Below are 288,358 nucleotides of genomic sequence, written 5' to 3' on the forward strand. Positions count from 1 at the left end.
GGTTGTGGGTTTTACTCAGCGATCTGAGACTTGCAAGGCATAGTGGTGGATGGTCTGATAAGAATCCAAACTACCAAGATATCCCCTTCGCAGGCCAAGAGCCAGTTGGTACTAACTGAATATATTTATATTAGGACAGTGTGGTAGGCATGGAACTGAATCAGCCTGAGACAGGAGGGAAGCGTGAAGTGAGCTGGAATGCTCTCATAGTGTAAACAAAGCATTGGTTACATCCTCAGCACTCTGGAAACCAGCAGCAGGAATCTTACAAAACATCTCCCATCTTTAGAGAGTTGTAGAAAAATAAGGAGAGACAGGCAAGACCTAAGGGAGTCTGTCATCTGGCAGGACAGAGGTGTTCAGACGCGTCGGATAAACTGCTAGACTTCTGCTCTCGTGGGGCAGTGGTACAGTGTAAGGCTAGAGCATAAGGGGCTGGAGAGATGGCTCAAAGAATAAGAGCACGGCTGTCCTACAGGACCCGGGTTCAATCCCCAGCACCCACATGGGGGCTCACAACAATCTGTAACTTCAGTCCCAGGGGATGCGATTCCCTCCATAGACACTGACAGCAAACTAGATTTTTTTTTTTTTTTTGATTAGGAAGAGCCAAATTAATAATATTTGTAGACCAGTTATTCAGAGAAAGGCCTTTAATCAGATATGAATCATTTGTAATGAAACCACAGTTATAAACAGTGCTTTCCTGGATCAGTGGGAACATTGTTACCATCCTAATCATAACTTTCTCCCTTTTCTTCCTGGTCAGGATGTACCAACATTCATGTATAATACAGCCTTCTCACATTTTATTTCTTTTGTGTGCATGTCTGTTAACATGCATTTGCATGTGACCAAGGGTACATGTGGAGCGCAGAGGACATCTAGTGATGTCAGGGAGGGGCCTGGGAATCAAACTCAGGTCGTGAAAGGCTGCGAGCACCTTTATCCATTGAGCCAGACTTTTTTCCCTTGGATATGGAAAATTGACTACTTGATAGAATGTACCTAATTTAGACATTTTAAACAATTAGATACAACGCCTCCGAGCAGGCTTGTGTAGTCACCCTTGAACTGATCCTTCCTGCTTCCCTGGTTTATATGACACTGAGGATTGAACCTAGGGCTTCCTGCTTGGTAGGGAAGAACCATTTCCACTGGGCTACACCTCTAGCCCCAGGTTAAGTTTTGTTGTTGCAGAATTACCATTGTGTCCTTCAGTATCAGGAAGCATGTGAAGCCCATTTATCTTCTTGCTCCTGCAGTATCTTCGACAATTTAATTCATGATAGTTTGCACTTACTATTTAATATGTAAGAGTAATGTAAGAGTAATGTAAGAGGCTCCCAGACCTTAGCACAACTGGCTTCATGGTAGAAGTACCCTTCAGGCCATAAAACTCAGCATGTTGACAGCATCACCTGCCTAAACAAAAAGAAAGACCCAATCCATCAAACTCCATCGTTCTGGGAAAGTCCTTAAATGTACCAACCTTGGTTTTTGACTTATGTAAGTCTGCTTTTGCCTAACTGTGCTTGTTAATGGAAGTATACCAACCGAGGATGATTTTTGTGTTAAATGCTAAAAGAGTCTGGGGTCTGGAGAGATGGCTCAGTGGTTAAGAGCACTGACTGCTCTTCCAGAGGTCCTGAGTTCAAATCCCAACAACCACATGGTGGCTCACAACTGTCTGTAATGAGATCTGATGCCCTCTTCTGGTGTGTCTAAAGACAGCTATGGTGCACTCATATATAATAAATACATAAATCTTAAAAAAAAAAAGAGTCTGGGCTACAGTGGGATCCTGAACACCCAGTGTAATTGCCAACTGCCTAATAAAGACTTTCTACTGGCTTAAACCGGTCTGAGTGGTCTCCATGGATACTCCACAACAATACATGTTTGACACAATGTTTACCCTGTGCTGGCCTTGAACTTAAGAGTGATCCTCCTGTTGCAGCTTCCAGGATGCTTGGATCACAGATGTGCGACAAAGGAACAGCTCTGTCAGTGCTTTCTATCAAATGCTTTCAAAGCGAAGGCATTCTGAAATGGGTGAACTTTTTTTCTGATACTCCCATTCCTTTTTTAAGGGAAAGTCTCATATTGCCTGCATTGGTGGTCTTGAACTCATGGATTTAAAACACTTTTCCTGCTTCATCTCAAGCAGCTGGGATGATCTCCCTCCCTTTCTTCCTTTTCTTTATTTTAATCATAAACATGTGTTCTACCACCTGGGTAGGAAGATGCTATTTTTTTTTTTTTTTTTTTGTAATGAAAACTTGCTACAGGCTACAAAGATGCTGTTTAGTAACGAACCCGTTCTACAGTGATAAGCATCCTTACGGCCCATTCAGTTGTCCTAACAGCCCTATGATAGGGCTACGTATTAGATTCGTATTGGGAAGGAATTAGAATTCTGACGGATACACCTTTTAACTATCTCGGTGTGTCTAAGGTAAATCAATGGTTATGTCGTTAAATGGCTGTTTTAGCTGCAGTCCTTTTGTATTTAGCAACAGGCTTGCCGTTGAGGCTAGAGAACAAGTGAAGATATTGGAAAAATCTATGACCGAAGGATTGAAAAAAGGGTGAAAGAAAAGCAGGAAAAAAGACTAAAGGTAAAACTGAAAGGGAAAGAAACTGGAGCAGAAGTTAATGTATGTCCACATAGTGGAGTCTAGGCCGGCAGTTTGGGACTATAGTGCTTAAGGGTGGATAGGGCGGGGGCTACCACAGATGGGCTAGGCAGGTTAGGGATAGGTGACAGGTGAACGTGATTGACATGGGCGGGACCAATTGGTGGATAGGCGTGGCCGACGTGGGCGGGACGCAGCTCAGTGGAATGGGTCCTCGCGGAGCTCTTCCGGTGTTGCCGGCAGAGGGCGCCGGCCGAGGAGCCACCGGCGGAGTCGCAAGGTCTGACCACACGGCGAGTCCCAGTCGCCACAGCCGCCGCCATGAAGGCCGTGGTGCAGCGCGTCACCCGGGCTAGTGTCACAGGTCAGTCGGGCGGGCCCGGGAGGAGCAGCCTCTGACCCCCGCGACCCGCTGCTCCGAGTGAGGGCTCCCCGCAGCCCCACGTTACCGGGCAGCTCTGGGGCAGCGCCGTGGCCGAGAAGATCCGGCACGTGCCTGGCCGCTCACGGGCTCAGGCTCCGTGCTTTTGTTGCTACATAAACCCTCATCTCCTTCGTCATCACCATTATAATCATCATCATTATCTGTGTACGTGCGCGCGCGCGTGTGAGTGCGTGTTCCCCATAGACAAGGTGCCAGAACCTGTGAGCATCCCCAGGGCCCGTTGCTGAATGCACTGTTGCACAAACAACACGTAGGGAGCGTTTCCGGAGCAGACTCCCTCGTTTTTCCACCGCTCAGTCTGAAATGTTGCATTTTAGCACCGTCCTTTTCATATTTTTTCTTTTAAAAATGGAACTTGGCTCAGGATAAAATGCACAGACGAGGGATTGCTAATTGTTTGAGCTCTGACAGCTGTAAGCCATTACATGCAGGCATCCTAACTAGATGCAGAACATCCACTGGACCTGGATGTCGGTTCCGAACGGGCCCGAACCACAGAATTCAAGATGACATGTTTCTCTTTCCTACTAATTTAGTGTGGACCAGGATGTTCAACCATTAGCCATTAGTTGAATGTGGGAGTCTAGCTGAAACATTCAGGATGCAGCTACTGTAGTCGTTTGAAGAGTGTTAAAAAATAGAAACGACAGGTGCCATTCTTTTAAGTTAAATAAATACATTTATTTGTGGTGTGTGTGTGTGTGTGTGTGTGTGTGTGTGTGTGTGTGTGTGTGTAACAAGACACTGGTGTCCAGGCCAGAGGACAATTTCGATACGTCACTACTATGTGGATCCTTAAGATTCAACTCGGGGCATTAGTCCCAGCAGCAAGTGACTTCACCTGCTGAGCCACCAGCCATCTATCTACTGTGTTTTCATTTTTGTGTTTTGAGACAGGGTTTCTCTGGGCAGCCTTGTCTAGCCTAGAACTCACTCTGTAGACCAGGCTGGCCTTGAACTCACAGATCCACCTGCCTCTGCCTCCAAAGTGCTGGGATTAAAGGTGTGTCCCACCACTGCCCACCTGTATTTTAAGTTGGTGTTGGCAGAACTACATTTTAGGGTCAGATTTGTGTAGTCACAGCCACTTCGGAGGCTGGGGAAGGAGCCCAGGAATTCACAGCAGATTGGACAAGAGACCTAGTGGCACCCTGCCCCCACCCTCCCAAAGTTTCAGCTCAGGCAATACAGGTATTTTTTTCTTCCAGCCATTTTATACCAAATACATGTTTTTTGAGTTCAAATGTAGATCCAAGACTCCTCCCCAACCAAGTAGCCAAACCACAAATTTAGACCCGAGAGTTCACCTTTTCATCCTGCTAAGTGAGTTGGAAGCTGTTCTGTTAGCTTTGGTTTTACAAATCACCCCGGATTAATGAGAAACAGAATAGGACTGGAGTTTATGGGATTCTAGTAACATTTCAGTAAATATTGAGCACATGAAAATTGGGAAAAGCCATTGATGAAAGATGGCTTTGCTTTTTTTGGGGGACAGGGGATCTGTCTACTTGATGTAGTCATCATCAACATATTTAAATTTTGAGCTTTGGTCCCTTAAGCCCTCTATCCTGCTGATCAGAAGTTTGGAAGACATACCTTTGGTTGTAGATGGTGGCCTATTCCTTCATCCCAGCACCGTGGCAGAGGGAGGAGTTCTCTAGTGTCCAGCATGGGCTGCCTGGCGAGTTGACGGGCAGACTGAAGCTACACAGTGAACCTACCAACGGCCTGGCATGTGTGAGGCCCTGGGCTGTTACTTGTACCAAGTGTCTAACACTCTTGGGATTTCCCTAGGGAGTCTTTTGATCACACTTGAGCTGAAGTTAACGAGGCAGCTCAGGATAAGAGTGAGGATGTTTCCTGAATGACAGGCAAATGTCTAGAGTGGATGGGCCATTGCCTGAAGTTTCCAGAGTGTTCCAGAATATGTTTGAGTAGTAATGGAGACATTATCAAGAAGTTGCCAAGGGGAACAACTCATTTCCATTGACTGAAGCAATTATACAGGGCCTATGTGATGGTCTAGTCAATGAAAAGCATTTGCCACCAAGTGTGAGGACCTGAAGAGAGAAGCAGCTCCTACAAGTTGTCCTCTGACCTCCACAGGCACACGGGGTGTCCTCTGACCTCCACAGGCACACAGGGTGCCCTCTGACCTTTACAGGAACACATGGTGTTCTCTGACCTCCACAGGCAAACAGGGTGCCCTCTGACCTCCACAGGCACACAGGGTGCCCTCTGACCTCTACAGGTACACATGGTGGTACAAGCACATGCCTGTCATATGAGTAAATAAATCAACATAAAAATTCAGTCAGCTATAATAATGTAAACAAATGACCCTGATTAATGTAAGGGCAAACAGCGTAAATGAGACCCCAGGTGTACATTTGGTCTATGCAGGTGGAGTCCTGGGCTGCTAAGAGGTTGCTAAGTACACGGCTCAGAGAAGAGTGCGAAGTCCAAAGCAAGTGGAGTCCCAGTTTGCTAACCTGTTCCCTATGCTTGCCTGCCTTGATATTTTGATGCTGTGTGCTGAAGAGTAATAGTAGGAACTGTTAAAGCCATTCTTTTCTATAAGCCATGGTGTTTCTGAAAATATTACCATCCAGACGTGGGAGAGCATCAACTCTGAGTAGTGTTGTTTCAGGCAGTGTTTGTTGGTGTTGTGTGGCATGTGTGCATGTTCTGTGTTCAGAACCAAGGCTGCACTGAAGTGGTATCATGATGCAGCACGAGTGAGCACTTCCCAAAGCACCTTGCACAAGTTGTGTTTGCACACTCGGAAACCTTTTATTGTTGCCAGCTTTTCTTTTCCCTTGCAACCCTTACCTCTGGTTAAGTGATTCCATATATAATTACAATTGAGAGTTGAAGAAGTTGGGGTTTAGTATGTGTTTCCTTGTTAGGAATATTTACAGATATTAGTGCACAGCAGAACACACACACACACACACACACACACACACACACACACACAGTCAGAGTTCATTCTTCTATTCCTGACTGGAACATGGAACATTAGGTCAGAACAAAATGAAATAAAAGAAGAGAAACAACAACAGTAATATAAATGAGATTGAACAAAAAAGAGGGAAATTATCAAGGTTGCCACTTAAAATATGAGTTTAATTTCACTGCCGTAAGGATGAATGTTAGTCCAAATACTGTGCCAAAATTTTGAGATGTTGGCTAAAAGTAGTAGGAGTACATTTGACTATAAATACATACACAAATATTAGCATGATGTTCTTAGAGGTGCTTTTTTTAATTTTTTTTTTAATGGACACACTGCATAACTCAGAAAGATTTAGATGCTGTTGGCTTAGAATGCCAGTGTAGAAATTATACACTGGGGATGGCAGCAGCTTCTGAGGTGAAGCTCACCACATAAGTCATAGTGCTTATGGGTGACGGGGAGTAAGCAGGGAAGACATGTTTGTTTTTATGCCATGAACATTTTCCATTCTATGCTGTCTGTGTTTTGAGCTACTGTATTTGCTGATTTACAGGAAAATCAGAGATCTCCCTTTCTGAGAATCTTGCTGGGCTGGAGTGTCTGGAGAAGGAAATCACCGTTCTGGTGCTCAGATGCACATATGGGACTGTGGAAAGTTCCAGGCAATGTACCCAGAGCTGCAAATAAGATCTTGTGCTTAGTGACAGCTCCCATGGGTCCCAGATAAGAAACCAGAGCACATGGGAGTTGTTGGTCCACACACTCCCCGACTTTAGCCAAGGAAGTGGTCAGAAGGATGTATGATGTTAAGGATGGTCACAGAGTGATGGATCATATCTAAGTCCTCCCTCCTTTTTGGTTCCTTGTAGTTGGAGGAGAACAGATAAGCGCCATCGGACGGGGCCTCTGTGTCTTGCTGGGTATTTCCGTGGAAGACTCACAGAAGGACCTGGAGCACATGTAAGATCCGGATTTCTACAGTCGTTGCTAAGTCACGGCCATCCTGGCCGTTCTGCCAGCTCCTGCAGTATTTTGTGATTACTGACTGAGCCCGAGTCGCTTTTAAGCATTGTCCCGTGCAGATAAGACAGAAGAGGAGTGATGTGCCCAACCTCAGTCCCTGACAGCGGTGGAACAGGACCCCAGTTTACCTTATGCCCATGTGGCATCACCTTGGCAAACAGTGTTCCCTTCTTGTGAATGTTGGGTGTCTTCTGTCTGATTTCTCTTGAAACTGGGGCAATGTGACTTGAGTACTGTTTAAGCAAAATGCCAAGTTGCTTGTCGGTCATGGGAGGATCTGGGACTCAGAGAGGCTCATGTCCTTGCTCCAGGCCACGAACATGGTCACTCAGTGAAAACCGGCGTTAGAAGCTGGCCGGGCACCCTGGACGGCTGCTCTTTTCCAGGCAGGCTGTCTTAATGGAGTAAATCTTCATCGGCCCCTGTTTCTCCCCTTGTTCTTGCCATATTCAGTTCAGATGCTGCCCCTTGATGCCCAGAGCCTTGTACAGTTTTTACAATCAAAAGCCAGGCCCAGAACCTAATTCTTGCTAAGGTGTTGATGATTAGTCAAGGCATTTTGATACCACTTTAGGGATGTTGGTATTGAAAGAGCGAGTCCCTTAAGAGCTCAAATGGAGCAGAGTGGAAAAGTGGGTAATACTTGGTTCTGGGTTCTGCCGTGCCCTGCCATGCCCTTCCATGCTCTCCCTGCCATAGGAGACCGAAATGCCCAAAACTCTGAGCCATCAGAAGAAACCTTTTCTCCCTGAAGGTTTGCTCTCTTAGGCCTTTGGTCACAGTGATGATCAAATTGACGGAGAATTTGACTGGGACCTACTGCTGCTGGTTAAGGGATATAGCTCAACATAAGACGACCCTTGTCCTTGAAGTGGGGGTAATGATAGCACCCTTCACCAAGGATACCCATGTAGTCACCTGCCGCATGACATTGTCTCTGCCTTCAGCATCAAAGGGTGACTCTTAGAATTGGGAACTTGAGGTTTCATACTGGTGGTTCTTTTGTGGTTCTTAATTGGACTTACGTCTATTACTGGGTCCACTTGACAGAGTAGTTGTCCTTTGTCATCTGTAAGTATGACGAAAACCTCCTTAGGCAAGCCCACCCCTCCCCCAAAATCCTTCTCTCTGTCATATTCATACACACACACACACACACACACACACACACACACACACACACACGTGTGTGTGTGTGTATGTGTGAATATGTACTTCCTGGAATTTAGTTGATGTACCCAGTTCTACTCTACTAGAGAAGATAAGAACTTTTCCTTTCCTAGCAGGTATCAATTGCAAATCCACTCTTGACTAAGGGTGGGACTGCTTGTTCTCTCTGCCTTCTCCATGCTGGGACTTTGTCGTGTTTGAACCCAGCAGGCTCTGCACATTCCTTTACAGTCTGAGTTCCTATGTGCACCAGTCCTGCTGTGTCTAGAAGACACTGTTTCTTTAAAGATTTATTTATTATTTATTGTATGTGAGCACACTGTAGCTGTCCTCAGACATACCAGAAGAGGGTCTTGGATCCCATTACAGATGGTTGTGAGCCACCATGTGGTTGCTGGGAATTGAACTCAGGACCTCTGGAAGACCAGCTAGTGCTCTTAACCACTGAGCCATCTCTCCAGCTCGAAGACACTGTTTCTTGGAGCTAAGTCTTCAAATCTTTTTGCCTGCTCTTCTGTATTCTAGAGGGGAAGGATTTGATAAAGACATCCCATTTTAGGACTAAGTCCTGCAAAGTCTCTCGCTCTCTGTACATTGTCCAGGTGTGGGTCTGTAAAAGGAATTATTGTTTCCAACTAGCCCGTATAAAAGATGCATAATCCAGGTGTTTCATTTATGAGCTGTAAGCCTGATTGGGTAGGTTTTGGAGCTGTGCTAAGCCGTATCCCAGCCATGTGTCCCTTGTTACTTGCTGTCTCTCCTGGCCTTGTGCTCATCATCCATCTCCTTTCCTCCTCCCCTGGTCTTCTCTCTACTCCTGTGTCCTTTCTTTCCCATTCTCTCTACCTGTGACCCACAGCCAGGTAACTGAAAACCTGCCTACCTCTGTCTAAATCACAGGCTTTAGTCTTTTATTGACCAATTAACTTGGTAAGCAAGGTTTGTGCAGCATCTTTGGTATAGGTGATGATCTACTCGTGGTGGTGGTGGTGAAGGAGGAGGAGGAGGAACAAGAACCAGTATTTAGCATTTAAATACAAGCAGCACCAGATCAACCCCCTACATGGGATTCTGTGTTAATTACCAGCTCCTGCAAGAAACCTCTTTGTGATGGTTGAATGATGCACTGATCTAGGAATAGAACAGTATGTCAGTAAGTCATTTTATTTCTTTGTTCTTTTAACAGAACAGTGGTTTTCTCCTAGGGCCCATGGCCTACCTAGGTCTCAGGTTCTTGGCCCCTTTAGCAGTGTCAGATTTGAGTTCCATCTTGAGGAGTGGGCCGTGAATTCAATCGGAAGGTGACTGGTTGTTCCCGTATAATTTGTGTCACAGCTGCACCATATATGCTTTGCGCTGGTTGCTATCGTAGGTCACATCGGTGAGCTGGGTGATATTGATTATTGCTTTTCTCCTCCAGTAGAATGCAGTACCTTCTATCACAGTGAAGGATAGTTAGTAGGGCTGCAGCTTCCAGTAGGGCATCAGCTTGATTTCTCAGTGTTCAATGACATAAGTAAGTGGTGTCTTCAGCAATAGGGTCTCAGGCTGTGGAGAGCAAACAGTAGCCTTGGCAATAGTTTGTGGTGTTTGGAGGGGTCTGTGGGACCCCTTAGCCAACAACACACTATGATGTGAACTGTTCCTGCCACTGGAGGTGTTATTTGGTGGCATAAGATGTCTGGTTGGGGGCATTGGTCTCCCCCATTTTATTGAGACTCCGTTTAAATCCCTTTCATATGTGTGTGTATTTTAGGAAACTTCTACAGTAGTAGATTTCCATTTGACATTTCTTAAATATCTTTAATAGGTTTATTTATTTTATTTTATGTGTTTTGTCTGTGTGTATGAATGTGTACCGTGTGCATTCCTGGTGCCCACATAGTCCAGAGAAGGCATCATGTCTCCTGGCACTGGGTTAAGGATGGTTGTGAATGACAATCCACATGACTTTTCTTTAGGGATGGGCGAGTTGGTGGCTCACACATGTAATCCCAGCTCGGGAGGCAGAGGCAGGAGGATATCTGTGATTTTTAAGGCTAGCCTGGTCTACATATTGAGTTCCAGGACAGCCAATCAATCAATCAATCAAACAAACAAACAATCTTTTGGTGCTACTTGTCTCTCCCTACATTTCCCCCTTTACCCTTCCCCTCCATCTCCTTTCACGCTTTATCTCTTAACAACACAATATTCTACTCCCTCTTCCTTAGAAGCTTCCCCTCCTCTTTGTGGCCCTTTACCTGGTACCTGTCTTCTGTGGATATTCTGATTGTAGTACACATACCTAAAACTTAAGCACTAACATTCATATATAAGAGAAAACAGGATATCTTTGTTTTTGGGTCTGTGTTACTCCACTCAGGATGATTGTTTCTAGGTCTATCCATATACATGAGAATGTCATAATTAACAGCTGAGCAATATTCCATTGTGTAATATATACCATGTTTTTGTTATCAGCTCATCGGTTGATGGACATCTAGAGTGATTTCAGTTTCACTGTACTTATGACTTGAACAACAAACACGGATGAGCGGGAATCCCTGGAACAGGATGTACAGTCCTTTGGGTGTGTGCCCAAGAATGGTATAGCTGGATCTTGAGGTTGCTCTACTCACAGCTTCCCGAGGAACTGTCTCATTGACTTCCACAGTGGGTCCCAGTTTGTACTCCCACCAGCAATGAATATGTGTCCCCTTTCCCCAAATCCTTGCAGGCATGTACTGTCATTTGTTTGATTAGTCTTGGTCATCCTGACTGGGGTAAGATGAAATCTCCAGGTGGTTGCATTTCCCTCATGATTAGGACGTTAAACATTTTAAAAGAAGTGTCACTTAGCCATTTGTGTTCTATCTTTTGAGAATTCTTTGTTTAGGACTATATTCCATTTTTAAATTTAGCTAAATTTGGTCCAGATTTTATTCTGATGCTAAGCCTCTGTGAGACGTATAATTGATAAACATTTTTTTTCCCCATTCTGTAGGCTGCTTATTGAATTTGGTTTACAAATATTTTATTGAGGGTTTTTGCATCTCTGTTTATAAGAGACATTGGTCTATAATCTTTTTTTTTTTTGGGTCATTGTGTGGTTTCAGTATCAGAATATTAGTGGCTTCATAAAAAGAATCAGGAAATGTTCTTTTAGTTTCAATTTTGCAGAATAATTGGGGGGTATCGGCATTAGTTCTTATTTGAAGGTCTTGTAGAATTCTGCATCGACCCCATCCTTGCTGTATTAACGTTTATCCCGTGCTAGTCTTAGCGGCTCCACGCTGCCTCTAAGTACTCACAGACCCCAGCTTCTTTTGACCCAGGCGAGGTCCACTTTGCCCACCCAGGCTGCAGGTGGTCCACAACCACCCCATTGTGTTGTTTTTACTCACTTTCCCTTGGTGTGTTGTTGCCAAGCCTTGCACATACACACCCCAACTCTGTGACGGGCTTTATGTGTCCCGCCACTATACTCTCTCTGAACTCAATTAAGTTGCCACATCAAAGAACACACCAAAATACTCTGATCCAATTGGCATGATGTAATCTGCCCACCTAGATAAGTCAAATGACCCTATACAATTCCATCTCTTATAAAATATTCATAACAACTTTATCCATAGAGAGATGTGCCAAGAGAAACATCCACATCTGCTTCCATGTACCCTCTCTTGAATCTTCCTCTTCTCCTTCCTAGACTCCCCCCCCCTTCCTTCTCATCCAACCATAGGCTCGACCCGCCTTGATGTATAACGACATCATTTTACACTCCATGTGACCTTGAACGTTTTTAGTTGAGAGATTTTTACTGCTTCTGTTTCACCGGGGTTATGAGTCTGTAAATTGCTTATTTGGTCTTGATTGTTTTGGTAGGTGGTATATAATAAGAAATTGTATCCATTTCTTTTAGATTTTCTAGTTTGGTGGAATATATTTTTTTTGAATATATTATTGACTGCTTCTGAGTCAGTCTCCTTGATGTCTGTAGTAATATCTTCTTTTACATGTGTAATTTTTGAATCTTCTCTCTATCTTTTGATTAATTTGGCTAAGTATTTGTAAATCTTGTCAGTTTTCTTGAATACCCAACTTTTTGTTTCATTGATTGTTTCTCTTTCTCTCTTTCTCTGTGTTTTCATCTCATTGATTTTAGCCTTGTGCTTGATTATTTTATACTGTCTACTCTTTTTGAGTGTTTCATCTTGTTCTAGAGCTTTCTTTTTCTCTCTTTTTCTGTTTTTTAGCCTGCAGCACCTGGTATTCCCAGGCATTATCCCTAACCAGGCCTGACCTTCCTTAGCTTCTGAGATCAGATGAGTTGGGCGTGTTCAGGGTGGTATGGCCATAGACTGTTCTGGAACTTTCAAGCGTGTCTTTAAATTACTAATGAGAAATCTCCAGAGATTTTTATGTAGTCACTTAGTGCTCCAAGTCACCTTCATTGTGTCTCATAGGTTTGCGTATGTTGTGTTCTCATCTTAATGCAATTCAAAAAAGTTTTTCCTTGATCTTTATCTTGACTCAATTTTCATTTAGTAGTACCTGTATACTTCCTGCTGTTTCTCTTGTTGTTGATATCCAGCTTATTCCATGATGATCAGAGTGTTACTTGAATTTTCTTATATTTGTTGAGACTTGCTTTATATCTTAATATGTTGTCAGTTTTAGAGAAGGTTCTATGAGGTGCTGAGAAGAAATCATGGGTGGAATATTTTGTGGATGTCTGAGATGTCTGTTTGGTTTATGACATTACTTAGCTCAGCATTTCTCTGTTCACTTTTTGCCTGGATGTCCTGTCCATTGGCAAGAGTTGGTTTATTGAAATCCCACTCCACTGTAGGTTTAGCTGTAGTTGTGTTTTTTTTTTTTTTCCTTTTTTTAAAAGATTTATTTATTTACTATATATGAGTACACTGTAGCTGTCTTCAAACACACCAGAAGAGGGCATTACAGATGGTTGTGAGCCATCATGTGAATGCTGGGAATTGAACTCAGGATCTTTGGAAGAGCAGTCGGTGCTCTTAACCACTAAGCCATGTCTCCAGCCCCCTTGCAGTTTTTAATATCCTTTCTTTGTTCTGTACATTTGGTGTTTTGCTTAATAAGTGTCATGAGGTTGGCTCACTAAGGTTCCTGTGCCACAGCTTCCGTGTGAAATACGCGCGTTGGGTGGGAGCCTTGTGATTCCTCAGGTAGGTCTTACTGCTCTCTTTCCCACAGGGTTCGAAAGATTTTAAATCTGCGTGTGTTTGAGGACGAGAGTGGGAAGCACTGGTCCAAGAGCGTGATGGACAAGGAGTACGAGGTGCTGTGCGTCAGCCAGTTCACCCTCCAGTGCGTCCTCAAGGGGAACAAGCCCGACTTCCACCTGGCCATGCCCACAGAGCAGGCGGAGAGCTTCTACAACAGCTTCCTGGAGCAGCTCCGCAAGAGCTACAGACCGGAGCTTATCAGAGGTAGGTTCCTAATAAACTGTGAGGCCCAAGAGAGCAAGCGAGGGACTGGGCTTAATGCTCCAGCACCAAAATGGTACCCCTCTTCAAATAGAAAGAAACAATTGATATTGATATTAATTACAGAAATGTTTTTAAAGGTTTGTTTGGAAATGGTTTGTGCATGTCTGTGTGTGTAGGTGTGTGCATGTGTGCATGTGCAAACATGTCAGAAGTGCATCAGATCCCTTGAAGCAGGAGTCGCAGACAGTTGTGAGTTGCCTAACATGGATGCTGGGATGTGAACACTTCTTTGCAAGAGCAGCACTGAGCTATCTCTCTAGCCCTGTAGACATATTTATTTATTTGGTTTAATATATGTAGAATATTATGATATTAGGAAGGTAATCAGTATAAACAGTTTTGACATAGGATCTATCTATATACATACACATACATGTGTGTACACACACACACACACACACACACACATCTAAATCTCCGTTTGAGGACTAGAGTGGGAAATACTGGTCCAAGAGCACAACAGATAAGCAATACCTGATAGATAGCCTGATTGATAACCTGATAGATAAGATAACCTGATTGATAGATAACCTGATAGATAACCTGATTGATAGATAACCTGATAGATAAGGTGCTGTGTGAGCCAGTTCACCCTCCAGTGTGTTCTCAAAGGGAACACAATAGGTTCTGCATGTGTGTGTGCCCATGCACATGTGTGTACGAAGGACTCTTTTTTTTTTTTTTTTTAGAATGGTGGAATTCAGAGGCTGGAGAGACAGCTCAGTGGGTGAGAATGTCTGAGTTGAGCTTCCACATAAAAAAAGAGAATGCGGACATGATGCAGTCAGTTTAGGGCCTTGATGGGGTTTGCTTCCTCTGCCAGGAAAAGAATTAAAGGGCGGGAAAGTGTGCAGCAGCGGTAACCTCAAGTACCACAGAAGAATCAGCAGGTGTAGAAAGGTGTTTGTTGGGGGTGAGGAACCATACACTTAGCAGACACAGAAAAGACCCTTTGCTTCGGGAAGCCAAAGCATCGGGTTCTAAAGCCTCTGAGGGGGCTGGAGAGATGGCTCAGTGGTTAGAGTATGGACTGCTCTTCCAGAGGTCCAGAGTTCAAATCCCAGCAACCACATGGTGGCTCACAACCATCTGTAATGAGATCAGATGCTCTCTTCTGGTGTGTCTGAAGACAGCTACAGTGTAGTCATATATAATAAATAAATAAATCTTACAAAAAAAAAAAAAAAGCCTCTGAGAAGTTTTCTTTCCTAATTTAGGGTTGGTCAGTTGAAGAAAGCGTGGACACTTGATTGGCCCAGAACTGTTGTGTGTCTTGTCCTGAGTGGGCCTTGAACTTGTCTCTGCCAGTCCATCAGTAAGGGCTGCTGGTGGTCGTCAAAAACCTTCAAGCCTTTGTTTTAATCAGCCAGGCTTTTGTCTCAGATCCGATGGCAAGGAAGAAGCTGGTCCTCTCTCCAGCCCTAGATCTTTATGTCTTTATTAACATGTGTGTGGATGTGTTTCTTTTGATTCTCTCCCTTATAAATGTTTGCCATGAAGAAACACATATGGCATCTGTAATTCTGCTGTAAATTAAACACTAGCCTTGTCTTGGGTTATGTTAGAGGAGCACAGTTCTGCCTCTTCCGGAAGTGGCCTCCTTTAGAACTCTGTGAGTCAGCTCATGAATCCATCGCTTGGGACCTCTGACCTAGCTTTGCTGTAAACATACTTCTTCATAGAGTGAGCGATTAAGTCAGGTCCCCTGAGCAGTTGCTTCTTTCCAGAGCCGAGGATTGAAAACTGTCGGCATTGTCTCTGCTGCTATCTTTCCATTTTCAAGACGCCTCGGCTGTATTCAGGGGCACGCTCAATGGAGAGCAGTGACTCTACCTATGAAATGCTTGACTGAAGGCAACACAGCTTTCATCCGAGTCCTTAGACAGGAGGGCTTCACATATGTTTAGATGCTTTTAGTTTTGAAGTGGTACGCATTTTATCCAGAACATTATACGAAGGGTCTGAAGTAGTGCACTGTAAACGATATCATTTTGTAATGGGTCAGAATTTAAATTCAGGGGATATGATCTAATTAATGAAACATGACATGAATTTTTAACCAAGAATTATAGAGTCTTAACTGAAATCTACCCCTGCAACGTTTGGGCTTTTGGAAAGGTGATGGTTTTGTGAAGAGCTGCAGTCTGTTCTGGCCTCCGATCTTCTCCAGCCTTTGAGGACCATAGTACACACACTGTTTCCCATGCCTATTGCCTTTGATTATTTCTGAGAATTTGGCTTCCAGCTCACGGGAAGCCTTTGAGCTGAAGAGATGTAGGGATACTAATGAGCTAAAGGATGCGTTCTCTTTGTATTAGTGTTTCTCAGGGCCACCATGGCAACCTTAAAAGGGAAAGTAGTTCAACTAGTTTTAATATTTCTTTAGCTTCTCCTTTCGAGGTTGAATATTTATTTTACATATATAATTGGTTCTTCCACATTCCCCACAAGTGTCCATTGAATCCCATACATTTTGGTAGCCCTTCCCACTCAGACCAGCAGTGTTCATGTGCTAGGTAGAGAAGTCTGTTGTCTTACTTCCCATTGTTTGGGACCTTTTGGTGATGACCTCAAGCTCCTTTCCTGGATTTACATAGAACAGGATCCTCACACCCCACTCCACGCTGGCAAGCTAGTTAGGTTGTCCCTACACAGCATGCCAAAACACGTCTCTTATTAGGGGCTTTTGATCTTCTAGGACCTTGTGCGGAATAAGTGCTGATTATCTGCTTGTATTTCCTCAATGACCCTGTCAGGTAGGCAAGATGTTACCTTCATTTTACAGATGAGGAAGCTGAAGTATATCAGGGTAACCCAGGGTAGCCTGGGATCAAATGAGGCTCCAACCCTAGAGGCTGATGTCACCGATGTGATCAGTTCAGTGAAATGCACTCCTGGCCTCTCTGTCCCTCTCTCCTACCCTTCTGCCTTCATCAGGTCTATGGGGACTTTCCTGCTGCTCTGCTGTGCTCAGGGAACTCAGCAAAGGGGGTTGAACCCCATGAAGTTTTATAAGAGGGTGTCTTAGGGTTTTACTGCTGTGAACAGACACCATGACCAATGCAAGTTTCATAAAGGACAGCATTTAATTGGGGCTGGCTTACAGGTTCAGAGGTTCAGTCCAGTATCATCAAGGTGGGAGCATGGCAGCATCCAGGCAGGCATGGTGCAGGAGGAGCTGAGAGTTCTACATCTTCATCCAAAGGAAGCCAGGAACAGACTGAGCATCCTCAGGCAGCTATGAGTGTCTCCAAGCCCATCCCCAGAGTGACACACTTCCTCCTACAAGACCACACCTTCTAATAGTGCCACTCACTGGGCCAAGCATATGCAAACCATCACAGAGAGCAGTATGTCTGGTTTGTCTTTTAACTGGCAGTGATGTTTACCCAGGGTTTTAAGTTATACCGTTTGTACTCAGCTGTGGTGAGTTCTCTAGAGGTGCTGTCCAGCGGCTGGGGCTGGCTGCAGAGCACAGCAGGAAGGAGGCTTTTGTCTAAAGCAGCTTACAGCTGTGTGGAAGAGAGACACTGAGTGAGTGGGGCTAGTCCTTCCTGTTCCAGAAGCCACATGTTCTGCAGAGCTGCTGAAACTGCCAGTGCTCATGGGAAAAATGGGGACTCGGGACTCTTCTGTCATGCAGGGGTTATTTCCTTGTCACTTTCATAAAATATGCGGGGAACTTGTGTTGGAGCTGAGGGCTTTCTCCTTTCTGTTGCAGATGCTATTTTGTTCACGCTGTGTTGCCCTCTTTGTCTAAGAAACTCACCTGCTCTGACGTAGCTGGCATGTTAAACGCGCGTGCGTGTGTGTGTGTGTGTGTGTGTGTGTGTGTGTGTGTGTGTGTGTACTTATTTATAGATGTGGTTTTGCAGTGTAGCTTAGGCTGGCCTTGAACTAACGATATTACTGTCTCAGCCTCCCTTTCCCAGGTTCTGGGATTTCAGGTGGGTGCCTCCACATCTGGCTTCTGTACTCTTCTTTTTTTTCCTCTTTAATTTATCATTAAGTATGAGGAAATTCTCAGTCCAGAAACTGTTGTCATTAGAGCTTCCTGTAACAACCAGTTCTTAAAAGCCCGTAGGTGTTAGGAGGTCTGGCTATGTTCTTGTGCTTGACTCTTGATACTCAGTGTTTAGCTCATTTGCTAGACCTTCCTGACTCAGTATGCTACATGTTTGAACATGGGCATTCCGGGCTACTCATGGCTCACCATGTGCATAAATTGGAAATATGTTCTCTGTGTCTCTTCTTTAAACTCGGTGGGTCTCTTCCTGTGCTGCGATGATCCAGGGCCCTGGACAGTCAGCCTCAGATCAGACCTCTTGTTTTCCAGGCCTCTCCAGGTCCTGCATGCCTGGATTCACTGGGGTAACTGCGATGATCGGTGACCCCGGGCCAGGTGATACCCTTAGGTCAGCGTGTACAAATGCGTCCCTCTTCGAACTGGAGCTGAGGTGGGGGTTAGAAATGAGCATCAGAACAGGAGGAACTCATCACAGGGCTCACGTTCCTGTCTCTAGGGATGGTACAGGCAAGCCATGCTGGCACATGTGAGACTGGCCTAAAGGGTCAACGAGGTTCAGAGACAGCTGCAGATAGAAGAGTGAAAGAGGCTATAGCACTGAAAAGCATTGTTGGGAATATGGTGACTTGCTTCCATATTTGTTAGCAGCCAGGACCTTTAAGATGAGAACTTTGGTTTCAGAGTGTGCGTTTGTGTGCGCTGTTGAGAGGTTTCTGGTGTGTCCCCAGGTATACATGCTTTTCTCCTTCTCTGCTGCCTCCCAGCCTTCCTGCTAAGATGGCGGTGTGTGCAGTGGTCTAGTATCTCTTCTGTGGTCATGCTGGCCCCACTTCCTCCTCCTGGACATCCATGACCTCCTCCTTTTGGGCTTCCCTGCATTGCCAGAGAGCATCTCAGAAGCAGGTCCTCTCAGTGGACTTGGGGTTCTGATGTGTGCTGGCTTCCTCTCGAGCAAGGATTCTGAGGACAGGTGCCCTAAGGCAGGAAATAGAAATGCCAAGCCTGGAAAGGGGTACAGCCTCACTTTTGCCATGGACAGCTGGGTCTGGCAGTCCCCAGCCCACTGTGGAGGGACACACAGAGCGAAGCTAGAGCTCACTACAGGAAGTAATGTCAACATATTTAGGGCTGCCGCTTTCCTTTCACAACTCTTGGCCCTGGCGCTTGAGCACTGCTTGCCTCTTCTCTGGATGACTGCTTAGGGGAGACTCCTAGACACAAGTTTGACAGTCTTCCTCCTTTGTTTTAGAATGAGCTAGCATTGATGGTGTTTTCCTGAGGCTTCAGACCAGTAGTTCTCAATCTGTGGGTGATGACCTTTGGAGGATGAGCGATTCTTTCACAGGAGTCACCAAAGACCATCAGAAAACTTACACTTTACAATATGATTCATAACAGTAGCAAAATTACAGTATGAAATAGCAACAAAGATAAGTTTGTGGTTGGGAGTCACCACAACACGAAGAACTGCATTAAGCATTAGGAAGGTCGAGCACTACTGCTCCAGACTGACAGACTGGCTCCTGGAACCAGAGACAATGGTGGCTTCTGCCGTCAGCTAGGGACCTCCAGCTTGGGATGAATGTTGAAAGCACGTTTGGCAGTGGGCATGGAACATTCTCAAAGTTGAGGATGCTAAACAGACATCACATTTATAATCACGGAAAAATAAATGCTATACCAACATGAAGTGGTCGAAAAGAAAGGACCCACTCTCTCAAGCTTCTGGTTCCAGCGCTGAGTTGTCTATAACAGGATCCAAGGAGGCTCACAGGCAAATCAGGAGTTACTGTAGTATTAAGGAGAACTTCCTACGCATCCTCTGTAGGATCTGATCTGTTGTGGGCAGAGCTAGAGAAATGTGGGCAAGCACCAAGGCAGGCAGCAACTCATGGCTGGCCAGCTCTGTGCCCCGCACAGAACATCTATTACGGCCAGGCCTCCTGCAGCTTCAAGAGGCAAGGAGGTGGTGCTGAGATCTGGATCACCTAGAGGACCGCATCTAGTTTTTCTTTGTGGTCAGTAACTGATGCCTGTGGATTCATTTAATTTCCTACCCCTCTTAATACTCAAATCATTTTAACAGCATGAATGAACTTTCAGCAGATGCTGACTTCGGCAAGGACCATGAGACAAAGTCATTGTTCTTAATATAAATTTAGGAAATTACAGTGTGGGTCTGGTCTTTACTCTTCAGGTGTGTGCATAAAACAAGGCCAAATTCTCAGCACAAAGGAGATTTATTTGCCTCAGAAGGACAAAGGGCAGGGAATATGAGACAAAGACAGGAAATAGAGGATGAGAGAGAAAAGGAACAAGGCAGAGGGGAAAGGGATATTTATTTGCTCAGAGGGACGAAGGCCTGCCTCTGGATAGAAAGGAGACAGATGTGGCCCATAGCAAATGATGGTTTATAAAGGAAAAGAGGGAGCCAGGCAGTGGTGACGCACAACTTTAATCCCAGTAGTCAAGAGGCAGGTTGATCTCTGAGCTCGAGGCCAGCCTATTCTACAGAGCTAGTTCCAAAACCAGCCAGCCAGCCAGCCAAACAAAAAACCCCAACAAAACAATACAAAACTCACAAAAACAAAAAAGAAAAAGGGGGAAAGCCCATGTTAGGATGAGTTGGTGAATTTCAATTGGACATGTTAATTAGGGTAACCAAAAGGGTTTTTTTTGATTGCTGGACTTTGATAGCTGGACCTTTATAGTCAGCCTCAGGAGGAGAAAGTGGCCAAATAAGGCAATGGACCATAGTGACTAGCTTTAGGAATTTAATCTAATGGTTTAGTGAGGTAGAGGGAATGGGGAGAAGGGGAAAAGCCAAGCTTGTCAGCGCCATGTTTGCCCTGCTTGGACCTGCTTTTGAAGGGATTGTGGAACTTAAGCCCCTCCTCTCTGTCTCTCTTTTCTAAAGAATTTTATTTTAGTTGTGTGTGTGTGTGTGTGTGTGTGTGTGTGTGTGTGTGTGTACATGTGTGTATGAATGCCCTTGGAGGCCAAGAGAGATGTTGGAGCCTCTGGAGCTGGGGTTACAAGTGATTTGTGTGGTACTGGAAACTGAACTCAGGTTCTCTGAAAAAAAAACAGGAAGTTGTCCCGTCGTCCCCCCTTCTCCTCCCCCCCCCCCCCCCCCCCCGCGCGCCCTCTCCATTGCTTCCTGTTCTCCATGGGGATAAACAGCTTTATTCTTGTCTGTGTTCCCTATCAAGATGCTTTGTCTTGCCACAGGCTCAAGGTGATAGGAATTAGCGACCATGGACAGGGAAACCTCTCTATGACTCAAAACAAACCATAAGGTGAATCTCTCAGGTGTTTTGTTGTAGAAACAGATGCCTCTCTTGGCTTCACTACCTGCCTGTCCTTATTTTCCGTAAGTCTCATATCCTGAGCTCCCTCCACACTTCCGATCACGAACCGCTGGCCCAGCTCTTTCTTCTGTCTCAGCAGTCTATGACGCAGTTCAGTTTGGAATGAGGACAGGCGTTTAAGACGATGCAGACATAGGTGGGAGAAACTCTGTTATCACTGCACGGTCTGACCAAGTACTCCGTGGGCTTGGATGAGAAGGAAATCCTAATCACTCAGCAGGAGTCATTGGAAGCATTCAGACATCGATCCAGGGCCCAGGGATACAGAAATATTGATGACTCTGTTGACTTTTTATGTTCTTCTCACCTTTGCTTTAGGAAATTGATAGTACATGTGTCTTTTTATTATTCTTCCCTTTGCTGCGTCCTGAGGGAATCCTCCCAGCTTCTGGGTCCCTTCACCCATCCTCTGGGTTAAACAGCCATCACTAATTTCTATTTCAATAACCGCACACAACCTACTGAGTCTGTTTAGTGTTGCTTGTGTGTGCACACGTGTCTGGGGCTGACCGCTTGCGACTGTCTCTGAGCTAACAGATTCCTGTCCTTTCAGTTGCCGATAGGTTGTATCTAGGGGTGGGCCTGTGTTGTCTCCCGTGTTGATGTGCCCTGGAGAGCCCTCCCACATGGGTTTAGCCTGCTGTCCTCACATCTCTTAGCAGGCAGCCAGGCAGTGCTTATGGCCGGAACTTAGGCGGCTCGGTGGTGCTTCTGCTAGATTATTGGATTTTTAAAGTTTTCGGTCTTTCCCCCTTTATTCTTTGACAGTGGCATAATATATCTTGATCATATCTATCTCTCTCATACGACTCCTCCTAGGACCACACCCATCAGTCCCCCTCTCAATTTTATGTCCTCATTCTCAAATTACTTATCTTGATTTATTTATCAACCCACTGAATACTTGGTGCTGCTCAGTGCCTGGAGTCATCCACCGGGGCACAGGCAACCTCCCAATAGCCCACACTCCCAAGAAGAGAGATTCTCCTTATCCCAGCAGCCATCTCCTGCCAATAGCTGATACTAGGGCTGGGGTCTCAGGGTCCTCTTGTCCCTCGTTGCTGGGACTTTGAACTGGCTTGATCTCTTATAGATCTTGTGTAGATCGCAGCTGGGGTGGGTTCATGTGTCAGTGGGAGCGAGTGCTCCCTCCTGGTGACTTGAACTTGATCTCCATAACCCAACAAGGTGAAAGAACTGACTCCTAAAAACTGTCCTCTGACCGCTATGCCATGCGTGAATGTACACACACACACACATGCACACACACACCACTTATAGTGGCTATTCCTGGATCCTGATCTTGAGGCTGGAGATACAAGTTTCTGATCTGGATCTTGGCATGGAGATCTTGAGGCATAGTGGCTATGAATCCCAGGACACTAAAGCAAGGACATCTCTGAGCTCAGGGTCATCTGGGACAAAGCAAGTCCAGATCCAGGTGTGTGTGGTCCACACCTTTAATCTGGGACACACCTTCTGCTGGAGACCGCTGGGACAGTGGTCATGGCCTGGTGCCTGTGCAGTCAGCGTTGGGAGTTTGCAGTAGCGACTCGTCCTTCCCTGTTTAATCTCTGAACAGGTTAAGAGTGGAACAGAGAAGTGTGGGTGGAAGGGCACTGCCTGTAGTTGGTGGCTTGGTTCAGGCTAGCCCAAGGCTCTTGTCTAGTGCCATGTTCCCAACAGTTTTCAGAGTAGACCACATCCCAGAGGATCATGGCCGTGCTCTGGACAGTAGAGCTTTTATTTAACCAGGCCAAGAAACAATAGCACTTGCCCCTTGGTTACTCCATTCTCCCTTCAGTGACATTTGTTGTTGTTATGTGTCCTGGTCTGTTGTCTGGGCTGTCACTCAGGTTGACCAGACACTATGATGACCAGTGACTGATAGGCCTGTTAATAACAGGGACCAAGGCTTTTGGCACTTTCATGGTGACTGGCCCCAGCCTGGCTGTGCGGGCCTTCTTGAGAGTCAGTTGAGCATTGTCGAGAGAGGCAAGGATTCCAGCCTCACAGATCAGTAGTGAACCCTGATGTGTGGTTCGCCTTTCAGCCTGGGCAGGAGGGGCCTCAAACAGCTGCTGACAGAGACCAACCAGTGTGTAGATGCTGAGCCTCAGCTGGAAGTTTTCGTGTCTGAAACATGTGGCACAAACATGTTTGACACGTGCTTGTCCTGCAGCTCTGGGTGAAACCCTGAGACTTATATTTAAGAACAACTCGATTATATCACCGCGTGAAACCAGATGTAATTTTGTAGATATGTTCTTGTCTTTTATTTTTAAAAGTGTATTTATTTTCCATGGTCAGTATAATTTTTCTTGGGGACTTGACCCTTTGATCTGGACTGGAAAAAATGTCACCATTTTTAAGACCTCTTAAAACATGTCTTTGGATTTATTGTGTATACAAATGGAAATTCAGATAATAGTTCTGTTCCCAACTGAAGAAAAACAGGAAAAGAAGAATAATTTCTCTCTACTTGGAATGGGAAGCACTGTGAAGCATGTGCCTCGTATCCTGCCAACAGAAATTCAAGGTTGAAAATAATTCTCTTCCTCCTGAGTCTGCCTGCAGCTTCCCTGAGGAGCGTAGATGGTAAAATTTGCTACTAATTGTAGCCATAATTTTAGTGTGCAATTAAACACATGATTTCCTTCCCAGCTGATGTCTTTTTAGCTAGTGTGACACAGATAAAACAAAGGCTCTGTTGATTTGAGTGGCCACTTTCGTCATAAGAGATCACAGAAAGCCACCATCATTGGGCACACTCAGTTCCCCACTGGGAACCAGATTATCCTGCCTATAAAGATGGCAGACAGCTTTAGTGCATTTAATGCCATTCCAGTGTTACTGTCTTAGCACTGAAGAAAACCAATGCTATGTGTGTCTGTTTGTCTTTTTAAATCCTCTCGAGATTAAGGAGGAAGTAAAGTGAGTGGGAAGAATCGGGGAAACTGATGTGGGGGAAGCCATGGCTCCTGGAGAAAGATTCTCTGCTGGAGTCATAAGGCTGCCTTAAGCCCAGAAGGCCTATGAATGGGGATGGATGTGAAGAGCCTTTACTGGACATGGGGCCAAAATGACGCCCCTCAGGGATTGTGCCAGTGCCTTTCTGCCAGGCACATGGCATTCTGTTCATGCTGGGTGCCCTACTTGGTGTCACCAGGTCTTTCTTGCCAGTTCTCTCGGTCAGCCTGTAACGTCTGGGCTGTTTAGCTGCCTCCTTCCTAAATCCTGCACGAGGCTGGCCATTTGTCCTGTGTCGGCTGCCCAGGTGGTTTTTTAAAAATTATTACATTGCTGTCCATGTACAATGTACATTTGGACAGGTAAACCTGGGGTCTCCAACTCTTGAATTTGTTTGAATTGTTCTTTCAGATGGCAAGTTTGGTGCCTACATGCAGGTGCACATTCAGAACGATGGGCCTGTGACTATAGAACTGGAGTCCCCTTCTCCTGGAGCTGCTAGCTCTGACCCAAAGCAGGTAAGCCTGGAGCTTGGAGCCTGCATCACATCCAGGGCGTGAGTAATGTGCCTTGGCCCAATCCTAGTCTCTTGCAGTCCTCATCTTGAGGTGGAGGGAAACACTTCATGGCTGCAGCCTCACGTTTACTTTACTTTCTTCTCAAGAATACGTGTTTACAGTGTCTCTCCTGAGCATGCCTCATGCTCAACCACGCAGATAGTGTTTCTAGAAGGGTCTGGTTCTTCTATGGGCTGTTCTGGGACTAGGTGTCATGGCACACAATTGCCACTGGGTGGCAGCAGAGCAGCGGCCCTGGCCAGTGTGCCCAGTGAAGTGGTTACCTGGGAGTGGGTGGGCTCAAGATTCTTTATAAGTCTTCATATTTGTAAAGTAACATCTGACCTGGATTTACTGCCAACTCTGCAAGCGTTCAGGAAGAATGTAATTAAAACAGAGAAAGAAGATGTGAAATAGTCTTGCAAACTTATGCTGTCCCATTGTGTTCAGCATTTATAAAAGTGTTAATTAATCCATTTAGTAAAGACATGAGGCATGGCAGGCTGTGGAACTAGGTCTTTCCTAGCATCTTTCCCGTCCTAGGATGAGCTCATGTGGGGGATGCAGGACAGAAGCGAGGCTGAGTGACTGGTGTGGAGCCCTGCTTTCCTTCTGTCACTGACTGGCTGAGAAGTAGGACCATGTCTGCCGTGGCATTAAGCTTCAAAAGTGGAATTGAGGGTGCAGCTGTTACTGACACATTTTGTCTATCCATCCACCCACCCACTCACCCATCCATTCCTCTGTCCGTCTGTCCGTCTGTCTGTCCATCCACCTGTCTGTCCGTCTGTCCGTCCGCCCGCCCATCCATCTGTCCATGCATCTATCTATCACATGAGTACTCTGCCTGCATTTACATCTGTACACCAGAAGAAGGCTGTGGATTCTACTGTAGGTCATCATGCGGTTGCTGGATGAACTCGGGACCTTTGGAAGATCAGCCAGAGCTCCAACCCGCTGAGCCTCTTCTCCAGCCCCTACTAATAACATCTTAAAATCACAAACAGAAAGTCTCCAGGAAAATGTAATGAGATAATTTGAGCCTTTCAGGAGAGCCCAACAGACCCTGTTTGTCTTCCCCTGGCTTCCCTAATTCGATGTCTTAGAGTGCTCACGGGAGTTAACTCTGACACAATACTATCAGCTACATTACAAGCCTCATTTGGACTCACTAGCCCTTTCTGACGCAAGGTATCACTTTGGAGTCCAGGCCAGTCTCTTTCTCCAGTCTCTTTCTTTCACGCATAGGCGTGAGCCGCCAGGGCCCAGTTGCGGCGGCTGCTGCCTCTGCTGCTTAGCTAGATCTCACAGGAAGGCACCGGGCGTGCGGTTTCACGAGTGTTTGTCTTAGCTGTGCAGTATTCCAGATTCCATTTAACTGCAGATGTCGTTTCTCCTTCATTTTGTCCAACCTGAGTCAGTTCCTTAGTCTTTCCTGTGGTTCATGGCCATGACACTTTCCACGTGTTTTGGAATGCTGCTTTGAGACCTTTTCTCAGTTTCATTTTTGTGGTTAGAGCAAGACACCGTGGTGCGGTGGGAACAGCAGCTTGTTCAAAAGCTGTCTTGTTCTCTTCTTTTCCGGGGCTACGTGCCACCACGTCTCACCATGGTGATGCTAACCTTGCTGCCCAGTTAAGGTGGAGTCTACCAGATTGCCTAGTTTTGAGGAATTATCCTGCTTTAACTGTATTTTGGGAAAATTTTAGGTTGGCCTTTTCATTCGGCTGTTTTAAAACGGCATGTTGTACGCCTGGAATATATCCCATAAAACCGAAGAACCCTGGTGAGCCTCAAATGGTGTTCTTTAGACATTGGAGGAAATTACGTTAATTTATTAGGTTAAAGGGGACCTCCTGGAGTCCTAAAGGCCCTTGCTGTTTAGATAATGTATTGTCCAGTTTCATGCCTGTAGCTTTTCCTGACCCTCCACGTTCCTGCATGTTTCCATCCTCTGGCTCTCCAGCAGGTGGCAGCCAGTGAGCACAGAAGACCAAGGTGACCATGGTGCCTTCCTCTGCCTGCGGCCTCTCTGCCTTTTCTTTTCAGCTAGAGGGGGTGGGGTTCTCTAGCAGCAGACAGTGTCTTGGCTTGCTTTTGTGTGGATAGGAAGAGCGCAGCCAAATATGTTTTACTGATAGAAAAACATGTGTTTCTATCAAGTAAGCTTTTAATTCTAAGTGTTTTATTTCCTTACTGTATTCCAAATCCTACAGTTGCATTATGGAAAAACCATTCATTTGGCAAGTTTTTGTGCTACAGAAAAATTGTTCTTTTGCCCAGTTTTTTTTTTTTTTTAGAAATATCAACTCTTTATGCTGTCTGTGCAGATGAACAAGGTACATCTGTATGCAAGCCTGTGAGTGCCTGTGTGTACGAGGGCTTGAGGAAGGGACAGGTGTGCTGCCTGCCACCCGTTTCTCGCCTCAGAAACCAGGAAGGTCAGAGACCACGAGAAGAGGTCCAGTCAGCACAGAACACAGAGACCGTGACAGCCACATGGCCCAGACCCTTTGGGGCCTTCCCAAAGCCTGTGGCCGACAATCCGAGTATTTTCTGTCCCCAAGACTGGGAGGCTGTACCCTATGCTCATCTCGTCCACTCTGCATGCTCTTGTGAGCTTTCTCGGTGCAGCGCGGCGCTCAGCCGTGCTCTCTCTCCAGCCTGAGAAGCCAGCCAGAGCTTCCTGGCTCCAGTGGCAACATCTCAGAGGAGGGGCTTCCCTTCACCCTCAGCCGTGGTGCCCCAGGCACTGTCACCCCTGCTGTCTGTCTCCGGCTTGCTTCTCTGCTGAGCCCCTTCTTTGCCACGCTTATGATGTGCCCTGTGTCTTGTTCTGCTGCTGTGCTGTGAGAAGTGTGTAAGAAGTGTGCCCAGAGATGTGTCATTGTAGGCTGTGGGCTGTGCTGTCTGTGAGGATCCTGAAGTCTTTTACTTACCTATTTTTTAAGTTAATAGAAATACTTATTTCATTGAATATATAGCTCATATATAAAGGTTTCTTTAAAAATTCTTTGACAATTTCATATGCTCATGTAATAAATTTTGGTTATTTTTTAAATCCCATTATCTTCTCTCATCCCCCTTTTCCCCAATGAAACCATTCCTTTTTCCTACAAGCTTCTAGCCTAGTTTGATTACTATTATTTGTGTGTGTGCAGGTGCTCATGTATGCTTGTGCGCTTGTGTGAGTGTGTGTGTGCATATGTGTGTATGTGTGCATGTGTGTGTGATGTGTGTGTGCATGTGTGTGTGAGTGTGTGTGCATGTGTGTGTGCATATGTGTGTGTACATGTGTGTGCATGTGTGTGCATATGTGTGTGTACATGTGTGTGTGCATGTGTGTGTTTGCATGTGTGTGAGTGCGTGTGCATATGTGTACATGTGTGTGTGCATGTGTGTGTTTGCATGTGTGTACATGTGTGTGTGCATGTGTGTGTTTGCATGTGTGTACATGTGTGTGTGCATGTGTGTGTGAGTGTGTGTGCATGTGTGTGTGTGTGCATGTGTGTGTGAGTTTGTGTGCATGTGTGTGTGAGTGTGTGTGTACATGTGTGTGTACATGTGTGTTTGCATGTGTGTACATGTGTGTGTGCATGTGTGTGTTTGCGTGTGTGTGTGTGTGTGTGTGTGTGTGTGTGTGTGCATGTGTGTGATGCACTGAATTTCCTTATGGCTGCTTGCCATAAGGAGCATGGACAACTTATTGTGAACAGAAATGACACACGCCTTTCTCCGCAATCATCACCTACCCATTTTCCCTTAGTGGGGGATGGGGCCTCACAAGCCCCTCCCCCACTGATTGTCCTGGTTCCAAGAAGGTTACTGTCACTACTGCTGCTGAACCGGGCCAGTCTCTTAGGGAGCAGGAGGGCCCGGCTGATCACCCTGATGGGAAGAGAAGGGATTCTCGATCGTTTTCAAACTTGTACACCAAGTGCAGGCACGCTCTTGTCTTCAAGGCATTAATGGCCGGAGACTGAGCTGGTCAAGGTGGCCAGTGGGTGGCTTGCCTTAGCCGGAACTCTGCCTACTGTTGGGATTGGGCACTGCAGCATCTGGTGGGGCTTTCCTGCAGTCACACCAGCAGGCTGCAGTTGGGCTGATGATATACTGTGGTGTGAGAAGAGGCTGGAAGAACAGCATCCATCCATTCTCACTTTGTAAGGCATTTGCCAAGGTCTCAGGCTATGCAGGCTGAGTGGGAGTACATGCTTTCCTACGTGTTGTGGGAGAAGAGGGTTCTGGAGCGTCCTGACGTTTACCCGTGCGTGGTTGCAGGTGCATGATGTCTGCAGACACCCAGAGCTGGGAGATCAGCACCCGAGCCCAGCATCCCTGAAACTTGTTCTTGTTTTAATCTTAAGTGACCTTTCCTGAGTGGGGGCTACTTCCCTGACACTCACATGGATGAAGGGACATCATGTAAGAGCAGATGGGCATTTCTCCTAGTGAGGCAGGACATTGGGTAACTGAAGGGTTCTTCTCTGGGGTTCAGAGCCCTCCTATTTAAGAACATGGCCATGAATTACTTAGGTTCTCACTTATTTGTCGAGATTGAAAGTCTAAGTAGAAACACTGGAAGAAGCTAGAACAATGAACCTCTAACGTACATCTTCGAGCTAACTCATGTGCTTGTTGACAGATCACTGGAAGGAGTTGACTACTGCAGAATGGTGCCTTTAACTTTAGGGGGCTTTTAGTTTTATGCTTCTTTGAGTACTGCTGTTTCTTTAGCTATAATTTCCTCTCTATGCTTATCAGCCAGTGTCTATCACTGTTCCTGACCGTGGAGTGTGGAAACAGACACATTTGTGGTATCAGGGGATCTGGAAGGAATGGAAAAGAAGTCCATTTGTGTTTGCTTATTCTTCTTTCAACTGGACCAGTGCTATGGGATTCAGGTGATACAGAGAATAGACAGATATATACATATGGCTTCTGCCAGACACACATGCCGGTGTCCAGACAACCCGATGCAGGTGTCTAGACAGCCTGATGCAGGTGTCCAGATGAAAGCCCGATGCAGGTGTTCAGACAGCCCGATGCAGGTGTCCAGATGACAGCCCGATGCAGGTGTTCAGACAGCCTGATGCAGGTGTCCAGATGACAGCCCGATGCAGGTATCCAGACAACCTGATGCAGGTGTTCAGACAGCCCGATGCAGGTGTCCAGATGACAGCCTGATGCAGGTGTCCAGGTGACAGCCTGATGCAGGTATCCAGACAGCCTGATGCAGGTGTCCAGGTGACAGCCTGATGCAGGTGTCCAGGTGACAGCCTGATGCAGGTGTCCAGACAGCCTGCCATCTGTGGAGCTACACATGGAGCTATCCAGTGAGGAATTCTATCAGAAGGAAGAGTCACGTGGATGCTGGCCTTTTCATGGAAGAAATGCAGATGCTCCCCTTTTCACTAATTTTATGCTTGGCCTCTAGACCAGAATCCCCTGACATTGGCCAGTTCCAACAGGCTTTGGAACTTGACTTGCCTCAGGAGGACAGTTTCAGGTCTGGTAGCTGACATGGAACTTTAACCACTTACTCACAGCGTAGTAGTCTGCTCTGCCACGGTAGTTTGCGGAAGCAGCACTGGCTGAGGTTGTTTTATTTCTGCTTCAGTTGCTCCTTCATTCTGTAGTTTGTGATGGTGTCATGGTCATTGTTCTGATGACACTGGTCTCTGGGATACAGCCTGTGTTGAATGCCTCCCACCAGGGCAAGGCAAGGATTTTGTCAGATCTCTCTTCACATGTGGAATCCTGCCTTGTTTCTGGTTATTTTGGTCTGAACATCCGCTTTTCTGTGAGTTATTCTGTTATTATTTCATAGAATAATAGCAGCTCTGTGGGGAGTGACTTGGAGAGCGAGTGGGTGGGGCTCTTGACCTTCCTCAGCTCTGCCCACTCCTAGTTAGCAGTCAGGGGTCCCAGGCCTCGCCTGTGCCCAGCAGAATGCCTGGCCCATGAATGGAGAGGCTGGAGCTCACCACATGTCTGCAAGCAGGCTCTCCCTTCTAGTGGGGACTTGCTGGGAGCCCCTTTTCTCTCAGTTTTTAAGCTCATTTCCATGTGGACAATTGTCCTGATCAGTCCACTGTAGTCTTAAGAAGTCTCCCCACACACGCGACTGCCTCTCTGCTTGAGAGCCCATTGATTGATTGATCGATTGACTTCCATTTTACCATCTCCATTCTATAGCCTGTGTTAGCAAATTGTAGAAATTGAAGAGTTGTTCCTTGTGATTGGAATTTGGATGGCGGTTTTGAAACTATGATTCACAGCTCTTCTATCTCTGACACATACACCATTTCTAATTGCACCAAGGCAGAGCATCTATTTTGCTCAAAACCAATCTCTCAGGGCACAAATGGATTAGTGACTTAAACTTTAAGCACTTCATTTGTTTCTGACACGGTTATCATGTCAGGAAGATCTGGAGGGAATTTTTCTTTGTACTTGGGCAGAGTTTCCATTGTTTTAGCTGCTGGTTTCATCTGTGGCAGGTGAACAATGACCTCTCACCTTGCTTACTTGACCTGTCAAAGATTACATCATCCTTTTTGTTTCTAAGAATTGATCAATTCTGTTTTCCCGTTTTGAACATAGCAATAATGTCATCGAAGAGGCTCAAGATTTTAGTTGTGAATCCATATCTTTTTAAGTGATTTATCAGGAACCCTAGGTAATTGTGATAAACGTTCCACCATCCAGTTGTGTTTTGTGGGAACAGTGTTAAATGCCTCAGCACTGGAACGTGAAGAATGTTCTGGAAGTGATGGAAATGCAGGGTTTGCTATGCTTGCTGCAAGGATGTGCTTGATACACAAAACACTGAACTAACTTTGTCAAGGGTAATATGTTGGGCGCAGTGTGATGACTGGAAAGGCATTTGCTGTCTTACACTTTCGATCACTTAGTCTCTAAGAGAAGGTTAAGTTGGGCGAGTGGGCTCTTAATTGGCTTAGGCGGGCTTTTGGGGGTGCAGAAACTGTTTTGAGTTCTGCCTCAGGGCTCGAGTGTGCACACTCATGTGTGTGTGTGTGTGTGTGTGTGTGTATGTGTATGTGTGTGTGTGTGTGTGTGTGTGTGTGTGGCTTCTGGAAAATGCTGCGGACTAGGGGCTCTGTGTCTCTATCCAAGTCCTTGTGAGCTGGGGATAGCATTCATCCAGGGGTGGCCTTAGGACTCCTGCCATACAGCTACCCCAGCTCTGCTATGATGCAGAGCTCTGGGTGCAGAGACGAGTAGCTTTCCATTTCTAACCGTGTTCTCCACAAGCTCATGGACGTTGGAGAGCAGCTGGACCACAGAGAGTCCGACGTTACCATTTCCATCTGCTTCAGGTGTTGCTTTCCTCCGGGCAGACCCTTCCCCGCTCCAAGCTGCATCGTATCTAAAAATACTGTGCAACCTGAGTTTGTGCAGCTGCTGGGGAGCAAGATGGCTGATCTGCATCATCGAGGTCACACGGGCGGCTGGTTTCATGTGTCAGTGCTTCCCCAGTCTCCTAACCCCACTCCCATACATGCAGCGATAAATGTCCCTCAGTATGGTGCCTTCTTGACACCACTGCAGATGTGTTAGGAAACAGCCAGTGGAGCATAGCAGCCTAATGCTATGGCTGGTGACTGCCACTCTGCTGAGTGACACAGGCATGTTGTGGTGGCATCACTTGTTCCTTGAAAGCAGTGAGCTCAACATGGGCACTGCTCAATGGCGGTCCAGCGTGCTGTTTCTCAAGTGGTTTATAGTGCTCTCTCCTTTCTCTACTGCGTGTGGACAGCCTCTCTCTTCTGTTGACATATTGATGGGACTCAAATAAAACCCCAGGACCATCCGCATCTTAGTCCTTGCGTGGAAATTGCAATTTCTTGGAATCCATGCATGCTGATGTTCCCCTGGGCAGCTGGTGATCATTTACATTCAAACTCACACTAGGCATTGTTAAATGTTCTGTTTTATAGTGTATTATTACCTATGAAGTTCACAACAAACGCTCCCTCTAGCCAATTGTAAATCAGGTTCCTGCAGTTATTTGCTGGTTGTCAAATAAGCATTGACTTTTTTCTCCTGTGTATTTGTATTTATCTATCTGAAGTGAACTCCTTTTCTGGATGCCTGTTGACATATTCCCTTTTTGTAGTATCAGTATGTGTGTGTGAGTGTGCACGTGTGTGAGTGCATGTGTTTGAGTATGCATATGTGTGTGAGTGTGCATATGTGAGTACATGTGTTTGAGTATGCATGTGTGTGTGAGTGTGCATATGTGAGTGCATGTGTGTGAGTGTGCATGTGTGTGAGTGCATGTGTGTGAGTACGCTTATGTGTATGAGTGTGCATATGTGAATGCATGTGTATGAGTGCATGTGTGTGTATGTGCATGTGTGTGAGTGCATATGTGTGTGAGTGTTCACGTGTGTGAATATGCATACATGTGTGTATGTGCATGTGTGTGAATGTGTATGCATGTGTGAATTGTATATATGTGTGAGTGAGAATGTGGACCATACAGCCGTGCATGTGTGGGGTCAGAGGACAACGTTTGGGAGTTAGTTCTCCCACTGTGTCGTGAGATCCCGTCAGGTGCCTCCGTGTGCTGTCTTGTACTCTAGGCTGGCTCCTGAGCTTTGGGGCTACCCTCCTCTGCCCCCCACGTTATCGTTGAAGTCCTTGGATTATAGATGCATGCTACTGCATGTGGCTTTTTTCACAGACTTTGGGGATCCAAATCCGGTCAACCATCTTGTAGGCCCCAGTCTTTTAGAGTGTTCCATTCGTGGTGCTTACGTCAGTTTCTCCAGACACCCTCCTCGCCTTAACTCTCCGCTATGTGGTGAGCTGTATTCCCCAGTAACTGCACTTGATAAAAGCCTACCTGCATTTGTTTTTTAGTTTACTTGTTGACTCACCTACTTCTCTGTCTGCGCATGTGTCCAACAAGCTGCCTGCCTGTACCAGTTCATTCACTTTTCTATCCACCCACTTAGCCTTCCAACAGCTGCTCGTGAGCTGTGTACTCAGTGCTCGTCCTGCGTGTAGGCTCAGCATCGATCCTCAAACATGTTCTCGTGGAACTCATGTACTAGTAGAGTACATCTCAAGCACAGGTGCTGAGGGGGAAGGGGAGGAGCTACCGAGCTGGAGGAAGGATGTGGATAAGCAAATGCAGACTCCAGGCCAGTGCAGCGGGGTGGCGGTGCCGTGGGGGCAGTGGGAAGTGAGGCACATGAACAGTTTTAACTGTGGTGTGTGTGGGCTGGGGAGCCACTAGAACAGTACTAGCTTGCTACACCACGGATGGGTGGTGTGGGTTGCGGAAGGATGGGAGGGATATAGACCCGGTGCTGAGGAGAGCCCTGAGTGGGTGCAGTAGCAGCTGGTGAGTGAAGGGGAGATTCTGTGTGTGACATGGAAGCGTACGACTGCTCTCATGTCCGCCTCCCACAGTAGAGGCTTCATGTTAGATTTCTTTCATGCTGTGGTCGGAACATCAGGGCAGACTGTGAAGTCTGACCTTCCATGGCTCATTATGAGAAAGGCCTTAGTTTTCAAGGCCAGGTTGGTGGAGGGAGTCCACTGTATATCTGTGACAAGCTCATGCATTTGGAAGGAGTAATTTTTGCCCTTGGGCATGGGCTGGGTACAAAGTCAGAACTCCATTTGATCCTGTTTAGCTGGAAAGAGAAGCAAGCACTTCCTGGGAATCTCTTCTCTAAGTTCAGCAGGAAGCCAGATGTTTCACTGTTGCCCAGCTTCCGCTCAAGTGCAAACCAACCCTTGAATTATGCCGAGTATTATAAACGCCCAAGAAACAATATTTATGTTGAATTCCTTTTATGCGTACCATTTTAGCTGATATTGTCAGAATCTATTTTTTTTTCTTCCAGAATCTAAGTTTTTAGAGCTTGTCAGAGAGGGGGAAAAAGATGTATTTTTGGAAAAGTATGTTCTCCAGTGTTCATTGATCTTGGAAATTGCAAGAAATAATTATCAGAACGGCGGTGGCAGTTAGGGCCATAGAGCTCAGGATGCAGGCAGTGCTCCTGCCATGCTTGGAGCCACCCGCCCTGCTGGTGGCAGGTCCCGAGTCTCAGCCCCACAGCCTCTTCATACCCCATGGCCTCCGAGCCTCAGTAGTTTTATTTTTTTGTTTTTTGTTAGTGTGAAACACAAAAGCATTGCACGTCTATAAAGATTCTTCACATGAAATTTATTCCTTTGACTATTTTCCATAAAATGTGAAGTCAATTTCTTTTTCTATTTTTAATCATGAAAGTGAAGCCCGGAAGCCTCAATTCCTGTGTAATGGAAAGATCTAAGTTTGTGGCCTTGTTTCCATTTTCCAGCCCCCCTCCTCTGTGAGGAACATGATACCCACATCATGTCCCCCGGGCAGCGGCTCTGCTCAGAAATGGCGTCGCTGTTGGACAGCAGAGGGAAGACAAAGGCTTCTATTAACTGTTGGTGTCATTGTTGGGTCACGAAACCTTCAGGGGATAAATACAGTTTCTATAGAATCTCATCCAAGCTCCAGACTGGGTCTCTGCGAGTTTCCTGCCCCTCGCCCCCATTTCATGTTGTCCCTTTGCCTCATTTATTCCTCCTGGGATGAGTTTCTCATTATTGTAATTATTATTTTTAAGTCCGAAATGAGCAAGCATGTAATGAATGGAAAGTGCCAATTTGGAAAAAGTTATTTTTAACAGTGAGCTTTTAATAGTATTCCTGGGTAGAAAGGTATTTTATAGAAACAGTTCTTTCTCCACCGTTTGTTTTCCTTATGAGCCCAGAAGACAGCATTTTATATCAGAGTTTTGTTACATGTAGTACATGAAATCAATATTCTCTGAAAAATTAAGGTTTAAGATACACCAGGACCACTTGATTCTAATCTTTTCTTCTCCGAGGCAGCACTGTTGATGAGTCAGTGCCCCTGATTTCTTTCCTGTCTGAAGAAAGCACACGTGACACAGAACTCACGATTTACCCGTTTTGAGCACACCCACGTGGCAGTAGCTCACCCACGTTGTCTGTGGCCAGTGTTACGGCTGCCTATGTGAGTGCCGGGACCCTCAGAACTGACTCTCTAGCCTTGGCAGTGATGACTTCTCTTTGAATTTGGCTGCTGTGTATGTCATCTAAGTGACAAAGGGCACACATAGTTTGTATCTGCCTTGCTTTATCACGAGGTCTTCAGGGTCCATCCATGTCAAACTTTGCTTATGGGTCAAAATTCAATGGCATTGTAACACTCAACTGTACGTAGATGTTGTATTTTGTTTAACCGTGTGGCCATTTGAGTTAACAACATTCATATGGGTTGTAAGCTATCCAAACTTTTCTACTTATAGACAAGTTGGCAGAACATTGCTGGGTGCTTTTTTTTGGGGGGGTGGGACCATTTAAGAATAAGTTTTTGGGGGCTGGAAAGTTGGCTCAGCAGTTAAGAACATTGGCTGAGTTTCCAGAGGACCCAGGTTTAGTTCCCAGCACCTACACGGCAGCTTACAACTGTCTGTAACTCCAGTTCCAGGGGACCTGATACTCTCACACAGACAGGCAAAGCTCCAGTCAGTGCTCATAAAATAAAAATCAGTACAGCATACAAAAAAGAATGTTATTGATCTTATGCCCCCCCACACTCAAGATGCATTTCTAGAAAATAAGGACATTCTCTCATAGGAGCTCCGAACTCCCGTAGAGATTAAAATTTTACCACTATTCACTAGCATCCAACCGTCAGATGCCATTCATGCTCTCTTACCGTTACCAGTACCGTCTTCTAGTGAGCGGATCCAGTTCAGCCCCAGGCTCTGCAGTGAGTTCTAAGTCGGTGAAATCTTTAGTTCTGGCCCTGATGTGGAATAGTACAGGCACTGGTCTGCAAACTGTTTTTCAGTTTGGTGTGTGGCACAGTACCACACACAGCATCTGAAGCCTGCTCCCACCCATCCGCCAGCGTCGTACGCTGCGTCACACACAGCTGGTTCATCCGTGTCCACTGCAAGCTGGGCCCCACGTGATGAACAGACTACACTCTGTTTAGCTGTTCTCCTTTTGATAGATTCACAGTCATTGGAAAGTTTCTGCCTTTATTAAGGCGACACAGAAAGGTAATAGGAAATTGTTTCTCTGTAATATTTGTTACTTAAAAAAATAAAGATATTTGAAACTTGCTAACAGTACAGAGAATAATATAACAATACCTAGCTTACAAAATGCTAGTAGTGGTCCTGGAACCTTTAAGTTGTTAAATTATCATTCTATTCAATGAAGGATAAACCAAGAAGCTTTTACGGAAGCTTTTTCTAAGTTAGTGTCCTACTGAGTGAGAATTATTATTCGTGATAAAATTGTCTCAAAAGTATATGGCTTTTTCAAAAGAAAGATATTTTTGGGAAATTAGTCAGAGTTAAAAAAAAAAGCCAGAAAATGTGGGCTTACCTTCTAGATATACAATACCAGGTAGGCTCAGTCCAGTTTTCTTTTGGATTTTTAAAATGTCTTTCTTAATAGAATTTAATAAAAAGAAACAGGAGGAGGAATCATCAAAGGTTAAGAGTTGCTTGGAACCTGCCTAGAGTCACCCTTGTGGTGGATCCCGTGCTGGGCTCAGGTGCTGGTGAGGAGACACACACAGGAAAGCATCACACACTGTTCAGGCCCAGGACGCACTTGTGGGTAAATCAGTCTTGTCACCATATGGGAGTGGCAGCAGCCACGCCAGGGGAAGGAGCCAGACTGACTTTCACCTTTCTTTGCCAAACCCTGGGAAATGGAATTCCCTGGAGATAAGCATATTAATGAATAGATGTGGGATTTAGAGAAATGGCGGTACAGTGTAAGATTCACTGAGCTGAAGGAGGTGTGTCTTCTAACTCACACCTGTGGGACTACCTATAGCAAACAGTGACTCCTAGGGCATCATACTCTCACTAGTTCTGGAAAAGGGTCGTCATCACTTAGATACCAGCTCTAGCCAGCTTTGCACATGTGATCTCAATATCTAGAAGGATATCCCCATACATGCCTTAATGGAAGGTTTATAGGTTTTAAAATTGCTAATTTTGAGATGTGTCAATCATACATATTTATAAAGTAAAATGTGACACATGTGCGCGCACGCACACACACACACACACACACACACACAGAGGAATATGAAAGGACAGAGAATGTGAGTGAATCCCAGGTTTGCCTTGAACTTGCAAACCTACTGCTTTAGCGTCACGAATGCCACATAACACTATTCCATACGTGGTGACACTTAAATGTATGCAATATGCAGTGATCAGATCAAGGTAACTGGCAAAGCGATCTGTCACCTTCAGCATTTGTCATTTCTTTGTGCAGGGAGTATTCAGAACCTTTGCATCTACCGTTAGTCATTGCCCGTCACAGCGGCTGGACGGTGCTGGAGGACATTGAGGTCCCATTGGCACCTAGCACCTGCTGACCTCTCCCCACTACATCCTGAGACGTTGGTAACCACCTTTCTCTCTTCCTCATACTGTCTTCTTCACGGAAGTAAGGACATGAACTGTTTCCCTTCCTGCGCCTGACTCATTTCACTTGACACAGTGTCCTTTGGTTCCATCCATGTTGAAGCACAGTTCCTTCGCTAACGGAATGATAGTCCATTGTGTGTGTGTGTTCACAGCACATTTGTTCATCCTTTTCTGCTGGAGGACAGTGATGCTGATTATCATTGTTACATAAATAAACAAGGGCTGCATTTGCCTCTTCCGTGCACTGACTTCCTTTATAAGAGGCTAAAGGATATCGTAAAATAAAAGTCATTTTCCTTTTCTATGTTGTAAAACACACTGGAGTGCTCAGACCTTGTTTAAGGTCAGCATGTTGGTTCGGCAGGCCACAGAGTCCCTTGTGGCCTGAGTACAGTATTTATCCCGTTTCCCTCTTTTGTTTTTTAAGACTGGGGGAATGCACAGGTGCCCGCTGTACCTTCTTCCTTTATCTGCTCGCAGAAAGGACACTGGGGAGCTGAGAGTAGAAGAGGATATCAAAGCAAGACTGGGAATTTCAGGCCACATGGCCCTGTCACAGACCTGCTGGATTTTTGTCCTAGCATCAGGTTAGGAGACTGGGCCTGTGTTGTTTAGAGACCTGTCTGTGGTGTTGTTCCTTAGCCTCCTGGAGGACTCCTCAGTCACATAGCTGTTCGATTTGACTTTCTGCTGAAACTCTTTCGTTGGGCCTTTGTTCTCAAGAGGAAACAACAGCCCAGAATGACTTGGGAACCTCCACTGGGGACTCTTGCGGCTTTGCAAGGTTTAGTCTCTATACCTTGATGGAAATCAGATGTCAGGGAAGAGGGGCATGCATGTTAATGGGCCCTATGGGCCTGACAGCAGTTCAGGCTCATCAGCCCTGACCTTCCGAGGTGACCTTTGGTGTTACCTCAACCTCAGCAGAACAAAGCGAAACTCTGACAGTGGTGTGGGGGGAAAGGAATTCCCACTCTCTCTGTCCTGATCAATCAGCCCCAGACTCTCAAAGGCTAAGTATTTCAGAAATAACAATAACTGCACACTTGTGTTCTCAATATGTGTTTTCCAGAGCAGACCATTGGCTCTGAGTGGGAGTCAAACCTTTATATTTGACCCACAACCATATATATATATAGGCATTTGGTTCCTTTTCATAAATACTTGTTGACAGCTTTTTATATGTCAGATTCTTTATCATGGAAAGAGAAGTAAGGTGACGCTTCTTTTCCTCAAGAGACTTCTACTTCAGTGGGGCGGAAGTCATATTGGGGTGGTTCTTAGAGGATGCTCTTAGGGCTTAGGGAGCAAGTGGGGGTACACAGAGCCTGCAGTGAGCCGTGTTTGTTAGTACAGATGTGCATGGACACCTAGCGGGTGAGAAGTAGCCAGGTGTGCTGGCTAATGTATGTCAGCTCGACACACATACTAGAGTCATCTGAGGAACCTGTTGCGAAGATGCCTCTATAAGGTATAGCATTCTCTTCTCTGATTGCTAGAAGCGCCATGTGCAAGGTCCATATGCCCGGTGCTTGGTAGCTTCTGTTTAAGCTGCACGTTTCAAAACTGGACGTATAGTTGCCCATTGCCTGGACTGTACCCTAGTCCAGTGTCAGCAGGTCCTCTAGAAGAAAGGGGACACAGAAGTGAAGTTGGAGATCACAGAGCTGGTCAAGGAGGGACCATGAGGACAGGTTGATGTTTTCAGTGCCTTGATAGGGTTGGATGGGTCCTTTTTGGGATTCGATGAAGAATAAACCAGATTCTTTGATCAGAAAGCATGGGTTATGGTGGTGATAGTGCCCATAAGGGTGCTAAAATGGCAGCCGTTTTCTTCACGAACTCCCCAGTATTTGTCACGATGCCTTTCCTATTAATGCCATTCTAGCAAAGGTAGAATAAATGGAGATGGTTTTAACATGGCTTTTACCATTTAGAGTTTGCAGTGCCCGTTTCAAACACACTGGACTTGCATGTAAATTACCAGAAGGATAACATTTGTATTTTGTAGTTCATGCTGTTCTTGTACAGGTCATTTTGACAGGGATGGTAGGAACTGATTTATCTGATTTTGCTCATGGTTCATCCCACACATGTTCTGCCAACACCTCCTTCGTTTACTGAGGAGTAATGAAAAACAGGATCCAGCAGAGGAGCTGCAGGCATCCCGTGGGCAGGAATTGACACTGGTCGAGTGGAAAGGCAGCGGCGAGGCTTTTTAGGACTTGGGGGCCTCAGAGCTCTTGCTGTGTTCGAGGCAGTTGTGATTCAGAGGGAAACTGTGGCCCTTTCTCAGTCACGGACTTGACTCTCTTATACTACATTTGCTTTCAGTATCACTGGACTCCCAGGGTTGTGAGCCCATGGGAATCCTATGCTTGCGAAGCACCTTGAGACTGTGTGTTGACCGGCAGCAGGGCAAGACAGCAGGTAGCCATACTGTGTGTGTCTCCCCTGTGCACGAGCATACGTCATGGTCTCCATGGGACCTCATCAGTGAAAAGCAGATTCATAAACGCAGACCTTTATGAGTGTGGGGACTATGCATTTGTTCAGTTCACATGCCTGTGAGCTCACACCTGCCCCCCCCCCCCATTCTCTTGGCCTTCCACTTACTCGGTTTGTCAGTCCATCCTGGGCTGCTCTGTGCCTTACCCCCGAGTCTCCTCCTGCTCCCCCATTCTCTTGTCAGATTTATTACCTATAAAATTGTTTCTTCTGGTTATTTTACCTTTGAAATTTGTTGTCTAGAATGTCAGTTCCCCACAGGTGAGGATCTCAGCCCACAGGGTAGAAAGAGGTGGCTCAGAATGGAATGTATGCCCTTCACCGCAGAAGTTTGCGTTGAGTGACAAAGTAGGCATTGCACATTTATGACAGATGGAAGATTTCTCAGGAAGTGGTAACTGAGCAACTGGTTGGCAATTATGGAAAATTAATCATTTTAGATCCTTAGTTTATGCCACCCCTTAGAACACATTTCAATAGAATTAAAGAGATAAATGTAATTTAAAAGAATCTCACAGAGGGTCCCGGCCTTCCTAAATACCAAAATGCATTACGCCACTGTAGTAATGAAAGCAGATGGTGCTACCTGTGTTGGAGAGAAAGCTATTAGAAGAGTAGATAAAAGACCCGAATGAGAATCCCATTCTTCATGGAGGGCTGGACTCTCATAAGGGCAGTGCTTCTGGCCAGGGTTGGATTTTCAGAAAAGGACATGTATTCAATTATTTTAAAAAATTGAACAAATAGTGGGGAAATGTGGTAGATATACCATTATAAAATAAGCATATTTCTAGAAAATATATGTAGTGCAATTCTCTTTATGTCAAAACTGAAACCATCTGTTGGTACTTAATCAGTCTGGCTGCCTCCCACTATTGTGGGTCCCTTGTGTCTAACACATTCTGGTAAAGAGAGTGTCTATCCCACCCTCTACTTTGAGATTCGGTTTTAGTATGTGGCGTGGGCTGCCCACCAGCCAGGGGTTCTACTGCCACTGTGTTCTGAGTGCTAGGCTTGCAGGTGTGTGCCTGTAACTGTGCAGCTAGGAGAGGGTTGCAGGTGTGTGCCTGTAACTGTGCAGCTAGGAGAGGGTTGCAGGTGTGTGCCTGTAACTGTGCAGCAGGGAGAGGGTTGCAGGTGTGTGCCTGTAACTGTGCAGCGGGGAGAGGGTTGCAGGTGTGTGCCTGTAACTGTGCAGCGGGGAGAGGGTTGCAGGTGTGTGCCTGTAACTGTGTGCAGCAGGGAGAGGGTTGCAGGTGTGTGCCTGTAACTGTGCAGCAGGGAGAGGGTTGCAGGTGTGTGCCTGTAACTGTGCAGCGGGGAGAGGGTTGCAGGTGTGTGCCTGTAACTGTGCAGCGGGGAGAGGGTTTAAAGTAACCTCATGGTTCCCATGGGTTCTGAGAAAGTCTGTGGCAAGAAGATCAGTTACCAGGAAGCCTGAGGTGGCTGTGATACAGGGGACAGGCTGTAGTCCCTCATTTCAGTATTTATGTGTAGCTTGCATCTCAGTTGTAAAGTTTACTGTTCTTTTAGGCCCTTTGGAGCGTTTTCAGTAAATATCAACTGGAAAATACTGGTCATATAAATATTTTTTTAAGTTGCGAGAGAAATGCTCCCTTCTGTTTCCTGCCTGGTGGAGTAGCTCCTAGGAGCAGTAAGATGTCAGTCAAACCCCTTTCTTTCTGAGTTCCTACTTGCTCCTGTTCAGGAACTATCAGGATGTCCAGAGAAGCCCCTCTAGGGTTTGGCCCAAGCTGTGTACAGCCCAAGGGCCTCAGGGCTGGAGCAGGAGTCTAGGAAGCTGGCAGCAGCGTTCTGGTCTCATGGAGACATGGCCGTCTCCGTAACAAAGTGCGTTCATTACAAATGTAAAAGTCCTTGTAGTTTAACACTACTAAGATGGTGTGTTGAAGTTTCTTTGGACACTCAAGACAACGTCTTCCTTGTAAGCCCCTGTTTGTTTATATGTTTTTTTAAATAAAAAATTAATTGTTTACTTTGCCTTACAGTGTATGACTGTTTTGCAAGCATTTATATATATGCACTGGAGAGTTGCATGTCACCATATGGGTGCTGAGAATCCAACTCAGGTCTTTTGCATTTGTTTTAAACAAGTACAAACTACACATTCCAAACATATAATGTCCAGGGTGTCAAAGGAGCTATAGGAGGTCTACCAAAGAAGATCGGTGACCACAGCAAGACTAAAGCCCAGCAGGGCCAACACCAAATCTTGTCTCTCTATGTCCATCTGGCATCTGAGCTCCAAAGGGTTTGGGTAACCAGCCACCCTCCCTGTCCCGCTCTGCTGCCTGCAGAACTATAGCTTCGCTCTGGCTCTGACTCTGTCCTATGCTCACAGCTTTCCTTGGTGGATAACTCCTGGTCCTTCATCTCCAGTGTCATAGTCCTTATCATAGTTTAGGTTTCATGCAGTGGCCCTTGCAGGCGTCCTGGAAGGAAATCTGATGCTGCTACACATTGTCTGGCCTCATCGGTGCAAGCCCCCTCACACCCATGCTTGCATATTCCATGCATGTAAACATTGTCTTAAAAATTAATAAAAGAAGCAAAAACTAAAGCCAATAAAACAAAACAAACAACCCCCTCACACCCAAAAAAAAAAAAAACCCCAAAAAAACCAACCTAAATCAGTGTGTGGTAATTATGACAAAGCCTGGATGAAACCCTGTCTTGTAATTTCATCTGGAAAACAGCCTATTAAAAATTTTAAAGTTTATTTTACATGTACTGGTATCTTGCCTGCGTGCGTGTATATGTACCAAGTGTGAGCCTAGTGCTTGCAGAAGATAGAAGAGAGCTGGAGTTAGAGGGCTGTGAGCCTATGTGTGCTGGGGATGGAATGTGGGTCCTCTCAGTCAGTCTCACTTCACTTCTTAGGAAGTGGGTGGGGCAAAGCCAGGTTCTGGGCGGGGCAAAGCCAGGTTCTGGGCGGGGCAAAGCCAGGTTCTGGGCGGGGCAAAGCCAGGTTCTTGTGAGAGTACGGCACAAATGTGAGTGCTCTTTAGCTCTGTCACTGCAGGTTCCTTGTCCCTCCAAAACACCACTATGACAGCTGCAAGTTCTCTTAGGGCTGTGACCAAATACGGGCTGAGGAGCAGCTTAAGGGGGGGAGGATTTATTTTGGTTACAGTTTGAGAAGAGGTACAGTCTGTGGTAGTGAGGAAAGCATGTCTGCAGGAGAGTGAGGCAGCTGGTTCCACTGTGTCTGCAAAGAGAGGACAGGAAATGGCAACAGGCGAAGACACCTCAGGGTCTGCTCTCAGTGACCCAGTTTCAGGCCCTACTGCAAGTCTATTCCCAGCTGTGGACCAAATATGCAGACACATGAACCTATGGGATGTTTCACATCAGACAAAAATAGATGCCTGCTCTGTTTCCAGCGTTCTGTTACTGTGACAAAATACCTGTGCCAACCACTTTATAAAGAAGAAAGGTAGATTTGGCCTATAGTCATAGTTAGTTGGTTTATTGCTTTTGGACCCCTAGTGAAGTAGCACAGCATGATGTGAATGTGAGGCAGAGGAAACCAAGAAAGAGAAAGAGGAGGGGCTGGGGTAACATCTCTTTCATGGGCATTTCCCCAGTGACCTAACTTTTGCCCATAGGTTTCGAATTCTAAAAGTTCCATCAGCATCAGGTATCAACACAGACTAGAGACCATGTTTTCAACACATGGACCTTTGAGGGACATTCAAGATCCAAAATACAGCACCCACACAAAAGAGCCAGGCCCGATGTTTCCTGTTTGATGGGGCCCTTAGCAAGAGGGAATGCAGTTACCTTGAGTTTGAGGCTATGAAGAGCGTTAGCCATGACGGACCACAGTAGAAGGAGTGAGGACACAAGAGGAAAAAGCATTCTGTAGACTGCAGAAGTCTGTGACTCTGCAGGGTCATTGAAAACAACAAGGAAGACGGCAATTGATGGTGATGATGATGGTGTGTGCACACGTGGTATGTGTATGTGTGTGTGTGTGTTTTATGCATGTGGAGATCAGAGGACAGCTTTGTGGAGTTGGTTGTTTCCTTTCACTTTCTCATGGGGTTCAGGGACGGAACTTAGGACTTGAGTGTCAAACACTTCTACCAGCTGAACCAACTCCTGGCCAACTGTTGGATGGTATTTAGAAAAGAGTGTGAAGACTCTCACATGTGCCTCGGGACTAGCTGACCTCAGAGAGGGTGCTTGGGAACACGCGTTGACTGACATTCTTAAAGAGAGATTTTGCTAGCATGTCTGAGCAAGAATGGTGTCCCATCCTTGTCTGGGGCTCTTAACAAGTGGACTGTAGCTGTATCCCATCGTATTAATGAATCGAATAGTTGGAAGATTCATAAATTAGCTTTCTTTGAACTTAACTGTTATTTTAAAGTATATTAATATGTGAAAATAGTTGTTGAGTTTGACTTCAGAGTATGAAATAAGGATACTCCAAGAATTAAAGCAGCTTTTGAAATCCGAATAGTTTTACTTATTAGTGGCTTATAATTAATGTAGGACGAGGATAAGCTTTGAACAAATGGAGTGCCTTAAAATGAGCGTCTAACTCGTACATGCTAATTAGCTCTCTCTCTGGATAACGGCTCTGGCGTTCCTCCCCAAATTTCTTTTCTGTTTTTAAGTCAAATGTTAGGGAGCTGTTTTGGAGAAATTTATAACTTTAAAATGAAGTAATTATGACAGAAGGAGGGCATTGTTAAAGACCAGATCATGACTATTAATGAGTCAGATTGGAGAACTAACAACTCAAAGGATTCATAGCTTTGTAGCCTCACAGCAGACCTGCAGGGAGACTGTTGACCATCCTGGGCAAGGACTAGGTCCGGGTCACATGGCACAAGGCATTAGGTAAGAGGTGTGCTCTAACGGAAGACATTGTTCAGGCTGCATTGGCTCAGATTTCTTCAGCTTGCACTTTCCACAGTTTTAGGCCAGCAAGTGGCACTTGAACCCCAGGGGTCAGCTGCTCCACAGTGTTCCCATGTTCTTGCTGTTTGGTCATGTGACTTCCCTGCAAGCCATAGGAGGTAACCAGGTCTCAGTGTGGCCTTTTCCTGCAAAGGCTGGGGAGGTGAGATAGTCCTCAGCTTCTGCCTGCAGAACTGTCTTCCGCACTCACCTCTCTGCTGTGTTCCTCTGGACCAGAGTCCCGAGAGTCACACTGGCAGCCCCCAGCACCCATACATCACACTGCTGACAATACTGCCTGTATTTGACAGGTTGGAAAAATGGTTGAGGGAAAGGCTAAATAAATTAAAGCCTTTAGCTTTATACATGTACAAACAAAAGCTTTTTCTGGTATTAAAAGAACCTCTTTTTTTTTTTTTTTTGAGCATTAATTCATATTAATGGTATTCTTTTGGTGAGTGTCTTAGTCAGGGTTTCTACCCTGCGCAAACATCATGACCAAGAAGCAAGTTGGGGAGGAAAGAGTTTATTCAGCTCACACTTCCACATTGCTGTTCATCACCAAAGGAAGTCAGGACTGGAACTCAAGCAGGTCAGGAAGCAGGAGCTGATGCAGAGGCCATGGAGGGATGTCACTTACCGGCTTGCTTCCCCTGGCTTGTTCACCCTGCTTTCTTATAGAACCCAGGTCTACCAGCCCAGGGATGGCATCACCCACAATGGGCTGGGCCAGGGATGGCTCCACCCACAGTGGGCTGGGCCCTCCCACCTTGATCACTAGTTGAGAAAATGCCTTACAGCTGGATCTCATGGAGGCATTTCCTCAACTGAGGCTCCTTTTTCTGTGATAACTCCAGCTTGTGTCAACTTGACACAAAACCAGCCAGTACAGTGAGGTTATATTATTATTTAAAAAAGTAGCCATGACTTCGTAAATGTTTATGTCTGATATTTCTGCCTTTCATTTTAACATGTAATTTAAAATAGCAACTTATTTTTAGGGTGCCTTTGGTTATAAGAATGCTTACTATGTAACAATAACCCTCTTCTAGCACAATTTCTATAAGACAAAACAAGAATCAAAAATTTTAGGGTCGTTAATAGTGCAGGGAAAAAGCATCTAATGTGAATGTTTCCAATTTGGTGTGCCTGTTTTTCAAACAAGGTCATGAACTCCGGTAAATTAATCTAGATACTAATAGCCTTGATTACCACAGAGTTTATGTGAGTGGTGATAGTATCCTAATGAGCTAATCCATCAGCAGCCTACTCCAACCTCTGATGCCTTAGCCCAATTGCTTTCTCTGTCGGAATTAGTTTTCTTGCTTCTTGCAGTGACTGTAATAATTTCTGTTTATCACAAGTGTTAGTCTGTTTTAATTATAGCAATTTTTCTGAGTACTTATCTTTCTAACTTTGTGCTATAGAAACCCTGAGACCCTCGAAGAGAGGATAATGTAACAGATTGTCTCCTTGATTATCAGTTGTGAAAAACTGCACAGTTTAAATGTTCTGTGTGGCAGGGTTATAGACAGGGTTGACTGAAACCCAGTTAGAAGAAGCATGGTCAGAATCCACGGTAGGGGAATGGGAGAGACCTGAAGATATCATTTCATTGACTGTTTCCCATATTTGATGGTATTTAGTTTGTCTCGGTGGATACCTTTGTCTATAAATACTGCTTATCTCTATTTTCTAGGCTAGCCAAGGAAACGTCTACAAATCATACAGAAGCCTGGATACTTTCAGTCCTAGGAAGATTTTATTATAGTCTGGTAACTTGGCAAATAGGGCTTCATCTTAGAAGTTCAAGGTTAATGGTTTGCTGAATGGATATACCTTTATTGGGATTATGTTAGAAATGTTAGCTGTTACAGCTGACAAACCTGATGATCTTACTGGTGTCACACAATGAAATTCATCTCACCAGGGTACCACTTGCCTTACATTTTAAAAAATTACTTTTATATTTTTACAGCTCTCCCACAGGTCCTTATACCATTCTTCTTCCCTTGTGTCTTCAAGAGGATGTTCCTCTCTCCCTGTCAGACCTCCCCACTCCCTGGTGCCTCAAGTTTCTGGAAGGTTAGGTGCATCTTCTCCTACTGAGGCCAAACCAGACAGTATATGTGGGGGGTAGAGGTGGGGGTGGGAGTAGTGGGCTTTGACCAGTTCCTGTATGCTGCCTGGTTGGTGGCTCAGTGTCTGAGAGATCTCAGGAGTCTAGGTTTGTTGAGACTGCTGGTCTTCCTATTGGGTTGCCCTCCTAAGCTTCTTCCAGCCTTTCCGTAATTTGACCTTGAGGGTCCCTGACTTCAGTCCAATGGTTGGATCTAAGTATCTGCTTCTGTCTCAGTCAGTTGCTTGTTAGGCCTCGCAGGGCAGCCATGCTAGGCTCCTGTCTGTGAGCACACCATAGCATCAGTAATAGTGTCAGGCCTGTAGCCTCCCCTTGAGATGGATCCCAATTTGGCCAGTCACTGGACCTCCTTTCCTTCAGTCTCTTTTCCATTTTTATCCCTGCAGTTCTTTTAACCAGGAACAGTTCTGGGTCAGAGTTTTGACTGTGGGATGGCAACCCTATCCCTCCACTTGATGCCCCGTCTTTCTGCTGTAGGTGTGCTCTACGGGTTTCCTCTCCCCACTGTTGGGCATTTCATCTCAGGTCCCTCCCTGTGAGTCCTGAGAGTCTCTATCACAACAGAAGAATGGATGCAGAAAATGTGGTTCATTTACACAATGGAATACTATCCAGCTATTAAGAATGAGGACATCTTGAATTTTTCAGGAAAATGGGTGGAACTAGAAAATATCATCCCGAGTGAGCAGCTCAGACCCGAAAGGATACACATGGTATATACTCACTAATAAGTGAATATTAGCCAAAAGAGTACAGAATATAATCCACAGAACCAAAGGTTAGCAAGCAGAAGGGCCCAAGTAAGGATGCTTCAATCCCACTGGGAGGGAGGAGAACACAATCTTGGGAGGCAGAGGGAAGGAGGGATCTGGGTGGGAGAGGGGAGTGGGGAGGGGAAAGGGGGAACATGATCACATATGGGGTCTAGGGAGACAGGAGAGAAGCCCTGAGGGCCATCAGAATGAATGGAAATATGCATCCTCATTGTGGGGGGATGGGAGGAGGGGTGACTCTCTAGAAGGTACCAGAGACCTACCTTACATTAAAAAAAAACAAAGCAACTTAAACTTAATTCTTTTGAGAATTTCATACGTGAGTACTGTATTTTAACTTCTGATTTAATTTGTGATTGGTTAACCTGTTGGGACTTGTTCCTGGAGAAAGCAGATTCTCCTCTCAGCCATGACCGTCTCTAGCTCTCACGTTAAGGGTGGAACTTTGTGAAATCTCTCCCATTCGTGCTGGCATGTCAGCTGGCGGTGGTGTCACAGGTCTTACGTAGGCAGCCACATCGTTGAGATTTCACGGGTGCGGCTTCCTTGCTATGTAAAGACACTACTCTGCAGCAGGTACCCTGGCCCTCTGGCTCGTACAGTTTCTCCCGCCTCCTCTTCTGTGATTCTCCCGAGCCGTAGGCGTAGGGGCCGTGTTACAGTTGTGCCATCTGATGTGGGCCCCGAGCTCACCTATTCTCTGCATTTTGACCAGTTGTAGATTTCTGTAACACTCTTCGTCTGCTGCAGAGAGAATGTTCTCTGACACTCGTCTGTGGGCATAAGGATAGCCGATTAGAACAAGGAAAAATTGTATTGGTTTAGGGAAATGGAACTCGTTGGCTCTTGATACAGGAAGTTGGTTAAGTGTCTAGTACTAGGCACGGTCTCTCTCCCGTTGAGTTGACCTTCAGTTTGATTAGATGGCTGATCGTCACCTCCAAGCTTGACGTGCCACAGCAGCAGCTCTGGGCTGTCTGGCTGTGCTGCCCACTGGGCCTCCTGGTCTTTAGGGTAGGACCACTGATTGTTGTCCCCCAACCCCCTGTGTCTCAAGTGAATGGTGTCATCAGCAATAGGGACTCACCTTCAATAAGCCATATTGTTTCAGGAACCTCTTGGTCTCCCCCGACCCAACAACTGGAAGGAAGGTTTCCCATGCTAGCTTTAACTTAAATGGCATTAGCCTTGCTCTTGAAGGGCTCCTGTAGCAGTTTTCCAGGACATTTCTGCGGAGTCTCGTTCATCTGCTGTCTCAGGAATCCACCTCTCTTCTGATTGTACTGCTAAGCTTCCCCGCCAGGCCGTCAGGAGACTGGAAGCCTCGGCAGCTTTGATTGACGTCTGTTCTCATGCTCCCAAGACTGACGCCTTCACTGAGTGAGAAGGGGTACTTGGCTGTTGGGAGTGGGGCTCTGTGGACTGTGACGCCTTCACTGCGTGAGAAGGGGTACTTGGCTGTTGGGAGTGGGGCTCTGTGTCTGCTTTCTTCTTCTCCAGTTGTCAAATGTTCAGGCTCTGAAACTCCCGCATCCAACACAACACACACCCAGCCAGCAGAGGATGGGAATAATTAGGAATAAGAAGGGACCTGTGGATGTGGCAGGGGTATTGCAGAGGCTGATGGGGTGGTGATCAAAGCACACTCTGTGCACATATGAAAATGTCCTGGTGAAGCCCCTTCTCTAATGCAAGTCAAATATACTAATAAAGTTAAGTTGACAGAGCTCTAGAGCTGGTAGGACCTGGGAGAATGGAGCCAACAAATGAGGGGGACTAAAGTCTCGTACAACAGCCAGTTTTATTCAGAGCCGCAGACATCTTATACTCTGTCACATGAGTGAAGTTCTTAAGCGTTCAAGCTGCATACAGTCAGAAGGACAAACTGTACATGACAAAGATGTTTTTCCATAAAGCGTATGAAGTGCAGTTTTAATATTTAATTGAAGAAGAGCAGCAAGAGATAGAGTAGTCCGAAGTAGACGCACCCTGTTCATTACACCTGGGAGGAGCATGAAGCCATATTCCAAGAACAATTTCCTGTTTTGGAGAAACAGAGGCAATAAGACTCTTCTTTTCTTGGTGTTTTCTCACAGGCACTCAGAATTCTCCTGGCATGATTCCATTCCTGGGCCAGGTCCCAACAGTAACATGAAAATGTGAGATTCTTCCGTAGTGGAGTTTGAGGCAGGGGCTTGGTTCCAGTATCAACTTCTGCTTTTTACAGGTGAACATAAAGGATCCCGGGGCGTCCCCTCTGTAACTTGGGTGGTAATACTGGCCATGCAGCCCTCACAGATCGATGGGAAGTAAAAGTTGTTTTGCTTTTTTAATCTTTTATGAGGTTTGTTATGGTTAGTTTGAAAAGATGTTTAAAAGAATGGTAAAAAGATTTTAAGACAGATAGGGTGTCTCTTCATTAATCACATGAACATAAGGCACATAAAAATGAAAATAAATTTATATAAAAAATAAGCTCAGCTTTGTCATAAAGAAACTTAGAAGAGAACAACTAGATGGTTAGAAAAAATATTTTTTAAGTTATTTTTTTAAAGATTTATTTATTTATTATATATTAAGTACACTGTTGCTGTCTTCAGACACACCAGAAGAGGGTATCGGATCCCATTACAGATGGTTGTGAGCCACCATGTGGTTGCTGGGATTTGAACTCAGGACCTCTGGAAGAACAAGCAGTTCTCTTAACTGCTGAGCCATCTCTCCAGCCCCGAAAATATTTTTAAAAATTGGATATTTAGAAATTTGAGACAGGGTCTTGTTGTGTAGCAATTTCCTCTATGTTGAAACCTTTCATCCCGGAGGAGTTCGTAAGTAAGACTCAGGAAGTAAACAACTCACAAATCTCAGGAAGTTTCTGAGGCTTTACCAGATGCACAGGTATATATAAAAAGTACAGGTGGCTGAGAAACTCTGACATGTGGAGCCACCTTCAAGTTGTGTAGAGATCTCCAGGGCCCAGTTTTCAAGAATCATCACCTGTGCTGGGTTGAGCTTTTGGTAGCTGCCTTTGAGTTGTTCTAGCTTCTGTAAGTAACCCCTGACCCCATACCTTCTACATAGCTTCAATAAACTCATTGCTTCACCAAGTTGGACTTTGGTCGTACCATTACTTTCATCTATTGTTGATTTCCCATCCAGGGACAGTAGACTTTCTTTATGTCTCCCCAGGAATGTTGTACAACAGGTCTCATAGCTCAGGCTGACTTAGAACTTAGTATGTAGTTAAGGATGACCTTGAAATTCTCATTCTTTTGCCTTTGCATTTCAAGTTTGAGGGTTGCAGGTGTCTTCCACCATGATCAGCATTGCAGTAGTTTTTAGCTTTTTTTAAATTGAAATAGTTATAGGATTGTGTACATTTTTATGAGACAACCTGCTGAGGGACCCGGTTTAACTCTGTGGTATAGCACTTGTCTTGCATTCATGGAGCACTGAGTTCCATCTCTAACACTACATACAAAAGTGAAAACCTGTGTCCATTTTCCCCTAATGGAAGCGTCTTGCTAGCTGTAATATATCACAGTGCCAAGTACCACAGTAAGGATCTTGGCACTGATCCATCCTTTACCAGAACTCTTTTATCCTTCACCCTTTCCAGCCCTGCAGTCCTACAGCATGTTAGACTCTCAAACTTCAGCGTCAGCGCCAGCAGACAGCATCATTGTCTTCTGATAGGATTATATTCTCTCTGTAACTGTGTGTGTCTTTCCCCGTGCATACCTGTAAAGGTTGCCGTGGTGCTTCGAAGTTAAAGCTTTTTTGTTTGTTTTTGAGACAAGGTTTCACTATGTAGCTCTGGCTGCTTTGGCTGTTCTGGAACTTACTATGTAGACCAGGCTAGCCTGGGACTCACAGAGATCTGTCTGCCCCTGCCTCCCGAGTTCTGTGTCACTACACTTAACTCAGAGTAAAAACTTTAAGGAAAAAAAGATTTAAAAAGATGCTCAATTTTATTTAAGATCCAGAAAATACAAATTAGAAGTTCCTATTGTTTTGCTTGTTTATATTGGTCGTAACTGAGAACTGTTAATATCCATAAGATGTTTGGTTTAGAGGGATGGCTCAGTGGTTGTGAGTTAGTTACCCAGAGTTCATGAACTTGGTTCTAAACACTCATTTTGCATGGCTCACAGCTGTGTGTAACTCCTGCAACAGGTGATTCTTGGGCACTGTACTTATCTGCACATACCCACATACAGACACACATACTTAATTTAAAAATAAATTTAAAAATTATTGACAAATATGCAAGGAAATAGACTATTTGGACACTCTAGGCGAGGACAAGCAGTTAACATTGATGGGTGTGATAAAGAGCAAGTTAGCTGATGTTTCATGTTTGCAGATGAAAGTATGCAGTATTGACATAAGGGTGCCCAGCCCAGCATTCCTGAAAGAGCCAGTAGAGGAGACATTATACGCCTCCTTCTTTTCTCTTTAGAAAGTGAGAGGCCTCCGATGGGTATCCACAGGCCTTGGCATATCAAATTGCAGTAAGACTAGGTGCATTTTCTTCTATTGAGGCTAGATGAGGCATCTCAGTTAGGGGAAATGGTCCCAGTGGCAGGGAAGGAGTCAGAGACAGCCCCCGCTTCTTGCTGTTAGGAGTCCACATGAAGCCCAAGCCACACAATTTTGACTGCTATGCAGAGAGCCTAGGCTAGACCCATGCATGCTCTCTGGGTGGTGGTTCAGTTTCTGTGGCCCCTGTGGGCCCAGATTATTTGAATATGTAGGTTTTCTTGAGATGCCATTTGACCCCTCTGTCTCGTACAATTTCTCCTTCCCCTCTTCCACAGGATTCTCCAAGCTCTACCTAATGCTCCACTCTGTTTCTGTTTTTATCAGTTGCTAGGTGACGTCTCTCAGATGACAGTTTTGCTAGGCACCCACCTGCAAGTATAGCAGAATATTGCTATAGTGTGAAGGCTGGGCGCCCTCCCATGGGATGGGTCTCAAGATATACCAGTCATTGGTTGGCCATTCCCTCAGTTTCTGCTCCATCTTTGCCCTGCAAATCTTGTAGGCAGGAAGAATTGTAGGCCGAAGATTTTGCGGCTGGGTTGGTGTCATATTCTCAGCCGCATTGCTAGGAGTCTTAGCTAGAATCACCCTTAGATTCCTGCGAGTTTACATTGCTCTAGGTTTTTAGCTAATGCCAGAGGTGCTCTGATCCCAGTTGTCTTTCCCAGTTCTTTCTCCTTCTTTCCTGCCCCTACCTAGTCTGTCTTATTCACCACCCCATTCCTTCCCCTCCCCCATCCACCCATGATATTTTTATTTCCCCTTTTCAGTGAGATTCAAGTGTCTCCCCTTGAGTCTTCCCCTATGTAACCCAGAAAGACAAACATGGTATGTACTCACTTATAAGTAGATATTAGCCATAAAGTAAAGGATATGCTACTATCCACAGACCCTCTAGCCTGTTTTAAGCTGTGTGTGTGTGTGTGTGTGTGTGTGTGTGTGTGTGTGTGTGATAGTAGTCTTCCATTTCCATGAGAGGGATGTTCTAACGTTCCTAGTAGATGCTTAAAAACAGGTATAGTACTGAGCCCTAGCTGGGCAGAGTGGTCCATGCCTGTAAACCTTGCAGGTGGAAGGCAGAAGGCAGAGACAAAAAGCAGAATGCGATTTCAAGTCAGCCTGAGCTACACAGCAAAATCCTACTCCCTCAAACAAAACACCCCATGAGATCAAGCTCTGTCTAGTGTATACTTTCCTTATATACAATGTAATGTGGGTATGATAGCAGAAGAATAATTCATACTCTGCGAAGTCTGGGATTTATTTCATCATATAATACTAGAATATCACACTATTTAAAACTTACGAACTGTTTATTTCTAGAATTTTCCATCTGCTATTTTTGGACTGCAGCTGACCATAAGTAACCAGAGCCATGGATAAGGAACTACTGTGTGTGCATGTCTGTGTGTATAAACAGAGGAGATATTTGTATACTCTGGGGAGAAGGATGGAATGTGTGTGTGTGTGTGTGTGTGTGTGTGTGTGTGTGTGTGTCTGTGTTCAAGGTGAGAACTTACTGTGGAACTAAAAAGGGCAACTACATTTTCCTCTTTATTGCTAGGCAACAAAATCTCTTAAAGGTAGTGACTGCAGAGTGTGGGCATTTGTGGGTCTGCGTCTCGGTGTGGCTGCCATCAAAGTGTCGGTCAGGGCCAGGGTCACCGCAAGTCCCATTCAGGGCTGGAGTGTCACTTGACTGGCAGATGGGCACTGTTAGCAGGAGAGCTCCCATGGCTGCTGGAGCATCCCAGGACAAACTTCAGGACTTCCCCATGGCAAGAATGAGGAGGAAGTGGTGTAGCCTCAGAAGTGACTAGGCTGCCATTCTGCAGTGTCTCGTGACTTGTCTAGGCCAGTACTGAGAATGGTGGTCAGGCAGGGTGGCTGTGAATACACAGAAGGAAGGAATAAAAGGCCACCCGAGTATGGGAGTACATAGCTCTCCTTATGTGTTGCTTACTTTCTAAAATTTCTGTGGTTTAGATACACTTGCTAGCGTCAGTAAGTGTAGATGCCATAGAAGACTTGTTGTTCATGAGCAAGTGTTTGAATACCTCTTACCAATAGAGTAGGGCATTAGACACAGCTGAGAGTGCCTGGGGCAGGGCATGTGGCAGCCGCGCCCAGTGTCAGGCTCTGTAACTGGCCAGCCCTGGAGGACCCAAGCACTAGCCGTGCTTGCCATCACTGTGACAAAATACTCGGGATATCCAGGTTATGAGGAAGAAAGGTTTATTTTGGTTTATGGTTTCAGAAGTTCTTGCTCATGGTAAGTTGTCTTTGGCACATCATGATGGAGCACACGGCTGAGAAACTTTGTATTTTATGGCATCAGGAAGTGAGAAACCCAGGAAGGGGACAGGCTCCCAATATTTTCTGCAAGAACATATTCCCATCAACCCAACTCTAGCAGGCCTCATCTCCTGAAGGTTTTACCACCTCCTGTTTGAATGGTTCTCTGGGGGACATCCCAGACCCACACTATAATACCATGACATCGCCAGCAGCCATCTTTTGGTTGTGGAGTTAGAGTGGCACTCCCAGGAGGCTTACAGGTATCTGATTCTGCCTGTTTTTGTGGGTTATGTAATAGGGTTGTGCATACAAGGGCCAGGGCAAACTTCCTGATATGCCCAAGGCAGGAACTTCAGGGCCTGGGAAGGAACCTGCTGTTTCCTTTACCACCAGGTTCTTACTAGATCCTCAGGCCCTGCTAACATAGACTGAGTTCTAGGAAGAGCCTGGCCTACCCACCCTAGTTACATTTCCATCAAATGCTGGGCTGAGACAAGTAGCTGGGGTAATAGTGTGACATGTCCTTGGCATTTGGGACAGCTGCTCCTGTCATGTTTGATGAAGCACTCATACTTTATGGCCTCGTTTGCAAGGATTACTTTGAGTCTGAGATTTTACAAAATGAGGTATGTCGGTTTTCATAATCTTCACAGTAACTGTGAGATGTCTTTGTACAAAAATTCCTGTGGTCTGCTGGTGTGGTTTTAGAATTTTTTGCATGCTACTTGTAAATCTTTAAAAAAAATCTTATTTTGAAATAATAATTTTAGACATGGGAATGTTGCAAAACCAGTAATAGGATTTTTCCATATGAGCAAAGCTCATTTCTTTCCTGAGCATAGCTGAATTATCAAAGTAAGAAATTAGTGATTTGTTTTTTGTTTGATTTCGAGTCAGGGTTTCTCTGGATAGCCCTGGCTGTCCTGGGACTTGCTCTGTATGGCAGGCCTCTGCACCCTCTGCTAGGATTAGCATGTGCCACCATGTCCAAACAACTAGTTTTAACCCTTCCTCAAATTGCCCCAGCTGTCTCCATAACAACCCCTTTCTGCTGCAGGAGTCAAACCAGGCCTTGACATTCTTTTGTCATGCCTCTTTTGGATTTTCCTTTCTTGGGCCTTGTGTGGTGTTTTTGAAAATGTATAAATCTGAGCTTGTAGAAATCTCTGGATGTGAATTTGTTCCCTGGCTTCCTCTGTAAGGGGTGCTGTGGTTGCGTGCCTGGCCAGTAACTTGCGAAGCCCATGTTCACTTCTGCTCTTCAGCTGACACCCGAGGGGTGGTCATTGGTGCCACAGTGTCCACCCTTTCCCAGAGAGGAGGAGTTCAGCACAGAGTCTTAAGTGGTACCTGAGGGAGAAGGCTTTGTTTGCTCAAGTTCAGGCTTCCAATTGCAGGTTTGAAGAGGAACAGCTCTGACTGCAGCCAGGGAGTGCCTGTTTTCAGGTTTAGGATGCCAGCAGCAGGGGCTGGGTGTTTTTTTATGCACATGCTGTGGGAACCCAGAACCCAAACTGTCCAGGATTGTGCAAGGTAAGCATCTGCCTCACTGCTTCTAGATAGCCTCTTCACAGGCTTTGCAGCACCTAGAAATATATTCCGGGCTAGCTATGAAGGTGGTGTTTGTATTTTCATAGACAGTGGTAAAGGGTTCCTGTCCTTCTGGAACCAACAGCGAGTATAAATATGCAGTGGTGGCAGCTGTGTGCCCAAGGAGGCAGGTTACTACTCAGACACTGCACAGAATGTGTAACCACTGCTCCCATGACTAGACTGGCTGGATGCTTTTTGTGTCACCCAGGCTGCTGCTCTAGAGTTTCTGTAAACACACTTACCTTCCTGGACTCTGGAACTGGCTTTTTGAGTATTCCCTTCCATAGTCACAGTGTGTATTTATGTGTGTGCCTTCCTTGTCCTAACACACACACACACACACACACACACACACACACACACACACACACGAACACAAACACTCACACACACACACAGGATGAGGTTTTCCTAAGGTGTGTGGCCTTGTTGGAGGAAGTGAGTCACTAGGGGATGTGTTTTGAGGTGTCAGAGGCTCAAGCCAGACCTCGTGGTTCATTGTCTCTTCCTGTTGCCTGTAGATCCAGGTGTAGAACTCTCAGCTACCCCTCCTGCACCATGCCTGCCTGCATGCTTGCCGCCATGATGATAATGGACTGAACTTTAAGCCAGCACCAATGAAATGTTTTCCTTTATAAGAGCTGCTGTGGTCATGGTGTCTCTTGATAGCAGTAGAAATCCTAACTAAGACACCCAGATAGTTTCAGACAAACTGGGTGGTTGGTTACCCTGGAGAAGACCTACTTGGGTGAGAAAGGGAAGGCAGTTGCTCAGGCTGAAAGTGTCCCTGTGCAGTTGCTGGTCTGGTCCTCTGCCGTTGGCTCATGTCCTCCCTAAGGAAGTGCTCCTTAGTCTAGACACACCCCTTCTTTCATCAGTCCTCCTCCTGGACCTTGCTAGGGAAGTGTGAAGCTATTCTCCAATTATTATTATTATTATTATTATTTAATTTTAGCAATAATCAATTTATTTGATTATTAAGTCACCTTGATTATATTGTAATTCTTTGTGTGCATACATGATTTGTGTGTAGAAGCATTCTGTGGTGCATGCATGGAGGCCAGAGGACAACTTGTACAGTCATTTTTCTCCCTTTTATTTAAAACAGTTCTTCTACTTTGTGTGTATGAATATTTACCTGCTTGTATGTTTGCGTATCACATGCTCAGATACTGTGTATATGGTGCTCCCAAAAGCCAGAAGGAGGCTTCGGATCCTCTGCGACTGGAGTTACAGATGTTGTGAGCTGCCACTTGGGTGGTGGAGATTGAATCCAGGTCCTGCAGAAGAGCAGCCAGTGATCTTAACCATGGAGCCTCCTCTCTGGCCCCTCTTCCTTCTGCTCTTACACGAGTTGCTAGTCTTGTGCAGTGGGCTCCTTTACCTGCTCAGCCATCTTGCTTTCCCTCCTTTGCTTTCTTTACGTTTGATTTGACTTAGACAGGTGGGCTTTTATTTGGGGACAAACCTGCAGTGCCTCTGCAAGAACCAGAACTCGAAGTCCACTTGTAAGCTGGGGCAGTTATAGGGCAGGAGGAAAGGAGGTTGTAAAGGTTCCTTTTTTGACCGAGATCAGCTTTTGCCAGAAGAGAGTGGAAGAATGTCAGGTGGGTGGGTTCGTTTGATTTTATTTTAAAAGTAAACTCTAACTTGAGTAACTTTAGACTTATGGGGATTTACCAACGGTGCAGAGGGTTCCCACACACCATTGTCCACTCCGTCAATTGTTACCATCTTAAACTTGCACAGCATAGAATGGGCATATCACTAGCCACTCATGTCAGCAGTGGACAGTGGGCATATCACTAGCTATTCAAAATGAACTGTAGCTCACAGTTTCTCCACATGTCCTCCCAGTCCTGCGACCCAGTGAGCGTTTCATTGTCTGTGGCAGCACCTGAGTCTAGTGGGGAGTAGTGGCTGGACACCCTGTGCAGTCTTAGGGTCTTTCCTTCTATGAGTAGACACGATTCTGGGCTTTGGAGAGGAGGAGCTCCAAGATGAAGAGCCCTGCATTTCTTCTTTACAGCTCTGCGCATTATTCTCCCGGAACACGCAGCACAGGCCTGATCCACCATGAAGCCACTGTTTTCCCTTTCTCTATGCTGGTCTTTGAGACCACGTTACTAATTACAGCCCCTTCTCAGAGAGATTCGGAGGACACACTACCACTCAGAGGAGAAGTACCCATGTATATTATTAGTAGGGTTACAGGATACCTGGATAAGTTTGACTTTCAGATCAGCAGGATTAATCTTTTCTGGGGAGAGGTCCTCGGGAACAACACCAGACCCTCTCACCAGCCAGGCAGCTGCTCTCACTGAATCAAAGCCCCTAGCCCAACAGCGAATAATTGTAAAGTTTATATTCCTTGTAATATTAGAGTTTCAGATTTAGCTGGGCATCCTGTGTTGTTATGCCCGGCCGTCCTGGTTGTTGGAAATGTGTTGGTAAGAGAGATGCTTCTCTTCCCCACAGCCTTTGCGTTCATCATCTCCTGGTACTGTCTCCTTCCCTCTTACTGTCTTCCTTTATCAGAGTTTGTATGCATTCATGATGGTACTTTGTCTACTTAATGTTCTTTTAAAGCAACATGGAAAATAATTTGGTTTGCTTTGAAAAAGGAATTAGTTTGTGTGTGTTTTAATAAAAAGATTTTTCTCATTGCATGAGCCAAAAATCACATTAGTTTCCAGCCCTCATAAATGAAACCCAGAGTTGAAGGAAACCAGAGATTTGTGCCGAATTTCCGAGCACTGATCATGGGCGGGGCGAGAAGGAGACGCCGACTTCTCTTCAAGCGGCAAATGGATTCCCTCAAACTTGGCCGTGCAAGGCTCTCGTGCTTGCTTAAGATCGAGGCCTTCTAGCAGGTGTGAGCGAGTTCTGAGTGGATACAGAACCGAAGAGGGGGGTGGGAGTGGGAGGGACGCCAAAGGGACTCATGTGGTTTGCGTTTAAAAGGGAAGCAGATCTGGTTTCCTGGAAGTGCACCTAGCCCAGCAAATAGTACTGCTTTTCATTCAGCAGCAGGTTAGCGTCATGGTTACCTTGCGTGCTTTGTTCTCAGCAGCTGGTGCCCATCAAGTCAGAGCCTGCTTCTGTTCAGCAGGTGTTCCGGGCAGGGCCACGCAGAGATGGCTGCTGTGTTGTGCTCAGTTCCAGTGAGGGAAGGGCCGCACTGGAAAGGTTGTGTGTTGAAGGCAGTGAAGCTAGCTGGCATAGGACTGCGTGCAGTAGGCACTTTATTAGTTTGTCGCTCCAATGTGGGCGTTCATTCTTTCTTCCTCCTGTCATGTGACATGTTTGGGCCACCTCACCCACACGGACCTTCTATGTTAAGAGCATCAGTCACTTGTCATTTCTAACGTAAGCCAATTTTCCTGAGCTCTGTGGCCTGAGACCCCACCCTGCTGGGCCACCATAGACACACTCAGTGTGCTCCTCCCCCATGCCTGGTTCCTTTTGATCCTTTCTGTCCAGGCTCTGCCTCTGCCTTGCTCTCTTTTTGCTGCCACATCTTCAGTAGTGGACACACCACTTGATATTCGGGAGGCATCTGTCAGATGCGTGGGGAATGCCTGCCTATCCCGAGACGTCCAGGGCATGCATGTCGGTAGCTGCACCTACTGCGGTTGGCTAATGAGTGCAGCGTGGCGGTGCCAGCTCTTGTCCATAAGGGAACACGAAGAACTGCTTGTAGCACAGCTTCCTGAAGGTGTTATACATGTCTGTGTGTGGGCCTGGTAATGCTCTTGAACAGAATAACATATGTTTGTCCATGTGCTTAGACTTTTAAGAAGCAAGATGTCTGTAGTCCCAGTTTTTACTGTCTGTGAATTATGTTTTGGAGCTTAGCACATTTCGGGATGCTGCTGTAGGAACAGGTGCTAGCACGACCTGCCTGTAGGCTGTAGCCTGGCGAGAATCTTGAATTTTCTTGAATTTCTGTTTGTGGGACAGTAGTGTGTCAAATACGCAGTTGTAATAGAGCAGGAAATTGTGTTTTGTGGGAGGACTTTGAGTTTAAAGACATGATGTGATGGACGGACAGCAGCTGCATTCTGCTGTTGCCTTTTTATGAGGAGGGCATCGAGTATAGTCTCCTGTTGTCCTTTGTCAGCAGACAACACCCTTGGGGAAGCTTAATCCTGAGTGTCCAGTCAGATGGGCTTGTAGCAGACATCACTGTGAGCGGTCAGTGGGTAGAGCTGAGGCCTCCAGAGAGTAGGGTGAGGTGCGTCCTCTGGGTGGCCACCCTTCCCTCTGGAGTTTGCAGAGGACACTCAGGCTACTGTCTGAGCAGAGTTACTCACTCTCTTCCGAGGAGACTTAGACAGCTCCACTTGCCCTTTCCCGAAGGTTCTCCTTCTCATCTTTATGCCTGCATACAGGGTTATCAGGAGGTTTTCTCTGTAGCTTTAATGCCATCAAATTGAACATTTCGCACCTGTGGCCTCTGTTTTTCAGGTATCTGTTTCTCTTTGTTCTGGCTAACAAGCTCTCTGAGGTGCTGCCTTCCCCTGGTGCGTCTGTGGAAAGTCAAGGAAGGGGACTCCACAGAGGACTTGTTTCCAAATGTAGATGTCTAATTATATCTGGATGGCAGGGAGCAGCATGTGCCATTCTTTGAGGTGGAGATTGGGGGGTACTGATGTGCTGGGAGCTCAGAGCAGAAGAGGGCTTCTCCAGAGAGACCCCCAAGGAACTCTTGGTCACAGTGTGACCAAATGGCCTCCTCTCTGGCGTCAGGCATCCACGGGCATGTTGGTCAAGGGGTTATCTTCAGTGCTGCCTCCGTACTGTTCCTTTGATTCCACCCCGCCCCCCAGTGGCTCCCAGAGTCTCCCTCTGGGCCTGCATTAAATTATAGGCCAGCTGTCTCTGCTTAGATTTAAGGTACTCTTGCTGTTTCTCCGAGTCCCTCTTTCCTTGTTGTTCTCAGAGTTGCTGTTGGCTCAGGCTTCTCAGCCACTTCCTTTGCTCCCTTCATGTTTCTCAAAGGTCCGTTGCCTACATCTTAGTGATTATAAATACAGCTCTAGAAGGAAATGTTGGCTGAGCCTTTGTTCCAGTTTAATGCTGTGCTCACCCCTCAGCAAGCCTCTAAATAGCACATGAACGTGACCCACATTCTCCATCTTTAGTGTCACCGTTCAGCATGAGCCGATGTCACTTCAAAACGGTTATTCTAATTGCCTCCGTGGTTGCACACGGCGGGCTCCTTGGTGAGCTCCGGCTCCTTTCATCACCATGGTCTCCTCTGCACGTGCTGGACCGGCTTCCTGTGGGCAGACATCAAGCACAAGTGCGCGGGGCTGTGTCTCTTCTGCATCCTCTGCTGTGTCCCCGCGGGCATCGTCAGCACATACGTGCTTGTTGTCCTTGTCATGAGGCTACGCCTTTAGCTTTTCACTGACCTGCCTGCACGTTTGTACGCTTTCCTCTTGCACGACAATTTCCTTTGCAGGCATAAATATGTCTCGGCCTTGGATGTGAGTGGCAGCTGTGGCCACACTTGACGACTGACACAAGCAGCCGTTTGTGACCACTCTCCCGAGGTGGGATGTCCCCGTTTCTATTTGAGTTCTCAGGGGCCCATCTCTTGTAATGAAATTATGATGGACTCCTTAAGGCCAGAGCCACCCAGAGCATAAACACCCCAAGGCACGGAGCCGACTCCGGAAAATGCTCGCATTTCACATCTGTGTAGGACGGGGAAAGAAGCATTGTCCTTGTCGTGAGACTATGGTAGCTGTGTTGCTCCGCTCTAATCTTCTGCTTCATGGACCCACAAGAACCTCACTTGGAACTAAGGAGGCAGAACAGAGAAACTCCTGCAGTGAAGCCCCTCACGGGACAGCGGGTCACCCGCCCAGTGCTGTGTCAGGGGGCAGGGTTTGCAGAGCTATGCTTCCATGGTAATTCCACATCATTTCTTTTGCAGCCTTGGCTGTTCTGTAGGTTCTTGGGTGTGCTGGCCGTGGAACTGTGGGCCACAGCCTTGTGGGGTGGGAAGCGATAGGGTCTTTGTTACTCCTCACTAGCAGCGCTCCAGCAGTCTGTCCTGGGTACGTGCACTTGAAACTGTCACGCAGAGTGGCTTGTGTTCTCAGTGAAGGACTGGGGCTGGGGGAGGAGGAGCCTAAGAGAGGCAGTTGCTTCCTGTGACAGTTGTAGGCCAGGGCTCCCTTCCTTCCCTCTCGCATTTATTCTCATCTGAGATCGTAGCTCATTACTGATTTAAAACCTGTTCTCCCACTTCAGCTTGTTTAATTGAAAGCATCCCAATGAGAGAGTGTTGAAAGCAGAGCAGTTGCAAATGATGTGGGGTCACACAGAGGTTTTAATTGATCCCCATGATGAACGCTGTATTCCCCAGCAAACGCCCCCTTTTCATTATTTCTCAAGGCCCTTATCCCAGCCACAAGCACGGAGCAGCTTAATGTTTCTGGCTGGCTGTGCTCTGAATTATGGTGCATTTTTTCCTTTTTAAAGCAGTGACTTTGTAACCTAGAGTTGAAGCCAGAGTAGGCTGGATAACTTCTCATTCCTGTGCTTTTATTGCATAAGGCATTAGAACAGCACCAGCCTCTCATAGGCACTTTATTTGGCTGTTGTTAGAACAGATGTTTTAAAGGGACTATTTTGACCTGACTATATTTCTATATTTGCTTACTTTCTAATGACTGTGAATGAGGGAGGGAGGGAGGAAGAGACAGGGACGGGGTTGGTGGGGTGGCGAGAGACAGAGACAGAGTTAGTCTGAATGGAGAGTTGAGTATTGTGGAAGCACAGTAGTCCTCAGGCCTTTACTAGACTTGGCCCTAGAAAGAGACAGTGGGGTTGCTGGGGAAGAGTTTTGGGCACAGTATTCTGAGCTTGAAAAGCTAGGCTTAGATTATAGCCAATAAAATGTTCAACAGCAACTAAACTATCAAACTGCCTTGAAAGATGGCTCTTAAGTTTATGTCAACAGTTGTTTGAAAGTAAGAAAAATCCAAAAGAAAAGCTGTGAATCTGTTTAGAGAGAGCACATCGATAAATCACCATTGTAAAAAGATCGTGCTGAATCCCGAGGAATTCAAAAAGTTGCTTTTTGGAAATAGGAGCTGCTCTGGGGATGTTCCAGTATGACTGTGTAGCAGATTCTTGTTATAATCAGCTCTGAGTCGGGCAGATACTATTAAATCCGGAGTGCGGTTTGTTGCTGTTGTCCTGAGTACTGGGCGCGAGGGCCGTTTGGGGACATAGGACTCAGATGAATGAACTGTGGAGAGTTAACTGTAAGATGTCATCTGTACACAGCGAGTTGCTTATTGATGAAGTGCCATCTGGCTTCCTCGGTCTCATTGTTATCTGTGAATGTTAATTGATAGCCTGGCCCTTCAGTCTGGTCAGGATCTTTCAAGTCCCAACCTAAGATCTAAGGCTCGCTTGACTGTTAGTGTGGCTTGAACCATCTGAGGTCCATTGATCAATCTTCTTTAATTTTCTCTTATTTTGTAGTTACCTACACTGTACAGTTAATAAGATACATAACCTTCTCTAGTATGAAGAATGCTACAAATCAAACCCCACAGCAGAATGTCTCTCCGAACCGTATCCCTTTTGTGTCTGTTGTGGGTTTTACATCTCACTGACGGAGTGGGGGAGGGGCTTGACTCTTCTCAGGCTCTTGTTCTTCTATAACGTGAACGGGGTGGGCTTGGGCGAGGGAGAGTGTCCTGTCACGCTTGTGGTTTTTGACCTTTGTAGTTATCTCAGCTGATTAGGAAAATGAAAGTGTGACTTTGGGATACAGCTATTCCTCATCCTCTAAAGAGCTGGAACTAGAGTCTGCTTTGTTCGTATCTAAAACGAAAGAGCAGGGGAATGGCTTCTGTTCTGTCCTGGGAATACGCAGCCTTTCTGCCAGTGGTGCAGAGTTAGCTTGCTGTGTAAACCAGCCCAGAGTCTCCTCATCACAGCATCCTAAGTCACTGTCTGTGTGAGTCTGATTAGACCTGCCCATGTTTATATGCTGGGCTGCCCATATGGCTTAGTCAGTAGAATTTGAACCTCAGCTCTATAACTCAGGAAGAGGGAGACATATGTTTAATCCCAGGAGATGGGGGCAGGAGGACCAGAAGTCCAAGGTCATTCTCAGATTCAGAGCAAGTTCTTAGCCAGACCAAGTTACAGGAGACAGAGTCTCAAAATAACCAATAACAAGTTTGTATGTAAAATGATCTAAGACTCTACACTGAGATTTTTTTTTTTTCATTTAGACGCCACAGTTTAAAAACTCGGTCATGTTTATTCTTCTTTCATGGAAACTATTTCAGAGTCACCTTTTCAAAAACATGGGTGATAAAGGGAGAAGGTGCTTAATTTTTCTTCTTCAATTAACTAGCTAAACTTCTCAGGTTTACATTTTTTTCTTGAGATTGCATTTTTAAATTTACTTACTCCATGTAGAGTCATATCAGAGATGCCGGGGTAACTTTTCCCCAGTTCTCTAATGTGAGGACATAAATATACCCAGGAGCCATCGCAACTCTAAGCGGTAATAGTTTTATTGACTTGGAAACCCAGCTGTCTTGATTTCCAGTGGTGGCTTGCCGTGTTTAAAGTAACTGACAACCCTGCAATCATTACCAAAAGTTTATGATTTGGAAAAAAATGTTAAAAAAAGAACAGGGAGAGCGGGGGGAGGGAAAGATGTTGTTTGAATTACAAACTGCTTAAAGCGGCTCCTTAGGGCGGGCTGTTAACCCAGGTCACTTAAAACATGGCCGTAATAGTGAGAGTTAAAAGTAATTATCTCTGGAGAGGACCTTAAGAACAAATCTCAGAAAAAATCCAAAGGAGCTCAAAAGCACACCAAAGGGCTTGGAGGCAGAATGCACGCTTTTAAGAGTTCCTTTGTGGAAGGTAATTTTGTTCTGTGGGGTTGCTCCATTTGGGGGACATATGATCTTGTACCCTAATTAGCCCCCAGTGCCTCTGCTGAAAAGTCCTGAGCAGGTAGAGTTGGTGTCTCTTTTGCCTTGTCTCTGTCACCAAGGAGCCTTACACTTTGGTGGTAGAAACCTGCTGCTTTTTCTCCCTGGCGCTCCAGCCGACGGCTTCGGTGCAGCCTTGAGCTTCTCTGTGGCCATTGCTCCTGGGTACCGTGTTCTCCAGGTCACATGCACCTTTACTTTGAAGCGGACCAATTGAACTGCTACATAGCAAGTTAACCCCAAACTTAAGCCAAAGTTTAACTCCACAGTTAAGTGTTTCTCACATAATTTCCGTGGGTTAGTAATTTGCAGTATTTCATTAGTTGGCTGTGGCCAGGGGTTTCATGAGACTACAGTCAAGGTGTTGGTTTGGGGCCATGGTCTACTGACATTTTAAGGGGCCAGAAACCCTGTTTCCAGAGGGGCCCACTTGGGAGGCTAGCAAAGTGTATTGGCAGTGGGAGGGAGGCATAGGTTTCTTATCATGTGAACTTCTTCCCAGGGCAGATTGGATGTTCTTAGAGCATGACAATTAGCTTTTCCTAGGTATCTGCCCTCAGAAGTTACAAACTATAACATCTGTACTTTCCCATGGCTATATAGGGTAGTCCTATTTATTTTGGCCAAAGTTGAGACCATCAGGGAGGCCATTGAAGACCATGGGAAGCATCTTCCAGGGGGTAAAATCTGTCACATCATTGTCCCATGGTGAGGTTAGAGATGAACAGTGCATGCAGCCTGAGGATGAGCACTGTATGTAGTGCACTTTTGGGGTGCTGCTTGGCCATAATGGATAAGAGTTTGGTTCTGGGTGAGTGTATGCTGGAGGCATTTTATTCAAAGATTTTATCTTTAAATCGGTGTTGGTAGTAGTGTTAGTTTGTGTTAACCTTGTTTTTATAAGGAAGGAAAGAAGATAACCTTTAATTTCACTGTCCACAACACCATGCATTGTCTTTTTCTGTGCAGCCACCGTGTGTGTCTTTATGGCCTGTTTGCCTTTCTGTATATATGTATCTGTGTACAGATCTCCCCGAATTAGGTTCCACTGTGACGCTTTATGACTACTCTGTCACATCTCAGTGAGGATAGCCATGAGCAGGCTGTTTCCTTTTTATTTTAATTTATTCTTCTCTCACATATTACATCCTGAGCACTGTTTCCTTTCCTTCCCCTCCTCTCAGTCCCTTTGCTGACCACTCCTCCTCTGTTTCCCTTTAGAAAAGGGCAAGCTTCCCAGGGACATCAACCAAACGTGTCACATCAAGTTGCAATAAGACTAGGCACCTCCCCTCATATTAAGACTGGATGAGGCAGCCCAGTAGGAGGAAAAGGATTCCACAAGCAGGCAAGCGTGTCAGGGACAGTCCTGCTCCCATTGCTAGGAGTCTCACAAGACCAAGCTACACATCTGTAACATGTACCCAGAGCTGGGTCAGGTCCATGCAGGTTTCCTGACAGTTGGCTCTGTCTCTGTGAGCCCCTATGGTTAGTTGATTCTGTGGGCTGTTTTCTTGTGGTGTCCTTGACCCCTCTTCCTTCCCTGTTCCCACAGGAGTCCTTGAGCTACACCTAATGTTTGGCTGAGGGTCTTTGCATCTGCTCCCATCAATTGCTGGATGAAGTCACTCTGAAGACAACTATGCTAGGCCCCAATCTACAAACATGAGCTGTTTTAAAGAGGGAACAATCAGAAGTACCAGACACCACAATATGGCTGACAGGGCTGCTAAGTGTGGAGAAACAGAAGGCAATAGAAAAAAGTGGAGAAACAGTATGTGGTTCCAGTGTAGCCTTTCAGTAGACAGCAAATGTCTCATCCAAAGACAGGCGTCCCTGATAAAGAGAGGCCGTGGTACCCACAGAACTAGATTGCAGGTCTGGAAAGCCTTGGATTCTGGTGAGGCATGCTTCCCTTGGCATGGTGGGAGCTCTCTTTGTCACTCTGTTGCTGAGGTTGTGGTTGTAAGTCATCCTGGGAGAGAAGTTACTGGGATCTGACGACAGCGAGCCATGGTAGAGTCCAGAGTCCACTCGCACAAGCCCAGGGGAGACTCAGCCTGGGCAGTGAACAGTATGGTGGGAGATGGGCCTATCGTGTGTGTTTAGGAGCAGAGTCTTTCACCTGAGTATAACTGTGCAATCTCTGATAAAACCTGAGCTCATCAGGGTCCATTTGCCATGATTCACTCAGTACCTGTGGGACTGAGAACCCGGGAGTTCCCACAGAGCAGTTGACTTCTGTAGCCCCATCCCTCCAGCAGAGAGTTCAGTGTATGGAGACTGGTTGACTTGGACAGATGCCAGTACTGTATGTCCCCAACTCTAGTGTGCTAAGAGACATCTCCTGATGACAGCATCTGCCTTCCAGCTCAGCACAGCTGTGCCAACAATTTATTTCATAAGTATTTTTTACTTTCTAGTATTTTCTCCACTTGAATTTACAGCTCATGATGGCTTCTCTTGTCTCTATATGTTGCTCAGTCAGGTTTTAGGGTCGTGTACATGTTTCTCCACCCAACTGACTCCACAGCACTGTTTTCTACACTGGCTACCCTCACCTCATGGAATCTCTTCCCTCTGATCTCGGCCTCTTCTCTGTCTTCCATATCTCCTCCTCCTTTACTTCTTAACTGTAACTTTCCACAGCTTTAATCACCTCTAAAATCTGTGCACTCTAAGAGCCTGCCATGTACCTCCTCAAGAGAGAGAGAGAGAGAGAGGGAGGGAGGGAGAGAGAGAGAGAGAGGGAGGTAGGGAGGGAGGGAGAGAGAGAGAGAGAGAGGGAGGGAGGGAGGGAGGGAGGGAGGGAGGGAGAGGGAGGGAGGGAGGGAGGGAGGGAGGGAGGGAGGGAGAGGGAGGGAGGGAGGGAGGGAGGGAGGGAGAGAGAGAGGGAGGGAGGGAGGGAGGGAGGGAGGGAGGGAGGGAGAGAGATTCTGAAGTAAACCAGTCTGACATGCTGGAAATGGAAAGAATACTGTGTATAAAGAGCTTTGGGAAAAGCCTCAGAGCAGAATGGACCAAGGAGAGGACAGAGCATCTGCATTTAAAGAGGAACTCGAGCAATCTGAAAAGGACCAACATAAAGCAGTAGGGCATGAATGGTAATTCCAGGGTCCATTAGATACTATAAAAGGACCACATCTATGGGTTCTGTGCATAGGAGAGCCATTCTGTCTGTGCCTTTCATCCTAAAGGCATAGAAAACATTTCCAAAAGAAGTCATAACAGGAAATTTCCCAGAGTTAGGAAAAGAGATGCTAATCCAGACATAGAAAGCATATAGAACACCAAATAGAAAATAATGATCTCATTATATTATAAAGAAAACACAAACTATACAAAACAATGAAAGTGTACTGAGAGTGGCAAAAGAGAATCATCAAATGGTATATAAGGCAGGTCCATCCTCCAAACAAAAGCAAAACCGCAGCAGACTATTGGACTGGGACCGAGAAGATGTATTTCAAGTTCTGAAAGACCACAACTGCCAAGCCAGGCTACAATAGACATGATGCTGTTTGTCACAGTTGAAGAAGAAATAAAAACTTTCTATAGTAAAACCTTACTAAAAGCATTTATGACCACTAAGCCAGCTCTGCAGAAGATATTTGAAGGAATATTTCAGACTGGAGGGGAAATGCCCATATGCAAGGTCACAGGAAAAAATAAAACATATATAAAAATCAAAGGGAGGAATTTTGGCGGGGTGGGGGCTTACCTAGGGTGAAGGGGAGGGAGAGAAGGAACTGAGAAATGGATCAATCAAAACTAAGGATGGATGGAAATAGACTCAATGCATTCAGAATCCAACATAGACATGACCAGAGAAGAACTTCTCCACAACAATTTAAGTTGCCCCAAATACAAAACAAAGAAACAGTATGAAAATTTATGAGAAAAATATACTTCACTTACAAAAGTAAATGCTTCCCAATAGTTTCAAAACTCTTAATAGAAACCATAAAAGTGAGGGAAGTATGGAATGGTATCTTTCAGTCCCCTAGAGTAATTGCCGACCAAGATTGTTCTATCAGCAAAGTTATTTTTTAAAATTGGAAGTGTAAAGACATGTCAAGAAAATCCAAACTAAAGCAATTCAAACTAAACCAAACCACCACTACAAAAGGTGGTTAAAGGACCCTAAACACAGGAGGGAAGAAAGAGAGTCTCAATTATGAGAACAGGGAAAGAGTGAAATCCCTCTGAGGAAGCGGAGAAAGGTGAGACCTGCAATGGCCAATCAAGCCTCACTTAGTTAAGCAGCAAATGCCCATCATGAGTAGATGAGAGAACAGAACAAACAATAACTGAACAAACCAGGAAACAACCGGCAAGACCCCAACAGTCAGCAACGCCCCACTGTGATATCCCACATGTAAAGCCTTCATTCTCACAGGCTGCAGGCTAGTGGACTTGGAATAAAAAGCAAGGCCCAACTATTTGCTGTGTACAAGAAACACACCTCATTAGAAAGCATACATAAGCTAAGAGTTAAATGATAGAAGTCAATATATCAAGCAGATGGAAGCCCCAAACGAGCTGGGGTAGCTATAGTAATAGCTGATAAAATATATGAGGCCAAAATTAGAAGACATAGGAAGGCCATGTTTTATTAATAAAGGAAATAATCTATCAAGACAATTTAACAATTATATACACACCCAACACTGGAATGTTTCCAAAACTTTTTATGAAGCCATTTACCCTGAGCACCAAATCCATACCAGAAAATGAGAAAGGTAACTATACAGATCAATTTCTGTGAACATACACACAGAAATTCTCAATCAAATATTGGCAAATTTAAAAGCACATTAAAAAACCACATACCACCATTAGGTTGGTTTCATTTCAAGGATGCAAATATATACTAATTAGTAAGTGTAATACAACTGTTAGGGACAAATCACACGATCATCTCAATGGATGCAGAAATGCTCTTAGAGTAACATAAATATTCTTTCATGATTAAAAACCCTGGAGAAACTAGGAATAGAAAGAATACATGCTTCAATACCATATTCAGCATGTTGTGTGTGTGTGTGTGTGTGTGTGTGTGTGTGTGTGTGTGTGTGTGTGTAAGGGGGATAAATTGAAAAACATTTTCTCAAAAAAAATCAAGAATGAGACAAGATACATTTTTTCTCTCTCATTCAGTATCGTGCTTGAAATATTAACTGTAATAAGAGAAAGAAAGAAAAGGTCATTTAGGAAAGGAAAAAGAAACATGAATCACCTGTGTCTGTAGATAGTATATATAGCATCCTATACTCCTATACTTACATGAACCTGAAGACCTCACCAGAAAACTCTTCAGTCTAATAAACAGTTCGAGCTTAATGGTTGAAAGAGAAATCATGGTAGGTGTATAATCCCATTCACCATAGTTTAAAAGCTGTCTAGGACTAAACCTAACCAAGGAAATGAAAGAACTCTGTAATTATGACTAAGACACTGATGAAGGAAATCCCAAGAGGATACTAGACTATGGGAAGACCTGTGCTCATGGACTGACAGAACTAATATTGTGAAGATGGCTAAATCACTAAGATCAGTCTCCTCAGTAGTGTTCATCAAAGCACCAATGTCAGTCTTCACAGAATGGGAAAAAAGGTCCCAAGGAAACAAGCGACTTCATGTGAGCCACACAGTCCTGAGAAGAGTGAGCAGTGTGGGAGGCATCGCAGTACCACATTTGACATCCTGTCACGGAGACACGGTGCTGACAGAGAAATGGGATGGAAGACCCAGAAATGAACGTGCAGTGGAATAGCCACCCACACACATTGGAGAAAAGGAAGCTTCTTCAAATAGGGCTGAAAAAATTGGTTAGCCATGTGGGAGACATGGAAGCCCCCATGCTTACAGGTAGTCACTATGGGAACCAGGAATGTTAAACACACAGGGTTGTCTCTTCAAAGATGTCTGCCGGAGCCCAGACGGAAGAGGAGTTGAGGAGTCAGCAGCCAGTCACACAACATTCTCTGAGGAAGCAAACTCAACTCTGTGTGTCTAATGAAAAGACACACATGTGCACACACACACACATACACTCACATACACACATACTCTCTCTCTCTCTCTCTCACACACACACACACACTTACATACACACATACACACTCACAGATACACACATATACACATACACACATATACACATAGCACACATACACACACACACACACACACACACACACTTTACTGTTAAACATGGTAAACTTTTCTCTATATTTCCCCTGCAGCCTATATCCCCTAACAAAACCTTTTAAGCAATATAAAAATTACAATGTAGTTTTGTCCTGTTTTTCTTCTAGTGAATGATTACAAAGAGTACCAGTGAAAAACAACATGTTTCCTAATATTCTTACATGATTAAATGTTTCACATATTATAAGTGAAAACCAAATCATTCCCAAGGACTCCACATGCATTCATATCTAAGCAAACTTGTTATCGATTAACAAAGTGTAAGCAAGGTATTCTTCTCAGCCAGCTCTCTTACCGGCAGGCGCATTTTGTGGTTAGAAAGAAAAATCAATCATTTTATTATTTATTTCAAAAAGTATTCTTACAAAAAAATCTTAAAAGCATCACAGTCTACTTTTATATACAAAAAAGAATAAGTCGCTTTTACTTTAAGTCTTCAGAATGCATACCTAGTCACCATCAATTTTTACCTAAATCATATCAGACATTGGAGGGCAAAAATGGGTACAAGAAATTAATCATCTTGTTTGATTACCAACACATCTTTAGTAAGAAAGGCACATCAGCTAATAACTAGGCTGCTCCTCTTGTTCCCTGACCTCACTCAACCATCAAAGTGTGCCTTTCTAAACTTTAATTGTCCCCCAAGATTTTCTGCATCAAAGCCATTAACAAAAATACCTTAACCTAACTTTACTAACGGTTGATATCTCTGCATTCTTTCTAAGGGTGGTGGTTGAATCATTCATCTGCTCCAGCAGCTTGGAAAAGATCAACCACTATTACTGTAAGTGCTAGTGGCACTGCCCAGTGTGGGGCTGGAAACCCCTTTAGGGTTTTCTCACAGTTTGTAGACTACGAGGGATGTGGCCATGAGGGCAGCAGACAGATCGATGCTTCACAACAGCACGGCGTCCTCAGGATACGGAGGCCTTGGGTGGGGGAGGGGGCCGCTTCTTTGAGACACATCCACAGTGGGTATGGTAACTGGTGGGCCGTCCTCCATGAGTTCCAGGCTGCAGCTGTTCCTCTCGAATGGCCCCTGACAGATATTTAACTTGTTGGGTGCACACATGGAGGCTAATAGCACGGTGGCCTTCGCACTGTCTGTGTGGATGAGGCCCTTCCCTAGATCTTTATCTTGAGCCTGTTTTCTTGAGTGGTAATGCTCTGTGTGGAGTGGGAGGGGACCTGTGTGGCTTTTGTGTAGAGAGAAATAAAACGAAATCTCCTCTCACTGCATACAAAAACCAATTTAAGATGGACTGCCCCGTTTTATGCCTTATTCATATTAATATACTTATATATAAATCATAATTCATAAATTATACATAGATTAATAAATTATGTTATATATAATTATAAATGATAGTGCAGTATAAATTATGATGTGATTAGAGACATAACATACATTTATAACACATAAAAATATATAATATACATGACACACAGATGGGGGTACTATAAGGGGAAAAGGGGTATAAATGGAAGGACAGAAGAGGTTAGTTTTCTGCAGCTCGGGTAGAGGTTGGCCTGCTCTACTCAAGTGGGCAGAAGTCTCCCAGAGGCCCGCCACCTGCATGACGGGCCTGTAGGGGGAGCTACTACAATGTGCAGGTCGGTGGTGGACACTTGGAGAAAGAGAAGACAGCCTGCCCTCTAACCTGAGGCTTGGGTGAAATCCCAGCCCAGGTGGCTCATGAGGGTCATGTGGTACCCCAGGTCTGTGTTGATGTCCAACATTCATGGTCATGTTATCACTAAAGACCATGTGGACATCCCTGATCTGTGGTCCAATGTTAAGGACCACATTGATGTCCAAGGGCTGTGCTGAGCTGGTTCTGCCCCTCACTGGTGTGGCGTCCTGGAGAGCTGGCACCAGCTCTCACCAGCTGCTTCATTAGTGAGCGTGGCCCCTGTACTTCGCCTGGGCAGCACAGTAGAGCTGGCCCTGCCGATGGCGGTGTGGGTGAGCTGGCCCTGCCCCTTGCTGGCTGCAGCATTGGGTGAGCTAGCCAGGGCAGTGCTGGAAAGCTTACCTGGTTGTTCCGGAGAGCTGTCAGGCTGTGTAGTGCAACTGCTACCCAGGCCCAGCTCCAGGGCTTTGAGTGGTCCACCCAACATCTGCCTCATCCGTGGACTGCTGGAGCTATGAAAGGGCCGGCCCTGCAGACCCAAAGCTGCAGCTACGTGACGAGATGCTTTCTAGTCTATGCTCTTGTTTATTTTCTTACTTTTAATTTTCTTTAGCGGAGAGGCTGTGAGGGTAGAGGGAAGAGATGAGTGGGCTTGTGGTGTATGATGTGAAACTCAGAATCAGTACAAAGTTAAAAAAAGGGGTTAGTGGTGTACCCCCACACTTCAGGCTCAGGGAACACTGTGGAAGAACAGGTGGAAAGATGGTAAGATCAGAGGATCAGGAAGTTGGCTGAGAGATGGTGTCTTCTAGTAACACTGGAAGCTACACTCATAGACTCATCAACATGACTGCCCAAGCATGAGCTTGATGAGGAGTGTGTCATGGACACCCCAAAGTGCTGCCCATGAGCCCTCAACCCTACACAAAGATGTACAGGCAGCTGAGGAAACTTGGGAGTGGGGGAAGTGGTCTTTCCTAGGGTAGGTTATCCAATACCATGTGGTCAGCCCTGAAAACAAACATGTATGTAACACCATGCAGACCTAGCATATAAATCTGTGTAAGTTATGTACATATACACAGACAGTAACAATGAAAAAAAAAGGCCATAATTTGAAGGGCAGTGGGAGGGGGCATGTGGGAGAGTTTTTAGAGGGAATAAATGTGAAGAAGAAATGTAATTATGTTATAATCTCAAAAATTAAGAGAGTATAATAAAACATTAAAACAAAAATCTAAAGGGGCTGGAAAGATGGCTAAGTGGTTAAGAGCACTGGTGGAAAGAACAAACCAAAACCAAAAAATCCAACTAATTCCCAGTCACCCAGAGATGAAGTGGAAACGGACTGTGTAGGACTGGGCTCAGCAACTCAGTCAGAAACCAGGCATCTAGAAGAAGCTGTGCTGTGTTATTTTCTGTGTATTATTTTACTAAAGATTCCTCATAATATGAACCTTATGAGCAACTCCTTATTTTCTCACCTGGGCTTTTGTTTTTTTGGCCTGGATTAAGACCTTTACAACCATTCATAGCCTTGCACAGCCTTGGGCACAGTAAATGGTCTGAACTTTTGTTACACTGTTTCTATTTTTAACAAAATTCTCTCTCTCTCTCTCTCCCTCTCTCTCCCTCCCCCTTCCTCCCTCCATCCCTCCATGAGTAATTGATAATGTGTGTGTGTGTGTGTGTGTGTGTGTGTGTGTGTGTGTGTGCGCGCGCGCGCGCGAGCGTGTGTGTTTTAGAACCTTACCTGTTGAAGTTGGTGCTGTGGAACCCTTGTGGTTTATTGTGTGGTTGTAGTTATTTAGGGACCATTTCCAGGAAGAGCCATTCCTGGTTTACCTTTTCTCCTCCCAGAGTTTGTTTGCTTGCTGTTTTTTTTTTTTTTTTGGTCATTTAGAATGTTAGGCACAGGATTGGGGTGGGCTGGAAACTGTCTGCCATACTGGAATGCTAGCCTGTGTCACTGACAGCCACATGCAGTGGTGTGGCATGGTGGACATCTGCCTCCAGTGAGCGCTTTGTACAAGGTCCCTACCTCATGCTCTAGTGTTCAGCAGACAGTGCCTAAGGAGCCCCTGCTTTCCAGTGTCCAGACTTTACAGACTTCTTGGCCTGTTGAACTCTCCCCAAGCTTCAGAGGTGACCTGTGTAATTTTGCTGATGGGGAGGGTGGAGGACATTGAAGCTGAGAAATGGGGCCCCAATTCTGCTTTTCTTTCTTTTTTTCTTTTTCTCTCAGTCCTAGGACATGACCAAATGGTTACAAATGCATCAGCAAAGGCAAAGAAATCCAAGTGCCTCCATTCTCCTTGTCTCATATGGTAACTTGGGAAGCAGCAGCTTAAAAATAAATGAAGCCTCAAGTGTCCCTAGGGGGCCCAGGAGCAAGTGCAGGCCTAAAGGTGCCTCTGGAGCGCTGCCCCTGTGGTCCTCTGCTCTCAGTGGAATGAAGTGCAAATGTGGCCTTTCCTGATACTTTCTGGGCATGTCCACATGGGACATTAGGAGTGATATAAAAGAACAACCTGGAAAACAATTTGAAGTTAATTCAAAGCCAGTGGGGCAGCTGAGGGTTTGGATGAGGACAATCTGAGTTAACATCCAGCACCTTTTCAGGGCTTGGAGCCATCTGTAGACTGTCCCCTGAATGTGCCAGATCATTACCTGGTGGGGAAAAGCAGCCGATGTGGAAAGGTTTCCCAGCATCCGATAGGCAGTTCGCATCATCGAAACTGTACTTCGTCCGAAATTTGAATCATTTTTGAATCCTGCATGGCTACATTTTCCTGTACCCACACCTTCCCATCTTACAGAAATTCATTTTACACTCTTGTAAGAAGTTGCCATTTGGAAAGTTGATTACAGTGAGACCATATTATACCTAATTAAAAAAAAAAAACCCATCAGAATTGTATTTTAGAAATAAGCTTTTAGGATTCGAAATGGATATTATCCACATGCTTAGGGGTGAATGAAATTGTCATGGTTCCCTGTTTATCCCCCAGAAAGGTAGGGTTTCCCTTTGTGACCTACCCTTTTTGTTTCATCTCTACTTCCCTGTGTCTCTGTTCAGGCCCACCCTCTGCCCCGCCCTCTTTGGCACTACCAGGGTTTCCTAAGCTCTAGACAGTGAATTTATCTTTTCTGTCTGTTTGGGGATTGTCAACCTTTTCAGTCTTGTTCTGTCTTGCAGTGTGTATGTGTCTTGGCATGGCATGGGGTGGCTGTGGGTAGGTTGTTGCTTTTTCTGCCTGTTTGTCTGGTGGCTTATGAGGAACAGCAGGGAAAGCTAGTGGGACCAGAGGCTCTGTCAGTGAGTGCTCTGATAGTGAGTTTGACATTTCCTTAGTATTCAGAGTTAAACCCACAATGAGCCATCGACTTATTTCTGGTTTTTTTTCAAGATCATTGTTCTGCGATCTGAAAGCATTTCTTGATTTACATTTTCTTTGATTGGATCAGAAAAGGCCTGTTGGCTTGGTAACTGTTGCTATGAGAATGATGCTTGTGGTTAGTGTACCTGTTTGTTCGGTATGGCCCACGGTTCTGTGGAAAAGTACTTGTGTGCTCAGTCTATTTAGTCTGAGGATCTACGAAAAACAACTGCAAACTGTGCTAGTGATGTTAACTCACCATTCATATCTTTCATATTCTAGTAGTCTAGAACTTGAGTCTAGACTTGAAATACTAGTTTTTTGAGGGGTATAGTTTATTTTTATTAAATAAGATTATTTTTTAATTGTGTGTGTGTCTAGGCATGGGTATGTCCACTTGTGAGTGTTGGTCCCCCCAGAGGCCAGAAGAGGGCATCAGGTCCCCTACAGTTAGAGTTATAGGCAGCAGTGAGCCACATGGCATTTTGGGAACCAAACTCCGGTGAGGGTCTTTTGCCTGCACGCATATGTCTTTGCACCACATGGATGCCTGTGTCTCTTGAGACCAGAAGAGGACACCTGATGCCCTGGAGCTGGAGTTACGGATGGTTGTGAGCTGCCATGAGGTTGCTGGAAATCAAACCGAGGTCCTCTGGAAAAGCAGCTAGTGTTTCAGTTGCCGAGCCATCTCTCCAGCCCTTTCAGCTGGTTTTAGTTAAGGCTCCTGAATAAGTTGCCAGTGCCAGTTTATACTGCGACAGAGAATGTGAGTTTTTAAATCCTGTTCTAGGCTTCCTTTAAAACTTGGTTTACGTAGCACAGGGTCAGCTCAGAGGGATGGTGTCCCCGGCTGCACTGTGGCTTCCTGTGTCCACTGGGCCCCAGGAAGGTCCAATTTGGGCCAGGTATTGAAGCGGTAGTGGTCGTCTCATCTGTGAGCTTGGGTATGTCAACACTGCTGGGGACAAACTCTCTCTGGGTGGGGTTGGGGTGTAGAGGGATGTGGCACAGGGTCAGCTCTCAGGCGCAGATGGAAACCGGAAGGGTAGTGTCTTTTTTTTGGGGGGGGGCAGGGTTTCTGTGTAGTCCTTAGCTGTCCCAGAACTAGCTCTGTAGACCAGGCTGGCCTCAGACTTAGACATCTGCCTGTCTCTGCCTCCCAAATGCTGGGATTTGGATTGAAGGCATGTACTACCAACCACTACCTGGCTCACTCTCTGTTTCTTTCTCAGCAGGTCATGTCTTTAGTCCTACTGGAGCCACATTAGAGGCTAGTGTCTTTTGTCGGGGATCTCATCAGGAGCTGGGCCATCCCCATGCCTGCTCAGTCTTCATACAAATGTTCAGTGCTTACTTTGTGCCAGGCACTTTCTAGACGTGTAGATTCAGAAGCGAACACACAAATCCCCCGTGGTGCTCATGCTCAGGGTGTTGGGGACGGAGCAGAGCTGTGGGAAATGACACAGACACGGGATGTCAGTCGGTGGGGAAATGATGTAGAGAGTTGGGTGGGAGGACAGAGGCTGCATTTCTCAGGACCCAGAGCTAAGGTCTGAGGGAGAGAAGACCCAGCTAGGGGTCTTGTGAAGAGCGCTGCAGACAGAAGGGGCAGGGTGGGTGTGAGGTGCTGTAAGTGGCCTGCAGGACACAGGGGTGGCAGCATTGGTATAGAAAGGCTGGGAGGGATGCCAGGGCCAGAGCAAGTGGCTTCCAGTCCTAACTGCTTCTGAAACAACAGTTTAGGAGCAATGAGAACTGGCTCAGAAATGGCGACCGCAGCACAGTCTTCTGAGGAACTGCAGACTACGTCGGCGAGACAGCAAGAGGCTGGTGACTGCTTTGCACTTCTCGTCCAAGGCTGGAAAGGCTGTCCATCTCTGTGTGCGCGTGAGCACACGTGATGGGTGTTAAACCGAGGGCCTTGTGCCTGCTAAGTATGTGCTGTGTCCCTGAGCCAGCCCACTACAGGGTTTTCTTTCTGTCGGTCTCTCGCTCTCTTTTCTCTCTTTCTAGTTTAATAATGGGGCACATGGTCTTTTAATAGTAATAGAGCAGACAGATTTTTCTAAAGCTTCTTTGGAGAAGACAGGCTGACACAGAGTCTGGTTTTAAAGAAAGAAACCCAAGATAGCCCATGTCTCTGAATTAGCCAAATGTCTGCTCTGGCTGGCCAGCTCTGAGCTGAAGTTTATGTACGTGTTCTCTGTTCAGAATCATTTTCCTTTTTAAAAGTTATTTTATTGGATATTCTCTGTATTTACATTTCAAATGTTATCTTCTCCGCCATGTTCCCATCCCTCCTCCCTCTCCATTTGTTTTCATGAAGGTGCTCCCTCTCCCAGCCACTCTCTTCACTTCAGTGCATCGGCATCCCCTACACTGGGAAATATGCCTTCGGGACCAAAAGCCTTTCCTCCCATTGATGCCAAAGAATGCTGTCCTCTGCTGCATATGCCCCTGGAGCCATGGGTCTCTCCACCCACCGGATAGTATGAATTCTTATTTGCCATACCTGATACTTGACACAGACGCCTTCCTCACTGTGCTTGTACACCTGAGGCTGGGACAGATCCTCTGGAAACGACCCTTCAAAAAGTGTCCCAGTGTGTGATACCTGCTGTGAAGTGTAAGATGGTCAGTGAGGAGCTTCTTGGGGGGAAAGGAACAGCAGAGATTCTGAGAGTAGACCAGGATCACTCCAGGGTATTTTCACAGTGTCAGAGTAAGCGATGGTCAATTAGTCATACTTTAGGATGTGAACAGTGACCCTTTGTGTGTCCCCTACCTGGAACCCTCTACTCTGTTAAACTAGATAGTACAATGTTCTTTTCGTTGTGTGCTCTCATTTTGTTTTCTAGTGTTCGTTCTTTTAGCTGGGAAGCATTCACAGAGATGATCTGAGCAGGGGCTTCCTTCTTAGGGATAGTGCCTTTTCTGGGAGGAGATGTCGCAGGGTGAAGAGTGAGTGGAGAGGCCCTTCTTTGCTATTGTTGGGGGTAGAGCTGTGGGGTTGGTGGGGGTGGGGAGGTGTAATGTGTATCAGGTGGAGCCAGGAGACATCAGGCCAGGATGACGGAATGAGAAATCAAAAATTCAGTACCCTCTGAAAACATTACAGACCATTATGTGAATTGAAATTAGAAACATTGTATGCATTTTTAATATTTCTGGTAGGAAAAGGACTGCAGCCGTGTTAATGTTTAATGTACGGCCCGTAATGAGGGCCAAGCCATGGCCCCACTTCCCTGGTCTCTGTAGAAGAAGCTGGGTGCTATTTTAGGCCTGTTTGGGAAGTGGGTGCTACTGGGAGTGAGAGCCCTGAAGTCGGAGATGTCCTCCCACCCTTTGTAAAGAACATCGGGGAAACATACTGGGTCTCTGTTAGGTACAACTGGGACTCGAGTACGCACCTGCAGAAAGGGCGTCCAGAGTCTCTAGGCAGATTTATTTGGACAGATAGGACAGAGAAGAGTCATTGGTCACTAAGATTGTCTAGAATTACCAATATATGTAGATAATACAAACCAGAATGCTTTTGAGTCAATTTCATTATTGTTTTTAAACTAATAAAACCATTGCTACCTAGTGTAATTTCCACAGGGCTGAATATGCTTTAAGTTACCATGGTCTCGTGTGTATTAGTCACTAGTCACTTGTGACTAGCGGGCAGTTATATGCAGTCAGGAGGACTGGGGAGCTTAGAATTGAATTTCACTCAGGTTGAATTTGTCTAGTGGCTACCATCTTGGCCAAGGTTGAGCTGGAGAAGCAGCCTGTTCTTCACTGCCTGTGGAGTGCAGTGTCCACTGTAAGGTAAATGTATAGAAGTGTTGTACAAGATGTCATTTGCCAAAGGAATATGAGAATCTCCAAACTGTCTGCTCCTGCCGTTTACTATGCTGTCTGTCTGCCCCTTAGCTAAGACAAGACTAGCTCAGGGTTTTCCTTGGTTTCGTGTATTCAAAATGCAACATGGTATTTAAGAGAAGGAGATTTTTTTCTGTTATCCTTGCCTCCTCCCTTCTTAAAATGAGACAGGGCTTTACTGTGAAGCCCAGATTAGCTTGGAACTTGAAATCTTGCCTCTACCACCCGAGTGCTGAGTTTATGGGCGCACACCATATGCTCAGCAAGGCTGAGGCTGTAGATCTGCTGCTTTGTGAGTGACAGAAGTAATTTTTTTTCAGCCTAAAGGAAAAACCTCTGGCATACAGATGTGATGATTTATATCCACTGCAAATGGTCTTGTGGCCTTTGGTGCCTTATTAAGGATTGCTTCTTATCAGTGGCATTGGGGCAAGCCATGGGAGAAGTAGTCACCTTCTCAGCCTGACTTGCCCAAAGCTGACCATTAGCTGACATTGACAAATGTTATGCCTACTGTTCATCTTATTTCTGAGGTAAGTGGTTCAGTGGGACCGGCTGTCAGAGGCTTAGGACCGGGTGTGGAGTTGCCGGCTGTGTCAGATGGTTTGCTGGACCCTGGGAAGAGCGCTGTGCCCCCAGCCATTGCCATTGCCTGAACTGAGTTCACTCATGTAAACCCAGCCAGCAGCCTTTCTGACAAGCTACCCATGAATCATTAGTCAACATTCTTCCTTAAGATATGCCATATGTTGAAATCAAACATATACATATGTGTGCACACGCATTCGTATATTTTCTAGAAACAGGATTAATTTCTCTTTCTAGTTTGAATTAGCATCTGAGCAACCAAAGCTCACATTGAAAATTTTATTTATGTGTTTTTATGTAAATGTAAGTAAGTAAATACTTATTTGTGTGTTTTTATGTAAATGGATGCTCGCCTGCATATTTGTATGTGCAGTGTCCTTGGATGTCAGTAGAGGGTGTTAGATTCCACGGAACTGTGGTAACAGATGCTGTGAGCTGTCACGGTAGGTACTGGGAACGTAAACTGAGTCTTTTGGAAGAGTAGCCAGCATTCTTACCCGCTGAGCCATCTCACCAACCTTGACTAAAATTTTTGGTAAGTGGTTAATAATAGTTGTCAAATTTACAGGATCTAGGTGACTTGGGAGACAAACCTCTGGGTGTGTGTATAAAGGAGTTTGTAGGTGGGATTAATGAAGTGGGAAGTCTCACTCTGTACGTAGGCAGCACTACACCATGGACTGAGGCGGTCACGTGCTATGAGGTCTGTGCTCCATGTGTCTAGAGTCTCTCGTGTGCTGTGTGTGTCTAGTGGCTGTTGTTAGCAGAAAGTAGACAGAGTGTGAATTCTTGCAAAGTGAACATTAGTTATTGGGCCTGTTGAGATCTTGTTGGACAGTGAAGAACCTGAAAGACCTGGCCAGGCACTCACTGAGCTACTGTTCCCTGAGGAATGGGATGAGAAGCTAATGTACAAGTCCTCAAGCATGAACAACTTTCCGTGAATGCTGATCCCTGGGACAGTCCCTTTCCTCAGCAGAGAAGAAAGCAAATTCAGCAGTCCATTTTCCAAAGGACAGACTGAATGGTGTGACAGAATGTCGCCTAATGCATGCCCTGTGTTCCATCCCTTGACCTCTCTGAGCGTCATGTTCTGACACTCTGGTGGCGGGGCTTTTAGTTTCCGCTTACATAGCAGTTGCGTGGGTTAAAAGAAAAACACTTCAGACCGCTGCTCCTCACTCAGCATTAAAGGACATGACGCTACTATTAATTACCCAAACCTTTGAATTATAAAATGGTTTGGAAGCTCAAGAGCAGCTTTAGCTGGAGGCAGTGGATGGTGCTCCTTCCCTGGGATGGAGCAACCAGGTAGGTCCATGTGCTGGCCTAGCCTGTCTGTGAGGAATGGTGGCATTTCCCATAATTCAGTACTCAGGAAGACCTTTACTGTAAATGGTACACACTGATCGCACTGGCCTCATTCTCATGGGTAGATGGCTACATACCAAGGCCCGCTGTCCTCCAAGGAAAGGGCACATCTCTTTCTGAACATTCTTCAGGAAGAAGTGTGTGGGATGCTTGCTTATCACCTGCCTGAGCATGTGTGTCCCCTACCTCTTGGAAGGTAAGCCTTGAGCAACCAAGTCACGTGTCTGGTTTCATCTCCTATAGATCAAAACCGAGTTGAGCACAGTCTTGCCTTGGCACTGAAAGATGTCAAGCCAGGTTTCCATGTCTCATAAGTTGTTGGGTTCCATACTCTATCAGGTCATCCTGATTGGAGGTTCCCCTAAACCTGATTGGAGGTTCCCCTAAACCTGACTTGAGTGCATCCTGTGGAGTCTATGAAAGAGTTACTGTGCTTGGCTTGTGGCAAATGGTAATTTTTTTTTTCTTTTCATGAAAAAAATCTAGAGAAGAATCTTATATTCTAGGTTGTGTAAGTCTCTTGGAGTGGTTAGAATATCATTCCCAAAAGCACTGGATCAAAGCTTAATGTGTGGCTCAGTGGTAGAGCATAAGCAAGACCCCAAGAGTGCACTACAAGGGAAAATTACAATTAAAGGTTATTTCACTCATCTTCAATACATTAACAATATTTTATAAGCACCCACATAGCCATCCTAACTTTTTGACTTGAAACCTTTTAAGAAACATTTTCCCTTAGGGTGAACATATGTAGTTAAGTGTAAATACGCATGTAATGAATTCTGTCTACCATGACTTGTGATCTTTCCTTTAATTGTTGGACATCTAGATCAATATTAGCTTCTCATAATTGTAATACCCAATGGGATATGTGTATTCTGATAAAGTTTAATGTTTGACTAAGAGAAATTCGATGAAATAGGTATGAATACCTTTATATAAAAGCAAATCAGCACAATTATAGCAAAATTTTATAGGATTTTACAAGTTGTAAGTTTTTTAAGATGTGCTTTATTTTGAGAATTTCATACACTAGTACAATTCATTTTCATTATAAACGTTTCTCTTCCCCCTCTTTTCCTGTCCTCCCTGTAGGGCTGTAGGCCCTTGTCCACTCGGGAGGCAGAATCCTTACCCCACAAAACTTCTGGGGTGGGCGCTGGGCTGTAGGGAATATCAAGACACTACTCAGGTGGGGAAGTGCAGTCTCAGGTGTGGGGAACTGGAGCTGGTTCAGGTTCAGGGGGCCCTGGGCCTGGAGGTTGGGGCCCTGGGGTTCTTAGACTCTTGGACATCCAGGCACCACTGGGAATTGCAGAAGAGCAGAGGATGATTCTGGGGCTAGGGGTCCAGGCTGGGATAGCTTGTCCCAGCAGGGATGATTGTCCTTATCTTGGCTGCAGTTGGCTTGGTGGCAGTTGTGGCCTGGAGCTCAGAGAGGCCTTCTATAGGAGATTAGGCTGCCGCTCTGTAGGCACTGCAGATCTTGGTAAAAAGAGGCAGCCATGGTTGTCATGGTGGAAAATGGATGTGTAAAACACCACACCCACTTCTCAGGATGGGCCTGAGATTAAATACCTTTTGCAGGGAGGAAGGGAAGCTTATTAGCAATGCCCTCCAGGCCTCTAGGTACCTCATTAGCATAAAGAACTTTGTCTTGAGCCTATGTGACTACAGATCACATCTCTTTTATGTATGAAGGATGGCACATGTCCTAAGTTGGGAGCCTGGCAGGGAGCTGGGGGTCATACAAGCCTCAGGTGTTTGCCCGCTGAGTCTCCAGGTCTTAACCTGCTCTATCTTCCTGGCATGGCTTTATGTCCCACATTCCCTCACATTTCTCTCTCTAATTCATATCCACTTCTTCCACTTCTATGTCGTTAGGGTATGTATACATACATGCATACATACATACCACTTCTATGTCGTTAGGGTATGTATACATGCATGCATACATACATACATGCATACATGCATACGATCCAGCGTTGTCCATATATATACTGGTATAGGGCTTACCACTTGGGCCTTGGGCATGGGTAACTATAGGCAAGCCAGGCTGTTGAGAGTTTATAGGTAAAACATCCTTGTAATGTTTTCTGCCCCTGTGCCTGGGCCATAGTGAGCAAGAGCAACGTTTTCCTCGTTCCATTTACTTCTATTTTTATCAAGAAGAGGGTCTTTCCCAACAGCCGCACTTTCCTTTTTATTAGCAGAGCTGGGCTACTGTCTAGGTCACTGGGGAGATTGGAAAGTGAGATTCCGAATAGAGCGGCAGCAGGAAGGAGTGGTATTTGATGATGAAATCGTGCTACAGGAGCCTAGTATTTAAAACCGACTTCCCATGTAAAGATGAGTTTTCTCCAAATGCACAGCCAGGGTGTAGAAGGGTGAGGCCTGAGTGTTCAGGGCTGGCGATAGGGAGGGAGAAGAAGCCAGGCCTGGGTCAGTGGGGGTAAGAGAGGAATGTGCAGAAGTGGAAGGTGACGGGGGCTTGAGGAGGACACAGCAGACTGACAGGGACAGTGGCTGCAGGATAGATAGGGGGTGTGTGATTTGCACACACACACACACACACACACACACACACACACACACACACAGAGTATATTCTCTAGTAAACCGGGTTTAATGGTTTATATGAGACAAATCTACAGGTGCCTAATGAGGGCCATGGATAGCTGTAAACAATACTATAGTGGTTTTCTGTGAATAACTTAGTTCTGAGGATTGTAATGCGTGTTGACAGACGCGATGGTATTCTACGCTTTATACTGTTCCAAGATGAAGCAGAAGCAAGAAGGGATTTTGTTCTGCTGCTCTGTACCAGCCACTCAAGAGCCCCTCTGGAGGGTGCGGGAAGCACAGGCCAGAGCGGCCCAGGACTACACCAGCCCCATAAGGAATTAACATCAGCATCAGACTGAACGAGCCTCCAGCCTTCCCATGTATTGACAAACACATGAAGCAAACTGCTGGCTCTGGAGCAAATCAGAACTTGTTCCTGGGGGAAGCGCAGTGCCAGTCAGAGCTGCTGATCTTGCGTACAGATATCACCTTGCCACGGACGAGGCCTGTTCAACCTTAGCAGTGCTCACGGGGGGAAGTTATCTCCCATAATTGAAAGTCTCTGGCCTAGACAGCTCCTCACTTTCACTATAGATTGAGCATCAGTTTGTATGCTCTTCTCAACGTTGACAGGGAGTTCTTTTGTTGGTCCCCTGTGCTGAGACAGAAGTATGGCTAGACACGTTGCAGACCGGTCAGGCTCAGTGTCTCCTCCCAGGCTGATTCACGCTCAGCTGTGTGTCTTCTCCCCCTTCCCTTCTGTCTTTGGTTTTAATCAATTTAGGGGACAATTGAACCGTCTCTTGGCTGTTATTCCAAAAGTCCCTTTGTCCATCTTCCATACAGGCAGTTGTTGAGGCGTGATGGTATAGTGGTAGATGTCTCTGAAACACACGGCCCCCACAGCTGCATTGCCTGTACACTAGTGAGGGGTCAGGTCTAGGAAAGTCTCTCCCTCTCCCCTCCCCCTTCCCTCCCCCTCTCCCTCTCCTGTTCCTCTCACTCTCCCCCTCCTCTCCCCCTCCCCTCTTCTCTTTCCTTCCCCTCTCCTTCCCCCTCCTCTCCCCCTCCCTCTCCCTCTTGGTGAATGGCCTTTGCCATATGGTAAAACACATACATGTGCACACACATGTACCTTCATTCAGCCTTCTTTCTTTCTCACATTGGCCGAGGACCTGGGTCGAAGGGGCCTGACAGAGATGGAGAGAAAGCTATGGCTTCACAGAGCCCAGCCTGGCTCCTCCCCTGAATCTGCTTGTTTCAGAAAGCTGGGTCGTGCCAGGGCTGAGACTGAGCTGCCGCAGTCTCTGTCAGGACCCATCCCATTGGTCCATGGGCCTCGCAGACCAGAGGCCTCCCTTCTGAGTGAGTCCCAGAGAGGACTTTGGACAGGGACACCATCGTAGGCCTAGCCAGTGTGGCTCACAATGTGTGTGCATGGGTCGGGCTTGTAGCCATGTGCTAGCTCCATGTACCTGGGGCAGTAGGGCTGTTTCTCTACCTCTTTTTTAAAAAAATGATGTTTAATTGTAATAGGATTATTTTACTTTCCCCCTTCCTTCTTCTAGTCCCTTCCAGCTACCCTCTCCTGAACCTCTCTGATGTCCCTCCTCAGGTTGATAGATTCTTTTTTTTTTATTGTTTTACACACACACACACACACACACACACATACACACACACACACACACACACATACACACACAGGTATGCATGTGCACAAACAGTATAAATTCTACCCACTAAGTCCATCTCATTGGTGGTGTGAAAAAGGAGAATTGTTCGATGTCAGGATGAGCCCCCTTATCGGTTGTCCACTGCAGAGTGGTCAGCCTCAAAACCACAAACATCTCTCTGCCTCTTCAGGTAAAGTAGCTTTATTGTTAGTTCTCATATGACGTCATTAACGCTTCACCTTTTTAGCTTCTCTCAGTGAGCCTCCTGGCAAACCTACAGTGGCATTCAATGTCTGTCTTCTGTGCACATGGAACTGCACTGGCCTAAGGTCAGGCACAGGCTAGAGAACAATTCACTTTAGTCTCTAGTCCTCATGAAAAGGGGAGTTTTCTCCAGGCACCCTTAAAAAGGAGGTTAAAATAAACAAGTTGTGAGAGCACACGTGCACGGGCCTTTGTTTAATATGTGCTCACGTAGCCATAGGAATGTGGACATTACCTGGTATTTGAAATGAGAATGACTCCAGTCTTAAACTGTAGCCCTTATTCTTTCTGAGTCTGTCTATCTCATTAGGCTGTATTATGAGAAAGCTGTGAGAATTAATAGCTGTAATAAAATGTCTTGATCTCAGGAGAGAAAGTGCATTTATTGTTGAAATAAAAATTTTGTTTAAATAAACATTTTTTAATATACAGGAAGTAATTTTTTGATGACTAGCTTATTACTCACTGTAAAGAGAGCAGTTTGGTTGGGGATTCCCCCCAAATGATGCTCTTCACGTCTGTGAAAAGTGACTGTAGTCTCTGTTCTAATAATTGTGTGCTACTACTTGGGTAAAAGGTGTAGCTTGCTCCTCAGGCTGGGAGCAGCCAGTAAGGAGTACAGTGTTTTATGTTAATGGCCAAAGTTCACTTTTGAAAAAGGTAAAACCCAACTGTCATGCAAGAGTAGTGAGCAGACACTGAAGCTTGATTGTCCAATTGTGAGAAGGTCAGAGGGGGCTGGGAGAGCAGGAATGAAGTGTGAGCCTCATTGAGGATGAGTGTGTGCACCAAGAGTGCTTTCCAAAGCTGCCCACGTGATCACGGTTGGTTAATCACACTCAGCCTGCAAACTTTACAAGGAGTTGTTTGCTCATCCTTGGTCTTCTAGCAACCAGTGTGACAGCGCCTGGTTATCAGTAGTAGTAAGTCACAGTGCTCTCTTCAGACCACGTTGGGTTTGCCTGACCATACTCCCGTTGGCTTCCCCAGGACCTCATTTCTGAATCCTGGCTGCTGCTCCTATAGAGGAGGCCCATCTTCCTGTGTGTGCATGTGTGAGTGCTTGTGTATGTGTGTGCGGTCTGCCCGTTAGAGCTAAGTGGACAAGATGGGGCACTGGGTGTGCTGCCTGCCTGACTCCTCGTGGGGAAGGCCTGCTTTGTCAAACTTGGTTTAGTTGCTGGGTTTCCTTGGCCAATGATTAAAATGCACAGCAATCAAATGTTTCTCTCTGAACACTCACTGTTTGCAGAGCTGCACTTGCAGTTTAGGACCCAGAGGGCTGTGTTTTCTTTGTCCTCCTACCTGCCCCCCTCAGGTGGCATCAGGAGTAGTTATGAGGGATCTAGCCTTCTGCTCTCTGCACGTGGTATAAAGTGAGAAGGGTATGTTTGCATTGCTGTACCCCCAACTCTACCCCTAACCAACTGACACTAGGTCTCTCACTTCTGGAGCCACCCCTGCCCACCTGCCTCTAGGCTTTGCTCTTCACGTGCTTTGCAAAGAACAGTAATGTGCAGAGTCGGCTATTTCCCAGCCTCCATTATAGAATAACTCTTTGAAGAATTTATTCACAGTAAATACAGTGCCCATTTGCCCAAGGATATTTCTGGTCTCTGAAAGAAGCTAGCCTTCCTTTAAAAGGGCACCCAAACCTTCTTCAGCCATTATGTAAAAATGGACTTACTTAAGCTGTTTCAAGAACAAATCAACAAACCCCCTGCTGTCCAGTAAGTTTGAAGAAGAAAACATTTTCCTTCCAGCCAGTTTCCATGTCCTTTTACCTCATGTACCGTGATCCAATTTATAATACTGGTGTGCATTTGCTATAAAAGTCTCCCCGGGGACCTGACTGTTGACAAAGGGGCTGAAGCAGCTGGAGAGGATTTAACAAGCTGCCTTCACACCAGGACCCAGGGCAGGGAGGGCACTGCGTGTGTGTGTGTGTGTGTGTGTGTGTGTGTGTGTGTGTGTGTGAATATGCATTCTTAATGCTGGAGACCAGTATGGGAAAAGGACAGTTGAGTATCCTTCAGCCTTGAGAGTGATTTTGATTCTAGGCTAACTGATTACTGATTTGAAGATTTGATCACTTTTTTTCTGGTTAAACTTTTAAAAAATTTATTTATTTACATTCCAATCATTGCCCCCCACCCCCTCCCACAGTCCTCCTCCTTGCCTCCAAGAGGATGCTTGCACTCCACTAGACCCCCCCTTTTCTTGGGGCCCCCAGTTTCTCAAGGATTAGGCTCATCTTTCCCACTGAGGTCAGGCTAGGCAGACCTCTGTTATATGCGTGCAGGGGCCTCAGTCTGGCCAGTGTATGTTCCTGGTTGGTATCTCAGTTTCCGGGAGCTTCCTGGGGGTTCTGGTTAGTTTAGACTGCTGGTCTTCCTATGGGGTTGCTTTCCTTTTCGGCGTCTTTAATCTTTCCCCTAATTCAGTCATAGTGGTCCCCAACCTTAGCCCACTGGTTGGGTGTTAAGTGTCTGCTTCTGTCTCAGTCAGCTGCTGGTAGGTCTCTCAGAGGGCAGCCATGCTAGGCTCCTGTCTGTAAGCACACCATAGCATCAGTAGTGTCAGGCCTTGGTGCTCTCACCATGAGATGGATCCCAGGTTGGGTCGGTCCTTGGAGCACTTTTCCTTCAGTGTCTTCTCTGATTTTGTCCCTGCAGTGTACTTTTCCTTCAGTGTCTTCTCTGATTTTGTCCCTGCAGTTCTTTTAGACAGGAACAGTCTGCGTCAGAAATTTGACTGTAGATTAGTAACTCAGTCCCTCTACTTCAGGCCCAGTCTGTATGTACTTGAGGTTCCTCCCTCCAATGTTGGGCATTTTGACTAAGGTTACCCCCATTGAGTCCTTAGAGTCTTACCTTCTGGGTCTCTGGTACTTTCTAGAGGGTCCCCCCAGCTCCTATCCCCCGAGGTTGCATATTTCCATTCATTATTCTGTTTTTCTGTGTTTCTCTCCTGTTCCTCTCTGCCATACCTGATTCTGTTCCCCCTTTCCCCTCCTCCTCCCCATCCTCCCTTAGATTACTCATTCCCTCTGCCTCCTCTGATTATTTTCTTCCCTCTTCTAAGTGGGATTTTCACTTGGACCTTTCTGTTTGTTAACACTTCTTACTCCCTGTGGGTTGTAGCCTAGGTACTCTGTACTTTTTGGCTAATAATCACTTATCAGTGAGTGGATACCATACATGTCCTTTTGGGTCTGAGTTATCTCACTCAGGATGATATTTTATAGTTCCATCCATTTGCCATTCATAATGTCCTTGTTTTTAATAGCCAAATAGTATTCATTGTTTAAATGAACCACATTTTCTGTATTCCTTCTTTGGTTGAGTGGCATCTGGATTGTTTCCAGCTTTTGGCTATTACAAATAAGGCTGCTATAAACATAGTGAAACATTTGTCCTTATGGTATGGTAGTGCATCTTTTGAGTATATGTCAAAGAGTGGTATAGGTATTTGGGTTTTGATGGTGCCGAAGTACATTGGATTCTGTCGCTTATGATCTTGCACTGGCCTCTAGCCGTCTGGTTCTCTCTGGTGTTAACTGACCTGGTTGTCTCTGACTGGAGCTGGCCTCCTTTCTGTGACCTGGGTTAGAGCAGGTCTCCTGGGAGGCAGGCAGTGCGTTGATTAAGGTGGGCTTCCTGTGTCTCTGGTTAGAGCAGGCTTCTTGTGTCTTTGGTTACTGTGGACCTACTGGGAGGCACACAGGCTGAAGGGTGTGAGGCAGTATCACGGACCCAATTTGATCACTTTTAAGGGTATATAGTATTTTCACTTTCATTATAAAAAGGTCAGTCCTATAGTGTCCAACTTGAGACACTTTGAATATGAAAAAGACAATAAATATAAATGTTGTCCTGCAAAACAAGAGCATACAGTTACCCTAATTCAGGGGATCACTTTGGGTTATTCATCTCCAAATCATCCCCTTTGATGGAACTGAGAGTGTGAATGCTGTATCATATAGTGAGGAACTTTTCTATTGAAATTGGGCAAGTTCAGACTTGTAAAAAAAGTCTTTATGAAGGTCACTTCATAAAATAATAAAATTTTGATAAAACACAGAAAGAACAATATGTTGAGAATCTGTTAGCGTTTTTTTCTGTATGGACAGCATTTGAAGGTTTGGCTCTTGCTGATTTTGCTGTGAGTTTACATAAAAATAAACCACTTGTTTGAAATTATCCAAGAAATTGACAAATGTCACCCAGATCTTTAATAATCGATTTATCATTTTAAGAGTGTTATTTTTCATAAAACTATGTCACAGGAAAGAGAATTTTGGTCAAAAAGATAAGCTTTATAAGATGTAAAGAGAAGACATCTTAATTTTGTTTACTTGAATCAGCATTAGGAGCTGCTGCATCGATAAGATTTGTTAGTAGCCTGGGTGCTACAGGAAGAGCCCCACTGTCCCATTTCTCATATGTAATCCTTCAGCATAGTTGGATAAAAGTGGAAACTATATAACTGTGACGTGACTCCTGTCCCTGGACAGTAGTACCACCAAAGCCTTGTGAACTCCTGTGTGGTGTCTGAAAGGAATTCCGTGATTTAAAGTCATGGGCCTGGTTTCACTGCATCCTTTGGTCATTTGAGGGTTAAAAATGCCAATCATAGATTTTTTTCCCCCTTCAGCTGTGGCATAGTTTTGCTGGGTACAATAGTCTAGGCAGTCTTTGTCAGAACCTGGAGTGCATTGCTCCAGGGGCTTCTGGTGTTCAGAGTTCCCATTGAGAAGGAAGCTGTTATTCTGCTGGGTTTTCTTTTATACGTGACTTGTATTTTTCCTCTTTGAGTTTTCAGTACACTTTCTTTGTTCTGCTTGTTTAATGTTCCAACCATGATATGCCATGGGGACTTTCTTTTCTGGTATTGTCTATTTGTTCAGTGAGCTTTTGTATCTCTACAGGCATGTCTCTCCTTAGTTTGGGGAACTTTTCCTGTACGATCTTGTTAAAGATCCAGTCTGTGCAGTTGACCTGGGTCATTCTCCCTCTTCTATGCTTACAATTGAAAGGTGTCCTCCATTTCCTGCGTGCTCCTTTCTTGTGCTTCACATTGTCTTTGATACCCTTTGCTTATTTGGTGTGGACCTACGTTCTCTCTGGACCATTCTACTTTCTGCTTAGTTCACTGTACTTGAAGGGTTTCTCCTGAGTTTTCTGATTGGGGTATTGAGACTTTCAGTTCCATCTTTATTTTAGCCTGTGTTCCTTTCAGCTCTGCTCTCTCCATATTGAATTCAGCTTTCAAGTAATTTCAAACTACTGCCGCCATTTCGTTCAGATGTGTATTTGTATTTTTTTGGTAATGAGTCAGGCATTTATTACTATCTTCTTGGAGTTCTCTGAAGTATTTGTTTGTGTCTTTGAATTCCTTGAATTCTCTGATAATGTTGATGATCATTCTAGAAAATTCTATACTGTTGAATTCTTCTAGGTAGTTCTCACTTTTTTCCCCATTCTGAGGCTGAGCTGGGTTTATTTTTTCCCAATCCGCTTTTATGCCATTTTAATTACAGCAAGTAATAAGGTCAGTTCTAGGTTAAAGGGACAAGCCAGACAGTAAGCACCAATAGTCAGGGAAGAAGCCAGACAACAAAGTCCCGCGTCGCCGTTTCTAAGGGCTTATCAGAATGACAAAGCACACGTCTCAAGACAGTGTTTGGTTGTTGTTTCCATAGTCTTAATTGTGACTTGTTATGACTTGTTTTTCTTGTAAGCTGTCCTCAGCTCACTCACAATATACCTTCTAGGTCAAGGACCAACAGAGTCCTGTTGGTTTCTAGAGGATTTGACATTCTTTCACCCTTTATGGTATTTCTTTAGGCTAAACCTTTAACAAAGGAGTTTCTGGGTATGGTGGCACATGCCTTGTATGCCAGCAGAGGCAGGTGGATCTCTATGAGTTCAAGGACAGCCAAGGCTACATAGTAAGATCTTATCTCAAAACAACAACAACAACAACAACAACAACAACAACAAAACCCAATAACACAACAGCCATAACTAAGTAAGGCATTTCAAACCGAATTCCCCGTGCATCTTGTCACCATCTCATTAGAGACTTGAGCAGACACTGGTGCACTGCTTGGTAGCCATTCATCTCTGTTTCACAGAGTTGAGTTTTGGTTTCAGAAACTTCCCGCGTCAGGGCCAATGTTTGCACTTTTTGTGGTATTCATTGAGGTCAGTACAGGAATAGTACTAGTGACCCCTAAAGTATTGCAAGTACATTTTGCCTTTATGGTTGCAGGATGGGAGGCAATCGTTTCATAAGCACTGCCTTAGTCCATGTTGTATTACATAACAACATTACTGTGGCTGCTGAGCATGGTCGCTACACAGACAGGCTTTCTTAGCTCCCAGGGTTGGAGGAAGGAAGTCCTGTTCAGCTTCTGTCATGGCCCCTGGTTATGTCACGGAGTGGTTGTCAGCTCTGCACAGTGGGGACGCCTACAAGAGCCACTGGTGGGTGCAGAAGGAAGAGGTTACGAGGTAAGAGTGGGAGCAAAGAAAGAACACAGGAGTTTGTCTGATGAGGACCCATCCTCACACTGAGCAACCCATCCTCTCTTGATGGGTATCAATCCTTTCTAAGGGTGGTACCCACATTGTCCAATCAGTGTTCCCCCACTGACCCCAGGGGGTTAAAGATTTTGCTGCCTTTCAGTTCTGTCCTGCAGTGTACAGCCTTTTGGGGATAAAGCTTCCTCATAGGCTTCAGGATCTGTTGCGCTCTAGTGTATGCACATATCTGCATATGTATGTAGCACACATGCCCATGTAAGGAGAAAGCAGCAGCAACTTACTCCAGGGTCAGATGGCAAAAGATAGCTCTCCCAGTTTGAGTCTCGGGGAGCCTTTCACTTACAGCAGTGTTACAAATTAGCATTGAACTTGACGTGAAGTTAACATGTGGTAAAGAGAGATGCCATGTCAGGCCATTTCTCTTCCGTAGTATTACAGAGATTTATTGAATTTCAATCAGGGGTTGAAGAGATGGGTCAGTGGCTAAGAGTATGTTCTGTTTTTACAAATAACACGAGTTTTCAGCACCCATGTCGAGTGGTTCACAATGCCTGTAACCCCAGCTAGGGGATTTGATTCCCTCTTCTGGCCTCTGTAGGTATCTGTACACATGTGATAAACGCATAGTTATATACATAGACTTAAATAAATATGTTGTATATGTGTATATGGGGGTATTAAACATGTGGGTGTGTACACACAGGGGCCAGAAGAAAGTGTTGGATCCTTTGGAGATGAAATTAGAGGCAGTTGTGAGCTACCCAACATGGGTACTGCAAACCCAAAGAAGTGTGACATGTTCCAGGTCTAGCTCATCCAATTATCCAGTCAGACAGCAGAGTCAGGTCCTCAGTCAGACACAGGAGCCCTGAGATGTTTCAGAAGAAAATGTTTCAGAAGGAGCAAAAGATTTAGGAAAGAAAGTAAGTGACTGAGAATAATGTTTTCTTATCATCATGGGGTCTGTGTCTACAAATCCAGACTCTACACAAAACAGCCCCTGAAATGCTAAGATCATGGGTACCAGGGAGAAGGCAGCTAGCTGTCAGAGGTGCACAAAAGAAGCACTTTTTAGAGTACCCTCTGCAAAGGAGACCCTGCTGACCTGCCTCGGTAGGAGGCCTGGAGACCAGCAGAGGCTGCAAGTCTGAGCCTCAGAGCAGCTTTCCAGAAGCTTCTTTCAGCCAAGGCCAAAAAAGCAGAAGCAATATTGGGGAAATGGGAATTATGGGACAGGAAAGAAAGTAGGTTGAAATGGTAAGTCCCATTATGGAGATTTAAAGATAGGCAGACAGGAGTCTCACCAGCCTCCTTGGCTGGCACAGCTAGCTAAGCTGGCGTGGCAATCTCACATATTTCTCCAGAGAGGATGGGAAGGTTACTCAGTGGGTAGAGCACTTACTTAGCAAGAACAAGGACTGAGTGCAGGTCCTCAGCTCCCAGTGCTGAAGAGGTGGAAACAGGGACATCCTTGGTGCTCACTGGCCAGCCAGCCTAGTTCAGTCACCGATCTCTGGGTTTAGTAAGACATCCTTTAAAAAAGATGGCAAAAATTAAGGAAAGTACTTTATTTAGCCTCTGCATGTACACACACACACACACACACACACACACACACACCCATATCTGTACCACATAATACCACAGATACATGATACATGTATATACAAATACATTTCTCTCTCTCTCTCTCTCTCTCTCTCTCTCTCTCTCTCTCTCTCTCTCTCACACACACACACACACACACACACACACACACCTTTCTGCAGAGCAAAACACATTGTTTGTTTTAGGTGGAAAACTTATTAAAATAGGTGAACCATCAGCACCTCAAAGAGCAACTGTCAACACACCTGTCCCTCAAGCCTGTGCATGTGAAGCTGTTACTAAAAAGTCTGTGTCAGGTTCATTCTGTCTGTGGTCTTTCTGTCTCAGAGACAGCCTGAAAACCAGGAAGACCAGCCAGACCCAGCTCCAAGCCCTGGGTGCTTACCAGACCCCTATGTCAACTCTGTTTCCAGCTCCTCCGCCCTCAGGACCCGACACAGCAAGTCCTTCTTAACTTCCTCAGGAGACCCTGTGCTGAAAGACTGCCTGTTCCTTTCAGGATGCTCCCTGTGTGGACCCCAGCTTGTTTCTGAGGTGTCACAGGCCGGACATCCTCCCACCTATATTGTGGGCTCCTCTGCATATCCGCCTTGCCTGTGGATGTGGCTCTCCATAGGTGCCTGTCCAGCCCATTGTACGACTGCAGTTGCTACAGCATGGCCTGACGGGAAGAGAAATATTGGAGGAGGGTACAGTCAAACCAAGATGTGGTGAAGCACTTTGGTGGTTCTATTTTGATGGTAGAAGCCACCATAATTTAAAACTTGAAACTCTGGGATTTTTATGGATTCAATCTATAGAATGACAGCTAATGAAAGCTGCTAAAACCATCATTAAAAGTCCTTGAACTCTGAAATTGAAAAATGCCCCACCAGCTCTGAAGACGGTATGTCAGACTGTCATCTGCAGGCTTTCTGCTCTGGATGAACAGGAGGCTGTACTTCTTCACTGCTGTTTCTTGGGGGACTCTGCTTTCTAGGCTCCGGTATACAGACATTTCTGCAAGTGTCTGCATCTGCTGTTCAGCATTAACTCGTCTGGGTTGAATTCATATCATGTTCAGAATATATGTTGTGTGATTTGGGGCCGGGCCTCTTTCCTGAACCTTAACGAGCTTGTTGCTTACTGGACAGGTTCTTTAAACTGATGGCTTGGGCTTTGGCATCCACTGGACTTCAGCATCCACCAATGGCACCTTCTCTGTCAATTTTCAGAACCATGTGTCTTCTCAAAGGGACTTGTGGGCCTTTTCACTCTATTCAAACAAGTATTAGTTTGGCAGCTGAACTCTGTAACCCAGAAGCATTTGGACTCTGTTCTTAAAAGCAAAGGCTGCCGAGTGGTCCCTGTGCCCCAGAATGGGAAAACCATGTTTTAAGACTGAGAAAGGAGTCACCTCTCAGATCTGTCCAGAATCTGGTCTGTGGCCTGTGTTGCTGCTGGGATTATTTAGGGCGGTCTGTCACTCCTTTCCCTCCAGGGGTTACCCTTCTCCTTGGGCACCTGTGTGGCTAGCCTGTCCTTGCTAGGGAGGCCTGTGGCCACACCCTTCCAGTCTGCTTCTAGACTTCTGGAAAGGGGTTTAATACTCATACTATGAAAGGCTTTTAGCAAGGGGCCTTCACAGTCTCCTAAAAGTATTCCAACTGGCTAGGATGTGATTTTGTAACTGCCAATTTAGGGGAAAGAGCAGCTCGTCTCCTGTGTTGAAATTGGTTTTGCAGTTGACAAAATTTCCTGTTACTTAATCATCTGGACTCTTCCTTCTGAAAATGCAGAGCTGGGCTAAATGTAAACCACCCAGAGCCTTTAAACAACCGCTCATGCTTATAGATTCAAAGCCACTGCGGGGCGCCACTGAGAGCAGAGAGATTAGCGTGGCCTCCTTTAAACGGGAGGAAATATGTTGAGTAGTCAGGATTAATGTTGTGGACAGTAAAGGAGCTGAGAGGATAGAAACGAGGCAACATCTGTTTGCAGTCAGTGGGTCGTCTTTGTGAGCCTCACAAGGCACAGCCAAGAAACCCAGCGCAGAGAACAACCAGGGACTCAGTTTGGGCCTTGAACTAGGCTTTTCTTCTACAAAGATTTTGTTCATTATTTATTTAGTGCACAGAAGCATGGGGGGGGGTAGGGGAGAGAGAGAGAGAGAGAGAGAGAGAGAGAGAGAGAGAGAGAGAGAGAGAGAGAGAGAGAGAGAGAGAGAGAGAGAATTTTGTAGGAGCTAGTTTTTCCAGTGTGGGAAATGTGTGTCAGCAGTTTTAGCAGCAATTACCTTTACTGCTGAACCATCTTACTAGCCTGGAGTTAGACACAGTGTATTATCTTCTATTTTGTGTTTACTGAAAACTCTTCAGAGAGGAGGGGCTTGCATAGACCAGAAAGATGGCTTAGTTGGGAAAGTACCTGCCATGCAAGCTTGCCAGGCATTGTCATTTGTCTGCAGCCCCAGCGCTTGGGAGATGGAAACATGCTAACCCCCAGATATGTTGGCTCACCAGCCTGGTTACATCAATGAGCTCTGGGTTCAAAGAGACCCTGTTTGAAAAATAAGGCTCAGAGTGATTGGTGAAGATGCCCAACATCGATCTGGCCATTTTGTGTACACACACTTGTGTAAGTGAATTCCTTCCACTTGTATACATACAGGCATGCATGTACCCCCTCCCACATTTTAAAAGGGCTGAGCTTTGAAAACTTGAGTGATAATATGTTACTATAGGTGGTTATATGATCTGAAAAGCTGGAAACTCATAGCTTTTAATTAGTGAGGTGAATGGAGTTGGAGAACTTGATGTTCTTTAGCAAATGTGCAGGTGATCCACAGCTATAGAGGGGTGCTATCTCTTGGTGACACTGACCTTCAATGGCTGGCATGGCATCTAGAGGCAGTTACCCCTAAAGGGTGCTGTCATGTGGTAGACTTTGATTCATCTCTTAAGGCAGTCAGATGGTTCTTGCCCTTGTTAACCTGTGAATGGACCATGTTTGTTTGTTTGTTTGTTGGCGACTACCCAAAGCTGTGCATACTAGACAAGCTCTCCTTTTGGAACATTGTCTTATTAAGTAGCCCAGAATAGCTTGGCATTTAAGATGCTTCTGCTTCTACCTCCAGACTGCTGAACTTCCAAAGAGAACCACCTCTCCCTCCTTGAAGAATACTGATTTTCTTTTGTTCTTCTTTTCATGGTCTGTGTGTGGTGAGTATATTCATGTGTCTGTGTGTGGTGAGCATGTTCATGTGTCTGTGTGTGGTGAGCATGTTCATGTGTCTGTGTGTGGTATGTTCATGTGTCTGTGTGTGGTGAGTATGTTCATGTGTCTGTGTGTGGTGAGCATGTTCATAGTCTGTGTGTGGTGAGTATGTTCATGTGTCTGTGTGTGGTGAGCATGTTCATGGTCTGTGTGTGGTGAGTATGTTCATGTGTCTGTGTGTGGTGAGTATGTTCATGTGTCTGTGTGTGGTATGTTCATGTGTCTGTGTGTGGTGAGCATGTTCATGTGTCTGTGTGTGGTGAGTATGTTCATGTGTCTGTGTGGTGAGCATGTTCATGGTCTGTGTGTGGTGAGCATGTTCATGTGTCTGTGTGTGGTGAGTATGTTCATGTGTCTGTGTGTGGTGAGCATGTTCATGGTCTGTGTGTGGTGAGCATGTTCATGTGTCTGTGTGTGGTGAGTATGTTCATGGTCTGTGTGTGGTGAGCATGTTCATGTGTCTGTATGGTGAGTATGTTCATGTGTCTGTGTGTGGTGAGTATGTTCATGTGTCTGTGTGTGGTGAGTATGTTCATGTGTCTGTGTGGTGAGCATGTTCATGTGTCTGTGTGTGGTGAGCATGTTCATGGTCTGTGTGTGGTGAGCATGTTCATGTGTCTGTGTGTGGTGAGTATGTTCATGGTCTGTGTGTGGTGAGCATGTTCATGTGTCTGTGTGTGGTGAGTATGTTCATGGTCTGTGTGTGGTGAGTATGTTCATGTGTCTGTGTGTGGTGAGTATGTTCATGTGTCTGTGTGTGGTGAGCATGTTCATGTGTCTGTGTGTGGTGAGCATGTTCATGGTCTGTGTGTGGTGAGTATGTTCATGTGTCTGTGTGTGGTGAGCAGGTTTACATAAGTGAGAGGCCTGAGGATGATGTGGGGAATCTCCTTCCACTGAACTCCATCATATTCTTCTTTTGTTTTAATTTACATCCTGATCTCAGCTTCCCCTCCCTTCTCTCTCCCCAGTTCCTCCCTCTCACCCCCCCCACATGCTCCTCCTTGCCTTCTCCTCAGAAAAGGGGTGGCCTCCTATAGATATCAACCGGTCTCAGCATATGAAGTTGCAGTAAGATTAGGCGCATCTTCTATTGAAGATTGCCTTCCAGACAAGGCATTCCAGTTAGGGGAAAGGGATCCAAGGCAGGCAGTGTAGGCAGAGACATCCCTGTTCCCCCTTTAGGAGTTCCATGTTGCTGAGGACAGAAGAGGAGGAGGGAGCCAAGATGGAGCAGAGCCCCATGACCAGGAGAAACTGCCAATAGCAAAGGGTCTTAGAGCTGGGGAATCAGTGGTGCAGTGCTACATCTGCCCAGTCTAGGCACATAGCCAACGATTGTAATAACTGGACGGTGTGTTTTATACGGGCATATTGGGGTTGGAAATTCTTACAACAGTCCCGCGTGAAGACCTGTCTACACAGCTGTTACACATGTGCAGAGGCCCTGGGCCAGCCCCACACATGCTCTCTTCCACCTTATCCTTGAGGAAAGGCTTCTCAGTTCAGCCCAGTTCTCTGGCCATCTTCAGGGATCCGTATTTCTGCTTTCCGAGCTGGACTTGCAGGTGAGCCACCATACTCACCTGATACTAACATGACCTCTGAGGCTCTGAGCTCCAGTTCTCTTGCTGAGTCATCACCCCAAACCCAAGGGTATTAATTTCCCTTGGAATACTTGCCATGTTTGATTATAATATGCCATCTTTTTTTAAAAACAGAATTTATATGTTAAATTTTATTGAGGATTTTTGTGTCTATGTTTTATCTTCCCACCCTCTCCCCCATCACTATCTGATTGAGTTCATATCTTCCTACAGTTAATGAGTTGAGAGTATTTTTTCTTTGGAAGATTACGTCTGTATAATATGAGGATTCCTTGAGCCCTGGCTCACTCTGCCCCTACAGCCATCTAATTTGCTGGTCTTTTTGTGGGAGGTTTCCACCTCTTACTTTCAAAGCCATGTTTGTCTGCTAATTTTAGCTTCCTAATTTAGTTTTTCAAACATTCTGTGGATTGTAAAGACATCCTGTGCATGTCTTGCTAGGCCTCTTTCCTTGCACCATCAGACATTTGTGAGGCACCCATTCTGCCCACCCAGACACTTGCCTTGCCTGGAACCTCAACATACCCGGGCCACTTGGCCAGAGACTAGTGGGCAGGCAGAACCGTCAAAAGGAGATGGCACACAGCACAGATTCGATCCTCTTTGTTTTAAGTAAAGGGGTCTAAGGTGGTCATGGAGGTGGGATGGGAAAGATATTATGTTTATGTTTATTAAGAAGGCACACTCTATTAGACTATTCTGAGCTTATTTCTGGTTGGTGGAAATTTTAAGTTTCATATTGGGTTCATTTGACTTAGATGTTCAACTAACATAGAAGAGTTAGTTATTAACTTAGGGCGTTGTGACTACCTTGTGGAAGGAGTCACATCACTTTAGACAAAGGTCTGCACCTCACAACCATGCCATGGTGTGGGTCATATGACCTCTGCTGTAAGAGGCTGCCCTGTGCATTGTAGCCTGTTGCAGCATAATCCCTCCCATTCCCACTAGCTGCCAGTAGTCCCTTTCTATTGTGTGATAACCCCAAACATCTCCACTGTCTAAATGGAGTTGGGGAGAGAGGAGGTGCTGGGTCTCCTCCAGTAGAGAGCCACTGGTTAGAGGCTTTGGTGCCCCTGTGTGCTCCTGGGCCTATTGCTTACTGTTGATACAACTGACAGATACAAGCAGCCTTGCCTACTTTACCCATGTAAGGCGTTTAGGAGAACAAGACTGTTTCTAGGGGTTCGGTGTCACCAAAGGTTTCATTTGTGGACTGGAGCTATTCCAGATGATGACTGTATTCCAGAGGTCACCTTTGCACAGTCCTGATGTTCAGAACATGGCTTCATTTTATACTGTCCTCAGGGTTTCAGGATTCTGCACAGCCCTGTAGGTACAGCATATAATAAATAGTATTTAGAAATTATTTAGAAGCAATAGACTGTTAGAAGCAAATTACACACACCAGGTTGTGTGTGCTACAGTTCCATCATAGAGGTTAAAGGTACTTTAACCTGTTGATTCATAGAGTTTCACAGTTCTGCAAGTTCAGATATTGGTCAATAGGCCTTAAAAACACCAAAAATAACGTAAATGATAAAAATTGTTACTTTTATTTAAAATGTATTTATCTTTAATTTGTGTGGTTTTTGCCTGTGTGTATGTCTGTATACCACATGCAGAGTCTGTGGAGGTCAGAAGAGAAGTTCAGATCCTCTGGAGCTGGAGCCACAGACGGCTGTGAGCTGTACTGTGGGTGCTAGGAACTGAACTCAGGTCTTTTATAAGTACAGCAAGCGCTTTTAACCATAAAACCACTAGTTCAGCCCTAGGTTTTTATTTTATTTCATTTTGTTTTTGAGATAAGACCTCACTATTTGGCCTAGGATGACATTGAGTTCACTGTGTAGCAAAGGTTGGCCTAAAACTCTTGGTATTTCTGTTACTATTACAGTGCACTCAACTACATTTAGTACTGTAAGGACATTATTTCTCAGTCAGTTATATTCAGAGGTTGGCTTTCATCTCCACAGAGCCTTGTGACACTCTCAGGATTTCAGAGTCCTTCTGATTCTGGCTTACTTCTAAGTGTGTTGGCTTCTTTCATGGTTCTGGTATAACTGCCACATTTGCTAATATTGTCTGAGGACAGTCATCAGTGTCCAAAGGCAGAAAGAGAATGTACCCATTTCAAGTCCCTCTTAAAGACTCTCTCAGAGTCCCTTGCTGATTCCCTTTCGGGTCTGTTGGCTAGAACTCTATCTCATCTCGTCTTTTGGCTCAGTCAGTATGTGGCAGACAGACTGCAGAGTGACCACCTGGTGGCTGACTGTGACCCTGAGAAGGCCTGATGTGTTTTGTTTGGTGTTACAGTGAAGAGAGAGTTGGGGGTAGCCATGGTCATGGGTCTCCCACAATGGCATCAGCAGTGGAGCACGGTGCCTAGACTTTAAGGAACCGAGCATGCGGAGTCCTGCTCTGAGTGAGAGTGGTGCTCAGTCTTGCCTGAACATCTCAGCAACTTGCAGTTTTCCATTTTTGTAAGAGATCTTGATTATAATCAGGAAGCCCACAAACCAAGACTGGCAGCACCAGCGGGCATGGAGTGATGGGAAGGGATTGCACGGTGGTTGCCTGGCTGTTAGGGATACTCCTTGTTGGTACATGCTACAATAGCTAACTGACTGAACATCAGGTCTCCAGGGCTCAGAGCCCCCACATGATCCTGGAAGCTTGTGTTGATGATGGGAAGACAGCTACAAGCAAGCATATGGCAAAAGAAAGCCTAAGGCAGAGAAACAGCTGGTTGGCCGTATGGCTGCATGGCTTCTTAACACCCAGTGAAACCTTTGGTCGACAGTAAACCAGGACCAGGAGTCACCTAGAATCTTGCCCACCATGATGCTTCCTCTTCAGAAGAAGCACAGGAAAAAGAGAGCAAGGCCTTGCAGATGAGCACAGCTCTCGTTGCCAGTGCACACGTCAGTCCTGCCAGAGGCATCTCAGATGTCCAGCTTTAAGCTTTCTTACTTTGTTGAGAAGGTTCCACCCAACAGATGTGAGGCCCATACTTAGTGGGAAGGGAAACATCACTCCCCCTGCCCAGGAGGCCTGCAGATTTGACTATTTGTGGAGAGTATGGGGTGTGTCTTTTAGAAATGACTGGTGTTTGGCGTGAGATATTCTTTTTCTTTAAGCCTGGACACACCACCACTTTACTTCTTGCCTGCTCTAGGCCCTACTTGCCAGAGACATGTGCAAAGGCTGGTTTTCATGGTAGGAAACACACTTCAGCACCAATACAGACCATAGTCATCAGAAAAGAAACAGAGGTTGGGGCAAAGAATGCAAAACCTGTATTAACTAGATTTTTGCATTTTTTATGTCTTGAGAGAGAGATGTTGTGTCTTTTGCCAACTGTCTTAAGTTCCTTGGCTGAAGACTTCAGTGTTACCATTATACTAGTTGGTTTGATTTTTATTTTATGAATTGTCTCATACTGAGTGATACTAGATTTTGTTTCAAATTTAGCTTTTTTGTTTTCTAATAACACAAAGGTCAAAATTGCATTGGAAAATCTCAAGTTTGTATAAGAATGCTGTATAATGTGTGGATATCGTTTTATGACTTGGTAACAGTGAATGTGTCATGTCAACATAGAATGTGGTCCAGGGCCTGTATGGACACTGTCCCATAGTCTTTCATCTGTCTTCAGATACCCCAACCCCACCAACCCCAGCAAAAGCAGGATTAATTCCCTAGTCTGAATTTAAACATTTGAAATGTTTCAGTTCAAATTATCCCTGTATAAGGCTTCCAAAGAACCCACTGGCCATTGCCGTCCCTAGCAAGAGCAAGCCAAGCCTTAATTGAGAGACCCAGTAGGAGCCGCTTTTAAGGACACTTGTTCTGTGAGATGCCATTGTAGTTTCACTTTGGTCTTATCTTCTAGATGCTCTCTGGCTTGGCTCACCCATAGAGCCCAACTTGAATGTTTACAGTTTCCTGATATCTATGTGGGACACTGTCAGTATCATCTGCCCGGATCCCCATTGACTTCATTCTAATTGTGCTGACAAAGTCGTGAAAGCTGTTACCAGCATTTCCTCTTTCCCACATCTCAGCCTGTGGCATTAGAATTCAGAGTCCTTCCTGGGTGGTCAGAGGGAGACACCAGCAGTCCTGGGCATCTCCCTCTTCTCACTTGTCCTTGTCTTTCCAGGAAGATAGCACAGTGGTCAGTTCTAGACATCTGGCACCTTGGGTGTGTGGCTCTGTCTAGATTGTTTTGCAGTGGGAGAGGAGGTTACTTTGTGAAGAGATGGTGGGCTGTCCACAGGCTCTCTTGTTCGAGGTCCCCATAGGTTCCTGGGGAGCATTAGAGTTTATAGGTGTGGAGTGAGAAGGCATCTGGCTTAGCCATTCTGTGTATAACTGATTGAACCTGGAATTTAAACATTTATCTTGATGGCCTGACCTTCGTAGTGACAGCAGAGCCATTTCCTTTTCATGCTTTGTCAAGCTCATTCTTCATCTATTTGTCCAGAAATGGTCTTGATCTTGATTTAGTGACTGAGAATCATGTAATTTATTTGTTGACCTCTGAGCCCCATACTGACATTAATTCTCATCACAGACTCATTGCACATGTAATATCACACCATAAATTTAGGCAAGATGGAAGGGGGTGGTGCTTGGTTTCAGTGAAGGGTTTCTTTTTTACCAGGTTCTCCATATAATTTGGCCAGTTTCTCATCAGTGTGAACATCAGCTGTTGTCACAAAAATGTCTTTGCCTTGTGATAGACATGAATAGTCTGAACTCTCAGGGATGTTTCTGAAGGGAGCTCTGAAGGGAATTCTCCTAATCATGAAGTCAGACTCCGCAGGAAGAGTCAATACTTTGGCCAGTGAGGTGTAGCCTAACATGCACCCTCTCTTTCTGCTTTCTAGGGGGCAAACGCCTGTTACATTGCCCCTTCCATCTTGTGCTAATCCGTGCCATATGTTGTCTTTTGCTCATTGTCCAGAGAAGGGAGTTGGGGACAAAGTGTCCTAAGATATTAATTACTTTCAGGGGGCCAAAAGAAACTATCATTGGGGCTGACTTCATCTTTCCCTGAGACAGCTGAAGAGTACCTTTGTATTCAAAAGCCTGGGCTCTGGCTGTTGGGGAGCCTGTGAGGAATGTGTACCCCATGCTGGGCCATGAGATCCAGAGGCTTGAGCAGGGATGCTGTTACTTTTACAAGCACATTGTGATCAGATAGTGAATATAACCCAGGACTCAACCATTGTGCCTGGGAGCCTGCTCAATCTGAGTGCACACAAGAGTCCTAGCTGTAGGTTCCAGAGTTGTTCATCAGACTGGGCTGTGACGGCAGCGGATCCCAGGAGGAAGCCCAGCTCTGAGATAGGACTGGGGTGTGAGACCAAGGTTTCAAGGATGACATCCCAGGGTGAGAGTCTGGAATTCTAGCATGTGAAATAGGGTGGGAGGAGTAGGCAAGGGAAGCTGGTAAGGTATTTGGCGCAAGATCATGGAAAATATTCCATGACTTTGAGGAGTCATGGCGTGTTCCAAGGTTCTAAATGAGAAGTGACACCATTTTGAAAGCAACTTTGCTGAGATACAGTTCTCCCTCCTGGAATGTATAGCTCACTGTCCCATAATCTTCAGAGCTGTGCAATCATTACAACATTACTATTACTACAAAACCAACCTGTCTTCAGCTCCCCTTTCCTCTATCCTCCTCAGCCCTAAGCAATGGGTAACCCACTTTCTGTCTTTAGAAGCCTCATTCTGATGATTTCTTATGAATAGAACCATACATCATGTGGCCCTTTTGTGACTGGCTTCTTAGCTCAAAGTATAATGTTTTTAGTGCTCATCCATGTTGCATCGTAAGTCAGTGAGTTGGTGCTTTTTATTTCCAAATAATATTCCATTGTTTGGATAGACCACACTTGATTTATCATCCATCCACTAATGGACTCTTGTGTAATTCCCTTTTTTTTTCATGGTGAATCATACTGTTAGGTGGTTACATCTGTAGTCCACTGGGGGTTGGCATTCTGACTGCATCTCTACAGGGTTAAATACAAGGGTAGATTTGAAAGAAGCAGATGTTTTTGTGAATGTTTTTGAAACCATTTAGGTGTGGAATCTAGGGTTTTGGCTACAATCATATGCAGAATCTAACTGTAAAGAACACACACACACACACACACACACACACACACGAAATGAAGACCTGGAATCCCATCCCATGGGATCCATTTCCTAAGGGCTGGTAGAGGGTTTCACTTCCTGAAAATGGCTAGTATTGGCTGTATAGGTCAGTCCGAGGAGTTTCCCACGGGCACTATAGCAACCAGGGAAGGAGGCCAGCAGGTGAGGAGGGATGGAGTGAGTGTGAGAAAACCAGAACCCAGTAACTTATGTGTGCAAATAGTGTTAGAAGAAGGGGGTGTAAGAGCCGAGTGGTAAGGTTGCTGATGGCCCTTGACTGAAATATTGTCATTGAGGAGACAATAAGACCTAGGTCAGAGACCAGGGACAAGGAGTCCTGTGGAAACCAGTGAGAGGGTTAGGGTGATGTGGTTTCTGCCTGTGAATTCAGAGAAGACCATCCTGAGATGGACCAGGAGAGGAGTTGGCAGGAAATCAGAGTAGAGTAAACATACAGGCTGTTGTGTGTGAGAAAGGACTGTGATAATTCACATCGACTCATCTTGACAGGGCCTAGAATCATCCTGAGGAAAAATCGATAGGCACATCCATGAGGGGTTTTCTAGATTTAGAAAATGCATATGGCACTAATCCCTGGGCCACAGTGCAGAGGAAGAGTTTGCTGAGCATCAACATTTGTCTCTCTGCTTTCTGCCTGGACACAGTATGACCAGCTTGCTGCCTGTGCCTGCCACTACACCTCCTGCCATGCTGGACTAGATGCTGACATTGTGAGCCAAAACAAACCTACCTTCCTTCCCTCTCTTCCTTCCCTTTCTTCCTCCCTCCCTCCCTTTTTCCCTTCCTTCCCTCCCTCCCTCCCCTTCTTCCCTTCTTTCCTTCCTTCCTTCCTTCCTTCCTTCCTTCCTTCCTTCCTTCTTTCCCCTCCTTCCTCCTTCATTTCCTCTCCTCTTTTCCCCTTCTCCCTTCCCCTTCCCTTCCTTCCATTTCCTTTGTCAGGTATTTTGTTGCAGAGTTGAGAGAAGTGACTAATATAAGGACCTAAGGGAGTGTAGGGAGATGGAAGGCAGTCACAAGGTGTACTGGCTGGTTATATGTCAACTTGACACACGTTAGAGTCATCAGAGAAGGAGCCTCAGTTGAGAAAATGCCTGCATGAGAACCATTCCTGAGGCATTTTCTCAACTAGTGATCAAGGTGGGAGGGCCCAGCTCAAGGTGGGTGCCATCCCTGGGCTGGTAGACCTGGGTTCTATGAGAAAGCAGGCTGAGCAAGTCCTGGTAAGCAAGCCAGTAAGCAGCACCTGTCCATTTCCTTAGCCTTTAAGTTCCAGCCCTGCTTGGATTCCCGTCTTGATTTCCTTCTGTGATGAACAGCAATTTGGAAGTGTAAGCCAAATAAACCCTTTCTTTCCAACTTCCTTTTTAGTCATGGTGTTTCGTTACAGTAATAGACAGCCTAAGATATAAGAGTTGACTTCTCATCAACTGTAGCCAAGATCTAGCTGGAGAGAAGGACTTAGTTTCCTTCCCTCTATCTCCCATCAGCCCTGCTCCACAGGCTCTGCATACAGTCTCATTTAATACAGTGCCCCTTGTGCAGCTTCTCTCTACACTAGTCCTCTGGCGCAGTGAGTACACGAAGTCACCGAGAATCTGACTGTAGGTCTGGGTAGATAGTGCTCAAGGGTGGTGTTGGCTGATAGGCACTCAGACCAGCTCCACTTTGAAGAGGGCTGTTCTTTAATATCCCTGCTTTACATGTGTCTGAATGTGGGAGGCTGTTAAGCAGAGAAACAGTGTAATGGAGGTGACGTGGTCTTGGGGTTCTGAGAAACTCACAGCAGCTATGATAGTGCTGGTGTTAGAAAAGCCCCTGTAGGTTCTCCTGGTTGTGTGTAGCAAGGCCAGTGTTATAAGACTGGAGAATCAAAGTAGCACAGTGACGTTGAACATTATGTTTCTTCTCTAATACCGTCACAGGCAGATTTTCTCTCTGGAGGTGATTCTTCCTCACGGCCTTCTATCACTCTAGTTCTGGCAATATCTTGGCACAAGAATTGATAGCTTCTGTTTCTACCAAAACCATGGCTGATGACTTTAGGAATATGTGTTCTCCCATAGTAGAGGAATTTGTGAGAGGCCTGTGGTATTTGGTTAGCATTTCCTTTGAGAAATGGCTGCTGAGTGCCAGCATTAGCTTGCTGAAGACTTTGGCTGCTACACTTCTGGTTTCTGTTGAGGTGTCTGTGGGTGGAGACCAAATAAATAAGCTCTGAATGAAATGGGGCATTGAGAGCTGGACACACAAATGTGATGGTAAAAAAAGATCTCCTGCTATCAGTTCTCAAGCTTTCTCACTCTGAGTGGTGCTGCGTGGCCTTCGAGCCACATTGCCGAGTCTGTGCGCCCATGCTGCTTCTCTGCCACGAGGTCTGTGAGCCGCCATCTCCAGTTTGTCTGTCTCCCTGCCAGCCGGGGACTTAGCTCACATTCCCCACAGCCCGGTAAAATCATGATTCAACAATCAATAATTTATCAATCAGATTTATATGTTAAATTCTCAATCCACTATACATCCAAACAATAAATTCACTGCCAATTAATAAATATATAAACTACCTACCTAGACAATATAAAATATATCTAGTTCACCTTGATTTGAACCATCCTTCACTGTCTCCATCTTGAGTCTTCTTTCCTTCCTCCTCCCTCCTGCCTTACAAAAACTTTGTCCCCACCCCACTCTCTACCGTCCAATCATGTATGGCCTTGATATCAACCTACACACAAGAGTATGTGTAGAAGTAAATCATCATACTTCTGAACAGCATGTTTCTTTGTCTGGCAGCTGTAGAATGGTGATGGATATAGATTTCTCTCAAGTTACCTGCAGAGAGGCAGGTTGGGTTGCTTGAGCTGTGGGGCAAAAGCACTAATGAAATGGCCTCGTCCACGAGTTCTTACATCCCAACTCACTTGTGCAAACAGTGTGAACGTCATGTGGAGCTAAGGCTCTTTTTCCATACAACAGCTGGGGCATTGTCTTCATTGGGGCTCTTACTCCTTTTCCCCCTCACCGACCTTCCATGTCTTGTCCGCTCTGCCCTTCAGCATCCTGCTGACCTCTTCTGCCTCACGGTGGCCCTAGAGCCCAGGGCACCCCTAGCAAGGTGAGCTGTTTTATTGATTAGGCACCCCGTTTCCTGCTCCGCTTTCATTCTCTGCTCTGTGCTGTCAGGTCTGGTCTGTGGTGTGTGCACGCAGGTTTCCATACCTTCCACCACCAGGGAGTTGTTCACAATGATCTTATGTTGTTTCTAAAAGTATACTTTAAAAAAAAGGTGAAGAGATGAGAGGCCTCACTTTGATTCTCTAAACACTGTTGTCCATAGCAACGCCTCAAATAGTACATGTCCCGGTACAGAATAGCTCATAATTTGTAAAAGAATACCCCCTTTATAGATGGTTAGATCACTTATAAAATAGGAAAGCACAGTGAACATCTTCTTCAATGTGTCTTTGCACTCAGTAGTCAGATGTTTCCACAAGATAAATCTTGAGGGATGAAATTAATTGTGTCACGATGTCTTGATGTGCATGTGTGTAAATGTATGCATATGTGTGTGTGTGTGTGTGTGTGCTTAGATGTTGATGTATTTTGCTGTGCATATGCTTAAATGTACACATGCTGAGACATGTCTATGTGCTTATGTGTACATGTGCTTAGATGTGCATCTGCTCACATATATGTTTGCTTAGGTGTTCTTAGGGCTTTGAAGTACATTGCCAGACTCTTCTCTAGCTTTACAATCCTCATCACCAGCCTGAAGGATCTGTTACTCAGACCCCCACAAAGGCTCAAGGATGTAATTGTTAGCTCTTGTCACTGATGAGTCATAAATTACAGCTATTTCTATTTGCATCATTAGTTGCTAGTGAACTTAAACTGGTTTTTCTGGAGGAGCTTATTAGGCCTGTGAATTTTTCCATATTTTAAAAATTGCTTTGGAACTAGATTTTCAGGCTCAGAGAAGCTTGGTTGTGTTTTTGTTTGGATTATATATTTTCTCATTTAAGAATTAGTTGTATAATTTGCATAACTCATTTTGCTGGTCACATTACTTAGCATAATTTTCCTTAGAGGCTGAAATTCTTTTATGAGTAATTTGTCCTTTTGCTCTTTAACTGCAGAGGTGGGCATAATAGTTTCTGAGTGCTTGCATGTTTTGGAATTGTTACAGTTGACACAGAGTGTTTGGGTCATCATCTTTCGTGTGCAGACCCTGGAGACATTGTCACGGTGGCTGGTTGGCTTTGTTCTGTTCTTCTTTTCATTTAGACACTTGTCTGCCCCATGCTGTTATCCTGTCGTCTCTTCACACATTTGGTCAGGGTTTACCTGGACGGGACGGGTGGCTGTCGCTGGTGTGGAAGGGAAGGGACTTCCCTCACTGTGACTCTCTGTTAGCTTTTTCTGTGTGCCCTTGAGCCACAGGAGGGCCTTTGGCAATGTCATTAATTAATGTGTTTTCTGCACCTACCCAGATCCCTCTCCCTACAACGCCCATCCTGCAGGTAAATGGACTTCCTGTGTTGCTCTTCCTACCCAGTGTCTTTCCTTTGACGTTCAGAATTATACAAACTGGTATTCCTCAGTTACAATTGCTGTTTTCTGTATTGCTTAATTCTTTTGTCTGTATCTGCCTTATTTATTTTCTGCATTAAATCATTTTTCAAAAATTTACTAATTATGCACACAACTAAAATAACAATATTTGTAGATGTTAATGAAAAAGAACCTATGGTTTCTTTAGCATATTTCAGTGTATTTCTTTCAGAACTTTCTTCTTTTTCTACACTATTGGCCCTTCACTGCTTTTGACTTACTGAATTTTGACATGTTTTCAGGCTATTCCAGAGGAGGACTGGTCTCTGTGCCTTCTTTTTGCAGAAGCAGTCAACAGCATCCACACTGTGGCTGGGAAACTAGAAGCCACTACAAGCTAGGCTGTCCCTGTAGTTTTAAGCCTTTGTTTGGCATTTCCAGACATGTTTACTTTCTTTTCTCCTTGCCGTCCTGTTGAAGGTGTTTCTCTTGACCATCTTTGAGTCCCTGGCCTTCTCTCAGATTGCCCTTTCCCAGGGGAGCCTGCAGCGGTAAATATAAAAAGTGATCACCTTTTATCCCACACTAGTGCCTGTTCCCATAGGGCCACATGGCACTGTGGGGCATCTGTATCGTAGCGGCTCCACACTGCCTCTAAGTACTCACGGAACCTGGCTTCTTTTGACCCAGGCTCGGTCCACTCCACCCACCCCAGCTGCTTCTGTCCCGGGTGGTCCGTGACCGCCCCAGCGTGTTGTTTTCACTCACTTTCCCTTGGTGAGTTGTTGCAAGCCTTGGACACACACATCCCAACTCAATGGCAGGCTTTGTGTGTTCTGCCACTACAGCAAAGAACACACCAAACTACTCTGATCCAATTGGAATGTTATAATTTGCTCACCTAGATAAATCAAATCATCTTTTACAATATCATCCCTTATAAAATATTCATAACAACCTTATACATATAGAGACGCGCTGAGGGAAACATCCACATCTGCTTCCATGTTGCCTCCTTCTCGATCTCTTGCTTTCTCCTCCTCTTCCGCTTCACCAACTTTGTCCCGACCCCGTTCTCTACTGTCCAGTCATGTATGGCCTTAACATCAACCTATAGGAGCTGACATTGTGAATCCCTCTCCAACTCCCTGTAGACAAGTTAGGCTTTTGGCTGCTGAGGGCTCATCTTGTTTGCCCTTGTCCTCAACTTCTTTCTCAGGTTATGCCCACTGCCTTTCTCCTCCTTTTTATAGTTATTCTGTGTAAGAGCTCTTTATTTCTCCAGATCTGTTCTCTTGGCATTCATCCAACATATAGGCCAAGTGGGACAGAGACCCCCCCTTTTCCTTAAGATTGTTGCAATTAAAGAAACATTTTGAATCACTTAAAGAACATTACTCGCTTAAAATGCCTATGAAGAGTTTTCTGTTACCAATTATGCATTGGAAAGCCATGCTGAAATTGTTGGAGTGTCTCTTTAAACTTAACTGATGCTCATGATTTTCAACGTGGAATGTGCCAAGTAGACCATGGATATTGACTCAAGTCAAAAGTACACATTGACTATAGATGTTTATTATGATATAGTTGTTTGCATTGTTTTGTGTTCAGCTGTTTATGTCCTGAAAAGTCATAGGTCCATGGTAGGATGGAACCTTGGATGGAGGTGTTCTGCCTGCCCTCATCCATAAGTGGAGAAGAAGTGGCTACTTCTATCTCAGAACTCTGTAATTTTATGATCATCCCTCACTGATGGAAACCCCCAAGCCACAGGCGTGGGGGGAAGGCAGCTTCAGCACTAGCTGGTGGGAAATGCCACCAAAACCTTGTTTCTGGTAGGGTGGGAGAATATATACAAAGTAATAAAGTCACCACTGCTAGTGTGTGTAGTCTGCCATTTATGTGGATAACTGATCTTCAGACAAGTCCATGTATGGTAAAACTTACAGGGTTCTACCCGAAATCACTCAACAATCCCTTCAGTCTGTGGCCCTTTCCAGTGTCTTGTAAGAGAGAGGCAGTGAACTTAAATATCCACATGGCTCTCCAGTGTTGAGACATGTGGAGACGTGTTGAATTCTGGTTGATAGGTGGCCAGCTGACAAACAGGTTATACTTAATGAATGATCATGGTAAGATGTGGTTTATTACAGAACGCTTACAATGCCTGTGGTTAGGTTCCCCAGAGTGAAAGTACTTAGGACCAGGTAGTTTATATTTAGGAAGTTGCCTCAGGAAGCGTGAGGAATAGAAAGGAAGCCAGGAGGAGGAGAGCCTTAGAAGGTACACACCAGGGGAGCCATCAGATTACATCTCAGTTGGTCCTTTAAGAAAGTTAATGGCCTGACCCTCTGTGGCGGGCCAGAAGGTATCTTTATCAAAGAGGGGCAGATACTGGAGATGAACAGCCAGAAGTTTGAAGGGTAGCTGTTCACAAGAATGGCAGGTGGCCTCTGGGTTGGGGACATGGGGACTTTGACAGCATCTGCTGCAGGGAGTTCACTTAGGACCCAGGGCTGACTGAATTTCCACATCCCACTGTGGTCTAAAACAAACGACCACTGAGATGGGAAGACTGGAGCGAATCCAGAGGTAGCCTGTGAAGCCAAGGCCTAACCCAGGGGACTTAGCTAAGCAAGAAGAGGAGGTAGGCACCACACCCTCTTAGCTTTGCATGCTGAAACAACAGGGAATTAGAAAATAAAATTAGCTTGCACGATTTCAGATGGGGACAGATGCCTTTTTACTTGATTTTTTTTTAATTCCCACAAAAACCTCAGAGTTAATAATGTATGAAAATTAGGTACCATGTGTACTCTTTGCTTCGTAATGTTTTTATTAAGCAGCTAGCTGATTTAAAAATAACAGAACACAACACTTGACACAATGGCACACTCTGGTGTGTATGGAAACATCTCCTTAAATGTTCTGTCAGGTTTTCCATTACACAAGAACATTTTTAAAAATGCCTTCCGAATTATCACATAAGATAAAATTATATCAAGCTGCAGTTTGATAAAAACAAATTGTCCAACTATAAATTCTACTTGCCTTTAAAAAAAATGGCTTAGTCAGTTACAGGTTACTGGTGAGAATGTGTTCCCACGGACCTTGTCAGTGCGTGCCAGATACAGAAGTGTGTCTTTTCTGCTTTGCTGGCCATTTCCTGATTAGAACCTCTCTTTTTTCCCTCTCCCTACCCTTTGTCACCTGGACTTTGAGTAGTGGGATAAGATAAGTCAAAGAGGAAAGGTTTTAGGGCACAGGCTTTCCAACCATTCAAGAGATGCCTCAGTTTGGAAAGCAGAAATGAGTATCTGTGAAGTTGACCCACAGCCATTGGGCTAGCTGGTGAGCATTCTTCCCTAGAGTCTGAATGCAGGTTTATTTCTATTTTTTATTCTTTGAGGATTTCATACACACAAATACAATGAAATGTGTTTATTCCCCATCCCCCAGTTCTCCTTCCAGTTCCTTCCGGTCTCCAGCAGCTTCCTCTCCTAACTTGAATTTATAGTTGCCACCTCTTCCCTTTTCTTCATTGCACATAGTGCTGCCCATGTGGGCTGTCCCAGCCTTGTTTGGGCCTCAGGTGCCTTCATGGCACTGGTAGAAAGGCTCTTTCCACACTTACATGCCAGGGGAGATACCATGCTCAAGAAAGGCACCTTCCAGAAGTCTCAGAGTGAATGAAGCTTAGCTAATTAGACAACAAAGTTCATGATTGACCTTAGCCTGCAATTTGCTTTTCTTATATATTGCCTTGGAATAGCTAAGTATTCAATAAAACAAACAAGGACAGCACCTGCTGATCTCTATGGTGAGAAGGATCACGTGTAGCCGAGACGACTTGAAAACGTCATGGTTTGTTCCTGGACACTGGGGACAGACGGCATTGTGGAGAGAAAATTCTGAAGCTGTTGAGAGAGTTAGTAGGCTGATTGTGTTGATTTGATTGCCTTTAACTTGTACCTGTCTCAGGAGACCTTGTTAGGTATGTCCTTCCTTGCGCACTGTGTGACTGGCAGCATTGACATCAGCCGAGTCACGGGTGTGGGCGGGCAACCTGGAGGAGTCCTGCCCTGCAGTACTTTAAAGGTAATTCGAGCTGTATGATTTGCACTACAAGACATTCTTGGAATCTCTGTAAGGGGTTGGTTGAAACAGAACTTTCCCATCTACACCAGAGTCTATAAAAACCACAGAACTGACTTCATGGGGCTTAAGTTTTTCTTTTGTTATTTTCTTGCCCCTCTAATTAGATTTTGCTCATATGCAGGACAGAACAGTCTGGCATGAAGGAACTGGCATCAAAATAACTCAAAGACCTGACTGTACCTCACATCCTAATAAGAGTGGGAATGGGGTTTGCTGTGCTAGGCCCCTGTGGTCTCAGTAAACCTAAGCATTGGTGAACATTTGCTCCAAAGAGAAGTCAGGTCAACTGGATGTTTGGCTGGCATTCCTGAGACCTGGCTCCTGCCCAGCCTGACGGGCCTGGATGGGGCTTTGGGCAAGCTTTCTCTTGACTGACCTCATTGTGCTCAGAAACAATCTGGGAGTAATAACGTCTGCTCTTAAGTTCTCAGAATCCCAAAGAGGAACAGTTGGCTCTTAGGCTCTAAGGGGTTGTTTGTTTCCACAGTGTGAGGACAGAGTTTCGAGGACTGAAATAGAACTTTAACCTTACATGTATTGGTCTTTTGAGGATGCAGACTCTCTTTTCTGTAAGTTATAGATTCCAATAAGAGAAAGGATATGACCAGAACCCTTGTTTTGGACTTATCACAAAAATAATAATAAAAAATAGCTTGTCTATAGCTGCTGTGATTTTTTCACTTTTGTTCCTAGTCATGTTGAAAGTGAATGTCCCTTTACCCTCTCACTCCAACTGTGACCCTTCCATCAAGCATTAGAGAGCACCTCCTTTGCTCTGAAAGAAGCCAGTTCTTGGGGATCCCTGCAAAGCTGAATATAGTTCTTTGGTTTGGTTTGGTGCTCAGGGAGGCAGGTGGGGTAGGTGGGCAGCATCCCCAACCCTTCCTGCTGGCTCCCCTTGAACCCTTTAAATCCTTGTACGGTTTGGCTAACTGCAGGTTAGAAGACTGTACCGGATTCTCTAGAGACTGAATGTGAAGCACCAGGACTCAGGTGCTCTGGTCATCAGTGGAGACATCCTCAGCATCACTGCCACAGGTGTGGGAGTTGCCTTTCACTCCCTAGTTGCCGTTATCATGGCACTGTATGTCCTCAGCATGAAGAGATCACTCTCAAAAGATGCCCCGAGTGACGGTGTGTGTGTGTGTGTGTGTGTGTGTGTGTGTGTGTGTGAGCGAACAGGAAAGTGATAACAGTTCCTATGTCATATATGGTAAAGCAGGTGGAGGAGTGGGCACCGCAGGTCTGTGTTCAGTCTTCCTCTTGCTATCGAACTGCTACCATCATCAGAGACAGATGTCCCTCATCTGTACAACACCGCTCACATCCCTGCAGCTGCCTGAGTTCTGCTCTTCCCCGTCATGCTTTGTAGGTGGAAGGCTCTTCAACCATTGTACTGAGAACTGGGAGTCTGAGCATTCCTTCCCTGCAAGGCAGTTGCTGTGTCTGCTCTAACAGACAAAACTGGCCTGTTCATGCTCTGGAAGGTGTGTGTGGCATTTTGTATGTGCCACGTCTTGATGACCCCTGCACGTGTTGCTTTGCCATCTGCTCTGATTAGGGCTTCAGGAGGAGTCCACCAACGGTTTTCACACCCTCCATGCCTGGAGGACGCTCCAGTTATGGGTGGAGGGGCAGCTCCCCCCACTTCCTCTCTCGTCCCCTTTGCTGGCTTGCCTGACCTCTCCTGGGACTCACTGGGCCTCCGGTTTTTCAGGCTGTCCTTCTGCGACTGCACACTCCGTTGGCTTCTGTCTTCCCGCATGCAGTTTTCTACTCCTGCCCCCGCTCAGTGCTGTCTGCCATTCCAGGTCTGACAGGGAGCCAGATGTGCTAGGCAGATGCAGTGGTCTGGGGACATCCAGGTCCTTTGCATCTAGGTGGGCTTATGGTGAATCCATTATACATACATCTCAGGTGTTCAGGACAGAGACTGGCTTCTGGCAGATGAGTGATCGCCAGCCATCTTTCTGGTGGTCAGTAAGCTCTCTCTGCTGTGACTAGAGCATGGCACGAACCTATGCTCAGGGACTGTTTGTTAAGTGCAGTTAATATGTTGAGGAAGAGTTACATGGTTCCCTGGACAGAAGGTGGGGGTTTCATGCCTGGAGGCCTCAGGCCTGGTCCATCTGTTCACAGGCGGCCAAGCTGAGAGGAAGCTCAGATCCTTGTTGGTGCTCTCTTCTCAGAGCCTCACGGGTGTTTTGTGAGAAGTTTGCTCTCAGCTGTATATGTCCCAAATCCCAGTGGTTTCTAGCAGTGAGCAATGTGAATGCTGTCCCTAACAAACAGGGGAGCCCACTAGCACTCTCTAGAGACTTCTAGATCCCAGAAGCCCTTCTTTGTCCCACGAGTTAGCTGTGATGTGGCCAACGTCACCTCACACGCATGTGTATCAGTGAGGGAAACCTTTCTTTGATACCTCTGCAGCTCCATTGGGTCACAAAACACATAGCATAAGGTCAGGTGTTACTCTTCTTGAAGCAGGAATCTGCTTGTGCACTAGGGAGGGAGGGAAAGGTCTGGGAGGTGACTGGCTATGGTGGTGACATCAGTTTCTCCATGGGTTGTTTATGATGATGGGGACAGATGGTTTTGGTACCTAAAGACTTAGCAGATCCCAAGGTGGATGAGCACAGTGTCATTGCAGTAGGTAATAGTAAACTTGTTCAGACGTGTGCATGAAATGTGAACACTCTCCGCAGGATAGCCCAGTCCCACTCTGTTCTTAGATTTAGTTTTGTGCTCCTATACACCTGTTTGATCCTTCAGGTGCTTCTGTTTGCATGCTTAGCATATTCTTAAGAGCAATGCAACTTGGGGATATTAATAAAAAGAGAATCCTTTATTTACATCCCCTGGAGGGGTCTTCATGTCCAGAGCTTCCTTTGGAAGGTTGGGTTTGACTCTGAAGACACGAAAGCTAGACCGTGGGACAAGGTCTACTTCACAGTGTGAACATTCTCATCAGTGCATCAAACTTAACAAGGAAAGAAGCTCCAGAAGCACTCAGCATCAACACCCATGGCTACTCTGTCACAGAAGCACTCAGCATCAGCACCCACGGCTGCTCTGTCACAGAAGCACTCAGCATTAGCACCGTGGCTGCTGTGATCACAGACCCACAGTGCTTTCTTTTCTCTTAGGCATGAATCTCCTGTTAATTTGAAAGCTAGTCTTTCCATATGAGCCTATGTACAATGCCATGATTTTTTTTTCTTTCTTTCTTCCCTAGAAGGGAAGGGATTGTAGGGAAGGGTAGAGAAGACAGAAAGAGAAAAGGGAAGATCTATCTGCTTGAAAGAAGAAAGGGGATGGGGAAAGAGGGAGGTAATGGGGAAAGAAAGGAAAGAAAATAATCCATCTGCTTCTTTGCCCTGAGATATAAATTCCACCTCCTGGATGCATTGGGCCTAGTTTTCCGAGAAAAGGCTTAAATTTATTAATTTGGTTCACAGTGTTCTCCCAGAGAACTTGATTTGGTGCCCTGGAGCCATGTGGGACTGGGTTATTTTAAGATAAGGAGCGTAAGAGAACCAGCAGCGCATGGCTGGCAGAAACATGGCCGTGCCTATTGCTTAAAGAACTGTCACATGTGACTTATAAGCTTGGCTCCCGGTGGTGGGGTCAGGGTTAAGGTGAAGTTTAAACCCACATCTCCACATGTGCACCATGGGACAATGCTGTTGCATCTGGTGGATGCTGTGATGCCCCCGAGAAGCCCCTGCTGCCTGGGATCATGTCCCAACATCCCCTGTGTTGGGACCTAGTGTCAGGAGCAGCAGAACAGGCCTCTGGTGAGGTGTGGCACCTGTGATAGTCACATTTCCTGAGTGTTACCTCTGAAGTGGAGAAACAAAACTGAGAAGGCCTCTTACTTTCTGAAACAAATGTCTTATTTTCAACATCTGTCTTTGATCGCATCTGTGATTGTCCACTTGTGTGTGCTTATGTAGAACAGGCTGGCCTTGAATTCAGAGATCCACCTGCCTCTGCCTCCCAAGACTAAAGCTGTGAATCACCACCTCCTGGCATACCAAAATTATTTTTAACTAAGTATTACTTTATAGGTAAGGGTGTTTTGTCTAAAGGTATCTCTGTATGGCTGGTAGCCACAGAGGACAGAAGAGGGAGCTGGGTTTCTGGAACTGGAGCTTCTATGTGGGTGCTGGGAACAGAGCAGCGTCCTCTATAAAAGTAATACGTGCTCTAAACTCCTGAGCCATTTATGTAGCTCCTGAAATTATTTTAAAATTTTAGCAAAACACATAAATAATTTGCTATCTTAGCCATTTTTAGTATATATTCTTATACCACCATGTGTATTTACAAGCTAAGATGATTTTAAAAAAGAATAAGACAGAGAGACTCTATCTTCAAAAAAGAAAGGATTTTCAATGCTAAGGGAGAAATAAAAAGCATTTGTAGGTAGAAAACTCTTCCTTATTTGTAGTAGAACATATAAAGAAAATATTTGTTCCTAGCAAATAATGCTGCTGAGAAATGGAACAAAAGTTTGTGTTGTTACTTTCTAGATTTCCTAGTATTTAAAAAATACTAAAAATGTCATTGCCGTTTCTTTTGACCATTACTACTTTAAGGGCTGGAATGTGAGCTGTTTGTTCCTAGGCCTTGGCTAGACCATGAGGTTCTGCCAGCATGAAGTCAGCCACACACTGAGATTATAGCACAGGAGGTTTTACCTTCCACCGGGTGACTGACACCCACCCTGCCATGGACATCCTTCTGTCTGTGGTCCTAGTGTCCTGTGCAAATAGCTCATGGCTGGTCCTAGTCAGGACCAAACTCTAGATCTGGATTTGTTTTTAAAGAACTGAAAGTTGACAGTTAGAGTTGAAGCCTGTGTGTATTCACTCCACATTTCCCCTCCCCCCTCAAGACAGCCAGTGTACTGGAGCTAGAGTCTGTCTTCCTACCCCTTTGCCTGGGCTTGTCACAGTGTACAGTGTGAGCTCATCATGGTGTGCAGTGAAGGAACTAACCTGGTGTGTAGTGTGTGAGTCTATCATGTTGTGTAGTGCTGTCTCTGAATCTTTGTTTTTTAAACAAACAAACAAGCAAGCAAGCAAACACCAAACCATTGCTAGATCCTCTTTGTCTACTCAAATACTCGTGGGTGTGGATCTGCCCTGGAGAGTGATTGACCTACTAGGGTCACATTCTTAAAAAAACCCCAAAAACCAGACTCTTCTTTTAGAAGTTATCAATGGCCAATAGCTCCTCAGCAAGGGGTGAGACTCCATGTGCCCCTCCCACCGTTCCATGCTGGGATTTGATCTGGCCTGAGCTGACATGGGCCTTGAGCATGCTGTCAGTCATGTAGTTCATATGTCCAGCTGGCCTGTTTTGCCTGGAAAACATCATCTCCACCTCTGGCGCTTGTAATCTCCCAGGGGTGGAATCTTGTAAGAAAACTTGCCTGGGAAGTCTCTGGATCAATGATACAATTTAACACACATCTAATTAGCATACCAACCAGCCTGGTTATTTGCTATAACTTTTCAGGGTAATGGAAATTGGGACAGATAATACTGTAAGGCAATCATTAATAAATTTTATTTCTTGGACCAAATTGAAAGCTATTGATTGTTCATCAATAAAAGGTAGAGTTCCAAGTCTGTCTACAAAAGAAGCAGTGCTCTGGAAGGCTGTATGAAGTGATTGTATCTATGGACATGGGGCAGAGGCCAGCTGGGAGAGGCTAGCCCTTCACTGAATTTCTTTCCATGTGATGGAGAAAATGCTGTGGTCTGGGAAGCAGATGGAGTTGGGTGTTGCTGTCTCTCAGGCTTTGGTACAGATGCCTTTCTTGGTCCAAGAAGATCTTGTGAATCAAAATTTGGCTAGTATTCTCAGCAGCCCTTCTTGGGGTGGCTGTGCTGTGGCTCACAGTGTGACATGACCTAAGTTTCTCCTGACGGTCTAGGCTGTGGCTCCTTTGAAACTGTTGGGGAGATATCAAGGGAAGAGTTGGGTCACTTCAGAGCATGTGCTGCCAACTCCTCCCCTCCCCACACCCCAGCTGGACGCTCCAGTGGCTGGTGGCCCCTCTGTGACCACCATTAGTGTAGTAGGAGCACATGGCTTGCGGGAGTCGGGCTTTAGGCTCAGGAATGAGTGTAACTGAGACAATGCTCAGTGTATTTTATTTCACAGTCTTCTCTGTTACCTTCCGCAAAGAGTGGAATGCTTTGAACACTCTTTAAAACACAGTAAGTGGGAAGACAATGTGAGAAAAGCTATAGCACCATTAAAAAAAATGGCAGTGAGCTAAAGAGCCATTGCCATTTAAGGAAGTGTTCTGAGCCCGAGGAAGAAGCCTGTTGCATGGCTGTCCTCACATCCCACGTGCTGGGTGAGGAAAAGTCAGAGGGCATTACAGGTAGCAGGTAGCAGCTCTGTGTTGAGGATTCGGATGCTGTTTGGTCAGTGTTGTGCATAGTTGGATCTGTGAGACATTGTGATAAACCAGGCACCAGGCAGACGCTTTTCCTGTGGCTTCCACCGGGGAAGTTCTGATGCTTTGACTACTTGGTCACATCCTCACAGCTTTAAACTATTTTCTTCTTCTTCTTTTTTAATCAGCTATCAAAGCTGGAGAAACAGCAGCAGAGGAAAGAAAAGACCAGAGCCAAGGGGCCTTCTGAGTCAAGCAAAGAACGAAACGCACCCCGAAAAGAAGACCGCAGCGCCAGCAGCGGGGCAGAGGGTGACGTGTCTTCAGAGCGGGAACCATAGATGCAGAAACACTGGCTAGGTAAGAGCGGGAACCATAGATGCAGAAACACTGGCTAGGTAGGAGGTCCCACCTGCACAGTTGTCCCCACTCAGGTAAGAGGTCCCACCTGCACAGTTGTCCCCACTCAGGTAGGAGGTCCCACCTGCACAGTTGTCCCCACTCAGGTAAGAGGTCCCACCTGCACAGTTGTCCCCACTCAGGTAAGAGGTCCCACCTGCACAGTTGTCCCCACTCAGGTAAGAGGTCCCACCTGCACAGTTGTCCCCACTCAGGTAAGAGGTCCCACCTGCACAGTTGTCCCCCACGCTTTAGAGGAGCAGAAGTGAATCAAGGTGAGGTGGCTGCAAAGGCAGTGTTCATCTTCGAACATTTGTTCAGGGCACTCTCGAGTGTGCTACTTTCCGGCACAGTGCAGGTCCTTGCTGTGAGACTGTGTTGTATTCATTGAAGTGTGCACAGGCAGGATACGAGCAAGCTGACAGGCCCAGCCAGTGGCTGGGTGTGTGTCCCACCTGCATTGCGTGGGTCTAACATCTGTGTGCCCTCCTGCTGCCAGGCCCATCAGTGTCCCCCTCTGCCATTGTCCCCATTGGCTTACTTAGCTCAGCCCCTCCAGTAGAGGCCAGCACCCTCTGAAATCACCATCTCTCACCGTTGCCTGGTTTGTATTTTACACCATTCTCTTCATCCTTCACAACACTGCCATTTACCAGTGGGTTACATCTGGGGACAGATGCTGCGGACAAGGCTGTCTCATGCTCACGGCAGTATTTCTGCCTCTGCCCTCTGAGCACTGAAGCTGCAGACTGGTACCGCCATGCCCAGCTGGCATTGCCCATGATGCTGTATTCTTCACCATCTCCATGCCCAGGACTGTGTTGAGGTCACTGTAGCATTAAGTTCATCTCCCAGAGTCCCCAGTGGCTTTCTGTCCTAGTTTCTTTCATTTCATATATTATCAAAGACCTTGTTTGATGGACACTGGACCAAACGCTGGGGTCTTTGTAATGTGAAGGACCTGTGGTGTGACCGTATCAAGTTCACATATTCAAGAAGAATAGGGACAGTTGTGTCACGGCTAAGTGCATAGTGGCGTGGATGGAACAGAGTGTGTGGTAGGGAGGGGTTTGAGAGCTGACCTTGAAGGACACATGGAATTGGGAAGGACAGGAGCAGGGGAGAGCTGCCAAGGCAGGAGTAAGCGTGTGTGTTAGCTTGTGGTCACTGTAAGTCACTGTAACAAGACTTATGAAAAAAAGGCTTATTTTGTTTCATGGTTTTGGAAGTTTCAGGCAATGATTTATTGATTCTGTTGGCTTTCAATCCTTTGGTAAGGCCATATCTCATGGTAGGAGCATATGGTGATGCAAACTGTTTACCTCATGGCTAGGAAGCACAAAGAGAATGGGGAAGAAGAGATCCTGGGATTCTACACTTGAAATAACATCAACTCCTCCTACCAGGCCAGGCCTTGTCTTTCAGAAGTGCCTCGGTGGAGACCAAGCCTTGACTATGTGAGCACTTAGAAGACACTCTAGATGGGATCCACAGGAGGGTGCCAACATTATTTTGTTGGAGGACTGGAAATGATTAAGACAATTTTGGAAGAGAGGAAGTGAAGACTAGCTGAATGGTTGGGTACTAGAGCAGAGAGCATGGAGCTTCTTGTGAAACTAGCGGGATCTGGTCTGGAACTGCCAGGAATGTGGACTTCATCCTGGGATAATGAAGTACCTTTGAAAACAAAAGCACATAGTCAAACATAACATGCAAAGATGGTTCTCCAGCTCCAGGGAGTAAGGCTGGAAGTAGATAGGCCAGTTTGGAGGAACTGCAGAAGTCCAAAGAAATCATAGGGCTAAAGGAGAGAGGCTGGGGTGGAAGATATAAAGATCAGTGTGGAGACTAACCAGTGTGAGTGTTGGGGTGTCTAGAAGGATGCAGGGACCAGAACTCACAGGAAAATAAAAGGGAGGGAATACTAAAAATAGCTATTTTGGTGACAGTCTTGTGGCTGTGGAGCTAGGACTGAGGAAAGGTCTTAGGCATGCACTTTTGAACCTTTACCTCATAAACTAATTAAACCAAGTCTGACAGGGTCATTTTGGAGATACCAAACTTCAAGAGGAGTGTGGCCAGCAAGGCCTTCTCTTCCCTTGTATAAGCGCAACCTACACGATGTCTACAGCTTTGAGGATGTTCACGTATGAATATTGAGAAAGACTAGTAACAGTTGGGTGCCATAGTACCTACTCCCAGCAGATAAAGGAATGAATAAAGAGCCCAGGAAAGGCTGGGCAACTGCTCACTGATGGTGTGGGGGGCTGTAAAGGAATCCTCCTGCTTTTGACTTCCCTTATACCCTCCTGGAGCATTATGCTTTCTCCCACTGTGCCCAGGGGAGGATGACGGTGCTATGGTAACTAACGGTGCTATGGTAACTGGTCTTGATTGACTTACACTCTCATGTATGGGTAAGTCAGAGGAAGGTCGCATCACACTGGGCTCACCGGTCACAGCCACCAGCTCACCAGTTTCTCATTGTGATGCTCAGGCCTAAAGTTACTACTTCTTGTTCATGAACTGAAAAACATGACACGGGTTAGTTGTATACAAAATGTGATATTTGGATCCTAATTAATGTTAAGTATTCATGAGTATGTGATACTGTTTTATATGACTCACATAAAATATAAAATATCCATTCTAAATGTCCTTCTAAAACTTGGTATATATTTTCTGCTTGTAGTCAGTTTTGTCGTACCAATACCACTGATGCTCTTGGTTAATTAATTATGTCTAGAGGAGGGAACTGTGACACGTGCAGACAGGGCACAGAGGGCAGGATGAAGATGGATGATGGAGAGGGGGCCTCTGCCTGGCTGAGGGCAAAATAGCCTTCAGGGTGTTGGGTTGACAGTGGAAAGAGCAGAAGGCCAGCCAGATGGAGAAGCCAGAGGCCAACCAAGCTCATGCTGCAATAGAGAGAGCCCAAGAAGACGTGGCTAAGCTTACAACCCACTCAACAAGAGGGAGACCACGCCTGGGACTGGGTACCTAGCCACTCCTGCTAAAGAAATCATGATTATTGGAGAAGTATGTACAACCTCTAATTGACTAAACCAGCATAATCCCTAATTGAGAATCTGTAAACATTCTTCCTCACATCTACAGATAGAGACCATTATAGAAAAACATAACCAATCACAATACAGTCCTAATGATGACATCTAAAAAATTCTTCCACACCTAAGGCTCAGGAGACATTGTGGAAGAAGAGGTAGATTTTGAGAGCAAGAGGATGAGGGAGTTTACGGTGAGATGGTATTCCTGTAACATTAAAACCTACACCCACAAAGTCTCCCCAACTTGACTGTTCAAACGTGAGCTGGACAAGGACAGCACCAATGGACATGCCAAACTGGACTGAGAGGATGTTCACAAGGCTGCAGCCCCACACACATCTATAGGGAAGTGAGGAAAGCTGGGAGTGGGATAGATGGTCTTTCCCAAGGAAGATCACACTAATGGGTTATTCGGGGCCAAACAATCAGCCCTGAGAATACACATACAAATCACATCTTCTTACTGAAGAGGTTTTATTTAGAAATATGTATGTATATATATACGCAAATATACATACAATAACAGTCAGTGAAAAAATCTGAAGGAGGAAGGGGACGGGTATATGGAAGGTTTGGAGAGAGGAAACTAAAGGGAGAAATGTAATTGTTTTACAATCTGAGCAAGTGGAAAAGAAAGAAGGCATGGCTAGGCCTCAGGTCTGTTCAGCTACTTAGAGATAGGTACTAACTCCGGGGCCCATCCAGGTCTTCCTCCCGTTGTGCTGGTTGCTTCTTAAGTCTTTATATGATTTCCTCCTCCTTGGTGTTTCTCCTCTTAAAGTAATTAGACCCACTTCCTGCAGTTGTTGCAGAACATAGGCAGATGGCTGTATCGGTGTCAGAATGCATGTGGCAATCTGTGCAGGGGGACACTGACCCAAACTCCAGTGTCCCTCCGTAGAGCTTTTAGGCTTCCACGGAGGGAAGAGTTAGAAAGATGGGCTCCTCCGTGCCCACCCACTGAGGAAGGCCAGGAGGACCGAGCCTGTCAGGCTGTGCTGGGGACACTCTTAACGTGGTTCAGAAGTGGACATGAGCCTGGACCTCCAGCTGCGGACCCTAGGACCGAGGGCGGCCACCCAGATTTCAGGCCTTTGTTCTCTTGACACGCGTCGATGCTTTGTTTTTTCTCTTGATTTTTGTTAGACTATTAACAATAGCCCTTTCCTGGAGAATTAGGGCTTTGGCTACAAGCTGAATATAAATGAAATGTTTAAACTCCTTGATAAAAACTATGGGAGAGGAATAAGAGCATGAGCTCTCATCTCAAAGGACTAAAGCTAGCTTATCCACCTAAATACACATGCCTGTGCACACAAATGTGCATACACATGCCTGTACACGTTAGAATGTGCTTTGTGTTTTCAAACATCTTAAACAATTATAATTCCAGCTAACTGATGACTCTGCACCACATTAATGACCCATCAGCACATGTTACAAATGTAATGTCTTGACTTTTGCTTTAACTGATATATCTGAAAATCTTTGCTTTACCTGTTGAAGGATTAAAAAAAAATGTAACTTTTAAAATCAGCACAAATCAGAACCATTTGACGGTTTCTATTTGCTTTGGATTTGGCCTCAAAATGATTCCTTTTAAACAATAACTTTTGGAAATAACTCTCTGAGCACAGGTGTCTACATCAACTCTGCCCTCCTTTCCCACCTCCAGCTCCAACGTTTCTCCCCCTTCCCAGAATCATGATGTCATCATTAATTGTCATTGCTACATGTGTGTACATGCACGACTCACTGAATCCATTTGGTGTTGGCCGCCTGTAGCTCCCCATCTAGGGGTGGGAACATGTGGAGCTTCCCCTGTTTACACTGGTATGTCAACTGGCGCTGTCCTTATACCATTCTTGTTTGGACAAACATACTATTGGTATGTCACGGTGCATCTTCTTTGTCACATCTAGAAGATACTATCTAGCTGCAAGTCTCTTAGGTCTCTGGCTGTTATAATCTTTCCTCCCCGTCTTCCATGATTTCCCCTGGGTGTTAGGAATATAGGTTGCTGGAGAGTTGGGGCCGGACACTCCACAGCCGTTCACCTCTTCTCTGGACTTTGATCAGCTGCGGATCTCTGCTGTAGTCTCCATGTATTGCAAAAGGAAGATGCTTTGACGAGGGGTGAGAGCTGCACTTGTCTGTGGGTAGAAGGATATGTAGAATACAGTTGGGAATCATATTGGTTTAGGAAAGTGACAGTAGTGGGTTCTTTTCTAGGGTTTATGATCTCTCCAGCCATGGATAGACAGCTAGGTGTAAAGTGCCAGGGATGAATTCTGTCCTTAAGTCCAACTAGACAGCTGTGGTTACCACCAAGACCAAACGACACTACCACACCATTGCGGGCGCCGGCCTGTCCGGTCGCTGCCGATCTTCCTAGGACGTAGAGTAAGGCAGGACTGTTGGTTGCTTTTCTCCCTGGCAGTGTGTATAGCACGTTCTAATGCTGTGAGAACTCCCCAGGGAGGAGGTTTCCAGGTCATTTCCAGCTCTATCCCTTCAGGTCTGTGTCCAAAGTGTGGCCTCTTTAGCAATATGATCTTAGTTCAAATTCCGAAGGTAACCACGGGCAGTGGCAGTAGCCCATATTGTCTGTCCCCACAGAGCCTGGCCGGAGAGTCCCTCAGCCTGTGGGGAAGGGAAGGTCTCTGAGTCTCCATTTAGCCAAGGGCCAGTGAGGGGCTGGGATGTACCCACCTCTGAGAATTTCGCCATGTTTCTGGATTTGAAGACTTTGGAAGGGGCCGGACTGAAGGATGGGAGACACTATAGTAATATGTTTAGGTTCGTGTTGTCTCTTTTTGAAGAGGTTTGTCATCCACAGGCCACAAATTTTCCCTCCCCCCACACGTAGATACTTGTGCAAGCTAGCCAAGGACAGCAGTCGGAACTCTTGCATTTGCTGCAGACCGGGACTGTAGTTCTCTCCTGCTTTGCTTTGAAGGAGAAAGAGCCCCCCGGGAGCCTGTGCAGCCCTGGGAGCAGCTTTGAATTTCTAGAGCTTGAGAGGAAAAGGCAAAGGCAAAGAAAACAGCGAGGAGCTCACATAGTGGCTCTATTTTTCTTTGAGAAATGATTAAAATCCTTTGTGGTTGGGAGAATATTCCCAGGGCGGGGTGTTTTTCTGTCACATTGCAAACGTTCTGTTCTGTTTCATCAGCCAGATGTAAAAATGCTAACACGAACAGTGGTCTGCGTCTGGGCCTCTTCTTCAGGCTCCTCACCTTGCTCCTCAGGGTGGGAGGATTTTAGGTGACGCTGTGACCCCAGGCTGCTACCCGGCTGGTGTTAGAGCAGCCTGGGCTGGCAGACCTTGGCTTCTGTGTCACCTGTCACTTCATTTGAGTATTTACTTAGCTGCTGTAAATTGGGTGTGAGAAGAGCTCCGACCAGCACCACATTTCTTTCTCAAATGTCAACACAATCACAAACTCACAAGGAAAGTGTTTTGGAAGCTGCCATCTGTTTGATTTCCCAACTTGACCTTTGCTGGAGTAGTAAGATGCTGCTATCTTAGAGGAGTGTTTGCCTAATGAGCTGAGTCAAGTAGAGTAGTGTGTGTGTGTGTGTGTGTGTGTGTGTGTGTGTATGTTTGTGTGAGTATGTGTGATTGTGTGTGTGTGTATACGTGTGCACGTGTGAGTGTGTGCCTGTGAGTGTGTGGTGTGTGTGTGTATGTGTATGTATGTGCCTGTGGTGTGTGTATGAGTGTGTGTATGTGATGTGTGTATATGTGTATGTATGTGTGTGCCTGTGTGGTGTGTGTGTGAGTGTATGTGGTGTGTGTTTGCATGTGCCTGTGTGGTGTGTGTGTGTGTGTATGTGTGAGTGTGTATGTTTACGTAAATATGTGTGATTGTGTGTATATGGTGTGTGTGTGAGTATGAATGTGTGTAAGTGTGTCTGTGTGAGTATGTGTGTGAGTGTGTGTGGTGTGCATGTGTGTGTATGTGCATGTGGTGTGTGTGTATGTGATTGTGTATGTGTTTGTGTGTGTGTGTGTGTGTGTGGTGTGTATGTAATGTGTGTGTATATGTGTATGGATGTCCCTGTGGTGTGTGTGTGTGTGTATGTGATGTGTATATGTGTATGTATGTGTGTGCCTGTGTGGTGGATGTATGTGGGGGGGGGATGTGTGGTGTGTATGTGTGAGTGTATGTGGTGTGTGTATGTGTATGGTGTGTGTGTGTGGTGTATGTGGTGTGTGTATATGTGTATGTATGTGTGTGCCTGTGTGGTAGATGTGTGTGTGTGTATGTGTGTGTGTGGTGTGTGTGGTGTGTGTGTGAGTGTATGTGGTGTGTGTATGTGTATGGTGTGTGTGTGAGTGTATGTGGTGTGTGTATGCATGTGCCTGTGTGGTGTGTGTGTGTGGTGTGTGTGTGTGTATGTATGTATGTGGTGTGTGTGTATGTGTGCATGTGTGTGCCTATGTATAGTCTGTGTGTACATGTGTGTGAGCTCACGTGTACATACACGCACATGTGTATGCATGCTCTAGAGTTTACAATATGCATTTTAAACATCTCTGATTCTACTTTTAAGCAGCACCACACTTATGGCTCTTTCCTGTGGGTTGCTGCTGTCACCCCACCTGCCACATGGTATGGTCACACTGGTGGATTGTTTTTTATTGTTTCCTGAGTGGTTATTTTAAAGATAAATTAAGGCTTAAAAAAGATTGTTTGCCTTTATTTCTCTGATTATGGCTTTTCCTTTCATGCTGTGAACACAGCTTTCTGAACTATTTCATGTTCCTTGTCTTTGAAGAATTGCTTTTCATATTCCTTGAAGCACATATTTGAGGAAATCTTTAGTTTTCTCTTTTGCTTTTGAAGGGTAATTTTACTGGTCTGGAATTCTAACCGGTACTTTTTATGTCTTCAGTATTTAAATGTTTTATTCCTCTTCTTTTTATTTTTTCTAATGTATTTTCAGTTTTAAAGGGCATATACTAGTCATACATATTTTTGGTTTGTAGTGCGGCCTTTCAGTACATGTGTACCTGTGTCAGATATACTGGCATATCTGCCACCCAAGACACATCGTTTACTGTTGTTTGGAACATTCACACTCTACACCAGCTCTCAGGAAGCATTCTCTTCTTGGTGTCAGTTGTAGGCATCCTGCTGTCCATGTGATGTCAGCCGTGCTGCTGTGCTCATTTACCAGCTGTTAGTGCGGGTGGGGGCGGGGCGGGGGCGGGGCGGGGGCGGGGCGGGGGCTCTGAGAAAGAATTGCCCTTCAGGAAGAGCCTTAATGCTGCAGGTAAGGGTCTGAAATAAGAAGCTCATTTCCTCAGACACAGTGTCATATCTACTCATAAAGGTTTTGGGGGGGAGGGGGGGGATGGTCCATCCTGCAGTACAAGGAAGCAGGCTTAGTTGATATGTAGCCTGTGTTACCTGACCATGACGGCTGCCTCTGGATTCCTGACAGTGTAAGATGATTCTGCTCTGTGAGAACTGTGTGGCCTGTCAGCTCTCTGCTGCAGATGTGAAGAAAGTGGGCCAGACTGTGAGGCTCTTCACGCTGGCTTCACGGTGGGGGAGGGGGACCTAACACCATCCCTTTGCTTTCTCTCCCCAACACCTTTCTAGGACTCTAGTCACGTTAAATATGTTCTCTATCTCTCTGAGATGAACTTTGTCTTCTCCATATAAGTAAAAACATGCAACATTCATCTTTTTATCTCTGACGTATTTCTCTTACATAATGTCTGTTTCGTCCATCCACGCTGTTGGAAATGAAAGTATTCCATCCTTTACTGAACGGGTATATAATATTCCATGGTGTATGTAAAACACACTTTAAAAACCTCTTTATCTATTGATAGTCACTGAGGTCGATCTCATTTCCTGGCTATTGTGAACAGTGCCTTAATAAACAGGTAAATGCAGCTGTACCTTTAGAGAGCTGATCACAGCTTGCAGGTCCGGTCCTGGCATGGGATGGCTGCATCCTATAGTGGTTTTATTTCTAGGGTTTTGAGAGACTTTCCTACAGTCTTCAATACGGCTGTTCTAGTTCACGTCCCCATCGAAAGTATGTCAGATTTCTGACTCTCTAGACCCTCACTAGCATCACCTGCACTTTACAAGTCATTCTGAGACACAATGATCTCTCATTGTGTGAGATGTTTGTATGTTCACTGGGAAATGTCTATTCAGGTCATTTGCTCATTTAAAAAAATTACATTATTAGTTTTCTAGATTGGTTTGCCTGAATTTTTTATATATTCTAAAAATCATTTTTGTCTTACAGTTTACAAATATTTCCCCAAGTTTCTAGGTTGTCTCTTTACTCTGTTGAATACTTTCCTCTGTAGGCAGCTTGCAGTTTGATGTAATCTCATTTGTCAGTTTTTGCTTTGATTTGCAATCATATCCAAATGTTGACCTATGATGTCCTTGAATGTTTTCTCCTTATAATTTTATAGTTTCAGGACTCACTCACATTTAAGTCTTTGGTTCATTTTGAGCTGATTTTTGTATATGGTGAGAGATGGGGTGTTGTTTTTAAAACAAAATCTCACACATTCAATTTACCAAAAGAACATTTAGGAGCTAGACATGGTGGTGAAAACCTGCTAGCTCAGAGAGGCAGAGAAAGCATCCAGTTGACATTTCTGCTCCACTGATGTCCCAGAAGGAAAAAAATTCTTCTTCTCCACGTTTTCTTAAATGCCTGCCTTTGGATTATTTTCTCTTGTCCTTAGTGGGAGAGGATACACCTAGTTTTGTTGTGACTTTATGTACCAGGGTTGGTTGGTACACATAGTGGGGCCTGACCTTCACTGAGGAAAAGAGGGTGGTGTGTCTCTCTCTCTCTCTCTCTCTCTCTCTCTCTCTCTCTCTCTCTCTGTGTGTGTGTGTGTGTCTGTCTGTCTGTCTGTCTGTGTGTGTGTGTGTGTGTGTCTGTCTGTCTGACTGTGTGTGTGTGTGTGTGTGTGTGTGAGAGAGAGAGAGAGAGAGAGAGAGAGAGAGAGAGAGAGAGAGAGAGAGAGAGACTGGGAGGAGTGGGCTGTGATCAAGCTGTAAAGTGAATAAATACATAAACTAATAAGAAAAGAAGATGTTTTATGATGACAATATGGAATCACCAAGGAAAGCATGAAGAAGGAGGAAGAGATCTGGATCAGAAGAGGTCCTGGGAGTCCCTATTTCCTGGAAGCTCAGAACCTGCAGTAACTGAGATCCACTGATGCTGAACCTATTAGAAAGGAGGAAAGATAAGCTGGATTGTCTCCTTAACCATACTGGGCAACTGGATATTCCTCCCTCAGAGCTCAGGATAAAGCAGTGCACTGGCTGGTTTTGTGTCAACTTGACACAAGATGGAGTTATCACAGAAAAAGGAGCCTCAGTTGAGGAAATGCCTCTATGAGATCCAGCTGTAAGGCATTTTCTCAACTAGTGATCAAGGGGACAAAGCCCATTGTGGGTGGAGCCATCCCTGGGCTGGTAGACCTGGGTTCTATAAGAAAGCAGGCTGAGCAAGCCATGGAAAGCAAGCCAGTAAGTAACATCCCTCCATGGCCTCTGCATCAGCTCCTGCTTCCTGACCTGCTTGGGTTCCAGTCCTGACTTCCTTTGATGATGAACAGTGATATGGAAGTGTGAGCTGAATAAACCCTTTCCTCCCCAACTTGCTTCTTGGTCATGATGCATGTGCAGGAGTAGAAACCCTGACTAAGACAAGCAGGAACAGATTATAGGGAAAATCAGCTCAGCATTACCAGAGAATGAGCAGAGAGGCCCAAAGAAAGATGAACAGTGCTGAGACCACTAGTAAAATCAGCATCTCCAGGATGTTTAATTATCACGGAGGAAGGGGACTGTTGTCCACGTCTATTTTGTAAGCAGAAACTGCTTCTTGACCTGCCGCCCATGCTCATGTAAGCTCAGTGGCAGTTACCAGCTCAGGAGTCCCACAACTGGCAAATCAATCCTTACGAGACTAGTTTTTCATTTTCAGAAAGAGTATTAAAGAAATGACGAATTTGTCTGAGTATCAGACTTAGTTGCACATTTTATTAATAAGCCAGATGTGGCACATAAAATTCTATGCATAGAGATGCTCACTTTGCTACTGGAAAGACCAGCAGGTGATAATGTCAAAGTAGCTATTGGCTTGATCAAAGAATGGAGCCTCAAATTAACACAGCGCCACCAGGCGGAATCAGTGCTAGTTTTGAATTTCTTTGAAGCATCTGCGTGAGTCTGAAACTCGCAAAGCAGTTCACCATATGATTGAAGTTGTGTTGGTATGCAGGAAGATGGATTTGAGATGAGATTTCCCTGTTTTCCTTGAAGGACTTGACTCCGGTTATGCACACATTCACTGTGGAGGGCGACTGTAATCCTGTACTTACTCTTAACGTTTTCAAGATGGATCCCAGTCTTGTAAAGAGTGAGGAGAAGGACAAGCTATTAAGAAGAATTTTTTTTTTGTATTAGAATATTTTATTTTAGGAGGTCACTCAAAAAAGACCCTCCACATTGGAGTCATCCCATTGATTCCCTTGGCCTTTTTTGATGATCTTTTCTGTTATTTTCTTGTAGTGGACAATGTAATGCTTAAAATAAAAGGCAAGGAATATCTCCAAATCAGACTTTAGGTAATAGATATGTGTGTGTATGTATGTATATTATCTATATACATATATTATGTAAACATCTTAGTATACCAGAGGATGAGCAGAAAGTACCTAAATGATAAATGATGAAGCCACCAACAAAGTCGACATCGCCAGTGGCAGTTTTATTGTCCAATATATGCATTTATATATAGTATATATAATATACACTAAATATATGACATTTATATATAAGATACATTTTAACATATTAACATATTTCTGATCAGGGAGGGGGGAGATGTGGTGGTAGCTCTGTCTGTAGTTCAGTGTTTGAGTTTTCTGCTCCCAGTGAGGCGGCATTCTGGGAAGTTCTTAATGAACAGTGTGATGTGATGCTTGATTGCTGTGCCCAGAGACGGTCTGTAGAGTCTTTTAGGCTCGGTAGCCAGGCAGGTTCGCCTGCTGGGAAAGGAGCACATGGCACTGCACATCACGTAGAAACAGTGAGTAGAGCTGCTCACTGCCTACACATTGATTTGTTTCTGTAGAGAGTTCTAAATGTACACATGTGAAGAAGCCACCATGTCACCTTGTAGAATCTTTGTCAAAATATTTTCCAGGAACTGTATAAGCTTCATGCGAGATTAAAAGATGAGATCTCCTAGCCATTCTTTGAAAGATTTTTGCTGCAGGACAATTGCTTTGGCATCAACTTTTATCCTTCTATAGGCCTTAGAGGTTTAGTGGATGCATTGTGTGAGCATCTCAGAAATCCACCTGAAGTCACTGTGGCACAGAAACCAGCTGCTGAGCAGAAGAGACCTTCCCTGACCCCTTGTCTGAGGGGATAGGGGTGTCCTAAAATGTGTTGGGGTTATGAGAAGCCCCCAGCACTGAGATCTGTACAGGCCAAGGGCCTGCCTTAGTTCTTTCGGGACCTCCTGACTACTAATCACTGTGCTGGAAGATTGCAGCCGTGGGCATCAGGCACAGTGTTGGAACATCAGTGTTCTCAGTGACAGGTGATTCCAGGGGTTGAACCCAACACTGGGGAAGACTCATGACTGCCAAAGTCTGAATCTCAGTTGGTGAGTCTTCTGTTGATGGGGATGTTGCACACTTTACACCTTTAGCCAGGCCTCCTGAAGCCTCTGCTACTCAGCTTCTCAGTGTTAGGCTTCCTTGCAGTCCACATCTATCTCCTGGAGCTCTGTTTTGCTCTGCGGCTGGGACTGGTTTAAATTCAGATTACTGAACTTACGGATTATTCTCAGATCCCCAGAGTGGGTTAGTTTTGAACAATAGGTACCTTTAAACATGCTCCCTGAGTCATACAGACTGACAAAATGATTATTCTGATTATTTCTGACCCACGAGTAGAAGGAATCAAAACCCACTGCTACATTTAAGGCTGCTGAGGAGTGTGAGATTGGTTTGATGGTAGGAATGCCCTTTTCTTTCTACCTGGGACCCCTAGATTATCTGGGATGAGGGTTGTCCTTCTCCTCACCCAACTGTGCAGCTGTGCATCTGAACAGTGCTCATCCTGGCTTTGGGGGATGGGCACTGCCCAACTCTGAGTCATTCACTCACTGCCTTTGTGATTTCCAAATGTCTTCCCCTTTCTCTCTTTCTTAACATGGCGTTTTCATCTTAAGTGGGTCACAAGGAGAGGTACCTTCTATCTAATCTGCCATCTTACCTGGATGTCAGACATTGGGTCCTAGACCAAGGTTTTTGGAACAGGGTTGTACTGTGTAGGGCAGGCTGTCCTTGAACCCTTTAAGTAACTTGAGTTCCCTCAGTGTCTCCAAAGGGCTGAGATTGTAGTATGACACCACCAAGTCTTGTCAAATTTCTACTGCTTGTTTAAGACAGATCTTGCTTTGTGGGTGTAGCTGACAAAAGACCCAAGTCCCCTTGGCAGTTCATTGGAGGCATTCACTGGAATCTTTAGCAGTGCTAACAGGTCAGAAATTCACTGATGATGTTGACTTTTCCAGAAAGTCTCAAGTCTTTTGCACAGAACAGTCTAGTCTTCTAGGTAAATAAATGCCATTTGGGTTCCCAGCAGTGACATGAAATTAGTAAATGAATCAAAGCTTGCTCTTTTGTTTTGAACAGTGAGCTGGAGAGCCCCTGTGGTGTTCTGTATGTTCTGAGTCTAGAACTTGTGTCTTGTAGTTATACAAATGACCTGAAGCTAGAAACTGAGCAGTTAAAAGCCAACAAATAGTGGTGTGGTTTCATTCATTCATTCATTCATCATCATCATCATCATTGACAAAGTATTATTCTTTAGTCTAGGCTAGCCTGAAACTTACTCTGTAGCCCAGACTGGCCCCAAACCCAGGCCAGTCTTCCATCTTCAGCCTCCCAAGTACTAGAAATACAGACCTGAGCCAGCACATCTGTATTTGAACAGGCTGTTGAAGGATTCCTAGCTTCAGGTCCTGCATGGGCCTCACTGAAGGTGTTCCTCACTCAGGTGTTTGAAGGCAGTAAAGAGCCAGTTGCACATCTGGAGGAAGCTGGTATTGCAGAAGGCTGTCAGCTGTGGTGGTGCAGCTTTCTACCATATGGCATCATGGTCTCCAGGTAGTCTTGGTGATGCCAGCAACCAATCCCTACGTTTTTCTATAGTTGTGGAGAAACCGAGGTGGAAGTGAAAACAAACAGGTCAGAAACAGAAGCTCCCATTGGCCAATCCTGGGGGGCAGACGTTGGTTTTCAGCCAGGACAGTGTCTGCTGCTTGTCAGAGGCTGTAATTTGTTGAGAACATGCTGCTCGTGGTGTCAGTGCTGACACATGGTTAGGCCCGTGGACCACATCACAGTAAGGTCTCTGCATGAACGTTTAGCCTCCGGCCTTTCAAGACAGGTGCTGCGTGATGTCCTTCTGCCTCGATGCGGACCTGAAACCTTGCAGAACTTTTAGACTAAAACCTCCGAGATTCTTGCCTGTTCTGTTTCCTTTAGCAGGGAATCACAAATTAGTAGGGAATTCACACATACATTTTCTCTTTTAAAACCTATTTTGAAATAAGATTTTATTGCAAAAATTTTCATCATGTCCCCGCATTTTGCAAAGGGAGATTTTGAAAGCCAATTTCTTGAAACAGGAGGTCTCCCCCATTCCATAAGGGGGGATGTTTTGTTTTGTTTGTCTTTGACCAATGTGGCATTTCTGAAATGTGCTAAGTGAACGTGCTATTATATGTTTGAATATACATACACATATTAAAACTTACACATGTTCTCTTTGTTTCTCTTCTTTTAAAACTTAAAAAAAGATTTATTTATTTACTATATATAAGTACACTGTTGCTGTCTTCAGAGACACCAGAAAATGGCATCAGATCCCATTACAGATGGTTGTGAGCCATCATGTGGTTGCTGGGATTTGAACCAGGACCTCTGGAAGAGCAGCCAGTGCTCTTAACCACTGAGCCATCTCTCCAGGCCCTCTTTGTTTCTCTTGTTTAGATTTCTTTCTTTCTTTCTTTCTTCCTTTCTTTCTTTCTTTTCTTTTTTTTTTTTTTTTTTTTTTTTTTTTTTGAGCGTTTCTGCCTGTGTTATTTTCTGAAAGTAGAAATTCAGATTATGGACTTGACAGTTTCCTCATTGTATAAATACTAAATGCTATGCATTTTCTCCTATGGTAAACTTTGCAATTTTGGTATGTTATATTTTCCTTTTCATGCACTTCAAAATGTATTCTGTTTTGCTCTGAGAGTCCTCTTTGATGCAAAGGACATTTAGAAGTATATTCAAATCTTGCAGGGTGGTTCAAAACTGTAATTCCAGGAAGTTGACATAAGAAAACTAACATAAGCTCAGGGCCAGCCTCAGACAACACAGTGAGTTTTAAGTCCGTCTGGGCTATGGGATGAACCGCTGCCTCAAAAAATAAAGACGAGGGCGGCGGGTGCTGCAGAGATGGCTCAGTGGTTAAGAGCACTGGCTGTTCTTTCAAAGGTCCTGAGTTCAATCCCCAGTAACCATGTGGTGGCTCAAAACTATCTATAATGGGATTTGATGCCCTCTTCTTGTGTGTCTGAAGATAGCAACAATGTGCTCATAAACATGAAATAAATAATTTTTTAAAAACCTAGGGTTATTGTGGAGATACTCTGGTGAGAAGATATTAGGGTTTACATGTCAGAAGTTGCTAGATCTTTTGCACCGTTAATTGAGGCAATGTGATGCTATGCTTTTGTGTGAATTTGAAGTGTTGCTAATTCCTAATGTGTCTGGGCCTAGTGGTAGGTTTTAAAAGCAGGTTTTGCAGTCCGCCTTAGAAATATTTTCTCTTTGTTCCTTTTAGCAAATTACCATTGGGCAGAACCAGATCCTGAAAAATTCAAGATGCTAAGCCCTACACTGCTTTAAGAATTCGGGACTCAAATATGAAAAGAAAATTCGAAATAAGACACTGGGCACCTGGATGTCCCTGCAGAAGAACACCAAAGGACCATTCCATTTTGTGTATTGCTGTGGTCTGATGGGGTAGTGGGTGTTGTGGGACAGGGGAATGCTTGTGGGTTCACACCCATGCCTTCCATGGAGAGAAGTCTATTGGTTTCCTTGTTTTCTGTCACATGTTGACTTGCTTTTGGCACAGGCTGACCCGGCATCATCTGTCCTCAAGTTTACTGTGGTGCACTGTGTGTCTGTGATCAGTCAGCATATCCCTGGTGTCCTTCATCTCCATCACTGAGTCACAAGGCAGGGCTGGTGGGAGACAACCAATCATAGCGTACCGTGTGAGACTCTGACTCTTGTACACATTCTCTTTTCTAAAAATAAATAGCAATGAAACAGTAAATCTCCATGAACTACTTTATTACTAAATTCTGCTGTGCCTGGTTAGTGATGCCATCTGTAGAAATGTGTGTCTTAACCCTCTGGTTGCAGGGAGAGGCTGCCTGTGATAATGTTTGGCTGATAGCATTCTACTTGGAAGAGTGGTGGCAGGGAAGGAAATGCAGATGAGCTGGGGACCGCTCTTAAGAAAGACCAGAGCCTGATTGAGAAGCAGCGCAGCTGCGCATAAGCCCTTGTCCAGCGTCTGCTCTGATGTGGATACAGCCAGGCCAGCACACAGCGTCGTGAAGGCACAGCCACGTTCTCTCAGAGGAGTTAGTTAGTTGGCCATTCAAACATCCATAGCAGTCATTTTGAAATACTATGTAATGTTGAGAAACAATATAGTTGCTTATGGTAAACAGTGATGTGCTCTCAAAATATCCCGTCTCTCTATAGAGGAGACAACCTTAGCAATACTACACTGTCTACTTATGACCTTTGTCTGCTTCCAATGAAAACGTGTTAGGAAGTGTGTGTGTGTGTGTGTGTGTGTGTGTGTATGTGCGTGCGTGTGCGTGTAAAACCCTCAAATGTCATTTATAACACACCTTTACCTACTAGGGTTAGGAAAGGATTTATTACCTAGTGAGGTCTGTTTTTGTTCTGAATCATCACAGACACAGAGCAAAATGTATAACATTTAATATCCACATTTGAGGTTAAAAACTTTGCACCCCCATGCAGATCCAGGTCAGTTTTCCCAGCCCACAAGCAGCGAGGTCCAAGAAGCCGTCATCCCCACTCCATCTGACATGAATACATTTACCGAAATCCCTTTTTAACATGCGTCAGCGAGCAGATTTGTCATATATTGTGCTCCACTACAGCTTATGAGCACCAATTAGTGCTCAGTGAACAGCTGCAGCCTGTCTTTGGAGTCGGGGCTGATGAGGACTGGGCAGGAAGAACTGACAGTTAGCTGGACCCTGGTAAAATGATACACACTTGCTGTCCACAGCTCTGTTGGACCCTATTTTAAAGGGACATAGACCAGCTGGAGCGTAAGCAGCAGAGAGTGGCCGAGCGACCAAGGTGTCTGACATTAGATGGAAGAAAGCCAAAGAGCAGACGCTCTGTAGCCCAGGGAAGAACATCGGTGAGGGTGTGAGAGACGCAGAGAGACCCTGGGTCAGAAGTGAGGAGAGGACCGGTGGTGTAAGCGGTGGTGTAAGCGGTGGTGTAAGCGGCATTGACATGGAGGCTGGCTCTCTAACAGTATTTCCAGAGTGGGATCGAACACTGAGAGCTTTTGTCATCGAGCAGAAAATCTGGCCTGCTTATGGGAAGGGGGAGACCTCTTTCAAGTAATTGGCTTTCAAAATCTCCCTTTGCAAAATGCAGGGACGTGGTGAATGTCAGAAAAATGTAGCATTCGATTGAAGGGAGCATTTCTATCATCATGAAGATCATTTCCTCCTCCTGGGGTCAGAGATGCAGTGAATACATCCCTGACAGGTCTGGAGGGTTAAATCTAAGAGGCCAGCATGGTAGAGAGATGCTGTGAGGTCAAGGAGAAACCCCGAACAGCCATAGATGCATCAAAAACAAAGTGCCGGTTTCCAGCATGTTAACCTTCTTTTGAAAAAAAGGTTGTTTCCAAGTCTGTGGGAGTAAAGGCTAAAATTAGATTTTGGGCTCAGTTCTACTTGCATAGGATAAACTCCTCTGTCTTTACGTCCTTTTGAGCATCTCTGCCTTTTGGTCACTTATAAAGCTTGCTGTTTACTGTCTGCTCCGACATCTTTGGTATGGGGATGGGAGAGGAGAGCCGTACCATGTATGGCTTTTTTTGAGAAGCCGTGGCGGATCTTAGGCCCAGTACTTTAAACAGAACAGCGTGCCGACAATGCTGGGAACCCAGATCCATTTAATCTTGCCTTTTGTGGTTTACTTTACAGCAGAACAAGTATTTGTGGCTACACAAAACATAGACCAAATAAAGGCATCCTCTCAGGCTGGATGCTCCACAGCCTTTCCTCATGGTTGGTGGTCCAGGGGAGGGGGGAAGGCAGTTCCCCTCCCATGCCTCCTGGAGATGGTGATGCTGGGCATAGGCAAAACTTGGCACCCATTGATTTGAGCCTGCGGAACAAACATGTGGACCCAGCAGCACTCACTCCTTTGGACCTACTGTCGTTACTAACTTACCGTTGTCTGTCATGTTCAGCCAGGTGCTTCCAGAATCCTTTGTAAATTCATTGCTGATACAAGTCCTTTTAAAACAGCAGAAGAACCTCGGATCAGAAACTGGGCAAATCTGACAAGCCGGGCCCCTCTCAACTGCCATAGGAAAGATAAGGGAGGCTACTATTGAGGGAAAGCGGGCCTCCTGACATGCTGCTGTGTTCTCATTCTCTCCTGCGGTCTGGGCAGCAGCACACTCAGTTTTGGAGTTCCTAAACAGCAGTTTTAAATGCACATCAGGAAATTGCCTGTTAGTATGGCATTTTAGACTACTGAATCTAAGTTAATAGATTACTTTGGGACAGTGGGTTTGATACTCATAGGGGCTTCTCCATACCCTGTTTTGTAGTGAGCTCCAAGGCTCCATCCTTGAACAGGAAGTACATTGGGTGGTCTCTTGGAGGGGCTGCAGCTGACAGGCTCTCTGTAGGAGGGAGATGGCTCACACTTAGATACCAAAGAACTCTTCCCCAAGGGAAGTAAGAGATCTGTGGGGAGAGTATCCGGTAAGTGTGGTGGCCTTGAGGTGACAGGAAGGACGTCCACATAACTGCCAGCAGGTTGGTAGAACTGAGTGTGGGAAGAAAGGGGACACAGAAGAATAAGAACAGACAGACCTTAGAGCATTCCATCATTCATAGTTATGCCTGTCAGTGTCTACACGTCTACATGTCAGTGTCCACATACTTATATGTCAGTGTCCACACGTCTACATGTCAGTGTCCACATGTCTACATATCAATGTCTACATGTCAATGTCCACACGTCTACATGTCAGTGTCCACATGTCTACATGTCAGTGTCCACATACTTATATGTCAGTGTCCACACGTCTACATGTCTGTCAGTGTCCACATACTTATATGTCAGTGTCCACATGTCTACCGGGGAACCTTGGGACAAGTTACTCTTCCAGCTGTTGGGGACTGCCTTCCCTCCTCTGTCAGGTGGGATCAGTGCTTCCCCGTGTAGCGTGGCTATGAAGACTAAGTAAGAAGATGCTCAAGCTCAGAGCAGTGCCCTGGACAGATGCCTGAGTGGACAGGTGCATCCTGCCCTCATGTGTGAGCCTGCAGGTAAGTGAGATTAACCACACCCCCACCAAGAGTCACTACAGTCTGTTGGACTGTTTCTACAGTGATGTCTCTCCTTCCTCCCAGCTTCATGTCATCTTCAGACCTGTTCTAGTTTTTATTCTTGGCTAAATGCAGCACACAGGAGAGAGCTGGTCCTCCACTAAAAAGTCTTCATATCACTCAATGTATTATTTATCATCTCATTTAACACACATTCCTCTTGCACATCTTTCCCATTCCTACTGAAATCAAGCCATATTCTATTTTGCAGCATTCTGGTGATTCATCCAGCAATCTTGTCAAACAGTATAGTGTAGTACCAGGTGTTACTCCTTGAACTCGTCCCACCTCCCTTCTCACAGTGCCACAAACCGTCTATTCTAGAATGTTCTAGGAGCTCACATACAACTGGTATGTTTGCAGTATCTGTAATTCATTCTACAAAACTGATTTTTGACATTTGGCTTTCTGTCTCCTTATTTTAGCATGACTCTTTTAAAGTCACCCGATGGTAACTCTAGTCTTTGGTCACATCTTTTCATTTCATTCAGAGAAATTTATTACTGTCCCCTCACCTACCTTGGGCTTGAAGGCCACTTTCATGATGTTTATCTTTTCTGAGTTTCAAACGTTTGTTTATAACAGTAGATAGAGTAATTAATTTGAGCACACACCCATGGCCACCAGCTTGCCTCAGCCCTTTGCAAGCATCAGCTGATCACCGTGGCCCATCTGCTTTCCCAGGTTGAGTGGAGAAGGACTTAGAGGTGTGAGAATCTAGAGCTGTGAAGGCTATGACATTTTACCTGCTTGACCAGCAACTAGTTAGCCGGCTGTGGGGCTTGGGGAGCTAGCAGAACAAAGGGGACTCTGAGCCAGGATAGGACTGAGTATTAACCACAGCAACTGCATTTCTACAAACCAGGTAGCACTGAGGGCCCAGTTGTCTATACTGCCTGGTCTTTGGAGAGACATTCTCCAGTGGCATGAGCTATGTGAACAACCTTGGAAGTGTCTCAGTTGAAGGAACACTAGGGAGAATGGCCTCTCAACAACCTTACTTGTTACTTTTATCATTACTATGAGCAGATCCCTGGCTGAAAGGGTTCAGTAAGTGGTCTCTTGACTCGGTGTACTTGGGCAGAATGTCTCAGTAGCAGGAACATGTGGCAGAAACATACACATGCTCAAGTGCATGTGTGTACACACGCACACACACACACACACACACATGGGTGGAAGGAAGGAAGGAGAGAATACCTATCTGAGAAGGGACAAGATACCTTCAATGTCCTATTCTTAGTGACCTACTTCTTTCAGCCAAGTTCTACTTCCTAAAATGATAGTACCAGCTGGAGACCAAGCTTTTGAAACATAATCCTGTGAGAGCATCCCATATTCAGACCATAACACACACCTCCATTCAGAGGTGATAGAGCGAGGATTCGAAGCTAGACTTGGGGGGCCCACTCTTCTGACCCACATGACCACCAAGTGCATGAAGATGGGAACATTGAGCTCTGGTGACACGTCTTACTGGTCACCTGCCCCTTCTACGTGATGCTCACCCGCAGTCATGATCTAGACACCGTTCTTGTAATTACCACTCTTACCCATTGTCCTTCCAGCTGATGACTCTTTGTAGGTGTGCAATGGCAGCTGTGTCTTGTGTTACCTGGGACTGCTGGTGGGCAGGAAGGGTGCCGATTGAGGGAGTGGGACAAGGTGTCATTGTCTTCCACAAAGGCTGGGGCTGCTGGTGCACCCGGTGCAGGGATGCTGACATCCTGCATGGCTACAGTTCTAGGCTGTGCTGCTTCTGTATGCCATGGACTTCTCTCTGTTAGTCATTCCATCATCAGCTTTGCCATCGCCTGCACTGTTGGCTCTTCACAATTTGTGTGTGTGCCTGGCTGTCTCATCCCAGTGATTTCTTTCCTCCTGAAATGTACCTTCTTTTTAGTGAGTTCATTCTTTGCGATTAAAGTCATGGACACAGATGCCATAGATCTCTATGTACATTTCTTGTGGAATACTATAGGGGCTTTCCTGCTTCATTGTTCTCTCCTGCAGAATTTTCTGCAGGAATTGTGTAAGCTGCCCCCATGGCTAGTTGACAACGCTTTCTAGTATCGAGCCCTTATTGTTTTAAAGCCTGGTCTGAGGGCCTGAGTGTTTTGCAGGTTAGGTGAGTACCCTGTGTATACACATTTTCTCAAGGGCATACATTTTTCCTTTATTTGAAGGAAGGGATGAAAAATTTCTCATGGGTCTGAAAGTCTCAGGATTTCTCCCACACCCTGCAATATACTAGCCACATGTGCCTAAACTCATGTAAACAAATGAATAGATACCAGCAGCCCTGAGTTGGAACTCGGTGAAAAAGCCCCACAGTGTTTTGAATCCAGTAGTTCTCAGAGCAGGAACCCCAGAAAAGCAGGATCTCTTGGGGACATCTGAGGAACATGATCTGAGCTGTTCCTCAGAGCTGCTGAGTCATAGACTTGCGTGCAGTCCTGTTGTTGATTTATTTAAGCTTCGAGAATTCACTGCCTTCGCCTATTTCAAGTGGAAGACTCAAGTGCTAGGCACAGAGGTAAAGGCACCATGGCTCAGGGTCAGTCAGAGTTCTCAGTCTAAGCTGTACATCAGAGTCACCTGGGTGAGATTTGAAAATCCCGGAGCCCTGTATTAAAAGCCAGTGAAAGTTCCCAGGCTACCTCAATGAGTAGCCAAGGCACAGAAGTCCAGGCAAGTTAGCTCTTCCGGTAAGCCTTCTCCCTACAGCTGAGGTTCTCAACCTGTGGGCTGTTGAGCAGCTCTTTCCCAGGGGCCAAATATCAAAGGGTCTGTGTCTCAGATACTTCAATTTTGATTTATAATAGTTATGATGTAGCAATGAAATAATTTATGGTTGGGGAGGTGTCACCACAGTATGAGGAACTGTAATAGAGGGCCTACGAATTAGGAAGGTTGAGACCTACTGGTCCACAAAGTTTCTTGGCTGTTGCCTTCCTCCATTATTACCATAATGTACATGGGAATTGTTTTTCTGGAACAGTTGGTTCTATGCTGGAGAAGATTTATCACCATTGTGTTGGTGAAGCCACCAAGAAGGAAACTTGACTCGTGTGAAAGAAACAAAGACTGAGCCAGGGCTTGAAACAATTTATTCTGATTCTTGGGAATTATTCATTCATTTGCCCATGTTACTTAGAGTGATAGTTTCTGGGTACAGAAGCATAAATGCCACCGAGGTCTAGAGCTGGATACACATCCTACTAAAACAGACAGGCAGCCACAGCAGTGGAGGGGGCTCCAGTAAACATAGCAACAGCATGTTTCTGACATAGACAAGCAAGCATTACACAGCCTTGTGGGGAAGGGATGTCTGAGGGAATGTTCAAGGTTGCTTGATTGACAGCTCAGGGCATGTAACTGGTCAGGTAGTAGCAGAGAGGTAGTGCAGGGCATACCCAGAGAACACACCTGGAGAAGTGGAACATGCTGGGAGGAGCCTTGAGGAAGGTTCAGCGCCTAGCCGTAGTGCAAGTCTTTTGTTTATTAGAGTCCATCGCCAGGGTATTGAGAAAAATCAGAGTTTTTGCATGAAATCAGTGCCTGCACACCAGATCCCGGGCCATCTTTGGTGGCATCTTAGAGAACATGATCTTGGGTCTCAGGATCTTAGCTGTCTCTCAATCAAGCAGTCAAGATTGTCTTCACCATGGTATGGTGTGTGGAGTGCATGCTGAGGAAATGGCTGGAGATAATCTGCGCAGAGAGTGGGAAGAGTCAAGGTTGCTGCAGAACAAAGCATGAGCTGGAGCAACTCTACCTGGCTGGACGCCTCAGCTCCCTCTCCTCTGAAGCCTCTGAAGGAAAGGTATGCCGTGCATCAAGCCACCTGACCTTCAAGTCTTTCCCATCTGTAGCAGTGCTTCTGCATTGCATAGGAGCCCTGTGGGACCTCAAAGTGATGGTTTTGGGGACTACATACAGCTCAAAGGCCTGAAGCTCATCCCACTCCACCACAGTGAAGGAAGAACAGAGGTGGAAAGTGGGGGATTATAATTACAATGCAACTTTCCCTGCAAATGCTTGGCTTAGGCTTGTGTTCCAAAGCTCTGGGCTCATGTGGGGTCAGGACTGAGGAATTGAGAGAGGTTTGGTGGTCTCCATAGGCACACTACTCTTTTCAGTGTTTGCTTTTTTTCCCTTCTGGCACTAGTAGATACAATTGTTGCTGTTCCATCGGAAAATCCAAGTACCAGACATGAGAAAGCTTCTTTCAAGTTGTTGGTTGGGGGAGTCCAAGAGACCACGTCCAACGATGTGGGCTATTGCTGTTGCCTTTGGCTGCTTCCCAGAATTAGAAGGTAAGTCTCCTTTGCTGAAAATATTGGACAATCTGGACACAGGACTTGGAGGAATGGAGCTGGAACTGACCTGGAGGCCTCCTCCTTGAGGACTGGCACTCAGTACCAGAAGGTGCTGTGTAAGCTTCCACTGGGAAAAAAGCAATCAACAGTCTACCCAACTGTGCTGCCTCTGAACTGCAACACTGACCAAGCACTGTAAGATCTCACTAAGGGTGAAGGAATGGTAACTAACCACTGTTTAATGGGACTTAACGTGGCTCAATAGGAGAGAATTCATCCCTACAATTGTAAACCTAGCCAACTCCTCATGGCTGATAAAGCCATCACTTTCCAGAACTAGTATAAATTCTAACTGCACTCTAAGTGGTTATCCTTATACCCACAGCTAAATGTACTCCTCGCCCCTCTTCAAAGATGCTTCTTTTTGTAGGAGTCAGAGACAGCTACGGAAAGCCACACAGGTAAAAATGGAGAGAATAACTGAATGTGAGTGTCCAGTGCAACCAATACATTTACAACACAAGCCCTACACTTAAGGCTCAGGAAACACCATGGAAGAGGGGACAAAAAGAAAGTAAGAGCCAGAGGAGTAGGTCACCTGCTGTGAGATTGTCTTCTCTGCAGGACAGGGAGGCTATATCATGAAATCTCAACAATATGGTGAGCTGTCATCATGGAGAGGGAGGCTGCACAAGGCCCCACCTCCGGGCGGAGAGTTACAGACGATGAGTACTGAGAAGATGAGTCTCTAATTGAACGGACCCGTAAGCTGCACTTACAGATTTATGTGTATAATTGTAACACAGGAAGGAGGGTGGGGATGGGAGGAGTATGATTGAAATACATTGCATGAAAGTCTCAAAACGTTAACTAAAATACTACATTAAAAAACAAAACAGCAATGGCACATGGATGACTTACACAGCGGGGAATAGTCTCCCATGTTGCTCACCATTTTCTTCTCAAAGAAAGAGGGAGCTTAACCTTGGCTGTGGTCCAATGGAAGGGCCAAGGCCTCTGGCACAGTCACTGCCCTCCTCCTTCAGCTACGGCCAGTAACCAAGCAGGCATGTCAGATGCCAGTCCTTCCCCAGGACAACAATCAAGTGTTTCAGAAAAACCTCCTGGAAGGCCGTGTCTGCAGCAAACTCAAACTCCGTCTTGGCAGTTTTAGCTCAGTGATACAGAGAGTATGGGAAACATGGGGAGACCCCTGGATTTCCAGTGCAGGGCCGTAAACTGTTCTATTTCAAGGCTGAAAGGTCACTTTAAATTTTGTTAGAGGATAAGCTCCACGTATGAAAAGAAAAGCTACAACCGTAAAGAATATCTTACATCATTTGTCTAGCTTATCTGTGGCTAACCTGTGGGACTGTCATCTGCATTGTCTAACCTGTGGGACTGTCATCTGCATTGTCATTTCTCCCTGCCCCCTTTTCTAAAGTGTTTGAGTCTAACATTTATATTCGAGGGGAAGTCCCATAGAAACCCCCTTGTTCATAACAAGAGTTTTCACTCCAGTGTGTCAAGTGCTCTGTTCTTGGGTTTATTGTCTGTGTTCGAATGTCATCTGCCAGTTTATTTGATAATGTCTTCTGTAGCATTTCATGTAGGATCCCGGTAAAGGATCTGGCTGAGTTTCTGTCCTTTTGTCTCTTCTGACTAGTCCACGAGCAGACACGTGAGTCATCATCTCCTCATCTGTAAAGGGGCAGAGACCACTTAGGTGTGAGTTCTACCATTGTGGTGTCCTGCAGCGTCTACTAGAGCACTTCATTCATAGGGAGGGCTCTTTCAGTGTTTAATGGGACCGCGTCTCTAGAGGGGACTGGGAATCACTGCCTATTTAGGAGGGTTAGAAGTCTTGTCTCTCTTGAAACACGCCTTCTGGAATTGGAAACAAAGCTTAAGATTTCCGTCCTTGTCCCTAAACCAGTCAAACACAACCATTTAAAGCAGTAATAGTACCAGTGTATTTGACGGCACAGGGACAAGTGGAACAAAAGACAGCAATGCCACAAGGCACATGACGGAGGTACTGAGAGTGGTTTTTACAGGGTACCCGCACCACGGGTGACGTGGGATACAGGGTACCCGCACCACGGGTGACGTGGGATACAGAGTACCCGCACCACGGGTGACGTGGGATACAGGGTACCCGCACCACGGGTGACGTGGGATACAGGGTACCCGCACCACGGGTGACATGGGATACAGGGTACCCGCACCACGGGTGACGTGGGATACAGGGTACCCGCACCACGGGTGACGTGGGATACAGGGTACCCGCACCACGGGTGATGTGGGATACAGGGTACCTGTACCACGGGTGACGTGGGAGGGAGCTGTTTGAGGGAGACTTAGATTAGGTTCAAATGTGTCTCCTAAGCTCTATAGTTTTCTATAAGATGTCTACTTATTTATCTTGTGGTGCTGGGGATCTGACCCAGGGCCTTGCACACACTAGGGGAGTGCCTTACCACCAAGCTGCACCCTAGGTCCCCACGCCAGCCCACAAAAAACATGGAGATGGAAGCTTGAATGTAAAAAGACAGGATAGTGTATACCTCGGCAACACTGAGAGCACCCACGCACCCGTGTTAGTAGCGGACATCCGGACAGATGTTTATCATGAGAAGCGAAGGGGCTGAGGAATGGCAGAGACCTCAGTTCTCTGAAAGGTCACAGCCATGCACACGCCTAACAACATGAATCAAAATGTGGGAGGCAGAACTCGGGCAAAGTTAAAGAAGTGGACAAATCCATTTCTGTAGCTGGGAGACTACAGCATCTTCCTGGAGGAAACTCATAGAGATGCGGAAGTCAGGAAAGCAATAGAGACAAGAACGTTGGCTTGAGCAGCGCTATTAATCAGCATGAGCTGATTGACTTTTATAAAATATACTCCTTTCACAGAGAGCAGGGCACACAGCTCCGTTCAAGCGTGCACGGAGCATTCACCGAGAGATCATATTCTTAATCATTAAATATGCTTTAAACTTTAAAAATAATAGCAGCCACACACAGTCAGTTCTAGATCATATTGAAATTAAAGAAGGGCTGGTTGTGGTGGAGTGAACCTTTAATTGCAGTACTTGGGAGGCAGAGGCAGGCAGTTTTCTGTGAGTTTGAGGCCAGCCTGGTCTGTATAGTGAGTTCTAGGACAGTCAGAGCTATGCAGAGAGACCCCTGTTTCAAGCAACAAAAACAACAGTCCCAAATGAACAACAATAAACAAAATTAATGAAGGAAGAATCTTTTTTTTCTTTTATTGGATATTTTTAAATTTACATTTCAAATGTTATCCCCTTTCCCGGTTTCCCCTCCAGAATCCCCCTATCCCCTCCCCCTGCTTCTATGAGGGTGCTTCCCCACCCACCCACTTCCTCTCACCTCCCCACCCTAGTGTTCACCTACACTGAGGCATCGAGCCTTGACTGGACCAAGGGCCTCTCCTCCCACTGATGCCCAACAAGGCCATCCTCTGCTACATGTGCAGCTGGAGCCATGGTCCCTCCATGTGTGCTCTTTGGTTGGTGGTTTAGTCCCTGGGAGCTCTGGGAATCTGGTTGGTTGATATTTTTCTTCTTCCTATGGGGTTGCAAACCCCCTTCAGTTCTGAAGGAAGAATCTTTTAGAGGACTCTCCAAATATCTGAGAATTCAATGACACGTTTTTTTTTTTATTTTAATTTTTTTCATGCAATATATCATGATCTTGTTTTCCCCTTTCCTAACTCTAAAGGTTAAAAAATAAAAGAGTTCTTAACAGAATTGTAACATTTGGACAGAAATGAAAGTGAAAACAGCTTATTAAAGTGTGCAGAATGGCATGGGTGGTACTGAGGAGGAAGTACAGCATTGAGGTAGGTGACAAAGGACGGAGAGAGCAGCTCGGATGGGAGCAGGAGTGACAGGGCTGATGCTGAGGGTGGTGGGCATTTCTTCCTCGGGGCTCCGTAGGCGCCACTCTGAGGAGCCTCCCACATTAACATTAATGCTCACAACAGTGAGGAAGCTGCCTTTCCTTCCTCCACAGGTGAGACGAGCCACAGACTCTTTAAGCAGCTGCTAAGGGAAGCAGCCGGTGAACATCTGGCCAAACTCTGGCTCCAGAAGAAGCAGAAGCATCCAGTTCCCTTTATCTCCATTTCCCCCAGGAGAATGTTGAGTCGGACTCCTCAGAATGATTTGTGAAAACTAGGGGAGAAAAATAGCAGGAGGAGGCCCGAGACGCCATCACAGACTGCGCTAGAAATACAGATGCTCTTATGACCCTAGGGCAGTTGTGATTGATGCTGAGGAAATCGTAGAGATAGGGGCGCTGCCAGGGTATTCGCAGTAGATAATCCCTCGCAGGGATTGGCCGGGGCGGGGGGGGGGGGGGGGGGAGATGCCATGGGGCTCTTCTCCAGACAGAACATTTCTCAACAGCTTGGATGAAGTTGAGCTCAGGAAGTGTGCTGACGCGCAGGGCTGAGAGGCGGGCCCGAGTAACCACAGAATCTGTGGCCTGGGTCTTTCCGTGTGATGTAATGAAGCGATTCGGATTCAGTGGAAACTGCCAAGTGCAGGCCAGGGACCTAGGTAAGGAGCCCAGCATAATGAGCTTGCGGTTGGTTTAAGAAATAAGTTACAAAAAGGGAGGTGGCTGTCAGGACATCTAGTCCAGTCTCCAGCCACAGTGAAAGGGGTCTGGTGTTCATGGGAGGACACTTTCCCCCTGGGAACCCCATCAGGATTCTTTAAAGATTTTAATCCCTCCGAGATGCTGGCGTGGTGGTCTGCCCTGAGATAAACAACTAAAGGTATTTGAAATCTCTTGAGCTGTTTGGAAAGGCGTAGAGATGGGAAACTGAGGTTCTCGTGGGCAGTTGTCCTAGCAAGGAAGGCACAGCAGCTCGGAGGGAGCACAGAGCTCATCCCCTCAGGAGCACCCCGTCAGAGGCCGGGTGAGCGTTAGCTGTTCTTTTCAAAGACGCCTCTTACAGCTCTTGCCCTCCCACTACTCTCGGGCCTCTAGAATCTAACCTTGGCTAAAGCCGCGTGCTGGGTAGATTCTCCACAGCAGGCATCTGCCCGGCCAACATTAGACAATATAGCGAATAGTAATGGTGGACAAACAATATTTCTAGTGACTCTAACATCCCAGGTCTCTCCTTTTAGAGATGTCAGATGCCTTTTCTTGATGTCCAGGTGTATGGCATGTACTGTACTTTCAGATGTCGATGAATGCCCAAGACCCCCATTGTATTGTGGCTCTTACAAGCTTTTATTTCATTGGATTGGAGCTGATCTGTATAATCAAAGGACACAGTGAAATGGAAAGCCACCCCTCAGAAGCATTGATTCAACTCTGTTTCTGAGAGAACTCAACCTCCATGCTGTGGGGACACTCAAATGGCCCCAACAAGGAAAGCAACTGACTGTTGTTTCAGTTGTCAGTCATGTGAATGGGCCACCCAGGAAATGGACCCTCCTGTCCTACCGAGTCTTCAGATGGTGACAGCAGTTGATAGCATCTTGCTGAATTGTCACAGCTGCCTCCTGGCTTTGGAAATAAAGTCTTATGAGAATAAGTCATTTACTTACATGTTCCCCACAGCTTTTATCTGACCCTTTGAGAATATTGATAAATGGCAAACCCAAGAAACCATTATTCTTTCCTCTTTCCTTCCTTTCTTCTCCCTCCTCCCTTTCTTCCTCTTCTGCTCTCCCTCCTCCTTCTTTCTTTCTGTCATCAAATCTAGAGCGTCACTCATGCTGGGCAGACTTTTATCATGGGACAATTATTTTTAATTTTATCAGGGCATTTATTCTTGAAGAATGAGACACTCGGTTATATGAAAGCTCATTTGAAGAGTCTATCAGAATATCCATTGCTATTCTAAATTCTGTCCTGTCCACAGGTTTGATTTGCAAATAGCAGAAGGGAGGGAATAGAATCAACCTTAGCTGACTCAAGAGCCGCTGATGAGGAACTTCTGACCGACATGAGGGGGTCAGGAGAACAGATGTGAGGCCTTGAGTCACAGGAGCAGTGGGAAGCTGGGCTCACTGGCAGGGGAGGGAAGAGCAGGGCTACCAGAGCTCACTGGGTGCCTCTGCTCTAGCTCAGCCTTTATATCCATCCATTTAGACAGGAGGATCAATTAATAACTATAATTTGTGCAAGCTACAGTAACAAATGTATATCGAATTTGAACAAATTACACCAAAGCGAAATTTGGAACATGGACCATTACTCAGAAGACGTAGCCTTTAGAATTTTCCTTACTGTAAGTGTAACATCTAATTCTAAAATAGATCACGGTCAGTCTTTGTGTATGTCTGCTCTGCCTCTAAGAAGATCTTTTCTCATCGTATTAAAATCCTCAGTGTCTTAGTTTTCATTTTATTAGATTATTTGTTAAGCCATAAGTATGTAATTACAGGAAGAAATGATCCAATTTCTTACTTTTTTCGTAAGTTCCAAGAGACATCCAAAATGCTTCAGTTCTCTACATAGTTCAAAATGTTCCCTTCTCTAGAGATTTCCTAAGTGTTGAGTCAGAGCAAGGGGGACCCTGGAGAATAAGTTTAAGCTTGGGCTCCTTCGTTTGCTCTCCTGTGACTTGGGACGAGATCCCGGGTGTTTGCAAATGCTGCCAAGCTGGCCATTGTTTCAGTGATGTTAACACTCTTCTGTGGTGGTTCTTACTAGAATCATCATCTTTTAAAGACACTGTTTAGTTACTTTTCTATCGCTGTGATAAAACACCATGACCAAGGTAACTTATAAAAGGAAGTGTTTACTTTGGCTTAAGGTTTCAAGGGGCTAGTGTCCATGATGGTGAAGTAGAGAAAGGACTGGGAGCTCACATCTTGATCTACAACAAGTCAGAGAAAGTCAACTGGGAACCTAATGAGCTTTTTGAATTTCAAAGCCCACTCCCAAAGACAATACCTCTTAATTTTTCATAAACAGTTCCACCAACTAGGGACCAAATATCATGATCTTATGGAGACCACTCCCAGTCAAACCCACAGACAGTAAGACTCATCCTGCCCCAGGCACAGTTCAGATGTTTCAAAAAGAAGGACCAAGATTCCTTGCCATAAACTGCCTCCGAGGACCCTGCCCATAGCATCAGAGCTCCTGCAGGATGCCTGGCCCATCCCTCCTTCATTTGGCAACTTGCCTTTCTAGTTACCTATGCTGCTTCATAAACCTCCTCAAAGCACAACGACTAAGCAACTGTTTTATCATGCTTAATGGATGTAGTAGGTCAGTTTGGACCAAGCACAGGGGTGATGTGTATTTGATCCCCATTTTCTAAGATCTGACCTGGGAAGACTTCAAGGATAGGATGGCCCAACCATCTTGTCCAATGCCTGGGGTAGAATGGGTTGAAGGAGTGCAGAACATCCAGATGTGGCTTCTCCGTGCATCTGGACTTCCTCACAATGTGGGGAATACCACACACTGGGCTCTCTTTTTAAGGTTTATAATTTTAAAGATTTATTTTTATTTTATGTGTAATACTGTTTTGTCTGTACACATCATACCTGCCTGGTACCCAAGGAGGTCTGAGGAGGTGGGTAGACCCCTTGAAACTGGCACAGTGCTACCATGTTAGGATCGGATCCAATTTCTTATTACAGGTACTTATTTACTAAACAATATCATTGTATCTCATGGCTATAGGATTGCTCAGTGGGGTTAGTTTTCTTGTTTAACATCCAGCACATAAGCCAGTAGGCATGGCCTCAAGCTTGCTTGCAATTCACCACCAGCAACAGTCATGGTCTGAGGAGAAGTCTAATTCTTCATAAAGTCTTTGTGTTCTGGCTTACCAGAGATGCTTACCATAGTATCTGGTTTCTAATTTCAGAAGGGTGACATTATGTTTGGTCATTGGCAATGTTGGATTCATACTATCAACATATCATCCAAGACGTGGCAATACCTAAGGGAGGTCTTTCCCAGCTCACCATCATGCTTCTCCAACTTTCTGATGGTTTTCCTGTCAACCTGCTTATACCAGAATGGATTATATTGTCTGTAATTAAGCACATGACTTAATATAAACATTCCCTTGCCCCTGACATTCTGTAAATGCTTAACTACTGTGTGTGTGTGTGTGAGACAAAGGATTTAGTGAGGCCTTTCCTTTGAGGTATTATGTGATTTCATCTAGGAAAACCTCTCTGAGTATATCCTTAAGGTCCCAAGATAGTTCTGTCCTTCCCTTAGTGGAAGGTGGGTGGAAGGTGACTTTCCACACATTTCCAGATCACTATGAAATGGGGAGGAGAATGGAGTGAAGTAATTCAGGAATAGCTGCTCAGCTGCAGGATTCCCTGTAATGGGGTTGTCATTTTCACATTGAATTAAGAAGCACATCAAAAGACAAGAGGTGTATGACTAAGAGCTGATTAACGACCTCGGTAGAATTCTTGTTGATTCAGGAGATTGTCCTACTTGGAAACAGTGGCCAGCTCCCTCTGAATATGCTGCACTCTGTCTTCTCTGATTCCCAAAGTGCTGCAGAGATAGATGAAGATTTCAGCATGGACATCAGCCAAGAGACACACCTGACAAGGGCTGGAACCCCAACCCAGGGTCAGGATGTTAGCCATTCATCTACAGGAACTTTCTTGCTTACCTTCTCAAGCAGTGTTCTCAGTGCAACATCCCAGACCTTCAGCAGTCTCTGGTCTTCAATAGCAGCCCTCCCCATAAAAGGGAGGCCTAATGAATCTTCTGAAGGTTACGTGGGAGGGGAAGGAAGAAAACGGGGCAGGGGTAGGGATGGTGAAGGAACAAATGTTCCCCCGAAACAGATACAGAAGAAAAGATGTTCCGCTAAAGCAAGCATGTGAAAGGACATGTGATAAAGGATTCTTGGCTAACAACATGCATGTATTGGTCTTACATTGCCTTATGTTGCAAAAACACCCCAAAAATCCTTTGGGTGGTGTGCTGCAGTTTCTTGCCACTTCCTTATACTTAGTGATGTCAGTTGAGACAGACTCATGTGCTGAGACACGACACGCGTGGAAGCAAGACCTGTGAGGACACGTGATGCTTGAAGAATAGACTTATAGAATAGACTCGACAGCGACAGAGGCTGAGCTTTGCTTGCTTATGGAGCTAGCTGTGCAGCACTTGTTGGCCTTGCATCTTTGCTGATCTTCCCTTTGCTGAGAGAGGCACAGCCGAGAACTTTTCCTGGCATTCCTGTTGGCCCTGGTCCCTCCTGTTGAATTGTGCCAAGGCTGAAGCCTGGCTGTCTGCTAGGTAGTGCCACAGATGCTGATTCGTGTTTGATGTCCTGACTCTACTGAACTAGACTGCTGGTGTGTCAGTGAAGTGTTTGCGAGTGAAACAAGCTGCCACTGTTGACCTGTGAACTGAACTAGAGATTCCCAGACAACTCAGGTGGGAGTGGCTCCAAAGAATCTTTCTAAACAGGTCCACTTCCTCATATCCTTTCTTTTCCACTACCTCTGATGGGTGGTAGGCTAAAAAGAAGGTTAAAGCCTTTAAAAACCAACATGAAAATAGGGTTTGAAAAAAAAGTGAAGCTACAACACACATGCATACGCACACGTGCGTGTGCTCGCGCGCGCGCGCGCGCGCGCACACACACACACACACATTGCTGTTGCTTTGCTTTTGAGACAGAATCTTGCTATATGGTTCTCCTGCTTCTCTCTTAAGGACTAGAATTACAAACAAGTACCATCCCCACTTAGCCTCATTTAGTTCTTTGCAGTATTAGGGATTGAACCCATGTCCTTGTACATGCTAGGCAAGTAAATCACTGAGCTACAGCTTTACCTTTTGGTTTAATAGAAGGAACTGCTGACCCCTCTTCAACAAAACTGTGCTATTTTGTATCCCACAGTCAACAAATGAATTGTTCACACCGAGGCCAGCATTTGATGTCATCAAATTTTTGCTCTTCTAAGATTTTTGTAGTATTGACATGTTTCTGTTTTCATGATTCTGTGGGATTTGTAAGTAGCCTTCTATACTGATGAGGTGGGCACAGTGGCCTTGGATGATGTTAATTCTGTCTGGGGTTGGCTAGGATAGCCGGGGGCATGCTCATCTTCCATGTGGCTAACCCAGACTTCTTCACATGGTGATGGACATTAGCAATAGCTAGAAACAGCATATCTGAGTACATAGCCCTTACCAAGCCTCTGCTCAGTTTTATGTTTAATACACGAAGATAGCAAATCATAAATATAGTTCTTCATTGAAAGGCAAAGGATACAGAACATTCTAGTCATATTTTCCTAATCTACAGCAATTGATCGTGGTACCTAATTAAGGAAGAGTGTACTCTGACATGACATTTAGACATTTAAATCTCACCCCAGGGGCAGACATGAAAGCACCGAGAAATAGTCAAGGAAGATGAACTCATCTCACCTTTTCCTTTCCAATTATCCAGTTGGTTTGTTCCAAGAGGATTATCATCATCTCCCTGCATTAGGTACACAGGACCCGTGGCCTTAAAGTTCCCTAAAAAGAAGACAATGGTCTGTTCTTGTCCTTCATTTCCTAGCTGCTGAGAAAGATTTTGAGCTACCAACCGTACCTCCTCCTCTTCCACCTTTAAAAGCAGCTGAGAATTGGATGAGTATTCCACCTTCCTCCCGCGAGGAGTAGGGGTAGGGAGTGGGGAAGCTTTGGGAAGTCAGGGGAAAGACTTTCTCACTACGCTTTCTAGTCTAACCTTTTGCCTTTTCCACGTGCATTTAAAAAAAAGCCTCTTGTTGAACCCTTTAACTGTTGGGCCCCTGTGTGGATTCAATCTATCAGGCATGCAAAATACATGTGAAAAAGAAGGTACACGTGTGCTGAATGTTAGGAGGCATTTTCTTGCCGTTGTTCCCAGGATTCCTGTTAGAATAGCTGTTTAGATGGGACTCATGCTCTGTTGGCATTATAAATAATCTAGACAGGATTTAATGTCTATAAGAGGGTGTTATGCAAAGTCTACATCATGTTATATTTCTTAAATGACCTACTGGCTATAGAAGACAGTCCTCTGTCCTCTTCCAGTTGCTAACATGAGGACTCTGGTACTTGATTGCCAGCCCTGGTAACCACTTCCTCCTCCTCATCTTTACTGCTAACCCCTGAGACTGACCAGAAACACAGAATATGCAGTGCAGGATGCTACCATCTCGGGAGACAATCATATTGAGATTCTAAAGACTTAAATAACTTCCTCCCAACAAACAATCTCAGCTCAAAAGACAGCGGAACAGACAGAGGTGAGACCACACCTCCAGCACAGCAGAACAGAGATGAGACCACACTCTCAGGCTGAAACTTCAGAAGTGGACAGTGTCAGTGTCATTGGCAAACCCACAAGGATAACAGATAACAATGATAATCAGTTCACAAAAGCTTCTTCCTGCATTTAATGTTGCCATAGCAGTGTGCTTGTGTGTGTGTGTGTGTGTGTGTGTGTGCATGTGTACAGTGTGTGCTTGTGAAGTAGCCGGTGCATCCCTTGCTGTAAATGTTTGGGTCCATTTTCTTCAACAGGTCCCCAGAGATCAACGTGCTTTGGCATTCTGTACTCAGTGAACAAGCACAACTCAAGATCATTTTGCCACAAGAGAATAAGAAAGATTTAGAATGAAGCAGGTTTAGTTCCCATTATTTTAAAATAAAATTATTAAGGAACATATACTAGATTTATTTTTGTTTATTGAGACAAGATCTCACTTGTTAGGCTTGGTTGTTGGGGTGGGGGTTCCCACTGAGGCACCTTGCCAGCCCAACAAACACTTTGAGGCAGAATTATATATGGTAGTGGAGTTAGACAGTTGGGATCAAAGATGCTCTTATCCTGGCTTGGAAAGACTGATTTCACAGTGTTAGGTGATGTCTCTGAATATTCCCAGTGAGGGGCTCTTCTCCACTACAGAAGACTTTCCTTGAGATGCTGACCTCGATATTCAGTTTTCCGTACGGGGGTTGGGGAGCATCACCCTTCACATCCCAGTGTGACCCCCCTCGTCCCTACACTTCATCAACCTCAAATCACACTTGGTAGGAGGGCCGGACGACATCTTGTACACTAACCACTTTGAGTTCTTTCTAGTATTACAGTTGATTGCACTCTTGTCTGAAAAACATGTCCACAGAGGCAGAAAATACGTTTTTCTGTGATTGAAAAGAAGTAATTTTTTGGGAAAATTTCAAGGCACTGGGGAAATAGCTCACCCATAAAGAGCTTGCCGCACAAGCCTGAGGACCTGAGTTTGACCTCTGGCACCCCAAAAAAGTTAGCCATCGGCCCATGTGTTTGTAACACCAGCTCATGGGAGATGGGGACAGTGACATCCTTTGTGCTTACTGGCCAACCAGTCTATTCTGGCAAGTTCCAGACTTATTAGAGATCCTGTGTCAAGACAAAGTAAAAGTGGAAGACTCCTTATGTCTACCTCTGGCGTGCATACACACACACACACACACACACACACACACACACCACAGAGAGACAGAGAGAGAAGACAGACACATACATAGACAGACAGACAGGCAGACAGAGATACACACAAAGAGACAGACACACACAGTAGAAAGACATACAAACATACACAGATATATATATATATATATATATATATATATATATATATATAGACATGTGAAGACACACACAAATAGACACAGACACATACATAGGCACACACACACACACACACACACACACACACACACACACACACTGTTATAGCTTGGTTTCTAGTTTGGTGTTTGATTGCTGTTACAACTACTAGACCCAAAGCAGCTTGGGAAGGAAAGGATAAGAGACGTCAGGTGAGTGACCAGGTAGGAGCTTGAAGCAAAACCCACAGAGGAATAGTGTTTCTTCTCTGTTTCTCATGCTCATCCAGCATTTTATATAACCTAGGACATCTACCCACAGTGACCTGGGCCCTCCTACTTGAATCAGAAAAAAAGAAAAGTCCCACAGACATGACCACAGGCCAATGTGAGGGAAGCAATTCCTCAACTGAGGTCTCCTCTACCAGATGTGTCAATTTGACAACCAAGATTAGCTATTATTCACAGACACACAGACACACACACACACACACACACACACACACACACACACACACAGACATACACACAGAGAGACAGACAGAAAGAGAGAGAGACAGACAGACAATTTTAGGAAGTACCAATTTGATGGCTGTACTGTATTTGTTAGGTACAAACAAGAGAGTGATTTAGAATCTAACTGTAGAGACAAGCGATGAGCCCCAAATCTCACTTAGTTCTGTTGGGGCGGGGACAGTTTCTGCAGACAAGACGTTCCCTTCCCAGAAGCAGTGATAAAGCACCAATTAGTGACTGCAGCAATGGAGTGGGAGTGCTTAACCTTTTGGGTGTGCCAACAATGTGCTCCTTAATTCGAAGATAGGGTACACAGCGTTTGCAAGACAAGAGCAGCAATGGTGCATCACTCAACTTGACATGCCTCCTTTGCTGTAGACTCCAGGGAAGGGATCCTCTCTGCTCCATTTGTTCTGCCTTTTGCCTAAATTCTCAGAGAGAGCAGCAGATGCTCTAATTAAGGTACCAGACACTGAAAATACCTGGCACCCAGGGAGAACATGCTGACAGGTTTTTCTCGAGAAGTGAGCCTTCCTCTGGAGCACCTTGGAGCACCTTGTGTACATCGACAGCAGCAAGCCTTATTATCCCCCTTTTTGCAAATGGTAGAAAAGTGCAGCAAGGAGATTCAAAAGGCTACAGGGAAGCCAAATGCTCTGCTCAAAATAGAATTGGAGAGCGCTGGGAAGCTTAGAGAGCTGGAAAGGGTCCTTTAATCTCCAGACCCTTCTGTGTCATTTCAGACACTTCTTTACCTCATGAAAGGGCTGCCAACTCTTCCTCCAGGATGTCATAAAAAGGTGACATTTAGAGAAGGGAATTGAAACTCTAATTGACTTCTACTAAAGCAGGAAAATAAGCATCTGTATTCCTTTTCTTGGCCAGATGTTTGTAATTTTTCTCTTGGTGATTCTACCCTGAGGGGAGCTAAAGAGTCAAAACACAATAGGCCACTGGAGTTGGCCTGCTTATACATTCAAGATTTGATCATTATTATTATTTTTACTTAGTGATGGGAGCCATGGACAGCCCATCCAAGTAGACAGAGAGAGGAAAGGGGGCCTCTGTCTGACTTCCTGAACCTTGGGAGAAAAGAGCCCCCAAGTGTCTTGCAGTGATAAACAAGGAGCTTGAGATGAACACTCCATTTCCAGGTCTGGGTATAAAGGTACCTGTGATCACCTTGATTTCGATGATATAACTTTACTGCAGATGATGGAGCAGTTTTGAGATGCACTTCTGCAGAATGTCTTGTATTCCGTTGCAATCAGCATCACAAAAAGAGCATGACCTGGGGTGCTTGCTGGTCCGAGGAAGAGGAGAGACACGTGAAGCCTGGGCCACAGATCAGCTGGCCACAAGGCACAAGCATAATCCAGTTAATATTGTTTACTGTTGTGGGCAACTGGGCTTTGTAATGGTTGGCTCTGCAGCACACGGTGTCACTGCTGACTGAGGCAGAGCCATTGGAGGAGTAGATAGTGGAAAATTCTTAGTGGGCTGTGGACAATGCTTGCAAAGAAGCCTGTCAACTTAAGGTAATGACATGGAGCTTGGCATGTAGAAGAACTCAACAAAGTGTATTTGATGTATTTCAATAGAGTAATATCTGATGTTCAGAATATCTAGTCTTCTCCTTGATATCTTCCTCTTAGCTGACAGGTACCTTTATATCCTTTCTGTAGCCTTTTCTAACAAAGCCTTCCCCTTTATTGCCCTGTCAGGATTTGCCATTTATCTAAGATTTAATTCTAGGCTGAAATATAAAACTATCTAGATTGTACAATGAACATTTTGATGCATTGTTTTGGTGCATTCCCACCTATGTATCCTCACAACTCATTTTAATTCTAAAATTTATAGTTATTCTTTTTGCCCATGTATGTAGACATATTTGCGACACAACATGCATGTGTAGGACATAGAAAACCCCTTTGGAGTTGGATCTCTTTTTCTACCCGCTCTTGTGTTCTGGTTAAACTTATGTAGTAAGTGCCGTTGCCTTCACATCCTTCCCATTGGTGCCTTCCTCCACCTTATTGTATTTTATGTAGTTAAAAGGAAGCTGCAGGTCCCAGTGCACGTCACCAGCAAATGGACAAACTCATCGATCCTCAGTTTTCTCAGACCCTCCATGTCTGTCTTCTGCCTGAAGGCACACACTCTTCTGGTTTCTTTTCAGAGTTTGCTAGCTTGGCCTGTTTTAGAACGTCACCTAATGGAACTATGCACCGTGTGGTCCCCTGTGACCAGTTTCTTCCTCCTTGGTTCATACTTCTTCTTGCTCATGAGTAGAGCATCTTTGTCAGGATCTACATATTGAATTTTCCCATGGAAACTGAACATGGTGATGTAAAAGACCTGAGGAGTCTTCTGATGAGCCCTGGGTCATTACCTGTCTTCTCCCACTCATTGCCACCAAGAAGACAAAGATTCCAAGTACTTAGGGAGAGATTTACAATGACAAACAATTGACATTGTCTGCTTAAGACTCTCATGTTGTTCTCAAATGAATAATTGAGACTAGACCTTTGACGATGGCTCTTAACCTTCAAACTTGGGGCTTCCATGATTTGCGCCCAGCTACACTAATCAACTTTAAATAGCACACTTGAACTAAATGGCCCCCAAAGCAGGCATCCCTCTTTCTTCTTTCCTGCTGTTGCTTTTCCAGCCCTGCCTCTCCATTTAGGGTTAATAAGTCTTGCAAAACTGCAGAGGGGAGGTACTGATATCTGTCTCTTGGGCATAGGGCTTTTGACTTAGTGATTTTAGGAAGATAAAAGGCCTGACCAAGCTCTTAGGATTAATGGAATGTTTCCCTGGGGAAGTTGCCTGCAGGATGTAACCCGGGGACCCCACCACAGTGTGAGCAAGCTGAGTTAGTGGGAGCCCTTGAAGAACTTGGCCAGTTGTCCTCTTCAGTCTCCTCTGGCAGGTGATCAGCCTATGGGTTGGGGCTAAGAGTGAAGTATACATTAAAGTGTGACAGATTTCACAGGGGCTAAGTTCCAGGTCAGGTTTGTTTAACTGCTTTCCTTCTTAGATTCAGTTTGATGCCATGTTTTTTATTTTCCAGAATCCCTCTGTTTGGGGACATCCAGTGTCACTGGAGTCTAGGTGACTTGTTTTAAGGGGCGCAGAACTGTTTTGCATCTATGTTTAAGAGTCAGGACAAGTGCCAGACCCCGTTACCATTAAGAGAACTGCCAGTCCGCTTGGTTGCCTTGTGGGATAGAGACTTTCCTTCAATTGTCCTATCTATTCATTTCCATCTGTGTGGCTGCCCGTCTACACCAGCATCACATAGCTGGACCTCCACCTTCAACTTCCTGTAGTTCTGGGCTAGGCAGCCTCTGCCAACCTGAGCCCAGTGCTGGATTTAGGGGTCCCATCTTCTAGGTCCTAAAGTAAGATGGCTTATCAATCAGCCCTGGTCCAGGTCCTGCCATCGCTCTTCTGTCAGGTTGACTGACAAGTTGAAAAATCTCTCTTGGGTAGAAAGTTTCCCTTCTGGCTGAGCCAGCCCTCAGGCTCTCTTCTCCCCCCGATGAGATTGCTGTAGAGCATAATCCCAATTTCCTGATTCCATTGTTTCAATAATATAAGAGCTGAAGTGAAGGACATGTGTCTCCTTAGAGCAGCTGTTCTCAGCCTTCCCAACGCTGTGACCTTTTACTGGAGTTCTTCAGAACGTGATGGCTTCCAACTATAAAATTATCTTCTTTGCTCCTTCATAACTGTAATTTTGCTACTGTCGTGAATCAGAGTGTAAATATCTGATATACAAGGTATCTGATATATCACCCCCCAAGGGGTTGTGACGTCCAGGTTGAGAACCAGTGCCTTAGAGGATCTTCGGCTCTGCTAGGCCTGGATGGAAGCAGCTGCCCACAAACTCATTTAGTTTTCTTTCCGGTATTCTAGTTTGGTTCTGAGGCACACATTTACTCAGGGCTTCCAGGATAGCTGGCAGAGTCCCACCGCAAAGGCAGCAGTGAGTGAACTCAAGCCACTGTGGGAGGACAAATGTCACATGGCCCAGTCATGCCTATTCCTGAAGTTATTAGGAAATTACCACATATGTACATGAGCTCCAGAGGAGACCAGGATGGCCACCAAGCAGACCACAGCCTAAACTGCTGACTTGTTCACACATGACATAATAAGTGTGTATTGTTTTGAGTCTGTGAGTTTGAGCATGGTTTGTCACATGGCATTGCTGAGGTAACTGAAGCTAAGACGTGTTTTGGCTAATCCACCAAAGACAATGTCTGGGTAGTTAGAAGGACTTGAATGTGTTTTCTTGCAATTAAATTATAACTAATAAAATGATAGTAATTTATTATATAATTATAATTAAATTATACTTTTTATAATTTTACTCACATACGACTCAGGAATCACACACTATATATCCTACTGAGAGCTAAATGCAACAGTACCGCTTTATGTTTAATCTGGTAACTATGACTCCTAATGAGCATGTGCTCACCTCCGTTGGAAGCTGATCTCTATCCTGCATGTATACTAATCTCAAATGAGTTACTGGGAGTCTTAAATATAGATTTCTGTATGAGTGGTGTGTAATTTAGTGACTTAGGAGTAGGCTGTCATCCAGCAGACACTAAGGTAACTTCCCTGCCAAGACTGTCATCTAGGATGCTGATGAGAAATTCTACAGGGCAACATTTAAATTAATTGTAATAAAACAAAATTTATAAAACAGTTCCTCAGTCACAATATCTATACATCAAGTGTTCAATAACTATGTATGAATGGTATCCATTGCTCTGGAGAGACTGATATAGAACTGAATGAAAAAAAAAAAGAAATAAAGGAAGGACATGACTTCCTAGGTATGGTGGAAGAGGAAGTTTATGGCAGATAAAAGGGAGCGCATAGACAGAGACATTTGGGAGAGTCTAGGGTGAACATGACCAGACAAAACTAAGCTGGGTCATTTGAGGAGAGGGCAGGGGACAGGAGAGGGGAATGGCTGGCCAAGAGGAATGGCCTGGGCCAAGAAATGGGCTAAAAAATAAAGACCCAAAGGGCTAGGTAACCAAAATGAGTTACATAGGGCAGCTGGGAGAAGGGCAGCCCAGCCCTGGGCTGGACAAGTTTAGGGTAGGGGCCCCTGGTTCACTGTTGGTGGGCCTGCCACACCCAGGCCAGTAAGTGACACTCCTCTGTGGCCTCTGCATTGTCTTCTGCCTCCGGGTTCACTCTCTGTTTGACTTTCTTCCTTCGATGACGGGTGAGTGAAATAAAGCCTTTCTCCCCAGCTTGTGTTCAGCCATGATGCTTCATCACAGAAACAGCATTTACAACCAAGACGGAGACCTCAGCGCCCCTGGCTGAGGGGCAGCAGACGGAGACCTCAGCGCCCCTGGCTGAGGGGCAGCTCTGGCAGCCTTCAAATTCCTGAGGCCCCAACCCCTGAGCTCAGAAAAGCTTTATCACTCTAAGACACTCCCAAACTTCCCATATATGTGAAGATGAGCAACTCCACCTTGCATCGTGGGGACTCTTTGGCCCCCCCGAGTCCTCGCATTAAGTAATTTCCTTCATTTATGCTTCTTTCAGCTATAAAGGCCAGTTATTAGCTTCCTCCTGCTGATTCTTATTTTTCTTACTTGCATTAGAATCAGTGTGAGAAGGAGACAGATGTTTCCACAGACCCATGGACTCACCGCAGTTTTGTTTTCTGACATTGCCTTGTGCCTGGCGTGTGGACCGCTCTCCAGTTTAGTATGTGTTTGAATTCTCAGATTCTCAAGCATGTCCAGCTAGCTGCTTGAGTGGATTCTACTGGCTGCTGCTGGTGGAGGGAGGAGGGGAATCCTTGACCAAAGTCAACTCAGCTGAAGACGAGGCTTTAGAGAAGAGTAGCTTGGGTAGAAGTAGAAGCTAGGAGGCAAAAAATGTTCTAGCAATAGAAATCTGTATAAAATCAGTCTGTTTGAGGTGAAGGGTTCCTGTAAGGGCAAGGTTAAAAAAAAAAAAAAAGAGGACTAGACAGGGATGGCTTTCCCTGTTCCCCTCTCTGCCCTGAAATCATCAAGCCTCCTTGCTGGACAGGAATAACTGTTGTCTGCACCTCTTTAGGGCCTGCTACCTCACCCCTTCCCCTTTCCTCTCTGGCATTCTGTGTTGAGGGGCACTGAGGGTACTGTGCTGGGTGGGTTGTTGACAGGAATAACTCTTGCTCTGCTCACAGCACCAATCTGTGACATGACACAAGCAATGCTTTTATTCTCACTTTGAGGATGGATGAAGGGGAGCCAGGTGCTTGGCTACTCAAATGGGGTTTGATTTATAATTAATAATTGATTTGATTTATGATTAATTTATATTAATTATACACAATGTGACTTGCTACAGCATTTTTATTTATGAATATACTGTACTTTAAATTTATCCACACACATACTCTGTTATCTGCATTGATCTGGCTAATCTTTTCAAGAAGTCCCACTAAGGCTTTTTGAGAGTTGTTTATTTTGTTTTCTGGTTTTTTTTTTGGATGACACAGCATCAGGGGCCACCATAGGACAAAGTAATAACTAGCAGGTGACCATCTGAGATGTGTCTGCCTTGAATTAAAAAAAAAAAAAAAAAATCCATGTCAAATTTGCTCTGATAGGCAAGGCCCAGAAGAAATTTATTTTAAGAAAGATTTCTGCCATTAATATGCTTTTCCTATTATTACTAAACATATATAACAATCACTAGGTGTTACCCCGCCCTTTTGAGCAGATCTGTAGAACAATGAAGATGTCTTGTGGTGATGCTATATAGAAAAATCGTGAGGATTGACTGTGAAGGTTGGAGCATCGTGACTGTTTCATGACAGTTGGAAAGGAACATAAGCTTCTGTCCACACAGAATTCTGTATACAGATGTCATCGGTAGCTCCTTTCTTCAGAACTGATAGCGTCCTTTCTTGGAAGCATTAAAATATCCTTCAGGACGAAGCAGGCAATCACAGGGAATGGCTTATCAGGCAGGGACAGCCCTTGGCTTGGGCTATATACATATCTCTGCATACTAGGACCTGTTCTTGAGTAAAGCAATAGAAACAACCTGCTGAAATAAATTATTCTCTATAGGAACTGCTGAAAGCACCATTTAAACAATATTTTTAAAAATTCTTTGAAAGTTTTATAATGTAATTTGATGGGGATTGCATTAAATCTGTAGATTGCTTTTAGTAAGATGGCCATTTTTAAAATGTTGATCCTTCTGATACATGAACATGGGAGATCTTTCCATTTTCTGAGATCTTCCTCGATTTCCTTCTTTAGAGGTTTGAAGTTCATGTCATACAGGTCCTTCACTTGCTTAGTTAGAGTCACACCAAGGTATTTCATAGTTTTTGTGACTATTGTGAAGGGTATCTTTTCCCTAATTTCTTTCTCCGCATGTTTGTCCTTTGAATATAGGAAGGCTACTGATTTGTTTGAGTTAATTTTATACTTTGCTGAAGTTGTTTATGAGCTGTAGGAGTTCTCTGGTGGAATTTGTGGGGTTGCTTAAGTACACTATCATGTCATCTGCAAATAGTAATGTTTTTACTTCTTCCTTTTCAATTTGTATCCCTTTGATCTCCTTTTGCTGTCTACTTGCTCCAGCCAGGACTTCCAGTACTATGTTGAATAGGTAGGGGGAGAGTGGGCAGCCTTGTTGAGTCCCTGATTTTAGTGGGATTGCTTCAAGTTTCCCACCATTAAGTTTGATGTTGGCTATTGGTTTGCTGTATATTGCTTTTATTATGTTTAGGTATGGGCCTTGGATTCCTGTTCTTTCCAAGACTTTTAACATGAAGGGGAGTTGAAATTTGTCAAATGCTTTCTCAGAATCTGTAAACATTCAATGGAAAAAGGACAGCCTATTCAACAAATGGTGTTGGTCCAACTGGCACTCATCATGCAGAAGAATGAAAATAGACCCTTTCTTATCTCCTTGTACAAAGCTCAAGTGTAAGTGGATCAAAGATCTCCACATTAAACCAGGTACACTGAAGCTAGTAGATGAGAAAGTAGGGAAAACCTTAGAACACATAGGCACAGGAGAAAATTTCCTGAACAGAACACCAATGGCTCGAGCTTTAAGGTCAAAGATTGACAAATGGGACTTAATGAAATTGCAAAGTTTATGTAAGGCTAAAGACACCGTCAAGAAAACAAAACAGTAGCCAACAGATAGGGAAAAGATCTTTACCAACCCCACATCAGATAGAGGCCTAATATCCAAGGTATACAAAGAACTCAAAAAGCTAGACACCAGAGAATCAAACAACCCTATTAAAAATGGGATACAGAGCTAAACAAAACGTTCTCAATCGAGGAATATTGAATGGTTGAGAATCATCTAAGGAAGTGCTCAACATCCTTAGCCATCAGGGAAATGCAAATCAAAACAACCCTGAGATTCCACCTCACACCAGTCAGATTGGCCAAGATCCAAAACTCTGATGACAGCAGATGCTGGTGAGGATGTGGAGAAAGAGGAACACTTCTCCACTGTTGGTGGGGTTGTAAACTGATACAGCCACTCTGGAAATCAGTCTGGCAATTCCTCAGAAAATTGGATATAGTACTACCTGAAGATCCAGCTATTCCACTTCTGGGCATATACCCCAGAGACACTTAATATACAACAAAGACATATGCACCACAATGTTCATAGCATCTCTATTTATAATAGCCAGAAGCTGGAAAGAACCCAGATGTCCTTCAGTAGATGAATGGATACAAAAATTGTGGTACATTTACACAATGGAGTACTACTTAGCTATCAGAAACAATGACTTAATCAAATTATTAAGAAAATGGATGCATCTAGAGAATATCATCCTGAGTGAGATAACCCAGTCACAAAAGAACAGACATAATATGCAGTCACTGATAGTGGGATACTAACCCCAGAAAGCTCGGGACATCCCAGAAACAAGTCACAGACTGTGTGAAGTTCAAGAAAAAAAAAAAAAAAAAAAAAAAAAAAAAAAAAAAAGAACAGGAAAAAAGGCTTTTTTAAGAGAGGATCTTAGCAAATTTTCACAAATGATTGTTAATCAGAGAATCGCCTTAAAATATAGTGTTTATCTCAAAAAATTAAAACCTCATGCAAAAACATTTCTGTTAATCTAAAGAAGCTATAATTTTTAATTAAAAATGAAAAATGAATGATTCTCTTTACCATTGACTGTACACTGAAGTCTGTACTATTTCTCAACAAGTAGCAAGTTCATATCAACATTGTAAATACTGGATTTTTGAAATAAGTTTTCTCAAACAAAAAAAAAAAACATCCTGTGGGAAAAAAGCATTTTCAACAAACAGTGCTGGTTCAACTTGTGGTCAGTTTGTAGAAGAATACAAATCGATTCATTCTTATCACCCTGTACAAACCTCAATGCATCATGGACATCCACATAAAACCAGATCCACCCAAACTAAAAGAAGAGGAAGTGGAGAAGAACCTCGAACACTTTGGCACTGGGGAAAATTTCCTAAACAGAATACCAAAGGCTTATGCTCTAATATCAAGAATCAACAAATGTGATCTCATAATATTGCAAAACTTCTGTAAGGGAAAAAATACTGTCATTAGGGCAAAATGGCAACCAACAGAATAGGTAAAGATCTTTGCTAATCCTACATATGATAGAGGCACAATACATATGATTGGGCAATATCCAATATGCACAAAGAACTCAAGAAGTTAGACTCCAGAGAATGAAATAACCGTATTAAACAGCGGGGAACAGAGCTAAACAAAGAATTCTCAATTGAGAAATAATGAATGACCAAGAAACACCTAAAGAAATATTCAACATCTTTAGTCATCAGGGAAATGCAAATCAAAACAGCCCTGAGATTCCACCTCACACCAGTCAGAAATGGCTAAGATTAAAAACTCAGGTGACAGCAAATGCTGGTGAGGATGTGGAGAAAGAGGAACACTCCTCCATTGTTGGTACAACCACTTTGGAAATCAGTCTGAATGTTTCTCAGAAAATTGGACATAGTACTACCTGAGGACCCAACTAAACCACTCCTGGGCATATACTCAAAAGAAACACCATCATATAACAAGGACATATGCTCCACTACATTCATAGCAGCTTTATTTATAATAGCCAGAAGCTGGAAAAAACCTAGATGTCCTTCAACAGAGGAATGGATACAGAAAATGTAATACATTTACATAGTGGAGTACTGCTCAGCTATTAAAAACAATGACTTCATGAAATTCTTAGGCAAATGGATGGAACTAGAAAATAGAATCCTGAGTGACATACCCAATCTCTTTCTCTCTCTCTCTCTCTCTCTCTCTCTCTCTCTCTCTCTCTCTCTCTCTCTCTCTCTCTCTCTCACTCTCCCTCCCTCCCTCCCTCCCTCCCTCCCTCTCTCTCTCTCTCACTCTCCCTCCCTCCCTCCCTCCCTTCCTCCCTCCCTCCCTCCCTCCCTCCCTCTCTCTCTCTCTCTCTCTCTCTCTCTCACACACACACACACACACACACACACACACCGTGTGGTATGCACTCACTGACGACTAGATATTAGCCCAAACCTTGGATTACCCACAATACAATTCACAGACCGAATAAAGCTCAAGAAGAAGGAAGATCAAAGTGCAGATGCTTCAGTCCTTCTTAGAAGTTGGAACAAAAGTATTCACAGGAGGCAATATGGAGACAAAATTTGAAGCAGAGACTGAAGCAAAGGCCATTCAGAGACTGTCCTACCTGGAGATCCATTCCATATACAGCCACCAAACCCAGACAATATTGCTGATGTCAGGAAGTACGTGTTGACAGGAGCCTGATATAGCTGTCTTCTGAGAGGCTGTGCTAGATCATGACAAATACAGAGGCAGATGCTCACAGCCAACCATTGAACTTATAACGGGGTCCCCAATAGAAGAGTTATATAAAGGATTGAAAAAGTTGAAGGGATTTGCAACTTCATAAAAACAATGATACCAACCAACCAGAGCTCCCAGGGACTAAACCACTATCCAAAGAGTACACATGGGTGGGGTGGGTGGGTGGGTGGATGTCACCCTCATAGAAGCAGGGGGAGGGGCAGTGAGATACGGGGGGTATATGGAGGGCAAACTTGGAAAGGGATAACATTTGAAATGTTCATAAAATATATTAAATTAAAAAAAAAGCCAATAGCTTCTCAGCCATCGATGGGGTTTTGTACCTTCTATGTCCCGCCCCCATTTTGGATTTTGTCTAACCAAAGCTTGCACAGAACTTGTACATGTCAAAATCCCCATGAGTTCATATCTTCAACTGCCCTGTTGTGTCTGGACAATACTGTTAGCCACCAACTCTGGATCTTACTATCTTTCTGCTGTCTTCTCTTTTATTAAGATCCTTGAGCTTGGGGGAGGGGTGTGGTACATATGCCTCATTCAGAGTTGAGCATTCTCCAGTCTGTCAGTCCCTGCATTCAGACTAGTTCAGGTTCTCTAATAATACTCTGTGTTCAAACATACTCTGGGACACAATCTGAGAACTGGCCTCATCCAGTCTGGACTGGTGTTAGGTACCAGCAAATTAGGATGCACTGTGTGCTTAAAGTGGACTTCTGAAGATGGGCTCTGTTTGTTATCTTATGCCCATGCATGAGCGGGCGTGCAATGAGGAAAATTAGATGCATTATGGGAAGGGGCATATGCAGTGCCCAAAGGCTTATATAACCCATACATGTCAGTTAAAATAGAGAACTACACAAGTTATGCCCCCTAGTAACCAAACTTCTTGTTTTGAACTTCATAAAATTAAGCACCTTCCTCCCCTCAAATCGGGGTCCTTGAGTATTGTCACTTACAATGTCTAATGTCATTCTTGTCAGTTCATCTGACCTGTTCCAGCACCTGCTTTGATCACAGTTTCCTCATTACTTTTCAGTCTTTGTGGACTTTAATTTTACTCTTGCCCAAGAGTCAAGAACCCTGAAATACCTGATCCAGCTCACTGCTGAAAAGGTGATAAGTAAGTTGTGGTAATATGATAAAATATTGTTTAGTACTAATAAGAAGAGCTATAAAGTTGTGAAAAGAGATGAGTTTTTTAAAAAAGTTTTATTATTTAATGGTGTGTATGATGTGTATGTCTGTGTGACTATGTTCATGTGAGTGCATGAATAAATTTAAATTTATCATTTTTTAAAATCACCCCTCTCTCTGTCTCTCCCTCTCTATTTTTCTCTCTGTCTCTGTCTCTGTCTCTATGTCTTCCTGTCTCTCTGTCTCTCTTTGTCTCTGTCTCTCTGTCTCTCTGTCTCTCTCTGTGTGTACCTGTGGAGGCCAGAGGAGGACTCCCTAATAGGTGATTATGAGTTTCATAACATGGGTGTTCGAACCAAATGCTGATCTTCTGAAAGAGATAGAAGCTCTCTTTAAGTGCTGAGCCATCTCTCCAGCCCAGGAGAGATCCTAAGTATATTTTCATAAGGAAAAGAAGGCAATCTGAAAAGGCTACATATGTATCTTTACAACCATATGAGATTCTAGAAGGACAAAAGTGTTGATAACAGAAAGGTAAGTGATCATCAGAGGCTGGTGGGAGCGGTAGATAGAAAAAGGATTTCAACAGTATTCTGTGTGATATTGGAAGGGAGAGTACATGAAATTATGCATTTGGTAAAAATCCATGGAATGTTTGAAACCAAGAGAAACCTACTTGGAGCTGTGAATCTTAATTATCAATAATTGGTTCAGTATTTGTAGCAAATGCACCACATCAATGTCAGGTTTAAGTAGCAGGAACTATTGCTAAGAGGAGGGAATACTTGAGAACTTTCTGTACTTTATGAAGCCTAGAACTGTTCTAAAGGGGAAGAAGACAGTCTGAGAAGGCTGAGGCAGGAGGATTGACAATTAAAGGCCTACCTAGGCTGCAGAGTAAGCTTGAGCATAAAGTCAAAAAGGAATGGTGGGACACACCTTGTTGGAAGGCACTTGCCTTGTTTGTGTGCATCCTGGGCACAATTCCTGGTGGGACATACCTTGTTGGAAGGCACTTGCCTTGTTTGTGTGAATCCTGGAACATACCTTGTTGGAAGGCACTTGCCTTGTTTGTGTGAACCCTGGGCACAATTCCTGGTGGGACATACCTTGTTGGAAGGTACTTGCCTTGTTTGTGTGAACCCTGGGCACAATTCCTGGTGGGACATACCTTGTTGGAAGGCACTTGCCTTGTTTGTGTGAATCCTGGGACATACCTTGTTGGAAGGCACTTGCCTTGTTTGCGTGAATCATGGGCACAATTCCTGGTGGGACATACCTTGTTGGAAGGCACTTGCCTTGTTTGTGTGAACCCTGGGCACAATTCCTGGTGGGACATACCTTGTTGGTAAGCACTTGCCTTGTTTGTGTGAATCCTGGGCACAATTCCTGGTACACTAAAAGAGCAAAAACAAAACAAAACAAACAAACAAACAAACAAACAAACCCAAAAACACTAATGGGAAAGTTCAGATTAAATGCTTTCTTAGTAAGCACTTGCCTTGTTTGTGTGAATCCTGGGCACAATTCCTGGTACACTAAAAGAGCAAAAACAAAACAAAACAAACAAACAAACAAACAAAACCAAAAACACTAATGGAAAAGTTCAGATTAAATGCTTTCTTAGTTTGTATTATGTTATTTCCTAACTGTGCGATTGTTAATAGTAAACATTAACCCCAGGGCACATTATGAAATTGTTTATATTTTCAAACCAGTGGGGTTCTGGCGTGTGAGTGGGATATGGATCCTCTTCCTATTCCAGGTTTTATTTCCCCCTACGCCAAGTTTTAACAAACTGCGGACTCCCTGGGGATCTTGTTAAAGGTAGACATTGCTGTAGCAGGTCTTAGGCGGGGCCTTAGATTTTATATTTCTAACTAGTTCCCAGGGATGCTGCTGTTGGTAGTCAACAAATCCCATTTCCAGGAGCAACTGTGTAGACAAAACTGACTGTGTTTGTTGTCTGGCACAGGTGAGGACCTTTCTATTGTCTTAGTCAATTTCCAGAAATAACTCAAGGCCTATCATAATGTGCGTATCTCTTATGTAGAAAGATTGCAGGTTGTCATTGCCTAAGACACGGCTGTTTTCAGACTGAAGATCCTGGTCCCAAGGCCTATTGGCAGTTTCAGATTTTATTTTATTTTTTGTACACAAGTCAGCTAGAACCACAGTAATGCCAGGTAATAACTCCAAAACTCAGAGGCATCGAATGACTTGAATTTATTTGCAAACGTGAGCAGAGAGATTGCCATGCGGTAGATGAAAGCTGGGCTTCATTGGATTTGCACAAGGCCAGCTCTATGTCTCTTCCCTGTCCTCACAACTGCCCAGGGAACAATGTTCTAATGGCCACGACAAAAGCACAAGGGTACAAGTCCGATTATCTCGACACATGTCAAGCCTCTGCTTATTTGATGTCATTAACATCGCACTGCCCACAGCAGGTCTTGTGACCATGCCCAGCTGCAGAGTTGTGGGGCCACGTCTCCACCCACAGTGAAAGTCAGTACAAGGCCATGGATGAATAACTGTTTCATCAGTGTGCAACGTAGAATTTGTTCTGGCGCATTCTTCCAACAGAGTGGAAGAATTCTGCTCAGATAACAGTTCTACCTACCATATGCAATCATGCCATTCCCTAAAGCCATCTCTAGTACAGAAATCTTTTTAACTATTCCTTTGAATATGCTTCCTGTCATAGTTGTCTGTCTTAGAACTAAAAGATACATGGGTTACACATCTATTTGAATAGCTAAAACAAACAAATCAAGTCCCCCACAGTGAGACATGGGTTTGTCTTTCTTGGACTATTGTAACAACAATATCTACCAACCAGACCCCATACCCCAGAGCATTCATGGACTAATCCACCAATCAAAGGGTATACATGGAGGGACCCATGACTCCAGTTGCATATGTAGAAGAGGATGGCCTTAGTTGGCATCAATGGGAGGGGAGGTCGTTGGTCCTGTGGAGACTTGATGCCCCAGCATAGGGAGATGCTAGGGTGGTGAGGTGGGAGTGGGTAGATGGGTGAAGGAGCATCCTCATAGAAGCAGGGGGATGGCAGATGGGATGGGGGTTTGTGGAGGGAAAACTGGGAAGGGGGACAACATTCGAAATGTAAATAAAACAACCAATAAAAATGCAATATCTTGAACAGCCTACACAGTAGAAATGTCTTTCTTAAAAGTCTAAAAGTTGGGAATTCCCAGGTAAAAGGAGCTGCATGACAGAAATTCTAAGCTTTACCATTGGTAAGATGCTCCCTGGGTCCTGGAAAAATATAAAGAGATAAGGAAGTGAACAATTAAAGACACAAGAAAAAGGTAACTCCTCCCAACAGAAGAAACCTAATCATCAGGCCTCAAGAAAGTAATGAGAATACGGAACACGTCCAATGACCATTTGGTACCATCATGTAGTTACCGGTATTGGCCAAAGATAAATGCAAAGAGGAATGGACAAAATGTGGCATCGGAAATATCCCAAATTGCTATTTATATGGACTATTTATAAAAAATCTAAAACCAACCAACCAACAAACACCCAGGGGACTGGCGAGGTGATTCCATCAGTCAAAGAACTTGCTGAGAAAGCAGAAGGACCTGAATGTGACTCTTCAACACTCACAAGACATAAGCCTCACATGCTTGTCACCTCATGGCATCCCATGACTATAGGGCGGACACTCACTGGCCAGCCTTGCTGAGATGGTGAGCTTGTGCATCAGTGAGAGAACTTGTCCCAAGACAATAAGGCAGAGAATGGGCAGATGCCCAGTGTCTTCCTTTTAGTTCTGAATGTCCTCATAGGCACTGTCACCTGATGACCCCACACATCCCAACCCCAAAACAATAGCAGGAACAACCACCCAGCAACATTAATAGCAATGATATTAATCAGTCAAAGTAAATGGCAGTAGGAAAAAAGATGGAATATCATGTTCATCTGATATGTTGCCCTGGGGAGGACACAGAATCACCCATGGTTTAATTTGTACAACCAAGAGGTTGTATATGCTCAACCTAACCAATGAGAAACAGTAGACAAAGACACTGAGAGATAATTGGCAGATTCCTCTAATGTGTCAAAGTTATAATAGACAAGATGGAAGAATTGCTGCATCCTTCAGAGAAACTAGGAAGACACACAACCGAAATCCATATCGAATCTAGAATCCCGGCTCTGGATCAGAATATGATTATTTGTGGGCCAATAGGCAAGACTCATATATTGGTTCTAGTTCCATTAGAAATATCAAGAAGTTCCTCAATGTTTATTTCTTAGATTGGACCCTCATGCCACAGTTAGGTGAGATGCTAACATTTGGGGAAGCTGGACACAGGATGTACAGGCATTAAAAAATAGGATTCTGTAGGTACTTCTTATGTTGAAACCTGGCCCCAGTATTTACTAACGTGCTTAGCTTCCTATCTACTCACTTCCTCAAGTTTTGTTTTAATCTTTTCTTTTTTAAAAATGATTTATTTATTTATTATAAATAAGTACACTGTAGCTGTCTTCAGATACACCAGAAGAGGGCATTAGATCCCATTACAGATGGTTGTGAGACACAATGTGGTTGCTGGGATTTGAACTCAGGAAGTCTGGAAGAGCAGCCAGTGCTCTAACCACTGAGCCCTGTCTCCAGCCCTTAATCTTTTCAATAGGGATAGAAGAGTGCCTACCTCAGAGGTTGTAATGAAAATTAAGTGTGCTGTGCTGACACATGTAGACTGCTTAGAACTTATTATAATTATTATATTTTGGTTTTTTAAGACAGGGTTTCTCTGAGTAACATCCATAGCTGTCCTGGAACTCACTCTGTAGACCAGGCTGGCATTGAACTCACAGAGATCCACCTGCCTCTGCCTCTGCTGGGATTAAAGGCATGTACCACCACACTTGGCTTAGAATTCATCACCATGGCTCAGAGCAGGACCTGTGGGAACATAAATACCACATAAGGCCAGAGATGTCTTTTTCTTGGGGATAACTTTCCATCTTTGTCTTGCCCTCTTCTTTTTTTTTTTTTGTTTTTTGTTTTTTTTTTTTTTTTTGTTTTACTCTCTGCTAGTGAGCAGATAAACCCAAATCTACCATCAAGACTTGTGACTTCCAAAGAAATCAAAAATCAAAATAACTGTTCCCTCAGCCAGTTCTGGAACCTGGGGGAAGCTTGACTTGGAAAGAGAGTTGTCCATGTTGCCAAGGAACATTCTGGGGCCAGGTTCCCTGATCTTCAAAGAATGGTTCAGACCTTCGAAGAATGGTTCAGACCTTTGGTATCAGGGGTTCTAGTTGGTCTGGTCTGGTGTGTGTGTGTGTGCACGCGTGTGTGTGTGTGTGTGTGTGTGTGTGTGTGTGTGTGTGCGTGTGGCATATTTCTGCCTCACAATAGCTTGTCTGAGCCTCCACCCTATGTCCTGCTTAAGGGTTTATTTGGCCAATGAGATTGCAGCACACACACCAGCCTCAGCCTGAGGCCTGAACCTTGCCTTTGATGTCACAATCTGACCTGTAGACATCAATGTGGACACAGCCACTTACAGGCCAGATGGCAAGGTCAAGAGGACCACAGTAAGATGTGGAAGAGAACTGATCCTCAAGCCAAGATCAAAGCAGGGGATAGGCCTCAGACTTGTCATTCTCTGGCTCTGGGATCGGCCACAGAGTCGGCACTGCCACACACCCTAGAACTGTCAGACTTTCAGAACCTTTCGGTATTTGAGGGCATTAGCCATCACATCAAAGAAGTAGGGGCCCAACTGGTAAAGAAAGTGAATGCCATCTTTCAGCTTGACATCACCAAAGATGGGAAGACTATTCTGCAGTGGACCATTGACCTCAAGAATGGTTCGGGGGACATGTATCTGGGATCAGCCCGGTTTCCTGCAGACACCGTCTTCATCATCCCTGACTCTGTCTTCACAGAGTTAGTTGTGGGTAAGATGAACCCACAGAAGGCCTTCCTGGCTGGAAAGTTTAAAGTGAGAGGCAAGGTTCTCCTTAGCCAGAAGCTGGAGAGGATCTTCAGAGAGTGGGCTAAGTTCTAAGTATGTGGGAAGACCCAGGAAAGATCAAGACTTCTGGCTTATTATAATGTTGAGCAGCAATCATGCTTTAACTGAAGATTAAAGGAGAAAAATAGCCAATATTTTTACTCAAATTCTTCCTATTCAAGTTCGATTGATTTCCTGCTGATGTGTTCATGTGCTGGGACCTGGGATAGTAAAAAGGGTTGGAGTGCAACACCCACCTTTGTCCTTTCGTTTTCTTAGCTGTGTTCACACTTCCATATGTGAGGGTCACATGGAGCGGAATCGATGGCTTTGATGTTTGAACTTAAGTGCTGGCAAATATATATATGTATATATAAATATGTATATGTGTGTGTGCGTGCGTGTGTGTGTGTGTGTGTGTGTGTGTGTGTGTGTGTAATCCAGCAATAGAGGGATGGTGTTCTTTGACAGATTAGTAGTGTAACCTTTGACAGATTCAATGCCAAGGAAGTCGAAGGGCCTGTGAGATAGTCAAGGTCAGTAGTTCTTAGGACAGCTCATGCAGCAGAATTGTCCAGAATCTTATAGTTCAAGTCCAGATGATGGGAACCTCAGTTTCTGCTCAGTGGGTCTGGCTTGGGGAACGTGTACATTTCTGCCATGTTTCCAGTTGGTGAGGTCATTCTCATAGAACGTCTGCCCTCCTTGGTTCTGTGGAAAGTTTTTGGTACCAACCATCTCTATGCAAGGCCAGTGAGATGCTGAAGGCATCTCTCTTTGAGCCATTTCTAAAGAATCGAATGTTAACAGGAGTCTGTGCATTGAATGTTTTAATAGCCAAAGTTCATGCTGGAGTTTTCTTTCCCTTTCTGGGTAGCTTTTGTCACATGTTTTCTAGGATAAATATGAAGCCCTCTGTGGCTGATTTTATCTCCTTATGAGTATGTGCATATCATGGTTCACAGGTAGTCTGCGTGTCTCTTTAAATATGTGCCATATTGGAACTCTGAGACTCATATGAACGTTGTCAGAATTTTTATGATCAAACACAAGCTTTGCCTTCTTTGTCTATGTTGTGCTGATATAATGAAACACCCTAGATCAAGCACTTTATTCAGAAGAGGTTTGTTTGACTCCTGCTTTCAAAGGCTGGGAATTCTAAGAACACCATAGTAGAATATTATTACCACCTAGTTGGGGCTTTTCTGTTGTGTTACAAAGTGGAAAAGGGCATAGCATGGTGAGATAGTGATTTGCTAGATCAGGTGACTTTTATCTCGTATGAAGCCACTAGTGACATGATGGCCCTACACTCATAACCCCTCCTTCCCCCAGTCATCTTCCCAAAGGTCTGCCTCCAAATACTAGTAACATAGACTTGGGAATTAGTCCAGGACATGAATTTGTAGAGACACATTTAAACTATGGCACCTACCCAATGCCATTTCACCTTTAAAGTAATATACCAAGGCAAACAAATTATGCACAATTATAATACCTTTTATGTGGCCCAGTAAGATGGCTCAGTGAATAAGGGAGACTGCCACCAAGGCTGACAACCAAGTTTGAGTTCTACAGTTCACATGGTGGAAGGAGAGAAACCCACTCCTACAAATTGTCCTGGGATCTTCACACAAGTAAATACATATAACCATTTTAAAAATTAAAAACAGTTAGAATGCAAAGAAGTGACCATGGGGTGTCTCCAACTGGAGCATCTACAACGAAACCTGGACAGGACACATAGCAGAAAGGGTGTTCATGGAACGATGGTTAAGGTCAGAGGCACGGGGCTCCTGCCATAGTCGGGTGCCTTCTCTATCTGATCAAAAGCTGTGCCCATGAAGTCTCACTGTGGCTACACAAACCAGCCAGCATACAGACAACAGTAACATGGCAAAGTGCATGGGGAGATTCCAAGGGTCCCATCCCTAGATGGAGAACCACAGGCGCTGATGGCTACTGAGAAGAAAACTGAGTTCTCATTGGAATGAGCCCTCTGAGCCAGGCTATCCAATCCCATGTAGTCAGCCCTAACCAAACACAGGTATGTATAAATAACACCAAGCGAACTCAGTTATACAATACATACTTAGGGTATAACACACGCGCGCACACACACCACACACACACACACACACCACACAATAAGAAAAGGTCATGAATTTGGGAGAGAAGGGGGGGGAATAAAAGGGTTGAAATGATATACAGTACTCATATGAAATTATCTAAAACTTAAGAAAACCCAAAGTAAAATAGAAAAAAAAATCAAAGAAATATAAAAGCTTGGAAGCAAGCATTCACTATAGCTATGTTGGGAATTACTTAAAACAAGGCAGATTTCTATCAATAGATGATGGGATGTACACACACACACACACACACACACACACACACACACACACATGATATTAGAATATGCCACACTATGGAATACTAATTAGCAACAAGAAGGAATGAATGATTTTTATACACCCAGCAAAGTAGATGGAAATAAGAGAAGAATCCTGTTGATGAAAAGTCAGAGACAACAAGTAGATGCTATACAACTATAAAATACTGGGAAGCATGAAAGAAAAAACATTAAGAAATATAAACTTTGTTGACAGAGGAATAGTCAGTTTGCCATGAGGTGAGAATGGGGTGCGGGAAGGACGGGAAGGAGGTGTTAGAAATGGTCATGAGGAAACTTGGGGTGATGGATCTTTGAGTGTGGTAATGAGCCACAGAAAATATATAGACCAATAAACCAAATTGTACAGTTTATATATACAATCTATATTTACTTACCTTGATTTTGTCCCGATACAAGCTGGTAAAGTGGTTTTTAAGAGCCAGCCTTTATTCACAGCGAAGGCGTTTATGCCTAAACCTGTCTCAGAAAAATAAGCCCTTTGACCTCCTCACAGGCCTGGTTCTCACCCCTTACTGATTTGGATGGAGCTTAGATCCTCCATGGAGGAGAAGGCAAAGCAATGGCTGGTGCTCACAGCGTCTGTTTGTGGAGGAGAAAGGATGTTCTGTTGAATAGAGTTCACCCCATGGTAGAAAGTTTCCAAGGGTCAAAGTGGACACCTGGCAAGCATTGTGGCTTCTTTTCTTCCAAGGATCATGTAATACATGACCACATGGCAGTGTCCCAGATGCTGCGTCCTGCACTCAGGGCATATGTGGAGATGTGGAAGCGTTAGTTACTCTGGGGGTTTTGTTCAGTAAGCCCAGCGTTCTTCCTGTCAGGGCCCAAGAGCGTGGACAGATGTATGGGATGCTCGACACATCCCCTTCTAAGGGAAATGGCCAGTCCAAGCTCAGGCACCTAGAGAGCTGTGCTCATGATGTGAGTTGGTCGTAGCCTCCACCGAGGCTACACAGAGACTGGCAGAGACAGAAGAATCTTGCTTCTACTTGGGCCTGTAGCATCTGACCAATAGCCCTAATTTGGGAAGAAAACTAAAACAAAACACCAAAACCAAACCAAACCAACCAAACAACAAACAAAACAGAAACGAACCTGACTCCTTTAGATTCCTTCCTTGAGAATCTAGAATTGAGAAAAGGAGACAGAGCTACAAGCAAGCTGTACTGGGTCTGAAAGGCTGGGACGTCAGAGGAGCTGGTGAGCCAGTGGGAGGCAGATTAGCTCTCATGGCAAACGCTTGGAGACAGGAGTGAATGGGAACCTGGGGTCAGCAAAGGAAGCTGCTCTGGCCGTGGGGAACATGGCAGGAAAACCATTGGAATTAACAAGAAGCAGTACAAGTCATTTCTGTGTCACTGCTGGTTACTGGACCAGATGCTTCACATGGAAACCCATGCTTTTGGCATTTCTTCCTGGCTCTGCCCTAGCCAGGTATGCCTGGCTCGTATGAGAAGGGCTGCTTGCCCCCTCTGCACTCTCACTTTCTTACTTTCTTACTCTTCCTCTCTTCCCTCTCTGACCCTGTCCCTTCTCTTCCCCCACTCCACGTTCATGACTTGCCTCGCCTCTCCCCCCCTCCCTCCCTCCCTCCCTCCCTTCTTCCCACTCCCTGATCCTCCCTCATCTCTACTCCCCTGACTTCCTTCCCCATGCCCTACATAAACTCTATTCCATACTATATCCTTGGTATGGCTGGTACCTCGTGGGGAAGGGATGCCTCAGCATGGGCCCACAGAGGCACCCCTTTCTACCTCATCATACTGCACTTCTAGCAAACATATCCCTGGCTTCTTCTTCCTTTTAAATAAAACACAAAACATGCACTGCTAGACTGCCAGGGTGCTGCAACCAGGACACACCCCAAAGGTCCCTCACAAAGCCGTATCTCCCATACATGTAAATTCCCCGTCTCTTCTGATTCTGGATGAGAAGAGAGGTGACTGGGGTTTTCACGGGTTCCCCTTTCTCTCTAAAATGCCCATGCCTGGGGTTTCTCCCAGGACCTCTCTGCCTTTTGTCTTATACTGCGACGGTGCTTTCAGAAGGTCACATCTGGCTCAAGTTCACATCTGTGTTTTGTTTAGTCAGCACAAAGTTGGCCAAGACAGTGTTTTTAAAGATTGAGTTAAGACATAAAAAGTAAGACTTCTGGATTCTCCTGAAAAATTATAATTTTGTTCTCACTGAGCCATGTTCCTGCCAGGCAGCTCAGGGGTGGGAGTGGGGTGTCCAGAAACACGCAGACCCCACTCTTCTCTCTGCATCCTTGCCTCTGAAGCTGTATTAGTGGTCATGTATTACAATGTTCATATTTTCTTCCCAAGCTGTGCCTGCTCCCCGGGGGTCCTGACTGTTTGTTTATGGAGGGGAGCACAGTGAGGCTGTATTTTGGGAAGTGCTAAGCCAAAACAAGCATGGCCAAGATAGAAGAATGAGGATGGATCCGCCACCTGCCCGTGGCAGATTTAGAGTGGCTGGGCATTGTTCCAGAGCAATGCCCTCCTCCAACAGAGGATACTGTGCATCCTACTGGGGGGATGAGCAGATTCACATATGGTTGGGGCCCATTCCTGAGCATGCGCAGTTCACACACACACACATGTAATTAAAAAAAAGATTTATTTAAAAATTTTTATATTTGTGCATTATTTTTGTATGCCGTGTGTATGTGGTGTGGAGTGTGTGTGTTTGTTATGATATGTGTGTGTTGTGATATGTGTATTATATTATGTGTGTAGTATATGTGTGTTGTAGTTTATGTGTGTTGTGTGTGTAGCATATGTGTGTGTTGTGGGGTATATGTATTGTGAGTGTGTAGTATGTGTATTGTATGTAGTATATGTATGTGTAGTGTATGTGTGTTTTGCAGTGTGTGTGTGTAGTGTGTGTAGTGTATTATGAGCATGTGTGTGTTGTGTGTGTAGTGTATGTGTGTGTGTGTGTATGGGGTATGTGTATGTGTATAGTGTAATCACACAAGTGTGCAAGTATTCATACTCAAGTACAGACATGCAGAGGCCAGAGAAGAAGACTGTGTGTGGTCCACCCTGTTCCATACCTTAACGCTTTGAGACAGGGTTTCTCAGTGAAACAGAGGTTCATCGTTTCGGCTGGCCAGAGAGCTCTCCGGAATCACTTGTCTTTGTCCTCCTTTTTTGGGGTTTCAGGTATGCTTCCAAGCGCGGGTCTCCACACGAGCTCAGAAAGAGCTGAGCTATCTTTTACTCACTGAGCTATCTCTCCACCATTATTGTTGAAACTGAAAATAGGTGTATATGGTTGTCTGTGTGGAACATGAGTGCAGTTCTCACAGGGTCAGAGAGTATTAGACACCTAGAAACTAGAGGGACAGGTGGATATGTGCTGCCTGGTGCGGGCTCTGGGGACTGAATTTGGGTTCTCAGGAAGAACAGCAAGCACCCTACCCATTGGGCCACTTCTCCAGCTGCTTAAGAGGGCAAATACCCTAGCAAATACATTCTGGGGGATGCTTAACTCAAGGCCCTGGGTGGATATCCTCAATACCATAAAAATGTAGCTGAAAATAAAGGACATAAGACCTTTCAAAGAGGCCACAATATAGTGGTTCTTGTAGGTGCCCGTCCTGCTCAGCTGAAAACCCAGTTGATCCTTAAGTCTATTCATGGAAGTCTTGAGTTTTCTCACAACTGGAAATATTTTGCTTGTTTGCCAAAAGCAGGAAGGAAAATTTATTCTGATGAAGGATCTTTATCATTCAGTCAAAAGGCATGGGTGCTCTTCTTCCCCATGTACCCAGTTTGCTGTGATTTATATGATTCCCCTTTTTCTGCTAAGGGGTGAGAAAAAGAAAACTTGGACGATTGATTACCCTGCCTTAACCAAGAGTGCTCTTTCTCTCTCTCTCTGTCTCTCTGTCTCTCTCTCTCTGTCTGTCTTTCTGCGTGTGTACTTGTGTGTGTTGCATGTGTCATATGTGTTACATGTGTGTGTACTGCATACATGCCAGCTTATATGCTGTGTGACATTAGAAAACAGTTCTTCATTACCCGTTCTTCCCTTGTACTGATTTCTTTTCTGATGTTGTGACAAACTATCCCAACAACACCAACTTAAAGGAGAAAGGATTTATTTGACTTACAGTTCTAAGGGAATAGAGTCCATTATGGTGGGGAAGACATAGCAACAGGCGTAGTAGCAGGAGCAGGAAGCTGGCTAATCACAGTGCTTCTGCACATGAGAAGCAGAGAGAAAACAGCTATTGGGGTCATCCTTCTTCCAGTAAAAGATTTCTTTTTAAAGTGCTACCAGTCGGGGACTAAGTGTTCAAAGACAGGAGCCTACGGAAAGCATTTTATAGTCAGACCACTGTACAGTTGCTTCATACCTTCCATAGACCATGTACCACCAATTCAATGGATAGGACCTGGGAAGCATTTTGGAGGACAAGGTCTGGACACAACAAGGACCTAATTCAACCCATCATTGATAGATAGATAGATAGATAGATAGATAGATAGATAGATAGGTAGGTAGGTAGATAGATAGATAGGTAGATAGATAGATAGATAGATAGATAGATAGGTAGATAGATAGATAGATAGATAGGTAGATAGATAGATAGATAGATAGATAGATAGATAGATAGATAGGTAGATAGATAGATAGGTAGATAGATAGATAGAATCGAGTGGGACCTTTAGAAAGTGATTAGACCATGAGTTTCTGCTCATGACTACCAGGGTATCCAAGGAGTGGTGTGTCCAGCTTATTCTTAAAGCCCTTATCAACAAGAAGAACCTTACTAGAGGTGACCTCCTGACCTCTAATTTCCTAGCTTCCAAACCGCGAGTTGACTAAAACTTTGTTACTCTATGGTTTTTAGTTTCAGCAGTAAAAGAATGTTTCAAGACCAGGAGCTGTAGACATAAATTTTTCTGCAATCTACTTTTAATAAGGGTTCAACTTCTCCTCTAGCCCACCACCCAGCAGAGGTAGTGGAAGAGAAGAGTTATTGGGATGTGGGGGAAGTGGACCTGTTCAGTAGTAGTTCTTTGGGGACGAGCTCAATCTTTTTGGGCAGTTCAGTTCTGTAGCGAATACCAAATACAATCAAGCAGCTGCAGACCAGTCCTCTAGGCAGGCAGACACCAGGCACAAACCAGCAGCTACATTCCAGTCCGTTCAGCAAGCAGACACCAAGTAAGAACCAGGAGCTGTAGTTTCTCTCACTGACAGTGTTACAAGTTGAGCTCAGTGGCACGATGTAAGGCAAAGCAGTACATGCTTGTTGTAGGGGAAAAATAGTGAGGTGATGTAAGCCAAAGGCTCGTCCCCACTGTCTGTGGGGTCACATTTATACTCCTTCATCAAATGTCCTTTCGTGTGTTTGCTATATCAAAACATTCTTTCACCTGTGTCTGCTTCAGCAAAACATCCTTTCCTGTGTCTGCTTCAGCAAAACATCCTTTCCTGTGTCTGCTTCAGCAAAACATTCCCGTGTTTGCTTTAGCAAGACATCCTTTCACCTGTGCCCTATCAAAACTACATTTGATATAACTTTCCAAAGAAAGTAGAAATTTCCACTTCACACCCCCTTTTTGTTTAATAATTGTCCTTTTCTCTATTATTAACAATCTACATTCAATAGAAATACTTGTAAGAACCATCATATTTTCAGTAAATGGCATATGTACATTATAGTAAAATAATCTAGTGAAACAAATGTTAAATTTCTATCAATATACATTACTTCAAATCAATTTTAAATTTCTATCATTATCCAATAATTCAAACAAAATTACTTTAAATTTTTATCAATATCTGACCATAACCAATAAGAACCTTCCACCCTAGATGATAACAACTATACCACATCAAATAACCAAACCTATCTACCCCAACTAAAGGGACTAGAGCAATGGTCTTCACAAAATTGCTTCCTGTGAACTGGGGTGAAGAATTCCTATATGAGCCCCATGGGAAAAACATGGTTAGTTTGGAAAAAACTTGCTGTAACATTTCTTGCCCAATCTCTGTGTTTATCGAGTCTCTGTATTGCCTGTTCAGTCTCTGTATTGTCCAGTCTCTGTGTGATCGATCATTAGGGCTAGCCCTCTTGAAGTTGATTTGCTTGTATATTTTGGAGAAATCAGTAACTGAGGCAGTCTGTGAATCAGCTGGGCTATTTGCTTTGTGAAGGGACTCATGTCTCAGCTGATAAGGGGTCTTTCCTGGTCAGACCTAATCTTTATAAGTTTGTTGGTAACTATTTTTTCATTCCCTGTAGATACATAGGCATAATCACATCCACATCTTAAAACTATTGCAGGTTTTCATTCTAATGTCAACATATCCTTATAGTATATTGTTTGGCCCAATTTCTCAGTTTATTCTAATAACCCAGTGTCTTTCAGCTACTGTTGTTGCCTTTTCACCAACATTAAGAAAATTTAGTTAACAATGCATTATTTAGTCTGTCCCTAGGGTTTTTTATTTTCCGTTTCTGTTTAATAAGCATCTTTTAAGGTACAATTAGCTCTTTCTATAGCCGCGTGTCCGGTGGGATTCCGTAGTATGCCAGCAACAGGGCAAAACTCTTTGGAACTGATGTTCCTGAAGCCAGTACCTGGGCTGAGCCTTGAGAGTTAGCAGTTGAATTGGAAGGTGATTCCAGGAAGCAACTGTTTGGGCAGTGATATGGGAGAAGGCAGGTGACATGGGCTTTTTACTGAGCAGTGTAACTGGGACCAGACAAAACCATACCTCAAGATTTCCTCACCAAGGAAAACAGCACAGAATGTTGAAACCAGTTCTCACAAGCTCTCAGATGGGGGCTTCTTGCACAGCTGCTGATTTATGGGCTTTTGGGAATCTGCCACATATGCAGAGGGGACTTCAGACCCTGGGGAAATCCCAGGAAGGTATAAGTGAGTCGGGAAGGAAGAGATGACAATGTCCAAAGAAGGATCATAACAAGTGGTTCTTCGGGGTCGAACCTCAGCAGGGCTGTCATCCATGAAGAGCTCATTCTCCAGGGTAAGACTGTCAGGCTGGATCTTGCTCTTACTACTTCCTAGCCGTGGGACCTGGGAAAGTTACATATGTACATATGTACATATGTCTATCTATCTGTCTGTCTGTATGCGTGTACCCATCCATTGGTAGTATCATATAGCCTAGGCTATTTTTGAATTCACAGTCCTGTCTTAAGCTCCCAAATGCTGGGATTTCAGGCTCCCACCCTCTATCCCTTCCTCCATCCATCTCTTCCTCTATCCTCCACTTCCTCCCTCCCTCCTTCCTTTCTCTCCTCCCTTCCTCCCCCCTTTCTCCATCCCCCCTTTATTTATTTGCTTATTGGGTTTTTGAAGCAAGGTCTCACTCAGTAGCTTGCCAGGAACTCACTGAGTAGCCTGGGCTGGCTCAAATTTGCAGTCTTCCTCCTGCCTCCATTGTCTAAATATTGATATTACAGGGGTGTGCCACCATGTCCAGCTCTCTCCATTTTGACTTTTCACTGAAGGTTAATAGCTACAGAGTGCAAATCTAATGTGTACCTCATACTCATGTGATAAGCCCCCCAAATAGGACATGACCAATGTTCCAGGAAGTCTCACTTGCAGCCCCTAAAGGTCAGTGATCTGCTCAAGGGGAGCCATTAGTTTACTTCTGACACCACAGTTCTAGACTGTTCCTGCTTTTAACACTTTCTGCATGTGAAGCCATGTGGTGCATGCTGTGACCTGGTCCCCCTCACCCTGATCTGCACCTGACTTTTGTCCACACACCTGTACTGTTCATCTCTTGTTGATGCATGGTGTTGTGTGGTATTTGGGGCTGGTTCCACTTTGAAACAATGTTAAACAGTTTTCTTGTGAACCTCATGAACATCTGGGTGACCCAACGTCTTCTCTCACTGAGTGCACTATCATCTTATCCAAGTCTTTCATGACAGTACGGCATCTTACACACAATTGGTGCTTCATAAATGCTTGAACATTTGTGTTGGGGGTCAAGAGGCAATGCAGTTCCACAGGCACAGAAGCAGCCCATGCAGGTTATGGCATCACCCGTGTGTTCCACCATACTGGACTTTGGACTTGTTGGGTCTCAGAGTGAAGCCTACGGAGAGCATCAAAGCACAGCTGAAGAACCGGGAAGGAGTTCTCTAGAACAGAGTGACACATGGCTGAAAACATGCCAGCATGTGCCTACAAACTGCTGAAGATTCTCATCTACTTTTCTTTGGAAGAAAAAAATATCCTTGCAGACCTGTGACTTGGCTAATCACACGAAACATCTGTGACTGCCTAAAAATATGTTTTGTACCATTTTGTGGAGCACAATATTTATATAGTCTAGCAGTGTAATTAAATTGATGTTTGGTTAATTCTTGAAAACAGCTGGAGGCTCCCAAAGGCCAGATGAGATTTATAGGCGGCCCAGGCAAGGGGCTGGAAGGGCTCTTGTGAGTCACTTCCACACGCTCATACTTGGAGCAGCTACAGAGATGTTGCCAAACAGCCGAGGAAAACACCAGGCTGGAGAGCTGCATGGGTGCCTCCAGGGCAGATGGACAAATGGTGCTTATTTCTATGTTTCAGCCTGTAACCTTATTTCCTAAAGAGAAAAGGCAGGAAGCATCTCACCTCAAAGTGCCTTTTTTTTTTTTTTTTTTTTTTTTTTGTTTTGTCTAAGGTTGAAAGGATGGGTGTTGGTGATGCTAGAATCTTCTGGAGGTGGTCACTGGCCTTCAGGAGAGTTTATATGTCCTGATAGGAGTTTCAATCAGTGGTGTTAGAGCTGGCACACTGGCCCTTGCTACTCACTAGTAAGTAGATTTTAAGGTTACATAGCTTCTCAGCTGAGTGGGTTTCTCATTTGATCTACTGATGTCTGTAAAACAGGATTGGAGTCTACTGTGGGTACACGTAGGATGTGATCTCAGCTGAAGTTTGGGACTCTGAAGATGTCAGCTGAAGTTTGGGACTCTGAAGATGTTAGAGCTCTTGTAGAGCCACCAAACCTGAGCCCAGACAGGGTGGAATTCAATGGCTCTTCTAGGAAGACTGAGAACCCTAGAGTTAGGAGGGAAGTCCAGGGATAGTCCTGTACCTTTTGGCCACACCCCCCCGGAATTTAACCTTTTGCTTGAGTGAAAGGGACAAGTCATTGATGTCCCCAGCCCTTCACCCTTCAGTCATCTGCTCATCCATGTATTCTGTGATAATTAATTATTGAGCACACACTATGTAATGTATCTGTCCTATGCCATGTCTAAGGGTACAGTAGTGGGCAAAAGAGACATTTCCCTCTCTCAGGGAACTTTCTTTGTGGCTCTTAGCTACACACTATGATAAGGATTCTGAGTATGTACCCTGAGTGGTGGAAAGTCAATCAACCTCATAGTCTAAAAGGAATCAGATCAGACTTTCTGAAGGATATGGTCCTGGAAAAGAGAGGGAGATAACCCAAGGTGGGGCAAAGACGGTAAAATTCCAGGCAGAAGAAACAGAATGCAGAATTGTCTCGTGGCTTGGGTAACTTCTATGAACTAAAGAAGAGGCCAGTGAGGCTGAAGAATGAAGACATGGTGGCTAACCTTCATTGTCAGTTTAATTAGACTAGGATGCCTGAGATATTAGGACATACTGGGTTTGTTTGTGATGGCATTTCCAGAGACAGCAAGAGCACATGAGCTAATGAGAAATCAATATCTTTATTAATTAATAATGTGACAGCATTATTGGGAAGTGGTGAGAGGTAGGAGCAGGGGTCACTGAAGGCATGCCCTTGGGAGTTAGGTATTACCACGGCCACTTCCTATATTCCCTCTCTGCTTGCATCCTGTTTGTGAAAATGTTCCATCATCACAGTCTTCCCATTGTTCTGACGTTCTACCCAGGCAGATGGTGTCAAGCTACTGTGGACTGAAATTCATGAAACCATGAACCAAAGTAAAGTCTCCCCCCTTAGGATTATGTTGAGTATTTTGTCACAGTAAAAGGAAAAAAAGGTGACTGGTACTGAGGTCTCAGATAAACAACAGGGGGAGATGCAAAAGCCAGCCATGATCAGGGATGTAGGGAAATGACAGGCAGTTATTCTTATGTGGTCTGGGCTGGGAAGCAGCTTCAAAGCTCTGAACCTCATGCAGATTCTGTATCTGGAGGAGATTGTTGGAGCAGGAGCTGGATTGCTTCAATTCAGATCGAAGACCCTCAAGGCTGAAAGTGCTAGAGTGGTTTAGGCTTCCTTTCTCTCTTGACACCTGTGATCCTAGACATTGCCAAGGTCCAGTGATTAGTGTCAGGATGGAAGGAAATCTGTGACTTTACTCAAGGGACAGCAATAAAGGAGATGAGATGGAGACTGTGTTCTGGGAAACCAAGGGCTGCATTTGGGTGTCTATCCACTCAGCAGCCAGTAGGTTCTAAATTGAAGAGATAGAAGTCACCACTTGGTAAGAGACAGAGTGTGTGGGTACATGTCAGTCTTCTCTCACCCATGTGTGTGTGTGTGTGTGTGTGTGTGTGTGTATGTGTGTGTGAAACAACAGTATGTAATTATAAAGGCTTCATCTACTCTAGTGAGTGTTTAATCCATATCACTTTTTGAAGGCTTTGTCTCTAACCCCCATGGTTACATTAAGTTTCAGCCCTTTAAAAATTCACCAAGTTTTTAAGAAATGAGCATAGGTTTTAAAGGGGATCATATTCCAACAATACCCCTTAAAGCTCGGCCTCTCTTGGGGATTTAGTTAAGATGGATTATAAACACTTGAAACCAGTGGTTCTCAACCTTCCTAGTGCTGTGACCCTTGAATACAGTTCCTCATGCTGTGGTAGCCTCCAACCATGAAATTATTTTGTTGCTGCTCTATAACTAAATTTGATACTGTTATGAGTCATAATGTAGATATCTACTATGGAGGATATCTGATATGAAACCCCAAAGGGGTCATGCTCCACAAGTTGAGAATTATTGCTCTAAGCTTAAAATTTCTTTAACTATATTCCAATCTCTTGGAGTCACTTTTCCTTGTCCTTAGGGAAGGAAGCGAGGATGGTGGCTGGCCAGGACAGACTGCCTATAAACTGCTATAAACGACCAGGAATACAGAAATTATATATTTATATCTATCTATCTATCTATCTATCTATCTATCTATCTATCTATCTATATTTGTTTTTCAAAGACAAGGTTTCTATGTGTAGCCTTGGCTATAGACCAGGCTGGCTTTGAACTCACAGAAATTCACCTGCCTCTGCCTCCCAAGTGCTAGTTTTAAAGGCATGTGTCACCATTGTTCAACATTGAGATAATACTTCTATAAGGGAAAATTTATCAAAACCAAATAATCTCTATACTCTCCTTTTAAAGGCAACACCTGGTATCAAAACTGAAGACAACTGGCTCATGTATAAAGAATTTATTTTTCACTAAAAAGAGTCACTGACAGATGATTTCGTACTTTCATACACACAAAACATGCAAAGCACACCTGGACACGGCTTTACCAGTATCCTCTGGGATTCAGTCATCATAGGTAGCTGATGTCTGTGAGCCTTTGCAACAGCCAATCCTGCCAGAATTAGACAATGGATTTGGTATGAGTCTCTTTGGAAAAGTCTATGTTAGATTTCATTGTCACAAGACCTTGGAAAACTTTCTGAGATATTATTTACCAGCTTGCTTTGCATATTAATTTGTTTCCCCTTCTTATATCTCCCAAATACTATTTTTGACGTTCTAATGACTTTTTTAAATTTTAGTGCAACAAACACAATTTTTTTCATCATAAATTCCCTCAGAATGCTATGACTTGACATTACTTTACCCTCATAAAGTTTAAATTGATTACAGGTCTGTAAAAACAGGTTGGCCTGCCTGTGATGACTTGGCTTTGTTTCTTCTTTTTTCCCTCCACTAGTTTCCACTGCTGTGACAACTTGAGCATGTGTCATTTTAAAAGACATAACTATTTTGTCTAAATTAAAGATTTTATTTCTGGAGGGAAGAAGGTGGCTTATAAGACTCAGGATCAGGAAGCTTCTATGTGGGGCGTATATATGTTGTTTATGTGTTCATAAATTCACACAGCTTGATGGCACCTGAGAAGAGAACAGAACGATGGTTGAGTTGGGAGAGCAGTTTCGTGGCTCCTAAGAGGGATGATGAGAAATTCAACTGTAATTGGTCTGCCATGGGGTGAAGCATCTATTGGGTCAGTCCTGAAGTAGCTGCCTTTTCCAGTATGATATGGGATGCTTGTGTAGATGTGGTAGTTGTGTGCTGTGGAGGGCGTGGTAGAACATGTAGTCCAGGTCAAACTACCTGAGAGTAGTGCTTCCTTGGGAAGAATCGATGTGATATTGGCTGACATGCCTCCTGGGTGAGGCCGATGAACACAGCATAACTGTGACAGGGCTGTAAGCAGGCTGTGATGTCATTGTGTGGTCTTTGTGTTAGTAGGGAAGACATGCAACTGAGGCTTAGTTAATGCTTAGAGAGAACTCCTGGGTACTGAGGAAGAATTTGAAAAAGACATGAATGTTATTCCTTAAATTAACCTCTGATTTGACAGGGAAAATAGAAAGAAAGAACAAAACAAACAATCAAAATTAAAACAAAATCAAACAAACAAAAGGCCCCAAACAAAACAGGGTGAGACAGAGATGTTGGCTTGTTGTTTCTTACAGTTATAGAATGTGACAGGAGGGGGTGGCAAGTTAGATCTGTACTACAGAGTTCTTCCTGGCAACCCAAAACTTGAAGTCCCTGGGAAAAATCAGATAATGAAAATGGAGCAATATAGAAATGATAGACAACCCCCACCCCAAGCTTGACCTCCAATACAAAGGAAGGGAACATGGATGTTCCAGTATTCAGAGAGTGCTTAATAATTCCTCAGTAAAGGAAACCAACATGATAAGGGAATGTTTAGCACATGACTGCTTGAATTATAAAAAATAAATTAGAGGCCCACATGTTCTGTCTTAGAAGGCTTCGGTATATGGGGGCAGACAATATCAGTCTCAGTGTCTAAAAGCAGAGAAATTAAGTGGTATAATACACATCTCTCCTTGAGACAAAGGCTACACATGAGGAAAATCATCCCCTGATGGGCTGGCTCATATAGGTCTTTAGAAACAGTTTTTATTGATGGCTGAGGTACTGCTGGATATCAGAAATTGGGAAGCAATAAAGGAAAGGGAGGTATTCTGGGAGAATTGGGCATGAGAGAGACAGTGTTTGAGCCCTTCTCAAGTCAGATAGAATGATGTTTTCAGCAGGATGATTCAGTAGGGACCTTGGGAGTGTCATGAAGAGTTTTTCTGAACCCAAGGTAAGAGTGTGATTTTTATGGGGCTCTGGGAGATCTGAATGATTTATGTAAGCATATAAATTAAGTAATAAGATGATAAAGGATTCAGAGGAGGAAGAAGGGGAGAGAAAGAGGAATAGAGGGGTGTGTGGAGAATACAAAGGGGGAAGTCAATCATCACTGGAAGGCAAATGTGGTGAGATTTGTGTTGAGGGGGATTCCTAGGGAGAATAAAATGAACAGAAAACAAGATATTATGCTCGTGAGCTTCTGGAAGGCTTTAAATCTTGAAGGAGACTTTTGAAAGACTCAAATAAGAATAAGACAGTACAGGTATCAAAGATTAAGCTTGTCCTGGAAGTAGGCCTTTCTTCCCAGTAAAGCATGTGATTTTTCCATGCACAAAATATATCAGGGCTAGAGCTTATGCACTCCTTCCTGTCAGCTGACATGAGGTAGACAAGTGTCACAGAGAGGTGGGTGTGTAGTGAGCATGCTGGCACAACCACTGTCAGCTACATTGTCATAGCTCACTAGCTGTGTTGGTTTAGAATCTGCACAGGTTCTGTGTCACTCCTCCTCTATTTGTCCTTGATGAACAGGATGTGGCAGAAGTAATTCTGTGTGACTTCGCAGGATTCTTCTGTGCTCTCCCATCTGTAGACTCATCTCCATGTGGGGGCTTTGTAGAGAGAATAGGCTGATGTTCACTTGTGGCTTTTAAAACAAAAATCCCAAATGTTCAATTTACCAAATGGAGACAGACCTTCCTTCTCCACCACCATCCCAGAAGGAAAAAGCTCCTTCGACGCTGCCCAGCTTGACCTTACTTGGCCTTGGGGGTTGTAGGTTAGGTGGTGGGGAATCAATGACACAGACTCGGGGAGCAGATGAGAAACACCGGAGCAAGCTCATTTGAGCACTGCTGCAAGGTATTAAAATACTCTCCACCCGCGCCCCATTGGTCCCAAGAAAGCAGCTCTTCTAAAGAGCAGTTCCGGATTGGCTGACATTGTCTGCACCAACAATCCTTGGTCTCACAGGCAGTCCTCAATTAGGTCCTCCTGCAGGAGATGCCATTGTGGCTGCATGGCCCCCAGCATTTATGTAGAGGTGGCCACGCCATTCCCCCTACACTTCTCCATACTGCCTTAAATAGCCTTCTTCCACTCACAGACCTTCCATTTTCTTTCCCGGGTTTTCTTTTGTTCACTCCCAGTCAATTGGTTGCTTGTTCTGCCTCTTGACCTGTCATTGACCTTATTTAGCTCTTGTTTATAGAAAGCTCTCAGGTTAAAGGTATGTGCTTAGGGCTGAGTCACAACACAAGAAGCAGGTTTTTCCAGTTCATGATCTCAGGGTTCACAATGTGGTCAAAAATCATGCAGTAGTCATTGGTGCCAAGGTTACCAGTGAGGAAGTCTCAAAGACAGCCTTAGACTTTCATTTCTATACATGCGTAGGATACTCTGAGTAAGGACCACGTAGTAGTGTCATCATTTCCAGATTTATAAGTAAGACAGATGGTCATTGGAAGGACACTGTTTGGGGACAGTTCATTATATAGCATTTTCACACTGAAGGATTAAGGCCACAGTCTCTTTTTAATTAAAAATGTTTTTATACAGCATATTTTGATGATGTTTTTGCTTTCCCCAATTCCTCCCAGATCCTTCCTACCTTTCTATGCACCCTATTTTATGTTCTCCCTCCCCAAAGAAAGAAAGAAAACAAAAGCCAGAAACAAACATTAGTCCCCTGCCTAAACACACAAAAACATTAAAACAAGGATCAAAATGAACAGGCAAAAGACCCACCAACCAACCAACCAACCAACAAACAAACAAACAAACAAAAATGCCAAAGTAAAGCAAAGCAAAACAAAACAAAAGTTTCACACACACACACAAACACACACACACACACACACACACACAAACTCAATTGAGTTCTGCTTTTTTTTTTTTTTTTTTTTTTTTGGTCAACTATTTCTGGATATGGAGTCTGAGCTGGAGTGTGATTAATATACCCAGTGATGCTCTGTTGAAGAAAACTGATTTTTTTCTTTGCTAGTAAGCATCAACTGTTGATTGCTTCTTGGTCAGGGGTAGAGCCCTGTGTCTACTTCTCCATCTCAGTGCTGGAACCCCACCTGGCTTGAGTCTGTGCGGGCCTTGTGTGAGCATTCACAGTCTTCGAGAGTTCATATGTGCAACCAGTCCTATTTTGTTTGTAAGATATTAATTCCTTGGAATCACCCATTACCTTGGGTTCTTAGAATCTTTCTGCTTCTTTTTTGGCAGAGATCTCTGAGCCTTGAGGGGAGGACAGATTTAATGAAGACATCCCATTTAGGTCTGACAGTTCCACAGTCTTGGTCTCTGCAGATTGTTCAGTTGTGGGTCTCTGTCTCAATTCAAATTTACTTCAAGAAGAAGATCCTCTGATAAGGGCCGAGGGAGGCACTGATCTACGGACATTGCCAGTATGTCATTGGGAATCGTTTTATTACTATGTCCCTATCCCCAAGGTCCATAACTGTCTAATCTCAGGTTCACAGTCACTTTAGCAGTGTGTGGGTTTCATCTCTTGGGCCTTAAATTTAATAAGAAAGTAATTGGTTATTTCTATAACACGTTTACCTCAATTGCACCAGTGTATCTTATAGGCAGTTCATTGTTGATCACAGGGTTTATAGTCAGGCAATATTTATGATTAACTTTCTTCTCCAGTAACATGCAGATACATTCCAGGACTACTATTAGCCAGGAGGGGGAAACTTCTAGTTAGGTATTAGCTTGTCTTCTCCATGTTCTTCTCCCCTCTCTCACTGAGTCCGATTAGTGCTTTCTGCATGCACATGGGTACATGGGTGTAGGGCTGTCCACTGGAGCGTGCACAGTCTACCAGGGGCTCCAACCTTGGACTGGATTTCCCCTAGCATCCATCGACTGCCTGTAGCTTCTCAACTGAAAGTGGGACCTTGTGAGCTTCCCCAGCCATGCTGGGATACTGACTACATTGATTGTGTGCAGGTCTAGTGCAGCCACTGTAGCTGATGAGCTTATGAGAGAAAATGCCTGTCACACACAGAAGGTGTTGCTTTGCAACGCTTGGCCAGGACATCCGGCTCTCCTTTGCAGTGTTCTTTGAGCCTTTGTGGGAGGAGCCAAGATACAGACATCTCATTTGGGATCAAACAGTCCACTGTTACTTATTCTCTGCCCATCGGTCATTTGTGTTTCTCTGTGTTAACCTCTGCCTATTACAAAGAGAAGCTTAGCTGATAAGACTCAGAGCTACACTCAACAGTGTCCTTGGGTGCCAACTCTTAGTGCACCATCCCTTCCTTGAAGGCAGTGGGCAGGTTGCTGTCAGAATGAGCAAAGTCTTATCACCTGCTATTAGACAAGTTACATAGGTTGGAGAATTTCTTTGTGGTTGGCTAACCGTGGGGAACATTAGAGTTTGCACGAACAGTCTTAAGGAGGAGATTATAAACAAAAACTGTGGACAAAACCTAATAAACAGATAACCATGATTAATCTTACTATGCCTAAGATGGGTAGTTTTCACATGTGCTTCCTATTTACGTGTCTCTCAGGTTTGTGGTTTACCTTTGTCCCAAATGCCTAGAACATGTGTTGGAGACAAAAAGGAAATAAGAAAAAGTCTTTGTCACAGGTTCCTAGGAGTTGTGATTGGAGAACTCTGGCTCACCTCACATGGCTGCTAGGGCTTGAAATCTTATCCTAAGAGCCTTACATGTCTTTTGATAAAATGATTCTTTCTCACATCCATTAGTCAGAACTCCAGGATTTCCATCCACAATATTGATACTCATTCAATAGCTTTTGTTGCTAGTGTTTTGCTCATCAAGCATATATGGGCAACAGAAACTAAGGAACCTTTGATGATAATATGAAGCTCAAGTTCAAAGCGATTAGGATAGAAAAAAAAACATGTTTTAGGATCAGTGCATGACCACGACTACTAGGCATATGGTATGTCATTTAACGACATCTTCATTCCTAAATGTGGGGAGTTTGAGTATAAACTCAATGGACTCGGGATCATGACTTTCACTAACACACATCCATGCCAGGACCAGAGCCTTCAATAGCTCACTGTCTGTGTCTAAGCACTTAAAATTTCTCCATCTTTCTGTAAGCAGTGTATGTAGATGGAATGTACTGATCTATTCCCTACTCCCCTTCCATGTAAAACATGCAGCATTGTTGGTTTATGTTAAAGCGATGCATGATTGGACATTAAAGAGATAGGCGGAGAAAGCTCTAGGAGTGGAAGAAGAGGCAGGAGGCAGAGAGAAGGGGAGAGAGATTCAGGGAGGAATGAAGATGGAAGCTGATGTGTATATTTCTCAAGTTGTATCTCTAGCTTGATAAGTTTTTTATTATTTCTAAGGGTTTCTATGGGTCTATTTATCTCATATAGAAGAGAAGTTTATATCTTTGTCCATTTGTTGTAAGCTTATTGTGTAGAGGGTTTGTGGATTGAGACTTTAATATATAAACCTGTTTAATAAGTTATTGGGCTGTGGAGTCATGTTTGTACCGGCGGTGGAGGAAAGGAACATGCCAGGGTGGTTGTATACACCCGGGGCAAAAGCAACAGGGGAGGTAGAGTGAACCACACCTGAGTTCTTAGAGGCAGCATGGAGCACCAAGTTAGAGATTCCAACAGTACCATACGGTCCCAAGGGAGCTGGCACTACCACGGGGTTAAAGGTTAAATCACCCATTTAACACAACATGACTAGTTTTTTTTTTTTTTTTTTTAAACTAGAGAGAGAGAAAAAAGAGAGAACTGTATCAGCATTTGGACTCAAGATAGACACAGTTGTGTTCACGGTCTGTTAGTCATGAGCCCACTCAACTTCAAAGCAGCCCCAGAGGAGAGCATATGCTAGGCCACCATTTTCTGTATTCTTTATTTTTAGCATGCCTATTCGTGTGTGTGTGTGTGTGTGTGTGTGTGTTCTTGATTGATGAGAACTGAGTCTGAAAGAGAAGTTACAGGCAAGGTTCAGTTTTCTCCATTCACCTGGGGAGAAACTTTAGCTTCGAGGGACAGCATGCAAAGATCTTCATTGCACTTCTGTTAAAAAGATGCCCCTCTGAGACCTTGCTATAAAGAATTTATTTTGTTTTGTGGACTGAGGTTCATTCTGAAAGAAGCACAGAAAATACTCCAGGGGACTTTATTATTTTTTTTTTTTTATAGTGTAGGAAACTGAATGTTCAATGTTCATCTTTCTGAATGCAGAGTTCAGATGAGAACTATGTTGGCTAATTTTATGTCAACTTGATACAAGCTATAGTCATAAAGGAACTGAGGCTAAGAAAATGCCTTCATAAAATAGGGCTGCAGGAAACCTGAAGGCAGTTTTTATTAGTGGTTGATGTGGGCGGGCCCAATCTATTTTGAGTATGACCACCTGTGGACTGGTGGACCTGGGTTCTGTAAGAAATCGGGTTGAACATGTTATTATGAGAAAGTCAGGAAACAGCACTCCTTCACGGCCTCTGCATCAGTTCCTGCTTCCCTATCCTGTTTGAGTTCCTGTCTTGGCTTTCCTTCCCTTGGCCTGTGATATGTAAGCCAAAGAAACCCTTATCTCCAAGGTTGCTTTGGTCATGGTGGCTCCTCATGGCATTAGAAACCTTAACTAAGACAATATTGCAAAAACTGCCATAGTCTTTACCGAGCCAGTCTTACAATGGGACGTTGTGGCTTCTACCAACAATAAAGTGGGGTGTGTCCCTATCTACACCCTTTGATTCTGTTCTTTTGACTTGGTTTAGTCAGTAGCTGCAGTAGAGGCAACAGATTTCCAGTTTGGGCTGTGCCTCTAGCAGTGGGGCATTCCTCTGCTTGCTTTCGTTAGGACTCTGTCCCCACCATGTCACTGTACCATGCTAGCCTTTCAGAGGATGACAGAGTCAGTTTGTCGGAGACAGAGACTGGTCTTGGTTTCCTTTCTGGTTGTGATGAAATACCCTGGCAAAACAACTTAGGCGAGAAAGGGGTCATTTCAGTTCAGAGTTCCGTGTTATGGTCTGTCATTGCAGGGCACTCTCAGTGTCAAGAGCTCGAGACAGCTGTCACAGTGCATCCATAGAAAGAAACAGAGGGCAAAGATGTATGCGTGCATGAGAGGCCCAGCTCACTCTCTGTTTCCATCCGTCTGGGACCCAGACCATGAAGTGGTGCCACTAATGCCAAGAGCCAGTCTTCACACCCCAGTGAACCCAAAAAGGAAAATGTCTAATCATCCCATTCACAGGCCGACCTGGTCTAGACAGTTCCTCATTGAGGCCAGTTCCCCAGGTGATTTTTCTCTTGTATCAAGCAGCTAATCATCACATTTTATTGAGCCCTTTACATGAGAAACCCAGACAAGATCAGCAAAACTATCTTAAAGGCACATGAACTAAGCAATAAAGATGAAAAAAAAAAGGAATAACCCTGTGAGTGAAAATTACCCTGTGAACCTCTAATGCATAGAACTGTGAACTAGATGAGTTGTTATTGTTTTAGAGTAATATGTGCCTGACAGCTTTCTGTTACTGTGACAAAATGCCTGGGGCAACTGAACAGTAAAACAAAATGAGTTTAGAGGTTTCAGCCTACAGCTGCTTGGCTCTCTTCCCTTCGGGACAGTGTCATGGTTGCACATTATGTCAGGAAATGCATAACAGAGCACGGCTTTTCTCATCATGGCCAAGAAGCAAGGAGACAAGAGGAAGCAAGAGTTCCAACATCCCCTTGCAGGGTTGTCTCCCACTGACCTTACTCTCTTCTGCTTCTCTTAAAGGCTCCATCATTTCCCAACCATGCCACGGCCTAGGGATAAACCCTTTAACAATTAGGTGTCTGTAGGGCCCTTATCCAAACCACAGCACAGAACTGTTGTGATGAGAGCAATTTATTCCACAGGCATGGTGGTTGGGTGGTCATGGTAGTCACACCAGGCTATTCACAAACCTCTATCACTAACCTTATTTCTTATAGGCAACATATTTATATATCTATATACCTGTATTTATATACCTATTTCTATCTGTCTTTCTATCTATCAATCAATCAATCTATCTATCTATCTATCTATCTATCTATCTAACATCGCTCAATGTCTGTATGTCTGTCTACATATCCAAATCTGTCTATCTTAGTAATGAGGAGAGGAAAGCAGGAAAGGAGCCCCTCTGGCTGCAAGGTTCCTCTCTGAGCTCATACTCCTGTCTAGCCTTGTCATCCCTCCCTCTGTGCTTCCTCTCTCCTGACTCCCACCTGTCAAAGTCTTCACAGAGGCTTCGGCTCCTTGCTGCACCTCAAAGCTAACCCTGTTTCATAAAAGGCACACTCTCGCAGTAAAGAACTCACATGTCTTAGCTGTTCAGCTGGCTTCTGAGCCATTCAGGAAGCAGTGGCAACCTGCCTTCATGTTGCTATAAAAGGGAAATTAGCAAGCACAATATAGTAAAATTGCCCCAAATTCGAAGGATTAATGTAAGGATGCAAGATGGACGGGAGCAAAAACCGTAATCAGGGACAATGGTGAGCAATGAATGGAGGGAAATGAGAACTCCTTGGGTGACACCCAGAACTGCTTCTTATATTGCGCCCCCACTCCCTGTGTTCCTGTCCCCAGGCTCCTAAGCTGATTCTGTTTACCAAATACTTGTCGCTGGCTGTCTTGCACCCCATTTTCCAGACATAGTGTTGGCTGAACTCACAGAGGCTTCTGTTCCCATGTTTTGGGTTTTGCAGGCCTCTGATTTCAGTACAGGGGGGACACTGCTGACCTTGATTGACTCCTGAGTGGCTTCCTGTCCTCTTCCAAGCTCATGACTGCTTGCAAGTGCCAGGCCCCGTGTCTACAGGTATTCATTCTGTGAGTGCAAGATCAGGAGGATGACTTGGTTTTATTTCACAGGGAGGACATAGTGTCTACTAGACTGTTAGTATGCCAAGTTATTCTCAACCTCAGTCATACGACAGGGAAAGGGAGGTCTGCCACCACAGTTCCACAGAGAGAAGTGGGCTTTGGATACTATGCAGGAAAGAGGTCTCTTTCGGTGAGTGTCTCTGTCTGGGGAGTCCTGAGCCTCATGACTTTTCAGAGTTTGAATTAGATCCCTCAGGAGGTAATTATGAATAAAGCTATCAGGAATTTAGAGGTGAGGCCCAACAGAGGGACTTTACCTGAGCTGCACTGGGTATGCCATGGATTAACTGGGCCTTTGATGTGACTCAAATTGCTCTCCGAGAAGTGGACCAACCCTCGTCCTTCAGGTGTGCCCAAGTGTGTGTTCATTTGCTCACCTTTGTCTTAGCACCAGGACTTCCACAGTAATGACTGTGGAAGGTGTGTTGAGTCACTTTCTTTCTTGTCAGAGTGAGGAAACAGGCTAAATTTGATATTTGTGTTTTGATTTTGTGGCTTATTTATTTACCCATTTTTTTTTTCTTTTGGGGTAGTAAAGGTTGAGTTTTCAATGTCTGTATGTGGAAGCTATTGTTTTTATGCTCTTGTATATCCCTAATTGGCATTGCGAATTAGGACATTTTGTCAGTTGATTATTCTTACAAATAAATAGTGACAGCTCTTTCTCTAGGCTGCACACAATTTCCCCCAGACTAAATTTGTCTTTAAATTTGGAGGTTTTGATAGTAATTCTCCCTGTTAATAAACTTGAAATTGATATTATTAAACATCATTATAAGATTTTCCTTCCATACTTTTCTCCTCAGTGCACAGAACAGTTCTTTCCCCATCTACGCTCTTTTGACTCTGTACTCATTTTGTTGTAGTTTTATCTACAAAATCTAACTTTTCAGCAGCTGAGATTTATTTTTGGACTTACTGCAAGGTAGACACCTAGCTTTAATTTTAGGATGTAACATTTAGATTCTTTGCTAGGGACTTGGCTTCACACTTCCTGGGTAGACAAAAGGAATAAACATAACTGTAGGTACTGTTGGCAAGCTGAAGATTCGACATGTGCTATGTTGAGCCAAAACATCCTCTAGGATGGAGATTGGATAGATTTCCAGCTATTAATTTACAAAATGTGACAGCCAGGTCATTCCAGCAGACCAGGATGTCAGAGAACAAGGCATGTTTAACATACATTTATTAACCACTCTGGACAATTTGAGGGTGAATTAGCACTGTTCTTGGACTGTCACCCTACCTACAAAGAACTCACTTGCCAACCTCTTAAGATTGAGGACTGATGTCTCCTCACGCAGTGAATTTCTCTTGGCAGCTCAGGTTTCTGGATAAGCAGATATCCACTGGATGGTTTAGACTTTTAATACATATTGTCTGTTTCTGAAGTGGAAGCAGAAATAGGGATGTTGCAATAAATATTATTTGGGGGTTTCTACCCCATCTTAGGCTATTTCGTTCCCAAATAAAATACACAAAACCTTTACCTTTACAATAAGCTTTAAAGCATCAGAGCTGGGCCAATTTCAACCCTCTGTGCTATTTGTCTGTTTGCATGTCAGTAACCTGAGATATCACTCATTCTGCTTGGGTCGCTCACATGCCAACTGGCCAGCCCTCATAGCCATGGCAACTTCTTCCTTTGTCCTCCTCTCTCTTCTCGTGGTTTCTCCTAGGACCCCAAGCCTGGGAACCTAAGTCCTGCCTACCTTTGCCCAGCTTCAAGATATGGCATCTTTATTCAACCTATAGTTTTAAATTAAGAAGCAAGGTTTGCACAAAAGAAGCTGGTAGGCTTGAGGCAATAAGAGTTTGGGATACAGAATTTAGCATTATAATACAGAGCAAACCTCAACATAGGGAAGACTTGAAGAATTAACATTATTTCTATGGAGATGGGTCTGATTCCCTAGAGAAAGATATGCTAATTAGCTTTTTATCCTGTAACAAAACAATCCAGACAACTTACAACAAATGAGAGATTTTGGCTCTTGGATTTAGTCCCTGGTCACTTGGAGGGAGGAAACAAGAAACTGGAATTCCAATATCCTCTTCAAAAACTACATTTTCAATGATCTAACTTTCTCCCACTAGGCTTCTACCTCCTGAAGCTCTTACCAACTCCTCACAGTGCCATGGACTAGCGACCCAACCTTTTATGATTAATGTTTGGGAAACACTTCAGCTCCCAACTTTAGCAAAGAAGACTTGAAAACATGACACATTTAGGAGGAACCTGTTTGGGATTAATTATGTAGGGCATCTGTGTGTATTTTAAGACACCAGTTTGCACTTACATGGACCTTTGCCTCTTCTGTGTATACTAATTGACTCCCTATAATGCAGTAATGCTACTTCCAATGAAAAGGTCAATTGGATCAGTGTGTGTATGTGTGTGTGCGTGAGTACATGTGCATGTGCATATATGTGTGTGTATAGGAGGGGAAGGGGGTAGACCTGTGGATACATGTGTATAGTGCTCTATGCGCCTGTTGAAGCCAGGAGTTTACTGTAGGTTTCCTCAGGAGCAAGCCATCTTGTCCTTTAACACAGTGTCTCACTGGTCTGGATCTCACTGGCTAGCAGTGAGACCCAGGAATTTACCTGTCTCCACCTCCCCACAGCCAGGATTCCAAGAATATGGTTCCTCTTCCTAGTCTTTTCTGAGAACTGTAAACATAGAATTCAGGGCCGCAAGCCTACCCAACCAGCACCTTACCGACAGAGCCATCCCTCCAGTCCCTGACCATTTTAGAAAGTGGCAGATGCTGTGAAGATGTGCCTCTGTCTCTTTTCCTTTCAGGCCTTGGAACATGGGAGCCATGGTACAGATGTTGTGGGAGACATAAATACCACAGTCAACATTTGGCCCGAAGGCTCCCCTGAAACATGCCTGTTGAGTTTTTCCAGGAAATATTGCTGCGAACTCTCAGTGCGCATGTCACTGGGTCCCTACTGTTTCAGTGGGTGAGGAGGGCTGAGGATGACAGCACTGTGATTGGAGTATAAAATGAAGGCAGATTTATGATTTTCAAGTCCACTTACTTATGAGGGTGAGGTTATAAACATTGTTTTGATGTAGGGGTAAACAGGACAGCTTTCCAACTCTCTTCCTCATGTGGGGAATATGGAAGTAACTTCACAGTCCTGGGATACACTTACTTTTCCCTCTGAAGAGCTTAACTGCAAAATGAGTACCACACAAGGAGGTAACATATCCGTGAAGAACAAAGAGGTTTAAAAGATATTTATTCTTATTTTGTGTATGTGACATTTTGCCTAAATGTATTTAAGTGAACTGAGTGTATTTCTGTTGCCCATGGAGGCAGAAGAGGGTACTGGATCCCTTGGAACTGAGGTACATTATAGATGGTTGTAAGTGTCTTTCTAGAGACAAGAATGGAAATCTCAGGGAAATTGGCAAAATATATCTGAGTTGGAATGCTTTTCTCTTTTCTCTTCCATGTCTCCATCTTCCCTGACCTGATCCACATACATACATACATATATATATATACATACATATATATATGATATGTATGATACATACATACATATGATATATATATATATATATATATATATATATATATATATATACACCATATATCCCTTCTGGTCATCTTGGCAGACTTACAACAATAGCTCAGCATATGTCATCCGAACATTATCTTCTGCAGACATGGTGCTCCATGTGGTACAGCTATGAAGTGCCTTCCCCTCCAAACTCCATGTGTTGAAGGCTGGGGAATGATTGGCTCACAAAGGCTCTGACCACACAAGTTTTATCACTGCCCTGGTAGAGTCATGACCAGAGGCAGTATTGGGAAGGGGTGATGGAGCTCAGTGAGAGGACATGGGTCACTGAAGGAACGCCCTGGATGATCACAGCTTTCCCTGATTGCTTCCCTGGGTGCTCTATCTGATGCAGGATTTGAGCACTTTCACTCCATGCACCCTCATCCTCTTGCCTTGGACACAACTTGATGGAACCAGCTGACCTCGGATGGAAGCCTCTGAAACCACGCTTCCCAATTCTCTTCTAAATTGTTCCTTAGTGATGTTTCTGACACAGTGACAAAGATTAAACAGTACACCCATAATCCCACTTAGTATTTGAGTGACTGAGGCAGAAAGATTTTTAAGTCCGAGGCCAGCCTAAGCTATATAGCAGGACTCTTGTTTCAAAAAACAAAAACAAGAACAGAAAGACTGAAGTAGATATTATTATCTAATTTATTATTATCTAATTAGTCTGCTTTCTATTGTTATAATAAAGTTCCTGAGTCTGGTTAATGTTTAAATATATAAAGGGTTGTTAGGCTTAAAGTTCTGAAGACTCACTGGTGTGAAGCCAGTGTTTGTTGGGCTTTACAGCAGATGGCATCATGCCAAAGTGTTGTTAAAAGAGAGAATTTATGTGGAGAGACAACAAGACAGAGAATGAGGGGACAACAAGACACTACCTTCTGTAGCAACCATTTTCTTGAAAACAACCATGCAGAATTCTATGAGAACTATATTTTCTCTGAGGCCAGCACCCCAGTGAGACCTCCACTAAGTTTGTCCTCTTAAAGTTCCCATAGTCTCCGACAATGACACACTGGAACTCCTGTTTTCAGCCATGAAGCTTTGAGAATACATTCAAACCCCCTTTTCTACATTGGGCTGCACTGAAAGAAGGTATTGCCACTGTAGACAGCTTTTGAGGGACTGCTCTTGCTGAGGAAAGGCGATGTACCAGTGGACAGCTCCTACGATGCCACAGGCTGAAGAAATGTCTTGGTGGTATCATTTTGACAGGAGCCATCATTTTTGATAGCTCCTGCCGGGGCATTTTCCCTGGTGAAAGGCTGGGGTGGGAATAAGTGACTGCAGGTCTGATAGACTTTGCAGTGCACTTAGGGACTACCTCCTCCCTCTGTCCTCTCTCTCCCTCCTTTCCTCTCTCCATCTATCTGTCTGTCTTTCCCCTTCTTCCTCTGTCCAGCTGTCTGCCTGTCTTTTCTGTTTGATAACCTTGGCATTTCAGAGATCATAAGCATGTGCCTCTGTGATCTTAACCTAGAGCACTTTCTAAATAGGTGGCACAAGAGAATGAAAATGTAAGAAATCTGAATTGTAATTAACACCTTAAGTTTCTGTGGACGATTTGTTAACGATAGCTTTATCTAAACCACTTGTTTCGAGCCCTTTCTGGTGTCAGGATGCCTTCCAATAATTCTACCCTTGTAGGCATTCCTCTTTTTAAATATTTGTATGTGTGTTGTTACAGGCACAGAGCATCTGTGTAGGTCAGAGAACAACCTCAGATGCCAGACTTCACTGGCTGTTTTCTTGTTCTCGTGCAGTTTGTTGCTGTGCACGGTGGGCCAGAAGCACATGAGGGTCTGGGGATTCTCATGTCATGTCGCAGAGTCCTGGCCTTACAGACTCACGCCACCACATCCAACTTTACGTGTGCTCTGGGGTTCCACACTCATGTTCTCACATGTGCACCGCTAGGACTTAAGCACTGAGGATCTCCCCAGCCCCCAGCTGTACTTTTTAATGTAAAAACTATGTATGCGTAAAGCAACTGGCATGGTGGTTCTTGGGATCTTCTTGCTTCCACTAAAAACAAGCCAACCAATCAACTAACCAAACCAAACCAAACCAAACAAACAAAACAAAAATAAAACGCCACCCCCAATACCAACCTCCCTGAAAACAACAACAACAACAAAATAAAAACACCAACCAAACAAACAACCAAACAAGTAACCCACTGAAGCCAAACTTCTCTAAGACAGAGATTTGAAGGGTCAGGGGATTTTTAAGGAGATGATTATGAAAGCCCAAATAAGGGAGTAGGGAAAGTGAGGGAAAAACAAGTAAAAATTCTGCTAACGGGCCTGGTTACCTTTGAGGACCCCAACATCTTCATTCTGTTGGAGAATAACTTCCCAAAAAGTGACCTCTGAGCTAACAAGATGAGACCACCAAGGGCTTGTTAGAGATGCAGTTATTTTCATCTGCAGCACACTGAAGTGTAAGAACCATTGGTCTAGAACGTTCTATCAAGCTGACCCATGGGAGGGTGGGCAGGGGGAGCATGGGGTGATAGATTACTAACTCCCCCGTTACTGATTGAGGTTGTTTGGCACCATGAACTCTCGAATACCACAGCTACCCTATGGGTGCCCTGAGGAACAGAAAAGCTTTTGGAGAAGCGACAGATGAAGATGCTTTGGGTCTGTGCTGTCATTGTGCCCGGGACCTCTTCAGAATGATTGGCAGTTAAGTGAAGAAGTTGGTTGAGAGCATCACAGAGGCAACCGTGGTATATGCTTCCAAAACCAAGAGTGCAGTTGCTTCTATACGTACTATAGATCTACATGATTCAATGCGCACAGACATATTACTCTTTAGCTGACGTTGGGAAGACTACTTAGACCCACTTCACATTTCAGTCAGTGGAGGGTAGACTTTGCACATGGCTTGTGCACTGCCATATCTCGTTGTCTTACCACCCATGCTGTAACTTGCATGGGGAGACATGAGCTTTATTTTTTCTATAGAAAGTAGCTCAAGACGGGTCAGGCAGGGCATGAAGGTGGAGAGAAGGTGGCTATTCTAAGGGGAACATAAGCAATGTCCCAGAGGTGAAGGGTTTGCAGTGCTGTGCAGTATAGAGGTGTTGTGTTGTGGCTTTTCACGTCAAGGTCTGCTGGCTCCTGTATTTAGTTTTTCCCACCAATCCTCCCTAAATAGTAAGAGTTATTCAGGGTCCTAACAGTCCTTGTTACCACTGCACTAAAGTGCCATATGAGAGACTGAGGCAAACATACAGCTCTCTGTAGCTATGGGGAAACCTAGGTGAATGTCAGCGAACATTCAGATATGAGGGACCTATCCCATGGGCAGGATTGATTCCTGACACTATTAATGATACTCTGTTATGCTTGACAGGAATCTAGCATGGCTGTCCTCTGAGAGACTTCACCCAGCAGCTGACTCAGACAGATGCAGACACCCACAGCTAAACAGTAGATAGAACTTGGAGACTCATAGAAGAATAGGAGGAAGGAATGCAGGCCCTAGAGGAATAGGAACTCCACAGGAAGACCAACAGAGTCATCTAATCTGGACCCTTGGGGTCTCTCAGAGACTGAACCACCAACCAGGGAACATACATGGGCTGAATCTAGATTTCCCTAGAGCATACACAGGCTGGACCTAGGTCTCCCCACACATATATAGAACATGTGCAGCTTGGTCCTCATGTGGGTCCCAAACAACTGGAGTGGGGAGGAGGGGTGGTGTCTCAAAAGCTGTTGCCTATGTGTGGGATATGTTCTAGCTGGGCTGCCTTGTCTGGCCTCAGTGGGAGAGGAAGTGCCTAGCCTTCCAGAGACTTGATGTGTCAGGGTTGGGAGATACCCACCTGCTCAGAGAAAAAGGGGAGAGGAGGTGGGAGGAAGGATTGTGGGAGAGGAGGATGAGAGGAGGGACCGACAGAAAGTGAGGCAGTGAGCAGGATATTAAGTGAGTAAGTTAAAAACGATATGGGGTATCTTAATACCTTATAGGCATTAATAGGTAGGGCATTCTACCCTGCCATCTGTCCACGTGGGTGGCAAGTTGAGGCGCACTGAGTATGAAGATGACTACTCAGGGTGACGTATCCTAGCTGTCTAGAGTTTGTGTTCCCCAACTGGCATCCAAAGAGTTTGGCTTTACAGATAAAACAGAGCAAAGGAGTTAACAGCAAACTAGTTGTTACAATTACACTGGTTGACAAGACAAACCTGGGATATGTGGACTCTTAATGTTGTACATTCAAGGGTGGAATTTAAATAGTAGGAAACATTTTTTTTTCTGTGCAAGGAGGAAGACTTTTGTGACATCATTTCAATCTTGTTGCATGTGACTTTAAAAATATATATATTTTTCAATTCTCATGTCAAAGGGTGGCGTAGATAGAATTCTCACGAGGCTAGAACTCATGAGTGTAGAACTCATCATTTGAGTGTTCCTGTCACCCCACATCATAACCCCTTGCTCCATCTCTGACTTGAGCTGTGCTCTCTGGGAAGAAGATGCTGAGGTGGAGTCATATGGGGAAGGTCTTTCGGTAACTAGTGTCTGGCAATGGGATGTAGAAGCATGATCAGGTAGACGACGCTGTGAGGCCCTGAAGACTTGAAGTCTGGTCTAGCAAGGCTGCCCATGAGAGGATTCTTACCTAGATGGAGGGTCTAGAAAACTTGCTCCTATTGCTGCTTTCCCAGACATTGGCTTTCACTGCCCTGAGAAGAAAGAAGACTTACGTTGACAGTTGTGGCGAGAAGGCAACAGCTGGAGGTTTTCAGCAGGGCCAGTGATATAATTTGCAGAGTGCCATGCAAAAGGAAAACGAGAGTGCTTTATACAAACATTAAGACTGTGAAAATGTGGCAGTGGTATTGATATCCCAAGTCTGGGCTCTTTTGATCATGGAGCCCAGCGTGACTGAGTGTGTGAACTACATGCCCATCACTGAAGGCAACCTTGCTGCCAACTTATATGACTGACATGGCACACTGCTCCCTGTCTTGAGGGGATATGAATAGTGCATCTCACATCCACAATATGTTGGGACCTGATCTTTGATGTCTCAGGAGATAGTTCAAGCTTTATTTGAGTGTCACTCCCCGTGTGGGGCTGTCAGTGTTGGGGAACCCTTAGGCAGTGCAGAGCAGTTCTGATGCGTGTTTTATGTCGTTCCTTAGAGGCTTTCTGGCAACATAGGATTGTGGCTGTGCACAGACATGATATGGTCTGTCGAAGGCATTTTATTGGATTTCCTTTTTTTTCCTGCCTCATTTCCTTTCTTCTTTCATCCAGCCTTCCTACGATTTCCCAAGTAAGCCACCTGCCTCAGGGATGCCCAGCGTCTGAAGGATGTTCAACAGTGAGAATGTGTGTCACGGACTGAGACAGCAGACGGGATTGCCTGAGTTAATAATGCCCTTGTTTCTCCCAACCTGACTGTGTGTGGTTATTAATTAGTCAATAGTTAATTCTTTTAGTCCCCTGATCCGCCAATTCAAGAAAGCATTGGTGATCATTGCTAATGGTATCAGGTTCTCGATTCTCCGGCCATGGTCAGCCAGAGGCATGAACTGTGGGGTGAGTTTTCCATAGAGTCATTTTTCTTCTTCAGTTCGGTTTGTCACCTGGGATAGAGACAGGGACGATTCTTTGTTGAGAATGCATATGGCTCACACCCTGTTTACTTCTGCTTCCTTTCCTTCCTTCCGCCAACTCTGTCCCCCCAAAAAACCACACCTCCTAAAATTTCTTCATACCCAACTCTGCTTTATAGGGGACCTAATATTACATTGCAAGATGGCACTGTGTGTTACCAGCATATACCAGCTGGTGGGATCTTACTGCCTCTGTTTAAAAACAAGGGTTTTCTGAGAAACAGCCCTTTATTTTTACATACAACTTCAGGAAGTATGCAGGGTTCAGAATGATGACACCTCCCATTTCATGGTGACACCTCAGTTCAGCAGATGAGGGATTTTGCTTTCCTTTGCATTGGTACACAATTTATATAGAATCACATGCACAGATTTTAACACAGGTTTTGACAATGTATATAAGCTGTGTAAATCGCCCCATCATGACAGAAAGTACGCCTCCCTTCAGAACACTCCTTTTTTCCTTCATCTTTTCCATGTCATCTTCTCACACCCTCTTTTGGGCAATGCTACTCTGACTTCCATCTCTACAACTTTGCATGGCCTCTTCTGTGACACAATTCTGCCACATCACTCCGGTCTGTGTGTCTCCTCTCCCTTAGCATAATTACTTAGATATTCACACAAGTTGCTGCATGTATGATTAGTTCTGCCCCTCATGATTGAGGATTATTCCACTCTTGAGATACTGGGCTTTTCTTCTTGCTGGACATTTGGATTATTTTTATCTTACATTTATAGTAAGCAGCCAGGTATAAGGAATGATACGTGCGCATGAAGAGAACTGTTTGTGTAGACACTAAGATCACACCACTTACTTTATTTAGCCCAGGAGGAGTTACTGGCCTGTAGGTAGACACATTCAACTTTATAAGAAGCTCAAAGCAGGTTTCCAAAGAAATTTTATTTATTTACTTCCCCCAGAGAGTTTAATTCTCTTTCTGTGAACGTGTGGTCCTTCTCCCTCAACCTCCCAAGTTCTGGGAAGTGCACACTGCATTGTAGCTGGTTACTTAATGGACTCTTAACCCAGTAAACATTAGTACAGATGGTACTCTTGGGGTTTCCTATTAAGTGTCTCTACTGTTGGGAAGAGGAAGCAGAGGAGAAAAAGGATGAGGAGGAAGAAGAAAGAAAGGAGGAGGAAGCAGAGTGAAAGAAGGGAGAGGAAGAGGAGGAAAAAAGGAGGAGGAAGAGGAGGGGGAGGCAGCAGATGTTGGAAATAGAGGGTAATTTGAAGCAGCTGAACAAATACCAGCCAAGTCCATCCCAGAGGTTCAAGGAAATGTTCCATAGTGTTTGCTATTCAGAACAAAGGCCGGAGACTAAACTGAAGTGCATACGGATGCTATTCCTGTACCGTAAGGCTATGAATGGTCTATTTCTCCTGCCTGGATGCTTCAATCCATGTGGCTAAGGGACCTCAGCCTGTCCCTGAGAAGCTTGAATCTAGTCATAGCCCTTGCTTCAGAGAATCCAGCTCAGGCTCAGAGCCAAAAAGCATCTTCTTTAAGGTCACAGTAATAGTTACTAGAACCCAACTTTCTCTCCATCCCCCACCTCTTTAATTAATTAATTAACTTTTATGTGTACTGATTGATGTTTTGCCTGCATGTGTGTCTGTGTGAGGGCATTAGATCCCCTGGAACTGGAATTGCAGACAGCTGCGAGCTGCCATGTGGGTGCTGGGAATTGAACCTGGGTCCTCTGGAAGAGCAGCTAGTCTTCTTAATGGTAGAGCAGACTTTCCAGTCCTATACATGATTTTCTTTAGCAGAATCCAAGAAAAATGAAATTACAGAGCCAGGGCAGGGGGTCACCTGCTCCCTGGTGATGAGAATTTAGCTGAATGTAGTCTTCTTTGCCAAGGAGAATTTTGTAAAGATTCGGAGCTCAACCATTGGTTGGCTATGATTTTTCAACACCCATTTTTAATAGTGGTTCTTAAATACTTTAACTTCCTTTTAGCCCACCACCTACCAGAGGTAGTAGGAAAGAAAGGTTATTAGAGTATGGGGGAAGTGGACCTGTTTAGAAATTGTTGGAGGAAATCCAATCTGTGTTGTCAGGAAATCAGCAGTTGAGGTCACAGGAATTGGCAGCGGCAGCTCAATCCGCTCACAAACACTCTCATATATATCAACACTCCTGTTCAGTAGTGTCAGGGTGGCAACCACATATCACCATGGTGGCATGACCTAGCAGAATCTGCAGGAGTGACCCTTAAGACACTGGGCACAAAGTTATCTACACTGCTGAACTTTAGTTTTGCTTTGATTTGATTGTGACTGTGCCCTGGCTCCTCCCTCTTGGAATTGGAAAGTATTTGGATTTGAATCTACAAGTATATTCTATGTTGTAGTATGTTTTGTGTAGGAATAGGAATGTTAGAGCTTTGGAACAAGAAAGGTTATGTCTTAATAAGTGATGTGTTTCTATGTCAGCTTGACAGGGCGTCAGCTGTGCTCGTTGGCTTTCACATTTCAACTTTACACAAACTAAAGTCAACTGAGAAAATTTCTCCATAAGATCCGGCTGCAGACAAGGTTGTAGGGCGTTCATCCCATTGTGGCTGGGGCCACTCCCGGTTTGGTGGTCCTGGAGGACTGAGAAACCCATCTGAGAAAACCATGAGAAACAACCCAGTAAGTAGCCTTCCTCCATGGCTTCTGCATTAGCTCCTACCCACAGGTTCCAGGCTTACTGGAGTTCCTGCCCTGGCTGCCATTAGTGACATACTGTGATGTAGAGTAGATAAAAGAAATCCGTTTCTCTTCCTTCTTTTTGTCATGCTGTTTATAACAGCACTAGAAACCCTAAGACACCTAGATGGCTTGCGTACTTGGTGTTGTGTCTCTAGATGCCCGTTAAGTAGTTGAGTGGCTAATAGATCCTAAAGCATGCCTGACTCCAAAGTCTCTCTACTCCTAACCCTATTTTGGTTGTTCTGAAGACCATGGTGTAGAGAGAAAGACACTGTCTTCTTTTGTGTAATTTATATTGTAATGCCTCTTCACAATGTTTTACAGACCCATGTGACAGTTTTGGAGATCTTGCCTGCAAATAGGACATTGAGGGGTGGTGGTGAGAAAAGGAGAAAGAAGAGAAGTAATTTTAAAGAACTGGCTTATGCAACTATGGGGCTGGGAATGGATGTTCTCACGAACCCAATACTCAGAGAGCAAGTCTTCAGCTGGGACTTCTGATAAGATTTCTCTGTTGCAGATGTTAGGTCAATGTTCCATTTCCTTGGGAAACTTGAGTGTGTGCTCTAGACCTTCTGTGTATACTTATTGGATGAGGTGCCCTCTTACTGTGGAAGGAAATGTCTTCTACTTAGCATGTGCTTCCCCAAAAGCTAACTGTATCTAAAATATGTTTCCAGAGAAAATAGCATCTAGTTTAGTGTTTTGATAAATAAGTGGACACTATAGTCCAGCGGTCTCGATACTTAACAATATTCTTTACCATTGGGAACTCTTAAAAAGTGTGGAATTGGAACCAAGAAGGAGTCAGTCTTCTTGGGATTTCTAGCTTTCTTTCTGTTACTGGGTTCCAGTTCGATTCTGTTGCAATCTATATGAGAGAAGATATATGATTTATATTCTCTTAAATATGTCAGGGCTGTTTTATGGCCCCAAATGTGGTCTATGTCTCATGTGAGCTGGAGAATCTGTATTCTGCTCTTGTTGGCTGAGCTACTCTACAGACGTCAATTACATCCAGCTGATTGATTGATGGTGTTATTGAGTTCAATTATGACCCTACAGATTTTCTGCCTGCTGGATCTGACCACTTCTGGAAAGAGGAGTGTTAAGACATCTCCAAGGAAACAATGGCCTCTTCTGTTTCTCCTTACAGTTCTATCAGCTTCTGCCTCATGTTTTGATACTCTATTGTTAGGCACACACATGTTAAGAATTATTATATATCCTTGGTTCATGGATAGTTTCACCATTATGCAATGTCTTTCTTTTAACTTTGACAATTTTCTTTTCACTAAGGTCTACTTTCTTTGATATTAATATAGTTACTCCATCTTTCTTCTCACCAGTGTTAACACTGTAGCATTTTAAATTTATATACTTATAAATACATGTTGCTATATACTTGGAGTAGGATTTTTGTAGAAAATATGCAGGTGGGTCTTTTTGTGATCCATTTTATCCAAATTTGTCTTTCGACTAACATATTTAGACTATGGACATTCAAGGTGATTATTAATAAAATGGGATTAAAATATACCTTGTTTGCATTCTATTAGTCTAATATTGAATTTTATATAATATAGATATTTTTAAAAAGACATTTGAAGAACATTTTAATGAGTACAGAATAGAATATGTGTTTATAGAGTTCAGTGAATATTTTAGTGTATGGACACAATGCATGATGATCAGGACAATTAGCATGTCTATTAGTTCAATCATTGATCAATTCTTTTTGGGAAGACACTGAAATTCTCTCTACAAATGATTTTGAAATGTACAATTAATTGCCAAGCCATAATCACACTTTCCCCATCATGCTATGCAATAGTAGAAGTTATTCTAGTAATGCTTTGTACCCATTAACTATTCCTTTTCCAAACCACCTCTCCACTTCCCAGCCTTGGATAATTACTTTTATACTCACCATTTTTTAATGTGTTTGCTATCTTTTTCTCATCCTGCTGTTTTTCAGAGTGCTATGTTATTGTGTGCATTAGTAATTAGTTTTTATACTGATAGTTATTTGTGTGCTCGAGTATACCAACTTTATGCCCCATTTAAGTGTTTTAGTTATGTCTCGACTTGAGTGACTATGAGGAAGTGTACTTTGTGCAATTAGCTACTTATCTTTGGTGAACACACTATGCTAGCTGATTTGATGTCAACTTGACATCAGCTAGAATCACTTTGGAAAGGACAACTCCAACTGAGAAAGTGTTTCTGCCATCCTGGCCAATGGGCAAATCTGTGGTGCATTTTCTGAATTGATGATTAATAGGGAAGGGCCCATCTTCACCTTGGGCAATGCTACCCCTGGGTGGGTCATCTTGGGCACTGTAAGGAAGCAGACTGAGCAAGTCACTGGGAGAGAAGGGCAGTAAGTAGTATTCCTGTATCATCTCCTACATCCCAGGTTCTTGCCCTGCTTGAGTTGCTGCCCTGATTTCTTTGCTGATCAACTGTGGTGTGGAAGTCTAAGAGAAATAAACCTTTTCCTCCCCAACTCGCTTGGTTATGATGCTCTGTCACAACAATAGAAACCCCATTGTTCTAAGATCTTTATTTGTCTAGGAGTAGACTTGCTGGGTCCAACTGATTGTTAATCCTTATGGTGCATGATTTAGTGTTTCTAAATTTACCCCTTTTCGAACATAGGTTTGCAGCATTTCCATCAATGCCTGTGGCACTCTTCTGGTCATTTGTAGACATGTGTAGAGGGGTGGAAATTTTGGGCTATTGACGGTCTTCAGCCGATGTTGAACAAGGCAGCCCTCTATCTTGTTCCAGTGTTAAAACTGTAAGCAGAGTTTCTTTCAGTCCACTTCATGCCACTTGTTACATTTTCTTATGACTCTGCAGTTTAGAAGGTCCCCAAAGGCAGCATGTATTAAGGTCTTGAGTAGTGTTCCTGTGAGCAAGAATTCTGGGATATTACTTATGGAGAAAATGTGCATTAAGCTAGTTAAGTTATGTCCAGGCATGAATTAGAAAAACATATGTGAGACAAAGTTATTTATGACTGGCTGACCAAAATGTTACTGCTAGAGGCTAGGGAGAACCCAAACCGTGTTTCCCAAAAGAGCAATTGTTCAATACTTTCAAATTCATTATTCAAAGTGACTTTCCAGAATGCAATCACTATGAATAATAAGAACCGACTATAAATTCAGTAGTTTGCTCAGGCCAATGTACAATATGAGGAGCTTTTAAATTTGCCTTTATTTCAAGCCATACCCACATCAAGTATAAATCATCATTTCTGGTATGTAGACACCTTAGAACTTCTTGAGGGGCCACAAGTAGAACTTCCAACCACTGATTAAAATCCAGGATAGGATATGAACAGCAAGAGCCTGTATGTATGGATAGCAGCCATTCAACAAATATCACCTCAACTTGACTGTGCTCTCTTCTGTTTCTCTCTCTTTTCATTAACCATTCCATTCATTTGCATCTCAAATGATATCCCACTTCCTGGTTACCCCTCCATCCTGCATCTGTCCTCCCTGTCCTCTTTGCTTATATGACAGTGTTCCCCAACCCACCTTCCCCTGCCCTATAGCTCCAGTATCCCCCTACACTGGAGCATCAAACCTCCCCAGGACTTAGGGCCTCCCCTCCCATTGCTGTCAGGCAAGGCCATCCTCTGTTACATATGTATCTGGAGCCAGAGATTCCTCCAGGTGCACTCCTTGGTTGGTGGTCTAGACTTTGGGAGAACTGGGTGGTCAGGCCAGCCTATGTTGTTCTTCCAATGGGGTTTCAATCCCCTTCTGCTCCTCCAGTCCCTCCGCCAGCTCCCCACCAGGTTTCCTGAGCTCAATCTCATGGTTGGCTCCAAGCATCCACATATGCATTGGTCAGTTGCTGGTCAGACTTCCTAAGGAAGTGCCACACTGGGTTCCTGTCAGTAAGCACCTCTTGACCACAGTAACAGTGCTGGGTTTGGTGTCTGCAGACATGATAGATCCCCAGGTGGGGCAGTCCCCAGATGACCCTTCCTTCAGTCTCTGTCCTACTTTTTTTTCCTGTTCTTCCTTTGGACAGGAACCTATCTCTTCATATTCAATGTCACTCTATGTGTGGCCCATGCTTATAAAAACATAACCAATTAGAGAAACACCATTCTTTTTTGTGGAGTATAAATACCAGGAAGTGCCACCAAGTTGGAACTCATTCCCAGGCCAGACTTTGCTACAAAGGGTAAATGACAGGATGGAAGAGAGAAAAAGGATTACTTAGCAGGCACCCATGCATTGCTCATCACACTTGATTTGCCCATCTTGAGCAATGGTGAGAAGGAAGCTCTGTAGTAACGAGACACTCACACACCGAAACAAATCTGGGGATTATTGCCAGATGTAAATGAGCAGCCCCTTCTCATCAGTAACTCAGCATCTCCTACTCATAAATGTTGCCTTGCCAATGTCCATATTTCTCTACACCAACTTAGCTAAGGGAAGAGAATCCCCAGGTTCTTAAGAATTTCTGGTTGCAATGATTATGACCATTTAACCAGTGAGTGGTTAAGAGCCACCTCCCATTCATCAAGATGTGCCAGCACTACTACCATGTTTTCTGGCCTCAGGCATCTCATACATGACTTTGAAAGTATCTCTGAGCTTTAGCACACAGTATAGACCTAGAGATGGCTAAGACAGAAGCTCTGTATTCTCCAGTGATAGTCAGCATGAAGAACTTGGGCCAGGAGCATCGGGAGAACACTTCACACCGTTAGACACAGCCGCACGTAGGACATGCTCCATTAAGGTTAGGTGACAGACAGGATGTTGAATTTAACTCCACACGAACAAGGACTTTTCAGCATAAACATCCTATGTGGTGTTAATGACTAAATAAAAAAGTGCTAAGAGTTCTACATACTCAGATGAAATTGAAGCTTCATTTCTATTTAGAAGTATGGCAATGATACACTGTACATAGATATGAAATCAGAGCCCCTTGGGATGGCCGACTGCTCTTTTCCTTCTCAAGTTTTGCTTTAAGTTTTATATGTATGAGGGGTTTTCCTGCATGTATGTATGTGCAGCACGTTTGTGCCTGGTGTCTGGAGAAGTCAGGAGAGGACATTGGAGCCTCCAAAACTATAGTTACAGACAGGTGTGAGCCACCATGTGAGTTCTGGGACCTTAGCTCTAAGTCCACTGCAAGAGCAGCCAGTGGTCTGAGTGGGGGACCCAGCTATGCTTTAATGAGTGTCTATGTGATTCTGATACATGCTAAGGCTTGATGCCTGTAGCTCTATATTTAGCTTCCTACTCTTGTCTAGGTGACCCAAGAACAAGTTAATTCTGCTGTGGTCTTAGCTCCACAGTTGTTGTTGTTTAAATAAAATGATGCATCTGTAATCTAAAGCCAGTTATTAAACTGAAGTCAGAAATAAATATCTCATTATTTAGTTCATTTCTAATACATGTTGGCAGAGTCTCAATTATAGAATCTTAAGAATTGTCCTTCTTCCCAGATACAAGTGAGTTTCCTGGTTTGTGGTGACGAAGTTTTGTGTTGCTCACTGCTGCCACCTGGATCACATAGGTGGTGAGACCCGCTAGCCATTCATGGTTAGATGGTGTGTGGTACTCCTGGTCTTTCCCATTGCTACACAAAAGTGTCTATTGCGTCCTCTTAGCTGTAAGAGTCTGCCCATGAATTATCCCACCCGCATAATGTGATAGTTAAATGATTTGCCCCAGGTCATTCTTTATAGCAGGATACCTTCTGTTTTTTTTTAATTTCTAAATATTGAAATTAAAATATAATTACATTTCTTCCTCCTCTTTCCACCCACTAAACCTTTTTATATACCTCTCCTTGCACTTTTTCAAGTCCATGGCCTCTTTTTCATTAATTGTTATTACATGCATATATGCACATATACACAATATACTCCTAGGTATAAACTTCTCCGTCTGTATATTAGTACGTTTTCAGGGCTGAATGTTTGGCATTGGATATTCAGGCGGTGTACTCTCTCTTCTGTTATTATTTCTTCCACTCTCAGCATTTCTTCATTGCCTGTGGCTCTTGGTGAAGGGCTGAGACCTGTGGGTCTTTCTCCTGTGCACTTTGGCATGTCTATTGGATAGTCTTTGTTTTGTTCATGTTTATGTAGAAACCTAGAGATTCAGAATAATGCAATATTAAAGTCACAGTAATGAAAAAAATGGTCAGTAAAAGAGGAGACAAAGAGATGAACCAGAACAGGATAGAACATTCAGGAAACAGAAGTGGTCCTGGAGCAACAGACAACTATATATTAGGAAATATTTAGGAAACTCTAGTGTAAGAAGTTTTTATTATTATTATTTTCAGACATGATACCTGCTACAGGCTGAATGTCTCTGCCCTAGTCAAAATTTACGTTCTTAAACCTTAGCTCTATTGTTATGATGTTGGAAAATGGGGCTCTTAAGAGGTGGGTAAATCAGAAGGTCGAGCTCTGTGGGTGCCGTTAGTGATGTATGCCCCCTGGGTCCCTTGTACTATGTTAACTTCCTCAGATCAAAAGGAGAGTGATTCTGGCAAGAAAGCCCACTAGACATCTGATCTTTTAGCACCTTGATCTTGGACTTAAAATTTCTACAAGTGTGAGGAATATGTTGTTTGCAAACTACTTCAACTATGTTTTTCTAACAGGAGTCATAATAGAATAAGACAAAACCCCTGATTCCCTTTTCTCTCCTGTTTTATTATTTAACAAAGTTCTCTTTATATAACCACTGTGTAATTGTGAAAATCAGAATGTTGGATATTTATAGAATATTGTTTTATAACCTACAGGCATATTTAGATGTTAAACTTTTGTGGCCAAACTGAAAACAAGACAAAACCCCAAGCAGATTTTGGCTCACACACTGCATTTAGCTGTCATGTCTTTTATCTTCTACAATCAGAAACCACCTCAGATTCTGTCTTTCATCACCTCGACATTTTTGAGATGTTCAGACCAATTACATTGTAGACTGTCTCTTTATTTGACTCTGTCTGATGTTGCCCTGTGATTAGATTAAGGTTGTGCAATTTTGGCAGGAACAGATGGGAAGGCCCTTGTCTTCTCTGAGCATCATGCGGGGGAACACAAGGTGTTGATTTGGGGTGCCATGGAGGTGCTAGCTTTGATTGCTTGGTCACCTGATGTTTTCAAGGTTTCTCTCTTGCAAAGTCACTGTTTACAATATTTAGTGAGGGAGGTACTTTGAGAGAAAGCAAATGGCCTATTATTCAAACTCGAAGCTTATTTTTAACCTCCCATTTCATACGGAAAAACACAGATGCTCTGAGAGGTAGAACACCTTCATGATGTCCCATGATGTTCATGATGACACATGAAACTCAAGGTGGGAGTTCTCCACTCTAGATTATGCTGCTTCACCTAGTAACAAAGCCACAAATGATCTCTTAGCAATGGGGGTTCCGAGGAGCTTTCTTCATGAATTTCTTCCTACGCCTCATTCATACATCTTTAGCTCTGCCAAGTGCAGTACTTGAGGACTGAGATAACTACTATAGCCAATCTGCCATTTTGTGGCAATAGCACCCCTGTGGGTAGCACTCGGCTTATCACAGACCCATCTACCAAAAAGATTGCTACAGAAATTTCTCAGAGTCACTGCTCTGTGGGTGGGAAAGTCTTGTGTGTGATCTACACTCTCAGAAGGACCCCCATGGGGTGAAGATCAAAATGCCTCTGGCAGTGACCTGATTAGTATCTTGCCCTCCCAAGTCACATCCCTTCCAAATAAAGTATTTGAATCACTGGTTCATACTTGGGTTTCTTACAATGTTTCGTGTTTTCTATGCACTCTTGTTTCTTTTCTCAGTGTTTCTAAAAAAAATATTATGGTCCCCCCATGAACAGATTCTGCAGTTTGAGTTTGAGCTGGGTAGGGTGGAAGCTGAGTCTTTCAAAGGGAACCTAGAGGGCAACAAGAGCCAAGCACATGCCCTAATGAAGCACAACTCCAAGGATTGGGTCTAAGATACGATCTCTTGATGCATGAGAAACATGGTTGATAATGTCTGTGTTGGAACAGGAAGTCTGAGACATCTGGAGCCAAAATTATGGGCCTTCAGGAGGGGGCAGTATTATAAGGATGTAGAATTTTAAGTTGTCTTTATGTCACAACATTGGGATGCATATATCCTTCTAGCCAGCATCTCAAGTAGAGCTCCTGGGAGGAAGAACTCTGTGTGCATGTTATTACGGTGGGTCTCTGGAGAAAGTGTAGAAGGGAGTAAAGTGAGCTAAGGGGAACTTAAGCAAGGGAAGAACTTCTGGTCAAGCTCCAATCATAGCTTAAACCATGAAAAGTTATGGAGTGTGACTCACTCTATAGTCATGTTCCACCTTAAGTCAAGAGTGGGACTTTATACTCTATAGTGGGTGAGTATACTCTACTTTATATATGACTCTACACTAGACGGACTAGTAGATGAGTGTAGGGAAGGTATAGAAATATCAATGTATTCCTGATTTTCTTATCACTGAGTAGTGCTTCTAGGAGTATGTGGGTGCTGAAATAGGTTGTAGCTTTGAGCAATAGAACTGAGATGTCTCTCTGAGGTCTTCTCTGTCTTCCCAGAGTCCTCAGTTGACCTTCACTTTTCTTCTGAGCACACACTTTCCTCGTTCTGAGCACATGCATTTCCCCTTCATAAAGATATTGTTTAGAATGGACTAGAGTCCTATCCTAACAGGCATTTAATATTAATAAGGCATTTAAAGGCCTAACACTTCAAATAGTCACATGAGAAGTTGGACCTTTACTCACAAATTTTAGGAAGACACAATTTGTTCCATAATAGATGACAAAATTCTGAGGCCATTTGGATAGGAACCCAAACAGTATCAGGATGGACAGGTGTTTGTGCTTTTCCTAGTGACTCTACTGAACCTTCTTTGGGAAGTACTTCCCACAGTGAGCGCTCCTTGTGTCTACTCTATGCCTGCACACATTTCCATGGCTGGGTCCTCAGTCCTTAGCCATTGAGGACTCCTTTACAGTTGAAGGAGCTGCTGAAAGAGCTTTGCCTATGACTTTTCAGATTGGGAAAACTGAGGCTGCTGCAGACAGAAAGTCTCCATTGAAACCAGGTTCTTTATGGTAGAATCCAACATGTCTCCTGGTCATCAGGGGCAAACTTATGTTTTTGGATGCACCTTCATCTTTTTTTGGGGGGGTTGTCTCAAAGTGTGGGTGGTTGTTCCCTCCAAGTGGATTTAAGTATTCCTATTTGACTGCTGAGAATGCAGCTTTTTTTCCTTGGGGTTAATGGTGTTTACAGCAGCCGGAGACACCCACAGGAACTTGGGATTCAGCTGTTGTAATTAAGCAGCTCCATAAGTAAAGCTTGTGGAACTCTCTTGACTGGTTGAATATTTATAAGCAGGCTTATCTTAATTAAGATTGTGAGAGGCTGAGCTGGAATGGGTTTTCCTCTTCCATACAGTGACTTTGAGCTGGGAGGCAGTGCCTTCTCAGACATCTGGGGTGACTGTTAGGATGTTTTGTGATCATAAGGGTCACCTGCAGAAGGTGGGAAGGGACAGGAGCTCATTTGCAGGCAGCCCCAAGGGGCTGCTCTTGAGAAGTGATTCTACTTGACCAGAGAGCTCCTGGTTTACTGTTATCTTGTCTCAGCTTTCCTCTTGAAAGGGTCAACTTGCATGATAGCTGTGGTGTTGGGGACTCCCATTTCTCACTGGGGACAGAGCTGTCTACTTCTCCATGCTGATGATCACAGCAAATACCCTGTGAGAAGGTCTTAGGCTGGGCAACCAGCTCATTCATTCTGGCCTGCCTGGGGAGTTCTTAAAAATTCCCTGTATTCTACTTGTTTCTTTAGCTCTGATTGGCTACTCTATCCAAGAGAATAAGACTCTATTTGGAGAATCTATCACCCCTTGACAGTCTCCAGTCCCTACTCCAAAAGGGAATCTGATGGATAATTACATACATTTATATGGTACAATGTGATGTTTTGGCATATGTACATATTATGAAATGATTGAACCAAACTAGAATATCCATCATCTCCATGTTCAGTTAGTTCTATGACTTCACATGGGATTTAAGAAGCTCTGGAAAAACCTGACCAGTACCGATCAGATCCTCAGTTTAGTTGATGACTTAAGCCTGGGTGAACTCTAGATTTTGAATTTTAATGAGCTGCTATGTAAATTCTGTGACTACAACTACACGAATCTAAAGCAGTCAGCAAAGCAGGGCACTAAGGTTTACAGTGTTTGTGCATGGGGAGTGAGTGCTCTTTCCACCTTTCAAGGGTTGAAAACAAAGAACGGTGAAGCAAAAAAGACAAATACCTCATGTCTGCTTTCAGATATGGAGCCTAGCTTCTATTTTTAGATTTGTGTGTTTAACTTGGAGTATATATAGAAGCCAGGCGAGTACACATGTGCTACTGTGACGTGGGCATTAAGGGGAGTTTGGCAAGACAAAAGTGATATGATCATAGAGAGAAAGAGGATTGAGAACAGTAATGTTTCATCAGACATGGGACTGGAACATGGGGGAGATGTGGAAACAGTGGGGGAGCACTGTATTTAAAACCCACGTGGAAAAATTACTTCCTTGTAAGCCAATTTAAAGAATGAGAGTTAGAAGTTAGCAGAGCTGGGTAAACTTCTTCTGAAAACCCAAAGATTATTAAACAAAAGTCCTAATGCCAGGTTTGAGATATTTCTTAATAGTGTTGTTTGAGAAAGCCCCAGACGGCCTCAAAACAATACAGGCTTTGTAAGACATAGGAAAGGCTTGTTGAAATTGATGCTTAGCTTTCATTGTTCTGGGAGGTGCTATGTAGGCTATTAGGGAGAAAGGCATCGATGGTCTTAACCAGTCATGGACCCTATGGGTTGCAATGCCAAAGTTGCAGGTAAGATCTACCCACCTGTGCAATAGACGGGGTTAGCTGACATGTCTCTGATTAGATCTGAGGCCCAAGACATTGGAGGGAATTCACGAGTGGTACTGTAAATCTTGCCAAAAAATGTGTGGTTGACGAGGTGTTAGGCCACAGGGGGCACATATAGGGGAATGTACTATTGTTGTATAACTAAACTGAGATGACCTCAAACTGCCTATTAAATATTTGTATTTATACCTGCAAAGCAGTGGTACTCCCAGCCTTAATCAGAGAAGTTACTCTTTCAAAATAGGTTCTGAGAGTAAGATGGCTGAGTACATATCTTATATCAGTTAATCTATGTCTCAGGGAATACTCTAGAAAAGAAGATGGAAAGAATGTAAAAGCCAGAAGATAAAGTGAAAGATTGCAAAGTACTGCCTTCTGGACATGATACAGTCATTGCAATCAAAATCCCACAGCAGCTGAGATTGCCTCTGCGGAGCCCACATAAGACAGAGGCTGCCACTAACCAATCACTGACTAAAATATATCTCATGGGACATTTCTCCTTCATGCTGAAATGTTGGATAATGGTGGATTTTAGTTAAATGATAGTCATTGTCTTCCGTTGTGGACACACAGGTGAGTGTACCAGATTCCATTGGACATTTCTAAACCTGTGACAACTCAGACAGATTAAAATCAGGGGTCACAAAACAGAAGGAGTGAATGTGTAAAATGGACTTAAGGGAGAAAGAAATGAAGATAGGGTAGGTGGGAGATAGAAGAGGAAGTAACCAGAATGCATTAGATGCACACACATACACACATACACACACACACACACACACACACATACACACTGTGATAAATCAGAAAAGACTACTTAAATACTAGTTTAAGCCAACAGAAAGTCTTTATGGGCCAGCTAGTGCCAACACTGTATGTTTGGGACCCCCATGCAGTCCTGAACCTTTCCTAAGGTAAGCTTTTAAGCACAAAACCACATCCTGGTTTGACACACCTTCCTCTGCTAGCAAGAACAGTTAACCAGAAGAAGAACTACTGAAGTCAAAAATCAAGGTTAGTACAATTAGGGACTTTCTTGAAACAATGAACTTTGATTATTTGGTCTTTGTTCTTGTTTTTTATTTTTTTATTTTTTATTTTTGGCAGGTAGAACTAAGTGCTTGATTCCAAGGCCTGAATGATTTGTCTATCGTGACATAAGTTATGCTAAGTATTAGGGGCCTAAATAAGAATAGTTAAAGCAGATTTCATATACCACTGATGCTACTACCTGTAAATAGTTCACACGGACCACTTTCCTCTTATGAACATACCTGTGTAACATCTTCCAAGACCCTCTTTCCCTCCCTTAGTCTTCCATGGGAGTGACCACCCCTAACCTTCCCCTGGTGTTGGGGGTATGTAGGTTGATGTCAAGAAAATATATGATTGGACAGTGAGAGTAGGGAGGGAACAAAGTTTTTGTAGGGCAGGAGTGAGGAGGAAGCAAGGAGAATCAGGAGATCCAGAGGAAGAGGTAGGAAGGGGAAGGAGCCGGGAGCCAACATGGCAGCAGATGTGAGTATTCTTCTCTACACATAAATACAGGTTGTTCATTTCTTATACACGCGTCTCTTATACACAGTTGTGGTAGTAATAAAACAAAGCCCCCAATTCTTGCTGTCTCTGCCACTGAGAAGTGTTAGCTATGTTTGTTCCCACTTGAACTTGGTTTCTGTGACTGCAAAGCAGTGTGGTGCCAGCTTCTCTCTGTGTGTCAGGATACTATTTATTAGACTGCAGCTTCTGTGCAGTAAAGAAGCCCACCCAGCCCACAAGAAGCCCGTGATCGGATGAACCAAAGTCACAGGCCACAGCCTGCCTGAGATCCTAGCCGACTAGGAGTTCACATGGGAGCAAAGTGCTAAGTCACATTACATTATAGCCTTTGTCTCTAGAGTGAGCTGATCCCACAGGGAGAGAGAGAGAAGCTTGGCATGCCCTGCCTAGGATTTGAGGGATGTGGAAATCAATCACGTGAAGGAAAAAGTGAGACTGGTGTGCCAGAGGCTCCTACAACTTCTCAAAGAGTCCTGGTCTGCTGTAGTTGGCATCAGATCTAAGACAGCTCCTGGAACACAGGCAGGATAGCAAAAAGGAACTGAGGCTAGAGCAGTGGCTGTCCATGCCACCCCTACCTGTGCACAGAAGTCCTATCAGGTGATGATGCTCTGTCCCAGTCCTTCTGAGTTACCTCATCAGGCAGGGCATTCATTGGAGGACAATGACGGCATAGCAGGATATGATTGGCCGAGCACTTTGGGGCTTGGGATTGGCTCAAACAGTCCATATACAGTGGGCAATAAGCTCAGATCTGCGCCCTGGTGCGACTCTGGAGTTTGAGTTTAGGGTCTGTCATGTGATCCTATTGCCTCTCGCTCACCCCATTCTTGGTCCTGTTCCCACACTAGCACAGATTTCTAAGCAAGACAATAACTATATCGTGGCTTCATGTCACCAATGTTTATGCTAGGATGTTTTGCTCAGCAGCAACCAATAACTGGGGGTTCTAGAACAAAAGAGTAATCATTTTTTTCCTCCACAGTGGCTCATATGCCCGAGGAGCTCCTAGGTTCATGGCGTCCGGTGTGAGGCACTTAAGGTGATGAGAAAAAATACAAATACACCCTGTGGCAGCCAGACAGGAGAACCTTTGGAAACATCCACACACTCTGTAATTTCCCACTTGGTTAAAGGTTGCTTTCGCAATGGGTTCAGCAGTTACAAGTGAGTGGAGAGGATGTTTGTCACATAGTAAGGCAAAATTAACACCTGACAGCATGCGGCTTTTGGTAGAAACCAACAGCCAAATAACTGGCCATGGGCTGCCTTCCCCTTATAAACATGCTGTGTAGTGATTGTTGGTTTGCTTTCTCTTCTAGAACTCCGGGCTTAGGGGCCACGTTCTGTCACATTCCCATGTTTGCTGCCCTGAAGCTGTTCCTTAGGTATTCCTTAGAAGGTCGTCTGTCTGTTGGGGGTACATTACAGCTCACTAGGAGTTTAGATTCTCCTCCTTTATCCACAGGAGTCAGCTTAATGACCTACTTTCAAAATAAGATCCCACCTTTCTGGGTGTGTTTAATTAGATCGCAGGAATGATGTGTGTATCAATGTTGAGCTTGAAGGCAGCCTTTGTCTCAGGGTAGAGGGCAAGTAGCGAGAACCAGAAGGCTGGAAGAAAAGGATGCAGAAAACATGCAGAGCACGCAGGAGCTGGGGCTAGGAGAGTGCCCTTTACGGCCTTCCTTGGTTCCGACTGCCATGCTTGTTGAGGTCTTTTTAGATCCTAAGGTTGAACTTCTTATGTTCCATGAGCCATCTGAGCTTATCCTTGTGGTTTCCCAACACATAAATGTAAAATAGGCCAAAAGAGGAGACCTGAGCCCACACTTCCATATTTCTGCAAATCCTCAGGTAGGCTCCAGGGAAACAAAATGCCATGAGTGTACCTCTATCTGTTTACACCCTAGTATTCTGTAGAGAACTGCATCATGGGAGGATCTCAGTCTCCTCACCAGGTACCATGGCAACTGTGGATCCTAGCTCCCTTGTGTGCTAAAGCTTCAACACTTTTAGTTCCAAACAATGATGGAAAAATTTTTACCCAAATTTACTTTCTTTCTTCAAAGATCACTTTTTATTGGAGAAAAAAATAATAACTAAGACACACAATTCTTTCATGAAGCAGATTTGAAGGCATATAATGATCTTTATGGCAATGGGGGAGACCCAAATAAAAACAGAAACATGTGAAATCTACTTAAAGACAATCCATAAGTACAGGAACCTAGTAATACCTTTACTAATTCCAAGGATGGCCGCTAAGTGGTAAATTAATTCAGTGGACAGACTCTCCAGCACCTAGTATGCTTTCCAGGCAATAACCAGGTCAAGTAAGTACCATGTGTAAGAAAGGAATTTCTGCCAAATGTATATGAATTTCATGTTACTCTCTATACAAAGTGAAGCCATGTGAAATTTTGGAATTAAAAGTACACATGAAAAACACTGTTCCATAAAAGTATCAAGAGCTGAGAGAGAACTCACAGAACACTAGAGAGAAAGTTATAGAAACCGCAGGCTAGTTGGCATGGCTGGGGAGGCTGCCGAACAAGTGAGTAAACCTAGATTGAACAAGTTATTGCTTAGATCCAAGCAGGGTCCAAAAATGGCATTGAGTGGTATCTATCTATCCAAAGGCAGAGGCAGCAGTAGATATAGCAACAAGAGGGTTCACAAAAATCGCCTGTAGATTCTCCAAATGGAGAAAAGGCAGGGCTTCACATGGGAACACAAATGTGCCAAGCGCTTCCTGCTGCAATTACTTCAGCTTTCTACGTGAGGGCACTCTTTAGTATGCTGGGCCAAAGTTAGACAGGGTAGCATTCCATGACTTCTGCCTCAGTTCTTGCTTGAGCTCCAGGTTCCTGCTTGAGCTCCTGCCCTGGCTTCCCTTCAGGATGGGCTGTATGCTATAAGATGAAACAAATCTTTTTCTTCACAAATTCTTCAGACCAGGAGCTTCAGTTCTCTAACATCTGGGCTCTGTGAGTCTACAAGGAACATCTGATTTGCTGTGTGATGTCATGACTGTTTTGTCTCACTACCTTTCTTTGAGTGTTATGAGGTCTTCTGTTTCCTTTCCACCAGAAGACACAGGGATGTACTCTAAGAGTCAGATTTAGACACCTGGTAGCTCGGTGATAGAAGAGAGTGGTACATGGTTGCTTTTTGGTATTTGGAAGTGATGCCAGATCTAAGGGTGGAGGGTAGGTGGCAGCAAAGTCCTGGTCATATCTGTTAGAAGCACTGCACTCCTGTCTTCAGTGTCGGAGGTGAGTTTCATCCCCTCACCTCGGAGATTTGAACCTTTTTTCTTGCCATGACTATTTTTCAGCTAGCTGCTGTCCCCACCATTGAACCTAGAACCTTCTTTTGTTATGTTTCTCCTAAAACCATTTGCATAGTCAGGATTGAACATTGAAAGCTGACAAAGAGTTGATTCTAGTAAAAGCAAACCATTAATGACTAACAGAAAGTACAAATCCTCTTGTGGACACAGTCAAGAAAGGTAATTCAAAAGTTATTAATCCTTTGAGAATTTTGTATAATATATTTTGGTTCTATTTAACTCATAGTCCTTCCTCTAGCTCCTCCAAGATTCACACCCATCTTCCTACCCTCTCCCAACTCTGCTTCTCTTTAAAAAATTAATCTATCCTGTCTAATTTGGCAATATACTAGGTGTGAGGCCCTCTGAAAGAGTGAAGTTGATCAACACCCTTAAAGAAACAATCAAGGACAATGGTTTTTAGTGTATGTGCACAAAGGTAACTTTAACTCTCACTGTCTTTCCTTCATTATTCTATCTGAACCTAACCTAACTGTAGTTCCCTGGAGTAGGGACTGAGGTGGTTTCTAATAAATCATCTTTGTATGTAACTTTATCAGACCAGAGAGACAATCACATACCTAGTAGACATCAAAATGTCAAGCAGGATATAATTATGAATTTTGAATTGCAAAAAGCAGTTCTAAATAGTGACAAATGTACTATATTATTATCCTTCTGGTAAAACAGTTTGCTTGTAAGAGGCCACTGGGAGCACCTTTCTTAAGCAATTTCAGTTCTACTAATGTTTTGCAGTTGCTTTGTAAGGTTACTGTGAAGCTCATGTGTGGGTGTAAAGTGGACCATTGTGACCACAGCCACCAGAGGGAAGTCTTTACTGTTTCTTTTCATGTTCTCTCTGGACCAGTCCTTATTGGGAAGGTGACTTTGAGGGCCAAGCACAGCCATAGCATAAATAACAAGCCCTCTGTGATTAGCTTTCATGATAGTCAAGTGAGTCTCAACAGCCTTATCCATCCCAGAGACCTGAGAGGGTCTGATAAAGTGTTCCACTCCTGCAGCCATTAACATCAGAGATGAAGAAATTGCTCTGTGAAATGGCTGACTCCTTTGATGAAGGGCCTGAAAGGGGCCAAGATGGGGCTAGATAAAGATACCAAGATTGAGCAGTCCTGGAAACACAGCTTCTTCTAGATTATCCTTTGAAGTGTATATGTAAGACAAGACATTTATTATAGTTCTCAGAATGGAAATTTTGACATAAAATGATGAAGGTCTGAAAGGCAGAGAGAAAGTCAGGGTGAAAGTGGAGCTCACCAGCCATAGCACGTACAGGCAATATATTCAACCAACCATAGCAGGTACAGGCAAGATATTCAATCAATCATAGCAGGTACAGGCAAGATATTCAACCAATCATAGCATGTACAGGAAAGATGTTCAACCAATTATAGCAGGTACAGGAAAGATGTTCAACCAATCATAGCATACACAGGCAAGATATTCAACCAATCATGGCATGTGTAGGCAAGATGTTCAACCAATCATGGCATGTGTAGGTAAGCTATTCAACCAATCATGGCATGTGTAGGCAAGATGTTCAAAAGGTGAGATGAAGCAGTAGGCACAGCAACGAGGGAGCAGCTTGGTCTCAGCTGTCCATGCTGGTGACATTTTTCTGGAGCTTCCAGGTGGTGTGTCATTATCTGTGCCAAAAGACAGCAAGCAGAGACATTTCAGGTAGGAGCAGTAAGCACGATTACTTGGGAAAGAGGCAGGGCAGTGTACCAGGCAGCTGTTGACATTAGAGATTTGATGAGTTCCTGATAACAAGGTAGACTGATACCACATAGCTGACAACCTCAATGGAATCTGCCAATGTGATGGGAGGTAAGATATTTGGTGTCAAAGTGACTCCTTAGGAAAAGGTAAGAAAACCAACTGATGAATTATTAGAATTTAGACTTTTAAAAGTAGGGTGTGGTGACAGAAAAATCTGTGGGGGAAAAGTCAAAGGACTTATCAAACATCAGTAATAGTGAGTGAGAAAATGCAATGTATGCGAGGATTCCTGAGCCATAAAACTATAACATACCTGATAACAAACATAATGGCCAATGTTTAAGGTGTACACGAAACGATAATGAATCCTTCCTAAGTGCAGAGCTCCAGGAGGTGAAGAGCTAAGCTGTGTTTCTAGACAACATGTTTCTTAATTCCCACTAAATTAATCCATAAAATGCCAGTGGTATTTTTTTTATAAAGCACATAATGAACAAAATAAACTGGGCAATGTTTTTTAGAGATGAGCAGTACAGGATGATTATCCCTTAGCAGGTATAACACTGAGGTCATGTACAAGAAATGGACAGACACGCAGGCACTGATATTAAAACAGGGGAGCAGAAATGCATTTTTGATAATCTTGGGGAAGAATATTTTTATTAAAGTACAAAATGCAGAAGGCATATTTGACAAATTTTGGACAGGCTTGTATCAAAATGATGCCTTTTATATAGCAAGTAGCGATATAAAAATTTATTGTAACACAAATAACAAGGTATTTGTAGTGATACAGTTTTATAAAAATATGTTACATTAAAAAGACTGGCACTTTTGCTGGACCTCACAGACAAATTAAGTATACACATTGTTGTTGTTGTTGGTCTTTTTTTTAATTCCATGTGTTCAATTTACCAAATGAAGACTCAGGAGCCAGATGCTGTGGTGAAAGCCTGCTAGCTCAGAGAGGCAGAGAAAGTGTCCATCCTTCCTACTCCATCAGTATCCTAGAAGGAAAAAGCCCTGTCTTAAATACCTGCCAACTCAATGTCCTTGCTTTCTACTTCCTGTGTTCTCTGTCACCTGGTTGCTTGCTTTGCTTCTTGACCAATGGTTGACTTTATTTAATCCTATTTACAGAAATTTTCTTGGATTAAAGGAACTTAATCCAAGGGCTAGGGCCAGGGCTAAGCCACACCACAACAAGAAACAGGTTTTTTTTCAGTTTATAATTTTGGGTTTCACAATGTGAGCAGATATCCTGCAATACACTGTCATCATATAAGACTTAGCCTGATAACCTACTATGTGCTCGGCCTGTATTTTTAAAGATGCCTTTTAGAGAATAATGTAACAGCCTACCTTACTTGTCTTGAATTTCCATGTAATCAGCTTGTAAGACCTAACCCAGTGGGTCTCAACCTTCCTAATGCTGTGAACCTTTATTATAGTTCCTCATATTATTATAATCCCCAACGATAAAATTATCTTATTCTTACTTTATAGCTGCAAGTTTGCTACTGTTGCAAATAGCAATATAAATATCGGATATGCAGAATATCTGATATGTGACTACCTTCCAAAGGGTCCATAGGTCGAGAACTGCTGATGAGCTAATTAATAGTTGTAATCTTAAATTATGTACTCTCACATGCCTCCATCCAGGGTGATGTACATATATATGTTCTAGTCATTTGCTGAAAGTACCTAACAGATTGGAAACAATATTGTACAACAAACATCTAAGCATAAATATTGAACGCAACATGGACATAGCTTGACAGTGGCATGTCTGCTGAACGGTGTGATTTCTGAGTCAGTTGGGTTCAGTAACTTCCTGTCCAAACACTATAGAACCAGGTCATTATTTTTTGAGCCAGATATTCTGTAGTTTTACTTGTTGATCTGCAAACACCAGGCAGGTAGGAGTCAAAGTCATCTTGCTGGTGTTTAGCAAAAGTCCTCCCTTATTCTGCCCAGGTGTCCCACATACTGGGTTGATTTCATTTGGGCCCATTTCAGCTGGGGCTGAGGGATGAGCAAATAGTGTCTCTTCCCACAGTTTGTTTGGGAAGCGAGGCTGAGGCTCTGCTGTCTTTCCTTTGCCCTCAATTTATACAGTGCTCTTAACTCCTTCAATCCAGAGCAACTAAACTAAGAGTCACATCTATGATGGACACACGGACTCTGCCCTTCTCGCCATCCAGCAGGATTTGCCTTAGTGCCTCCAGGATCTTTAAAAGGCAAGAGACAAAGTATTTAGAACGTCCCCCTCTATCTATCTTCAAAGGCTGGATTGAGAGTCCATTATCTTACTGTGAGTTCAGTTGCTACTTTGAACATCATCTGAACATTAATTCTTGGCATTACTACAGATAATTTTAAGCTTCTGTCCTGGTCTCCAATCCAAGGACAGCCGAATTCCTCTGATCAATTAGGAAAAGACTGAGAAGCTATCATTTTCAAGAAGTCACAAACAGGCTTGTTACACAAAATTGAAGAGGCATCAAAGATTTTATTTAGCTCATTAATTATTGAATGAGCCAGTCCATTGTTAAAAGAGACTCAAGCTGGAATTTGGGTTGCAAAGAATTATATTATTTAAAATAAAATTCAAGTACATTGCTTAAGACAGAAAACATATTATAACCAGTTGTCTGTCTTCAAAATAATTGACAGATACCTATGTACACAAAATATCCACATTAATAAAAGTCAGTCAAAGGCATGCATATACATGTAAGCAAGTGTACCCTCTATGTATACATCTGTAAAATTAGATAATTTCCCCAGGTTGTGCTAAGCCATCCAATGCACATCATTCTGCTAAAGAAATGTTCATGCATTTCTTTTATCCTAGTCCACCATATTTTATTCTTGACAAAGTATATCCTCAAAAATTGATACAGCCTGTATAATACTGAAAGATAATTTTAAAAAGAGTTGTAAGTGGTCAATAAAAATGTCCAACCTCATAAGCACATGAATGGAAGATGTATCTTAATTGAAGAATCAATGTAAAAAATGTGGTTCATTTATACAGTAGAATACTAACCAGGCATTAAAAACAAGGATATCATAAATTTTACAGGCAAATTGATGGGACTAGAAAATATTCTGAGTGAGGTAACCCATTCTCCAAAAAACATGTATGTGGTATGTACCCACTGATAAGAGGATATTAGCCATAAGGTCCAGGATACTCATGACACACCAAAGAAGCTAAACAAGAAGGAAGGCCCAAGTAAGGATGCTTGAATCTCACTTAAAAGGAGAATAGTCATAGGAGATAGAGGGAAAGAGAGAATTGGATGGGGAGGGGAACGGGGAAGGTTTAGGATCAGGTAAGGGGAGAGACAGGAGAAAGGACCAGAGGGCCAGGAGAATGAAAGAAAACCTGTAGCTACTGGAAGGGGGAGGGGCAAATCTCTGGGAAGTCCCAGAGACCTGAGATGGGCCAGGCTCCTTGGAGTCAATGTGAGTGATCTTAGGCAAGATACATAACAGTGGGGATGTGGAACCTGAAGAGGCCACCTCCTGTAGCCAGGAAGGACCCTCAGTGGAGAGATTAGGACACCAACCCATCCACACAACTTTGACCCCATTGAGCAAAGACTGAAGGAATGGCCAACAAATAACTGGCCCAATTTGAGATCCATACCATGGGCCAGCACCAATCCCTGACACTGTAAACTTTATGTTTGCAGATAAGAGCCTAGCATAATGGTTCTCTGAGAAGCTCTACCCAGTAGCTGACTGATGCAGATGCAGAGACCCACAGCCAAACATTGGACAGAGCTCAGGGACTCTTAAGGAAAAGTTGGGGGAAGAATTGAAGGCCCTGAAAGGGGCAGGAACTCCAGAGGAAGGCCAAGAGAATCAACTAACACAGACCCTTAGGAGCTCTCAGAGACTGAGCCACCATCCAAAGAGCATACATGGATTGGACTGTGGCCTCAGGCACATAAGTAGCTGACGTGCAGCTCAGTCTCCATGTGGGTCCTACAACAGCTGGAGCAGGCTGTCCCTAAAGCTGTTGCTGGACTGTGGAATCTGTTCCCAAACAAGGCTACCTTGTCTGGCCTCAATGGGAAAGGATGCACCTAACTATGAAGAGACGTGACACACCAGGCTGGGGGGAAGCCCGGGGGTGCCCACCTTCTCAGAGGTGAAGGGAGAGAAGGGTGGGGGTGAGACCCTGTGAAGGAGGACCAGGGGGCAGCGATTGGGATGTAAAAAAATAAATTAGTAAAAACCAACTCTATTGTTTTCACTGGTTAATATGCTGCAGGGGTATATAGAGACTCCTGTGCACTAATGTTAAAATCGTAAGTTGGTGACATCCTTTGGAATATGATTGTCATGCCTATTGAAACTTTAAGTGTTGGTAATATTTGGCCTAGGGAATTCATTTACAAGCATCTCAGGAAAAGGAGACACATGAGAATGCAAATGAGGAAGTGTGAAAGTAAAGGAACCTCTGTGGATTTTATGATGTTGTCACCTGTCTCTGAGCCTATTTTGGAAGTGCTCAGCATCACTAACTATCCTATTTAAAAATTATGGCTGAAGCATTTGGGAGTCCTCACTCAAAGAGCAGGATTATGCTGTTACAGGAATGCCTCTTAGAACCTCACAAATTCTTCTTAGTTGACTATTTCTCCTATGAAAGTTATCTGTATTAAGATGCTTGCAGCTAACCATCAGACTGAGCACAGGGACCCCAATGGAGGAGTCAGAGAAAGGACTGAAGGAGCTGAGGGGTTTGCAACCCCATAGGAAGAACAAAAACATCAACCAGCCAGACTCCCCAGAGCTCCCAGAGACTAAACCACCAACCAAAGAGTACACATGGAGGGACCCATGGCTCCAGTCACATATATAGCAGAGAATGACCTTGTCTGGCATCAATGGGAGGGGAAATCCTTGGTCCTATGCAGGTTAGTTTCCCCAGTGTAGGTGAATGCCAGGGTGTTGAGGTGGAAGTGGGTGGGTGGGAGGGAGAGAATCCTCATTGAAGCTGGGGAGGGCAATGGAAGAGGGGAGAACCAGGAAAGGGGATAACAGGATAACATTTGAAGTGTAAATACATAAACTATCCAATAAAACAGATGGTTATCTGTAATATTCAAAAAAGAAGGAAGTGTAAAGGAAGATTGCAAGTTCAAGGCCAGACCCAGCTTCCCAGGTAGTGGGATTAGGGATGTGTAGCGCAGAACCTAGCTTCAGTTCACTTTAATAGCATGCAAACTACTGTACTGAAGTATAACAATGTTTGAAAGTTGCCCCAATGCAGAGAGTTAAGTATTACTTGTTCCAAAGCATATAGTCAAGTGTTACTGAGAGATCATCTTTGTTCGTATGTTGGTAGATCTTCTTCCATCCTCCCTTCTGTCCACACATACATTGGTGAAGAACTGTTCTGACTCTGTAACAGAAGTAATAAAGACTTTATTCACAGCTATGGTGATAGGTGTCAAGGTAGTAAGGTTCGGAGAACAGACTCAACAGATAGCATGCCGCTGAGAGGCGACTGAGTCTTAGAATGGATTGAGCGAGTCAGTGGGTGGAAAATGACTTGGAAGATGTATCAAAGGTAGTAGGAATCTGTAGTTTGGGCAAGTATCTCCTGAAAGTGTATGTCATGGAGTCTCTAGGGAGGGGCAGTTGTCAGGTGATGGCGTCTTTTAAGAAGTGGGTCTTACTGGAAAGTGTTTAGGTCATTGAGATCTTAGTCATAGGCCAAACTCATGATGCTCCTGCCTCAACATCTCAAATTTTAGGGTTACAGGAATGTATCATCATATCCAATTAAGCTCTCTTGAGAAATTTAGTATAAGGAAATTTAGTATAAGACAAATCTTTCCCCCTGAGAGAGAATGTTGTGTCAGAGAAAAGGCTAATAATAGGAATATTAGATACATAAATTTCTCATAGTCCTATACTCATACATGCAGTACAGTCTCTAAACTTTTGGGAGGGGTCACATATCAGATGTCCTGCATATCAGATGTTTAAATTACAATTCATAACAGTAACAAAGTCACAGCTATGAAGTAACAATGAAATAATTTTATGGTTGGGGGTCAGCACAACATGAGGAACTGTGTTAAAGGGTCACAGCATTAGGAAGGTTGATAACTACATATACTTCTTGATAAAATGGTAGATAATGGGACTATTTTCTTTCTGACAACAATATTCACATCTAAAACCCCTATAATAACAAATTAACAACCAAAATTAGACTAGCTAGGTGGTGGTGGTGCACACCATTAATCTCAGCACTCAGGAGGCAGAGAGTTTGAGAACAGCCTGGTCTACAGTTCCAGGACAGCCGGGGCTACATAGAGAAATGGTGCCTTGAAAAACCAAAAGCAAAGGCAAAACCAAACCAAAGAAAACCAACTAAACTAACAAGAGAAAGGCACAAGAGCCTTCAGAAGTGAAGCTCACAGGGAAACTGCACTCTTGGAGTTGAGTGTTGAAAAGCAGGCAGCCATCCAGAAGCCTGACAGGTCAAAGGTGTGATTGTAGAGTAAACTGGAGGGGTGCGAAAGGTGTGATTGTAGAGTAAGCTGGAGGGGTGTGAAAGATGTGATTGTAGAGTAAACTGGAGGGGTGTGAAAGATGTGATTGTAGAGTAAACTAGAGGGTGTGAAGCAACACCCATTTGTTCTGAATCTTCTTGGTGTACCTGTGCCTGGATCTTTTCTTCCAGGTACAGAGAAATGCCTTCTGAAATGAGAGTTTTATGACCCACTTGTGAGAGAAGTCAGCAAGCTCTTTCATGGCCCACTTTAAAGACACGTGGGAAAGGGACAAAGACCTACCTCTTTTGCTACTTCTTCAGTGGCAAGGTGATATGTTGAGGTGATATGTCACTATTCCTGTCTGGGTGTATTGACTATTATTAAATTAAATATTAAATATTGGGAGTAGATTCTTTTGGTTCTCCAAAGAAGCATTAATTTTTACAGTTGATAGCATATAGGGTCCATGCTTAGCCTCCAAAGAAGGCATTGTTTAAATTATTAAGACGCAGGAAAGAGACTTTTCTGTTAGGGTAAGAGGGTCTGTGTTTAGTTTGTTGGTCTTAACCAGTTAACTAGATCGTCTTAAATAAGCCACTCAGATTTCTGGATGTCATTCTTATCAGTGTGGTAAATGAATGTATAGTATTTGCCTATTCACAAGCATCTCTGGATTTATGTCGTTATTGTATATTGGATCAACTTTCCTCTGGTCTTGGTTAAGACTGTCGTAGGCAGTCTTAACACTATTTCAACTGGGCCAGTGTATGTATCTTTCTGTTCATCCAAGAAGGCTTTCTCTCTCTCTTTTTTTAAGCATCTCTTCACTCTGTTCTATCTGGTAGAATCCTTCCTTTTGCCCCGTCCCTCCTACCTTGGCCTCCTATGTTGGCAGCACTACTGTTTACCTGGATGAGCTATGGTAGTCAGAATATTGTGAATTTGGAAGGATTAACCTGAGGGAAGGAGCATTGTGATGAATTAGTGTGGGAAACATGATAAGCCATGTGTAGAGTTCCTCCTCCCTCCCTTTTCCTACCTTCTCCTCCAGGAAAGCTCGCCACCAAAACCTTGCTTTTTAATTATCTTTGCTGATAAAGGCAGATGCCAGTCATTCAGGTCCAGAGTGAGTGACAGGAGGAATTAATGGTGAGTCATCCACAGACTTCTTCTAAACCTCCCTGGAAGCCAATCTGCGTTTTCACAACTCCTGTGCTCCACAGAGACAGTAATTCCCCCTCCTGGCGACCATTACAGAGCTTTATATAGCACAGTGAGACAACACAGCACATTAACCTTTGTAGGTGACACAGTCAGACCATGCCTTCGTAAGCAGAGGGCTCTGACGCAAACATCCAAGAACGAGACACTGTTTTAGTGTAGAGTTCTTTGTATAGCTCACTCCCTGGGGCTCAAGGGACACTTTGGAAGAATCATAGATAATAATAACAGCATTGTCTCCTTCTCATGGGGGTGGTGACAGGCCATCACGCACTGACGGAAATGCCAGCAGCTCCTCTGGTGACCCTCTGTGCAGTCATCTTGCTCACCTATGATTTCTCCCTGGGGTCATTGCAATAAATAGCCGTACAACTTGGTTCTTTGCATCTACTTTGGTTCAGTATCATATTTCTAATTCATTAGCTGGTGAGGCACTTTGAAATCAAAGTTAGATCTCGTCCAGGCACCAAAGGAGCCGAAGCCTTTCCAGGGCCAAATGGCCTCAGGCTGGCTATAGTGACAATGGAGTTTTCTTTCCACACTGGATGTCCGGTCTCAGTCTCTGGAGGAACTTGTCAACTCTCTCTTGGGAATGTTTTCAGAAAACTTTAACATTCCTACTATGTACATTTCTTTATAAGAAAAGGGAAACTTTAAAACCTTTCTGTTTCTCTTTTGGTTATCACTGTGGTCTTGATTACATTATGCTTTCAAGTTGTATTTTGACCTTGAGATTTCAAATTCCATTTGCTTTGACACCACCTCCTTGGATGGTGGGAGTTATGGTCTTTTCCCTTCAGTCCAGGTGGCCCTGTGATTAGATTGGAGTGGCACAGTGTGTGTCCTATGGCTTCATCATAAAATTGTATATAGCTTCCAGCTGGTTCTTTGGGAGTTGTTTGCTCCTGAAACCCAGTCTATGCTATAAGAAGAGACAGACCACACAGGCCTGTCATTGTTAGATTTGGGTCTAACAGCCCGGCTGGAGTTGGATCAACTTCTAGAGAGTTGAATGAGTGAACCTTTGGGTGGTTTCACCTCACCTTTCAGGCAGCCCCAACACAAAACAGAAATGAACCGCTGTTAGAGGTCAGCAAACAATACCCCAAATGACGATGCTGTCACCTGGCAAGCACTGGAGCATCGAAAGAACTGAGGAAGATCTTTGAAACTGTCTTAGAAGCAAGGACTTTCTGACCTCCTGTTTCCCCAGCCTAAGTGCATCGAGGGACCGACTGTCTTTGAAGTCACCTTATCTGACTTGGAAACTGTCTTCTAAAAGAAATGCAATTGTTTTAAACCCCCTTCCAGGAAAGATTATCCATGGAAGAGACTGAAAGTCGCCACGTCCAGACAGGCGTTTTATCTATTCTTCTGAGGCAGCTTTGAGAGCTCACCCCTGGGATATACCACATACATATGCATGGCGTCTGCCTTCCTTTAGCTCCCCCAGAACCCAGAACAGCTCTGTCCCTGGCTCCTTTCTCATCTCTGTGCTTATTCACAAACCATTTACTGTCTATTAAGATCACCTCCACCCCTCATTTTCTTCTCTATGAAGAAGGGTCTGTAAGTTTTTGAATCTCATTGGATAATGGCTTTTTGTGATGCTGTTAACAAGTTTGTCTATTATTCCATAATTTTAGTGAACTTCCGGAGGTTTCCCTCTTTCTATATTGCAATGAAACTGGTGACAGAATTTGCTGGTCTCATTTGAGGATGGTGGTCTTGAACTGTTACTCTGTGCTAGTTAGATTACTCTGTGCAAACATCCCACAGCATGTGGCTTCCCATCATCCATCTTCATTGCTTATCGAAATGGTGACTCTGAGATGTAGTTTCCTTCAGTGTGAGAGCTCTTATTATCTTTGAAGGTCCTCTTGAGTCTTGCTCTGTATTTCTATAGTTAAGATGATCTAGAAGAAGAAGAATTAGAATTAGAAGTAGAAGAGGAGGAGGAGGAGGAAGAGGAGGAGGAAGAGGAAGAGAAAGAAGAGGAAGAAGAATAAGAATAAAAAGGAGGAGGAGGAGGAGGAGGAGGAGGAGGAGGAGGAGGAGGAGGAGGAAGAAGAAGAAGAAGAAGAAGAAGAAGAAGAAGAAGAAGAAGAAGAAGAAGAAGAAGAAGAAGAAGAAGAAGAAGAAGAAGAAGAAGAAGAAGAAGAAGGAGCAATAGAAGATCTGATAGGAATCTGTAGGGTTTCAAGTGAGCTACATTACTTTTGTTCATAATCCATTATCAAAGACTCATATTTAGAACTCTATTCAAACTGCAAGGAAGTCTGTAAAGTGAAGTCAACCTAGGTACCTCATGAGGAGAAACTACATTGGCTAGCAACTAGCCCACTTCTGCCACCCAATGTCTCAGTTTCTTTGCTGTGGAGAGAGACAACAATGTCAGCCCCATGAGGTTGTTGTAAGGATTAAAATATAAGAAATTGTCTCATCTCTAAGGATTTTGAAAGGATTATACTTTTCTTAGGTAAAATCTAGAAACACATAGTGACATGACAGTCAGCAACCTGCCGCATCTATCATGATAATCCCAGTAGATTCATAGTAGAGCTGAAAAGCCTTCTTTTTACTGTATGGTTAAGTACACAAACGCTACTGTGTTGCAGTTGCCTTTGTAACAGACAGTACAAGAACATTGTATGTTTGTAGCCTCGAAGCAACAAATTACATTCTATGTCAAAGTGTTTAGTCAGCTGTCCTATCTGTTCGGATAAGTATGTTCTCCAATGTTGACATAATGACAGATCATGTATTGATGGATTTCTCCTTCGTATTCTGCCCACTTAAGCTCTGAACAGCTGTACCACAATGTCTCCTATCAGAGACAAACCCTAAGGTGATAGGCAGAACTCTCTCCATCTTTAGTCAGGATCTCTGTTGACTGTGGGTGATGATATACCACTGGCTCACCCCTGGGCAAATCTGACCATTAGCGTGGGAACCACTCTATGGAGCGTTAACCCACAAGTGTTTCTTTTCCAGGAGGGAGAACATCAATCTACCCAAACCTCTGCCTGATGTGTTTCAAGCTAGCAGGAAAATGTCTTAGGGACACAGCTGGTCCCTCACCAGGCAACGCTCAAGTGGGACATTAGGCAGACATTCACTTCGTTCTCCCTAGTTTTGTTCAATAATGGTTTCCATAGCAGCTTGTGTACTTCATGCAAACAAGAGCAAAAGAAAAAGGTCAGCTAAAGGAGCTGAAAACATAATAATGACTCTTACAACTCTGGTAGCCACAGGGTCTTCAGGTCCATGCCCTTCCTAAAGTACTTCCACTCTGAGGATCTGTGGCCTTTTCACTGGTAAAATGGACACAATGCTGGCAGAGTGCACAGGTGAGGAACTAATCTCGGGGAGTCTCTCAGCCATCTCAGCTGTGAAGTGGGGACAGAAGCACCTCTCCTATGACTTCTTGAGAAGCAACGGGTCACAGTCTCATCACTGTGTAGCTTCAAAAAGTTCAAAGCCATTTTTCCCCCGATGGCTAAGTTTCTAGATGATACTTGGAAAATATGAGAAAGCATATTCATACATTCTAATCTTAAGGATAATTTTCTACATCAGACTTATTTAACCTTCATGGCTGGTGAGGAAGCTCTGCTTTCTTGGTTGGGTAAGTTATCCAAACATGTTTTCTACAGATTGAGCACATCTCCCTGAAGCTTCATGAGACATAGTTAGAGGACTTAAAAATGTTGATTTTCTTTGACCTCATAAGTCTCCTAAGAATCTTTCCTAAAGATAGAATCCTTGTCTTGAATATAACTCAGTAGTGTAATACTTTTCCAGTGTACACAAGGCCCTGGGTTTTTATCTCTAATATATAAATATATAGATATAATTCTAAATACAGTCTAGATTTATGGGAAAGTAGCTAAAGGCTGTTTCTAAGTTATTTATAAAGGCAAAGAGCTGAAAATTTAAATATAAGCTTTTATAGGTATATAAATCACATAACATTCATGCAGAGGAATATTTTGTGACATGCAAAAATAATGTTTATGCTGTATTTTAATGGCATAGATAATTCCTTCATAAAAATACACCGGATAAGGAATCACATTTACAGTTTTATCTCAGCTGAGTTCAAGTGTACAGAATAATGACAAAAGAGCTAATCCCGAGCAAACTGTGTTGCATTCGGGAGGCAGAACGTGAGAAACTTACTTTCCTGTGCATTTTCTTCCCATGAATTTACATATATTAAAAAGTTTCTACATGGAGAGAGACAAGAAAAGCCTTCTTGTTTCTTGCCTGGAGCTGGAGGAAGTCTTTTTCTGAATAGTGGAACTGAGAAAGTCAGACATTCAAAACTTCCCCAACAGCATCTAGATTTTAAGATGAAAATATATTCTAAAATAACCAGTGACTAAATAATCAGATTCAAAGATGAAAGGGTGTTTTTTAAATTTTAAGCTTTATTCTTTCAGTTAGAAATTACACTGATCTTGCAAAGTGGGACTAGATTCCCCTTGAACATTCATGACCTCACCAGCCTTAGGTAGTCAGTTAGGCTTCTAGAACCGGGCATGATTTCCCTCTTACTGAGGAGAACTTAAGTCCAATTGGACTTGGTCACTGCCAAGGCCTGAGTGCCACAGTTTCACCCCAGGGATGCTCTGCCCTGCTAATCATTGCTGAGATTCATGGGTATCACAGCTGGACAGACTACTGGTTGTGTCTCTCTTTTGGCAGCTTTAATAGCACCCTGGTTCTGTGAGAACTAGACCACAGGAAGGGGTTTTCAGGTTAGATTCACCTTGAATCTTCTGAACCCCTTATCTGAAACATATGGTCTCTTCAGCAACCCCTGAAAGGCAACAACAATAGCCTGTATTGTTTTGGGAATCTCTTGGACCACTGTGACAAAAACCTTGGAGGTTTCTAATGCCTTGTATTTGTTACATAGTCCATGGCTCTTGTGGGAGCATTGTCAGCCTGTGAAACACAACTTCACATATCCTCATGCCCATAGATAGGTGAAACTCTTACTCTGTATCAAAACAGGTTCTCTTTGCACCAAACAAAGAACATTATAGAGAACCACAGCTGGTCATAATGTAGAGATTGAAAGGATGTAGGGTGCTCAGCCCCCCAAAATTAGAGAGCCACAGCCCATCTTCTGCACCAAAGGCCCAGGGAACATCACGGAACAGTGGGTAGAAGGACTGTAAGAGCCAGAGGACTAGAAAGTGTGCTGTGAGATTATGTCCACTAGAAATGACAGGAAAGCTGCATCACAAACAATATGGCTGCCTAAACAAGACCTGAACAATGACAATAGCAACAGATAAGGTAACATAAAAGGAGAAATAACCTCGGGGTCGTACCCCAAAGTGTAGACCCCTAATCACTGCTCAAAGAGGAAAAATATTCCCTCCCCAGGATGAGCCCTCTGGTTATCTGGTTATGATCTGGTTATCCAGTACAAATTGATGAGTCCAGAAATCATATACACACAAGCAAAACTAAATGTGCTTAGCAGGTTTCGTGTGTGTGTGTATGTGTGTGTGTGTGTGTGTGTTACATATATGTAGCAACAATAAAGAAAAGTGGCCACCAGTTGGAGAGAAAATGAGGATGAACATTGGAGAGACTAAAGGGAGGAAGGGAATGGGTGACGTGATAGTGATATAATTATATTTTAATTAAGATTTACAAAAAGAAAAATTACTCCTTACTTGGGATATACTGTAGAGAATTCACCTACTTTAGGCCCTGGGTCGCTGTTATATATCAGACTATTGATAGATGTTGAGTCGTCTGTAGATAGACATTAGCAAGATCCATGGATCTCCTAAAATCTTAATTCAGTATGACTATGCATGCACATTTTACTGGGACTAGAGTCCATAGCTTTTATGAAATCTTCTAAGATGCTTTGCATCGCCAAAGCTCTGTAGTGAGCTCTTTGCACCTGGGCATTTAAGGTCTTCAAAGCAACATGGTACATATAGGAGACAGTGGATAAGAGCTCTCTAGCATCTGTCTTTGGATGACTGACCCCAGGGATAACCCTCTAATTCAAGTGAACCAAACTACAATGAGAGCAAACTCAAGTGTAGTTGCAATGCAAGTGATATCTCTGGACTTACCACAAAGTCAATCTTTGCCTGGCTCTGGAAAAGCTTCTTTGCAAACCAAATTCTTTTTTGTATGTGCTAAAATAAAGAGAGCAGGAGAAAGTCTTTCCCAGGGAAGAGCCCCCCAGGTGGTCAGCCCTGAAATTATACATACACAAATAACATTATGGACTGAAGTTATTTATAAACATTTTATTTTTATATAAATATAAATGGACCAAGGCAGCAGCTGTAGTCACTGCCGTTCCATCTTTGTCTCTGCAATGTTGCCCTTGGCCAAAAATGCACTAAGCCGTCTCCAAATTCGAAGCATTCAGCAAGTGGTGGCAATGCAGAGCCATCAGAAGAGGGCACCTTGTTTCCATGACAAATATGGAAATGCTATATTAGCAGGTGGAGCCATCTTCTGCATTTCTACATGGACATACACAGCCACACAAATTGGAATAGAATGGAACCTGTCCCCTGTTGGCAGAGTCACTCCAAAGGAATGGAGAGATCAGTAGTCATGCCGGCTGGTACAATAATCAAAGAATTGTTTCAAGACCAACTCATAAGTGAATTCCAAGTCAAAGAATCATGTACTCATTAAATATGGCAGATTGAAAAAAATAAAGTACCTTTTAAACCTTCAAAAAATAAATATAAATGTATTATACTTATAAATAAATTTATATTTATACAAAGGCAATGAATTTAAATTAATAAACAATTCTATTGAAAGGTCTTATAGCTTTTCTTCCTGGACTTCAGTTGGACAGGGTTCAGTTGAACAAAATTGGCCTTTATAGCCCCTCAGTGGAGGAAACGTTGACTCTGTTTTATGTTCACAGAAGGTTAGGACAATTAATACCATGGAAACAATGCCATGTCTAGTCTAAGAGATAGCGGTGAGTATTCAGTGATGCATTAGCTTGATTCTCTCCAGTGGATGGCTTGTCATCCATGACATCAGATGTGGCTCATGGGCAATTAACACAGATGCTTCTCCAAAGAATCTATACTGGGTTAGAGAGATCGGTGACAAACCCTGGTTTGAAACTAGTTTTGGCCTGATTGACCATGTTGACAGTGACTTGTGGGATGCTTGTAGACCCAAGAGAACTGTTTTACTATTCGTTCACTACACCTTGAAGTTATCCTTGGAAGTACATATTTGGAAAACTTAATTCTCCGATTTATGTGTTAGTGTTTTAGGATGTACTTTAGGAGGCATTTTGATTGGATGAAGGAGGTGACCCCTGTGATGACATCAGTGGCTACATAAGAAGATCAAGAGAGCTGACTAGTGTGCTTGCTGGGCCATGACGTTTGTCATTGACTGTGTTAGGATGCAGTAAGAGGGTCCTACCACATCCAAATCAGGCATCAGGCTCTTGGAGTTCCTGACTCTGTGAGGGCAAACTGAACAAACCCATGTTTGAGAAAATAAAGTGATCTCATTTCTAGCATCTGAAAACAGGCTGAGGTACAAACGGAGAGCCTATTACTCAGACTGGAGGGGCCAGGGTTTCGGTGCTACACTGGGCACCAAGGATGTGAGCAAGCTGAGATAAATCACCATTTACTGGGATAAATGTCTGGGTTCTTGCCTATAGCACAGCACTCTGAAGCTGGTTTTTATGTCTCTGAGTCTATTAGCTACAGGAGTTTGAGTAACTACAAAGAAGTCTTGAGGAGGTTCAGAGGCAAGGCGAACGTATTATTATTACTTTCTATTTATAACTAGGTCTACATTGTGGCTAAAGTGACAGACACATGAAAAGCTCTTCACCCAGTGCCATTGACACATCCCTGGGTAGTGTGTCATTTCAGGTGCACAGTTCACAAAACCCACAGCAGATTTACCTCAGTACCAAGTGGTAAAAAGTCGCTCTTCCACCTGCGGTTGTTGCCAGCAAGTTTTGCTTTGCACTACAGAGTGTTCCTGATGGATGGAACATGTAGCCACCCCACAACCTGTGACCCAAGATAAGGCGCCATTTATAAACATTTCCCAGGGGAAAAAAAGGAGAGGCCACTACAGAACCACAAGGGAATGGAAAACAAAGCTCTCTATTTTTTTTCACTATTGAAAGTCTTGCTGAGTCGGAGCCAATGATCTAAGGTACTACTGACTAGCGGGGTTTCTGAGTAAAATAATTTCCCACAAGTATTATCATCAGACATGAGTGTTGTGATAACCATGACAGAAAACCACGAGGGACTTGGCTGATGGAGATCTCTGGCAGTCAGGAGGCTCTCAGGAGACCCATATACCAACTAGACTATCATTCAAAAATTTGAGATATTTCTTCAATATCTCCTATTTGTTTTTTAAATAAAAGCTCTATGAGACATTAAAAGAGATGCTAAAATTGTTTTTTTTTTTTTAAAGAATCTTGAAGCTCATGTCTCAGTTTTGTTTCCTGTTGCCATAGTGAAATACCCCGGCAAAGGCAACTTAGGGGAGTTTCTCTCAGTTTCAGGTTATAGGCCATCACGGCAGGTAACCATAATGGCAGGGGTGTGGGAGAGCCTCCTCGTTATATTCACTCAGGAGCAGAGAGTAAAGAACTGGAACGCACATTTCTGGGCTCAGTTTGCTTTTTCCACTCTTACTCATGTCAGGACCTTCTGCCGGGAGACCAGTGAACCTTGTTTCTTGACCCTCTACATCCTGGAGATCACCAGTTTGCTGGCCAGCTAGCCCTAGGCAGCCATCTGTCTGTCTTCCTATGCTGGGATTACATACGCACGGCATGTGTTACAAAAGAAAACGAGACATCAGGCCTCATGCTCAGAGTGCTCATGCTTACAGGGCAAGTTCTTACTGACTGAGATCTCCCCAGTCCCATGAGTCCAATTTTTAATTAAAAGAAACTGTAGGTGTTACATTTGAAAATGACAGCACTTGATAGCACATTTTAGAACACATTCGAGTACTAACCCATAGCGTCAGTGGGGATGCAGGCCCACTCAGATAATGCCATTATAACAAAAATGGCACAATTATTTTTGGAACTCAGCAACGCAAATGAATAGCAAGTACTTTACAGCTAAAAAATTCTTTTGTGTCTTAGCCCTTACTTGCCCAGTAATTTATATCAAGAAAATTACTAAAGATGGAGTTCCAAGGCCACTCACTGAGGTAACTTTTTAAAAAAAGCCTAAAAAATGAAAGAAATGCAGTAGAAAATGGTTCAATAAATAACTTCTGTGATAGTCATACATGGTAAATGATTTGCAAGCACTGAAAAGATATTGTTGCAAAGGTACTTATTTATGGCTTTACAAAAGCGGAGTGTCCTGTAGAACTTTGGGCAAACAACAAACTCTGAGAGGGGGAGAATTCGCTTCTTCCAGGTATGATCACAGTAATTTGTTACCAAACATACAACAAAAATAAATCTAGGCGGTAATATTTGTGTGTGTGTATGTGTGTGTGTTTGTGTGTATGTGTGTTTGTGTGTGAAATAATAATAAAGTAAAAGAAGGCATCAATTTGAGAGTGAAATGGGGGTGGGGAGACCATGGGAGGGGTTGGAGGGAGGAAAAGGAAGAGAAAAAACAATATTATACTTTAAACACCTTGCAAAAACTGAAAAAAATACTTAACTGAATTTTCTGGTTTTATAGACTATTTTTAAAATTTATCCATGGATTTTATGTTGATTATATGAAATTAAAATGACCTATATGTTATCATATTTACATGTATATTATATGTCTCTGCCTGAGTATATGTATGCGTGTGAGTGTGTGTTTTTACAAAAAAGAGAGGAAGGAGGAAGAGGGAGAGGGAGAGGGAGGGAGGGAGAGGGAGAGGGAGGGAAGGAGAGGGAGAGAGAGAGAGGGAGGGAGGGGGAGGAGAATGGGAGGGAGGGAGAGAGAGGGAGAGAGAGAGGGAGAGAGAGAGAGAGAGAGAGAGAGAGAGAGAGAGAGAGAGAGAGAGAGAGAGAGAGAGAGAACAGCATCTATATTGCTTGGATAACCAAGGTGACTAAGGATAGGACATCAACCAGAAACACACAGACATTTTATTTCATTGGATACAGTGATGTCTCAAGACAATGTCTTGGGAGAGATAGGCTTATATCTTTACGGAATAGCTATTTGAAGCTGAATTTGTTGAATTCTAGAATAATCAGATCTTATTAACCATCAAAGGAACTGAAGATAGCAACAGGCCCATCATAAAAAAAAAGTCTCACGTGCACCAGGTAAACCTCAGTTGACTGACACACAAGCCTCACAAGGAGTTCATCCTCCTGTCAGGACTCATCTGTCTGGCTTGTGAGTGACGAACACCCCACTCTCCACATAGGGAGCCTCTGTCATTCCTGGATGACTTTCATCACAGCCGAGCCGGCCAGGGTCTCCACTCTTCACCTTTATCGTCTGTACTTTAATCTTAACCTACAGAACACTTCCCTTGGCTCTTCCCATAGATTATTGCATCTCAAAGAACTCTCAGGGTACCAACAAGTAACTGGTCCACACTAATTGGTAATACCTAAAATTGCCTTCTAGAATTACCACATTCTGTCCTGTAGAGGCTTAAAAGCAACAACAGAACAACCACAACTACCATCACAACAACAACCCACTTCATCCAATGACACATTAGTCTCTTTCCTTCTTAACTGTTTTTCTTTATGGGCAGAACACTTATTTCATGACAGGCCTCTCATAAAAACACACACCCACACACACACACACACACATATGTATTTAAGTAGAGACAGATGTATATATGATAACATCCGGGTCATCTCAATTTCATTATAATCTAAATAAAATCCACAACTACACACAAAGAAATAACCTATAAAGTAGGAGACTCAAAATGAAGCATTTTTCAGTTTTTGTAGTGACATGATTAACTTTACTTTGGCATTGCATCTCAATGGACCTATTATAAATAAAAAGTGTCATAAGTAGAAAACACATTTAATCTAGCAATTACATTGGATGGCACATTTAAGAACATGGTACCCTGCAGTGCTTTCCTCCTTCTTCATAAGTGGAAGAGTGATGGTGGGTGGGGCTGACAGGGAGCTGAAACTTGTTCTTTAGCCCAGCATTAAGAAAAAGGTTAGACTTCCAATTGCTAGTTCAGGAAAAAGTTCAAATTATAAAAGGAGTGAGTTTCAAGAAATAGTACAAACTGAGCAGGTCTTATATACTTACATATTTAGAAATTATGTATATATGTATGTATGTGTGCCTGTGTATATTTATGCACGTATGTATATAATTAATGATAAAATAGGCCACAAATCTGAAAACAAAAGAGTTTATGAGAGGTTTTGGAGGGAAGAAAGGAAAGGAGGAAATATGTAATTATATTATAATTTCCAAAAAGAAAAGATATTACTTCTAAAAGTAAATCCTACCATCTTTTGCAAGAAGACATTTTTTGTTGAATGTATATTGCTCTTGTACCAATGTAAACTCAAAATATTTAAAAAAAACCCGTAAGTATGCATCTCTCAATATTAAGCAGGGATGCAGTTCTCACCCATTGAAGTTACTGTTTTTATTTCTTCTCCGTTCTCAGTGGTTTCCACCATACAACCTGACTCTCCTCATTCCTGAGTTCTCTCTCATGCCAGCCTCTTCTATAATTTCTTCTCCCTCTGTATTAAATTAAATTTTCTCTGGCTATGTCTTTCCACTGTCCTTTATTTATCTTTCTATTTAAAAATTAAAATATAATTACATCATTTCTCCTTCCCTTTCTCTTTCCACTACCTTTTGTATACTAGCCCCACCTTATTCCTTCTTGCAATCATGGTCTATTTCTCTTTAATTGTTATTGTTACTTATTGTGGCAAGGAGGCATTCCTTTGATGAAAGGTGAGAGCTACACTTATCTGTGCACATAAGGGCACATATTTATGTTGTAGTTAGTAAAGTGGCAGTGGTTTCTCCTCTATGGTCTATGACTTCACTAGACTTTCAGTGTCAGACACAACTTTCCTCCTGTTGAATAAACCTACATCCAATTAGAGAGTGATGAATACTACAAAGACACGAGGGCCATAACTGCACACTTAATGCTGTTCTGCTGTGCTAGTCACCATTTTAATTCTGCATTTTCAGTAGACTTAGTGGCTGCTGATAACCGGGAGACAGTGGTGGTACTGGAGACATGCTTTACAGAAACACTAATAAAGAAAGGAGGGTGAAAATCACGAACTGTGTGTCTGTCTGTCTGCCTGCCTGCCTGCGTATCTGTCTGTCTGTCTGTCTGTCTGTCTATCTATCTATCTATCTATCTATCTATCTATCTATCTATCTATCTATCATCCATCCCTCCCTCCATCTGTCCATCTGCGTCCGTCTGTCCATTCATCCATCCATCCATCCATCCATCCATCCATCCATCCATCCATCTATCTATCTATCTATCTATCTATCTATCTATCTATCTATCTATCTATCTATTTATCATGCTTAGAATAAATGACATGTATTATAGAATGTGTTATAGTGTTGTACGTGTCTTAGCTTAGGAAGATGTAGCACAAGACAGTCTGCTTGGGCTTGAAACAACAACTTATATTCCTTCTGTAATTGGAAGTCAAAAATCAAGAAGTCCACATATTGGTGTCTGAGGCAGGCAGGTGGTTTTCAGATGGTGCCTTCTCTCCAGGGCCTCATACACTGGGCAGAGTAATCCTATGTCTCCTCCTTTCTTTACTTATGCAGGGGCTTTCTGCCCAGGACCTGATTACCTTCAAAGACATCAATTTCTTAGACACACATACAGGGGGAAGGGATAGAATTCCCAAGACCTGAGTCCTGGGGGAACATAAACATTCAGTTCCATATATTATATAATGTGGACTACATAGTATATGCCCTATGTACTTTATGCTGTATATACGCAACGAAATGCTATAAGCATGGTGTTATTTGATGTATTTGTCAATAAAGAGGTATATAGCATATAGAGTAATAGGCATCACTTGTAGGCTATGATGTAATTGTCTGCACTGCTGTTATAAATTCCTGTGTATATGATTGGCTATCACCATCATCATTATTGTTGTTCGATTGCACTCGAGAGCACAGATGCTGAGGCGAATGATAGCATTAGAAGCTATCGCTTCATTGAGATGAACTTACTGCATGACTAGAATAGAGATCTGTTTATATCGATGCATGTCTGCATGCAGGCTTACACATGTCTACACAGGTAGAGAATAAAATGTGCCCCCAGGACAGAATCAGGCATTGACAATGGGGACACTGTGAGCCATCCTTTTGAGGACAAGGTGATGTCAGTACCTTGGTGAACTACAGATGGTCACATTGCAGGGTTGTTGGTGGCTCTCCTGGCTCCTCCCCTCATGCAAATCTTGCGTTTTGGTATAAGTCAGGGCAGATGACCACCATAGCTACCACTAGAAGAGTCTCTTGTTCTTTTACTTGGGTCCAGCTCTGCCTCTACCCTGCTTTCTCTTTCCATTTACCACTGACATTTGGTGCCTGTCATCGGGTTACCAGGCATTTTAATGTTTGCTTCTAGAGGGCCTCCTTCTAATGAAAGGCTCAGGATACATTTAAAGATATTAAAAGATCAATGCTTAAAAAACCCAATTTAATACATGGACAAGCAGGTGCTTGCCTGACTTCCTGCTTGAAAAGAAGTGAGTCATTGTGCTCCTGGGTAGACAATTTCCTGAGAGATTATCTTGCAGGGACAGATCAGTCAGCTTCTGAGGACACACAGGAGTCAGCACTGTTTTCCCAGCTCCAAGGGGTCCCAGGGATTGCTTGACTTTTCCCTCACTGTAGCCCAATGCTTTTTTATGGATGTCCCATGCCTATGGTCCTAGAGATATTGTAGGAAACATTTCTGGATGCAGTTAGAGATGTAAACATTAAGGATAAGTCTAACCAGGCTCATTGTGAGGGAAGGCTGTGCTGGAGATGGAAAATGTCTTCATATCCCCTAAACACCCCATCCTGTCCCCTCTCTCATGACATTCACTTCTGTGGTATCCATGCTTTCATGCAGTCTTGGTCTGACCTGAAAGAATTCCTGGGCTCATTTCTCAATGCCCAAAACATGCCCAGATTTAGTACTCTAGCATTATTTTAAAGGCTGTGGTACCACAAGCAGGCCCTGATGGGAGGAGAAGGACTGTCATGATCAAAGTCTAGGTTGGTTCTGTCGGGCAGCTAGCTATCCCACAGTGACTGATAGATCTGAATAGAAGACTGAGATCTAAAAGGCAGTGCTGTAGGCGGTAATGAGTGTGCCCCGTTGCCCTGGGAGCACATCCAGCTCAAAGTTCTTTCCAAGAGGTGACGTAGGAACATCAGGATCTTAAGGGGTGAGGTAGGGGCAGTGGCATCATCAATGGTTTCCAGCTGAGTTTTCCCAATGTGGAGGACATTAACACTTAGAGATTTTTAGAGCATTGTTTTGAAATGATGGAGCCCATACTGTGGAACTAGACGTGCAGTTTACACTAAACTCATAAGCAATTAATTTAAGTTATGGCTCTACACAGCAATATGTACAAATTTTCAAGAGGTCTTAGCGGAATGCAGATTCCATATCACAGTAATTAAGAGGTTAAAAACAAATCAGATGGAGGGTGGGCACTGGGGAGATTGTTGGGTAATGGCATTGGCTTTGCTAGCCTGAGGGATTGAGTTTAAACCCCCAAATGCTGAATATGGCTGTAAACCCAGCACTGCGGAGCAGGGACAAGCAGATCTCAAGAGATCTAGTCAAATCAGCAAACTACTGTTTCAAGTAAGAGACCTTGCCTCCAAGCAATAAAATGGAGATTCATAGAAAAAGATATTTGCTGTCCTTTTACTGGCCTTTGCATAGGCACACATTTATCCCTCTCACATTCATGTAACTCACACAAATTTATATAAAGATTAACTAGATTGAAATAATTATTTTATAAATAAATATGAATTAAAATTATATGCAACATTAAAAGGAATTGCTTTCGTAAGTGGAACACACACACACACATACACACACACACACACACACACACAGGAATTGAAAATAGAAGGGAAAATGTGCGAGGAGAGGAGAAGAAGGTGTCTAAATAGGGAAGGGTAGGCAAGAGAGGATAATGGGGAAAAAGGAACAATATTTTATATTTACAATTTATTTTCTCTCCTATGTAAAAATCCAGATTTAGCTCTATACATACTTATATGCACAACCCCCATCCCAGCCCCCACACAGAACATGAAAACAGAGGGTCACTAATAGAGGAAGAAAGGGGCTCCTGGGAAGAGCAGGAAGAAGGGAGGAGATTGAGGAGACAAATATGAACTAAGCCCCGTGACATACATTTATGAAAATGTATGATGCAACCTATTATTTTATATGCTAATTAAAATTTAATAATGTAAAGGAAGTACTTGTTAAACCCATGGGTACACTGATTGTAGAAATGTAGGTAGAGACTTGGGGAGAAAAATATGGGTAGATATAAATTGCATTTCATACTGACTGTATTCATAGACAGTTGTTAGATTATTCAACTTAATTTAAATTTTAATATGTTACAGGACTTGTAGAAATCAAGCCAGCATTTCCAGCTAGTTTCCATTGTACTGGTAGGTGCTGTGTGGAGAAAGGTCACCAACAGGGCAAGACATGTCCCTGGTTATAGGACTGGCATGGGGTAACCTGCTGCTTTGTGGTTGGTTTTAACGCGTGCTCTACTTGGTCTTGGTATGGTAGTTCAGTCAAGAATGTGTGGCTGGGAAAGTCATAGGTTCCAGGGATGAACCTACTACCGTAATTTTGCTAAATGGGCATCCTATCAAACTGCCTTCTAAATATGTTTCTCTGCACACATGGGTTAGTGCAGCACTCAGTCCTTATCAGAGAAGCATTTTTTGCATAGTGTGTGGTGGTTAACATAGAGACAATGGATCAAAGTACAGAGGACACATGCTTATGGATTGCTCAGTTATAAATGGGACATCTCTATAATAGCCCCTCTCATCAGTGCTTAGGGGATATTATGGAAAAGGGGGCAGAAAAATTGTAAAAGCCGGAGGGTGGGATAACTTAGGAAAATAGTGTCTTTTGGACATGACAGGATTTTGTACTCATGAGATCATGGCAGTTGTGAATGACTTTCACAAGGATAAGCTAGCATCATGGGAAGGGGCACATGAGCCTCCACTCCTAGCTTAGTCTTTATCTTAGAGTTTTACTGCTGTGAACAGACACCATGACCAAAGCAACTCTTATAAAGAACAACATTTGATTGGGGCTGGGTTACAGGTTCAGAGGTTTAGTCCATTATTATCAAGGCAGGAACATGGCAGCATCCAGGCAGATGTGGGGCTAAAGGAGCTAAGAGTTCTACTTCTTGTTCCAAAGGCAGCTAGGAAAAGATAGCTTTCAGGCAGCTAGGACTAGGCTCCTTTTTAAAAATTGTACATTTCAGATGTTATTCCCTTCCCCAAATGCCCCCTCCCCCTTCCATTGCCTCCATGAAGGTGCTCCCTCTCCCAAATACCCTCTCCTACCTCAGCACCTTGGCATTCCCCTACACTGGGAAAATGAGTCTTCGCTGGACCAAAGGCCTATCCTCCCATTGATGCCAGAAAATGCTATCCTCTGCTACATATGCACCTGGAGCCATGGGTCTCTTCATGAGAACTCCTTGGTTGGTGTTTTAGTCCCTGGGAGCTGTGGTGGGTTTGGTTAATCATTTCGTTCTTCCCACGGGGTTGCAGACCCTTTCAGCTCCTTCAGTCCTTTCTCTAGCTCCTTCACTGGGGTCCTCCTGTACAGTCTGATGGTTAGCTGCAAACATCCTCCTGTGTATCAGTATGACTCTGGCAAAGGACAAGGGTCTTAAAACCCATGCCCACAGTGACACTAACTCTAATAGGGCCACACCCCCTAATGGTGCCACTCTCTGGACCAAGTATACACAAACCATCAGAGGCTGTATGACCATGTTAGGGCTTCTGGGGTAGGGGGGAGTGGGTTTTCCTTAGGAGTGGTCCCTGGTAGGTTGATTGTGCTCTAGTGGATGACTGTGCCACACCCATGCACATGTAAGAGCAGCACCAGTTGTACTCAGTGTAGTATAAAAAATAGAAGAAATTGATAGGGGAATCTGGGGATAAGGTAAAGGGACAGTGGAGGGTAAAGATGGCTACAATACATTCTCAGAGAATAGATAATGATATATTAAAAACAAAATACTAATTATGATGACAAGTTAAAACATGGGTCAATCTCAAAACTGAGTGATCAATCTCAGCATTTATATATCATGAAGCACTATAAATACTATCGATTTACTGCCTTCTTGAGCCACCATATAAAGTGGGGTTATCACTTCCATTTCTGTTGTTAAATGAGTGTTTGGAGAGGTCAAGTATCTAGCTTAGCTTTACCTGGCTGAGCCGCTGATCTTAAGTCCTGTTCTTGAAATCACAGTGCAATAGATAATCCTCTCTTGTGAAGCCGAGGTCTACAAAGAAAGAGGGAAAATTTACTGATGGGCATCTGTCTATAGGCAACATGCTCAAGTGTGAAGGGGAGGGGTCATCTGTGAATGACGTAGGAGGTTGTGTTCTGGGTGACGTTTCTCTGTGTTTCTATAGCCAGTCTGTCAGGCATGATGTGTGGCATGATATGTACACACCTGCAATGTCTGTATGTATTGATTCAGATTGTGGAGAATTTGGAATTAACTGTTGAGTGAGTGAGTTTTCCAATAGCCTTCACACTACAATGGCGAACTGGCTGATTAGATGGAGTGCATACCTCTTTATTTTGCCTCAAGGTTTATCATTTATTGAGCAATTATTGACTTCTTGAATTAAATTGCAATATTTTCTGAAATAGATGCCGACAATGTATGTGGCAACTCAGTGTAGGGAGGAGAGTCTATCCATGAATAGGAAGACCAAACACAAAAGCTGCCCTTTCCCTAAAGGCACAGGCTCTCAGAGGATGGTCTCCAGGAAAGCAAGAGCAATGTTCTTACCTCCGTCTTCCCATAGAGTCTGGGGCTAAGAGACTGGGCAGACAGTGCTATGCTGGCAAATGTCCAACAACTGATCTCTGGAAAAATGTGTAGAACTGTGCATATATTTGCTTAGATTTTGGCGTTGTCTAGGATGCATAGGACACAATTTAGAAACAACAGTAAACTTGTCTCTATTACAAATTTCATGCTGTCAGTTGGTTTTCGCAGATTGTTTTTATTGCCTGTTGTAAATCTCTTATATCGGAAGCAACTTGTGGGTGAACTGACAAATGAGTCTGGTTCCAATATGGGTGTTAGTTGATATTTGTGGTTATACGAGCAACATCTTTGCCAAACCAGATTTTCAAGCCTGAAAGATGTCTGGCCTAGTGGTAGTGAGTTCTCATCCACGCCATGAGCTATGACTTCCTTAACTTCTTTTATAAAAAGTGTCTTTCCATATACAGGTATATAATTTTTGCTGTTGTCTAGGATGTATAGTATACAATTTAGAAACACCAGTAAAATATTTATTAGTCTATGCTACAGAGTTCATGTAGTCAGTTGCTTTTCTACTGATAGACACACTTCAGGCTTAATCTGTGCTAGTAATGCTTTCACCCACCACTGCTTTTAAATCCGGACAGGTGACAACATCAGTCAAGTCTAGATTTGTAGGACTTGCCTGTTTCGGGGGTGTAAACACTAACAACATGGCAAAACTTTAGCCACAGCAAGATGCCAGTGAGAGAGGTGTGAAGAAGCCGTGAACAATTGTACACCTTCTGCCCTGTGACTATGGTGCAAGTCCAACAGACATAAATACCCACGAGATCACAGCAATGACAATGTGTGATAAGATAAACAAGGCGTGTCTTCATTGTAATTTTTATTTTGAACGTGTGTGGTATGCATGAACATATGCATATTTATATACATGTGGGTGCACATGTATGTGATGACTCGTAGTTGATGTTAGGTGTGTCCTTTGAGGGCTCTTCACCTTCTATTTTGAGATGGGGTCTCTGCTGAACCGGGAGATTGCCATTTCAGTTAGTCTTGCTACCCATTTGCTCCAGGGATCTCCTGTGTCTGCCGCTCTAGCGCTGGGACTTCAGGGTGAAGCTATATACCCCCCCGACCTGTAGGTGGGTCCTGGAGGTCTAAGCTTCCCCCAATCCTCAGACTTGAATGCCAAGTACTTTGTCCAACGAACCACCTCCATAGCCCTATGGCTTATTTTAAGGTGACTTTTTTGATCATAAGCTTCACAATAAAACTACGACGGTGTTTCACAACTAGCTTGCAAAATGCCTGAAAACGTGACGGTTGGTTTATGAGCTGGCATGAGTCTCCAGGGCACCAGGAAGCCTGGAAAGCTGTGTTCTCACAAGCCTTCCAGCTGGTTCTCATGATGCGGAAATGGGTTTCTCACTGCATCTTGATAGGCTTTAATTCAAATAAGCCACCTCTGTTTGACCTTTGTGGGATAAAACAGATTCTAATGGCTATGCAGAGACCTTCTCTTCTTTTATAGTAGGTTTTTCTTTTCTTCCAGCAGTTGATTTCTGGTATCTGTAGGCCCTCAAAGGCTTCTTCAGCTTCTTAAGGGTCCCCACTCTCCATTATTCTTTTCTTCCTTTTTTTAAATAAAGATTTATTTATTTACTGTATATAAGCATACTGTAGCTGTCTTCAGACACACCAGAAGAAGCATCAGATCCCATTACAGGTGGTTGTGAGCTCTGTGGTTGTTGGGAACTCCAGACCTCTGGAAGAGCAGTCAGTGTGCTTAACCACTGAGCAATCTCTCCAGCCCCCATCATTCTTTTCTTGCTCTCCATGGGCAGGTTGCCTGCAATGGCTGCTCATCTGGTTTGGTTGCCACTACAGCTGCAGCCCTGGTGCTTTGTCTGCACTGGCTTTCTGACTTCTTGCCAGGTTAGGAGAGGTTCTCCAGAACATAGTCTTCAAGATAGGTTTGGTTTCAAGAGATATTTCTGTGAATTCTTATATAGGAGTTTAAGATTAATTTGTCTGTATGATGCTTGGAATGGGGGTGTCTTAGTTACTGCTGTGTGTTAGTAGAGAACATTGAATTGTGGGCTGGCTTACAGTTTCAGAGGTTTAGTCCATTATCACAACAGGGAGAATGGTGGCACTCAGGCAGACAAAACGCTGATGAAGTAGCTGAAACTTCTACAACAGATCTAAAGGAATGCACACACACACACACACACACACACACACACACACACTTTAGGTTGACCTTTGTGTGATAAAACAGATTCTAATGATTATGCAGAAGGCTTCTTTTTTTATAGTAGGTTATCTCTCTCTCTCTCTCTCTCTCTCTCTCTATCTATCTATCTATCTATCTATCTATCTATCTATATATATATATATATATATATATATATGGAGAGATAGATATAACCTACCATATATGAAGAGGGGGGACTGGGCTTGCTTGGGATTCTGAAACACAGCCATACCTACTCCAACAAGGTCATATGTTAATCACTCTCAGTTAAAACCACTCCCTGATAACTAAGCATTCAGATGTATGAGCCTATGGGATCAATTCTTATCAAAACCACCACAGGAGACTTTGATGTCTAGGCATCATTGATTATTCTGCTAAGGCCTGTGTTCAGCCTCTCATGACAGAACAGTTATAATTACTCTTAGTGAAGCAGCTTTATGGAAAATACCATATAGTTCATCTAATGTCTCATATGCCTGACAGGAGCAGGTTTCAAACATTCAGTTTGCTTACGTTAAGCAGGACAATTCCCAGGATGATTCTGAAGGCTTTGATGGTTGTCATTATATGTGATGCAGAGGTGTCTGTGTTGGGAGTGATGACAGCTCCACTGAATGTGACAATGGTGTGTCTCACTTTGCCATTGCCACTTTCCCTTTGCTGCGAAACATAAATCTGAGATTTATATTTCTTAAGAGGCAAAGCAGACTTCTGGGTCTTCAGTCTTATCTTTACCCACCAAAGGCAGTTCAGAAACTCCTTTAATAAGATGACCTTTAGACATGAGCAATGCCAGTAAGGTGGAGACAGCTAGAGCAGAGCAGGTGATATAGCAGGTGGTAGAACAGGTGGCAAAGCAGGTGGTATAGCAGGTGGTATAGCAGGTGGTATAGCAGGTGGTAGAGCAGGTGGCAGAGCAGGTGGTAGAGCAGATGGTAGGGCAGGTGGTATGGCAGGTGGTAGAGCAGGTGACAGAGCAGGTAATAGAGCAGATGGCAGAGCAGGTAGCAGAGCAGGTGGTAGAGATGGTGGTAGAGTAGGTGGCACAGATGTTATGACAGTAACCAACCATTTGGGTTTAAGACCTACTACATGAAATAAGAATCATACTTGAATCTGAGAAAGTTGCCAGGAACCTGAGACTAGGTAGGTCGTGAGCTTAGGAGTGAACCTAATATAACTCTGCTAAAGGAACATGGCAACAAATGACTCCTAGTGACATATCATAGATTGCTTCTCACAGCATTCCTCAGAAAAGTTCTTCTTGCAGTAGATGGTGATTATCACTGAGGTCCATTTCTGGACAATGTGTACAGAGCATGAGATTTTAGAGCACCCAGTCCTAAATGGGATGTTCTAATCAAACCCTGGGATGACTATTCTTGGTTGTCAACCTGTCAGCATCCGGGATAAACATAATCTAGAAATGGAGGGCACACCTGTGAGAGATTTTTTTTTTTTTGCTTGGTTTAAAGAGGGTGGATTTACTTCTGGTCTGGACTTTTGAGGTAGGGAGACACACGCCTTTAATCTAGTTCTTGAGATGGAAATACAAGCTTTTAATCTGGGCAATACCTTCTCCTGGCAGCCTATATCAGGGCCGGAAGGAGGAAGTTTTTGCTTTTTGCCTCCTTGCTCTGACCATGCTAGCAAGTCCATTCTTTCACTGGCACTAGAGACTACCTGAGGATTCCAGTATCCACTGACGATCAGTTGACTTCCAGCCTGGGATACTGAGCAACTTCTATATTCTTGGACTTTGCATTCGTGGCCAGACATTGTTTGATTAGCTGAACCACAGTTATTCTAATATCTCCTCTTTCCATATATAAATAAAGAGAAATTCATTCTATAACTTGTTATTATTCAGCACCATTATTAATATCAACCCTTCCCCTCAAGGCTAAGAGATCTATGCAGAAGAGAAGTAGAATGATTTTAAGAGTCAGCTTTGGATGACTCTAAGGAAACAGTGTTTCCCTGTCAGAAGAAAATGGATGCACACATGAACACAGAGACTGTCAGCATGCACAGGGCTTTCCAGCTTTACTCCCAAAAGAGTTTTAGCACTAAGACAAGGAAGTGGACATTGATGCCTACCCCATCGGAGGATGTGTCTGTAGCTGATACCTGTTAACAAATCGGTTTGCACCAATGGAGTATCGCTGGGTATAACAGCCACACCCCATACCTAGGATTTAGCCCAGACAAAAATGAACTCAGAGATATTTTGGTGGACTTCTTCTTTTTCTTTATTTTATTTATATCTATCTATCTGCCTGCCTGCTTGCCTGCCTGCCTATCTATCTATCTATCTATCTATCTATCTATCTATCTATCTTTCCATCTATCTATCTATGGTTTCATGGGTCCTTTTCTTCATTTGTTTTGAATTTTTGTTCTGTGTTTTTTTATTTGTTTCTTGTTTTTTTCCAATTTTACTGGATATTCTCTGTATTTACATTTCAAATGTTACACTCCTTCCCCCCTACTCCCCTCCTTGCTCCCCTTCAACTTGCTCCCATGAAGTTGCTCCCTCTCCCAATCACCCTCTCCACCTCAGTGCTTTGGCTGGTTGGTGATGCTCTTCCCATGAGGTTGCAAACCTTTCAGCTCTTTCAGTCCTTTCTCTAGCTCTTTCATTGGGGTTCCCATGTTCAGTCTGATGTTTGTCTGCAAGAATTCTCCTCTGTATCTATATGACTCTGGGAGAGCCTTTGATTCCTGGTTCCTGCCAGTCAACACTTCTTAGCATCAGCAGTAAATAGTACTTGGGTTTGGGGTGGTTCTCTAGGTGAAGCTGTCTCTGTAGATATTTTTTTTTAAATCCCTGCTCCTCTATTTGTCCTTGTATTTTCTCTCATGTTTTGTTCTCCCTTCTAAGAAGGACTGAGGCATCCACATTAATGTTTTCCTTCTTTTTGAGCTTCATAAGTTCTGTGGATGGTTTCTTGAATACTCCCAGCTTTTTTTTTGTGTGTGGGGGGAAGCTGGTATCTGCTTATAAGTGAGTACATGCCATGAGGGCTCTTTTGTGACTGAGTTACCTCACTGAGGATAGTAGCTTCAAATTCCATTTACTTACCTAGGAATTTCATGAACTTGTTTTTAATAGCTGAGTAGTACTCCATTTTGTATTCATTCCTCTGTTGAAGGACAGCTGGGTTCTTTCCAGCTTCCGCCTATTATAAATAAGGCTGCTATAAACATAGTGGAGCATGTATCCTTGTTATAAGTTGGAACATCTTTTGGGTATATGCCCAGGAGTGGTATAGCTGGGTCTTCAGGTAGTACTATGCCCAATTTTCTGAGGAACAAACAGAGTGATTTTCAGAGTGGTTGTACCAGTTTATAATCCCACCAACACTGGAGGAGTGTTCCTCTTTCTCCACATCCTCGCCAGCATCTGCTGTTACCTGAGGTTTTGATCTTAGCCATTCTGACTGGTGTGAGGTGGAATCTTAGGGTTGCTTTGATTTACATTTCCCTGATGGCTAGAAATGTTGAGCATTTATTTAGGTGCTTCTCAGCCATTCGATATTCCTCAGTTGAGAAGTCTCTGTGTAGCTCTGTACCCCATTTTTAAATAGGATTATTTTATTATTTAGAGTCTAACTTCTTGAGTTCTTTGTATATATTGGATACTAGCTCTCTATCAGATGTAGGATTGGTAAAGATCTTTTCCCAATCTGTTGATTGCTCTTTTGTCCTTTGACAGTGTCCTTTGCCTTACAGAAACTTTGCAATTTCATGAGGTCCCATTTGTTGACTCTTGATCTTAGAGCATAAGCCATTGGTATTCTGTTCAGGAAAATTTCCCCTGTGCTATGTTCTAAGATCTTTTCTACTTCCTTTTCTATTAGTTTCAGTGTATCTGGTTTTATGTGGAGGTCTTTGATCCACTTGGACTGGAGCATTGTACAAGGAGATAAAAAGGGATTGATTCACATTCTTCTGCATGTTGACTGCCAGTTGAACCAGCACTATTTGTTAAAGAAGCTGTCCTTTTTCCATTGAATGTTTTTAGTTCCTTTGTCAAAGATCAAGTGACCATAGGTGTGTGGGTTTATTTCTGGATCTTCAATTCTCTTCCACTGATCTACCTACCTGTTTCTGTACTAATGCCAGACAGTTTTTATCACGATTGATCTGTAATACAGCTTGAGGTCAGGGATGGTGATTCCTTTGGAAGTTTTTTTATTGTTGAGAACGGTTTTTGCTATCCTGGGTTTTTTCTTATTCCAAGTGAATTTGCAAATTTCTCTTTCTAATTCTATAAAGAATTAAGTTTGAATTTTGATGGGGATTGCATTGAATCTGTAGATTTCCCTAGGCAAGATGACTATTTTTACAATGTTGATTCTTCCAATCCATGAGCACAGGGGATCTTCTATCTTCTGAGATCTTCTTCAGGTTCTGTTGTCAGGTCCAGGCTACCATATGCTACTTCGTGAGACCCACCCCCTTTTTTTAACATGACATTTTTATTGACTCTGAAAATTTCATATCAAGTACCCTGATCACACTCCCTTTTCAGTCCTTCCATTTATGCCCCCTATACTTGTTACCCTCTCCCAAAAAGTAAAGTAAAAATAGTTAAAAAAAAAGAAAAAATAAAAGAAAAGAAAAGAAAAGAAAAGGGGAGCAAGAAAATAAAAACAAGTCCAATTTGTGTTTGTGACTGGAGTCCCAGTGTTATAACCACTGTTATACTCACTGGAGCATGGGCAAACTCTCAGTGGCCTGCCCCTTACATAGAACTGAGTTCTTCCCCTCCCACACCTCCACCAGAAACCATCGATTGTGGACAACTAACTTTAGCATCTGCATCATACTCCAATAGCTTTCTCTCCAGGCTGCTAATCATTTGGGGGAAGGGAGGTTGAGGTACAGGTAGGGATTGTGACAAAAGCCTTTTATGTCCCTCCATCTCAATTCTGTGTCTGCAGCCATGAATATCACAGAGAATGTCTAGTCAGTTCTTCACAATCAGCAGGAGCACAGTTTATGGGCCTCCACATGGTTTCTGGTAACAGCACAATCCATGAACATGGTGCCTGGCTGAAGTTGGACCACTGACCCAGACAAGGCTCTCAGAGGTAGCCTGGATCTCAGGCATCTACATGGCTTCAGATGGCAGAGCTACATCAGCATGAGGTCAAGTTTCAGCACAGACCATGGATATCTGTATGGCCCTTTGTAGGAACACAGGCCACAGACAACAGCAGAGAGACTCTGGCTGCAGTAGGACCATGGACCCAGACATGGCTCTCAGTAAAAGCATGGACTGAGATATCACTGGCCTTAGATGGCAGCACAGGCAACTCAAATCAACATGGCTCCCTAAGGCAGCAAAGCCCAAGGATATCCCCAAGGCCCCAGTAAGTGGCATAGACTGAGTACGTCCACATGGATCTCAGGCTTCTTCACGGCCTGGTTAGCAGCAGCACGGATCAAACATACTAACATGGCCTCTGGTGGCATCATGGAGCGTGGTGGTTCTTTGAGGAAGTCCAATTCAGAAAGTAAACCACTCCTTGTCTTGAGGATTCATGGTTGCCTAGAGCCAGGGTGATCTTGTGGCCAGGTGGCATGTTTGGGGGCTGAGTCTGCATGGGGCAAGTGGGCAACCCTTGCTCACACCAGGCACTGCTGCGCTTCTCTAGTTCTGCCTCTGCACAGTGCATACACTACTCCACTTTTTATCTTTCCTATGTCTCCATCACACATTTGTTCAGCATAGTGGCGCCTGCCTGGCTTCCCGTACTCCCCCCTTTTGAGATAAAGTTATTATGTAGCTCTGACTGTCCTGAAACTCACTGTGTAGACTAGGCTGGCCTCAAACTCACAGAGATCTTCCTGCTTCTGCCTCCCGAGTGCTGGAATTAAAGATGGGTGCTGTCACCGCCCAGCTTAAAGTTCCCTTTATAAAACAACAACATCATCAAGGTTTGGCCTTCGAATTTGAAGCAAAACCTATGAAAAGCTCTATTCAGGAAGTAACTGTTTTCCATAGATCCTTGATTGTCATGTGGCAAATGGTCTGTAACAAGCAAGAGTGGGAAGAGGGAATTGTCTTGAGGGAATGTTTAGAGCAATCTGAAGCATCACATGAGTCAAAACAGGAGTGATTGTATTTGGGAGACATCATGGACACAGAACAGCTTGGGCTGTCTGAGAGATTGAGGTAAATTCTATAACATCAACAGACCACTAAACATGTCATCTGTAAGAGAAGCACACTGGGGTCTTTCATTAGATATTTGCTAATATCTTGCTAACATTTCCAAATCTATCAGTATCTACCATCCTTACAAAATCATGCATTCAGGAATCTGAAGTAGGAAGGTGACTTCTTACCCAAATGGGCAATGGTAGAGATACCACTCAAAAGGGACTTTTTACAGACCAACTGCCATTTTCTGACCCCACATCTGTGAGTTTATTGTTTCTTTTGCTTTTCTTTTATTCTAATTTTACACTCAAGATTTTATTCCCCTCCTGGTCCACCTTCCTACTGATCCCCAGATTGATACTGATCCTTCAAACATTAAGCACAGAGAATGCCCCATTGACCATCATTTGTACATTGAAATGAATGCAGTTCATGTGCTGTGCCCTAATAACATGTCACCCTACTTGATCTAGGTGGCTGGATCAGCTGCAGGGGTCTGAAAACCCAGTCAGTGTCACTGGGTTTTGGTGTGTACATTTTATCACATGTCTCAAGACAACATTACATGAACTGCAGCCTTCAGGTTACTTGGCCCATGGTTAAGTGGCATAGATTCTTTGATGTACAGAAAATAGAAACATTCACAATGGGGTGTTATTCTGGACCATATTTTTTATTATTTATTAAAATTGTTTATTGAAAATTATATATACATATATATATCATTATGAGTACTTCAGCACCTCACTATCTCTAACCCATTCCCAAATCTGCCGATCACCCTTCTTCCAGACAAATATGTTTCTAATATTTTTGCCATTTTTGTTTTTTTGTTCCATGACCTGCTGACTTTAATTGGGAGCATCTCTATGGCCATGTCTTTGGAACTACCCATTGGAACACGGTAGACTCACCATTAGGTACTTATCTGAATATACTGATGCTCTGTCTTCCAGAATGTATTTGTAGCCACTAGTTAGACAGTAAGGCATAGGGATCCATAAGTTGCCTCCTCATCCACGATTAACTGCTCTCAATCAAGTCTTGTGTAAGCTTAGCTGATGAGTTTATGATTTCAATGGGTGTGCCATGCCCAGAAGATTGCATTCTACAGCTCTTCTCCCTGTGTTTTGTTTCTTAAATTCTGTTTTCTCTTTTACAATACTCCCTGAACCTTAGAGGGGGAGTTACAAATGTCATATTTGGCATGCCTTAGTACCTTGAGTGGCCATGAGTCTCTCTATTCACTGCCACTTACTGCAAAGAGAAGCTTCTCTGATTAAGGTTGAGAGTAACATTTGTCTATGGGCGTGGACATATTCTTATAAGGCAGTTTTATGCTATATTATTTTTTGCTAATCAATATTAGAAAGTCCCCACACCACTGCCCAGGGTCTATACCTTTCTCAGTAGTATGTTTTTTACTGGGTTTACAATACTAAACACAGATTTCTTTTGTTCATCAACCATCAAACCCAATTGGAGAGAAGTTGGTTACGCCTGTAATAGTCAAGTCACTATTGCACAAATAGGTGTGTCTTAGGTTAGTATTTAGTTCATAGGATTCATATCTAGATAAGACCATTGATACCTTTTCTCCCACAGCAGTCTGCACAGCACCTTTGGCACTATAGACAATATCCAGCATTAAGGAAGCTTCCAGATCAGTTCCAGCTTGATTTTTCTATATCTTACAATCAACGTGTATGGTGTTGTCATAGGGTTTCATTGCTGTGAAGAGACACCATGACCAATACAACTCTTTTAAAGGCAAACATTTTATTGGGACTGGCTTACAGTTTCAGAAGTTGGTTTAGTTCCTTATCATCATGGCTGGAAGGATGGTAGTAGGCAGGTAGACATGGTGCTGGAGGAGTCAAGCATTCTGCATCTTAGTCTGAATGCAGCCAGAAAGAGATTGGCTATCACACTGGGTGGAGTTTGAGCATTTATATGACCTCCAGTGACACACTTCCTTCAACAAGTTGCACCCACTCCAACAAGACCACACCTCCTAATAGTGCCACTCCCTATGACCAAGCACTTAAACACATGAGACTAAGGAGGCCATACCTATTCAAACCACCACAGGTGTCTTCAGTAATGGCTTCTTATTGCATCCTAGTAAGCAACCAAGAGAAAGAACGAATATTGTTTTGGAGGCTTCTGGAGTCTCCCTTGAGGTAACTATCTTATCTAGCTGTGGGATTTTTGTGCAGTTACTTGTAGCTTCTGGGAACAACATACAGGGTCTCTTACTTCTGTATTTTGGCTCTTTTATATACCCTACATTTTGATTAATTATTTACCCATTCCTTTGTCTCCTCTCCACAACTTCCCTCTCCGTTTAAACATTTTGGACACAAGTATTTCCCCCTTTTCATTTTTACTTCTCCTCTACTATCTTCCTTAACTTAAAGGCCAACGGCTCCTACCCACTTTCTTGGTTTCTATCGGTTAAAACCCATGGAACTAAAGTTTTGATAGGATCTTCTGTGAGAAGAATATGTAGTATTTGTCTTCCAGAGCCTGACTTATTTTACTCGGTGTGTTTTTTCAGCTCTATCCACTTATTCAAAATTTTTATAACTTGTTTTTTCCTTATAGCTGAATAAAATTTCATTTTGTATGTATACTACTACATTTTTATAATTCATCAATTGATGGATATTTATGCTTATTTAATTTCCTAGCCATTGGCAACAGAGCAGCGATGAACATGGATGTGTAAGTAAATATCTGTGCCGTAGGATGCAGAATCTTCTGGGCATATTTCCAGGACGTAGCTAGGTCACATGGTATTTGACCTATTCTATACCCAGGTTTTAAAACACCTTTCTTACATCTAGTTATCTGTCTGTGTGCACATGTATAAGTGGAGGTTGGAGGAAAACCTGTGAGAATTGTTTCTTTTTTTTTTTAAACTTTTTTTAAAGATTTGTTTATTTATTTCATGTATGTGAGTACATTGTCATTGTCGTCAGACACACCAGAAGAGGGCATCAGATATCATTACAGATGGTTGTGAGCCACCATGTGGTTGCTGGGAATTGAACTCAGGACCTCTGGAAGAGCAGTCAGTGCTCTTAACTGCTGAGCCATCTCTCCAGCCCGAGAATTGTTTCTTTTATCTTACCACATGGGTCTCTGGGTTTAAACTCAGGTTGTTATGTGCTTGGCCATCTCATTATTCCCATTTTTAGCTTTTTGAGAAACCACCAGACTAATTTCCAAAGTGGCCACACTTGCTTTCACTCCATCCAATAGTGTGTAAGGTAGCCCCTCTCCTTACAACAACACCAACATTTATTGTCATTTGTTTTCTAATGATAATCATTTTGATTAGGTTGAGATGGAATGTTCGTTTTAGTCTGTGCTTCTCTGATGGCTAAGAATGTTTTATTCGAAGTATTAACTAGCCATTTGTATTTCTTCTTTTGACAAGTTTCTGTTAAGATTAACAGCCCACTTTAAAATTGGGGTCATATATACCTTTTAATGTCAAGGCAATTTTAATATCACAGAACAATGTGAGCAAGCAGGAGAGAGGGCTTTGTGGAAATGTGAAAATAGAACCGATAGAACATATGGATGAGGCATATACTCTCTCTGATGGCTCATGATCATCATGACAAATAGCACATGGATGAGGTGAATGTCTCCTGATAATTATTTCGAACATCAGTGCCTACTTCATCCTCTAAAGCAGTGAACCAAACTGTTGTAGACGTTTTCTCCAGCCTCCTATTTTCTGTTTTGAAAATGAGGTCCTCTTTAGGGTATTTCACATAATTAATAGCTAATAATGGCAGCCAGGGGAGAAGCCCAAACAGAAAGGGATCATACTTAATGGCATTGTACCTTGTTACAAAATTGTCATTCTCAAGAAGATGGTTCTTATATGAGAGCTGTTTTCTTGTTACATAGTTGCTCTTGTTTCTCTACCCATCTGAACAGTGTGACACATATGTATTACACACACATTTGAATATTCCTCACCAATATAAATATGTGTTATATGAACCTTGTCCCGACTCGATCAAGTACATTTGTATCTGGGGAGTAAAGAAAGCATTATTAGCAAGATAATGTCAGATGCCTTATGGCTAGGAAGGAGAAGCCAAAAGGAGAGAACTGATTTGTGCAGACTAGGAATCCCCAGCACACGAAGCACTATCAGTGAAACCCATGTCACCTGTCCCTGTTGGTGAGGCCTTCACTCTGACCCCTTTCTATAATAATTAATGAGTGGACATTAACTGGATTCCGAGTAAAAATGCACAGCCACAACATACTTCACACTTTACAACTGGTTTGTGCACTCAGAAGAGCTTGACACTAGGGGATGTTACATCATGGAATGCTCTTCAGGCCCTTGTACCTGTCTGTAGTGCATAATAGCAGAGTTGCTCCAGAATTTATGACAAGGGACATCTGTTGCAGACATTTAAACTTAAAGGAAGGAAGTCTTAAGGAAGTCTTCCTTTTAGCCCTGGCAATCGAAGGGCTGGTTTTGACTGTTCCGTGATGTTTAACAGTCTTTGAGCTGGAACAGAAAATTTGCACAAACGTAGGTACGTTTCTCTTGACAGGCTGGCTACCAAAATACAGGTGGGAGGTTCAAGGCTGCCCTTTGAAGTGACAGAAGAAAAAAAAGTCCATGTTTTGTCTCTTTGCATCCTTCCTTTATGAACACATGAAATGACTTTGCATCTGTTTATACAGAGATGCATGTCATTTTTCTTCCCCTTCTAAGGAGGACGATTGAAGACTATCATTTCTCATGTCACATAACAGTGATATGGTTCCGGCCCTCCCTCTATTTCTGTGCCGAATGGCTCCCTGAGCTATAACACACCAGACCTCCACCAAATAGAATGAATGCATCTGGACTGGTCTGCAAACATGAGCCTTCCAGAATGAGAGTGCTGCCTCGGGTTCTTGGCTTGAAGAGAAATCTGCGAGTGAAAGACTTCCCAATGCTCTTGTCACATAAACCCAAGGAGCAGGCAGCTGCCTGTCCTTAGCCTGGCAGTCTTTAGGTTGTGTAAACCATTCAATGGACTCTTTGCCATTGTGGACAAAGCTTATGGGCATTTATGAACTCTTGGTGAGTCAGCATCTGTGCTTAGGCTGGGCACTGTGTGCTTAATATTCATGGGGCCATCCTTCAAGGGGCTTGCAATGTGGTTAGAAAAGTCCCTCAAACACATCTAAAAGCAAAATACAGTTAAACAAAGACAAAACACACACCAAACAACTCAGTTACCTACCAACCAACCAACCAAACAAACAACCAAAACAGGAACCAAAGACAACCCTGAACCAACCACCATCTTACCATTCCTCCACACTTCTTCCTGTAACATAAACAGTTTATTTGTGAGGGTTGGGGACTTGCACATTGCGGAGTTGGAGATTATTAGCATAATACAACACATGCAGAAGATCCTGCTGTGCTACAACAGTGTTTTCACAAGTCACAGCACCCAGTAATGGTTTTTCCAACCAGCGTTCTCAACACCACACTTCTCTCACGGAAGAGAAAATGCCTGTGTTTATCTTCTGCCTCCTGATCTTAGGTTGACAGAAACCAGGAAACTGCTCAATTTCACATGTTTACTTCTAAGAGCTCCATCTTAGCCAAACGTCTGGCTGTTACATTCTGTAAAAGCAGAGTCCCACCACCGTGCCTCATATTTCTTTTCTCTCTCACCACGTTGGCTGATGTTCATGTGCAAAACGCAGGCTTTCTACAAATTGCATTCTGATTGACTGACCTGGATTTCTGCTGAGGAGCTGAACGGGAAAGCCAAAGGAATTTGACCAAACTCAATTTCCAGGGCTCTTGTAGTGTTTTTAAGAAGCAGCCTAGACCTGTTTTATTAGCGAAAAGAGGAATATTATTTGAGAAGAGTGGTACAAGCCAAAATTACAGTGAAGATTTTTAGAATTGGATAAAAATCTCAGCTTATTTACTCTTAAGCTTTTTTTTTTTCTTTTTTTAAATTCAATTCACTGTCTTCTTTGGAGAGTATCTATTGAGGCCAAGCTACTAAGTTCATAAAAATCACAGACTTTCAAGTGAGTTGAGTCAGTCTTTTGACTTTTTCTTTATCCTGGCATTTGATAGCTTGACTCTCTCCAGAGTTCATATTAAGAATGAATGCTATGTTGGGACTAGAGAGATGGCTCAGCAGTTAAGAGCACTGGATACTCATTCCAAAGGGCTTAGTTCAGTTTCCAGCACCCACACAGCAGCTCATATCCATTTGTAATGTCCATTCCAGGGGATAGGATCCCCTCTTCTGGTCTCCATGGATACAAGGCATTCACATGTGTACAAAGATACATGCATATACATAAACAATAATTAAAAATATAATATTGTATTAACAGGTAAGCTCTGTAAAAGATGATGAGGTCAGGGAGGCTCTGTCCTCACAAGTGGACTAGTACTGTTAATGTGCAGTGGGTTAGTATCTATGAAAATGTGTTTTTTTTAAGAGCACACTGCCTCTTATTTTCCATCTCTCCTGAAAGTGCTTGCCCCCCCCCCATTATGATACAGCATTAATGCCCTTGCTGGATGCCAGAACCATGTTGTTGAACTTCTTAGCTTTCAGAACCATGAGCAAAATACAGTTCTATTGTTTACATCACACATCCTGCACTGCCCTTTTGTAGTCAAAGATAATTGACTGAGTCATCTTGTGAATGACCAGGGTGAGTTCTACAGGCTTCGTAATGCTTCTTGGCAGAGATGTAGGTAACACAGTTTAACCTAAATGGGGAGTGTGGTGAAACCCAGAGCTTTGTGATCTTCTGGCTGTTTGAGTGGACCCTACTCTGGGTTATTCCCATTTCAGGCCTCTCTGACAGATCACATTGGTTTCTTATGGTTCTGAAGTCAGGCAATCCACTAGTACTGTCTGCCCATAGTCTGTTGTAGGTAGTGCCTACCCTGATATCAATACTTTAATGACACCCTTATTTTTGAAATAAGTCTTTTATTTTATAATTTTTTAATTTGAATGGAAAGTACAAAGATATAATTGAGTTTTTATGTGTCCTAAACCCAGTCCCTCCTAGTATTAATATTTAATATTAGTGTGGGCTCCTTACCATGATGATAAGCCAGGGCTTACACATTATTTATAAAGTCTATACACTTCAAGTTTTAACCAAAAGTTTTCTGTTTGCTTCCTGTCTTTCTTTTTTTCTTCCTTCCTTCCTTCCTTCCTTCCTTTCTTTCTTTCTTTCTTTCTTCTTTCTTCCTTCCTTCTTTCCTTCCTTCCCTTTCTCCCTCCTTTCTGTCTTTCTTTCTTCCTTCCTTCCTTCCTTTCTTTTTTCTTTCTTTCCTTCCTTCCTTCCTTCCTTCCTTCCTTCCTTCCTTCCTTCCTTCCTTCCTTCCTTCCCTCTCTCCCTCCTTTCTTTCTTTTCTTTTCTTTCTTTCTTTCTTTCTTTCTTTCTTTCTTTCTTTCTTTCTTTCTTTCTTTCTTTCCCTCTTTCTTTCTTTCGTCAAAGGATCTTACTCGGACCATTGTAGCACACATACCACAAGGTGCTCCTTCCTTCCCTTGGGTATGACAGTTTCTCAGGCTTCTTTTGTTTTGATCCTCTTGAAAATTCTGAGAAATTTTGATGGGACATTTTATGGAATTCCTCCTCTATTGTTATGTGTCTGGTTTCCTATTCTTATGACTGGATGAAGGTGATGTGTTCTTGGGAGGAATGAACAGAGTGGTACTGATGGTGACTTTACATCGGATCAAGGGTGTTGCTTGTGATCTTGACCAAAACCCTTGGGGGTGGGGTTAAGAAGGCGCCAGTAACACAGACTCCAGGAGTCAGGCAAGTAGCAAAAGCAGACTCGTTTATTACAGGAACTGGGCAAACCTTTATACCCCTCTCCCAGCATCTCATTGACTCTCATGTAGCCCAACGTGGACCTTTTCTCATTGGCTCCCTCCATCCCTGATCCAGTGTCAGCAGTCTTTAGCCATGCATGCAGATTCTAGGTTAGCTCTGCTGGGCCTGCTTGGCTAAGTTCCTTCTATACCATGGTATAGTCTACCACATTTACCTTCTATTATGGATGTCAACCCTTATCACCTGACCAAGGGAGCATTTGCTGAGTCTCTGTGTTCTGTTATCTTTCTTCCTTTTCTCCCTTCCCCCACCATGAAAGAAAGCCACCATGACGGAACTTGGTGAGTGGGGAGGTATGCTCAGTTCCCTTGAGGTTGGAGTATCTACATAAATTTTTAAATTTATTTTTGACACAGATAATTGTCTCTTCTCCCCTTATTGTAATTATTTAGAGATTTATATATATTACTGTGGACTCATGGATGTTTGTTTTCTAGATTTAGCTTTAACTTAATACTGGTTCCTTTGAGGGATCAAATTGTTTCAGATTTGGCCACTGTAAGCTTTATTTGACTCTTGTGTGTCTTTCATAGATTATTATCACTGAGAATTTTATATATATATATATATATATATATATATATATGTACACACACACACACTCATACACACACATATATGTATACACACATACACATACATGTATACACACACACACACACACACACACACACACACATATACTCCTTGAATAGGTCATTTTTCTAAGTTCCCTGCTTCCCTTTGTTTTCCTAAACATCTAGAGGAGAGCTCTCTCCTTCCAGCTGCTTTGTGGAGGTCATTTCATAATTTTCTAATACAGTTAGATGTTTCTCATCATGTTACACATTGCACGCTGTACCCTTCTGATCTGATTTTTGAAATTTGCATAACACATCTCAATGTTTGCGTCCTGAGATTGTGTGGGTTTTCTTTGTAATATTCCTATGCATTCATCGTCAAGGCCTATGGTCCGCTGAAAACCAGCTCTGCCTCCTGAAGATGCCCACAGCATGTTCTCTAGAACCTATACATAGACTATTATTAATATGGAAGAAGGGATCTTGCATATGTGACTGAGCTAAGGATCTTGAGATGGAAGTATTTTCCTGGATTATGTGAATAACTTCAACATAATTGTAAGAGCTCTCACAGAAAGAGCCAGACTTAGCACCTGGCGTGTGACGATAGACTGTCTCCAGCTGCTTGAAAGGCAGGAAAATTGAGCCTACCCTGAAGTTTCCACAGAGAGCCCTGCGCCTGTGGCTCTGCCGCTGCTCTAATTTTAGTGTTGTGACTTCAAGAATCAGAAAGGAGAACATCTGTAGTTTTTTAAGCCACTAAGTTGGTGGTCACTCATTTCAGAAGAGATTGGTAATTAATATAGGTTTGTAGAACTTGAGAGTGAGACACTGCTCTCAGCGTACTGACTAAATCAGCATTGTCCAAAGAACATTTTGTGACTCCATGCTGTTCAGCATGGTAAGCAATGGCCACATATGGCTTGTGAGCCCTGAAAATGTCGCTAATGCAACACAGGGAAACTGTGTTTTAAATCCTTGTCACATACAGCTAGGGATTAACATGTTACATGGAACATTTCCAGTCTCAACGCTCGTGATTTTAATGTTATTCCTAACCTTGGACCAATTCCTCCAGCTCATCCCAACTCAAGTCAGCCACACTTAGTCAAAATGCAAGTGTAAGGATGAGAAATAAATCTCCACTGCTCTACATCACTGTGAGTTTTGGAGTGTTTTTCAGTTCCATATGACTCACACACACTTCTGGGAGAGTCTTCCACTGCCAAAGTCACTGCTATAAAATGTACATTGTGGAATATATTGGAATATGTTGCTTTATGGCATCTGATTCATCCTGCAGAATTCAGCACCAAATATTTTCCCTGAGTATAAGCCCTGCCTTGTCTCATGCCCATCTTGTTCTACCAGGATTCTGACTCACTGACATTCAAACTATTTAAAGATGCAAAGCCTACTTTACCTGTGGTTTTTTTTTCCCCTTCTAACTGGACCCTCATCTGGTACTTACTTCTTGCTTTGTCGATTTCTGTTTATTTTTTAAAGTCAGTTCAAAAAATACCACTGTGTTTCAGTCCCTTACAAGTGGCACATTTGCGTCTCCCCAGGCTTGCTGGATGGTATGAGAGTGCCGGCTCACCACACTGTATGGTGTTACTGTAGCCTGGCTCAGGATGACACATTGTTTTATCCATGCCCATGCCATTTATGTCCATGGCTTACTCATTTCCTGGCACACAGTTGTGTATCCTCAAGACACTTACACTAAATAATTCAAAGGGTGCCATTTGGAAATCTGCCCCTCTAGGCAATGCGATGTGCTTGGGGAGATCAGATCAACTCATAAGTAAGAATGCTGAACTTCTCAGAGCAGTTTTGCCAGAGAAGTGCTTAATGTTTGGCAGACTCTGTACTGAAGACTCTCCCCTGTTCCAGAACAGATGACTAGCAAGTTGAGTACGGCAGGAGCAAGGAGTCAAGAGAGTTAACTCCAAGTGTGTGCTACCTTTCCCCTTTACTCTTTGAGCTTCGTGGTGTTCTGTTTGGTTTTGTGTAATGGTTTGTGCAATGGAGCTCTTGGTCTTCTCAGCCTCCACCGACAGTGATTCTGATACATGCAGTGCAGAAAGTTGGGTATCTTTTTTAGAATTTTCTAACATCCCCAGGGAGATGAAAAGCCATGAAGTAAAGGCTGATGGGTTGAAGAGTCAGTCCCTTACCAAGAACACAGCTTAGGTTAGATTCTCACCAGTTCATCTTAAGCATGTGCTCTTATTATTACCCCCCCCCCAAATCCCACACATCAAACACAAGTGCCTGTAACAGTAACTTGCAATTGTTCTTATGTCTCTATGGGTGGGTTGATGTTCTGTGGGCTTCACCAGGGTCTCTCGTACAGGTGCAGCCAGACGGTGGCTGGGAGGTAGTTGTCTGGGTGCTAAGCTATGTTGGATGCCTGACATGCTTTATTTATAAGGATGCAGGAGGTTGACTATCACACACAGGGGCACTTCTGTGTGGCTTCTCCATGTGGCTTGTATCTGTTACTACAGAGTGAGTAGATTCTGAGTGACAGTATCTCAAGAGTAGATACTCTCAGGCTCAGGTCTCAGAACTCTCAACGTTTCACTTAGGCCACAGTCTTCTGGAGAAATCAGTCATTAACACTAGCCCATACTTAAGGGAGGAAACTCAGACCTCGTCTCCTGAGAAGAGGAATACTGAAGCATCTGCACACACGTTTAATCTGCCTCAGCACAATACACAGATATAAGGATTTGGACGTGAGAATCTTTTAAGACTTAGAAATGTCTAGGTGAATCTATTTAAATAATTTGGGTTGTCATGGGATGGATAATTTGGCATAAGGGCAGAGGGCATGAGGGTCTAAATTTTATTCCATCTTTAATCAGAACACCTCTTGGAGATTTATCTTCAAATAAGAATAAAGAACCTAAGAGTCCCAAGGCTTAAAAGGGCAATGTTAATCCTGGAGTGAGGTATGGGCTTCACATCTGTTTGCAAACAAATGTATACAAAGCAAACTGCTCAAGTCACAGTAGACCAGCTTAGGTGCCTACAGAAGAAGACACAGTAGTGTCTTAACCTGACTTTATAGAAAGAGGTATTTATTTATTTTAGATGGCCCCAGAGCATGGGAAAGCGTCTGTTTGTGTTGCTATAACAGAATAGCATAAACTGGATAATTGATAAAAGAAAATTTATTTGGCTCCCAGTTCAAGTCTGATGAAAGTCCAAGTTTGGTGAACTGTATCTGCTTGCCTTCTGGTGAGTGTTTTGTGGGCAAGCAGGCAGGCTGGGAAAAAAAGTTAAAAGGGCTGAACTCATATACTGGCTAACTCGTATCTACAAGGCATTACTCAGTGGATAGCCTCCTGACTCAAACGCTGCTTAATACATCCCACCCCCCAATCTTGCCAGATTGAAGAAATAAACTACCACATGAGTTTTAAATGGGGGAAAAGTCATATTCCAGCCAGGGCCACAGAGCTAGAAAGTCAAGGGGTAAGGGGAAACTGTCTTTCTAAACAAAACAACCCCAATCAACAGATAGAGCCACAGTTGAGACCTCTGTCAAATTTTCACTAGTTTGTATGCTCCTGTCTCTTTAGTTTTCTTCTTGGAACTGGTCCACAGGCACAACACAGTACCATTTGTCTCACATCTGCTCTCTGAATTGTCATGACCTGAAATGATGCTTTCAGAAAGTGCTTTGTAAAAGACCAAGAATATTAACTTTGTGATGTTCATAATCACTCACTCATTTCACTGGGAACTCACTAGGCTAGGGCTGGGCTTTCCTCACTCCTGTATCCTCCCTCTTCTTGCTGTGTTTGTATATAGGAAATTCAATAAGCTTCTGACCAGAGGTGGAGGAATTGGAGAACTCCATATTGTCCTTTTGATAGTTTCCTTGGAAAGTCCCCAAGCAGCTCTGAAGTCAGTGCTTTGAAGATTTTTGTTCCTAAAAGGGAGAGGATGTCTCTTTTTCTTTGATGGATTGCTGGCCATGCTGGAGGGAGGAGAGGTGACTCAACTGTGGAGATCAGGATGAGCAGGGAGGGGAGGAAGTCTTGGCTGCCTGTGTGCTTAAGGAACTGTTCCAAGGTTGGGCTTGTTCTGAAGCTGGCCTCCTTTTGGGCACAGAGGTCATCAAGTTAGGGCACATGGCCTCAACTTTCTCCCCTAAAAAAATCATATGAAGAATTGTCAGGGACAGTTCAGGTCCAAAATATGTCTTAAATTTGTCAAGATTCTATTTCCATTTTTAGTTACTCTCCACATATGTATATTTTATGTGTCTGAAGGAGGCCTGGGAATTAGATAACTCAAAGATTGTTAGCTGGATGACTTCACACTACTTGGCTCCTCAATGTTAATGTCAGGGGAAAAATGCAAAAGTGATAACCAGTCCCTGGGATGACAGTCTTCAGCCAGTCAGTCCCTTCCATTTCCCTGCGGTTAGTGACTTGTTTCTCTTTTAAGAATGATCAAATCAAAGTCTTGGGTAGCTCAGTAGTAGACTATGTTGTGTGCACAAGGCCCTGACGTCAGCCCCCCAAAATGATCAAGTTGATAGCTTGATTTGGTGTGTGTGTATGTGTGTGTGCGCGCGTGCGTGCTCGAGCGTGCACGCACACATGTGTATGTGTGTCTGTGTCTGTGTGCACATGTGTCTGACTATTCTCTGATGGAGGATCAGGGGTAAGGATTGTTGGCCTCAGGAACTGACTTTACACTCAAGAACCAGTTTTACAGTCACAGGTGACCTGTGAATCCAGCCATGATGGTGACGTCACCCATAGGCAACAGGGACCCACAATTGCCATACATTTCCAGCATCCACCTTTTAAATCACAGCTCAAATAAAAAAAGCAGACACTTCCTGACCTTTTCTTTTTTAATTAAAAATTGTGATTTTTGTAAAAGATTTATTTATTTATTGTATATAAGGACACTGTAGCTATCTTCAGACACACGAGAAGAGGGCATTAGATTTCCTTACAGATGGTTGTGAACCACCATGTGGTTGCTGGGATTTGAACTCAGGACCTCTAGAAGCACAGTAAATCCTCTTAACAACTGAGTCATCTCCCCAGCCAAAGGAAGCTCCCAATGTGGAGCTTTAACCCATGATCCTGAAATTAAAAGTCTCATGCTCTACCAACTGAGCTAGCCGGGTCCCTCCCTCCCGACCTTTGCTCTCTTTCCCTCTTCATCTTTGTCTCCTCCGTTTGTCCTTTTCACCTACAATAAAACTGTCTCCTGTGGAACTGCACTGGCCTGGTGTGATCTGTCCAGACGAGTCCTAATTCTAACACAATAAGAATAATAGTCATTTCTGTCTTGATAGGAAATTTTTAGATCTTGAGTCTATCTTGAGCCCAAGACAGGAAACTTGGGATGCAGGAGGTTTTCTGGGAGGTGAACCTTGCAGGCAGTGATGAAGAACAGGCAAGGTAGGAGAATGGCATTAGGAATTTATATAGGGTGGCAAGGCTCAGCTTTGTTAGCATTTCTGAGAAGTACAGAGAATGACTATGAAAGACAGGGAAGTTGATTTACCACTTGGCTTTTATTCTCCTGTTGCTTGTGGTCACCTCAGGTAGGGTGCTAACCTCCTGGCTACCTGGCGGATCTTGGATTTGAAGGGTCCTATATTGCTGTAGATGGCCCTTTGGGAAAGTGATGCTCAGGAGGTATCACTTGAGGTGAGAATTGTCAGTGAGGGAGTCTGTATTCAAGAGTCTGTCTATCTGGTTGGCTAGACCAGAGACTGACTGAGCAGATCTAACTGTGTAGACCTTCTTCCTTTCAAACAAAAGAAGTGAAGGTCACCAGCTTAGGTGCCAAGGTCACCCAATCTCTACAGCGTCTAGGAGAGACTTGTAATCAGAAGACTCAAATCTGTTTGTCTCAATAGACTCTAATTTGACCATATTTAGATATCTGAAACCAGAAAGATGTTCAAGTCTATGACCCAAATAAGAGATATTTTAGTTTATCCCTGTTCTTTTATCTCCCCCCTCTCCTTCGCTCCCTTTCCAACTGTACTGGCTGGTTTTGTGTCAACTTGACAACAGCTGGAGTTATCACAGAGAAAGGAGCCTCAGTTGAGAAAATGCCTCTATGAGATCCAGCTGTAAGGCATTTTCTCAGCTAGTAATCAAGGGAGAGGGCCCAGCCCATTGTGGGTGGAGCCATCACTGGGCTGGTAGACCTGGGATCTCTATAAGAAAGCAGGCTGAGCAAGCCAGGGGAAGAAAGCCAGTAAGTGACATCCCTCCATGGCCTCTGCATCAGCTCCTGCTTCCTGCCCTGCTTGGATTCCAGTCCTGACTTCCTTTGGGGATGAACAGCAATGTGGAAGTGTGAGCTGAATAAACCCTTTCCTCCCCAACTTGCTTCTTGGTCATGATTTGTGCAGGAATAGAGACCCTGACTAAGACACCAACCTTCCTCTTCTTCTCTTTTTAAATTTTTACTTTATCTAATCCTCCTTTTTTCTCTCCATCCCCCTTTTTTCAAATTATTGCTTATTCAGTATCCAAAATATGTATAATTTCATGATTTCCTTTAGTTACTATTTTCTAGTTAATTTCCACTGTTAGAGTTTATCTTTTGTAGGGCACAAAATTTATATGAATTGAATTATTTTACATTTTCTTGTTTATACCCAGAAATGTTCTTTTCAGTAAATATTTCATGCATTCATGTAAATAATGTTTTTTTCTACTTTTGGAGGTTCTGCAAAGTTTGCTTAAGTTAGGTGCACTTGCATGCTCTTCATATTTTCCATACTCTCGACTGCCCCACCACCTACTGTGTTCATTACAGTGGCAGAAATGTTAATGTCTCAATGTGTAATTGAGATTGGTCTATTCTACTGAACCTTTGGGGTGTTTTGTTTTTGTTTGATTTTGAGTTCTTAGCTAAACATATATTTAGGATTGTTATGTCTTATGTTTTTGTTGTCATGCAACACTATCATTTTTATTGGATATTTTCTTTACTTACATTTTAAATTATTCCCTTTCCTGGTTTCCCCTCTGGAATCTCCCTATCTCATTCCCCTCCCCCTGCCTCTATGAGAGTGTCCCCCCCCACCCCTACCACCCACTCCTTCCCATCTCCCTGCCCTGGCATTCCCCTACACTGAGCCTTCACAGGGCTAAGGGCCTCTTCTCTCCTTGATGCCTGGTAAGGCCATTCTCTGCTACATATGTTGCTGGAACCATGGGTTCCTCCATGTGTATTCTTTGGTAGGTGGTTTAGTCTCTGGGAGCTCTGGGGATCTGGTTATTGACACTGTTGTTGTTCTTATGGGGTTGCAAACCCCTTCAGCTCCTTCAGTCCTTTCTCTAACTCCTCCATTGGGGATCCCATTCTCAGTCCAATGGTTGGTTGAGAACATCTGACTCTGTATTTCTCAAGTTCTGGCAGAGACTCTCAAGAGAAAGCTCTATCAGGGACCAGTCAGCATGCACTTCTTGGCATTCATATTATTGTCTGTGTCTGCTGACAGTGTATAGGTTGGATCCCCACAGTCTCTGGAAGCCCTTTCTTCACTTTCTGCTCCAAATTTTGTCTCTATATTTCCTCCTGTGGATAGTTTGTTCCCCCTTTTAAGATGAAATGAAGCATCCCCTCTTTGGTCTTCTAACTTCTTGAGCTTCCTCTGGTCTGTGGATTGCATCTTGGGTAATCTGAGCTTTTGGGCTTGACAGTACTTCTATTCCTCATCTAAAGAAATGTAGCAGCTTCAGTTTTTGATGTTTTGGTTAGGGTTTTTCTTAATTCTAGAATTTTTTTTTTTTGGATCTTTAACAGAGCTTTTCGTGTCTTGATTATCTTCACTCTCTTCTCCCTACACTTCCCAGATCCACACTTCTTCCTTACCCACCCAGTTTTGTGTCCTTTACAAACTTAAACTCTTCAAGACCAATTTGTGTCATTCGAAGAGCTGTGTGCTTTTCCACTGGTGCACAGCCAACTTTTCAAAGGCCAAACTCTTAGGCCAAAACCTGTCTCTTCCTCTTCCAGCAGGTAACAGCTGCCAGTAGCTGCAGAGATAGGGATGAGATGAGTGCCCAACTCCCCTCTTCATGATACAATTTTGGCCGCTATGGGTTGTGTCATGCTGTTGCAACCACTGTGAATTCATATGTGCATATGTCTTCCTCTATCCTGAATATTTCCTTTTAGTCATCTACTGCCTTTGGCTTCTACACTCATTTTGTCCATTTTCATTTTCTTACAAGAATCTCTGAGCCTTGATAGTGAGATGTTACACACACACACACACACACACACACACACACACACACACACACACACACAAAGTTTTCAAGGCAAAGTGTTGGAAGTCTCCTTATTTCTGTACCATGGCCAATTATAGGTCTCATTGATAATCACCATGCTATAATATAAAATAGAAGCATTTCAGATGCAGGTAGAAAGAAGTATTAATTTATGTCATTAAGTATAATGGCAAGTCATTAGGAATAAGTTTTAGCAGCTTCCTTTTAGCAGCATAGTAGGTTCTCCCCTAGGTCCTATGAGTTGTTTAGCTATAAGTGCTTGAGCCCAATAATGGTGCTAGGCAACGTGCTACATCTTATGGAGCAGGACTTAAATCCAATAAGGAAGTGGTTGGTTAATGCTGAGATATCCATGCCATTATTGCACCAGTGGGACAGTCATTATCATAGTTCAGAGTCATGCTGGATCTGATGTTGTTTATTGATGGTCAGTTTTCTCCTGCACTAGCTTGTGCAACACCTCTAGAAGCATAATAGGAATGGGTTCTCCCCAGGGTCTAGGATCTGTCTATGGGTCCTCCTTCTTGTCTAGCCATAGGCTATTTCCCCTTTTCTTATTTTTTGGGAATTTATTTAGTTGTTATAACGATTCAATTGTATCTCTTATTAGCTTTTTATTTATTTATTTTTTTGATGTTTACTCTAATTTTTATATATCCTTACTTTACTTTGGTTTGTCTGACATTATATTGTAAGTACAGACAACTGATCAATAATTTATTTCTGTATTCTTTTTTTTACAACTTTATTTAAAAAACAGAGATACATTTACAGGTTATTAAAAGTATTTTGGTGTAAATATATATGAATATATTTTTCACAGTACTTGATTTTTTAAAAGGTTTGATAGTATGCATTGAAATATTACTATTTACAAAGATCATAAAGTATATGTAAAACAAAACATAACATGGAAATAGTCAAAGTTTTTGGTATGTAAAGATTAAACATAATGATTTTTAACTACCAAAAATTGCCACAAGGCTATTTTCTTAGCTCTTGAGTTTAAGGTCTAGGTGCACCACACTCTGACAGGGTGCCATACACTTATGTTTTTTTCTAAGAAGGACTGAGACTTCCAATTTTTGGCCTTTTTGTTTTGTTTTGTTTTGTTATTTCTGTACCTATCCGATAAGCTTCAAAATACTGTTAATATTTTTACAAAGATATTTAAAGATAATGCAATAATTTTCTTCATATATCTCCTTTGTTTTTTCTACTTTAACTCCTTGGTTATTTAATTGGACCCAAATTTACATGTTCTAGCATATTATTTTAGTCCCACGAATTTCTCTTTGACATTCACTGTATCGACATTATAATACGGAACTGGGATGTTGCCTTGTTTTCTCAATAAGTATGTATACCAAAAGTTAAAAGATAAACCCTGGAAGTACTTTTGTACAAAAGTTTTAAAAAGTGCTCAAAAGCAGTCCAACTAAGGAAACTAGAAATTGCCTGACTAAGAAGATAAATCATGTATTCCCTGAAATAGTCTTCTGCTTGTATTGAACATTAAATTGATCGCTACCCTATTTTCATTATGATGTAGAAAGCCACCAGGGGAGGTAGAGCAAGGATGTCAGATAAGGCCTCTCCTTTCTTATAAACCCACCAGTGCCATTATCAGGGACTCTCACAGCATCATGTAATCTAACCTATCTTCCCAAGACTCCATTGCTCATATATCCTTGACATATGTAATCATGCAGGTTGAATATATGAACATATTCAAAGCTTACTCATTATTAGCTTTCTCAGAGTGCAAAATAGAAGAATGGATTTGGCTTGAATGCTGTAGTTTACTTAACCTTTTTCTAGTTTCAATGCAATATTTAATAGCGAATCCAGTAACATACCAATAAACAGTACCACACAGGGATGTTACCAGTGTGAGAAATTGGGTCGTTAGAAATACTTTTGGCATAACTAGGCTAAGGGACATCATGGTCCACTTCCTATAATGCTGCTGTGGCACTGGATATTACCAGCATCAGAGGTGAAATCAATGCCAGTCCACACTTCTTTTCCTCAGTGGGTGATGTGGTCCATTGGTGGATGCACATATAGCAGCTATGTCTCCACCAGGTGTGTGCACGGTCCTGTCTCCTACACTGCTCTATAATGCAGTCTCACTGTGAATGTGAAACATGCACTGAACAGCATCTCTCCATGAGTCTCAAGGACAGAGGTTGGGGGATGTTTGGAGGCACAGTGCAAGATGGAAGCAAAAAAATGTAGGCAGTTTTGGAAAACATGAAATCAGTGATTGTTAAGGACTTGGCTTCATTTTTCTAGAGATGACATTATGGTGGTTATAGAGACAGGGTGGGTGTCTGTCAGAATAAACACTCATGCCATAGAGATTCCTAAGACAACAGAAAGTGTTAGTATTGATAAATTAGTTGGAAAAAATGAAACACTAAGTAAAAACAGTTTTCCACTAAACCTTGGTCCCAGGCATGATTTGTGCTGGTCTCTTCTACCATTTTAATAAGACTGTAGTTATACTCCAAATGACAATTGACATCTGCTTTGATCTTCACCATTTCTAGGTAAGACAGCCCTAGAATTTCTTTCTCAAGTCATTCAAAACGTACCTGCTGGGGGTGGCTATCTTGGAGGACAGCCAATTTTTCACAGGTATGAGGACAACTGGACAATTCTTTAGGAGATGGTTGGTTACAAGGAGAGCAAAATGTGTGTGTGTGTGTGTGTGTGTGTGTGTGTGCTTCTCTCTCTGTGTGTATGTGATTGTGTGAATGTGTGAATGTGTGTGTGTGTGCTTCTCTCTGTGTGTATGTGATTGTGTGAATGTGTGTGTTTGTGTGTGCTCATGTACACACATGTATATTTGCCTCCTTCTCTTTGACTGTCTGTCTGTCTATGTGTTTGTATGTATATGTATGTACAAATCTTTCTTCACCAGTGGGTAAGCCCGACACTCATATGCACTATGTTTACTGTCCCTTGCTGTTCACTTACCTAGATCCTGCGACTCCATCTTGTACTTCTTCTTGGAAAGCACCCTTCCTACTCCTCTCAGGCTCACTGATGTGATAGAAAGCAGACATGTCAGTAAAGAAAGAATCTCAGGCCACCCAAACTCTTCAGACCCAGTGTCCACCCATGTTGCTTCTTAAGGAGCATGGCCGGAACTGTTAGGGTGTTGGATTAAGTGACGCTTCCTTTCTAGAGGTTTCTGGAACCTGCCTTTGTGTTTGGGATTTTGTTTCACAAGTAGAACAAATAATCAAGTAGAGGTTCTCTTTGCCAGCTTTGTAACCTACAGATTCAAGTCTTCTGTCTTTTACCTAGAGCAAATGACCCAAGAGTGAAATCCCACAATATCCTGGGGTTCAGACTTTTTGTTTTGCTACCCACACGTAGAAAGCTCAATGAAACTATTGTACTATTACCAATGTCTTCCCAATGGTTCTGTGGATAATAAATAGTGTTCATCCTCTTCAGAAACGGAGCACCATGGAGGAAGGAGAGCAGAGGTAGGACTCACTGTGTTCTGTGGAAACACAGCTCACCAGTGAGCTAATTATCTACATGTTAAAATATTTAAGTTCTGGCCCCAGCAAAGAGGAGAATGTTTTATGAGACATTGACCCCCTGTGTTATTACCATCTGTGTAGCATGGTGCTCTCTGAAAGGTGTTTTATCTCCTTCTGCCCTTTAATGACAGTGCCCCCTGAGCTGGAATAGCCTCTTCAACTCTTTTTAGACAGTTCTTCATACAGATTATATATCATTATGCACCCCATCTTTGCTTCTCTAGGCCTCTGTATTTCTCCATCATAGGACTTGTCCCATTGGGTTGTAATCACTTTGTATTGATTAAGGTCCTGGATGGAATAGCTGCTTGTTGATATGCTTGCAAGCTGGAGTCATGTCTGGACCAGATTGAGTGGAGCTGAAATAGCCAAGGGCACATAGACCCAATGAGCATTCTTTTAGATGAGCCAGGTCAACAAAAGATCAATCTTCAATCCAGAGAGTTGGACAGGAAAGAGTGGAAGACGAGTTGAATTCCATATACTGACTGTTAACCATGCCAGGGTATGCCCAGTCCTCCACTGCCTGCTACACGAGGATGAAGGATGTAGGTAGGGATGTCAGGGCACTGGTATAAGACAAAGCACTGATACCAGGGAAGAGGAAGACCTTTCTAGTGGCTCTAGGAGCTCACTCTATGCTACCTGCCCTTAAGAATATTAGTTCAGGAGATGTAGCAAACTCAGAATAAGTGAATTTCTAGACACCAGGTTGGTTCAGATTACAGAAAGGTTAATCCGGTGATTGGTTTGTGGAATTCAGGAGCGAGACCCCTTTAGTAGAGAGTAGGGGGCTTTCAGGGTTCTAGAGAAAGGGAAAAATCAAAATGTTTTATTAGGTTGAGTTGCTCCAGAAGAAGACCCTTTTAGAAGGATTTCAAGACAAGTGCTTTATTTTAGAGGTAAAAACCCAGCTGTAGGGAAGTAGGAGGTGAGGCTGTGAAGAAGACAGACCTAAGCCCATTAGGTATTAGGAAATGAGTCTCCACTGTGGGCACCTGGAGCTTTGTCCTGCTGGGGGCTCTGGCAGCCAGTGAGAAGCATGCACCAAGCTTGTTCCATGGGGTGAGGGAGGAGTCAGCCCATCAGCCATCCTTAGAGAATGCTCTCACAGAACATAGATTTCTTCTCTACTGTTCAGGGCAAAGTAACTTTAGCTCTAACGTCAGTCCCCAAGCAGAGAAGTGGACTTTCTGGTAACAAGGAATGGACAAAACCTGGAAGGCTATAAAAGGGCTACAAATGTTTAAGGCTTTGGTGTAAAGATTCATCTCTTGGGATACCCAATAGGGCCAGATTTGAGCGTTCATACACAGTATGTCTATGGGGCTGCCTGAGTGGGTTGCCTGCTGTTTTCTCACTGATCTGACCTGAGTGTGGCTAATTTTTGTCTAGAATTCTTATTAAAATTTGACTTTAGTAGAGAGCCATCTGATTTCTCTGCAATTCCCCTTTCCCCAGGACCTGCTACATAGAAGGCTCTTAAGAAGATTGGCCAAAGAGAACTAAAATCTAGTTTGTGAGCCTGAGAGATCTAATTTCATTCTTGTACATGATGCAGTTTGACCAGCATCATTTGTTAAAAATACTTTATTCCCCAAAGTGTATTGTTCACTTCTTTGTAAACTATCAGCTTTCTGTAGGGCTATTCATTTATTTATCTTCAATCCTATTCTGTTGACCGAGTGTCAATTTGTGTGCCTGTACCAAGATACTTTTATTACTATATCTTGAAATCTGGGATGCTGATACCTCTAGAAGACTTTTTTTTCATTGTTCAGGATTAATTTTAGCTATACTGGGTCTTTTATGTTTCCATGAAATTTAAGATTATGTTCACCAACTGATGAGTGGATAATAATGATGTGATATATTTACACAGTGAAATTTTACTCAGATGTTAAGGAAAACCAAATTACAAATTTTCTGGTAAATGGATAGAACTAAAAACAATATTTTTTAATGTTTTTTTAAGGAATTTATTAGACACTCTCTGTATTTACATTTGAAATGTTATTCCCTTCACCCATCCCACTCCACTCCCCCTCCCCCTCTACTTGTCTTCACACCGGTGCACTAGCTCCCAATCACCCTCTCCACTTCAGTGCCCTGGCTTCCCCTAAATTGGGGAAATGTGCCTTCACTGGACCAAAGGCCTCTTATTATACTGATGCCAGACACTGCTAACTTCAGCTACATATGCAACTAGAGCCATGGGTCTCTCAATGCGTGTTCTGTGGCTGGTGCTCTAGTCCATGGAAGCTGTGGAGGATTTGGTTGGTCAACAATGTTGTTCTTCCCATGAGGCCGAAACCCCTTTCAGCTCCTTCATCCCCCTCCAAGTCCCGCACCTTTACCAGGGTCCCCGTGCTCAGTAATATGGTAAGCTGCAAGCATGCTCAGCTCTGGCAGAGCCCCTGAGGAGACACCCCTCTCTGGTTCCTGCCAGCAAGCACCTCCCAACATCAGCTCTAGTGCTTGGGTCTGGTGACTGCACATGGGGTGGATCCCCAGGTGAGGCAGCCCCTGAAAGATCTCCTCTTCAGTACCTGCTCTTCCACTTAGTTCTGTGCCTCCTCCCATGAGTGTTTTGTTCTTCCTTCTAAGAAGGACTGAGGCTTCCACATTTTGGCCTTCCTTCTTTTTGAGCTTCATAAGGTCTATGAATTGTTTCTTGAGCTTTCTGGGGCTAGTATCTCATTTTTAGTCACTATATACCATGTGTGTTCTTTTGTGACTGGGTTACCTCACTCAGGATGATATCTAGTTCCATCCATTTGCCTAGGGATTTCATAAACTTGTTGTTTTTAATAGCTGAGTAGTACTCAAATGTGTAAATGTACCACACTTTCTGTATATATTCCTCTGTTGA

General features: G+C 43.9%; 3 protein-coding genes across 3 annotated transcripts; all 3 read left to right on the forward strand.

The window, feature by feature from the left end:
* Window positions 1–2,891: 2,891 nt before the first annotated feature.
* On the forward strand, window positions 2,892–138,729 carry DTD1 (D-aminoacyl-tRNA deacylase 1). The gene is made up of 6 exons (XM_080931674.1): window positions 2,892–3,003; window positions 6,913–7,003; window positions 13,451–13,686; window positions 24,526–24,632; window positions 122,048–122,219; window positions 138,250–138,729. Exons 1-5 carry the CDS (start codon window positions 2,961–2,963, stop codon window positions 122,198–122,200), a joined length of 630 nt encoding a protein of 209 aa, XP_080787800.1. The 5' UTR covers window positions 2,892–2,960; the 3' UTR covers window positions 122,201–122,219; window positions 138,250–138,729.
* A 38,440-nt stretch (window positions 138,730–177,169) lies between these two features.
* Window positions 177,170–177,668, forward strand: SCP2D1 (SCP2 sterol binding domain containing 1; the record flags this gene model as incomplete). Its single annotated transcript, XM_080931339.1, has 1 exon — window positions 177,170–177,668. Exon 1 carries the CDS (start codon window positions 177,198–177,200, stop codon window positions 177,666–177,668), a length of 471 nt encoding a protein of 156 aa, XP_080787465.1. The 5' UTR covers window positions 177,170–177,197.
* A 67,297-nt stretch (window positions 177,669–244,965) lies between these two features.
* On the forward strand, window positions 244,966–245,265 carry LOC308431606 (cytochrome c oxidase subunit 7B, mitochondrial-like). The gene has a single exon (XM_080931139.1). It carries the CDS (start codon window positions 244,973–244,975, stop codon window positions 245,213–245,215), a length of 243 nt encoding a protein of 80 aa, XP_080787265.1. The 5' UTR covers window positions 244,966–244,972; the 3' UTR covers window positions 245,216–245,265.
* The last annotated feature ends 43,093 nt before the right edge of the window (window positions 245,266–288,358 follow it).

Source organism: Micromys minutus, assembly GCF_963924665.1.
Source record: "Micromys minutus genome assembly, chromosome: 17".
Classification (NCBI taxonomy): domain Eukaryota; kingdom Metazoa; phylum Chordata; class Mammalia; order Rodentia; family Muridae; genus Micromys; species Micromys minutus.

Bases quoted from the DNA above. Each gene is read 5' to 3' on its own strand.
- DTD1 (XM_080931674.1), top strand. From the start codon at position 2,961: ATGAAGGCCGTGGTGCAGCGCGTCACCCGGGCTAGTGTCACAG. The intron at 3,004-6,912 runs GTCAGTCGGGCG...GGTTCCTTGTAG, and splicing joins CACCCGGGCTAGTGTCACAG to TTGGAGGAGAACAGATAAGC. The intron at 7,004-13,450 runs GTAAGATCCGGA...TCTTTCCCACAG, and splicing joins CAGAAGGACCTGGAGCACAT to GGTTCGAAAGATTTTAAATC.
- LOC308431606 (XM_080931139.1), top strand. From the start codon at position 244,973: ATGTTGCCCTTGGCCAAAAATGCACTAAGCCGTCTCCAAATTCGAAGC.